The sequence below is a fragment of the Jaculus jaculus genome, chromosome 5 (assembly GCF_020740685.1).
Source record: "Jaculus jaculus isolate mJacJac1 chromosome 5, mJacJac1.mat.Y.cur, whole genome shotgun sequence".
Lineage (NCBI taxonomy): Eukaryota > Metazoa > Chordata > Mammalia > Rodentia > Dipodidae > Jaculus > Jaculus jaculus.
The window spans coordinates 65,803,563-66,091,920 of NC_059106.1; positions in this window are offsets into that span (position 1 = coordinate 65,803,563).

Here is a 288,358-nt window from a genome sequence, read left to right on the forward strand (position 1 = left end):
TTTTTGATTATTGGACCCTTAAGAATAAACTCTTCATTTCAGAATGCCCAGGTGAGCTGTTCTCATACATTGCTGAGTGTTCAACAGGAAAACATTTCCAAGTGAGCCTTTAGCATTCTAACTGACCACATCTTTAGACACAATTCTACTAGCGTGACCTATTTTTGGTAAGTACAATACTTTCATGCATGAAAGTTCGATGGAATGACTGAATAAGTTAATTGATTCCTGAACCTGTTATTTTTAGGATACCACTTTCTGATCTCATATAAATGTTTGCTCACCATTCAAATGGGAAGGTGAGACAGGAGGTGGCAAATTCAAAGCCTGCCAGAGCTACTGCATGAGTTCAAGGCCAATCTGGGCAAGTTAGTGAGACCCTATATCAAAAGAATGATATTATTAGTAATAACAACATGCACACACATTAGTGGTAGGGTACTTGCCTGGGATGGGGAAAGCCCTGAATTCAGTCCCCAGTATTACCACATAAAATATTCAAATGGGAACTTTCTTTTACCCCCAAATGTTTTCCTGTGTACTTTGGCATGTTGCTAAGGAAATCAGTTGTAATACTACAGTGATATTGTTGTTCTAACAAATTAACTATTAGGCAACATGTATGCCATAGTGTAATATCTCCCTCTTTCACACACAGTGAGTTTACACATTTAAAGTGAGGGACATTCAGGCAATGGAAGTTAGGTGGTAAGGAGAAACCCTATTTTGAATTGCAGAGGCTATTTCCCTGGAAGGGTCCTGTGTTTTGGGGGGCATCTGCAGAGCAAGGTCCTTTCCCTTTGGCATTAGGAGCCCCCTGTAGGACGGCCAGCTCACAAGGACACTTCGGTGACAGGTTGTGGTTGCCTTCTAACTGGAGCCTGGTGACACTGGGAAGGACTAACGAGTGTATGGTGCAAAGTGTGTGCTAATCGCACGTTTGTGGGATCCAAGGACGTGGAGGCCTGGATCTCGCGAGCAAGCGAGCCACAGAGATGCCACCAGGAGACGGGGGTACAGCCCAGCGGGAGCCTCCTGCTTTCTCTTTCTGCGGGGGGGAGGTGCCATTATTAATGATGGGATGCATTAGAACAGATGGGTACTTTTGACACATTTTCCCATGTTGTTATTTTCCGATTTCCCATCTTCCCACCACCTAGTCATGTGCCTGTCTCTTGGTTAGAAGTGAGAGCATGTGACTTTCAAGGGAAGCCTCCGGAAGGAGGGTAGAAGTGGAGACACTGGCATTGAACCCCGAGGCCATACCTAACATCCTGAGGGTCTGTTGAAAACTCTGGCTCCGTGTCAAGAGCAGACCGCAGTGCCTGCCTGGGCTTCCTGATGCCAGGTCCAAAGGCATACTCTGGGCCTTCTTCTCACTCCAGTACAGCCTCACTCCATCCTGGCAGCCATCACACCCTCCCTGATTGCACTACCTTCCTGGAGCCCAGAGGAGATTTGCATTGTAAATGGTGTTTGTTAGGGCCCTGAAATAATATTAATCATTGTAAAACAATTATGTTGCATAATTTAAACATAAAAAAGAAAAAGAATGAAGCTTTTGCTTGAATTAATATTTCCAGGATTATGTATCTTTCTCATCCTTACAAATAACGAGACCCTTGCCTGCCCTTCTGGGCGAGAAAAGCTCTAGAAAGATAAAACTGTACACCTTCTCGTGGCTTCTGGAAGCGTCTTGCCTGTGTGCCGAGGCAGGCGGCTCTGCAGTTAGATGGTGCAGCCAGGGGCCTTGGTACAGCGGACATCTCAGCTTCTCACAATTTGACCCTTCTGATCAGAGGAGATGCAGAAGAATGGACAGACAGCACCGGGCAGGACAAAGGGAGGCTCCAGGAGGAAGCATGACAAGGCAGGGAGGTGTTGCCTGGGTCTGTCCCTCTACTCTGGGGACAGTTGGGAGTAAACAACTACGAAGTGGACAGACATCTCAGGGAGCGGGGACCCCACTTCCCAAACCTACCATCATGGCTTGAATAGTGCCTCTTCCCAAACATAACCACACCTTAAGGCGCAGAATCTGCGAGTGCGACCTTATTTGGGAAAGGAAAAGGGGTGCATTAAGTTGGAAGTAACGATCTGGAGGTGAGATCGTCTTGTCTTGTGGGTAGACCCTTAGTGCAATGACAAGATCCCAATAAGACTCTCAGGCTGGAGAGACACCCAGGAAGGAAAGAGGAGAGCAGATGAGGGAGGAGGTAGAGATTGAAGTGATGCAGGCACCCGCCCAGGCATATCTGGAAGTGGAAGGGGGGCGGCGGGCAAGGACTCTGTAGAGCTCTGGCTGGCAGCATGATCTCACCTGCTCTGTGATGCCAGGCTTTGTCTCTTTAAAACTGTGCCTGAAGCTAGGCGTGTTGGTGCACACCTTTAATCCCAGCATTCGGGAGGCAGAGGTAGGAGGATTGTCTTGAGTTCAAGGCCATCGTGAGACTACATAGTGAATTCCAGGTCAGCCTGAGCTACAATGAGATCCTACCTCAAAAACAAACAAACAAAAAAAGCTGTGCCTGAGTCAACCTTGATGGTTCCAAACCACCAAGTTGAGAGCAATTTTTTCATAACAGCCCTAGGAAATGAATACATACCCCTTGCCCTAGCAAATCATAAGCTCGGGGCTGGGTAGGGGCAGGGAGCAGGCCTCTCACAGTGATCTTACAATGGCTTTCTTTACCTCTGAAGCTGGAACTGATACCAAAGGCCCCGGTTCATATTCGGGTTGTTAATCTGGCTGTATTGGGTCCCTCACGACCGTTCCAGGAAGGCTCCCCTTCCTAGGAACTCAGAAATCTGGCTTTAAATACCGAGAATTTCAGTATCAGGTCACTGTGACATGCCAGTTAGAGCTAGGCATAAGGGCCTGAAAATGAGCAGGAGGGATGGGCTTTCTGTAATGGTCTTCTCTGCTCTCTGTGGTTGTCAGATTTCATAGACCCGTGACTAGATTTGGTAGGCCACAGTCTGGGACAATAGGCATCTTAAAAATAATAGGAACATGTACTGAGTACATATGTGCCTAGAGGCAGACAGATGTCACTATGAGGATTTTACAGGGGAGGAAGCTGAGACTAAGCGACATTCAGGAAGACTGAGGAAGCCAGTCACCAGCCGAGCAGCGCTGGGACTTTGAGCATCTTTGACCTCACAGTGACACTCTTAAGTACTTGACCACTGCGTTCTTAGAAACGCAGCCAGCCTGCCCTGGGCACTGGCCCTCAAAAGGATGATTATGTTTGCCTTTGAGGCCATCTAGCTTGAGCAGTTTGTTCTCTAGTGGGCATTTGAGGACAGATTCCAACCTGAACTGTCCCCTCCAAGAGCATTCTTTCTGGTCTGGTTGGTCTGGTTAATGCTAAAGTTTACATTTGTACATCTAACACTTACCTGCTTCTCCAGCCTCACTCCTTTCTTTCTCTCTCTTTGTCTGTGTATGTAGGGTGTGCGTGTGTGTGTGTGTAAAAATGTGTGTATAGGTGCGTGGGCACATGCGTATAGGCTGGAGGTCAATGTCAGATGTCTTTTATTTCTCCTTAATTTTTAAAAAATATTTTATTTATTTATTTGAGAGAGAGATATATACTGAATTAGGCAGGCAGAGAGAGAGAGAGAGAGAGAGAGAGAGAGAGAGAGAGAGAGAGAGAGAGAATGGGCATGCCTCCAGCCACTGCAAGTGAATTCCAGATATTCCAGATGCATGTGCCCCCTTGTGCATCTGGCTTATGTGGGTCCTAGAGAGTCGAACCTGGGTCCTTTGGCTTTGCAGGCAAGCACTTTAAGCACATCTCTCCTTAATTTTTGAGACAGGGTCTTTCATTGAACATAGGGCTCACCCATTGAGCTTCACAAGCTAACCAGCAAGCTCCAGAGATCCTCTTCTCATGGCTTCCCCAGCACTGAGACTATAAACACCACCAGGATGCCTGGCATTTTATGTTGGTGTTGGGAATCTGAATTCAAAGCCCCATGCTTGTTCAGCAAGCCCTGTACCCACAGCGCCCTCTCCCAAGCCCTAACCTTCTTCCACTTTTATAAAAAATACTTTATTTTCATTTATTTATTTATTTGACAGAGAAAGAGGGAGAGAGGGAGAGAGAGAATGAATGGGTGTGCCAGGGCCTCCAGCCACTGCAAATGACCTCTAGGCACATGGGCCCCCTTGTGCATCTGGCTAACGTGGGTCCTGGGGAATCGAACCTGGGTCCTTTGGCTTTGAAGATAAGCACCTTAACCACTTAGCCATCCTTCCAGCCCTTTTAAAAAATATTTTACTTATTTGACAGAGAAAGATGGAGATAGAGAGCCTTCTTCCTCTTAAAACCCTTCTCGATATCTGGCAATCACCTTTCAGCTGTCCTGAGCAGCTTGCCATTTCTTGTGTCTTGTATACTCACTCCATCCCACTCTTTGTATAGTCGAGGGACTCAACTGCCCTTCTGCTTCCTCCACCATCACCCTTGTCTCCATGTCTTGACTATTTTCCTTGGTTAACTGCCGTCCGTGCCTCCTGTCCTAGCTTAGTAGTCAACCACTCCAAGAAACTTTCCTGGTCTACCTAAACTTGTTGGGATGTCTCTCTTGGATCTGTCACATAGAATCCTTTACTTTCCCATGACAGAATCCATCCTGTCGTGTTCCAGCCACGTTGTCTGTCTCCCTCTACTCATCCTGAGGGCAGGAATCATGTCTGCTCACTTCACCACTGTGTCTCCAGCGCCCAGCCCAGGGCCTGCCATGCAACAGGGGTTCAATAAAGTCCTTGTGCAATGAGTAAGTTTAGAATGTCAGAGATGCCTTCTTGGGTCACTGGGCTCAGAATTATGACATTGATGAAGAATCTTACAGAATTAGGACATTGTGGAATGGTTTATTAAAGGGCATAGCTATCTGACCACTTGTCAACCTCAAAGGTTAAGGATGTTCTCAGAATATTCTAGATCATTTTACAAGTTGTTACTCCACAACTTTGTCTAAACCATTTGGATGCATCTTACCAGCAAAGAAGGTGCTACAATGCGGTGTCTTCCCAGTCTTACTTTTTTTTTGAGGTAGAGTCTCACTTTGGCCCAGGCTGACCTGGAACTCACTCTGTAGTCCCAGGGTGGCCTCAAACTCATGGTGATCCTCCTACCTCTGCTCCCAAGTGCTGGGATTAAAGGCATGCACCACCATGTCCAGATCCAGAATTTTCCTTTTTATGAGTTTATTAGCATGATCAATTAGAGTCATGAATTACCAGTCTACCCCCAGCACACTACATAATGTAGCCAACTCTATGCTGTGTCTAAATAGATTTTCCCATGTGTTAGAGAAAACCCCTAATTTAGGTTCCTAAGACTGGCCATTTTGACGATTTACTCAGTCCCTGTAGTGACCATGAACTTGACCTTGCTGAGTAGAGTGTCGCTTCAGTCTGCCTCCGGTCTGCCTTTCCTTGGTCAGTCATTGTTACCACCCTATAGAGTATTTCCAGCTTTCTTGGTGGGCAGTGACTATTCAAGACTGTAGATCCTGGCTGGACATGGTTAGACGTTAAGAGCTGTTTTAATTGGTGACTTAAGACCAAACATTTGAGGACAATATAGAAGTTAGAAGACCTAGGGTCCTGCCTGGCTCTCTTGATGGCTTCTCTGGACTCTTCTCTCCTTTTGAGAGAAATGAGGATGGTCATCTGTGTCTCCTGTGTAGCTGGGAGAACCAGAAGAGACAAGAGTCAAGAGAGCTCTTCAGACAGCGGGTGAGGGCTTGCAGATGTGAAGGAAAGGGGTGCAGAAGAACTCAGTTCTGTCTGCAGAGGAGGTCCCCTGTTTCTGCCAAAGCTTTGGTATCTGTATTGATGCAGCAAAGGGAGCCCTTCCCTTGATCTTTGAGGACTTGACAAAGACACCAGAGCACCCTTCTTTATTCCTTGCCTTGTTTTCTAATTCATTCTCTTTCTCTTGTTCTCTTATCTCTTTCTCTGGGCAGGACAGGAAGGTCCAGATTTGATGATGCAGCTCAATGGGTAGAATGCTTGCTTCACTTGCACATTGCAATTTTGGGCTCTCCTTCTGAAATCCTGCCTTCAGTGGACAGATAGCAAAATACATTTTTTTTTGTAATTTTTCGTGAGAGAGAGAGAATGGGCACGCCAGGGCCTGCAGCCACTGCAGTTGAACTCCAGACACAAGCGTCCCCTTGTGTGCATGTGCGACCTTTCACGCTCCTGTCACATTGTGAGATCTGGGGAGTCAAACATGGGTCCATAGGCTTTGCAAGCAAATGCCTTAACCACTAAGCCATCTCTCCAGCCCCTCAAGATATCTTTGCAAACAGAACATAAGGAGTTTATGAATCTGGCATTGATAGAAAATGAAGACGATTGAGTCTGAGGGAAGACAGAAAGAAGGGAAGGAGGAAGAGAGGGAGAGAGGGAGAGAAGAGACACTTTGGGATTTGCTGTGGGAGATGTAGCTTTGTGAAGATGGAATGAATCCAAACTGAAATGATGAGACACTCAGTAACCTCTTCCCCTCCTTTTTATAGTTGTGTATAGCTCTGTGTGTGTGTGTGTGTGTGTGTGTGCATGTGTGTGTGTCCAGTATAAGAGTAGAGAGAAGAGTGAGATGGAGGGACGAAGGAGAAGGACACCGGGGGTGGGGTACCCTGCTGAACAACAGCCACCTTCTGCCCCCCTCCATCACATCCTACAAACACTCAACCTTTCTTCCCGCCCCCTTTCCCTCTCCAAAATCAACATGGAATCTGATAGGCTAGTTTCTGGGCACCGAGTGGGGGAGGGTCACTCTTACCCCATATTTAGCAGGGTTCTGGGGCTCTAGGAGGAGACTTTAAGGGGTGGTCTTTGACTAGCAGCAAAGTTGCGCAGAGGACACACAAAGCAAACCCCAGCCCTTGCCCACCTGAGTTCCAGGCTAAGGCAGGGGTGCAGCTTCCTGCCAAGAATTAGGGCACACAGGTTCACATCCTGAAGCTTCAGAAAAGGATGTTTAGGAGTAGTAGGCCACATAAAGTATGAGTTCTAATTTTGGGGGGCCCAGGGAGCCTGACTTCCTTCTGCATTCCCTGAATCTGCCTTATGCAATAATTCAAGCCTTTTCATCTCCTGCCAGTACTGCTGTGGGAGTCACCCACATGGGTCTTCGTGGTCTCATTTCACGTCAGGCCCGCATGCTAACTGGAAGCATGGGGTGAGCCAGCCCCACCCCCGAAGCCCAGAAGCCCGTGATCTGGTAGGGAGACAGAATGCAACAGATGGTGACAACCTGGTGTTTTTAGTGCCGTAGCAGGTAAGCTGATGCTGCTTTTAAGTCACGATGAACCACACCGGTGATGCTGGAGCTGAGGTGTAAAAGGCCATTGTCCACCATTAAGGCAGGAGTGGGGGTTTGAGGTACCAGGACAAACAGGGGCCCAGTGAATAAGACTTGGTGTGCCTTCTAGGTTAGATGGAGCAAACTTCACATCTTCCTGAGTTGGCCAAGGGTTTTTGCTAGCACCAAAGTCAAATCATATAACTGCTGGGTCTGAACTTGAACATTTAACATTCTACACATGGTCCATCTTTGCCACTTCCATACCCACCATTTGAACTCTGGTCCAGCCTTTAACAATGATCTTTGACGTTTCCAGGTTCCTCTCACTGGTCACGATCTTGCTTTCCTCAAACGCTCACAGCATCAAATGTCCTCGGAAGGATGCCGCCTTTCTGTACTTTGTGTTTGTGTCTGACTCATGTTTTTCCTCCATAGAGACCTGTCCAAAGCCTGGCATACAGTAGTGGTCAAAGTTTTCCGACACTGGGATCTGCTATTTGGTGCCCTTATGGGTTGAATTGTGTCCCCTTCAAAGATACGTTCCCAACAGAACTCTTGGTTCTGGCGAATGTAGGATCTTTGACCCAGCAGATATCAAGTTAAGATGAAGTCAAGGGGCTGGGGTTGGGCAGCTCAGTGGGGGAAGTGCTTGTCATGCAAACGTGAGAACCTGAGTTCAGGTCCTCACAGGCCATGTACAAAGGATGGATATGGTGACACATACCTGTAATCCAATAATGGGGAGGCAGAAAGAAGAAACCTGGGGTTTGTTGGCTAGCTCTACGTTGAGTTGTGTGACTCTGTCTCAAAAATTAATGGTGCTGGAAAGAAGTGACAGGAGTACTCAGCACTGCAATATCTCTATCACAACTTCCAAGGCTCAGGGTCCATTGTGGAAGAGGTGGCGGAAAGACTGGAAGAGCCAAAGGAAGGGTAGGACTCCTAACAACGTGCTCCCTCCAGACATAAAATGGCCTGGATATCCATGACCTCACAGTGCCTGACACTACCTACACAAGGCCATCATAATAGGAGGAAAAGATGATGACATCAAAATAGAAGAGACTGAATGAGAGGGGGAGGGGCTATAATGGAGAGTGGAGTTTCAAAGGGGAAGGTGAGGGGAGGGAGGGTATTGCCATGGGATATTGTTTACAGTCATGGAAGTTGTTAATAAAAAAAAAAAATTTGAAGTGGAGGGTGACTGAGGAATTCACCTGACATTAACCTCTGGCCTCCACATGCATGAATGTACATGTGCACTGCCACACATATGAATACTCCCACGGCAGTACTGGCAAGAGATGAAAAGACCTGCATTATTGCATGGGCAGATTCAGGGAATGCAGAAGGAAGTCAGGCTCTCTGAGCTCCAAAAGACAGGACCCTGAGCCCCACACATATGAACTCCCCCACATATGAATGTGCATACATACACACATCACACATATAAAGGATTAAGTCAAACTTGAGTACAGTGGACCCTGATCTAGTATGTCTGGTGTACTTAGAAGGGAAGGAAAAGAAGCAAAGACCAAGAAGCGTGAAGCGATGGCGATGGGGTGGGGAGGGAAGCCGGCCACGGAAGACGAAAGCAGAGGCTGCCGAGATGCTGCCACAAACAGAGCAACAACTGCGGCTGAGGGAAGTGTGCAGAGGCAATGACGTTTTCCCTTCTAAGGAGTCACGCATAGTCCTAGCTCTTTCATTTCAGACCCCTGGCCTCCAGAACTGTGAGATAGTCCGTGTCTGTTGGGGTACACACAGCCGTCCTGGAAACCAGGGCAAGGCCCCTAACATGTCCACTCTTCTTCGTGCCTTTCTGGGTCACAGTGCTCTTCTGTTGGGTTTCTGGGCCTCCTCAGTCTAGGTGGCTCTCTTCCAGGTGTTCCATGACTTATCGCCCTATCCCACCCCAGGTCTTTGCCTGTTGTGGAACCCTCGCTCAAGAATGGTTACAGGACAATCTCCTTGCCATTATTTACTGTCATTTACACATGCTCTTGCTGGGTATTAGAACTGGATTTGAAGCTACGCCTTCCAGAAGCTTAAAGTTTTCCACTCAAACCATGGAGTTATCCTGGCACCATTAAATGTCAAAACTGGAAGGGAGCCCCTGGCAGAGATGGCTGGACAGAAGTTTCAAGGTGACTTGGCTGAAGCCAACAGTTTAGTCACACATTCATCTATTCATCCCTCAGAGATTGATGGAACAGGTAGTATGTGCTGGGCATAGGGCTAGATGTGGGACACTTAGTGGCAATGGAAAATCAGAAACCAAACCGGTCCTTGTGGCTCTGATAGGCCTTTCAGGGAAGACGGCCACTATCAATCAAAGGTGACTCTTGGCCACCAATGTCTCTCTCCTTTAATCTCACACCCTAAGAGCATACAGCGAAAGAGCCCAGAGCCCGCTCTCTGCCCCTCACTAGTTCTGGGCTGTGGACAAATTAGTTACTGTCCCCAAGCCTCAATTTCTTCCTCTCTATAATGGGAAGAAAAAGTTCTACTTTGGGGACGGGAGAGATGGCTCAGCAGTTCAGGTGCTTGCCTACAAAGCCTAACGGCCCAGGTTCCCCAGTACCCACATGAAGCCAGATGCACAAAGAGGTACATACATCTGGAGTTCATTGGCAGTGGTTAGAGGTCCTGGCATGCCATTCTCCCCCCGACCTTCTTACAAATAAATACACAATTTTTTTAAAACTTGCTAATCTGCAGGACCCACAAAAGTGCCAGACATTTATTAGGTACTTGAATATTTTCCTTCAAGCTCTGGTAAACAGAGGCCGACAGGAACGGGCCAGCTGCCTCTCTGAACATGAATGGTGTGAGTCAAAGCTGCTGCCAGGCGTGGGTGGAAGAAGCCCAGCAGCCTTGTCTTTCATACTAAGTGTCTCTAAGTGTCTTCGGATGAACAAATGCAATGTCCTTCCGGTGGGCCCCTGTACACTGAGTGCGATTGTGTGTGAGCATGTGTGTGAATGTGTGTGTGTATGCGTGTGTGTGAATGTGTGTGAGTATGTGAATGTATGTGTGTGTGAACACATGTGTGCTGGTGGAAGGGGGGGGTGCAAAGTGCTTTAGACGGGCTGTAGGAGGAAAAGCTCAGCAGCCGTATCTCTGTCCTGTTCCGTGTCTAAGAAGCTCTCTGTGACGTGCCTTGCAGCGTTCTGATTGAAAAGCATCTGCCCATTCCTCACCAGCCGCCCTTCCTGTCCCCTCCCCCGGCAGGGCCCTGAGTGAACCAGGAGGGGGGCAGCAGAGGTGCCTTTGTGCCAGTACTGAGGCTCTGCATGAGCAAGCTGCTCCCTAGGTTCGCAGGGCCCAATGATCAGGGCAGATTAATCCCCAGAGGTGGTCGGCACGCAATTAACATTTTTGCCTCTTATTTTAATTAAGAAGGGCCAGGGGATAGGACGTTAGCATGTCTAATGGGACCGTGTGCCATGTGCTGGCTGCCAGAGGAGTTTCAGTTATTAGCACTTGTTGAAGACTTTCTAGATAATTAAATACCACATTAATCATTTGTTCTGAGTGGACACAGGTCTTTATTTCTCTCCTCCTCACATGTGGGAGGCAAAGTGGCTCCTGGACCCAGTGGTTTCCCAGCACACAGGCAGGAGCTCACCTCTTGTATGCCTACTTTCAGTGATTTTTGTGGAAAAGAAAAGATTCTCCCAGACATCTGCCCGTGTTGTTCTGACAGCGGAAGCTCTCTTCACAGGCACATTAACATGACCTCATTAGTTCCCACATCTACTCTTCTAACCGCATAAACCAGAGTGCGGTAGGAGCCAATCATGCTAATTACATCAGATCGGTTTGCATATTCATAAACCATTTTCTGTTTTATGGACAGCAAAAATAAACACAGTATCTCTTTAATAATTTTAAGTGGGTCACTTTCAGGACTGTATCTGTTTTAAATAAATTATCATACTGTTAAAGGCCACAGTCAAAAGCTATTTTTTGAGCAGCCCCAGAGGTTAGGGTTGGGGGCAGGATACATCGAGAAGACCTGGAGTCACCAGGATTAGCCAATTGGTCAATTTCCAAGGTCTCTTCTGCCAAAGAAAATCCGAACTTGAAAACCCTCCCTGGTTCAGTGAGCAGGTGCAATGCAGGCTCTTACTAATGACAAAATATATTCCAAGACAGAACTATGAAATTATCAACCCTACACACAGTCTAGGGCAGCCCAGTGACATACCAATCCTGTGTTTTCTTGGCACTGTTTCATCTTTAGGGGGCCAAATTTAACAGGTTGGATTTTCTCAAAACCGGAAGGAAAGACAGGCATCAAAACCACTGGAGGACCAACTTGCAGAGTGGACCTTGTCATTATCTTTTTTGTGTTGGGACAATTCTGGGGCCAGGAGGGCCCATTCAAGGTCCCAACTCTGTTGAGGGACCGCTCTGCTTAGGATCTGTTATCCTCAACAATGGGGTTGAGTTACAGATTTCCTTTGCTTTAGGAAAAAGGAAAAACAAGCAAAGGATTTGATAAACAAATACATACAGGAGAACACGTTTAACCTAGTTAACAGACTATACCGCTTCAAGACTACCTGAAGACCTAGTTACAAGAGGCAGCTGATTTGATAAATACGAAACACTCCTATCCATTCACGGAAGGACTCACAGTGTGTCTTTCAGGTAACCTGACAGCATTTCTTAAAGCTTCCTGAACCATCCTCAGCTTTCCATTGCCAGGGCTGATTATTTTTATAATCTGTTTAAATAAAGAGGTCGTACCCCATTGATACGCACTTACAACACCACGTTTCTCACCAGCTCTAGATCTTGTTTCCTTTTCTCTTTGTTCCAGACATTCCCAGGAGAATGAATGTGATATTTCTTGGGTAGCTTGGGCTATCCCACTTTGTTGCTTTTGCCACATAGCTTGTGTGGTGGACATGGGAGCTGGGAAAGGCTCTCGTGTTCTTTAATGGGGAGGCCCTTGACCCTGCAGCTTCTTTAGGGGACCTTCTGCTCGAACTCCAAAAATGCTCGGCGCTTACTCAGCTTCACCTTGGCTCATGACGAGGTGAGGAGACCAAGCACAGATGGCTGCCCCGTGGTATTAGCTGAACCATAGTTGACGCTTTTGTGTGTCAGCCGCACTGATTTCTGAAATACCCTGTTATTTGTGCAATATACCTTGGAATTACGCTTTATAATTTCATGAAAGCCTAACATATCTGAATGTTTACAAGTTCTATCCCTTGGGGAAATATATAGTGTTCATTTCTTTTGTTTAGTCTATTTTAAACGGGACTAGATACAAAGCAGGGATGATTGACAAATTAATGCTCTCAGCTCCTACTCCAAAGTACTTGAATTATTAGTACAAAAAAAAGCATGTTACAAACTGTAATAATTTTAACTCCATTTCACTGCTAAAAGCTAATAATAATGAAAACAAATGAAAATAGTAATGTAGGCTAACAGTAGCCAGAATGGAAGCAGTCACAGAGTTGGGACTCTGCAATCAGATAATTAGGTCCTTTAAAACTCAGGAATGGGTGAGCCTGTTCATTTAGTTTAGATTCAGTTCCGTAGGAGGAAGGAGAAGAAAAAGAATGGCCCCCATGCCCCATAAATCAGACTCTCCTTCATTCCTCTCATTCTCTAACCTCCACAGCGCAGGGACTGCATTCCCACGGTGACAGCTGTGTTCCCATAGTGGAGGAGAAGGGATAGAGGACTAACGGGTGGTACCAGTGAGGAGGAGGTCACTGCTGCCCACAGTGAAAACAAATGAGTCTGTAAGGTGACCAGACCCCCCTTTCCTGTCTCAGCCACCTTGGGCAAAGGGGAGGAGCTACGCATTGCTACAGAGAACCAGAGGTCCCGTCCTGAGCGGTGCAAGCGAGGTGTTATTAGGAGACTTGGTGTGTTAGCTAAGGATCGCCAAAGGAACGGAACCTATGGGCAATATGTTCATGAAATTTACTTCAATTTATTACAATAAATTATGTACCTAAAGATATTTGTTATAAGAAGTTGGTTCATGCAGGCATGGAGGCTGTCGCAGGCCAGCTGGAGACCCTAGAAGGCTGCTTGTGTCATTCCAAAGTCCAAAGGCCTGAGCATGAGGAGGAGAGCTGGTGAGGATGATGATGGATAGCTCACGCAGCTGGGCAGCAGGGAGCTCCCCTTTTGCCTCTGTTCTCCTCTAAGCCTTCAGTTGATTAGACAAGGCCTACTCAAGCAAAGGAAGGCCATCTGCTTTATTCTGTCTACCGATTCAAATGTTAATCCCATCCAGAAACACTTGGGATGATGTTTTACTAAATGTCTGGACACCTATGACCTAGTCAGGTTGACACACAGCTTTAACTACCATACTCGGGATCCTCAATCGGGACTCACATTGGCCACTGGGACCTTTTTACTATTCATAGATAGAGGCAAAGCAAACCATGCAGTGTGGATCTTCCAGCCCTGGCTCTCACTCATGTACCTACAGATAGCGGGCAGGCTGTCTAGGTGACGGACAGTGACCTCACCCTCGAAATGTTGAAATTCCCTCTGGCTGTGCCCTTTCTACCCCGGCCCCCTACCTGGAGTTCCACAGGCTGTCACCTGGGAGGACGTGTCCTGGACCTCACCTAATTCAGCAGGCTAGACGGGCATCTTTCCTTACCACCCCTTTGACCAGAGCAAATCTCACTGGGAGCCTCAAGTCTGTATGGCAGGGAATGACCCAAGGGTGTGGGAACAGGGAGGTGTGAACAAGTTCCAGACCCTGGCTACGCCATTTGCTGTAGTCAGTTTCCAGGTCCCCCAGGATGCTCATGCTGAGCCTGGTGTGGAGGGCGAATGTGGGCAGCTCCGTGTACACTGTCTGCTTTTCCTTGCCACTCGCTCTTGTGGACTCCTTGCTTTCTACCCATAGCAGACAGCCCTACAATGCTGCGATGAGCATCCAACCAGAAACAGTTTGTGGGAAGAAGGGGTTTATTTCAAGCTTACAGATCCCGGAGAACTTTCATCAATGGCAGAAGAGACTCCCTTTCACAGATCCAAGCAGAGAGAAAGACAGAAAACCGCCGCCAGCCCGCAAGCACCAGGAAGCAGCAAGCATGCACCCCCAGAGCTCCACGCCTTGGAGCTGGAATCAGATCTGCCCCAAACACACCTTTGCACTGCACCCCAGGATCTGCCCCTAGTGACATCCCCTCCAACCAGGTGGCTGGAGACCCGAGTTACACGCTTAATAAAACACTTAAGCCTATGGGAGACATATATTCACACTCAAACTACCATACTACCTATCCTTTAGCTGCTAGAATTCCCACTGTGTGTGCTATAGGCTCCCTGTAGCGAGGCTCATATTGGGGTACTAAGCTGCACATCCAACCTGGATACTCTGGAACTCGGAGCCAATTACCAAGTATTGTTTTCATGTAAGCGTCAATGTTCTTTGAGCGGAGACTGAAATAACTGCAATAGCATGTGGCCCGGTCCTCTGAGGAACATTCCTAAATGCTCTGAAAGAACGAAAAGGTCAAAGATGCCTCACAGAGTTCCAAAAGGAGTTCAGGCTATGCAGAGGTTGGGTTGTCCAAGACAGAGGCATGGCTCTATCTCTGAGCTCAGATCCCTGTCTGGACATACAGACTATAAAAAAGGCAGTCTTGGTGAAAAGAAAGGGAAATCATTGTGGTTGACTAAGAAGTGATTTGTGAGGCCTGGGGAGATGGCTCAGTGGGTGAGAGCATTTGCTTCATAAGAATAAGGGTGACTCTAAGAGGGCCTGGTTCCCCCTGAGTTCAATTTCCCAGCACCCACATAAATAGCTGGGTGAGGTCATGCATGCCTGTAACCCCAGTCCTGTGGAAAACAGAGAGAGGAGAATGAATTGCTGGTCAGCCAGTCTGACAAAAAAAAAAAAAAAAGCACCTCTGGGTTCAGTGAGAGTCTGTCTGTTGGAAGGAAACAGGCAGATGAGCAATAGTAGAAAACACTTGACAATCTCCTCTCTCCTCTGTCCATGCTGTACACATCTGCACACACACACCACCCCCATATTCTAGACATACATTCAATAAAATAATATGAAAAGAAGCAACGTGTGTTTAGGGAGATGAGGCTCAAGAATGTGGGACTTCTGTGTCCTTGTAACTAAGCCCAAGAACTGGCTTGGAAATCAAATAGTCTGCAATTGTCACCCTTGCTTGTGAGGGTGGCGTGGGCGGTCAGGGGGATCCTGGTTGACAATGCTTTTGGAGAGAGGAATTCAGGGCATCTTCCCAAGATGGAGAGCATGGGCCAGGCCACTACAGGAGTCCTTTCTTAGCCTTGGGAGCCTTGTGGCTCCAGAAACTCAACACAGTCCAGCAACCCAATATGACTGGTCATTTCACAAGGCTTTGTATCAATCTGCGGGTCAGAATCCAGGCACAGCCATCAGCCAAGAGCTCAGAGTTCCCTCCTGTGTGGAGCCACTTCCTGCCTTCAGAATTACAATACTGTGCAGAAATGCGGCTTGATTGGTATCAATCCCATCTCCTAGAACTTGACAAACGCATTCTTAGGCAGATAATTAAGAGATAATGTCAAGGGAACAAAGTTCTGTCACTGAAATAATGGTTCCCCCCTGTGCAGTTTATGCCTCAGAAAAGCCAAGGTGTTGGTCCAGAAAGCAGACCTCCCCATCCCTCTGACAACTGTCTGTGACATCCTCCTTTATCCCCCACTGCTTCCCTCCAAGCCATGACAACAGCAGAGCAACATCTAGGAATGCCAGGTGTGTGTGTGGGGCGGGGGGGTGAAAATTCTCTTTGCTCAAGAGGATTGGGTTGGGGGCCTGTAGAAATGGCTTAGCAGTTAAGGTGCTTGCCTGCAAGTCAAAGGATCCAGGTTTGATTCCCCAGGACCCACATAAGCCAGATGCACAAGGGAGCACATGCATCTGGAGTTCATTTGCAGCAGCTGGAGGCCCTGGCATGCCCATCCCCCCTCTCTCTAATAAATAAATAAAAAAAAGTTATTTTAAAAATTTTAGAAAAAATGGATTGAGTTGGCACTACAGCTCTAGGGCTGCAACATAAACTTTTCTGCTCTGACTGTGTAAGGATCACCTTGGAAGACTATCCCTCCTCACTCTGCCTTTATGTCCCCTCCGCTGTTATGAAAAGAATAACTGCCAACCTTGATTCCAAAGCTGAGTGGGACTTGGATATCTTAGACCATCAGCAGAATGTCCATGTCACATCATCATTGGGTCTCATTTCTGCTCTATACATTACCTCTGTGTGCAAATATACCAATGAACTCACAAAACAAGTTAAAGTTGGCTTCAGGGCATTAAAACTAGGGCTGGAGAGATGGCTTAGCAGTTAAGTGCTTGCCTGTAAAACCTGAGGACCCCGGTTCAAGGCTCGCTTCCCCAAGACTTTAGCCAAATGCACAAGGGGGCGCACACGTCTGGAGTTCGTTTGCAGTGGCCGGAGGCCCTGGCGCGCCCATTCTCTCTCTCTCTCTCTGTCTGTCGCTCTCAAATAAATAAATAAAAGTAAACAAAAAAATTTCAAAACTAGACATAAATCAAGATAACTAAAGAAACGTGCGCTGTGCATGTTCTGTAGCCCTGTGCGCTCACGGTCCAGGAAAGCACTCAGTAAGTGTGTCATCCCCAGCGCAAGGATCCAGAGAGAGTCCTATCCTACCCGGAGCTGTAAAGAAACAGGAGGTCCACTTGTTCATGAGTACGGGGGACATGTCATGGAGAAGTGTACAATGTGTTCCCTCAGTGCATGCATCAACAGGCTGGCATTGGAGAAGGTTGGGATGTAGGAGGGAGGAGGTCTTTCTGGCACAAAGGCGGGTTCCTGAAGCGGTCTAGTGGCGTGGAGATGGTCATGCGGGGGAGAATTCAATCGGTGGCTTCTTGGAAAAGTGGGAGGAATGTCATCAAGATTCTAAGTCTAACCCTTTGGCTGCAGGGGCTGCTTGACACCTCCCATCTGAGAAGCCCCCTATCTTGCCTTGTCTGTGTGCGGTGCCTGTGCTCCAGGTGGAGAGGGGAGCCCTCCAGAGCTCCTGGCCAGGCTCCTGTGATTCTGGTGGGTCCTCCCTCCCCTAATTAAAGTTTCCTTTTGCCCCATTAGGGCTGCATGAAAAAGAATGAAAAGATTCCAAATCTATCTGCTGCAAATTCCTTGCTTTATTTCTTGGTATCCTTTCATTATGCTCGGTACAGTTTTATTATTATAGGTCAGGAAGGAAAATGGGAAGTTTCCATCTCTGCTCTGGTGTCTCAGTGGCGTTTCCAGGAGAACTTCACAATGGCCATGAGAGGGGGAGGATACGGCCAAATTTCTATTTCCTACTATGTCCTCTGCTCCCCGTGTGGCCTTAGGTCAGACAACTAAGGCTGGGGAGATGATCAGTCAGTGAAGTGCTTGCCTCACAAGCATGAGGACCTGAGATCACCCAGTCCTCAGTGCCCAAGTAAACTACCCTGCCTAGTATGAGCATCTGTAATCTGTAATGGAAGGTGGAGACAGAAGACTCCCCGGGGCTCACGGGCCAACTAGTCTAGCCTAACTGGTGAGTTCCAAGATAATGAGAGACCCTTTCTCAAAGGAAATGGAAACAGCATTTCTGAGGAAGACATCTGAGGCTGTCCTTGGGCACCCACATGCATGTGCACACACACACACACACACACACACACACACACACACACACACACACATACGTGCATTTTTTTATAAAGGGATCTGAACTAGGTCTAGCAGGGAGGGGGGACCAGGTGGTCCTCTCCCAGTTCCCCTTGTCCTGGTACTTAAGAGCTGGCGTCAATGTGTTATTGATCCTGTGTTGAAAGATGCTTTTAGAATGGTATCAAAATGTAGTTTTCCTTAAGTTTACATTTCTCCCCGGATTTGTCATGCATATGATTACTCACTGGGCAAGAAGCCAGAATTCCTGAAAGCTGATTACTAGAAAGGATCTTTCTCTTTAAGGAGAAAGAGCCACTGGAGATTTCTCTTAATTTCTTAATTTTCCTTCACTTTTTCTTAATTTAAAGGAAAGAAGGGGAATGAAAATCAGTGACTCAGGCTAAAATTAATTTATATATCACAGAGCCACATGCATTTGCATTACTTTTGGAGAGCAGTGATTGTTAAGGGTGTATTTTTTACACTAAGCTTACTGGGGGTGGCATTTAGAATAATTACATTTAAACACAATATTTAGAGGGAAATTCTATACCGGTCAAATGTTAGCATAATGGAAATTTAGTTTTTAGTTTTTTTATTTTGTACCAGGAAGGATGGGGTGAGAAAGTTTTGGGTTCTTGAGACTTAGGCACATCAATAAAAGAGAAGCTGCTGGGTGTGGTAGCATATGCCTTTAATCCCAGCACTTGGGAGGCAGAGATAGGAGGATCACCATGAGTTCAAGGCCACCCTGAGACTACGTAGTGAATTCCAAGTCAGCCTGGCCTAGAGTGAGACCTTATCTCAAAAAACCAAAAAGAGAGAGATGCATCCTCTGGAGACAGAAAAAAGACCAAGAAATGCCCCAGCAGAAACTATAGTGTTGAAAAGAACCAGAATGTTCCATATGATTAAATGAAGGTATAAGGATGTTCCTATGAGATAGAAGACAGAGAAGAGAGAGAGAAAAGAAGGCAAAGGGAAACTGAGGCATCAGAGCTGCATGGCAGCTGTTAAGAAAAGATTTCTAGTGTTGAGGAGATGTCTCAATGGTTCATAGTACTTGGCATTTAAGCACAAAGGCTTCTCTGGCTGGAGACCACCAAGTTTGACTCCCCAGAGCCATTTAAGAGTTAGGTGTGGCCACACATGTCTGTAATCGTGGGGACACATTGATGGCAGTAGCGCGGGCTTGAGGGAGAGAGCCTGTCTCCAGAAATACGTCCACGAGTGATAACAGGACACCCGATGTTCTCGCCTGGCCTCTGCAGGCAAGTGCATTTGTACACACCTGTGAATAAAGTACACATCCACACCACCCCAGTCACATAGTCTACACACACACACACACACACACACACACACACACACACACACACACAGAGAGAGAGAGAGAGAGAGAGAGAGAGAGAGAAGATTTAGAGGCATAGCAGTACATATCTATAGTCCCAACACTCCAAAGACTGGGATTGTGAGTTCCAGGTCAGCCTGAGATACATAGGGTCACTCTGTTAGGAAGGAAGGAGAGAAGAAAGGAAGGAGAAGAAAAGGAAAGGGAAAGGGAGGAGAAGGGAAGGGAAGGGAAGGGGAGGGGAGGGGAGGGAAGGGGAGGGGAGGGGAGGGAAGGGGAGGGGAGGGCAGGGCAGGGCAGGGCAGGGACGGGAAAAGTGGTGGCAGGGGAGGGTGGAAGAGTCTGGAGCACAATCAGGCCGGTGGCTCAGCTCCTCCTTCTCCCTCTGTTGGCGCTGGTCTCTGCAGAGAGCCTGATAGGGTAGCCCTACTGGGAAAACCAGGTCTCCTTTGTGACTGGGTGGGTGCTCTTGCCCCATCCAGAGCAGAGCCAAAATCAGGAAGTCCACCGTCACCCCTGGACCAAGCTATGCTCTCCACATTTGTACTTATCAGCGATAACGCCAGCATCTCCATTTCCATCTGCCTGACCACATCTCTTTCATGTGGTCCAGGATTTGGGCAGAAAGGGGAGAGGTACATGTGTTAGGTTCTTAACTCTGCCACAGCAGCCCAAACCACAGACCATGGGAAAGGTGTGGGGAATGAATAATGAAACTGAGGCAGGATTAAAAAGACAGAAAATTAAGGGCACATGGGAAGGGGAGGGAGGTCCCGTGGTGGAGTCTGGCTGATCTCTCCCCCAAGTGAGGATCAAGATGTCAGCATAGTTAATAACATTAGTTCTGAAGGTTGCCTACATGGGGAAAATACTTTTTAAGAGATATTTCAAGAAAGATTTTTGTTTTTGTTTTTTGTTTCTTGAGGTAGGATCTCACTCTAGCTCAGGCTGACCTGGAATTCACTATGACTTCTCAGACTGGCCTCAAACTCATGGTGATCCTCCTATCTCTGCTTTCCAAATGCTGGGACTAAAGGCATGCACCACCATGCCCATCTATAAGAGTTTTAAAATACAAAAGAATCATGCTTAAGACCAAACAGTAAGACCAAACCTTTGAGTTTAGTCATACTGTTTTCTCAGCTGTTAACCAGTAAGTTTCTGAGAAACTCATCAACATGATTACAAACTTTGTTTACAGTCAGAATATGTCCCAGGCTGGAGAGATGCCTCAGCATTTAAACATACTGGCTTGCAAAGCCTGCCGGCCAGAGTTCAATTCCCTAATGCTCATGTAAAGCCAGGTGCACAAAGTGGCACATGTGTCTGGAGTTTGTTTATTGCCAGAAGAGGCCCTGGAGTATCCATACTCTCTTTCTTTCTTTAATACATAAAAATATTTTAAAAATCATATCTTAACTTCCTTGTGACCTAGTATAGTAAGGATTCCTTTGATCTTTTTGACCTTTTTTTTTTTTTACCTTATCAGCAAGTATACTACTATCCAATAAACTTTAGAAAGTACAGTATGGTCTCACTTACTAAAGCAAAACGGAAAAGTTTTTTTTTTAATTTTTTTGTTAATTTTATTTATTTATTTGGGAGCAACAGACAGAGAGAGAGAGAGAGAGAGAGAGGCAGATAGATAGAGAATTCCAGATGCATGTGCCACCTTGTATATCTGCTTTATATGGTTCCTGGGGAATTGAGCCTCGAACTTGGGTCCTTAGGCTTCACAGGCAAGTGCTTAACTGCTAAGCCATCTCTCCAGCCCAGAAAAGTTTTGTAAGAAACCCTTCAAACAATGTAATTTCAGAGGCACCAAAATCACATACATGACTATAGTTAGGACACTTAATTGCCCACACCCATGTCTTGTGTACTTTTTCTACGCCCCACCCTCACTCCCTTAATGCCCAAGCTTAAATCTATATCAAGGCAGTCTCTCAGTAAACTCCAACTTTGCTCCCTATTGGCTGATCCTAAAGTCCTTTTCTGTGATTTGGTCAAGAATCTAGACTTCAGTAAAGTAGCGGTCACTGAAAATAACTCTTCAAGCTACTGTAGGCAGCAGTGTAAGGCTGGCTCTCCCATCGCCCTCGCTAGCTGCATCATGGACATTGGCCAACGAATAGTGGCCCAGACTCATAAAATCATGTCCTTCAGTGAATGGTCCAGACACATGAATTTACAAAGCAGGGGCTCACATTAGGGGCAAATCATATGAAATGATTATTTAGGCAGACCAAAACCAGAATGGTGGCCATTTCACATGGCTTAATCTAATAACAGAGTACGGTGAAAAATCCCTTCTGAACTCTCAGCCGCTTCCTTCTGGGATAGTCAACTTCTAGCTGCCAGTTCAGATTGCTATAAGGATGCTTCCACCGAGCTCTGGAGAGAGACCTGGGAAGAAGCCAGCCCTGCCCACACGTTGACCGTGGGCTTCCCGTATTTAGCACAGTGACGTGACTGAGGGCTGTTGTTTAAGTCACTCCACCTGATGCAGGATTGAGCTCTTGGTGGTATCAGAACTCCAACTCTAGTCCTTATCCACATTTAGCAAAGAACTGAAAAACACAGACACACGGGATAAATTATGAAGGACTTATTTTAGGAAGGGATACACATAGGAGGAAAGGAGTCAAGTTCACAAGGTAATTAAGTACTTGGGAGCAGTCCTGAGCAGGTTGCTGAGGAGTAGCCCTATTTGGGTCTCTTTATAATTGTGGAATTGTCAATTAAGAGATATTTTGCTGTGATGCATCTCATTGCCAGCTTAGGTACATAGCAGAAATCTTGACTGGTTGGTGGTCCCACGGGAAAGATATAGAAAGAGCCCAGCAACCCCGGAGGAGGAGGAGGAAATACAGGTTCAGGGAAAGCCCATGAAAGTTTCCTCAAGGTCAAGGGCTGGAAACTGGCTCTGGATGGCCACTTTCTACTCTGGCTAGAATAGATTGACATCTTGCATTCTCCTTGGGCCTCTGTCCCTGACTACCTACAGAAAGGTCCCTTGCTCCAACTCTCTATCAAGTTCATGGTTTTTGTTAGGGTAACAACACTCGTGATGAAACACTGCTCTGATCCCCATGTTACCAATGAAGAAACTGGGGCTCCAAGTGTGTGTTGCAGGGGGAATCTGTGAGCGAGGAAGCTGGGATCCCCATGTAAGCACCACAATGCTTGCATCTACTGGCGTCACATTTTCCCTCCCTCCCATGAAATCAGTGGCTCCAGGTCACAGCAAGAAACAGTAGAATTGAACCTGAGGCCAAAAAACGATGATGTCATCGCTGTATCCGTCAATATTGCCTTAAAACACAAATTCGTCTCTAGTAACGGTTCTCAGGATGGGAAGCACAAGGATGGCAATTGATTCATGGAAACCAAGACAGGGTCTTCAAATTAACTCAGAGAGCAGAATGAGCGCCGCCATATGGAGTGTTCTCCAGGCAACCTGAGAGGCTGTGAAGTACCGGTATCTGCAGTAATCGGTTGAGGGTGTATGGGTAACTCATGGAAGAGTCCCTGACCTTGGAGGCAGGTTCTTGCAACTTAATGTGACGTTGGCAAAGCATGTCACCTCTCAGCCCTGCCCTTTGCCTCCCCTGAAAAGCAGAGCCAACGACTGAAGCAGCCCTGAAGAGTAAGACGCAGAGAGCTATGCAGAATGAGGACTGTCAGGAACCTCAGCATCATCTTTGGAGCAAAGCAGCAAGAACCACGGATTTCTGTTGTGCTCTGGGAGGGCCTTCCCCAAGCTGTGCGCTGGGTGGGGAGCCGGGCAGGCTGCAGCCAGGATCTGGAGGAGGAGAAGCAGGGGTAGAGAGCCAGCGTGCCACGCTGAGGCACCCGCTCCGCGCGCAGACGGTTGCAGTTCCCCAACTCCCAAAGCCCGCGCCGCGCCGCGCCGGCTCCGAAGGCGAGGTGCGATTGCACTTTTCCCACACAGCTTCTGACAGCACACACCGCACAGCCTGCCGAGGGAGGGGGCTGCGCGTGCGGGAGTGCGTGTGTGAGTGTGTGTTTGCACTTGGAGAGGCTGTCTGTGAAATCTAAAGGGCCAATATCGCACTCAGTCGCAGCAGCTCCGCACAGCCAGCACCACCGTCTGGGAACCCCTTCCTCTGTGTTGTGCGTCAAGTTCTTCTTCTTCTTCTTCTTTTTTTTTTAACAGATACCATTCTGGAACTAATGTGAGGATTTGTTTGGGGTGTGTGTGTGTGTGTGTGTGTGTGTGTGTGTGTGTAGAAGGGGTGTTTGCTAGCTGTCCCTGGGTTTCAGGAATGGTAGTCAAGAACCACCCACTTGTTTTGCTCTGTGGACAGGACTGGCATCTGGACGTAGGGCACTACAATGGTGGTCACCCTACTGGAGTGGGGTAAGGGAGTGGGGAACCGGGAAGATGCTGGTCCCAAGGTGCCCAGATGTAGGGTAGATCAGGCCTACAGATCTAAGGCACAGCCCGACCATTTCGGTGAATAATTCTGGGTGGGAAGCTTGCTTGCTTGCTAAGAGTAAATGTTAGGCATTCTCACCACACACAGGAGAAAAAAAACAACAGGTAACTATGTGGGATGGATATGTTAATTTGCTTGACTGTAATGCTCATTCTACTATGTATATTCATGTCAAAACATCACTTAGAAGACCTTTAAATATATGCAGTGGCTATTTTAAAATCAACATGGTAACATGCGAGGCTGTTGTTATGCCAGTTAGTTGTGGTCCTTGTAATATTGTAAGGTTGCCGTGATTTTACTCTGTAAAGATTTTTACAACTAAGACTGATTTAAGAGTCCAAGATTTACAGAGACTTTTCTCTCTTCCTCCCTCCCCTCAGCCCTTCCTCTCTTCCTCTGAGGGTTCCCCGTCCTTCCTCTCTCCATCCTTCTCTCCCTTCTCTTCCTCCCCTCCTTCTTCTTCACTCCCCTTCTCTCCGCTCCTTTCCTCCTTCCCTTTCTCTCCTCAGCTCTCCCTCGCTTCCTCCCCCTTTCCTTCCCTTCTTTCTTCTCTCTCCCTTCCTCCTTCCCTACCATACTTCCACCTATTCTTTCTCCTTTCTCCTGGAAAAACACATCGCTTTTACATTCATTCTTGGGATTGAGCATTCTAAACCACACCCAGGGGCATCCCTTAACCTGGAAAGAAGCTGAACGAGGCTAGGCACTTGACAGGAGGAGAAAAGTACCCATTAGTCATGGCTCAGCAGCCACGGAGCAAGGCCCTTCCCGAGTCTCCCACCCCCATCTTGTGGTGAAGGGGGACCTGCATTTCCCCCTGCAGTGACTACATCTGACCTCTTTGTAAACCAGGCTAAGAACCTTGGGAAAAGCAAGCTACACATCTCGAGGCAGAAGCTGGAACCTGCGCTTTAGAGATGCTAATTTCTATAAGGGTGGGAGTTGATTGACAGGCAGCCGGACAATAAGCCCAGTAATGTGGATGAACCCGGCTGGAGTGGAGGCCGCCAGACCAGGGGAAAGGAGGAACTGAAGGCTTTTCTATGGCTTTAGACAACAGTGTTATTTTGGTTAGAATTCAGGTATCTACAGCAGAACCTAGCAATTGAGAAACAAATAACTCAGGGTTTTAGTTTTCGGTTTTTGTTTTTTTTTTTTTTTGGGTCAAAGGCATTTGTGACTCCAAAATGTTTTAAAGCCACAGGGCCCTGAGTTTCCAGGCTGTCCCAGAGGGAAACAGGCCTGAGTTGCTAAATTCTGATGGTGTTAAGACCCTCCAGCGCTCTTCCTATTCCCCAACCCCTATTTCCTAATTGCCAAATTCACTGTCCCCTTTTCTTATTCACACAGCATTTAACATTAGGGACTGCGACTTTCTGTGACACCAAATAGTCTTTGCCACCTTGCCATTCTTCCCCTCCTGTTTCCTTCTCCTCGTCCTGCCTGATGATGCAGAGCTTTGCTCTGCTCCTGGTGGGCTGAACCCGGGGGCCCAAGATACTGGACCGATCACCAGGGCCACATTCCAAACCAGCAGTTCTTGAGTTTGTTGTCACATCGGATCTGAAAGAGGAATTTTACAAAATGCGGACATTCAGGGATCAAGTGTAAGTAGATTTGTTAGAGGTATTGAGAAGGGCTTCTGAGAGAGCAAGAGGGCTATCTAAGAGAGAGGCAGACCGAGGTCATCTTTATTGACACCGGCATTCTTCCAGCCCAAACACCCTGTGCATGCCTCCTCTGCCCACCCAAGGTGCTGGTCACACGTTGCTCACACAGCCTCCGCAGTGGTCACTCTACCCACTTCCTCTCCCAACTGTTTCAACTGATTGAGTCAGCTCCTTTTCTGTCCCTGGGCTACATGACTGGGACCTTTGCTCTAGCTAACTCCTAACTCACTGACTTGTTTGCTCAAGTTACCCTTTCATGTCAGTCTCTCCAGTTCTTTCTCGGTGCTTTCGTCTGCTAACCGAGAACACGCTCTCCTTGGCCTTGACCACAGTCCCCTTTCCTTAGAATTCCACACGGTGCTATCTAGGCCTGAAACCCAAGGTTGGGGCTCATCTCACTAGGGCCCCATGCATCAGCAAGTCCAACCAATGGTGAGTCCCGAGTCTTTGCTCCTTTCTTCCCAGATTGCCTTAGCCTTGCTCAAGCCCTCAGCAATCCACTAGCCAGGGCTCTCACAGACCCCCTAAGTGACCCTCTGGCCCCCATCTCTCCTACAGTTCATCTCCTGCACTGTTGCTGGAGTGGTAACCGTAGCATTCTCTACTTAAAACCTTTGCATTTTCAATCTCACAGAAGTGAAGTTTTTCCAGCTTAGCACACACACAAGGCCTTTCAGAAACTGGCCACCAATCATCCCATGGAATATTTCTCACCACTTCCCTCTGACCCTCTCCCCCCCATGCTGCCCTCAGTGCACCAATGCCCTTGCATTCTTCTGTTCTTTAATGTTTGCTTGGAAGACCATTCTCTTACCCCTTGCCTGTTTGTACTATCCAATATGTCCACATTTGAATAAAAGACAATTTCCATTGCTCAGGTTGCCCCAGCTGTATGGAAATAGCTCAAGAGCCCTTCATGTATGCCTAGAGGCTATTGTATTGCTAGGTTATGGAATATTGTCATCTTGCAGGAAAATGTACTGGACAGTGTGGACTAGGTAACTCTTATATGATGTCTGAAATTAGCTTGCGTCACCCACTCAGGAGCCTCTCCAATCTGGGCTAGACCTCATTCTTCAGAGCACCTTTGATCTGCCTTTATTACAGTATATGCACTTGACTTATAGGAATGTACCACCCTCTCTAGGTTTCCTGAGATCAGGGATGACATCTACCTTGACTCAGAGTGACCTATACCATTTGTACAATGAAGAAAGTTGTCACCAATTGAGCTGAGCAAAACCATCACCCTTTAAGCTAGCCTTATTTGCAGAGGTAGCTGCTGCAGTGTTGGTAACAGATGGCCTCCTGTGGAGAGAGGCAAAGCCGTGAGCCCAACACCGGGCACAGAAAGAGAGAGTTCACTGTATTCCTATGACTGGCAAAATGGAGTCAAAGGCCAGTGTGGTACACTTTGGTTTTCTATACAAGTAGTCATGATATGAGATCCAGGGCCAATATGGCTTCTCTCCTAGGTAGGTGATTCATACTGTTAGAGAGCCATCGAGTCCTTGAGTTGAAAGAGGCCTGACAAGGAATGTGACTGAGACCTTCATCCAATGCATCAGTGTTCTGGGGAGCAAGTGCTCTCAGCTGATCAGAGCCAGTGCAGGGAGCACCTTCCTCCTGAGTCAAGCTGTTACGCTTCCAGGCAGCTGTTGGGGTGGAAAGTGCTTTTTAATATTGAGCTGAAATCTGCCTCCTTCTGGCTACAGGCCCTGTGCTTAGCCCCACCCTCTGAGCACAGTGAACATGCCTTCCCTTCCTCCATACTTAGAAGCAACCTGTGGCTGTGGAGATGTCTTTTCCTCCAGGGATAACTGACCTTTCCAGGTTGGACATCTGATGGGTAGTTAATTTTTATTCAACCAGTAATTTCTCCATTTCCTATTTACTGACTGATTTCCACTGAGATGTAAATCAGTAATTTTCCTTGTCATGGAAAAGCATTGTGATATTTTACCGTGTGTGTGTGTGTGTGTGTGTGTGTGTGTGTGTGTGTATACATATATATATATATACACATATATACATATATACATACATATATACATATATATATATATATATATATATGTATTTACATCTAAGAACCAACACCAAGTTTTGGCTCAGGTATTTTGAGAAGGGGCCAAAATGATGAGTTAGTCATTCTCACCCAACAGGGACCCTCGGCTGGAGACTGGATGTGGAATGGGTAATTGACATTTCCTAAGCAGGTGTGCCACCATCGCTTCACTGATATTTCATTATTTATAGAACATAATGGTTATAGATGACAGTTCTAATAATAGGAGCAACAACAGTAGCTAACCTCCACAAAGAGCTTTGCGTTGCCCCGGGAAGGATTCCAGGCTCATTCTATGTGTTGCATTTCATAATCATCCTGTGTGATTGGTTATGTTGCTGTCCCCATTTTGCAGATGATAAAATCGAGGCACATCGTGGAGAGTGTGGTTTAGGAGAAGCTGTTTGCCTCCTGGCAGACAGTGGGCACAGAAAGAGACAGGAAGGGGCCAGATACCCACAAGCATCTAACCCTAGTGAGCTACTCTTCCTCCAGTTAGGCTCCACCGCCCAGAGTTTCTCAAATCTCCCAAAATAGTGGGTACCAACCTCCCCAGTACATGAGCTTTTTGCGGGGGGGTGGTGGTGGTGAGAGACATTTCATTCTCAAACCACAAGAGAAGGTGCTATAAAGAATCCAGGGACAGAATGTGAGTGGATAGAGAAGTCTTCTGTGAGGTTACATTTGAGCAAAGAACTAAGTGAAAAACCAAAAAGTTCAAAGTATAATTCACATGGCATAGAATTCATCTCTTTGCGAATGTTAATTCAGCAGTTTTCAGTCTAGTCACAAGGTTCTATAATTACCACTAATCTATGATTTCAGAATATTCTCACCACCTCCAAAAGGTGCATCCAGCACTCCTGAGTGTTCATTCCTCGTTCTCCTTGGTTCTCAGTCCCTTGCCACCACTTATTTAGTTCATATGTCTATGAAGTTTGCCCTTGCTGGACATTTCATATAAATGGAAGCGTATAGTATGTGGCCTTGTGTGTCTTGCTTGTCCCATGACTCAGCACCTTTTCCTTTGTGCTGATGGCTGAATGGTGTTTCCTGTAGGTATCTCATTGTGTTTGTCAGTTCATCCATTGATGGACGTGTGAGTTGTTTACATTTTGAGGAATCATTCATGCCTCTATGAATATTCATGGTCAGGCTTTAGTGTGAGTACCCGTGTTCCCAATTTCCATGGGTGTCACTGCCATATGTTAGCATCATACATTATCATATGTTAGCATCATACATTACTATATGTCAGCATCATACATTATCATATGTTAGCAGCATACATTAGCGTATGTTAGTATCATACTTTATCATATGTTAGCATCACACATTATTTTATGGTAGTATCATATATTATCATATGTTATCATCATATGTTATTATGTTAGTATCATACATTATCATGTTAACACCACACAGTATCACATGTTAGTATCATACATTATCATATGTTAGAATCCTACATTGTCATATGTTTGTATCATGCATTATCATATATTAGTATCATACATTATCATATGTTAGTGTCATATATTATCATATGTTAGAATCACACACTATCATATGTTAAGGTCATATGTTACCTCTGTGTTTAATGTGTTGAGAAAATGCCAACAATGGCTACATTGCACGATATTTCCATCAGCAGTATATATGAGGGCTCCACATCCTCATCAGCCTTTTAATTTTATTTATTTTAGGGGAGACAGGTTGTCACGTGGCCAAAGCTTGCTTTGAACGCCTGATATTCCTACCTCAGCCTCTCAAGTGCTGTGGTTACAGGCATGCACCATCATGGCCATCCTACGTTATCAATTTTCATTGACGTTTTAATTCTAGTCATCCTGATGGGTGTGAAGTGGTATCTCTCTTGATTTTCTCTTGCAGTTCTCCAGTGCTGTTGAGCAATTCTCATTTGCATTTGTGTATCTGCCTTGGGTAGATGTCTATGCAGAGTCCTTGCCATTTATTGTTTTATACATTGGTTTGTCTTTTTTTTTTTTTTGCACTGTAGGAATTCTTTATGTATTTTGGATACCCTTATCAGATGTGATTTCAAATATGTTTGCCCTCTCTGTGAGTTGTCTATTTTGTTTTCTTTTTTGAAAAGTTTTTAACTAATTTATTTGAACATGTGTGTGTATTTATGTGGGGGGGGGTATTGACAACTTCCATATATATTCACACAATGTACCCTGATCACAGTCCCATCCTACTGCCCTTTTTTGTTTGTTTGTTTTTTGTTTTTCGAGGTAGGGTCTCACTCTAGTCCAGGCTGACCTGGAATTCACTATGGAGTCTCAGGGTGGCCTTGAACTCACGGCGATCCTCCTACCTCCGCCTCCCAAGTGCTGGGATTAAAGGCGTGCGCCACCATATCCAGCTCCTACTACCCTTTTTTGTTCCCACCCTTTATCTCACATCCACTGAAGCCCTTCTCCTTTGCAACTAGACCATCTGAGTACTGGGGAATCAAACGTAGGCTTTTAGGCTTTTGTAGGCAAGCACCTTAACCACTGAGCAATCTCTTCAGCCCTTTTTTCCTTTCATATTATGCAAGTCTTGTGTAGGTAGCAGCAGTCACTATGATGTCATGAATGCAGCCACCTTGTGTCTGGAAGACAACATTCCACAGTACTCTTCCCATCCTTTGGTTCTTACATTCTTTGCACAGCCTCTTCTGCAGTGGTTCCCAAACCTTGGAGGGCGTGATAGACATGACTCCATGCTGAACACTCAACTGTCGCTTCTTCTCAGCACTTTGATGAGTTTTGAGTCTTCCCAGTGGCCACTGCCATGTGAAAAGAGAAGGCTGTCTAACCAAAAGTGAGAGCAGGGACTAGAGTGATGGCTCAGCAGGTAAGGCACTTGGCTGCCAAGCCTAAAAATCTGGATTTGATTCCCCAGTATCCACATAAAGCCAGTTGTGCAAAGTAACGCATGCATTTGGAGTTTGCTTATAGCAGACAGAGGCCCTGGTGCTCCCATTCTCTCTGTCTCCTCTCCTCTCTCTGGTTGTAAGTAAATAAATCAATATTTTTTTCAAGAAGTGAGAGTCGCATTAATATATGAGCATAAACACAAATATTTAAAGGGTAATTTGGAGGGCATAATATATTGATTTGGCCAAACAACAGTAGTAGCTACCCCCACAGGGCTCATGATCTCCTGAACCGTAGGCTTTTGATTAGGTTTTCAGTACCAGGCATGAAATCCTTTTATGGAGTGGGCCTCAAGTCCCAACAGAGAGCAGTTGGTTTCTCCCATAACAGGCATACCACCATTGCACTAGGAGATACATTTGCCTGGCTGGACAGCTGTGTAAATTGCAGGGTCCACTGCTGGTAAGGGCCTAGCATTGCCATTGATGACTTTTCTTCCCTAAAAGATGACACAGCACTTCCTCGCACTATGATAATCAACCTGGAAGGACGTCTAGCTCAGCTCCAGCTTGATTTCTCAGTGTCCTGCTGCCAAAACATATGGTTGTCTTCAGTAATAGGTTCTTATCATCCAGTTCTGGTGGACAATCAACAGCCATAGCAGTAGCCTGTATTGCTTTTTAAAAAAAAATATTTTTAATTGTCTGTAAATATAAAAGTTGTCAGTATTTTTTTTTTTTTTAATTTGAGAGAGAGGAGAAAAAAAGAGTGTGGGTCTGGACACACCAGGACCCCTGCCACTGCAAACTCCAGGTGTATGTGCCACCTTGTGCATCTGGTTTTATATGGGTGCTGGAGATAGGAACCTGGGATGTCAGGTTTTGCAGGCAAGTGTTTTAAACTGCTCAGCTATCTTTCCAGCCCTATATTGCTTTTTTTTTGTTTTTGAGGCAGTAGCCTCCTAACCAACAACTCACTGGGAAGTACCCCACGCTTGGCACTAAAGTTTTTCTGTAGCACTCTATAGCTTCTAGGCATATCATTCTCCACTCCAGCAGGGTATGTCTGCCTAAACCCACCTTGAGGTAATTTTACATGTGGTGTGAGGTGTGCATGGAAGTGGGGGTGGGGGATCCATTCATTGTTTTGCTATAGGTATCCACTGGTAGCAGTATCATTTATGAAAAAGTTGTTATTTCTCCCATGGAGGTGTCTTGACACCCTTGTCAAAACTTAGTTGACTCACATATAGTTTTATTTTTTGGTTTTTCAAGGTAGGGTCTCATTCTAGCCCAGGCTGACCTGGAATTCACTATGGAGTCTCAGGGTGGCCTCGAACTCATGGCAATCCTCCTACCTCTGCCTCCCTGAGTGCTGGGATTAAAGGCGTGCGCCACCACACCCGGCACACATATATTTTTAAAGATAATGATTCTACACTTGGCTGTGACTTAGCTTGTTGAGATCAAAGTCATCCAGTGGCTTCACACGTTGAGCTTGTGGCGCAGGCCCTGACCCAGGGTAGAAGCATGGTAAGTGCTGGCTGCAGTCAAATTGAATAAGCCTATGAGACAGGCATTTTCAGAGACTCCAGGAGCCCCTCTTGTGTTGAGGGAGGCTGGTGAGGTAGAAAGAAGTGATTTTTCCTTCTGGCTCTGCAGTGACCCTACTGAGCATGACCATTTCTACCGACCTCATTTGTGGCTGATCTAGTAGTTGTGATTCTGAGCATGCCTCCCAGGGAGTTCACGAGCAGGCAAGTCTTAGCTCCTCTTTAGACCTAAGGAATTTACTCTGAAACTCTGATCTGCATCCCGGTAAGGATGCTGTGTGCTGCAGGCTAGTCTGTGGAGCTCTGTGCAGGTTTCTGGGGTGGCCTTTTATGTCCAGCCGAATGTGTGCAAGGGGGTTTTCCAGCATCCCCAAAACCTCACCTTGGCAACACAGGCAGAATAACTGTCTTTCTTCCTGCATCACCCTTTGCTGCATACACACAGGGGCTTTTCTTGCATTGGCCACTTCAAAGCAAATATGATTTTGTGACTTATTTTCTTTTACATTGTTTTCACAAGTATTTTCCATGTCTGTACACGGCCTTTGGATCACACTTTTTTCACACTCTATTGTGTTATTATACAAGTCCCTTCCTGTTAAACATTTACACTTTCTCCTCTCCCTCCACCCCCTTGGGATTTAAGAAATACATTTTAGGAAACAAAAATAAAAGCAAACGCTGCCCCCACGCCAGAATGGTGGGTCTCATGCAGATATTCCTTACAAGGCTTGAGTCATGGTGGCTATGGGCTGATTAGACCCCATGTGCTGGGAGGCTGGCTGTAAAGTGATTCCAAGAGCGTGCAGGAAAAGTCACCAGCAACCTTGTGTCCCCCATGTCATAAGAGATTAAGCAATTTGCTCATGCAGCCTAAATTCTTCCAACTTCCAATAACATAATCAGGGTCACTGGTGGTTACCACTAGGAAACCGTGAGGAAGCTGAGCTGCATGGTAACCTGGGAAGAAACGAAGGTCAAGTCCAGTCAGAAAAAGAAAGGTGGAAAGGCCAGCCAGGGGCCGTACCCATGGGGAAGGGAACCATGCCAACAATCCTGCTTGGTACCTCACAGTGACCATTTGAGGCTTTGACACAGAAGTTTCACTGTGGAGGCTGAAGAGATGGCTCAGCAAGTAATATCACTTACCACAAGTTCAACTCCTCAGCAACTGCAGAAACAGCTGCGTATGGCCACACATGCTTGTAACCCCAAGACCTGTGGGGAGCAGAGACAGGAGTGTGGCTGGGACTGTACAAATGGCCAGGTCTGCCATCAGCGCGAGACTGTCATGAGGAAACACGCAGATGAGCAATAGAAGAAGGACGCCTGACTTTCTCCTCTGGCCTCAGAATGCATGTACACAGGGGCAGACATCTGCACATCCATGTGCATACCACACACGCACATAAACATACACGTAAAGATATTTTGGCGTGTGTGTGAAAAGGCTTCCACCATGCATCTATAGAAACCTTGCCTGGAGTATTTTCAACCCATCCCAGGACAGAGCACTCGACCAGATCCTCAAGAAATCCAGACAGAAGGATGCTCACATCCGCCTGCTCCCAGGGAACAAGCTTCTGGAAGGCCGGGGTGGGGGTGGGGCACAAACACCCATGCTGGTCCCTTCCCCCCCCCCAATCTGAGTCTGCAGGAAGCTGGGGTACCCAAGAATGAGCAAGGATTCATTGTAGCCGAGCGCAATTAAGCAAGAATGCTCCAACTTGACAGTTCCACTGTGAAAGTTTTCAAATAGTGTTTGGAATGTTTACATAATTGTTCAAAAGAGGCTTTTTCAATGTACCTGTTTACACTCTTTCCTTTTGGAAATCTTTTCAGCAATCAGGCCTTGGAGGGCTCTCAGCCTCCGCTTGCCGCCCTTGATTGCCGAGGGAGGAAAGAAAGGCCCGTCAGTGAATCGCTGGGAAAACATCCCCCTAACAAACGGCCTGTAATGAGGGGGCTCCGCTCCTGGCCGACCCGGCGGTGGCGGGGGGCGCGCCCAGCCCAGGGCCGGAGCCCGGACAGCCCAGCCTTTTTGTTGTGCCGAGGGCAGCGCCAACCCCGGCGCCTTTGTGTGCAAATTTCCCACCGGGGCCAAGCAACTTTCCACGATGTAATTAAGTGGCTTTAGAGTCCAGAGCTGGCCTAACAAGCTCCGCGTTCATGAATGAGAGATTTGTCCCCAGCAGCGGGGGCCCTGCTGGAAACAAAGTGGGCAGCCGCGATGACTGGCTTCGGCCTGGGGAAACTGCTCACGCGGCCGGCCGCCCGCAGGCCCGGGAGCTGAGCAGCGGGGCGGGGATGCTGGGATGCAGGGTTGCTGGGAGGCAGGGATGCTGGGATGCTGGGATGCGGGGACAGGCGGAGGTGGCCCTTCTGAGACTGTCTCACCTAGCTCGCAGCAAATATGCCATCCATATGCCCAGGACCACAACCGAATCAGCTCCATCAGGCTCGGGAAAAGAGGCATTTAAATTGCTAATATCGCAGCGGTGAGAGCCGTGTCAGCTCTGCCAAAGCTCAGCTCTGTGGGATCCACAGCGACAAAACCTGGGGCGCGTGGAGGGGCGGGGGAACAGGGATAGGAGGTTTCAGAAAGAGACCAACCGAAATGAGAAAAGCGGGAGGCCACAGCGGTGGGGACTTTTGCTAGAGCAACGGCTGGGAGACACGGCAAGCAGAAATGCACCCACGATGGGGCCTTGGAGCCGGAGGACCCCTGGGGCCCCTTTCTCATCCATTACTTCTGATAGTTGGCCAGCTGCAGCTTTCGCAGAACTGAGCCAAAGGGGTGGATGGATGCTTTACCTTAGAGCAAGATCCGTTTACTAGCATGTAGAATGAAGAGAGGGAAGGGGGGACAGAGAGGGGGGGGAGGGAGGGAAGGAGAGAGAGAGAGTAGAGTTCAGACTGATTGACAGGAGGAGGCTGGCCAGCTACATCTCTGAGATGCTTCTCCATTTATGGCGGTTGCTACCTGCCTTTGGCGGTGGTCTGCCCGGTGAGTTTGGGATAAGGGTCCTTTCACAGCCACTTTCCAGCAGAGGGTTCGCTGAGTGTTTTTCTCTGTCTGTATTTTTAGAAAAAATTATGATGACAGTTGTTAGGTCTCAGGCAGGCAGGCAGCACATTCCATTACAAAGTTAGCATGAAATCAATATGTAAATAACCCTTTCTAACTGGCAGCTATTTTTGAAGGCAGAACGCACCTGATGTTACAGGTTTGTTCCAGTTCACTTCAAATACCTCTCTGTCCTCAGAGTCTGCCGGTATGTTCACAGTGGGAAGGCTGGTGCTCCTTTCCCTTGATCTTTGCAGCCTCCCAGATATCCTCCAGCCTCCTCCATCGCTTAAAAATCAGACTGAGGAGAACTGCTCCAGGCTGGGAGTGTGACTTCCCTTGGGCATGGTCATTTTTCAGTAGCACTGGTTTGCTCTAGGAGGCAGAGGGGTAGCAGAAGCCTTGGCCCTCCACAGAAGGAATGTGATGGAAAGAGCCCAAAAGGGTGAGACCAGGTTTGAATCAAAAACTCACACAGTCACTGCCAAGATGCACTGAAGTCATCACCCACACATAAAAGGTCAGTGGGTACGAGGCGTGGGAGGAGCCAGGTCAGAACCCTTGCTGAGCACAAGGGGCAGAAACTGGACTCAGGGTGCTTCCAGATCAAAGGTGTTTGCCTAGTCCTGGGTCCACTGTGACAGTTTCCCTTGCTGTCTCTATTTTTTAAACTAGCTGTGCTATGTGCATCTGCATTAAAGGCAGAAATATTTCTAGAATGTTCCATCGTAAGCATGGTCAGGAAGCTCCATATAGCATGTGTGTGTGTGCGTTTTGGGTGTGAGTGTGTGTTGGAAGTGTGAGTTGGGTGTTTGTGTGTTGGGTGTTGATGAGTGTATGTGTGTTGGGTGATGTGTTGAGTGTGTACATGTGTGTTGGGTATGTGTAAGTTGAATGTATGTTGGAGAGGTGTGTTATGTGGGGGGATGCAATGAGTGTGTGTGTGTTGTGTATGTGTTGAGTGTGTGTGTGTTGGGTATGTATATGTTGGGCTGTATTGAGGGGTGTGCACTGAGTATGAGTGTGTTGTGTGTGTGTTGAGTGTGCATATATGCTTGGGGTATGTATATGCTGGGTGTGTGTTGGAGAGGAGTGTTTGTGTGTTGAGAAGGGATGGTGTGTGTGTGCTGATGTTGGCGTTTTCTGACCTCAGCACAGTGGTCAAGTTCCCTGGCACCCCGGTAAATACCGATGGCTTCCCCTGACTGTGCACCACTGCTGTCACCTTGCTCGTGAGTCGTTATGTGCTTGATCTCTTCCCATGTTTTTCTTCAAAACTGAGCTGAGCTCAGCCTTTCTGTCACTTATGCCACTGCACTTGCACCCAGATCAAGGTTGTCCCTCCATAGCATGGTCCTCAAGACAGGTCATGTCATCCTTGGATGTATTTCTTCTCTAGGCTAAGTTCATCTCATTTTCCAGTGATTAAAATCACTATCAGGTCCCTTTGGGACCTCCGCAATGTTGCCATTGCTAAGCCTCTGAAAGGACCCGGGGCAGGATACTCCTTGGAGACAGCTGAGCGTGGCTAACACCAAGAGAAGTCACTGCAGGACCAGATGCACGTGGGCAGGAGCTTTCCCTTTCTCGGAGCTCAGGGCTCGGTCTTTGCTTGCCTAAGGGCACTAGATGAACTAGAAGCTTGGCCTATTCTCTCTGTACCCAGAAGGCAGAGCTGGGGTCACTGGGTGAAGGGATATTCCAAGAACATATCAGCTTGGAAGAAACAGTCTGTAATAGGCAAGCACACATCACTGTGATGACACGCTCTGAGAAGGAAGGAGTCTGTACAACCTTAAGAGGTCTTGCAAAGGTGGAGAACTGCACACTAGAAGCTTCCAAGGTGCCTTGCAAACCTGAATTCTCTCACTCACTCACACATTTAGTGATGCTTGCTAGCTGCCTATCTAGTCTGCGAGGGACTCACACTTGATGCCAATGATGGGGAGAGAAGCAGATACACTTTTATTTATTTATTTATTTATTTTGGTTTTCCGAGGTAGGGTCTCACTCTAGTCCAGGCTGACCTGGAATTCACTATGGAGTCTCAGGATGGCCTCAAACTCATGGCAATCCTCCTATCTCTGCCTCCCGAGTGCTGGGATTAAAGGCATGCACCACCACACCTGACTTCAGATACACTTTTTAATTAGGGTAAGATACATTTGACAGAAACCAAGCATGATGGTGCATGCCTGTAATTCCAGTAGTCAGTAGGCTGAGGCAGGAAGATCATGAATCCAAAGCCAGCCTAGAATACTTAGCATAACAATGTTTAAAAAAAATTAAGGGCTGGAGAGATGGCTTAGCATTAAGGCATTTGCCTGCAAAACCAAAGGACCTCATTTTGATTCCCCAGGACCCACATAAGCCATATGCACAAGGTGGCACATGCATCTGGAGTTTGCTTGAAGTGGCTATAGGCCCTGGCATGCCTGCTCTCTCTCAAATAAATAAATAAATATTAGAAAAAAATTAATTGAAAGATGCCATACCATAATATTTATCACATGTACTATTTTAAATGTTCAGTTCAGTGAAATTAAGCATATTCACATTGTTGTACAACAATCACTGCCATCCATCCACAGAACTCTTCACCTTGCAAAATCAAAACTTTATACACTTGCTCCCCATCTCCCTACCCCATCCCCTGGCAATCAGGCTTTCTGTCTCTATAAATTTGACAACTCCAGGTACCTCACATGATTGAAATCACACAGTATTTGTCCTTTTAACAAAGGCTCATTTCACTTGGCGTAATGTCCTCAAGATTCCTCATGCATGTCTCAGAGTGTCCTTTCCTTTCAAGGCTGGAGAATATCCACTTGTCGGTACATGGGTCTGCATTTGGTTTATTTCTTGATCCACCAATGGGCAGTCAGGTGACATCTACCTTTTTCATGTTGCTATGAATCCAAGTCTACAGACAGCGATGGGAGACCCTGCCTTGCATTCTTTGGGTGTACTGCAAGCAGACAGTTCCAGAAGTGGACTTGTGGGATCAATGACTGAACATGATTCTATGCTTAGTTTGTTTGCTTGGTTAGGAACCAAGTGTTATTTTCCACAGTGGCCACATCATTTTCCCTCCCCACTGTTGCAGTCAGGTTCACATTGCTGATAGAAATCACCCAAACACAAGCAGCTTGTAGGGAAATAAAAAAGAGGTTTATTTTGGCTTACAGGCTCAAGGGGGAAGCTCCATGATGGCAGGGAAGATGATGGCATGAGAATAGGGTGGACATCACCTCCTGGCCAACACCAGGTAGACAACAGCAACAGTAAAGTTTGCCAAACACTGACAAGGGAACACTGGCTATAACACCCATAAGCCCACCCCCAACATCCTGCCTACAGAAGGTATTAAGTCCCGGATCTCCATCAGCTGGGAACCTAGCATTCAGAACACCTGAGTTTATGGCAGATACCTGAATCAAATTGCCATACCCACCAATCATGAAAATTTTTCCACAGCCTACCAACCTCCAGCACTTATGTTTTGTTTGTTTGTGTGTTGTTATAGGATCCTCCCTGATGTGTTATCTCATCATGAGTTCTGATTTGCATTTCCCTAATGAGTGGTAATGCCGAGTGTCATTTCATATGGTTATTGGGCATTTGTATAACGTCTTTGGAGAAATACATCTTCCTTCCTTGGCTCATTTTATTTATTTTAATTTTTTGAGAGAGAGAGAGAGGAAGAGACAGGTAGAGAGAGAGAATGGCTATGCCAGGGCCCCTATCCACTGCAAATGAACTCCAGACGCATGCGCCACCATTTTTGCATCTGGCTTATGTGGGTACACTGGGGAATCGAACCTGGGTCCTTAGGCTCCACAGGCCAGTGCCTTAATTGCTAACATTGGTCCATTTTTGAATCATTACATTTTTGTTGTTGAATGAGAGGAGCTCTTTTTATATGCTGGATATCAGCCCTTTATCAGACACACAATTTGCAAATATTTCCCCATCCTATGTACTATCTTTTCAACTCTGTTGGTTATATCTTTGGATGCACAGGAGTTAAATCTTAATAAAGTTTGATGTATTTATCTTTTCCTTGTTGCCTGTGTTTTTGGTTTCATATCTGGGAATTCATGGCCCAGTTTGATGTCACAAAACATTTCTCCTGGGTTTTTGTCTAAGAGTTTGATAGTTTCTTACATTTGAATCTTTGGTCTATCTTTATTTTTATTTTAAATTTATTTGGACATTTGCGTGCGTGTGGATGGTCACACCAAAGCCTCTTCCTGTTGCAAACAAACACCAGACCACACACACACATTTTCTCTCTCTCATAAATAAATAAATAAATTTTTTTGAGATAGGCCCAAGATGACCTGGAATTCACTATATAATCTGAGTGTGGCCTTGAACTCAAGGCTATCCTCCTACCTCTGCTTAGTGAGTGCTGGGATTAAAGGTGTGTGCCACAATGTCTGGCTTGATAAATAATTATTTTAAAGAATAAAAAATTTGCAGAAATGTCTATAGCATAATAGCAAAGGAAAAACATGTCACAGTAAAGTCTTTTATAAACTTGTCTTCTTATAGATTTTTTTAAATGTCATTACATTCTATTTTTATTTTTACCTTTTGATATATCTATATCTATATCTATATCTATATCTATATCTATATCTATATCTATATCTATATCTATATCTATATCTATATCTATATCTATATCTATATCTATCTATCTATCTATCTATCTATCTATCTATATATATATATATATATATATATATCATTAGGCATGTACATGGGTGCATGTGTTTGGGCTCCAGTAGTTGATGTTGAGTGTCTTTCCCAATCCCTCTTCATCTTATTTTTATATGACAGGGTGTCTCACTGAACCAGCAGCTCACTAATCCACCTAGACTAGGTGGCCAGCAAGCTCTAGGGGTCCTCCTATCTTCTCCTCCCCAGCACTGGGATTTCAGGTGTGTGTCACTACACTTGGCATTTTACTCGGGACTGGGGATCTGAACTCACCCATACACCTGCAACACAAGTCCTTTACCCATTTGAGCCATCTCCTCACCTCAATTTTTAAAGATAGGTCTTCTAAAATTAAAAAAAAAATAAAGACAAAAAATAACCATTTTCAACTATTTCTAGGCTTAGCTAATAGTATTTTAGGATCCTTAATGAACACAGTCAATTATGTGTCCAAAACAATAAGGTTGATAAAAGTTGTCACAACTAGAACATTGGTGAGAATCAGACTTGCCAATGGATGTAAAGTCTCTCCGGCCAGGGATTGAGAAGTTGTAATAGTTTTGTGATACGACACATCAGTACCAAGCTTCTGAAGTTTCCTTTCACTTCCCTTATTTAAAATGATTGCACATGCAGTTGTTCACTTGAGGTGCTGAGATTTGCTTTGCTTTTACGTATAAGCTCGTGTACTATGCAAGCTCCCTCCCCAAGCATGCCGCTGAGCACTGAGTCCTGTTGAGTGCATCCATGCTGGCGTGCAGCAGACCACCAGGGCATTTTTAGCCCGTAAAGCCAAAAGGGTATCCAGTCAATAGTCCCCTTCCCACTTCCCTCAGCCCCCCACAACCACCACCCCACTCTCTTTATGAACCTGACTAGCACAAGCGGAACGTCACACAGCATTTGTGTTTCTGTGACCACTGTGCTTCATGTAACGTTACGTCGGGATGTGCTTCTGAATTCCCTCCTTAATAAGACTAAATAATACTCCATGCTACATACAAAGGGTGCGTGGCTTTTCTACTCTTTTGGGTTGCTTCTACCTCTGGCTATTGTGAATAATAGTGCTGTGAACAGAGCCTTACAAATCTCTGTTCGAAGCTGGGTTTCCGTAGTGTAGTGGTTATCATGTTCGCCTTACAAATCTCTCTTCCATCCAGTTTTGCTTTCTCCCTCTTGATGTGGACACTCCACCCCCCGGAAATCTCATTCCTCTCCTTGCCCTTACTTTCCCTTCTTTGTATCCAGAATCTGATCTATAGCTGAAATCTATAAAGTGCAAGAATTATCTTTAGTTAATCCCAGCCATTTTAGGCCAGGAGACTTAGTCCCAATGGAGTGAGGGACCTTTAATGACAAAGTCAGATCATCTCCTCCTGCTTGGGCACCACCACCATGACTCTGACTCCTGGAATCATTCTCAATAAGACCAATAACATGTCAGAAGAAGGTACTGGTTTTCAGGAATAAACTGGTGGCCTCAAAACAGTTTATGGATGCATGTGGTGGCACGTGACCATCACTCAGGAGGCTGAGGTGGGAGAATCTTGAGCTGGGGGCTAGCCTGGGATACAGTGTGAGAGGCTGCCTCAAAAGCCAAAACAAACACACAAACAAAAACTAGCTTTAAGTGCTAGATGGCTTAGCAGTTGAGGTGCTTGCCTGTGAAACATAAGGATCCAGGTTCAAATCCCCAATACCCTTGTAAGCCAGATACACAATGTGGCACATGCGTCTGGAGTTTGTTTGCAGTGGCTGGAGGCCCTGGTGTGCCCATTCTGTCTGTCTGACTCTCTCTCTCTCTCTTTCTGTGTCCCTTTCAAAAATAAATAAATTAGGGCAAGAGAGATTGCTCAGTGGCTAAGGCACTTCCTTTCAACACCTAATATTTAGTTTTGATTCCCTAGTACCCATGCACACATCTGGTATTTGTAGTGGCCAGAGGCCCTGACATGCCCATTCTAACTCTCTGTCTGTCTCTCTTTTATTTCTCTCTGCTTGCAAATAAATAAACATAAAAAAATAACTAAATAAATTAAAAAATATTTACAAAACACCCCCTAGCTTTAATTTTTCCCATTGCAATTCAGGCTTAGACTAATCAATGCCATGCTTCCAGACATGATTCAGCCTCTTGATAACTGGGTTTCTGGTGCTTTGGGGTGTGTGATAGGTAATTCATCTGATATAAAACGGATATTTAGTTTTGTACTGTTTATGAATTAAGACACTGCTAAGCAAAATAGTCCTGTAAACAAAATTATACAGTAAGAGCAGAGAATGCTGCAACTGCTTAAGGGGACAAAGCATATTCAAGGATATTGACAACTTCATCTGCATATAAGTGATACTAATTATAGGAAAATTCATCTACTAATTAAAGCAACATTGTGAGAAGTTCAACATAAATATATTGGTTCACAAAAATGATCTTGAAATGAACCAAATTACATTTCATTCACAATTAAAAATATATTTTATTTATTTATTTGAGAGTGTGTGAGAGAGAGAGAGCGAGGCATATATAGAGAGAATGGGTGTGCAAAGGCCTCTAGCCACTGCGAATGAACTCCAGACACATGTGCCACCTTGTGCATCTGGCTTTATGTGGGTACTGGTGAATCAAACGTGGGTCCTTTTGGCTTTGCAAGCAAGAGCCTTAACTGCTGAGCCATCTCTCCAGCCCCCTTTTTTCATAGGAGCAGGAGGTCCTGGCTAACAGTTCTCTCTCCTTACAAATTACTAAATAAAAAATTTAAAAACTGAGCATCATTATGCACACTTATAATTCCATGTCTCAAGTAGTAAAGGAGGAGGATCAGGAGTTTAAGGTCATTTTTAGGTCCATAGGGAGTTGGAGACCAGCCTGGGCTACATGAGACTCTGTCTCAAAAGAAAAAAAACAAAAAATATAAACAAAAACGACAACAACAAAAACCCAGACAAAACATTCTCAAGGATTTTAGAGAATGAAGGCCCAGGGGAAGGGAAGATAGGGACCAGACTGTGTACCTTGATCATACACCAGATATATATATATACACACACACACACACACACACACACACACATGGGATATGTATATATACATACATGGGATATACAAACACATATATACATATATATATACTAAGGACAGACAACCAGTACTGATGTGGGACAGAGCTGCAGAAGATAATGGGCGCATGCTATATGGAGTAGGAGGAGACCCTTGCTGTTGGGCAGTGGTAAAGGCCGCATTGTAGCCCTTAGAGCTTTGTCAATAACAGTTGATGGATCACTTCACCCACCCCACCCCCACTCCCTGGCTGTGTCTGGAGGGACTGGCTTCTTGTGTCCTCCTCTTCCTCTCTGAGCATCAGATACAGAAGGCAGGCAGAAGACCACTTTAAGGAAATCCGCAGGGCAGTCCCAGAGGGAGCCAGCGGAGAAGTCTTCACTAGGACTGGGGAGAGACTTCCAAGGAGGGTTTCCATGCATTCAGCCTCTGAGCTGTTTGTGGGCCACCACCTGGTTGACTGCCCGAATAAGCTTTCCCTTTCCCCTGAGTCTGAGAGAAACTAAAGCCTAAAACCAAAAGGCCCTCGTTGCTCAGATACCCACTTGTCTCCCCCCCACCCACCACCACAGGATGACCTCCAGTATTGGAGCATATGGAAGCATAGAATGCTCAACTTGGCTGAAGTGGGAAAGAAAAGGCATAGAAATGAGGAGCTCACAGGGGGTGTGTATCTGCTCTGCCTTTTCAATTTATAGAAAACACACTGAACGTACAAAAAGATCAACCAAGGGTGAATGTTTGCCTCACACAAAAGTTCCCTAAGGGGTTTCTTTAAATTACTAGCTGCAGAGGTGGGGGAAGCTGGTGAGATGGCCCAGTGAGTAAAGTGCTAGCCAGTCTAGTTGAATCTGTGAGTTCTGGGTTCAAGGAGAGACCTTGTCTCAAAAACAAGATGGACAGCATGTCCAGGAGATGCCTGTGGTTGACTTTTGGCCTCCATATGCACACCTAAAAAGTGACAATTGCAAGGTAGCTTTATTATGGCTAATCATTGGTGGAAAATTTATCCTTGATATCAAGCCTTTCAGGGAGGGCAGCTCTCTGCTGCTTTTATGAGCTGAGTGGAAAATGCTTATGCCGACAAGGTCCTCCTTTCTCCGAGCTGTTTCCAAGTTCCCTGCTACGACTGTTGGCCTCCTTATTTGGCCTCTGTGTTTTGTAGACGATGCTAAAACACTTGACATTTAAAATTTATCAGCAAAGTTTAAAAAAAATCTAATGTGCATTAAATGGGATTTTTAATCCCCTCAACTGTTGCCATCAGTATAATCACTAACAGAATGAAATCAGAATCAGTGGAGGAAAATATTAATCATGCATTTGCATGTATTAAATATAATGCTGAAGAGAGCAGGTTGCACACTCCTGGATGGTTTGGTAGCATGTGTGAGGCAGGCAGCTGGGGGTTGCGGGGAGAGAAGGGTGATGCTCCAGGGTGCCTGTCCCTTCCACCAGTTTGGGGCTCTTATATCTGCACAGTCTTCAGGGGCCCAGGCTGGTCCAGGCCAATAAGTCAAGAGCTAGGAAGGCATTCCAGTCTGTCCGGAGCCCCGTGACTTCATTTGGATCCTAGAGGAATTGTGGGGGTGGGGGACTTGGGACTGTGAGCCTCTGGTTGATTAAGAAAAAGTGCAAAGGAACACTCAGGAGCTGTAGGTTGTTACTAGAAAATTTTCAGTACCAGGGACAGGACACCTTTCAGTGAGTTGTTGGCCAGGGAGACCCCTGATGCTCCCAAAACATTACAGGTCATTGCTGAGACCCTTGATTTCCCACCAGAAATAGATGGTAAGACCCACATACTTGGGCTGCAAGGCAATTGAGAAATCCTGCTGGAGCTGAGCTGAAAACCTCTTCCATGTAGACCAGCTGACAGAAAGCTGGGAGAAGCCATTCTGCATGCAGTTCAATAGGACAGAAAGAAATCACCAGTGAAGATACTCAACAGTGGACACCACAAGCCTTAAATTTGGCCAGGCAGGCCAAATGAGCCAACAGGTGCAAAAGTGGTACATCTGTCATGGTGGAAACCAACTACCCTCTAATTGGACTAGAGGCCCACTCCATGGGAGGGAATACACCCCTGATACTGAAAACCTACAACAGGGGTAATCATGAGCCCTGGGGGTGTAACGTCTGCTGGCATCCGGCTAAATGTATATACTATGCTCATCAAACTGCCCAGTAAGCACTCCTCTCACTTTTGGTTAGAGAACCTTCACTTTCCAGATGACAATGACCTTGGGATGACTCAGAAGGCATCATGGTGCTGGGGAGTGCTCAGCACTGCAATATCTCTCACACCTTCCAAGGCTCAGCGGAAGAGGTGGCAGAAAGAATGTAAGAGCCAAAGGAAGAGTAGGACTCCTTACAATGTGCTTCTCCAGACACAAAGTGGCCTGGATATCCATGACCTCACAGTGCCTGACACTGCCTACACAAGACCATCATAATAGGAGGAAAAGATCATGACATCAAAATAAAAGACTGATTGAGAGGGAGAAGGGATATGATGGAGATTGGTGTTTCAAAGGGGAAAGTGGGCGAAGGGAGAACATTACCATGGGATATTGTTTACAATCATGGAAGTTGTTAATAAAAAATAAGTTAATTTAAAAGAAAGAAAAAAGCAGTGTGCATGTTTAGAGCAGGTCCCTTGGGATGGCGGCTGGGGTGGAGTCAAGTGGTAGGAGGCCAGGGCCCCAAGCACTTCTTAGGATACTGCCTGCAGTTGTCCTGGTTGGAATGGTTAAGAACTAGATCATTCTGCTCCAACAGACTGGAGTCTTATCAGCTGTAGGGTGCCAGAAAAGTTATTTAAATTAAGGTTCGGTGTCTTTGTTATTAAAGTAAGGATAGTGATAGTTGCCATGAGAATTAAGTGAGGTAGTGAGTGTAATGCATTTAATTCAATGTCTTATTCACAACTAGCATTCATTAATAACATTTTTATTAGTGTATGCTATCTGAATATGGTAGTAGGTTTCGTAAAGATTTTGTGTGCACTCATGCACATGCGAGAGGGAGGGAGAGAGAGTGTGTGTGTGTGTGCTCGCCAGGGTCTCTTGCCATTGCAAAAGGAACACCAAGCACTTGTGCCAATTTTTGTGTCCAGCTGGGGAATTGAACCTGGCAGCTTTGTAAAGCAAGCATCTTTAATTACTGAGCCATCTTCCCAGTCCCTCATAAGTACATTTTTTTCTTTTCTTTTCTTTTCTTTTCTTTTCTTTTCTTTTCTTTTCTTTTCTTTCTTTCTTTCTTTTTTTGTTTTTGTTTTTGTTTTTGTTTTTTGTTTTTCAAGGTAGGGTCTCACTCTAGCCCAAGCTGACCTGGAATTCACTCTGTAGTCTCAGGGTGGCCTCGAACTCACAGCAATCCTCCGACCTCTGACTCCAGAGTGCTGGGATTAAAGGCGTGCACCACCACACCTGGCTCACATTTATTTTAGAAAAAGTATAAAGTGAACTTTGACCATCTCCTCCTCCCCCAGTAGTCCCCCTTTGCTCATCTTTCTCTTCCTTCCCCTCTGCCATTCAGTTTTCTTTGTTCAGCTCTACCTTCACAGCATGTATTTTCTGTATCTATACAAAATCTAGGCCCCACAAATGAGAAGAAGCAAATGATATTTGTCTTTCTGGGTTAATTTCCTTCACGTGAATCTCTAATTGCATCCATTTTCCTTCAAATGACATAATTTCATACTGATTTATGGCATTCGTGTCACACTCCCTTTATCTACCCTCTAGGCTGGCTCCATAACCTGGCTCCTGTGGATAGTGCTTCAATAAACCGCTCTGTGCTGTTGACTTAGAGTCCTTAGGGTAAATGCCCAGGAGGGATAGAGCTGGGTCATGGGATAGATACGACAATTTTTTCTAAAGTAGTGTCTATGTGAATTCCCTCTGTCAAGGCAATCGCATCTACACCTGCGGTGCCGATTTCCAATGACCTGAAAACCTTTATTTCCAGACCTACTTCCTGTGCTCCAGAACAAACTGGTTTCTGAGCAAGTCCTAGGGGTGCCTCAGACTTGCCAGGTCCAAGCAAGATTTGGCATTCCCCAGAAACCCAGTCATCCATCTCTAATCCTTGATAAGCAAATGCTCTTCCCCAGTCTTTAAGCCAATCTGGTCTCCTCTCTGACCTCCACCACCCAAGTCAGACTGTTTCATGTCCCATTGATTCTCCCATCCCATAGTCTCAAGCCCATTCCCTCCTAACAGAGCTGCACTCTTGTCCCACTCCAGGCCCTTAGAGATCATGTATCTGGCCATTTTTTTTTCTTTTCTTTTCTCCAATCCTTCGTTGACATCCAGGTTTACAGTGAGCTCTGACCTCACTGGCTTCGCTCGCCAAAGCCCTGTCATGGAACTAAGTAGCCATGTCCCTGCGCATGGTGCAGTGAGTTCCAGAAACGCAGTTTTCACGAGCTGCCATCCATGCCGGGGGGAGCTTTCTGGTGATGCAGCTTCTTTTGAGTCCTCCCTTCTCCTGGAAGTTCCTCTAAGTAATCCGGGTAAACTCACTGGTCGGCCGAGCTACACTTAGGTGGAATCCTGTCTTTGGTCTGTCACCGGTGAACATATGTTTTGTTCATATCTGCCCTGGAAAAGTCACACCACATATACTTTATCCCCAGCCCCATTTTCTGATTGTCTTCCTTCTCCACCCCCTGGTCTTGGGATTCTGGGTTCCTTTAGGGAGATAAAAACTTGAAAACAGCCCTAAGTGTTTCTTATAAGTCAATATATGTGTGTGTGTGTGTGTGTGTGTGTGTGTGTGTGTGTGTGTGTGTATTTTCAGAAATGCAATAATATATCCATGTATTTACTCATCATTTTAGTGACAATCTAAGCTTAAATGACAGGAATCTATTCTCATAGTTCTGGAGGCTGGAAACCCAAGACTAAGGTATTAGCATGTAGCAAGGGCTTCTCTCTGCTTCCCAGACAACACCTTGAGTTCTGTGTCCTACAGAGGAGAGGAACACTGACTTCCCTTCATAGAAGAGAGAGGACCTCACTCCTCCAAACGTTTTACATCATCATTAATGTGCTTACAAGGGCAAATCCCCTCACGATCTCAATACCTCACCCACGTGACTGCAATGGGGAGTAAGTTTCAACAGGAATTTTAGACAGGACAAAGCATTCAGACCACAACAGCTGGGCACTTCTGTAACTGTATACATTTACTAGTTGAATCCTCAAAGAACGTATGTGGTATGTATTATTCTTGTAAACAAAGTGAGGTATCAAGGAATCAAGTAACTTGTTCAAATCACATAGCTAGTAAATGTTGAGCAGGATGTTGAGCTAGTAAACGCTGAGAATTCAGGAGGTCTGATTTCAGAACCTAAGTCCTCAGCCTCTAGATTTCAGTCCACTATTACATTAAACAAAGCCTCCATATGAGCTAGACCATCAAGGGTCACCCGTTGTCAACCAATGGCCTGCGTCCCTTTAGTTGACACCACTGGTCTGGGGGGTTTATCCACCTCTCAGCTGACAGTGATATCATTCAGTCTCAGACTCAAGCTAGGATTGTTTCCCAGGTTCCGAAGGTTGCTAACACCCTTTGGATCCCATCCGGCTTTATCTTTTTGTTAATTTTTTTAAAATTTTTATTTATTTATTTATTTGAGAGTGACAGACAGAGAGAAAGACAGATAGAGGGAGAGCGAGAGAATGGGCACGCCAGGGCTTCCAGCCTCTGCAAACGAACTCCAGACGCGTGCGCCCCCTTGTGCATCTGGCTAACGTGGGACCTGGGGAACCGAGCCTCAAACCGGGGTCCTTAGGCTTCACAGGCAAGCGCTTAACCGCTAAGCCATCTCTCCAGCCCCTTTTTTGTTAATTTTTTTAAAAATTTATTTGCAAGAAGAAAGGGAGAGACGAAGAAAGAGACTGAAGGTGTGACAGCATGAAGGTCCTGCCACTGCAAACGAACTCCAGGTGCATGCACCACTTTGTGCATCTAGCTTGACGTGGGTACTGGGGAATCTCACCTGGGCTGTCAGGCTTTGTAAGCAAGCACTTTTAACTACTGAGCCATCTCTCCAGCCCCCCACCTGGATTTTTCTATAGCCTTCTCCTACTTAGCAGGGTGAGTCTGAACTCCTTCAGTCCTGTCCCAAACTGTTCCTTCCCTCTTCCTGACTCTCCTGTTGTCTTTGTGTGTCACTGGGGTCTTTCCAAAGTGTCACGGGGCTCCAGAGGCCCACAATGACTACTGCATTTAAGATTACAACCCATTCTCAGGCACACCTATTCACACATGTGTGTCAAACTTCCTGTTCCCCACCTTTCCTTGGTTTATTTTTCTCCATTACACTTTTCACCATCTAACATATCACTTTATTTATTTATACGTCAGTTGATTCATTGATTCATTGATTAATTGTTTCCCTTCACTAAAGTGTAAGCTTTGTGGAAAAAAAAAAAAAGATTTTCATCCTTCCATTGTGTCTTCAGTGGTTAGAACAGTGAGTAACATAGAATTCCACAGAGAGACTGATTGAATGAATGAATGAAAAAAATGTCCGTAAGGACTTATGTTGAATCTTTTAAAAGAATTCATATTTTGCATACTACTCTATAATCTATTTAATTTTAACATTAACATTATGAGAGATTTTCTTATACAATTCCCCCATCACTTCTTAGATAAATCTTCAAGTGCAACAAATGTTCCAGAGGTTTCCATTATTTATTAATCTATTTAGTTATTTATCTAGATATTTATTTCCTTATTTATTTATGAAGGTTATGAGACAAGGTCTCATTCTGTGGCTCTGGTTGGTCTGGAACTCCCTATGTAGACCAGGATGGCCTCAGATTTGTGACAATTCTCCTGCTTCTCTCTCTTGAATGCTGTAGATTGGCTTCTACGCCATTCTATCTAGTGGCTTTCTGAACACCTAGCATGACCTTGCGCTGTCCATCCCGAGTTCTTTGTCCCGTGCTAGCCTGGGGTTTTCCCAAGAGCACAGGCAGAGAACCGGTTGTGCCAGCAAAGGTCTTAACGTGCGAGTTGCTTGCAAGTCCCGCGGGGCAGCTGCCAATGGGACGGGCCGTGGAAAGGCCGGAAGTCAGCATGCTCAAGCCTGGCTTCTTAGACAGGCATGCGGACTATCCTGCAATGAAATTTTAGGAGTTCATAGCAAAAATAAATAAATAAATAAAAGTGTCCACTCAGGTATTCTTAGTCACTTGTTCATTTAGCAAGACCCCGTGGAGCCCACTGTGAGGCTGGCCTGGGGGAGTAACAGGCAAAAATGATAAAGACAGAGGCAGCCTTGACAATGCACGCAGGTAGGTAGCTACTAATTGCAGCCCTGGTTGTAATACTAAAATAAAGTAAAATACAAAGGCTGAGGCAGGGGAATTATGAGTTCAAGGCTAGCCTTTCTAAATACATACATACATACTCATCAATAAGGAACATGGGCTAAAAATGCCTTATTCATATGAGGGGATATTACTCATCAGTTAAAAGGAGTAAACTAAATTTTCACATGGACAGACCTCAACACATTGAGAAGAAAGATATAGAAAAGGATTTCTTATGGCAACATGGCAGAAGGTCTTTCTGCCTCCCATATCTGTTTTCCATTCTCTTGGTACAATTGTGTTCAGGTGTGTCCAGCAACCTGCACAGCCTATGGGCCTTGGGAGAGGCCATTGGGGACATGTCCCAGACCAATACCTATGGATACATTCCCACCTTATGGTCATACTGTTTGGTTCAGGGATGGCTGCATGAACCACTTTGGATCATGAGCAATAATAAGTGTGTTGAGGCTTCTGGGTAAAAAGCTTCCCTTTTAAAAAGAATTTATTTACTTCTTTAAGAGAGAGAAAGAGAGAGAGAGAGAATGAATGAGTATACCAGGGCCTCTAGCCACTGTAAACATACTCCAGACACATGCCCCACCTTGTGCATCTGGCTTTACATGGGTACTGGGGAATCAAACCTGGATCATAAGGCTTTGCAGGCAAGTACCTTAACCACTAATCCATCTCTCCAGGCTCTCCCTTTCCTTTTTACAACATTTTCTTCCTTTTGGTTTTTAAAAATTATTTATTTATTTGAAAGACAGAGAGAGAAAGAGAGAGAGAGAAGGAGAGAATGGGCATTCCAGGGCCTCCAGCCATTGCAAATGAACTCCAGATGCATGAGCCACCTAGTACATCGGGCTTACATGGGTCTTGGGAACTGAACCTGGGTCCTTTGGCTTCACAGACAAGCACCTTAACTGCTAAGCCATCTCTCCAGCCCTAGAGCACTTTTCATTTTTTTTTTTATCATAGAGCAAGAAAGAGACAGAGAACAAGAGAGATAGAGAGAGAAAATTGGCATGTTAGGGCCTCCAGCCAGCACAACCAAACTCCAGACACGTGCACCATCTTGTGGGCATGGGCGACCTTGCACGTTTGCATCACTGTGCGTCTGGTTTACATGGGACCTGGAGAGTCAAACATGAGTCCCTAGGCTTCGCAGGCAACCACTCCAACCACTGAGCAATTTCTCCAGCCTCATAGAGCATTTTCCTAATGGATTCCTTGTAACCATAAGGAGAATGAATGTATATACTTTTGACCCTAGGATTAAGCTGGTACCAGGGAAAGAGGAGACAAGAGTCAAGAGACGGTGGGTCCTTAAGAGAGTTTGAATGTCAAGTGTCCATCACAGCCTCATGTATTTGTGGTTCATCCTCATACTCAATCCATAGCTGGTAGAGACTTTACCAGGTGGAGCCGTGCTGGAGGAGGTATGTTACTTGAGGTTTATTAGTCCAGCTCCAAACCCAGAATTAGACTACTTCCACCCAGATATGTGACATGATGTGAGCCAACTTCCTGCTCATGCCATGCTTTCCTCACTACGATGAAACTTCCTCTTGCAACCGTGAGCCCAAATAAACCATTTCCTCCCATCGGGTGCTTCTGGTTAGTATTTTGAGAAGGTAGCTGCCACAGTCCTTAATGGTGTTGGCGAGCTGATAAATCAGACTCATCCTTGTTGATGAACTTGTCAATTTAACGGGGACTGGTAAATCCTTCTCAGAGTTCAAGTCAGAGTTGGGATTTCTGTATTTGCAACTCAAAGGATGCTCACCAGTGAATTACCTAAATTAAAGAACACATAGGTAGTCCCTATTTGTCTAGAGTACAGACTGATAGAAAGGAAAGCAGGAAGCATGGACCGAAGGCAAACACACTCAGCTCCTGATGGGTTTGGTCCTGTCTGGGGTAGAGGGGAGCATCGCGAAGCAGTTCCAGGGACAGAGGACAGAGAGCAGGTAGCATTTAGGGAGAGCTGACTGTGGGCTATTCAGCTTCTGCTCTAAGACTTTCACAACCACGGCCTCATAAAATGTTCACACCATTCTGCAGTGATGGCAGAAGTGAAAACCAGGGCACAGAAGGGCTCCGTATCTCACCTGGCATTTAATAACTGGAGGAACTGAGATTTGAACCCGGAGACTGACTCCAGAGCTGCTCTGCTCACTTTATTTTCTCTTAACAGCTATACTAAGGTGACATCACCTGTATTATGTTTTCTGGGGTTTTGGGTCTTTTAGAATGGAGCAAAGGTGATCAAAATGGAGCTACTATATGTATATATTTCCTGGTGCAGGGTACACATGTGCTGATCTTATTATTCCCTGACCTTCTGTGTTATGTCTTCCACTTCTTAATGGAACAATATAGCTGAAGGCAGCTCTTGACCTCAAGGAGCGCTCGGCCCCCTGTGTGCACTGGCCGCTGCCCAAAGTGTTGGGAGAGCTAGAGACAGCCAGCTCTGTAGGAGGTGAGAGGAGGGAGAGCCTGCATGTCACTTGGGTGGACGTGGATGGTTTGTAAGCAGCCATGGCATATGGGAGGCTGGACCTGGAAATGAGGTCCAAATAGAGCTTTTACCTGCAGCCCTGAGGGTCAGTGAGGAAGCAGGCAGCTGGAACTGGGCAGAAAAGTGGGAAAGTGCGAGGCCAGAGGAGCCCGAGGCAGGCAGAGCTAAGGACACCACACCGGGTATGAGCAGTGAGTGGGACCACAGCTAGAAGCCACTGCTAGGGGACAGAAGGAGGTGGGGCTTGTGCTCCTGGCCCTAAAATGATGGCCTTTTGTTTGGCAGGACAGGATGGCTGGTGCCTGGTGTTCGCCTCCTCTCCATCCTTGCTGTTCGTTCTCGTTCTCACGAGGCGCCCATCTGGCTGTTTTTGCTGCATCTCCAGATGTTCTCCAAGCACCCGCTGTGAATTATCTGCTGACCCAGCAGTGGCCCCTTCCCCAGCACCCCAGGATGCTCTCACTGTAAACAGACAGTCACATTTAAACTGGCAGCACCTTGTCTGCCTGGAAAGCCACATTCGAATGCATCTGGATGGACTTTCTGTTCTGGGCTCCCAGCCTGCCAAGGGTCACCTGCACAGAAGCGGGTGAGTGTCCTGGGGTAGCCCACAATGGCTCCTGACAGCCGCAGGAGGACACAGATGCAGGCTAGCATGTAATTAGTGCCAGGAACGCAGCCCTCTGATCACTTTCCCTCAAGAACGTGCCTCTCTGGCTGAGAGGCAGATAATGGACAATCACTGAAGATCCTTGATTATGGCTTGATTGAGCTGATGGGAGCTCCAGACGGCTAATGCAATTGTGGCTTCCAAGCCGTTCCATGGAGGGCATTTCCATATGGACAGGGAATTAAATAAAGCTGTCCTGAACACTTTGCTGGGCTTGTGCCTCCACTATGGAGCCGGATACAATTTTCCGCTTGGAGTGACCTCAACAGAGACTGTAGGGAGTGGTCGTGACCCAGGACGAGTAGGCCAGCTTCCTCCTTAATTACTGTCACATTTCCCCTTTAGGGCTCTTGACCTGCTTGGCATTAGCTTTTTGCTCCCTTTCGTAGAGCTAGACCTGCATTCCCCTCCCCCATCCAGTCAATAGCCCACTTCAGGCCTTGGGCTTTTTCCAGAAGCCTTGACTTCAGTAAGCTCAGGGCTATCCTGGAAACACTTTCTACAGGAAGATGATTTTTTTTTTTTTGTTTGTGGAGGTGACCCAGGAAAAGGCAGGGGACACAGCATTGGTCCCAGGCCAAGACATCTGAGGGTCAGATGCCTAGCTAAGTCCTTCTCATGTCTAGACCTCGAGCCCTCTAACGGGAGACATGGGCTGTGTCGTTTCTAACATCTAGGAATGAAACTGACACGTTCGTCTATGACAGCAATGACGTCACTCAAATAGAACACTTAGCTGGCTTTCCTGTTGCTCTGAAGCGTTGGCTAAAATACCAGAGATGAAGCCATCATAGTCACCTGCCCCGTGCAGAAACTTCCAGAAGAGGGCTGACCCACCCTGCCATCTTTTCCATTGTCCATTTTCAGTTTGTACGAACAGGATGAACTGGAGCTGGATTTGGAGGAAAAGTGAGCTGTTGGCTTAGCGAGACGAGCTGTCCCTTTGTCCTATCCATCCATGGTGAAGAGCGGGATGGCTTTCCCTAAATCAAGTGACAGCGCATCCAAAAAGTCACTCAGAGCTTCAGACACCTGCAAAAGCGCAAACCTGCAGCGTGTCCTCCGGCTGGGTAGCTGGCGAGCTGCAGAAATTCCCAAGGCTTCCTGGCGGTGTGCTAGAGAGCTCTCAGCAGGCCTGGCTTGCACGCCCTGAGGCAGACATGAACACAGAGACTGGTGGGACCAGTGACATTGGTCTGTGTGTCACTGGAATGTGGTAAGGATGCATGAAGAGTGTGTGAGCATCTTGTGAGAGAAGTGCTATCTACAGAGGACAGAGGTCTTGGGGAATGAAGACACTCCACTGTCCAGGCCTGGGGGACTCTGCTGGTGGAGCTTCTGGGGTTGGAAAGCTGGAAAAAAGTCAGCCAGAGGACACATTGTTCATTCTAGGAGACCATCCAAGGGGAAGAGTCAGGAAGAAAGCTTCCAATGAAAGAGATCATTTGGCCTATCCTATCAAGGGTGCCAATGCTGGCCAGCATTGACTAAGAGGGAATGACAGAATCCGTGGAAGGGAAGGTCTCTATTCCTTTAACTTGCGGTCCTTCTGCCCGATTCTAGACTTGCCATAGCACCAGAGCATAAAGAAGGGGGGGAAAGGAGCAAAAGATGAGGCCACGCCCCACTCCCCTGCCCTGTAGCCTGTATCCCCTCCACGCCTCCTAGACCAGCCTTGCTCCTCTGTGTCTTCTAGTCCAGACTCCTCCCTAGACACAAGGTTGAGTCCTGAGCTGGGAACATAGGATTGGCCTGATTGTATACCAGACTGAACTCTGAATTTTGGTTGTTATTAATTGGTCATTTCTGTACTTTTTTTCACATGAATGTGTGTGTGTGAGTGTGTGTATAAAGGTGCACATGTATGTGCATTTACGTGTGGAGCACCAAGGACAACCTTAGGTATTGTTCCTCAGGCGCTATACACCTTGTTTGAGACAAGGACTCTCAGTGGCCAGGAAGCTGTGAAGGAGACCAGGCTGGCTGGCCAGCAAGCCCAGGGATCCCCTGCTTCCACCTCCCCAGCATTGAGTTACAAGCATGCACCACAAGGCGAGGCATTTTCAGGTAGGTTCTGGCCGATGGAACACAAGTTCTCATGCTTGGAAGGCATGTACTTTACAACTGAGCTGTCTCCCCAGCATGTCTTTGTATTTTTTCATGCTGGAAAAGAAGCCTTAACTGGGAACCAGAATGTCCTCCTGTAACAGTCACCTTCTCATTGCTGGGACAAAACACCCGACCAGAAGCAGCTTAACAGTTTTGGGGTTCATCATGACCAAAAAAGAACAAGCACAAGCAGACAGCCAGGTGTCGTATCTTGTCACATAATCAGAGAGGAAGCATCAAGAGTGAGCTCACTCACTGGAAGCTCAAACAGACTATGTCATACCAAGATGCAGCCCCAGTTGCACAAGGCTCCGCCCTCCAGAGCTGGGGAATATGTCAGAGACTGAATTGCAAACACTTGAGGCTATGAGACTACCTTCAACCCGCCACACCTCCTGACTGAAAGTGAGGGAAAGCCCCGAGTTCTGCTTGACGTGCAGGGAAGGAAGGGCCAGGGAAGGAAATCAGTGTGTGTGTGTGTGTGTGTGTGTGTGTGTGTGTGTGTGTGTGTGTGTAGGCAGTGTTTGGAGAAAGGGAAAGCCACCTCCTGTTTATATGCCATCAGACTCAGACTGTTCAATATGCAGTCTTCATAACTAGTTATCAGGCCCAATCCATCCCCATGTGCAACCTGGTGTTGTATTAGAAGGAAAACGGTGAAATGTACTAGAGTAACACCTGCAGCTGGACAAATGTCATCTTGTAGGTACAAGGCCCATTTGCTGGGCTCCAGTCAGCCTTCCCTGGCTCCTCAGAGAGTTCAAGGCTTCTATCCTCACTCCCCCAGTCCGTCGTGTGTCACCCCACCCTGGAGCTCCTCCGCTCGGTAGAATTGTCTACCTGCTGTGGCCTTGTCTATACACCCTGCTGCCACACCTCTAGCGCTGTGGTGGAGGGGCCACTGGCGTATGCTGTGATGGCTGTCTGACCCAATTTTATTCTTGCCCTGTTGAGAGCTTGGACCCTCTTCAAAACGTTGCACTGAGCTAGATGAGCTTAAGGGCCCTCTCAGGTCCAGAAGCTTTGGCCTAGCAGCAGGGGCCTTTCTGCATATTATCCCAAGAAATGTGCTGGCAGCCAGAAGTGTTCAGTGCTAGACTCCCTAGAGAGGAAGATCTGTAGAGGCAGCAAGGATAGCCTGCCGACGTGCTGGCCACATATTGTGGGCTTGGGCTACTAAAGGGGTGTGCTGGATCACTGTAGCAGACTGGACAAGGGGGAGGGTCTAGAAGGGGGAACCAGCGTAGGGGCCTCTGCTCTCCACCCACCTCACCCACTCTTCAGGGAGGAGGGAGAACTGTGGTCTGAGGGCAACATCTCTGCCTTCTGATCATAACTTTAAGCGCTGGCACCCTAGGGTGAAATTCCACACGAGCTGGCTCCCTTGCTGAAGGGGGTTTGTGGCAGCAGCGCAGAAACATCTGGATACAAAGAGAATCAAACACGGTCCAATTTGGACCAGCACTGGGATGTTGGTGGGGAGTTCCAAGCGCGGGCTACTGTCCCTCACAGTCCCGCTGCGTGAGCTCAGGCAGGTAGGGATGCTGGGGGTGCAAGAAAGGGTTGTTAGCGTTTACAAAGATGGGGCGTGTGGGAGCTGGGCTTGCCAGTCCTCCATGTCTCCTCAGACTTCCCTATTGCCTGTTACTTGTACCTTACTTGTAAAGGTATAATCACTGAGAAATGTACATGCTTGTTCACCCAGCTCTGGGCTCTGGGAGTGAGCAGCAGTTGCTGTAAGCTTTGGGTCTTAAATTGCTTCAAGATGTTGAGGGTACTCTGGGGTTCTCAATTAGGCTGTAAAGGCCTCATGAAATCAGGGAATAGCCAGATAGTGGGGTTTGGAGAGCCTCTGAGCTGCGGAAATGCATTGCACTCCACATCAGTCTTCTTACTAGACACACACGGAATTTATGTGATGATGGGTGGAAATTTTACTGAATGTATATAATTACAGTCATAGAAGCCAATCATTGGCAGAGTGCAAACTCTCTTTCTTGTCTTTTCTCCTTGCACACAGTCGGGGTATTTATCCGTTCCACCATCCCCAAGGGCCTGTGTCTCTGGGGAGAATGTTAAGTGTGGAGTAGGGTGTGAGTCAGGAAGGGAGTGCTCCCGGCCTGGGAGCTGGAGGGAGAGGGGAAGGAGACCTAGCAGAATTGCCACCCCGTGACCCCAGGGAGATCAACTCGGGAGGGTGTCACTTGCATGAGATGTGACTTTGCAGATTCAAATTCAAAATTCAAACCCCACCTTGGGGACAGCTGGTTCCAGTCCTTCCCACACACAGATGACTCAGGCAGGTCGGCACCTCTGCCGGCAGTTCTTTCAAGGCTGGCTAAGAAGAATGCCGTGTTCCTAGTCTGATTCCTGAAGTCCTCCTCGACATACACTGGCCATTCTAATTCAGGGCCGCTCAGGATGTCTCGGGTATACTTGGTTTATCCTGGTGACAGAAAGTGGATGTTTCTGGGAGGAAAAGAGAAAGGCAGTGAGTGGGCTGGCAAGCACAGGGGAGCACTGCTCTACTTTCCTGCAAAGGAACTTCTGAAGATCTTAATTCTTTTAGTGTCTTAATTATAAAATTAAGCAAATTTATGGAAGGAAACTAAATAAATTGAGTTTTATTAGCAGCTTATTTCAGATGCACAAAATAACCCTATCAGCAAACCATCCAGAAGCACAGAGGAGTGCTGGGAGACTTAGGGTGGGATCTGTGAATGCAAAAGTGGGGCTCTCCCAGGTACCCACTGCCGAGCGCTCAGCCGCCCCGGGCCGCAGCTGGAGGGAGCTGCAAGTTGACGAGGGACACGTGGACTTTTTCTACCACACTTGGTATGGCCCAAGGGATGGGCTGAACTGTGCTCCCATGCCCGAAAAGATATGCCAAAGTCCTACTTTCCATACCAGTGAGTGTGACTTGTTTAGAAACAGGGCCTTTGAGGATAGGACCAGTTTAAAATGATATGGGCAAGTCCTAAATGCAACGACCAATGCCTTTACAAGTAAAGACTCAGAGATACACAGCGCACGTAGAGAAGATGACCATGTGAAGATGGGGTGGAGCCTGGCGAGATGGGGACGTAAGCCAAAGAACTCCAGGGAATGCCAGCAGTCACCCGGAGCCTGGAGGCAGGAACGATTCTCCCCTGGAGCCCTCTGAGGGAGCACAGCCCTGCTGATGAGTTTTGGACTTCTAGCCTCCAGAACTGTGAGGCAATAATACATATTGTTCTAAGCCACCCAGCGTGTGACTGTTACAGCAGGCCCAGCTGCATGCCACAGCCCGGACAGATGACATCTTTCCTTTGTTTCCTGTTCAAGTTCTCTGTCCAGGTCACCTTTTGTGACAATTCTATAGACTACTGTCCTTGATAGTTCAGGACCGCTCTGGACTCGCCAGCTGTGATGGGGTACAGTAAGGTCACCAGAACAGAGCAGGGTGCTTCAAGGTCAGAACACCAGAAGAGATCCAGTCGTCCTTCTGTGTCCAGCACACAGGAAGTTCCTGCACAGCTGAGAGACTCTTGCCACTCTAGGTTTTTATTCTCCCCCTTCCTTCCACACCAACCTAGTCCCTGCAGCATAGTCTGTGCAAGTGTGTGTGTGTGTGTGTGTGTGTGCACGCACGCGTGTATGCACACATTCATGCATTATGGTGGAGGTTCTGCGTAAAATATAGGAATTTGAGTTCTGGATTAAGATTCATGAATGCTAAAGCTGGATTTTGTTACTTACTAGCTGTTATAATTTAGCTCCAAAATGGTTTCCAAAGGTTTATGGGCTTTAAAGGCTTGGTGGCCAACCGGTGGTGCTACTGGGATGTAGTGGAATCTTCAGTAGGTGGGGCCTGGGAGAAATAAGGCAGGAGCCGGGCGTGGTGCCGCACGCCTTTAGTCCCAACACATGGGAGGCAGAGGTAGGAGAATTGCTATGAGTTCAATGCCAGCGTGGGACTACATACTGAATTCCAGGTCAGCCTGGGCTAGAGAGAGAGAGAAAGAGAGAGAGAGAGAGAGAGAGACTCTACATTGAAAAAAATTTTTTAAAAAAAGAATGAAAATAAGAGAAGGAAGGTAAGCCATTGGGGCCAAGCCTCTGAAGACCTCATCTCTTCTTTCTGCTTTCTGGCCAGTATGAAGTGAGCAGTCTTTCTCTGTCCTATGCTCTCACAGCTATGGTACACTGTCTTTCCATGAGCCCAAAGCCACTGGACTATGTGACCATGGACGAAATCTCTGAAACTGTGAACAAAAATCAATTCTCCTTTTAAGTTGATTGTCTATGATTCTGTCTCAGCACCAGAAAGCAAATATGGTAGCCAAGTGATGGTGATGTACGTGGACCTCCTTTCTTCCTCAGCTGTCTCTCAGCATCTCCAGTGTGAGTCAAGTCCATGCCACTGAACTGCTTAGACTGCAAACACATAAGAAGATGGATGTGCCTTTTCCTCCATCTCGCTAAAGCTCCACATCCACATGGAATGCAGGAGGGAAGGAGCAGCACCCAGCTCAGAGAGGAGCAGCACCCAGCTCAAAGAGGAGCAGCACCCAGCTCAGGGAGGAGCAGCACCCAGCTCAGAGAGGAGCAGCACCCAGCTCAGGGAGGAGCAGCACCCCGCTCAGAGAGGAGCAGCACCCAGCTGCACCCAGCTCAGGGAGGAGCAGTACCCAGCTCAGAGAGGAGCAGCACCCAGCTCAGGGAGGAGCAGCACCCAGCTCAGGGAGAGGCAGCACCCAGCTCAGGGAGGAGCAGCACCCAGCTCAGGGAGGGCTCCATTCCTCCAGGTGGAAGCTGGAATGTGGAAAATGAGGGTCGGCAGGCTCAAACCTGGGGTGCCTGCTGGCAGGCTGCCTTTCCTTTGTCTTTTCAATAATGCTAATTTGGTTACTCTTAGTAACAGCCATTCCCCATTACTATTACTCATTCCCGGCTCTGAATCATTCTGATGGATACGACTTGACATCGACCAATTTGCCTAATTCATCACCTTTGCATTTCTCTAACGCTAAAGACAAAGTAGGAAGTTTTTCCAACTGGTCTTGTGATTTTTCTGCTAAAAAGCTCCTTCCAAAGGACTGCTGGTAGACAGAGAATTCTGTAGTTAAAAGCCATGCGTAGGCTGGCGAGATGGCTTAGCTGTTAGGGCGCTTGCCTGTGAAGCCTAAGGACCCAGGTTCAATTCTCCAATACCTATGTAAGCCAGATGCACAAGGAGGTACATGTGTCTGGAGTTTGTTTGCAGTGGCTGGAGGCCTTAGTGTGCCCACTCTTTCTCTCTCTCTGCCTCTCTCTCTTTCTCAAAAAAAAAAATTATAAAATATGTTGCTATTTTTTTAAGCCATACACTGTGTGGTCTCTATGAAGTTGGGATGTCATGGCCACCTTGTCCTGTCTCTGCAGCCCCCAGGAACAGTTAGTTGATGGGCAGCCAGTCAGTCATTGAGATGAAACCCAGCCAGGCTGGGATGGACAGTACTTTCCCAGCTTCTCTGTCCTTGTGTAAGCTTTTTCACCATCTAGAGTTTGGAGTTCTTATTCACAGACCCAGGCCTGATTGTCCTGCTCCAAGTTTTGGAAGGCAGCTAGACTCAGCACTATGCCACCATTGCTGATTACCCCCAAATATGGAAGGTCTGAATTCTACTCAACCGTTGCCCTTCAAGACCAGGCCAGCCACCTCCTCCAGGGAGGAGATCTGCTCTGGACCCATAGTCTTCCTCCTGTTCCATCATTTAGACCCTTAACCCTTTCCTTTACAGAATCAAAACTGCTTCTTACATCAAGTCAAAAATCCACAAGTTTACAAGGAAAACGTTCATGTTGAGTTCAGGCTCTCTCCCATTGAGCCAACTTCCAGCCCCCAGTGCCTCTCCTGTTCATATTACTACACACTCATATAGTCCTGGTTTTATGACCTTGTGGAGACAAGGAGGTGTCTCCAATTTTTTCCTTTTTCTTTCCTTCTTTCTTTCTTTCTTTCTTTCTTTTGAAATAGGGTCACACTCTAGCCCAGGCTAAACTGGAATTCACTCTGTAGTCTCAAGCTGGCTTTGAACTCACAGCAATCCTCCTACCTCTGCCTCCCAGGTACTGGGATTAAAGGCGTGCGCCACCATGCCCAGTTGTCTTCAAGTTTTTAATGAGACCATGCTAGACACACTAATCACACAATTTCTTTTTGTATGTGTATGTGATAGGGCTTCTCATTGGTCTGGTGCTCAGTGGAGCCCAGAAATCTTTCTGTCTCCCCCTCCCCAGTACTGGGAATGTAAGCGTGAACCATCACACCTGCCGTTTTCAGTGGGCAAAGTCCTTCACCAGTTAAGCTACCTGGCCAGCTCCATGATTTCATTTTATTCAACACAATGACCTATCCTGAGGCATTCCTTTATGCCAACTCCCACACAGGCCCAACCTGTTTCCATGGCTACATAATATTCCACATACTTAGTCAATACGCTTCTGCTTTCCATTCTGCAATCACTGCACATGTGTCTCTTTTTTTTCTTTTCAATTTTTTTATTAACAACTTCCATGATTATAAAAAATATCCCATGGTAATGTACTCCCTCCCCTCACTTTCCCCTTTGAAACTCCACTCTTCATCATATCCCCTCCCCCTCTCAATCAGTCTCTCTTTTATTTTGATGTCATGATCTTTTCCTCCTATTATGATGGTCTTGTGTAGGTAGTGTCAGGCACTGTGAGGTCATGGATATCCAGGCCATTTTATGTCTGGAGGAGCACATTTCAAGGAGTCCTACCCTTCCTTTGGCTCTTACATTCTTTCCACCACCTCTTCTGCAGTAGACCCTGAGCCTTGGAAGGTGTGATCAAGATGTTACTCGGTACTCTAGTCACTTCTTTCCAGTACCATGATGCCTTCTAAGTCACCCCAAGGTCACTGCCATCGGAAAAGAGAAGATTCTCTACCAACACACACATCTCTATATTTGCGTTTTGTTTCTTGGGAAAGCAGTCACAAACAAGTGGTTCCTGGGTCAGAGGGTGAGTCCTTAGTTCTCTGAGCTCCTAGCAGATGACTTTCCAGATAGGCTGCATCATAACTTAGCACATCCCTGAAGTGAGAGCTTGCCTATTTCATCACACCTCTGTAGCTTTTCCATGTTAAATATATAATTATTGGCCATTTGCATTTCAGGGAATTTCTTCAAATATTTGGTCCTCTCTTTTTTAACTTTTCATTGACAACATCCATTAATATAAACAATATACCATAATCATGATCTCCACCCACCACTCCTCTTTTCCCTCTCCCAAATCCCCCCTCCACTGAACCCTTTCTTTGTTCCAATTAGTTTCTCTTCTATTTTGATGTCATCATTTCCCCCCCTCCTATTATGCAGGTTTCGTGACCATAACATTATCCACTGTGAGGTCATGAATATCAAGGCCACTTTGCACCTGGATGACACCATTGTAAGAAGTCCTCCTCTTCCAGAGAGAGAGAGGGAATGGACATGCTACAAACAAGCTGCAGTTGCATGTGCCACTTTCCTCATCTGGCTTTACTTGGCTCCTGGGGACTCTCACCCAGGCAGGCAGGCTTTGCAAGAAAGCACCTTTAACCACTGAGCCACCTCTCCAGCTCACTTTTTTCACTGTATTCTTTTTACACTTTATGGCTAATATTCCAGATATTTCTGTCCTTGTCCAATAATATATGTAGCAATAGCTAATACTGTCTTTTCATCCCATTGGTTTCCTTGCCTCACTAGGAGTCTGCAGGAAACATGACCAACCTTGGGTTGAGGACACTGAAACTTAGAAACCTACTCAAGCCATGTAGACTATTGTGGCAGAGTGGAGGCTCCAACTTCCTTCCAGCTTTCAGTGAAGAAGATCCCCGGACAATGTTTCCCGCCCATGTGGTGCCTTAATCAGCTTTCTGTGAGAGAACGGTTGCATACTGAGTAGAGGGCCCTAGAATGGACAAATAGGTCAGAGGATGGAGACAGTGATAAATATATAGAAAGTAGAGGGAGCTGGAGAGATGGTTTAGCAGTTAAGGCACTTGCCTATGAAGCCTAAGGACCTAGGTTCAGCTCCCCAGTACCCACATAAGCCAAATGCATAAGGGGGTGTATGCGTCTGGAGTTTGTTTTCAGTGGCTGATGCCCTGTTGTACTATTTCTCTCTATGTCTCTCTCTGCCAAAATGGATAAATAAAATAAAAAGTAGAGGGTGGCTGGAGAGATAGCTTAGTGGTTAAGCCTCCTGCTTGCGAAGCCTAAGAACTCATGTTCGAATCTCCAAGTCCCATGTAAGCCAGACACACCATGACAAGTGTGCAATATGGCACATGTGCACAAAAAGGTGCACACGTCTGGAGTTCTTTTTTAAAAAAAATTTTGTTGTTGTTTATTTTTATTTATTTACAGAGAGAGAAAGAGGCAGAGAGAGAGAGAGAGAGAGAGGGAGAATGGTGTGCCAGGGCCTCCAGCCACTGCAAACGAACTCCAGACGCATAAGCCTCCTTGTGCATCTGGCTAACATGGGTCCAGGGGTAATCAAGCCTCAAACCAAGGTCCTTAGGCTTCACAGACAAGCACTTAACCGCTAAGCCATTTCTCTAGCCCAAAGGTCTGGAATTCTTTTGCAGCCGCTGAAGGCCCTGGCACGCCCATTCTCTCTCATTCTCTCTGCCTCGCTCTCTCTCTCAACTAACAACAACAAAAAAAAAAAAAGAAAAAAAAAAAAAGAGAGTTGGGTCAACTTCCCAATATGTATTTGTACCACAGATGTTTCTTGGATTTATGCATTATGTATTCCTCCCAGCATGGAAAACAGGCCTTAGCCTCAGGGAGACAAATTTAAAGAGTGAAGAGGCATAAAGCAGCATTTCTCAATGAGAGGTGATGTTGTACCTCCTCTTCATTTGGAAATATCTAGAGATATCTATGTGTCACAATTGGGGAAGGAGATGCTACTGGCATTTACTGGGTGGAGGCCAAGACCCCTGCTAAGCATCCTACAACATACAGGACAATGTCCACTACAAAAGCAACGACTTAGCCCTAATTCTCAGTACAACGTCTGCTGAGGAACCTTGGCTTAAAATCATAACAAGCCCATGAAGCAACATGACGAAGACTGGAGAAACAGCTCAGTATATACAAAGTGCTTGCCTCACAACACAAGCACCTGAGTTCAATCCCCATATCCCTCATTAAAATGCTGGGTATAATGGGGTACATTTGTAATCCAAAAGGTGGGGAGGAGGAGACAGACATAATTGGTGATTGCTGGTCAACTGACAAGCAATGTCAGACCCTGCCCCCCCCCAAAAAAAAGGGTTGGGTTGGAGAGATTTCTCAGGTGTTAAAGTTGTTTGTGTGTAAAGCCTGATGGCCAGGGTTCAATTCCCCAGTACAGACATAAAGCCAAATGCACAAAGGGGCACATGTGCCTGTAGTTTGTTTGCCATTTTCTCTCTCTCTCTCAAGTAAGTAAAACTATATTTTAAAGCAAGGAGTTATTGTTTTTTTAATTTTATTATTTGTTTATTTATTTATTTGAGAGTGACAGAGAGAGAAAGAGGCAGATAGAGAGCGAGAGAGAATGGGCACGCCAGGGCTACCAGCCACTGCAAACAAACTCCAGACGCGTGTGCCCCCTTGTGCATCTGGCTAACGTGGGTCCTGGGGAATCAAGCCTCGAACCAGGGTCCTTAGGCTTCACGGGCAAGTGCTTAACCGCTAAGCCATCTCTCCAGCCCAAGAAAGGAGTTCTTGAAGAACAACATTTAGGTCTTTCCTCTGGCCTACTCATATACACACACCCCACAAGAAGTAACATGACGGAAAGGGGTTTGTAACACAGGGGTTTCAAACTCAAGGGACTGGAATAAGAGTACTAAGGGTCCATATATAAACTGTAGGATCTAGGACAAGCCATCTATTCTCTCTGAACCTCACTATTGTAGAACAGAAAATTCAGATCCACGTTCCCTCCTTGAGAAGCAGTTGGGAATATGAGGCAGAGTGCATGTGGGAAGGTGGAAGACACCAGGTCAATGTGGGAGATGCTATCTCTGGGCAACATGGAAGAAAGTCTCTAATTTATCTGGTGTGGGTATGAGCGAGTCGGCCTGTACTCCCTGGGTTTCTGGGCTGCATGGAGGATCCCTGGATGTGAAAATGCAGGTGTTTGTAGTTTGGAGTCCAGAAGACTAGCTGAATGCTAATCTCCCTGCGTCCTTGTTTGCTCCTCTGGAAACTTTGCGGACGGACAGCTAATCAATGGGGGGAAATGATGACTCCTGCACTGCGCACATACTAACCGGCAGGCCTGGAGCAGAGACCCCCACTTAGTAGCACGTTTTTACTCTACAAGGGAGGCTGCACAGGGAGCTGGGATGGACTTTCCAGTCCTGGATCAGGATGACCAGGCGAAGCAAGAACTGAGCCCTTTGGGGCATTCGAGGGGGACCAAAAGGAGAGAGAAAGAATGAGGCACAGGGCCAGGATTATGGGCTGGGAGATCAGATGGATATATGGAGAGAGAAAGAGAGAATGGGCATGCTAGAGCCTCTAGTCATTGCAAATGAACTCCAGACCCTACTGGGGAATTGAACCTGGGCCCTTAGGCTTTGCAGGCAAGTGCTGTAACCACTAAGCCATCTCCTCAGCCCAGGCAAAGGATTTTTCTAAAATGCAGCACTCTAACCTCACGCTTCACTCAGACCTCGTGTCCTCACTCCAACTGTCAGTCACCTCTGCCCACCCCGCCCACTTCACTTCTTCCCTCCCTAGATTCACTTGGACCCGTGACCCTTCCTTCCAGCTCACTGGTCAGCTTAGACTCCCAGCCACGCTCCTCGGCTCCCCAGGCCATGCTGACTTGGGGAGGGAAAGGAAAAGATCAAGGGAGAAGGGTGGGAAGAGGGGGTTTCGTTGAACATGACCACATGTCCTGTTTCCAGTGGTAAGGAGCACTTTACGGGCATCTCACAGTGTGTGGAACCCACAGCCTGGAGGACGGGAACCAGACAGTGGGCGGGGACAAGGTTGGGCTCAGTCTAACGTGGGCACTCATTAGACGTTCTGCCCAGGGTTCAGGCCCTAAACCAGGCTCTGTTTGTTCTCGACATGAGTCACCAAGAACCACTGGCCTTGTCTGTCGGGAACTCTTGGGCCAGGATCGACCTCCTCTCAGTGAGAAGCTGTCCAGAAGGTGGAATTGAGGACAGTTTAAAGTCAAGGATGCCAGATGTGTAAGGAGATCCAAACCCTAGATCCAAGAAAGAGGAACCAAGGGGAACGCCTTTATCAGAGCTTCCGGCTCAGCAGGCAGGGCCGAGGGGACACCACCAACCGTTTGTCTCTCCATGTGGGGACCAGTCCTTTGGGGAGCTCAGACTGCCTCCAGCCTGGCCGGGTGGGGCGGGTCCTGTGGGGGCCGGTGTGGCAGCTGTGGGCTGCACCGAGGCCTGTCAGGGAGGAATGATTAATGAGCAGCTGCACAGCTGAGGCTAACCTTTGGAGAGCCGAGCAGGGCATCTGCAGAACTGTCAGGCTCTGACAAGGACAGAGCTGAACAACCAATTATGCCGCCATCACTAAGGTGGGCTGTCACTTTAATCCCAGCCATTCACTTAGGCAAGGACAGGGAAATTTCTCCTCTGCCGAAGTGGATGCCTTGGCCATCTTAACCATTTCAGGACGGGGCAGGGACCCTTGCTGGACACTGACAAAATTTCTAACTTCTAGGCTTCCTTTGATTTCCAATTCCTTGATCCTACTGGCTAGGGCAACAGAATTTTAACCAGTTTCTTTCTGCTGCCTCCCCTGGTAAAGTCTGAACTCCTTAACCAGGGACCTCGGAGTTTGCAGCCTGCATATTCCCCCAAACGTTTCCTCTGATGAACCTACGATGCCTTTGGTGTGGAGTAGGCATCTCGCTACCTACAGAACAGAGTAATTAAGTATGAGGGAGTTCTCACCCTTCATAGTCTGCCATCTCTAAGCAGTGGCACAGAACAGGTTCCTGCATGGAAGATACATTCACTTACTGAGACAAGAGTAGAAAGACAGAGGAGGAAGGGAACCACACAGCGGACAGGGACAACTTGGGCTCAGGCTAAAGTGGGCACTCATTAGACAGAGAGTTGAGAAAAGCAAGTACAAAGGTTAAAAAAAAAAAAAAAAACCACATGAATTCCAGCAATGGTGATAAATTCCATGTGATTTTAGAATTTCAACTACAGGAGAAGTGGCTGAGAGGTCTGGAAAAGTAGGGACCCAGGTGATGAAAGGCTTGGTACGGTGGTTTAGATTTTGTCCCTAGAAGAGATTAGCTTTAGGACCCACCTTTCTCACCACCTTCCTGACACCCTCCATGCTTCTTGCCAGACATCTGGATTTCGGCCACGCGGGACAGGTGTCATTCTTTAACCTTGCCATAGTCTCACACCTCCATGTTTTGCTCTGTTCTCTCAGTGTGGAACGCCTCTCCACCATTGTTTACTGTAATGCTGGAAATTGTGTTTGGCTACTTAGCAAAAGGCTGAAAAAAACTCATAAGGAAGATGGGCTTTATTATTTCTCCACAGAGCATTAAGTCAACCCTAAATTATTCAGGGCCCAGAGCACAGAGGTGTCACCAGGGGCCAGGTTTCTACTCTCTTTCGCTCTGTATCGTTAGGACTACTTCCACCCCTGAGTCACCACGCAGTCACGAGATGGCTGTCACAGCTGCAGCCTTTGCATCCCCAACACATAGAACAGGAGAAGGCAGGAAGAATTTGCTTTTCCACAGCAGCATCTGTGAAGAGGTTTTTCTCAGAGCCTAGCCTTTACGTCTTGCATCTGATTCCTTTCATCCATCTGTAAAGGAAAGTGGAAATGCGGGGAGAGGCAGGGCAGTGGTTTATTCTATTGCCACAAAACTAGAGTTCTGGTATCAAAGTGTTGCAGGATTGGAGCTCTGGGAAGGAGTAGATCTCCATAATGATGCAGGAGACCCCCAGGCTCATGAACCCCAAACTTCAGGTTCTAGTCCAAGTTATCAAAGAATTGAAAAACACAGACACAATGAAGAGAAAGTTGTGAAAATGTATTAAGAATGGGGTGAAGGGCTTGAGAGATGGCTTAGCAGTTGAGATGCTTGCCTGAGAAGTCTAAGGACCCAGGTTTTTTGTTTATTTATTTGTTTTTATTTTTGAGGTAGGGTCTTACTCTAGCTCAGGCTGACCTGGAATTCAATCTGTAGTCTTAGGCTGGCCTAGAACTCACAGCGATTCTCCTACCTCTGCCTCCCGAGTGTTGGGATTAAAGGCGTGCACCACCACACCCGACCTAGGACCCAAGTTTAATTCCCAGGACTCACATAAGCCAGATGTACAAGGTGGCACAGACATCTGGAGTTTGTTTGCAATGGCTGGAGGCCCTGGTGCACCCATTCTCTCCCTCTCTCTCTCACTCTCTCAAAGGGAGGGAGGGAGGGAGGAAGAAAGGAAAAAAGTGAGGGAGGGAGGGAGGGAGGGAGAGAAGGAGGGAAGGAAGGAAGGAAGGAAGGAAGGAAGGAAGGAAGGAAGGAAGGAAGGAAGGAAGGAAAGGAAGAAGGCAGGCAGGCGTGAAAACAGGAGAGCAGAAGAAAGCTCGAAAGAGGAATTTCTCTTCTCCCAGCATTGCTGGGATGGGAGAAGAAAATACCAGGGAATAATTTCCCTCACATGGGGAAGGGACATCTCAGAAGCCTCTGGAGAAGGGACTCTCACAAACAGCTCAGGCCCATTTACATGAATCAGGCATCCAACTAGAATTAGACTCTTCACCAAGCTCATCAGGGAGCAATCTGATTGGTTGGTGTGTCCAGAAGGACTCTGGCTTAGGAAGGGTCCACCCATAGAAACTAAACTCACAAAGCTGAGGAAGAAACAGGAACAATGTGCTGTTGCCAGGAGTGATTAGGAGGTTGACTGAATCAGGCTGGAGTTCTAGTCTCCCCCAGGGCAGACAGGGTGGCATCCATGCTTTTTGGGGGTCAGTCCCTAGCCCACTACCTATCACAAGGAATGCACCTAGTCCTAGCAGAAGAAGAAACAGAGAATAAGAAGCAACCAGACTCGTTGCCACATTTGTTCACCGAAAAGTACCTGAGCATGTTACAAAAAGGAGGCTGGAGCCAGGTGTGGTGGCACACGCCTTTAATGTCAGCATTTGGGAGGCAGAGGTAGGAGGATCGCTGTGAGTTCGAGGCCACCCTAAGACTCCGTAGTGAATTCCAGGTCAGCCTGGGCTAGAGTGAGACCCTACCTAGAAAAAAAAAAAAAAAAGATGCTGGAAAATAGAGTTAAATTCTTGAGAGTAGAGAAGCCATGGTATAAAAGGGCTAGAGGAACCAGAACAATGAAGATGAGGCTAAATGATTGTTAAAAGAATTCAGCGAGTGTGTGTTCAAGGACAACCTGGACTATAATGATGCCCTGACTCTCAAAAACAAACATACAGGGCTGGAGAGAAGCCTTAGCGGTTAAGGCGCTTGCCTGCAAAGCCAAAGGATCCCGGTTCCACTCTCCAGGAGCATAAGCCAGATGCACAAGGGGACGCACGCATCTGGAGTTTGTTTGCAGTGGCTGGAGGCCTTGGCTTGCCCACTCTCTCTCTCCCTCCCTCTCTCCCTCTTTCTCTATCTAAAATAAATAAATAAAATATATTAAAAAAAAAACAACACAGAAATCCAGCCTAACCACTATGACAACTTCCAGTGGCCCCAGGGATATAGCCCAAGAGGCGACAGAAAGAATGTTGGAGCCAAAAGATGGGGAGGAGTGCTTTGGAACACTGTCTTCCAGACATACAGTGGTGATTGTATTCCTGTCCTCACAGCAGCTGTCACTACCTGCACAAGACCTGCATAATAGGGAGCCATGGAGAGGGCAAAGGAAGACGGCACCCGTGTAGAAGAGAGCGGTGAAAAAGAGGGGGCTCAGTTAAGGGAGACAAAAGAGAGGGGACAAAGCAGGATATTGGGAGGGTATTATGTAAATTTTAAGAAAGATGTTTATAACATAAAAATAATCAAAGCTAGGGGCTGGAGAGATGGCTTAGTGGTTAAGCGCTTGCCTGTGAAGCCTAAGGACCCCGGTTCGAGGTTCAATTCCCCAGGACCCACGTTAGCCAGATGCACAAGGGGGCGCACGCGTCTGGAGTTCGTTCACAGTGGCTGGAGGCCCTGGCGCGCCCATTCTCTCTCTCTCTCTCTCTCTCTGTCTATTGCTCTTAAATAAATAAACAAAATAAAATAATCAAAGCTAGGCATGGTGGCACACGCCTTTAATCCCAGTGTTTGGGAGGCACAGGTAGGAGGAATGCCTTGACTTCGAGGCCACCCTGAGACTCCATAGTGAATTCCAGGTCAGCCTGGGCTAGAATGAGACCCTACCTCCAAAAACCAAAAAGAAAAGAAAAAAAAATCAAATGCAAACCACATATGCAACTTTGTAGTCACATGAAAAAATATATCAAAATGATAGTCATTTCATTGTTTTTTTTTAATTATTTATTTGACAGAGAGAGAGAAAAAAAGAAAAAGGCAGATAGAGAGAGAGAGAGAATGGGCACATCAGGGCCTCCAGTTACTGTAAACAAACTCCAGACATATGTGCCACTTGTGCATCTGGCTTATGTGGGTCCTGGGGAATCGAACCTGGGTCCTTAGGCATTGTAGGCAAGTGCCTTAACCACTAAGCCTCTCCAGCCCTCACTGATATTTTTATTAAAAATTCAATCTAGCCGGGCGTGGTGGCGCACACCTTTAATCCCAGCACTCGGGAGGCAGAGGTAGGAGGATCGCTGTGAGTTCGAGGACACCCTGAGACTCCATAGTGAATTCCAGGTCAGCCTGGGCTAGAGTGAGACCCTATCTCGAAAAACCAAAAAAAAAAAAAAAAAAAAAATTCAATCTAAGATTCTCCACATTTCCAATATTTACCTTTAAAAATCCAGTTTTACATAATGTAAAATGAGAATACTATAATAGCAGATTCTTAAACCCTATGTTTAAGAAAAACCAATTAAAGTAAAGTAAGAACAGGGAGGTAAAAGTATGCTTAACTAGTCATGTTGAATAAAATAATCTCAAAAGATTCTATTTCATATTTGATTATTTCAGTGCGAAGAATTTATTTCTTTTTTTCTTAAGTTTTACTTATTTGAGAGAGAGAGAGAGAGAGAGAGGGAGGTAGGGAGAAAGAATGGGCACAGCAGGGCCTCCAGCCACTGCAAATGAACTCCAGCTGCATGTGCCACCTTGTACATCCGGCTTATGTGGGTCCTGGGGAATTGAGCCTCAAACTGGGATCCATAGGTTTCACAGGCAAGTGCTTAACCACTATGCCATCTCTCCATCCCTATTTCTTTCTTTCTTTCTTTTTTTTTTTAAGGTAGGGTCTTACTGTAGCCAGTCTGACCTGAAATTCACTAGGTAGACAGGCTGACCTTGAACTCATAGTGATCCCGCTACCTCTACCTCCTGAGTGCTGGGATTATAGGTATGCACCACCATGCCCAGGTCCAATGAGAAGAATTCAAATTTAGAAATATTTTTGAAAACTGTCAAAGGGATGAGGATATGGCTTAGTAGTAGAACACTTGCCTAGCAGAGGTGAAGCCCTGAGTTCAAGCTAAGCCTGGCAGAACAAAACTCAGTTATTAATAGTAGAATTAGAGCCAGCATTTATCTTCTAATGCATTAGAGAAGATAACTTCAAAGAATCCATCTACCAGCAGTCAGTTAAAAAGAAAAAAGAGCAAAAGAAGGAAGGTGAGACAAGAAAAAGACAACATAACTAATTACAGTGATACAGCTAGTATACAAAGGCATTGAATTCCCTTACTGAAATACAAAGACAGCCTAGATTTAAAGTACAGTTCAACTATACTCTCATTAAAAGACGCTCTGCTAAAATAAAGTAGGGAAAAGGGTTAAAAGCAAAGTGATAGGCAAACAAATATCAGGAAAATAAATACCAACAGCTATACAGAAATCAGGGACAACAATCAGAGTACAATTCAGTGGGTGAAGAATGAAGGAAGAAAATGAGTCTTGCTTCATGGTAGAGAGAATTCTACTTTTAGAATGAATAAGACTCGGAAATTCCTGAGCATTTCTGGTGGGACACAAAAATGTCTCGGAGGAGAGAACTCACGCTGTGCCCAATGCAGGGGCTGAGATCCAGTCAGGCACGTCTTGTGAGGTGCTGGGCCTTCGTGCACTAAGAACTAGTCTGACCTAAGGCCTTAGGAGGCTCCACATTGTGACAAAGAAGCCTCAGCAGTTCAGTGTGGCTGGGAAGAACCGCTCACCCCCTGCCATTCTTAGGACAATGGGGGATCTATTTGGGGGAATTGTCTTTTGGGCCCATTCTCTGTTATTTTTCTAATTTAAGTCTGATGGGGAGCACGAAAACAATTAAAAATTTAAATAGCCAGGTGTGGTGGTACACACGCCAGCACCTGGAAGGAAAGAGTAGGAGGATCACCATGAGGCTCAAGGCCACTCTGACACTTCATAGTGAATCCCAGGCCAGCCTAGGCTAGAGCAAGACCCTACTTAGAAAAACAAAAACAAAGTTAGATAATTACTTGCCACAAAATGTGGCTAAAAAAAAAAAATAAGAAACCAGAAGGTGATCCTTAAGATCCCTGTCCTAGAGTATAACCTGGAAGGAACACGGAATTAATTATTCACTTATTTCTAGTTTCCATGTGATTAGATGGGTATTGTAGAAACCCTACTCTTCCAGCAGTGTGGAGTGAGTCTGGAATTAGAGAAAACATTTAGAAAGGTGTTACAGTAGTATAGAAAAGAAGGGCAGTTTGTGACCCAAAGGATTTCACATACTATCATGGGTGCACAGCAAGAAATGGATCTGTGGTAGTTTTAATACATGTACCCCAGTAGGATCTCCAGCTGCCTCACTGGAGGAGGTGTCATTGTGGGTGGTTCCCAGGGTCCAGTCCTAAGATGTCGCTGGGGGTAGATCTGAATTCCAGCCTCAGGTATGCTAAGAGCTGACGCTCTGCCTGGGGCTCCTGGAGTGTGCTTGCTTTGGGGTGGCGGTTGCTTTTCCCTCTGTGTGGATCTCTGCGAAGGGGGGCAGCTTCTTCCCCCATTATCGAACTTCCCCTAGATATGTAAGCTTCCATAAGCCCCTTCTTCCTCTAAACTGTGCCTGATTTAGTTCATTCCGGCAACGTGAAGCTGACTACAAAAGGCTCCTTAACAACCAACTCCTTGTTTGAGTCCCACTGATGCCTTGAAGAGGAGCAATGAAACTTTTTCAGAAAATAATTTCTAGAAAATCAGGCCTGGGGAGATGGCTCAGTCAGTAAAACGCTTGCTGCATAAACACAAGGAGCTGAGTTTAGATTCCCAGCATCCATGATTTTACATGGGTTTATGTGTATGATTTAAAACTTAAGAATGAAGACCGAGAAGATGGCTCAGTCAGTGAGGTACTTGCCTTGAAAACATGAGGATCTAGGTTTAGTATCTAGAACTCATGTCAAGGAAGGAAGAGAGAGAGGGCGTGGTGACTTGCTCTGGGGAAGCAGCCAGGTGGATCCCTGGGGTTCACTGGCCAGCCAATCTCTCATTTGGTGAGCTCCTGGCCAATGAGAGAAACTGTCTCAAAATAAAAGAGTGCATGGCACCGTAGGAACAACACCTGAGATTGTCCTCTGACCTCCACATGCACACACACACACACACACACACACACACACACACACATACACACACGAGAGAGAGAGAGAGAGAGAGAGAGAGAGAGAGGGGGGGGGGGGGGAGGGAAAGGGACAGAGGGAAAGGGAGGGAGAGAGAAAGGAAGGAATAATCAAGGACAAGAATATTCTTCCTTTTATTTCTTCTCATCCATAATTTGACCAATCATTTCAGCTTCAATTTCAGTTAAGAGAGCTTTGCTTTTTTTTTTTTTTTCTTCTTAAATTGTGCTTTTGATTGTTGACTGGTACCAGACGTCCTGTGTTCATCTTTGGGAGTGCTTCTTTCTTCAGTTGGAGTTTCTTTTTCTTCTCTTTTTCTTTGTCTTCCACATGTCTTTGTTTGCATGACTTCATCCTTATAGTCACATAAGTTTGTTATACTGTCATTGTGGCGCAGGATTGTTTTGAGATGGGGCTTCTCTATATGGCCTGGAACTTACCATCCTCCTGCCTCAGACTTCTGATTGAGGGGATCACGGTTATGTGTCATCATGTCCTAGAGCTTCAAATTTCCCAAAGAAGCCTTAGGACACCGCCTCATCTCTCTTCGCACAGCCACTCCCTTCATCAGGCATTATTATGACAGCTTGCCAGTTGGTCTCCTGGACTCCAGCATGTTAGGACAGTGGCCTGGCTTCTAAGCTGACCTAATGAACTCCTTACAACTCTCTTCCTCTCCCAATGCATCTTTGTCCTCTTTCTTTTCTTGGGTATTCAAGAGACCAGAATTTCTGAACCAGCCAAGCTTTCTCACATCTTTGTAACTTTTGTTTTGTTTTATTTTGTTTTGAGGCAGGGTCTCACTCTAACCCAAGCTGGCCTGGAACTTACTCTGCAGCCCAGGCTGGCCTCCAACTCATAGTGATCCTCCTCTCTCAGCCTTTCTGCTGCTGGGATTAAAGACTGCTGTGATTTTTTTTTTTTTTTTTTTTTGTATGCTGTTTAGATGTTCCTTCTTTTTTTGTGTGTGGTGGCACATGCCTTTATTTATTTGTTTATTTAAATATTTTTATTTATTTGAAAGAGAGAGAGAGAATGGACACACCAGGGCTTCCAACCCATGCAAACAAACTCCAGATGCAGATGCCACTTTGTGCATCAGGCTTATGTGAGTCTTGGGGAATTGAACCTGGGTCATTAGGCTTTGCAGGCAAGTACCTTAACTGTTAAGCAATCTCTCCGTTTGACAAGCTCTTTTTCATCTTTTTTTGTTTGTTTGTTTTTTCCAGGTAGGGTATCACTCCAGCTCAGGCTGACCTGGAATTCACTCTGTAGTCTCAGGGTGGCCTTGAACTCACAGCAATCCTCCTACCTCTGCCTCCCAAGTGCTGGGATTAAAGGCATGCGCCACCACGCCCTGCACATTTTTTCATCTTTTGAGATTCAACTCAGACATTACATACAATAGGAATCCTTCTCTCACAATTTTAATCCCTCCTTAGAATAAAAGGTGGGGTCTCCAGGTACCCCAAATTTTTCTCTACTATAACACTTACCACATGATACAGAAATCCTCTCTTCATATGTCTGTCTCCCCCAGTTCCAGATTGTGAGCTCCTTAGAAACAGGAATCATTTATACATCTTTATTTCTCCAGCCTTTAGTACAGGCATAGTCAAGTGTTTGCTTGACTAAGAACCCTAGAGTGGTGACCCTAATGTCATTTCCCGGCAAACAGCACTCATATAGCACCTACCCTGTGCGTCATGCCGCTTGAACCTGGCTCTAGACTCAGTGATGGGAGCCACAGGAAGGTCAGTCACCGAACAAGCTGCATCTCCAGTTCCTGGCACAGGGCTTGAAATCCAGTGGATGCCCAATTAATGAGTCTAGGATTGGACGTGGCTGTGATGTCTTACTCTGTGTTTAGCTGGGCCAGGAGATTGAGAAATGGGCTGGAAGTCGATGAGGAAGTGCTCTGAGTCTACATGGAGACCCAGCCCCATGGAGATTGTATGGATTTTGTTATATATGGGGAGTTTAGAGGACTGCTCAACAGCATAAAGCTAATGCGCCCAATAGGATGAGTTACAATGACAAAAGACCCAGTGATTTAACAAGAAAGCACCACCTTTGAGGAATTTCTGAAGTTGGCCAAATTTGGTGCGACACCCTGCAGCGTACCAATCTCCTCCTCATTGATGGGGCCCTCAGCAAGTACAAACCGGATTTTTTTTTTTAAAGACAAAGTATTTAATCATATTACAGACTTCTTTTTTAATATTTTATATTTATTTATTTATTCGAGAAAGATATACAGAAATAGGCAGGTAGAGAGAGAGAGAATGGGCAAGCCAGGGCCTCTAGCCACTGCAAATGAACTCCAGATGAGTGCACCCCCTTGTGCATCTGGCTTACATGGGTCCTGGGAAGTTGAACTTGGGTCCTTTGGCTTCTCAGGCAAATGCCTTAACCACTAAGCCATCTCTCCAGCCCTACAAACCAGATTTTGTGTGAAATCGCAGTGCACAGTTCCTTTCACCACCTCCCCTAAGACCTGGATGCAGAGAGAGGCCCAGTAAGCCACCACCAACTAATGGTGCTCAGTCGTTTTGGATACTTCCAGAAGAGGAGGCTGACACGATCAGACAATGAGGCCGTCCTGCCCAATAGCTGGTGTATCAAGCTCGACCGGGCCTTGGCCTCTGCTGGGTCACCTCCTAGGACCATTTAAGAAGTGCTTATAGATCTCATGAAGGATTACTTTGAAGGAGAAAGAAATTATAACCAATAAATCATTTAATTAAGTGATCTGAATTGTCCTAAGCCCTCTTTCCAAAATCTTGCTTTTCATTTTGATATTTATTTACACTTGTGTGTGCATGTGAGTGTGTGTGTGTGTGTGTAGAGTCTTTTGCTACTGTATTCAGAGACCAGACACTTGCACCACTTCCTGTGGATTTATGTGAGCGGCCTGGGGATTGGGCCTGGGCCAGCAAGCTTTGCAAGCGTCTGTAACAGCTGAGCCAGCCCCCTCGCCTTTCATTTTTATATTTTGACTTTTATTTTACATGCTAAGCTTCTCCTTGGCTGCAGATGCCAGGGATGTAGAGGGGCGTGATGCAGTTTCGGGATCCATGGAGCTCCTTGTGTGTCAGGACAATTGGAGGACAGAGGATGAGTTGCTGGACTGGCCCAGGGTCTGAAGCAAGCAGCAGGGAGGCTGGAACCCTCAGGGAAAGGCTATCTGAGTCTGTGAGTGTGAGTGGGGAGTGGGAGATATGGATTGAGTGTAACTGCGATGTGAGGAGCGAGCACTTGGAGCACATACGGAACAAGAGAAGGCTTCTCTACTGGCCCCTGTGGCCCTACGCAGGCCTTGCCTCTGGCTCAGTGGAACAGAGACTGACAATAACTAACCAGGGCAAGACAGTGAGAGCAAGGCTGCCCAGGGTGCTGTCCAAGGTAGAGAGGCCGGGCTTGGAACAAAGGAGGAAGCCTGCAGGAGGGCCAGAGCTGAGGATGGGGCAGGCTCCCTGGAGGACTTCAACCTTCCCGGCTCCAGAGGCTTGAATGACTGGGAACTCTTCCTTCCTTCCTTTCCATCCACTGTTCTGGTTGTGTGAGGCAGCGGGCCATTGGGATGTGCAGGAGGACCCCTGCCGCCATCTCCGGTCTCCTGGGTGGAGTGTTTTAATTCCACTGGGATCTCCACCAGTGTCAAATCCACAGATTCACAATCTGTTTCTCTTCAAATAGGGACTTGGACTGACTTTCCCCTTGACACTGGAAGGAAGAATCTTCCTAACCACATAAATAAAGTAAGATTTCATGAGCAAGGCTGGACTGCAAAGCTATTCTTCAAAGGCTTTGGAAGAGCTCAGAAGCAGAGGAGGAGATCTGTAGCCATTCACTCAGCTCGGCTCGGTGTAGGTTTGGTTTCCAGACTAGGGCTGAAAGACTGTGCACATTCTGGGATGGGGAGGCTGGCCCTTCCGGAGACAATGGGTTCTATCTCACAGCGGGTCAGTTAGAACAGTCCTTTAAAACACAATGTGTGTGTGTATTTGTTTGTGATGTGCATGTGTGTGTGAGTGCTTTTGCATGTGTGTGTGTGTGCCTATGCAGGTGAAAATGTGTGTGAGTGTGGAGGCCAGACTGGAAGTTAACAGTGACTGTCTTCTTCAATTCCTCCTACCTTGTTTGTTGAGACAGAAACTGTCACACGAACCCTGAATTTGCTGGTGTGGCTAGTCCAGAGCCTCCTCAGTGCTGGATCTGAACTTAGCTTGTATGGCAAGTGCCTTATCAGCTGAGCCATCTTCCCAGCCCAGAAACTTCCCATGCCTAAATCTCTCAGTACAGCCGATGATTATTAGTCATGATTCTGATCCCATGAGCTATACAGAAAGAATCTGGGGCACTGGAGGGATGTCTTGGTGGTTAAGCACTTGCCTGTGAAGCTAAAGGGCCCAGGACCCATGTAAATCAGATGCACAAGGTGGCACATGGGTCTGGAGTTCATTTGTGGTGGCTAGAGGCCCTAGTGTCCTCTCTCTCTTGTAAACAAATAAAATATTTTTTAAAAAGAAAGAATTTGGGCCCCAAGACTGCCTGAAACCTGAACAAGTGCTCTCCATGTCTCCCAGGTTGTGCCCGTGGAAAGTGACCCTAAGACGTCAAGCTTCAGGGCGTGCCAGGGCTTTCTGGGGAAGCAGGGAGAGCAGGTTGCCTTCCTGGAAGTAGATGTGAATGTCAGCTGCAAAGCCCTGGGAGCCTCAGCTAGAGAAGGGCTGGGAGAATGAGCAGGCCCAGCCAGCAGCACCCTGAAAGCAGGCCTTTGGGGGAAGTTTGAACCAGCTGAGGGCGAGGATATGAGCTATGGAAGACAGAGCACTGTCCACTACTAGGGGCAAGAACCTAGCGGATGAGTATTTCTTTTCTGTCCCACCCTCACTCTTCCTGGGATCTACATTCTTCCTTCTTCATGCCCGCTTTTCTCCTTCCATCTTTCCCCTGCCCCTCCCTCCACCGCCTTCTCCTTCTTTCTTTTCCTCCCCTGCTCCTCCCTCTTTCCGGCTCTGCCACCTTTCACTGGTGCCAGTGTTTCCTGTTTCTTTTTTCTCTGTCTGCTTCTGTGGCTCTCCCCGTTGCCCTGCCTGCCTCCACCACCATCTCTATGCCTCATCTAGGTGCCCATGCTAATTCAAAGGGAATATGTCATAGACACAATGACACGCACTTCAAGAAGGCTGTGCTTTGGGCTTCATTTACCTGTTTTCTTGGGTGCTTTCTGTGGGTCAGTGACCCCCTCCTTGAAGCAGGATTCTCCTCCCTGCTTTAAGTGATAGTCTCTCTGTATCCATTTTTGGGAGAGAGTTGAGAACAGGTAATTTCTACAGTGGGCAAAGGGGCTACATAGATGAAAACCCACATTCACAAATACAAAAAAAAAAAAAAAAAAAAAAAAAGGTTTGCTTTAGGAATTATTTAAAAAGCAGTGCTCTGGAAATGTGATTCAATCTACAAAGATTAGCTTCTCACACAGCCTCCCTGTGGCATCCCTCTGATGTATGGTGAGTTCATATCTGAGTCTTTAATTTAAAAAAATGCTTGAAAGCCTAGGACCTTGTTCCTATGTGCAACTGGAGAAAGAAAAAATCTTTCTTTGAAGGTGGATTGACATATTGGGAAGAAAAACAGATTTTTTTAAAATCCTGGTTCCTCGGTCCTTTAGGTTTAGCTTCTAAGGGCCTTTGTTTTCTCATCTGTAAAATGGGAGAAATGAAACTACTGACATGTTTGTTATGAGGACAAAGGAGTTTATATTTGAAGGTCATGAGCTTTGGGGCTGGCAGGGTCACTTGAGAGCCAAAAAATAAGTGTCTCTAGGGTCTTTCTTGACCAGATTAACAAAACCATTAAGCTCTGGACAGTGGGTATAGGAAACCCCATGGCTCTTTGCAATAAATACTACAGTGAGGCCCCTCACCTGGCCATCAATTCTTAGAATTAGCTTATAGGAAAATTTGTTTGGAAATAGCATGTAAGGAAACAACTATGTCACCCTGTGTGGTGGTTTCAATATAAAATGCCCCCAGAGCCTTGTGTATAGTTAATCCCTAGCCAGTGGTGCTGTTTTGAAAATAAAAAGAAGTGTGTCACCATGAGTAGGCCTTGAGGTGTTAATAGTCCAGGCTCACTTGCTGTTCTCTCTCTCTCTCTCTCTCTCTCTCCTTCCTCCCTGTTGACATGATGATGTGACTCTGGCTTCCTGCCTCTACCATGCTTTCCCCACCAAGACTGTAAGTCAAAATAAACTCTTTCATGCTGGAGGGATGGTAAAGCAGTTAAGGCATTTGCCTGCAAAGCCAAAGGATCCAGGTTTGGTTCCCCAGGACCCACGTAAGCCAGATGCACTAGGTGAAGCATTCATCTGGAGCTCATTTGCAGTGGCTGGAGGCCCTTGCATGCCTATTCTTTGTCTGTGTTTCTCTCTCTTTCCTTCTCTCTCTCCCTCTTTCTTTCTCTCAAATAAGTAAATTAAATGAAATATTTAAAAAAATAAAAACTCTTTCCTTCCCTAAGTTTTCCTGGTCAGATATTTGTTCACAGCAACAAGAAAGAAATGGATACATCCTGCTATTCTTCAAGTTTTTGGTTATTAGCCATATTTAAAATTACCTGTTTGGAAGAATGATTATGATCCTTGGAGTGAAAAGTTTGATATGAACTTAAAAGTTTATAAAGAAGAATCCAATGTTTGGAAAATTTGGAAATTTTAAAGCTGTGTATCAAAATATCTAAATATCAAAATATTCTAGAGGAGGCAAATTCAACAAGGACTAGGAAAGACAAAAAAAAAAAAAATGAGTGACTTGGTATCCACAGAAAGGAACTGAGAAAAGATGAGGAGGTTATCAGAGGCATTTGAGGGTTGGAGGAAACCTGTCGCAGAGCACGGGCGCTGGCCTGGATGCCTGGCCCTTCAGCGTGAGGGCACAGTCCTGTGGGTAGGCTGGGAGTCTAAGGGCCTGGAAGCTGGGTGGAAAAGAGGTCCAGAGGGCTCCTGGAGAATTCCCCATGAGGAGACTTTAGCCAGCAGTGGAAACACTCTTGAGCTTTTGACACCAGAGTCTATGCAGTGAGGTTAAACACTCAGGATCAAGGAAAAGAATTTTACTCAGTTCCAGGAATAAGTCCAGACCAGATTGGCTTACATAGTCATAGATACCAGTTAATAATTTGAACAAAAGAAAAGAATGGGAGCCAACTCCTAATTTCATTCAGTCCTGCCCCAAATGTACTAACAGCTTTTAAATTGCCGTCTCTGCTCCCTCCATTTACGCTGTCTCCCCGGCGTCCGCTCATTAAAACTCCATGCCCCATCTCTCCAAGACTACAGCTCACGCTCATCTCCTTGTTGCTAAATTCAGTGCCCCTCCTTGAGCCACCTTATCTGACCTATCTAAATACTCAGCACAGTTGGCTGCAGCTCTACCGTTGCATATCTTAAACTTTTTGGTGGATGTGTGTACCTATGGTGCATGGACACGGGTGTGCAGATGCATGCATCCTGTGCACATGCGTGCAGAGGCCAGAGGAACACATCAGACGTCCTCCTTCACTACTCTTCCACCTTATTTTCTTGAGAGAGAGCCTCTCACTGAACCTGGAACTTACACCACTTTTTCAGTAAGGCTGGCTCACCAGCAAGTCTCAGAGAGTTTACGGAAGGAAAGGGTTAACTCAGCTTACAGTGTAGGGGCGGAGGGGGGCCGGAGGGGGAATCTTCATGATGCCTGGGAAGGCATGGAAGGCTAGAGAGAGAAGTGTCACTTCAGCAGAGAGAGAGAACAGATGAGAACTGGGCCATCTCACTTTAGGACTAACCCCAGTGACACACTTCCTCCAGCAAGGCTCCGCCTCCTGAAGACTCCTCCACCTTCTTGAACAGCCCATCCCCAAGTCGTGCTCAAACACATGAGTCTGGGGGCGTTTTACATTCACAGAATCCCAGTGTCCCTCCATGAGGAGGCTTTTCACTTGGACGCCATGCCCACTCAATATCCTTTAATCTGGAATTGTCCCTAGTCTTTCTTTATTTTTCACATTGTTTTTGACATTTTTGAAAAGCGCAGAGCAGTTGTTTCGTCAAATGTCTGATGCTTGCTCATGATGACATTCAGATTAACCGTTCTGAATATGACACATGCCACGTTGTGTCTTATGTGAAACCTCACATGGTACCCTGGTGTCGCTCTGTTCCAGCGCTGGCGAGGGTCACTTTGATCACATGATGAAGGGTAACTATTCCTTGTTTTCCTACCATGAAGATATTTGCTTGCCTGCTTGCTTGCTTGCTTTCTGTTTTTGTTTTGTTTTTACGAGATAGGGTCTCACTCTAGCCCAGGCTGACCTGGAATTCACTCTGTATTCTCAGGGTGGCCTGGAACTCATGGCAATCCTCCTACCTCTGCCTCCCAAGTGCTGGGATTGAAGGTGTGTGGCACCACGCCCTGCTGATATTTGCTTTAACACTTAGCAGGTGTTCTGATAGATAGGGTTTTGTTTTTTTTTTTACTTTTTCCTTTGTCTTTCTTTTTTTCTTTTTTCTTCTTTTTCTGTTGGTTTTCAAGGTAAGGTCTAGATCTAACCCTGGCTGGCCTGGAATTCACTATGTACTTGCAGGCTGGCCTAGAACTCACAGTGATCCTCCTGCCTCTGCCTCCTGAGTGCCAGGATACTTTGATATGGAACCCAGCAAGGCTTCAACCCCAACATTTCCATTCCACTGATGAGTTTTTCTGACTCAATTATTGAGTAATGTTGAATTTCTTACTCTATTAGTTTCTCGATATTTTTAAGCTCAAATTCTACTATAAAAAAGAATGTCAACCAAATTCTCCATTCTCCCTCACTTTCTTCTCAGATTATTCATCTTGCATTAGATTAGATTTATCAATTATTTTTAGTTCAGTGAGTTATGAAGCTTGACTGATATTCACTCTGACATTTAAATGATGCCCAATATTGGGGGCTTTTTGAAGTTGCCTCTTGTGTCCCTTTTGATAGACTGAACATGCAAGTGGGTAACAAATGGACCTTATAGAAAACTAGATGCTGGGCGTGGTGGCGCACGCCTTTAATCCCAGTACTCAGGAGGCAGAGATAGGAGGATCACTGAGAGTTCGAGGCCACCCTGAGACTACATAGTGAATTCCAGGTCAGCCTGAGCCTGAGTGAGACCCTACCTCAAAAAAACAAAAAAATAAAAATTAAAAATTAAAAAAAAAATACCACCATAGAAAACTAGAACCTGAGGTTGGGGACATGGTCAGCCATTAAAGGAGCATGCTGGCAAAGCTATCTGGTCCGGGCTTGACTCCCCAGCACCCATTTAAAGCCACAAATAATAGTCACAGAAGTCGTGTACACTAAAACATGCCCATCTCATCCATGGGTCTCTTGGAAGGATCAAAGTATGGAGCTTGACATGTAGCATGTGCCATACGTGTCTGTCTTTATCATCATTGATGTTGTCCCAGGGGGCTACTTGGCTCACATTCCCCCTTTTCTCTGAGAATTAGAAAGCCTAGTCTTCCCCGTTCAAGGGCAGCCTTGCACCTCGGATTCAGGTAGAATAGACTTAAGGTGACTTCCCTGTCCTCTCCTTTCCTCTCTTCCACTGATCTTGGTTGGGGACACCATGACGTGAGCAGAGGATGAAGCCAGACTTGCCCCCAGTGTGAGGGACTTCCCCTTTCTTTCCACTGATCTCTATTTTGATCTTTTTGTTGTTGTTGTTTTTGCTTTTGTTTTTTGAGACAGGGTCTTGCCTCGTGGTCTGGGATGCTCACTATGTAGCTCAATCTGACCTCAAGCTTGTGATCCTCCTGCCTGGGCCTCCTGAGTGCTGTCATGACAGGCGTGCCTGGCCCTCCCGCCTGCTCCCTGACAACTTCGCCCCACTCCCCGGCCTCAGGCAGCAGGTCCCCGGGTCCCTCTTTTTCCTCTGGCTCTCCAAGCTCCAGAGGCTGTTGTCCGCTCTCCTCCCAACTCGCTGGGAAGTAGAGGACTCTGTGAGACAGACACGAGCCCGTGAGCCCAGCTGCGCCGCTCAACCTCCCAGCCCACGCACAGCGCTTACTCCCCTACGAGCCTGGCTGTCCTGGGAAGCCAGGCTCTCCTCCTCCTCTTCTCTGAGACTCCCTCCCATCTTCTCCCCGTAACAAGCTCTTTTCAGTAGGCTCCTGTGATTGCAGCTGCACACCCACCTTCCCGGGGACTGAACCCAAACACACAGGAGGACTCAGCCTCTTCTCAGGGACCAGCATCTAAACTCCAGACACATCCCCTCCTACTCTCCATCTTCCATCTGATCCCGTCTATTTTGGGGAAGGAAGACATACTTACATCATCATGTATTCTTTCCTACTATATTATTTTGGGTTTTTTAAAAAAAAATCTATGTTTTATGATTCAAAACACAAACTTTTAGGATAAGAACAAAATAAACAAGTAAACCATCACCATTTTTCTTTCTTCAAAGCTTAACTTTAAATTAAAAAAAACTTTCATTTATTAAAAATTGTTTTTGTTCACTTTTATTTAGTCATTTGACAGTGACAGAGAGAGAGAGAATGGGCACGCCAGGGCTTCCAGCCACTGCAAATGAACTCCAGATGCGTGCGCCCCCTTGTGCATCTGGCTAATGTGGGTTCCTTGAACCGGGGTCCTTAGGCTTCACAGGCAAGCACTTAACAACTAAGCCATCTCTCTAACCCAGAACTTTCATTTTTGATATTTGATTTCATTAAAATTCTACAAATACCTACTGGGAGGTCACAAGCTATGTCTGTTGTGGACTGTGTTCTGAGCTGTGCCTTCTGAGGAAAGCCGCATTAATGGTGAGGGGAACAGGATGGATACCTGCATGAAAAGAGAATAGCACCTCTATTTCAAAACAGTCTACGTTCCCATAAACATAAGAACAATTTGTTTTGTAGGGACAATAACTTTGGCTCAGTTGAATCTAATGATTTTTTGCCCATTGGATTTAATGTATATCATCCTATATTAACTAATATCCACCCAGCCAACCTATGTTAGTGGTGCTTCTCGCTAACTGAGCCTGGGGTTGGGGGCAGAAGGATGCTCTTTAACACCAGCCCTGAAACAGACTCATCATCAATATTCGATGTGGAAGGGATATCCTCTTATGGAGCAGAGACTGTCCAACCTGGACTGCATGGGACCCAAAGAGTGAGCTTGGACACTAGGAACGCCCTTCAAGTTGAGTCTTGAAGACATCACAGACCTATGGATGTAGGTGGGCCAAAAAGGAGCCAGGGGATGGGACAAAATGTCTTAGACAAACGAGCACTTCATTTTCTATTGCAATAGAGGTCATAGGCCATTTGTCACCCTGGCTGAGGAACCACAGCCGAGGAAGGCCTTAAAGTTCAGGCAGCATTTTTCAGGGTGGTGGCAGCTGTCTCGGGTTGGGGAGTATGTTTGATGATCCAGGGTACCTGAGACGTTCTCTGGAGATTTTAGTTCCCACATGTCTACTAGTCATTTGAGCTTGCTTTGGTCATAAATTTTAGGCTTATTTTTTTTGTCTCACTTTATAAGCGGGTGCCCACTGGGATCTTTCCAATACCCAGTGCTCCATTAGGTAGTCTATCTGCTGGTATCAACAAAGGCAGCCAGGTTAGATAGCTTTTTCCATACTATAACAAAATAGTCACATTAGTCAACTTAAGGAAAGGAAATGAAGCCAGAGATGGCTCAGCAGTGAAGGTGCTTGCCCACAAAGCCTAAGGCTCTGGTTTCAATTCTCCAGTACCCATTCAAAGCCAGATGTACAAGGTGGCACATGCATCTGGATGGGCCCTGGTATGCCCATTCTCTCCCTCTTTCTCAAATAAATAAATAAAATCGTTTTTTTAAAAAGAGATGTTGGGCTGGATAGAGGGCTCAGCAGTTAAGGCATTTGCCTGCAAATCCTAATGCTCTAGGTTTGATTCCCCAGTGCTTACATAAAGCTAGATTCACAAAGTAGTGCATGCACCTGGAATTTGTTTGCAGTGGCTGGAGGTCCTGGCACACCCATTCTCTCTCTCTCTCTCTCTGTGCCTTTCACTCATCTCTCTGTCTCTTTCTGCTTGCAAATAAATAAATAAACTTAAAATAAAAGAGAGGAAATATTGATTTTGGCCCACAGTTCGGCAGGCTCCAGCTGGTAAATGGTTGGTCCTTTGTTGTCGGGTAGGTGACATCATGGTGGGGAATGTGTGGCAGAGCAAAACCTTATGGTGGCTGGGAAGCAAAGGAGAGGAAGAATAAAGGCTGAAGTCCCAATATGCCTTTAAGAGCTCATGCCAAAGGCCTTTCTTCTGCCTAGCCCTGCCTCTTACAGAGTCCAGGTCCTTCTAGTGGCTGGGGATCAAGCCTTTGGCACATATGCCTTTGGAGAACAAACTACAGCAATGAGATAAAGCCTCTGCCAGTCGGGCACTTGAGCGGGGTTAGAATCACCTTCAGTTCTTGCCTAGACTTCTTTTTTTTTTTTTTACAAAAAAAAATATTTTTAGGGCTGGAGAGATGGCTTAGCAGTTAAGGCACATGCCTGTGAAGCCTCAAGGACCCAAGTTCGATTCTCCAGGTCCCACCTAAGCCAGATGCACATGGTGGCGCATGTGTCTGGAGTTCATTTGCAGTGGCTAGGGGCCCTGGTGTGCCCATTCTCTCTCTCCATCTCTAATAAATAAATAAAAACAAACCTTAAAAATATTTTTATGGTGGGCATGGTGGCACACACCTTTAATCCCAGCACTTGGTAGGCAGAGGTAGGAGGATCGCCTTGAGTTCAAGGACAGCCTGAGACTACATAATCAATTCCAGGTCATCCTGGGATAGAATGAGACCCTACCTCGAAAAACAAACAAAAAACTATATGTGTGTATATATATTCAAGCAGTGAAAGACACAAACAGAGAGACAGAGAAACAGAGAGAATGGGCAGGCCAGGGCCTCCAGCTGCTGCAAACTCCAGATGTATGTGCCACTTCATGCATCTAGCTTTACATGTGTCCTGGGGAATCAAATTTGAGTCATTAGGTTTTGTAGGCAAGTGCCTTAACTACTGAGCCATCTCCCCCACCCTCACCTAGACTTCTTTTTTTTTTAATATTTTTTGTTTATTTATTTATTTGAGAGCGACAGACACAGAGAGAAAGACAGATAGAGGGAGAGAGAGAGAATGGGCGCGCCAGGGCTTCCAGCCTCTGCAAACGAACTCCAGACGCGTGCGCCCCCTTGTGCATCTGGCTAACGTGGGACCTGGGGAACCGAGCCTCGAACCGGGGTCCTTAGGCTTCACAGACAAGCGCTTAACCGCTAAGCCATCTCTCCAGCCCTCACCTAGACTTCTTAAGTGGCAGTTGAGCCCAAGCTCTAGCTTCCTATGTGTTGTAGTCAAAGGTCACATGACCTCCACAGGGTCACATATTGAACACTTGGTTCCTCCATAGTAGCACTATTTTGGGAGGTTCTGGAAACTTTGGGAAGTAGGGTTTGGCTGGGGAAAGTAGATCTCTGGAGATTTTTCCTTGGAGACTATACCTTGTCCTGGAGTCCTCTCTTTTATACAGACAAAGAGAGAGAATAAGAAAAGTGATGGGACTATATCTAAAGGACACGAGAGCCAAAGTTATTTAAAAAAAAATTAGATTGTCACCCTTGTGATGGTTTGAACAATGTGAAATGAATGTCTGTTAGTCCACACTGATATAAATATACATGGAAAAATATGAGAGGGGACAAATTTCCTACACAGAAGAATTCTAAATTCCCACTCCTGAGTATGGATTGGGGCAAGTGCCATCACCCCGAGGGTACGGCATGGGAAAGGAACTGGGGGGGAGGAGAGTAACTTACATGTGACAGACACTGCCTCACCGCGGTGACTGAGCAAGGACAGTGACATCATGCCATTTACAGATACTCCTGTACAATGTAGTGAAGATGGTTCCTTTTCTCTGTGGCCTTCTGCTCCAAAACCCATAACCACCATGTAGGTGTGAGAAAAGCATTAAATATCCCGAAGAAAATTCTCCAAAATGTCTGATTGGCACTCCTCCGAACGCCAAGATCATTAAAACACAGGAAAGCCTGAGACACTGTCACAGCCAAAAGGAGCCTAAAGGAGACAAGATGACCAAATGTACTGTGGTGTCCTAGATAGACTCTTGGAACCAGAAAAGGACACTAGGTAAAAACAACTGCAGTCTACATGAGCGACGGGCTTTAGTTAGCAGTCGCACACCCGCAGTAGCTCATTAAACGCACCACGCTAGCTTCAGGTGTTACTAATGAGGGAGATGAAGAGCTGGGTATATGGAAACTCTCCATACCATCTTTGCAATTTTTTTTGTAATTCTAAAACTGTCTTAAAATAAAAAGGATTATTTCTTTAAAAAGCTCACTTAGCAGTATTTTAAAATGTGTGAATTTTTATTGGATAAAAATAATGCCTCAATTTTTAAAAATGAAAAGAAAGCCCCGAGGAACTTGATTTTCCCTGCATAGTTAGTAAGTGGTGAAGCTAGGATGAGAATTCAAGACACCCTAGTTCCTTTCGACTGGATGCTGGAGACCGTGTGGTGCCCCCCCTTCCGCCCCCAGTTCATACCTTGAATCTCTACTTCCCAACGTGACTTGCTTGGAGATAGAACTTTAGAAAGAAATTAGAGTAAAATGAAGTCACAGGGCCTGCAAGGCCTTAAGTCAATAGGATCCATGGCCTTAGGAGAGAAGGAAGATCTGTCTCACACACACTCTCTTCCTGCAATCTAAGAGAAGGTCATGTGAGGACAGAGAGTTCATCTTCAAGCCAGGGAGAGCCTCACTGGAAACTTAACCCTGCCGGATCTTGACCTTGCTCTGGGATTCACCAATCTTCAGCACCACCAGAAAATCAAGCCTCATTAGTTAAGCCAGCCAGCACTGAGTTCTGTACTTGGTCATAGAAGCCCAGGCAGACTAAGACACCAGTGTAGAAAGCGCAGTGCTATGGTGCATTGAGTGCTCGGCCCCAAGCACTGCTCAGAGAGCTTTCTAGACATTCCTTCCTCACAGCCACTCCAGTAGGTACTTCGGGGACCTAGACCTCCAGTTTGCAGAGGAGAAACTTGACACTTAGAAAGGAAAATCCGTCTGGGTCACACAATTGACAAGAGCCTGGGTGGGCCTCCAACCAAGTCTTTTTTAATGTTAAAGGCTTTCTTCTTTCAACAGGACCTGTCTGTGTGGACTAGGTATGTACAATCCAGCTCTACCAGGCCAGAGGCACAAAATACTTGGAATTTGTCTGCATGGGATGTTTCTCACTTCTTTCCCATGTATTAATTTATTCAATTACTTTTCTGTAAGTAAGTTTGAGGGTGGCCTCAAACTCACTACAATCCTTTTATCTATGCCTCTTGAGTGCTGGGATTAAAGACCTGTGCCACCACACCCGGCCTCAATCACTTCTTTTTGATGTGTTTGTGAATGTATATGTGTGGGTATGCATGGATATGAATGTGGAGGTCAGAAGGACAACCTTGGATGTCATTCCTTTGGGACTGTCCACTTTTTTTGAGATGGGTCTCACATGGGCCTACAGCTCACTCACCAAGTAGTGAGCCCACATCACAAGGCTGGTTTTTTTGTTTTGTTTTGTTTTGTGTTTTTGTTTTTCAAGGTAGGGTCTCACTCTGGCCCAGGCTGACCTGGAATTAACTACGTAGTCTCAGGGTGGCCTCAAACGCATGGCAATCCTCCTACCTCTGCCTCCCGAGTGCTGGGATTAAAGGCGTGCGCCACCACGACCGGCTCTATTATTCTTGTTTTGTTGTTGTTGTTGTTTTTACACAGGATCATCTGTGGACTGGACTCAGGACCTCATGTTTGCAAGACAAGCACTTTACTGACTGAGCTATTTCCCCAGCCCCTCAATCTCTATTTTTTGATCAATATGGACCATGGATGTTTATTTTGTGCCTTGAGTAATAATCCAAATCTGTTTATTTTCATTGAGACTGTTCTAACTTTGGCTCTTCCAGTTGGCACCTCTATCCCATTGACATCACTGCAATCTTTTGTTCTTTTTAGGATTTTTTTGAATTTGGAATTTTTAAGAATATTTTTATTTTATTTATTTGAAAGAAGAGAGAGGCCTGGAGGGGTGGTTTAGTGGTAAGGCACTTGCTTGCAAAGCCAGAGGACCCAGATTCGATTCCCAAGGACCCATGTAAGCCAGATGCACAGATGGTGCATGTATCTGGAGTTTGTTTGCAGTGACTAAAGGTCCTGATGCGCCCATTTCTCTCTGTATATATCTGCCTCTCTCTCTCTCTCTCTCTCAAATGAATAAAATTTTTAAAAATGAAAGCAGAGAGATAGAAGAGAGACAGACCAAGAGAATGAGCATGCTAGTGCCTTCCCAGCTGCCGCAAATGAAATCCAGATGCATGAGCCAATTTGTGCTTTGGGCTTTACACGGGTCCTTGGGAATCAAATCTGGGTCCTTTGGCTTTGCAGGCAAGTGTCTAAAATGCTAAGCCATCTCTCTAGCCCTGGATTTTTTGAGCACTTCTTTATTCTCTAAGATATTCCAAGATCAATCTACATATTTTCTCTCCAAGTCTCAGAATCAACCATTTCTGCAAAGTGCGCTGGTTCTTTTTTGGAGAATGGTCTTAGAAACCAAGATCTGGCATGTGACCTTGCTTCTAGGCCCTCCCAGCTGACAGAGCAAAAACTATACATATGTGTTTATACTAATCTATGGACATACTCACAGCTATACACATTTTATGCATAACCATCTGATACTAAGCTACACATGGATTCATGCCGTCTCTAGCTTTCATCCATTTCAGCATGCACACATGCATGTGTATGTGTGTGTGTATGTGTGTGTGTGTGTGCGTGTTAGTTGAGTTCCTACCCCCCAAACATATGCTGAAGTCCTCTTCCCCTGTGGATATGAACTTATTTGCAAATAGGATCGTTGCAGATATAACAAGGTAGTGAGGTCTTTGCAGGCGTGATCAAGAAGAGATCAGAAGTGTGGGTCTCATCCCATGAGGAAACTGCTGCAGAGAGAATACTGTGTGAACGTGGAGCAAAGATCTAAGTGACGCCTCCACAGCTGAGGATCACCACAAATTGCTGGCCGACTCCTGCAGTTAGGAGAGAGGCATGGGATACATTCTTCCCCAAGCCTTCAATAAAAGCCAACTCTTATCTGTTAGCTACTTTTCTCATTGCTGTGACAAGACACCTGAGAAAATCGGTGTAAGTGGGACTAGACAGTGGATTACGGGAGAAAGTGGTTGCCACAAAACCATGAAGACCTGAATTCAAATCCCCAGTACCTCAGAAAAATAGTCACAGATGAGGCTGGAGATGGCTCAGCAGTTAAGGCCTGCAAAGCCTAGGGTTCGACTCCCCAGAACCCATGTAACCCACATGCACAAGGTGGCATATGCATCTGGAGTTTGTTTGCAGTAGTGGCTGTAGGCCCATACTCTCTCTCTCTCTCTTTCTCTCTCTCTCCCCCTCTTTCTCTGTCTCTTTCATATAACTAAGTAAAAATAAAATAAGTATAAACATATAACTTATTTATTTATTTGAGAAGGGAGAATGGGCACACTAGGGCCCCTAGCCACTGCAAACGGACTCCAGATGCATGTACCATCTTGTGCATCTGGCTTATGTGGGTCCTGGGGAATTGAACCTGTGTTCTTAGGCTTCACAGGCAAATGTCTTAATCACTAAGTCATCTCTCCAGCCAATTTTATGTATTTAATATATGTGAACCAACATTTTAAGTTTTCTCCAATGTATATTCTATGAGTTAATTTTCTCTGGAAAACATTGCCTAATATGCTCTGTCCCTGTCTGTCTCCCATGAATAGGACCACCATTCCATTTTCTATCATGGTGGCTTAGCCTGTTTTAGACCATTTTACAAACATGGTAATAGAGTATGTATTTGTATTTTCAACAAGCTCCTTTCACCCACCATAATGCTTTCCACATTTACGCATGTTGTCAGACATGGCATTGGCTTCTTCTACTTATTGCTTGAGTTGTCCTTTTGTTAATATATTGCAATCTGTTTATTCACTCACCTATCAATGGACAATTGGGTTGCTTCCAGTTTGGGGCTGTTATGACTGAAGTTGCTATGAAAATTCCCACACAAATGAGACACGTGTTTAAATTAAGACACAATTGTGAACATATGTTTAAGTACTGAGGAGAATTGCCAGATCACAGAGAACGTATATGTTTAACTTCACAAGAAACACGAACTCCTTTCTCCAAGCAGCTCAACAGCTCCGTTCGCACTCCCCCGCAGGGCGGTAGCTGGCGAAGCCGGACATCCTCACCAGTGTGTGACGCTGTCAGCCATGGCTGGACATCTCCTGGTGCTTTGAGTTTGCATTTCCCTGATGACTCAGTGATGTATGTTGAAGCATCTTCTTTGGTACTTAGTGGCCGTGCATTCATCTGTTTTCTTTTACGATGAGTCTGTTCACATCTTCTGCTCATTTCTTATTGGATTGCCTTTTTGGTATTGACTTGTAGGAATTATTTATATGTTTTTGAACAAAAGTCCTTTTCTTTGGATTTAATACATACTAACTACCCCTAGCAGGTTGAAGCTTCTCTTTTCATTTTATCGATACTATTTTTACAAAACATTTTTATTTATTAATTTATTTACTTGCATGTGCATGTGTGTTAGGGGGGGTAGGCATACCAGGGTCTCTTGACACAAGATGATTATGCTACATTTTTGCATTTGACGTTTATGCGGATGCTGGGGAATCAAACCCCAGATTGGCAGGCTTTGCAAGCAAGTACCTTTAACCATTGAACCATCTCCCCAACCCAGCAATTCTGTTTTCCGAATAATAACATTTCAAATTTTAAGAAGTCTAGAATATTCAGATTTTTTTCATTTTATGGTCATGCTTTGAGATTATGTCTAAGAAATTTTCCTTGCTCTTAAGATGCAAAGATACTCTTCTGTTATTTTAGAAGACCTGCTGCTTTAGCTTTTTTTATTTATTTATTTTATTTTTTTTTGAGGCAAGTCCAACAAACTGGCCTTTTTTTAAATGCAAGACAGGGAGAGAGACTGAGAACTGGAAAAGCAGGGCCTCAACCACTGCAATCAAACTCCAGATGAGTATGCCCCCTTGTACACAGGTGCGACCTTGCTTTCTGTCACTGTGTGTCTGGCTTACATGGGATCTGGAGAGTAGAACGTGAGTCTTTAGGCTTTGCAGGCAAGTACCTTAACCACTAAGCCTTTAGCTTTTATATTTAGGTCTATTCTTCCACTCAAAGCGTTTTTTATGGGAGAAAGAGAGAATTGGCACACCAGGGCCCCCAGCCACTGCAATCAACTCCAGAAACATGCTCAACCTTGTGTGTCTTGCTTACGTGGGATCTGGGGAGTCAAACATGGGTCCTTAGGCTTCGCAGGCAAGTGCCTTAACTGCTAAGCCATCTCTCCAGTCCATCAAAGAATTTTTTTTAATTTTTTTGTTCATTTTTATTTATTTATTTGAGAGTGACAGAGAGAGAAAGAGGCAGAGAGAGAGAGAGAGAGAGAGAGAATGGGCGTGCCAGGGCTTCCAGCCACTGCAAACGAACTCCAGATGCGTGTGCCCCCTGTGCATCTGGCTAACGTGGGTCCTGGAGAATCGAGCCTCGAACCAGGGTTCTTAGGCTTCACAAGCAAGTGCTTAACCACTAAGCCATCTCTCCAGCCCCATCAAAGAAATTTTTAATATACATGTGTACACATGTTCATATGTGTGTGGGCATACCTGAGTGCACACGCATGTGGAGCCAGAGGTTGACATGGGGTGTCTTCTTCTGTCACTGTTCACATAAGTCCCTGAATCAGGTCGTGGTCTCTCACTTGAACCCAGGGCTCACTGATTCAGCTGGTCAGCATGGCTCAGGGATCCCTGGTCTCCACCACCTAAGTTCTGGGATGCCAGGCAGACCATCCCATTGGCCTGGCACTCATGAGGGCTCTGGGAACAAGTGCCTTATCCACTGAGCCATCTCCCCAGACCCTCAACTAGTTTAGTTTAGTATGTGATGAGGTAGAAGTTAATGTTCACTCTTCTCCATATGGTTAACCAATTCTTTGAGCATCATTTGTTGAAAATCAAATTGTCTTTTTGTACATAACGTTATAAGTATTAGGTTTACCCTTTGCATCATTTTACATTTACTCTTGTGTCTCTGTGTGTATGCGTATGTGTATGTGACATGCTGCTGTGTGTGCATGTATGTGCACGCATGTGCTCATGGAGGCTGTCAGTTGTCTCTGTTTAGAGGCAGGCTCTTTGCTCCCGCTGTTACCACTGCAAGGCCCGCAGAGCAGACCCACCAGCTTTAGGATTCTTGTGGCTCCACCTCCCATAGCCACAGGCACATCAGGATCACAGATGCAAGCACCTCTTTGTTTCCATCTTCACGTGGGTGCTGGGAAAGTGAACTGCACTTGGCAGGCCTATAAGCAAGTTCCTTAAGCCATCCAGCCGTTTTCTCTCTAGGCATCTTGTTGCAGTCAGCTTCAAGTTGCTGGGGGAAAAAAATCACCCAAAGAAGAGCAACTTGTAGGAGGAAAGGGCTTATTTTGACTTGCAGACTCAATGGGAAGCTCCACGATGGCAGGGGGAAATTGGCATGAGCAGAGACTGGACATCACTTCCTGGCCAACATTGGGTGGACAACAGCAACAGGAGAGTGTGTCAAACATTGGCAAGGGGAAGCTGGCTATAACACCCATAAGCCCGCCCCCAACAACACACTGCCTACAGGAGTCTTCAATTCCCCAATTGCCACCAGCTGGGGACCTAGCATTCAGAGCACATAAGTTTGTGGGGGACACATGAATCAAACCATCACACCCCTCATGCATTTCTTTTGTTGACTATATTACTTTTCTTTGGGTTAGTGAGGCAGCTAACTTACAAAGGGCAAAGGATTACTTACCTCACATAAACAAGTTCCTTTAACCACAGAGCTATCATCTCCCTAGGCCTCTCATGGATAATTTATTTTGGTGGCTATATTACTTATCTTTGGATTGCTGTAGTGAAACACCTGAGGCAGCTAACTTATAAAGACCAGAGGTTTATTTACCTCACGGTTTTGGAGGTTCAAAGACTAAGATCAAGTGGGCCTCAGTGATGTGGTATCTGGAGAGGTGGGTACATAGTGGCAAGATATGATGGCAACATAGGTATTAGTAAATAGTCCAGTCTTGACTTAGAGAACAGAGGGGAGAGAAAGAGAGGGAGGAAGAACCAGAGAGAGAGAGAGAGTTCTCTTGAAAGAGCTATCAAGAAATACCAAGACAACCCCTCGCCCTGGGCACACCCCAGTGTCCTGCAGAAGGGCTTCCACTATGACACACCTTCTCAATGTTCTACCACCTCCGACAGCACATGGGACTTTGGGGACATTCAACTTATAAGCATGGGGTTTCCACATTTTAACAAATTTTAGTTCCCCTTTTCCTTCCTATACAGATGAATTACCTTATGGTCTTATTTTGTTTTAGCTTGAAGAACTTCCATTAGCATTTCTTCTTTTTTTAAAAAAATAAATTATCTTCTTAAATTTATAAATAAAAATTATGCATATTTATGATTTACATAATGATGTTTTGAAAAATGTATATATTGTGGAATGGCTAAATTGAGCTAACTACCATATATTTACCTCACATATTTATCTTGTGCTAAGAACACAAACATCTTGCTGGACACGGTGGCACACGCCTTTAGTCTCAGCTCTCGGGAGGCAGAGGTAGTAGGCTCACCATGAGTTCGAGGCCACCCTGAGACTACATAGTGAATTTCAGGTCATCCTGGCCTACAGTTAGACCCTACCTCAAAAAACCAAAACAAAAAGAGGAAAAAGAAAATACAAATAAAAAGAACACAGCATCTATTCTCTTAGTAATTTTACACATACAATCCATACTTTCCATCTTTTCAGTAAAAATCCTGAACTTATTCTTCCTGTCTAACTGAATGTTTATATCCACTGACCACCATCACCTTGATACCTTGACCTTATCCCCCCCAGTCTCTGACATCCACCCTCCTATTCTCTAGTGTGGTTAGGTTCCACACAAGTGGTAGTTTGAACGTAAAAGGTCCCTGCTATATTTGTGATGAAGCCTCAGAGTCAGTTCTTAGCTGGTGGCAATTTGAGAGGCAGAGCCTTGATGGAGGAGGTGTGTCACTTGGGGCAGACTTTGGGGGTGACAGAACCCAGGCCCACCTTGTCAGGGCCAGTTCACCCTTGCTGCTACCTCCCAGTTGCTGTGGCAAAGACATGGGTGCCCAGCTTCTACTCTGCCATGCCATGATGAAACTCCCCCTTAAAACTGTAAGCTGAATTAACCCTTTTCTTGCATCACCTGCTTCTGGTTAGACGGTTTGTCCCAGCAACAAGAAGGTAACTACACGTGGAACTGTATGATAGTTTTCTTGTGGTGGCTGGCTTGTTTTGCTTAACATAATGTTCTAGGGTCATCTATACTGTCACAAACAAAATGACTTCTTTCTTACTAAAGGCTGAGTAGTAACATTTATGCATTATATATACCAACTTTTATATATATCCATTCATCTGCTGATAGATATTTGGGTTGATTTTTATATCTTAGAGATTCTAAAGAATGTTATGATAAATGTAATATCACCAATGCATTGATTTATTTACTCGGGATATATATTCAGCAGTAGAATTATTTGTGTGGTAGTTTTGTTTAGGTGCTTTGCCCCCTTTTAGTTGATTTGTTTCCCTACTATTGAGTGATTTAAGTATTTTACATATTTTTCATTGTAATCACATGTCAGATGTGTATCTTACAAATATTTTCCCCTCACTCCATGCTTTTTCCCCTAATCTTTTGGGATTTTTCCTTCACTGAGCAAAAGCATTTTGATTGAAGTGAACCATTTGGTCACCTGAGTTTGGGGCAGGGGTATACCCAAATTAGTAATTTCCTATACCAGTGTAACAGATTTCCCCCCACATTTTCTTCTAGCAATTTTATACTTTTGAAAGTACATTTAGGCCTTACATTTGAGTCTTTAATCCATTTGCAATTTACTTTGTATATGGAGTGAAATAAAGAACCAATTTTATTCTTCTGCATGTAGATGTATAGTTTCCTCGGTCCTGTTTATTGAAACAGACTCTGGTTTTTCTCATGGTGTTTTCTTGAATTATTGTAAAATATGTTAAAAATAAATTAACCAGAAATATATGGATTTATTGTTGGGCTCTTTCTTCTGTTCCATTGGTACATGTATGTGTTTTCATTCCAGTACCCTGATGTTTTGATTATTATAGCTTTGCAGTACATTTTTGAAATCAGACAGTACAATGCCTTCAGTTTTGTGGACTATTTGTTTTGTTTTTTCATTCACAATTGCTTTGCTTGTTTGAGGTCTTCTGTAGTTCTATGAAAATGTTAAGATTGTGGGTTTTTTTTCCTATTTCTGTTTTTAAAATGCCATTAGAGTTTTGCTAGAGATGTAGTGATTTTGCATATCACTTTGTTAGTATGGACATTTTAATGATACTAATTTATATAATTCATCAGCATGGGTTTTTTATTGACAATTTCCATCATTGTAAACAATATCCCATGGTAATTTCCTCCCTCCCCCACTTTCCCCTTTGCAACTCCACTCTCCATCATATCCCCTCCTCCTCTCAATCAGTCTCTCTTTTATTTTGATGTCATGATCTTTTCTTCCTATTGTGATGGTCTTGTGTAGGTAGTGTCGGGCACTGTGAGGTCATGGATATCCAGGCCATTTTGTGTCTGGAGGAGCACGTTGTAAGGAGTCCCACTCTTCTTTGGCTCTTACATTCTTTCTGCCACCTCTTCTGCAATGGACCCTGAGCCTTGGAAGATGTGTTTTTGTTTTTGTTTTAAATTTTAGTTGTGTCTTATTCAATTTCTTCCATCAATGATTTATAGTTTTCAGTGGACAGATCTTTCAACTCCCTGGCTAAACTTATTCTTCAATATTCTACTTTATCTTCTAGCTATTGTAAATAGGATCATCTTCTTGATTTCTTTTTTAACCAGGAATTTATTTTTATTTTATAAGGAATAACCAGTCCTGCAATAGTTGAAAAGTTATACATAATTTTGTGTCTGGAGTAACAATTTTGTTTACTTTTCAACTAAAATATGAATCTATCATAATGAAACTAGAATATATAGATCAGTAGCATGAAAAATTAAAACCAACATTTCATATATTTATTGACTTACTATACTGTACAGCACAAATATATATAATTATGTCAATAAAATATATTATGACATTTAAAAAGAAAAATTATAATTACTCAGAGAAAACATGACTATTCTTTAAATACTTCACTTAGAAATGTGAAAATGAGGAGCTGGGGAGATGGCCAAGTAGGTAAAGTCCTTGTTGCACAAGCTTGAGGCCCAGAGTTCAGACCCCCAGCACCCACATAAAAGCCAGGCACAGTACTATGCATCTGTAATCTCAGTGCGGTAGAGGACTGCCAGGAGGGCCCATAGGACTTCTGGCCAGCTGGTCTAGCAGAATTGGTGAGCTCCAGATTCAGTGAGAAACCCTGTCTCAAAAAAAAAAAAAAAAAAAAGGTGGCAAACAATTGAGGAAGATATCTGACATTGACCTCTGGCATCCATGAGTATTCATACACTATAGTGTGCCCTCACAGGTACCAACATGCATGCATACCACATACTCCTACATACTAACAAAAAAAAGTGAAAACTAAACTCACCTGTTACCCCATAGAATCACACGCAGGTAACATTTTGTGTATGTCCTCCCGGCATCTTTTCTCTACTTGGGTGCTACCCAGATGGGAAGGGGACGTTTAGCAGAGCATGACTCTAGAACTCCTGTTGCCACAAGGTTCCCAGAGGACAAAGCCAGATAGTACAGACCTTATTTACTGGGAAACTTTTGTCTCCCTGTCTTATGATTCTTCTGATGGCCCAGCCTGCGTCACTAAATGCTGCCTTCAGTCTGACTTTCATGTCTATCAGGTGGTGGATTCCTGTGAACACAGGTTGTGTAGACCCATGGCCCTTCCTTATGTCACAATCTCCCATGTTAAGCTAGGCAACGGTGTGTGGAATGTACATGTGTATGTATATACGTTCACATGCATGTGAACCCTGTTTCTGTCTTTGGAGTGCTGAGATGACAGGCAGACTGCTGTCCCTGCCTGGAATTCACATGGCTGCTGGGGATCTGGACTCAGGTCCGCTCACATGTGCAGCAAGTACTTTATCCCCCCAGTCCCGGAATAAAGGGGTTTGGACTTCCTTTTCAAATACCTCCTTGTTAGTGTAGAGAATTTCTACTGATTTTTGTATATTGAATTATGTCTTGCAACTTTAATGAATTCAGTTGGAAGTTCCAGAAATATTTGTTAGTTATGTTCATGCTGCTGTGGTGAAACACCTGACAGAAATAGCTTGTATGGGGAAGACTTATTTTGGCTCATGGTTTCACAGGGCTCTTATACATCAAGAGAAGGAAGACATGGCAGAGTAGCTCGGTTCACATCACAGTGGCCCAGGGAGCAGAGAGAAGAATACCAGAGTTCAGCTGGCTTCTCCTTTCCCCTTCAGTTCTATCTGGGACCCAGACCCATGGATGGTGCCACCCACATTGAGGGAGGGTCTTCTCCTTAGTTAACTCTCTCTGATAGTGTCACAGATACACCCAGAGGTTGGCCTTACCATCTCTTTCATGATTCTAACTCCATTCCAGTCCACGATGGAGATTAGCCCCACACAGTGCATGGCGAAACCTCAGATTTTACTTAAATAAGAACAGGATGTCTGTAAACAGGCACAGACAGACTTCTTTCCAATTTGGATGCTTTTTATTTATTTATTTATTTGTTATTTATTTATTTAAAGATCTTAATTGTTCTGGCTAGGATTTTGGTACTATGTTAAATACAAGTCGTAAAAGTACATACATAAATACAAGTCACTGGGGCTAAGGAGATAGTGAGTAAAGTGTCCTCAGTGAACAAGCATGAGGACCTAAGTTTAGATCCCCTGAGCCCACATAACAGTCAGGCATGGCCAGGCATGGTGGTGCATGCCTTTAATCCTAGCACTCAGGAGGCAGAGGTAGGAAGATTATCATGAGTTTGAGGCCACCCTGAGACTACATAGTGAATTCCAGGTCAGCCTGGGCCAGAGTGAGACCCTACCTCAAAAAAAAATGTTAGGCATGACCACATGCATCTATAACCCCAGCACTTATCTAGCCAAGTCAGTTAGCTCTGGGTTCAGTGAGAGACCCTATCTCAAAGAATAAGGTAAAGAATGATTGAGGACAATACCTGATACATCTGTCTTCCACATGTGTGCACACATATGCATCCCCACATGCCCACACACATATGAACATGCTATGCAAACTCATGTATACTATACACACACATATAGAGATTAATCAAAGAACATGGACAAAGGAGTTGGCTCAGTGAATAAAGTACTTCTATGCAAGCATAGGATGAGAGTTTGGATCCCCAGCTCCCACTTAAATGCCAGGTGGGCATGTCAGCCCACCTCTAATCCAAGCAGTCAGTAGGCAGAGACAGGAGATCCCTGGGACAAGATGGCTGTCTACATTAGCCAAATTGGTGAGCTATGGATTCAAGTGAAAGACCCTGCCTCACTAGATAAGGTGGTGAACAATTGAGGAAGACCTCTGTACTCCACACACACCAGGTCACATATGCTTCCCATTGTATATAAATACATGTACACATCATACATACACAGCAAGAGAGAGAGAGAGAGAGAGAGAGAGAGAGAGAGAGCATAGGCATCTTGTCTTCTTGATATTAAAGAGAAAGATCTAGACCTATTAGGACATTAGCTGAGGACTGACCATGTGGCCTTAATTATGTTGAAGTATATTCCTTCTAAACTTAATTTGTTGAATGTTTTTATCATGAAAGAATGTTGAATTTTGACAAATGTTTTTTATCTGTATCCATTGACATGATCTTATTTTTTTCTGTTGTTTTTGTTGTTGTTGTTGTTTTGCCCTCCATTCTGTCAATAGGATGATTGGCAAAGATCAAACCATCCTTGCATCCAAGGGATAAATTCCACTTGATCACAGTGAGTGATTGATTTAATTTAACTGATATAAAATTTGGTTTGAAGATTTTAATATTTTCATTCATGAGAGATATTGACCTGTATTTTTTCTTTCTTGTAGCATCATTATCTAACTTTGGTAAGATTGGGTCTGTCTGCTGGCTTTGTAAAATGTGCTTCAGAGGGGTTTGAGAAGAATTGACATTAGAATTTAGGAGTTAATCTATCAAATTCTGGGTTTTTCTTCAGTGGAAGATTTCTTTTTCTTTTCTTTTCTTACTGTTAATTCAATTTTCATATTCATTATTGGTCTAAATAGACTTTTACCTTTGTATATTCTTGGTAGGTATACCTTCTTCTTATTGCTGGGACAAAACACCTGATCAGAAGCAGTTATGGAAGGACAGGGTTTATTTTGACAGGATGTTCATCATGGTAGGGAAAGCATGGCAGAGCAGGCAACTGAGTGTCACATCTTTTCAGGTCAGCTGAAAGCAAGAAGAAAGAGTGAGCTACTTAGCACTGGCAAGGGAGGCTGGAGTATAAAATCCCAAGGTCTGTCCCCAATGACACCTCCTCCAGCAAGGCTCCATGTTCTAAAGGACCCACTAACTGGCATTAAGGATGAGGCTTAATCACAAATATCCAAGACTACTAGTGATATTTCACATTCCAACTACCATAGTGGGTTGTATGTTTCCAGGAATTTGTCCATTTTTTTCCAGGTCATCCTCCTTATTGGCATATAATCATTCACAAGTCACTTGTATTTCTGCAGTGTTTCCTCTTCTATTTATTATGTTAGCTGAGTATTCTCTTTGTTTTCTTAGTTAAGTTAAAGTTTCTCCAATTTTTATTTTAAAAATTCTTAGTTTTGTTGATTTTTTTTTTCTTTTTGATTTCTCATCTTTTTATTTCTGCTGTGGCCTTTATTATTATCTTTCTTTTACTAATAAATTGAGTCTGTTTGTTATACATTTTCTACTTTCTTGAGGTATAACACTAAGCTATTTATTTGAAATCTTTATTTTTTCTTTGATGGGTTTGTTGCTATAAATGTTCTGCTTAGAAGAGCTGCTTTTATACAGCTTGTGTTTTGGTATGTTGTGCTTCCATTTGTTGTTGTTGATGTTGTTTGTTTGTTTCAAGGTATTTTTAGTCTTCTCCTTTTATTTCTTTTTGTTTCACTGGTGCTTCAGGAGCCTGATGTTTGAATTTCCCAAAATTTCTCCTTAGACTTCTACTTTTGTTTCATACCATTATGGTCAGAGAACACATTTGCTATTATTTCAATCTTTAATTTGTTAAATCTTATTTGTGGTGCAACATGATATATGCCAAAAAAAATGTTCTGCTGTTGAATGGAGTTTTCTGTGTGTGTGTGTGTGTTAAGTTCATTTAGCAGGTCTGACATGTAGTTCAAATCCAATGTTTTCTTATTGATTTTCTGTCTGGATAATCTGTCCATTCTTGAAAGCGAGCTACTGAAGTCTCCTGCTATGATTGTATTATAGTTTATTTCTGCCTGCAGATCTATTGGTATTTGCTTTATATAATTAGAGTTCCAATAGTGGGTGCATATATACTTATAATTGTCCTATCTTCTTGATGAATTGATCCCCTGCATAATTATGTGATGTTTCCTTTGTCTGTTTCTACAGTTTTTTGCTTAGAATCCCGTGTGTGTGTGTGTGTGTGTGTGTGTGTATTTGTGTGTGTTTTGAGGTAGGGTCTTACACTGGCCCAGGCTAACCTGGAATTCACTACGTAGTCTCAATGTGGCCTCAAATTCATGGTGATCCTTGTACTTCTGCCTCCCAAGTGCTGGAATTAAAGGCATGTGCCATCACACCCAGCTTACACTCTTTTAACTGATATAAAAATTATGCCTGTTCACTATGTGTTTCCATTGGCATGAAATATCTTTTTTCATCCCTTCATTTTCCATTTCTGTGGGTCCTCACAGGAAAATTGAGTCTCTTATAGATAGCTGCTATACTTTTGATATGGACTATCCCCCAACACTCCTATGTGGATAGTTTGGCCCTCAGCTTAGTACTCTTGGAAGGTTGTAGAACCTTTAGGAGATGGTACAGGTAAAAGGAAGTCAATGAGAGTATGCCCTTGGAGGAACTATAATGGCCTTTCTTGATGTTTTCTTTGTTTTCCAGCACCATGAAGTGAACAGATTTCAGCTCCATGCCTCCACCACGAGGTTCCACCTCATCACAGGCTCAAAGGAAGTGAAGTGATCATGGGCTGTAGCCCCTGAAGCCATGAGTCAAATTAAACTTTTCCTCATAGCAAACTAGTTGGTTATTTCAGATATTTTATCATGGTGATGGACATCTGACAAACCTAACAATGTAGTTAGTTGAGTCTTCTTTTTTCCCTTTTTTAAATCATTTAGGTTTTTCCAAATCTTTTGAAATTTTATTTTCCAAATTATATTTGAGGTATTTAATTTATGCTAAGTAAGTGCTCATTGCCATTTTATTGCTTTCCATTTGTTTTCTCAATTCCTTGCTCTTTCCTTTTTTGCTGTCTGCCTTTGTGATTAGATGATTTTATTTACAGGTATACTTTGATTTCTCACTACTCTTTATCTTTTGTGTATCATCTATAGGTTTCTGCCTGGTGATAACCACAAGGCTTATACACAGTATCTTTGAGATCTAATAGGCTATTTTAAGCAGATTATAATTTAACTTTGATTGCATTAAAAAACTTCAACTTATGGCTGGAGAGATGGCTCAGTGGTTAAGGCACTTGCCTGCATAGCCTAACCACCCAGGTTCGATTCCTTAGTACCCATGTAAAGCCAGATGTCTTCTCTCTCTCTCTCTCTCTCTCTCTCTCTCTCTCTCTCTCTCTCTCTCTCTCTCTTTCTCTCTCTCTCTCAATCTCTGCTTGCAAACAAATATTAATACTACTACTAATAACACTACACTCTTAATACTTCTTGTTCTTCTGCACATTTTCTGCAGTTTTTGTCTTTTTATGTGGGGGTGGGGGGCTTTTTTGAAGTAGGGTCTCACTGTAGCCCAGGCTTACTGGTAACTCACTCTGTAGTCCCAGGCTGTCCTCAAACTCACAGTGATTCTCCTACCTCTGCCTCCTGAGTGCTGGGGTTAAAGGTGCCTGTCACCATACTCAGCTACATTTTGTGGTTTTTTTAAGATTTTCTTTTTTTTTTTAATTTATGTATTAGAGACAGACAGAGAGAGAGAGAGAGAGAAGGAGAGAGAGAGAGAGAGAATGGGCACATCAGGGACTCTAGACACTGCAAGCCAACCCCAGATGTATGTGCCACCGTGTGTATCTGGCTTATGTGGGACCTGGAGAATTGAACCTGGGCCCTTAGACTTCGCAGGCAAATGCCTTAACTGCTAAGCCATCCCTCCAACCCTGTTTTCTGATTTGATATCACTATTTATACCTTTTAATACTGTGTGACCCTTAACAAATTACTATACTTACTATTATTTTAATGGTTTTGTCCTTACCATCACTGCTTGTGCAGACTCTTTGCTTCAGTGCGCTCCATCTCTCACTCTTACGTGTGTGCATCTTATGAACTGGCTGCTTTTGTTTCAGCTTGAAGATTCCCATTGGAGTTTCTTTTTATTTATTTATTTTTATTTAGTTATTACAGACAGAGAGGGGTGAGGGAGAGAGGGAGAAAGAGAGATGGAGAGAAAGAGAGTGAGTGAGTGAGAATGGGCATGCCAGGGCTTCAAGCCATTGCAAACGAACTCTAGACACATGCGCTACCATGTGATCTGGCTTACATGGGACCTGGAGAACCAAACCCGGGTCCTTAGGCTTCATAGGCATGTGCCTTAACCACTATGCATCTCTCCAGCTCCCCCCCCCCCCACCATTGGTGTTTCTTATAAGGCAGAGAGTAGTGATGAACTCCTTCAGCTTTTGTGTCTTTGATAAGGTCCCTATCTGTCCCTTGTTTCTGCAGGACAGCCTTGTGGGGCATAGCTTTCTTTCCTAGCAGTTCTCCCACTTCTTTGAATATATTAGCTTAGTCTCTCTCTCCTGGCCTGATTTGCATGTCATGCTTGAGCCCAGGCCATGCTAATCTCTGTGATGTACAGATTTTTGTCTTTGTACTTCCAAGGCACGCTCTAGCTTATCTTACAGTTGTATTACATTGAGAATTAATATTTTCCCTGTTACTTATCTTGTTATATCTCCCTTTTGGTATATGTTTTCAATTTGTATAAGATTTTAGGTTGAGAGTTTTCTTTTAGTATTTGTAGTATTTGTGCATTTATTTATTGTGTGCACATATGCAGAGGCATGTGTGGGTACACCAGGGTCTTTTGCAGCTGCAAATGATGCCCATCCAACTTTACATGGGTGGCTGGGAACCTGAAGCCATGCTGGCAGGCTTTGCAAACAAGTGCCCCTTCTTTTAGTATCTCAATGATCTGGCCTTAATTGTTTGTGATGAAAATATCTCTGGCTGTTTTTCCTATGTTCTGCTCAGTTGTATTTTACAAGAGTTTAACTTTGAGGTGATTCTATATGATTTCTGTGTATTTATCTTGTTGGAAGTGTATTGAACTATCTGGATTTGTAGGGTTGGTGTTTGAAATAAAAAATTTAAAATATTTAACCAACTTTAATTCAAATGGGTGTTTCTGACCAGATCCTCATTCCTCTCCTTCTGGAACTTCAGTTGCTCACCTCTAAGGTCACATGACACTGTCTCACACGTGTGAGGCTCTTCTTGTTTATGACTTCCCCTTCGTGCTTCCATCTGGAGAATTTCTATTGATCTGTCTTCCAGTTCACCTTTCAGTCTTCTTTTTTCTCCCATCTACCATGATGCTTTGTAATATTTTTTTTAACACATGTCAGATAATGGGGTTTCTTTTTAATTCTAGAATTTCCTTTCGGTTCTTTTTTTTTCTAAAAAAAAAAAATCATTTATTTACAAGCAAACAGAGGGCGGCAAGGAGTGTATGGATTCACCTGGGTCTCTTGCTGTTGCTAACAAACTCCGGATGCATGTGTCATTTTGTACCTCTGGCTTTGGATGGGTACTGAGGAGTTGAACCCAGGCTAGCAGGCTTTGCAAGTAAGTATTTTTAACTGCAGAACCATCCCATGAGCCTTTGATTCATTTTTTTACCTCACTTGTTCCAGGTAGGGTCTCACTCTAATACAGGCTCTGTAGCCCCAGGCTGGCCTTGAAACTCACGATGATCCCCCTACCTCAGCCTCCTGAGTGCTGGGATTAAAGGCATGTGCCACCATACCTGGTCCTTGGTTCTTCTTTTTATAGTATTAATTTCCCTCACAAATTCTTCATCTCTACATACATAAATACATCTTTTCTTATCTATTCGTTATATTTATCACAGTTATTTTAAAGCTTCTTGTCTTAGTCCATTTAGGCTGCTATATAAAAATGCCTTAAACTTGGAAGGTGTTAAGACATGCATTTCCAATAGCTTTGGAGGCAGGGGATTCAAAACTCAAGGCGCCAGCAGCTGTGGTGTTTTGAGAGGGTCTGCATCCTCATGGACAATGCCCTCTTGCTGTGTCTTCAGTGGCAGGAGAGGCTATCCACCTCTCTGGGGTCTCTTTTATAAGGACACTTAATCTCTTTCATGAGGTCTTTGCCCTCAAGACTTGATCACCTCCTGGGGCCCCCAGCTCCTAACACCATCACTTTGGTGATTACATTTCAACATATGACCTTGCAGGCAACACAGACATTCAGATCGGAGTACTCTCTTCTGCTAATTTCAATATCTGGAATATTTGTCGCTTTGCTTTTATGAACTGATTTTTCTCTTCATTAAGTGCCATTTTTCTGTCTTCTCATGTGTCTAGAAATTTAAATAGGAATGGAGAGATGGCTCAGCAGTTAGGCCCTGACTAACTACAGAAGCAAGAAGACCTGAGGAGGGTCTGAAACTGTCCTGGCTCAATCTTCAGATCCCACGTAAAACAGCTGAGCATGGCCACTTAAGCCTGTAACCCCAGTTCGGCGGGGGAGCCAGAGACCCAGTTATCAATGGAGTCCCACAAACTTTGGAAAACAGTAAAAAGAGACTTTGGCTTACAACAAGACCAGGCAAAAGAGCGATAGAGTGGGACACCTGACCATCTCACTCCAGCCTTTACAGGCAAAAGGAAAGAACATAGGGTACATGCACGTGTATATACCACACACACACACACTGGTCCCCCAAGAGTTGTATTATACATAAGGAACTCTACATTCTGCTATCTTTGAAGAGGATTAAGTTTTGTTCCATAGGAAAGCAAATTACCTCTGCACTCCCTTGGTCCTACAGGGGTCTAACTTTAGGCATATTTAGAACAAACCTATTTTGTTTCCATTTACCCTTATAAATAAGCTAATCTTGGAATGTGATCCTTGCAGGCCCTCTCTTACACGACTCAGACTGACTATCCTCTGATGGACAACTGGTGGATCCTCTGGTCACAGGTTTTCTTCAGAATTCCAGCTATTGTTTTCTTATCAGTTTCTTGGGATCTCATCTCACAAGCTTAGGGAGGTTAGGGTTAGCCAGTAATTTCACTAGAATCATCGGAAAGATGTGAGAGCACTTTCGTTTCTGGAATTTCCTCCTATACTGCCTTAGCCCCTTTTTTCTTGCTTGTGTGTGTGATGTGCTGTTGGTATGTGTGCATGGTGTATGCATGTGTATGTACACGTGCATGCCTTTGCAGTGCCCCATATGCTGGCCTGTGGCAGGGTCCCTTACCTACTGGTAGCCACAGTAGAACAGTCAGGTGTCCCACTCCATCGCTCTTCCCCCTGGTCTTGTTTTAAGCCAGGGCCTCTTTACACTGCTTCCTGAGCTTGCGGGGCTCAAATGATCCTCAGATCACGGCTCCACTGAGGGACCGGGGTGACGGTCTCAGGCCCTCATGCTCGCACAGGAAGTAGTTAGCTGCTGAGTCATCTCCCCTGCCCTGCCTTAGCTCTTCTAAGCATGAGCTTCACCCCACAGACTGGGAACCGCCCTCAATGGATCTCAACCCTTATGATTCCTTTCCATTAAGGGCCAGATCTCTAGTTTTTGCTTGATTTTGAGAATTTGTTTGGTACCTTCAAATTATTGTTAATTAACTTATTTATTTTCAAGCAGAGAGAGAGGAGAGACAGACAGAGAGAATGGGTGCACCAGAGCCTCCAGCTACTGCAAACGAACTCCAGATGCATGTGCCTCTTTGTGCATCTGGCTTTACATGGGTACTAGGGAATTGAACTCAGATGATTGGTTTTACAGGCAAGTGCCTTAACCGCTGAGCCATCTCTTCAGCCCCAAAGTATTATATTTAATACTTTGTCCAGAATTTACAATTAATATTAATAGAAATGTTAGCCTGCCTTTATTCTAGGTTGGAAGTTTGTTAGTCCCTCTTTTAGTTTTTTTTCAAATTTTATTTATTTGCAAGCAGACAGAGAGATGAGAGAAAGAATGGGCATGCCAGAGCCCCTAGCCTCTGCAAATGAACTCTAGATGCATGCGCCACTTTGTGTATCTGGCTTTACATCGGTACTGGGGAATCAAACCTGTGTTGTTAGGCTTTGCAGGCAAGTGCCTTTACTGCTGAACCAACTCTCCAGTTGGAGTCCCTCATTTTTATAATGAATACATCAAAAATATATATACATATATATGTATATATGTGTATATATATATGTATATATGAAGTATATATATATACTTCCTGAAGCTCCCTCACTCCAGTGTAAGAACTGGATAGTATGTGTATAGGTCCATTTTGTATGGTTGTAGTAAAATGCTTTAGGCTGGATGCTTTGATAGAATCTTGTTTCTCTGGATGCAAACAGTGTAGTGTCAGAATCCTGGGAAGGGCCCCTGTGTGTGTCACAATATGGTGGAGAAACAACAGAAAGGGAATCAGCCATGAGCAGAAAGTCCCAATCACACCAGACAGCATCACCTTGTAACAACCCGCTTTGAGATCTAGCACTTTCTCAATAAGCAGTTATCCATTCCTGAGGGCTCCCCGCCCCAACCTAGCTACCTCCGTGAAGCACACCACCTACAGGTTCCACCACCTTCCATCACCACCGCACTGGAAACCGAGCTTCCAGCACAGGAACTTGTGGAGGACACATTCAAACCTTAGGCCTATAGACACGTAGATACCCAAAGGAAGTTAGTTTCTTCTCCTCATGTTGAGTTAGCTTCAGCCTCCTTGTTTTATCCCCCCATTAATTAGTTCTTAACTTCAAGGACTTGATAGAAGAGATGCTATTCTTTGCCTCTAAATCTCTCTCACCTTCAATTGAAAAGTCCCACTTGTTTCTGCTGTCTCTTGGGCCATGGGATGTCTCTAGGAAACTTGGAATCTCTCGAACATTGCTTTATGGAAGAATGTCATAAATTCAAACTTCAGTTCTACCATTTATAAGCACCTGTGTTTCAACAGACCCCGGTGAACACTGGCGCTATAATGCCTGGATTCAGAGTCCAGAGTGCTGGCCATTATACCACATAGCCCACAGACGTAATTCCTATCTGGCGTGAATTCTGAAATCTCAAATACCTCAAACCTTAACCAGTGTGGGTGGGAGGGATGCAAAGAGGTCCTCCCTTCCTAGGTTCCTGCTGGCACTGAGGGAGGGGCTGATCAGCATGGTGATGAGGAAAAGGAGCAGCATTTTACTTAGTTTAGTTTCCCCTGCCAGTGAAGTGTGTGGCTACTTTTCTCTTGAATGACGAGGAGCAATTACATCATCTGGTTGCAAGTTTCTCTCCTCTTCCAAAAATCACAAAGCCTAGTCTCATTTGAGAAATCTTTCTGTTATTAATGGATTTCTTTTACATTCTTTCTGTTTGTACAACTTACACCTTTTCTTTGACAAATAGCGCTATTGCCAAGTATGCCTGTCTGAAACACCGAGATCAAATAATACATGCTGAATGTGGTGGGTTGGACGTGAGCTGTGACCCACAGCCTTCCGTGCTTGTGAATAAGCCTCATACTCCATCCCCAGCTAGGAGAACCTTTGGGAGGAGGAGCCTTGCTGGAAGAGCTGTGTCACTGGGGAGCAGACCTTGAGGTTTATTTGTCCAGCCCTTCTGGGGGCTCACTAGCTAGTTCCCGCTTGCTGCTTCCTGCCTGCTGCTGTGGCAAGATGTGACATTCCATGATCAAACGTGCCCTCAAGACTATCAGCTGAGACAAACCATTTCCTTTCCATAAGCTGCTCCTGGTGTTTCATAGCTTCAGTGAGAAGGTAACTAGTATACAAATTTTCTCATTAATTCCAAATTTCTTTGGTGAGAAGTAGAGTAATTGTAATTTGTTTATTCTCCAAATAAAAGAAAGTTCTAACAATTCCTTTATAAAGGTTTTACTCTAAGGGAACCAGATGATCATAAAATGTATAATTGCAGATGATTGGGCTTCTGCATGAAAAGGAAAATACTTAGTAGCAGAGGCCAGTAAGTTAACAAGGAGACATAAAGGGAAGAGAAAGGAAAGGAGGAGGGTACTCAATAGGTTGATATTGTATATATGTAAGTACAATGATTGAGATGGGGAGGTAATATGATGGAGAATGGAATGTCAAAGAGGAAAGTGTCAGGGGGGAGGGAGGGAATTACCATGGGATTTTTTTTTATAATCATGGAAAATGTTAATAAAAATTTAAAAAATAAAATAAAATGTATATTGACCAAAGCAAAAAAAAAAAAAAAAAAGTACTGTGTAGAATGAGAGGACACTGTCAACAACTACACTATGATGGCCTCAGGAAAATGGGAAAGTATGACATGTGCTACTGGTTGTTACAGAGTCTGACATCTTATAAAGCTACGTGATATGTGGGGGGGGGGGACGATCAAGTCACCACATGCAGTGATAAAAGCCTGTTGTCTCCATCCCTCTGCAGAGACTTCCTCCCTTGGGAACTTCGTTGGTCGTGGCACATCCCAGTGGTGCTGGGAGCTTATGCAGGGTTGGCTACAGACCACCAGGGAAAAGGACAACTTTTGTCTGAAGTGTCTCCTCAGCTAGGAAGGCAGCGCTGAGCTCAGATCTCCTTCTGGCAAGTCAAGGACTCGTTGCCCCTCATTGAGCTGTGTCCTGCCTGGCTAATGCCTGTTTACTCGCACAGGCCCTGCAAAAGGTCACTCCCTGCCCCTGAGGTGCTGGTTTGCATGTAATGGGACTTCAAAGTGACCCCCATCTCCTCCAGTTCAACTCAGCCCCAGCCCAAGTCCCAGAGTATTCAAGAAATATGCTTTCTGTGCTCATCTTGCAATTTTAAAAAGCACCTTGTCATGCCTTACACCTTTCCATGTGGCTATATTATTATGCTTTCCTCAGTCTACCTGGTAAGATTTTGCTCATTCCTCAAATCCTAACTTAAATATCCTGTGCTCTGTGAAGCCTTTCCCACACCCCTCACCTCCACCTCAGGTGTCAGAATCCATTAGGCTTGGTTTTGCTAATTTAATTTTTCAAGAGCACTGGATAATATGTGTGTAGGTCAAAAGTGGCTTAGACAACATATCATGTGCCTTTCACATACACACCATAATAAGGTCAGTCATCTGGCTGGTACGGTGGTCCCTTTGTGCTATTAGGGGTTTAGTCTCTGATCTTTCTGCTTTGCATTCCTCGAACTGTGGCTTTCTTTCAAAGGGGACTTCATGGTTCCAGATAGCTGCTGGATCTATAGCTGTATGTCCAGATGACCACCACAGAAGAAATAGCAGAAGGACAAAAAGTTGTTCTAACTAATTAAGTCCTTTTCATGTTAATGTCCACATATGAGATTGGTCCTTATTTTAAGCCAAACTTGAATTACCAAGAATCCACCTGAGGTGGTTTATCATTTATGTGCATTGCTGGATGCCACTCAGTAATACTTCAATATTTTTACACCTGTGACTCATGAGTGAGAAAAGATCACATATAATTTACCTTCCTCAAAATGTTTCCTCAGACCTTAGCGTTGTGCTGACACCATAAAGCAAGAAGGAACTCCTCTCTCTTTTTAACTTTTGGAATACATACATATGATTGCAAATTTTGTCCTTATATTTAGTAGAAGTCACTGATTTTAAAAAAATCTATACTTATAATTTTCATTATAAGAAGATCACTAGGGCTGGAGAGATGGCTCAGTGGTTAAGATATTGCCTACAAGGCCTAATGACCCAGGTTTGATTCCCCAGTACCCACATAAAGCCAGATGCACAAAGTAGTGCATGTACCTGGAGTTCATTTGCAAGAGCTGGAGTACCTGGTGCACACATTCTCTCCCTCCCTCTCTCTCTCTCTCTCTCTTTCTGTATGTCTCTGCTTGCAAATTAATAAAGTATTTTTTAAAAGAAGATAACTATTTTTGCAAATTTCTTTAATGATTATAGGATTATTTGGATGTATTTCTTCTTCATAAATTGTATTTTCTAAGAATATGTTCATTTCCCCTTTTCTTTTATGTTTTCGATTTTGTCCAATTCTTCCCTTTACCACTTTGCTGCATTCTAGATAACACCTTGAGTTGTCTTCTCATTCACCAATTCTCTCTTCATCTGTGTCTAATTAGTGCCTCTGCCCATCTGCCAAATCTTCCATTTAAATTCTTACATTTTATTTTTACATTTTCAATTTGTGTTTTGATTTGTTTCCAGGTAGTATCTCATTCTAGCTCAGGCTGACCAGGAACTCACTCTGTAGCTGGCCTCAAACTCATGATGAGCTTCCTACCTTAACCTCCCCTCTGCCTGGGGTTAGAGGTGTAAGTTCTAACATTCTTTCTGTTGCTAGACCAAATTTTACTCTATGAATACATTTGTCTGTTCATTTACCTACTTCTAGTTTGGAGAGATTATAAAATAAAGGTACTATGTATGTTTGTGCACAAACTTTGGACAGCTATAGACTTTGAATTCTCCTGAGTACTATGGTCAAATTAAGTCATATGTGAATGTGTAACCTTTTAAGAAATTGCCAACTCTTTTCAAAGGAAGTCTGCCATTTTTCAATTCTATTAGGAGCATATAAGGCTTCCAGTTACTCCATATCTTCACCAGAACTTGCAGTGGTCCATCTTTTTGATTTTAAATAACCAAAGGAATAGTTTCTTACTGTGTCTTAAATTTGTGTGTTCAAATAATTAACAGCCTCTCATATCAGTCTAGTGAGAAAATTTTCAATTGTATGATTTTATGATCACATAAAGATCTAATTCTTAGTTTCATTGACTTTCTTTTTTGTTTCTGTTTTTTGTTTTACTTTACTACCTTAATTTTTTATTTATTTTCTGCTGCTTACTTGGAGTTTCAGTTGTCTTTGTTTTCTAGTTTCTGAAGACTGAAAGTGGAGCCAGTGACTTGAAACTATTCATTTTTAATATTTATTTATTACAGAGAGAACAAAGCTGATAGAGTGACAGAGAGGGAGAGAATGGGCATGCCAGGGACTTCAGACAGTGCAAACAAACTCCAGATGTATGCTCCACGTTGTGCATCTGGCTTACATGGGTCCTGGGAATTGAATCTGGGTCCCTTGGCTTTGCAGCAAGTGCCTTGACTGGTAAGCCATCTCTCTAGCCTGAAACTATTGTTTTAAATATAGGACTTCAATATTAAAATTTTCTCTCAAGTACTGCTTTATTCACATCCATAATTTTGACCTGATATATTTTGATTTAAAGTCAGATCAAACTGCTTTCTAATTTCCTTTTTTGTTTCTTTGAACTACAGGTAACTTGTAAGTGTGATGTTTAACTTCTAAACATTTGGAGATTGTTTCATATATCATTCTTTTATTGATTTCTAATTTAATTGAATTATGATCTACGAACAAATGTTTATGGGTGAATCATTCCAAATAGATTGTTTCATGTCACAGAATTTGGTTTATTGTGGCAAAAGTTTTCCATACACTTAAGAAGAATTTATCTTTCTGCTACTGGGTAGAGTATCAGTAAGCTAGCTAGGGCTGGAGAGATTGCTTAGTAGTTAAGGCACTTGCCTACAAAGCTAAAGGACCCAGGTTCAATTCCCCATGACCCACATAAGCCAGATGCACAAGGTGGTGCATGCATTTGGAGTACATTTGCAGTGGCTGAAGGCTTTGGTGTGCCCATTCTCTCTTTCCCCCTCCCTCCCTCCTTCTCTTTCTCTCTCATAAAGAAATAAAAAATAGAATATTAAAAATTAAGTTAGTTGGTAGCCCTGTTCAATTTGCCTATAACATTATTGATTTTCTATTACTTTAATTATTGAAAAAGTATTTCTAAAGTCTTTGACTATTACTATGGATTTGTTTATTTCTCCTTGAGAATCTATCAGTTTTTACTTTAGTTATTGTTGCTCTGTTACTAGTGCATAAGTGATTAAAATTATTGGATCTTCTTAATAAATTTCTCCATTTTAATTTTTTCTTTGTATTTATTTATTTTCAAGCAGAGAAATGGGGAGGAGAGAGAATGAATGGGAATGCCAGGGACTCTTGCCACTGCAAAGAAACTCCAGATCCATGTGCCACTTTGTCTGCTTTACATGTTACAGGGATTTGAACCCAGCCTGTTAGGCTTTGCAAACACTTTTAACCTCTGAGCCATTGCTCCAGCCCCATAAGTTGCTCATTTTAACATCATAAAATAATACTTTTGGGGGGCTGGAGAGATGGCTTAGCGGTTAAGCGCTTGCCTGTGAAGCCTAAGGACCCCGGTTCGAGGCTCGGTTCCCCAGGTCCCACGTTAGCCAGATGCACAAGGGGGCGCACACGTCTAAAGTTTGTTTGCAAAGGCTGGAAGTGCTGGCGCACCCATTTTCTCTCTCTCCTTCTGTCTGTCTTTCTCTCTGTGTCTGTCGCTCTCAAATAAATAAAATAATAAATACTTTTTTTATTCTTGAAACTATTTTTCTTTTGTGACAGGACCTCATTGTGTAGCCCATATCTGGCTGGAGCTCATTACGGAGCTCAAGCTGACAGCCCTGCCTCAGCCTCCTCGGTGCTGAGCTACTTGGCATGAGCCACCGTGTCAGGCCACTCCCACTTTCCTTGATGGAGTTGAGCATGATGCGTGTTCTTCTGTTCTTTTATTATAACCTGTTTGTGTCTGTATATTTAAAGTGGGTTTCTTGTAAGCATCATATAGTTAAATCTTATCCTTTAAAGAAAACATAATCTGATCATCTTGCCTTTTTAATTGTTACTATGTTTTGTTTTGGAAACAGGATTCCATTATGTCGACCAGGCTGGCCTTGAACTTGTGATCCTCCTGCCTCCCTACCTCTCATGTAATGATTTTGCAAGTATATGCCATCATGCCTGGCATCTCTGCCTTTTAGTTAATATATTTACACCATTAATAAATGTAGTGTTTTTACATACATGGGTGTATTTAAATACAGCACTTTTTCCTGCTTATTCCAGATGTTCTTTGCTTCCTCTTCTTGTCTTTATCCACGTTCTTTTGAAATAAGTGAGTCTATTTTTATGATTCCATTTATCTGCTTCGTTGGCTTCTTAGCTGACTTTGTACTATTATATTAAGAGCTGCTCCAAAGTGTGTAAATTCTACCTTCAAAAGATACTATACACACATGGTTAAAAAAAAAAAAAACCTTCCAAATGTATTTCCATTTCTCTCTTTACAACTTTTATGCTATTCTTGTCATATATTTGAATTCTACATCACATCTAACAATGCATTATCATCATTTCTGTTTTAAACCATCAATTCTGCTCTAAAAATATTTAAATAATAATGGCTATTGGTTACCATGTGTTACTATGAGTTTCTTGCAGGGCTTTTTTTTGTTCTTTCTATATCTGTTTCTCTAGGTTGACCTGAGATATGCTTTTCTGCCTTGTTCCAAAGAACACGGGAAAGGGGGGAGGTAGAGTGGGGAACAAGCTTAAGGTTAAACAAAATTAAAAAGTTAAAACTAGCCGGGCATGGTGTCGCATACCTTTAATCACAGCACTTGAGAGGCAGAGATAGGAGGAGCTCCATGAGTTCGAGGCCACCCTGAGACTACATAGTGAATTCCAGGTCAGCCAAAGCTAGAGTGAGACACTATCCTGAAAAACAAACCTAAAAATAAAAAAAGAAGTTGACTTCCAGTTAAGATGGCGGCGTAGGTACCACGCCAAAACAGCCTGGGGGGAAAAAAGACCAAAAAACCTCAGCAAAATACACACTTTTACTAAAAAGTGAGGTGTATAGGAAACTGAAGCAGCAGCGGAGAAGTAGGAGAGATCCAGAGCATCCAGAGCCCGCACAGGCCGGCAAAAGCGGCCCCGGCAGGTCCACCAACCGCAGCGGTGGCGGCGCACCAGAAAGCCGCCAGGCTCGGCTCCAGCCACAGGAGAAGCCAGGTGCGGGCGCTTCCCCTCACACCGCGCTCCCCGCAACTCAGGAAACGTGAGGGGAGAGCGGCAGTGAGCAGCGGAGGAGCAGACCTCGAGGTAGAAGCACACTGGAGCAGCGAGCGAACCAGAGCAGCTGCGGCTCCCTCCCCTCCCCCACCGCCTGAGCCCAGCTCCGGCGAACAGAGCAGCATCCCGGGAGCCGGTCACGTCAACTTGAGCCAACAGCGGTACCCAAGCAGGAGCAGAGTTTGGCAGCAACATCAGCAGCTCCGGAACCAGTACCAGCGGCCCCAGCAGTGGCAACAACAGCAGACCCAGAAGCAGCAGCAGTTCCAGCAGCAGGTGTGCTGATCTGCAGGGCAACAGTTGCCAGGCTCGGTTTGCCCCGAAGGAAAAGCCAGTGCCCAGCTCCAGAAATCAGAACAGCAGCCCGACGACCCAGGCGGCAACTTGACTGAGACCAAACTCATCCAAGGTAACTGGGTTTGCACCAGGGAAGGGTCTCACTTGGTCACAAGCTGACTGGGATCCCTCAACAGACCAGAAATCTTAACCTCTATGATGATAGAGGATCTGGTTGTTATAATAGCATACATACTTGGGGCTGTTTTTGACTGAATGGGTACAATGTTTAGTTAACTTTTAGAATCTACCTGTGTTTTATTCCACTCAGCCTACTTGAATACTCCCATAGCAGGGAAACTCAACCCCTAGGAGCACCTTTGTAGATACTCTCAGAGTCTTAAGAACTACATCTAACAACTTAAGCTCCTACCCTGAAAATATATAACATCAAATCAATTGATACAGCTAAGAATACCCAGCTAGCTAGAAAATCCAAGCATTAACTTAATCCAAGATGCAAAACTATATACATTATAACACAAGAAACACTAAAAAGCAAGATGATATAAATCCACCTAAAAGTATTAATGCATCAGAAATGACCTCCAGTGAGACGAGTTGGAGGAAATGCCTGAAAAAGATTTCAAAAGAATGATTGTAAATATGTTCAAAGAAGTCAGAGAACAAATCAAAGGAGTCAAAGAGGAACTCAAAGAGGAAATCAAAGGAATCAAAGAAGATGCAGGACACCAATTTCATGAAATAAAGAAGGCAATACAAGACATAAATAAGGAAATAGAAATAAAAAAGAAAAACCAGTTAGAATTACTAGCAATGAAGAACACAGTTAATGAAATAAAAAACTCTGTAGAAAATCTCACCAGTAGAATGGATGAAGGAGAGGACAGAATATCTAAGCTAGAAGAACAGGTGGCAGATCTAATACAGGCGAACAAAGAGAAAGACAAACTTATAGAAAAGTATGAGTGGGAATTTCAAGATATTTGAGACACTATGAAAAGATCAAATATTAGAATTCAGGGCATAGTAGAAGGAGAAGAATTTCACTCAAAAGGCATAGTAGGTGTCTTCAACAAAATCATAGAAGAAAATTTCCCCCACATTGGGAAAGAGGTGCCAATACAGATACAGGAAGCCCTTAGAACCCCAGCCACACAAAACCTGGAAAGAACCTCTCCTCGCCATATTATAACCAAACTTCCAAACACACACCAAAGAAAAAATATTGAAAGCAGTTAGAGAGAAAAATCAAGTTACCTACAAAAGTAAGCCGATCAGGATTACAGCAGATTATTCAACACAAACTTTTAAAGCCAGAAGGGCTTGGGGTGATATATTCCAAGTTCTGAAAGATAACAACTGTCAACCAAGGTTACTTTATCCTGCAAACTTATCCATTCAAATAGACGGAGAAATAAGGACATTCCATGACAAAAGCAGGTTAAAGGAGTATTTGAAGACAAAACCAGCTCTACAGAAAATACTTGATAGAATCCTCCATGCTGAAGAAGGAAAAGCACACATATAAGGAACCTAGAAAAAACAAGCAATACTAAAATACTAGTTAACAGAAGAGAGCACGGGTAGGACCAGAACAACAACAACAACAAAAAAAAAAGGCAAACATAAATACACACCTTTCAATAATATCTCTTAATATCAACGGCTTCAATGCCCCAACGAAAAGACATAGATTCGCAGACTGGGTTAAAAAGCAGGATCCTACAATTTGTTGTCGCCAAGAAACTCACCTTTCTACAAAGGATAGACATTACCTTAGGGTGAAAGGTTGGAAGATGGTGTTTCAAGCAAATGGGCCTAGAAAACAAGCAGGGGTTGCTATCCTAATATCAGACAGGGTAGACTTTAGTCCATCGTTAGTCAAGAAAGATAAGGAAGGTCACTTTATATTGATTAAGGGCACACTCCAACAGGAGGACATAACAATCCTAAATATATATGCACCTAATATGGGGGCTCCCAAATTCGTCAAACAAGCACTATTAGAACTAAAGTCACAGATAACTCCAAACACAGTGGTGGTGGGTGACTTTAACACCCCACTCTCATCAATTGACAGGTCATCCCGGGAAAAAATAAACAGACAGGCATCTGGACTAAATGAGGTCATAGAAGGAATGGACTTAACAGATATATACAGGACATTTCATCCAAAGGCTGCAGAATATACATTCTTTTCAGCAGCTCGTGGAACATTCTCTAAAATAGACCATATATTAGGACACAAAGCAAATCTTAACAAATTCAGGAAAATTGAAATAATTCCCTGCATTCTATCTGACCACAATGGAATTAAACTACAAATCAGTAGCAAGAAAGGCTATAGAGCATACACAAAATCATGGAAACTAAACAATACACTACTAAATGATGAATGGGTCAATGAAGAAATCAAAAAGGAAATCAAAAAATTTATAGAGTCAAACGATAATGAGAACACAACATACCAAAATCTCTGGGACACAATGAAGGCAGTTCTAAGAGGTAAATTTATAGCCTTAAGTGCCTATATTAAGAAATTAGAAAGGTCGCAAGTAAACGACCTAATGCTTCGCATTAAAGCCTTGGAAAAAGAAGAACAAGGAAAACCAAAAATCAGTAGATGGAAAGAAATAATAAAGATTAGGGCAGAAATTAATGAAATAGAAACAAAAAGAACAATCCAAAGAATTAATGAAACAAAGAATTGGTTCTTTGAAAGGATAAACAAGATTGATAAACCCTTAGCAAATCTGACCAAAAGAAAGAGAGAAGAGACACAAATTAATAAAATCAGAGATGAACAAGGTAACATCACAACAGATTCCAGAGAAATTCAAAAAACCATAGGGACATACTATAAAAGCATATACTCCACAAAGTATGAAAATCTGAAAGAAATGGATTTCCTTGATCTATATGACCTACCTAAATTAAATCAAAATGAGATTAATCACTTAAATAGACCTATAACAGACATGGAGATCTGAACAGTTATCAATAATCTCCCAACTAAAAAAAGCCCAGGCCCAAATGGATTCACTGCTGAATTTTACCAGACTTTTAAGGAAGAGCTAACACCATTGCTTCTTAAGCTTTTCCAGGAAATAGAAAAAGAAGGAATTCTACCAAACTCCTTCTATGAGGCCAGCATCACCCTGATACCAAAACCAAGCAAAGATAGAACAAAAAAAAGAAAATTACAGACCAATCTCCCTCATGAACATAGATGCAAAAATTCTCAACAAAATATTGGCAAACAGAATGCAAGAATATATCAAAAAGATCATTCACCCTGACCAAGTAGGCTCTATCCCAGAGATGCAGGGATGGTTCAACATACGCAAATCTATAAATGTAATACATTACATAAACGGGTTGAAGGACAAAAATCACATGATCATCTCATTAGACGCAGAGAAAGCATTTGACAAAATCCAACATTCCTTCATGATAAAAGTCCTACAGAGACTGGGAATAGAAGGAACATATCTCAATATAATAAAGGCTATGACAAGCCTACAGCCAACATATTACTAAATGGGGAAAAACTGGAAGCTTTTCCACTAAAATCAGGAACAAGAAAAGGGTGTCCACTGTCCCCACTTTTATTAAACATAGTTTTGGAAGTCTTAGCCATAGCAATAAGGCAAGAGACACACATAAAAGGGATATAAATTGGAAAGGAAGAGATCAAGTTATCATTATTTGCAGATGACATGATTCTATACATAAAGGACCCTAAAGACTCTACTAGCAAACTGTTAGAGCTGATCAAAATCTACAGCTAGGTAGCAGGATACAAAATAAATACACAGAAATCAGTAGCCTTCATATATGCTAACAACAAACACACAGAGGATGAAATCAGAGAATCACTCCCATTCGCAATTGCATCAAAAAAAATAAAGTACCTTGGAATAAACCTAACCAAGGAAATAAAGAATCTCTACAATGAGAACTTTAAAACACTCAAGTGAGAAATTGCAGAAGACACTAGAAAGTGGAGAAACATCCCTTGTTCCTGGATTGGAAGGATGAATATTGTGGAAATGGCAATCTTACCTAAAGCAATCTACACATTTAATGAAATCCCTATCAAAATTCCAAAGGCATTCTTCATGGAAACAGAAAAAACAATCCAAAAATTCATTTTGAATCACAAAAAACCTCGAATATCTAAAATAATACTGAGCAACAAAAATGAGGCTGGTGGTATCACCATACCTGATGTTAACCTAAACTACCGAGACATAGTAACAAAAACAGCATGGTGCTGGCACAAAAACAGACATGTAGATCAGTGGAACAGAATAGAGGACCCAGATGTAAGCCCAGGTAGCTATAGCCACCTGATATTTGATAAAAATGCCAAAAATACTCATTGGAGAAAAGACAGCCTCTTCAGCAAATGGTGTTTTGAAAACTGGATATATATCTGCAGAAGGATGAAAATAGATTCTTCTCTCTCTCCATGCACAAGAATTAAGTCCAAATGGATTAAAGACCTTAACATCAGACCTGAAACTCTGAAACTGCTAGAGAAAAAAGTAGGGGAAACCCTTCAACATATTGGTCTTGGCAAAGACTTTCTGAATACAACCCCAATTGCTCAGGCAATAAAACCACAGATTAATCACTGGGACCTCATGAAATTACAAAGATTTTGCATTGTAAAGGACACAGTGAAAAAAACAAAGAGGCAACCTACAGAATGGGAAAAAATCTTTGCCAGCTATATATCTGATAGAGGATTAATATCTAGGATATACAAAGAATTCAAAAAGTTAAATAATAAGGAATCAAACAAGCCAATCAAAAAATGGGCTTTGGAGCTAAATAGAGCATTCTCAAAGGAAGAAATACTAATGGCATATAAGCATCTAAAAAAAATGTTCTACATCACTAGTCATCAGGGAAATGCAGATTAAAACTACATTGAGATTCTATCTCACTCTTGTCAGATTGGCCACCATCATGAAAAGAATTGATCATAAATGTTGGTGGGGATGTAGAAAAAGAGGAGCCCTTCTACACTGCTGGTGGGAATGCAATCTGGTCCAGCCATTGTGGAAAACAGTGTGGAGGTTCCTAAAACAGCTAAAGATTGATCTACCATATGACCCAGCTATAACACTCCTAGGCATATATCCAAAGGACTCATCTCATTTCCTTATTATTATTGCTGCTCAATTTATAATAGCTGGGAAATGGAACCAGCCTACATGTCCCTCAACTGATGAGTGGATAATGAAGATGTCGCACATTTATACAATGGAGTTCTACTCAGCGGTAAAGAAAAGTGAAGTTACGAAATTTGCAGAAAAATGGATGGACCTGGAAAGGATTATACTAAGTGAGGTAACCCAGGCCCAGAAAGCCAAGCACCACATTCTCCCTCATATGTGGATCCTAGCTACAGATGATTGGGCTTCTGCGTGAGAAGGAAAATACTTAGTAGCAGAGGCCAGTAAGTTAAAAAGGAGATATAAAGGGAAGAGGAAGGAAGGGAGCAGGCTACTTAATAGGGTGGTATTATATATATGTAAGTACAATGATTGAGATGGGGAGGTAATATGATGGAGAATGGAATGTCAAAGGGGAAACTGTGAGGGGGGAGGGTATTACCATGGGATTTTTTTTTATAATCATGGAAAATGTTAATAAAAATTAAATAAATAAAAAAACTTGGGCTGATGGTCATATGCTTACTGACTATTTATATTTTACAGATATTGCACATCTCAGTTTCTATACACTGTTTTGTAAGTGTGCAAATTTCACAAGAAAAGATGCACAGTCCTGATGATAAAGTAGTACACATGGTAAATGAGGGTGGTGTGCTGTGTGGCTCTCTCTGAATCGAGGTGGCAATCCCAGGCTTCCCTTGTAGGAGCAGATGACTATCTTCCCATATATGCAGGGAGCTGAGTTCAAACTCAAAAGGGAGAAATCAGAAGCATATTGACCTTGGCTTTGTATCCACATACTTTCACATGTATGCATGTGATAATTTCTAAGATAATTTCTTAGCGATTTATGTACTTTTATTTTGTAATCTGCAAAATACTAATGCGCCCACCCTTGAGGGAAAAAAAATTGTATTGTTTGAAATCATGCCTGATACATAGTATCCCAAAGTAGTCAGGGTCTGCAGCTGTGTTCCTCCTTTAACTCTAGAAAATATTATGAAATTCAAAAGTACTATCTTTGATAGTGTCTCCTGGGAGCAGAGCACGTGATGAACAAACCTCCACTGTGGAAGAGATGGGTGAGGAGGTTAAGTAAATTTTCTTTGTGTAGTTCCCATTAAACTTCAATCAGAGTTACAGAAAGAAATTTCCTCCAGGCGGCTGCGAATACAGGTATTGGTTTGACTTTAATAAAAGTCATAACTGATCTCTCTGAGGTCTCTCGTGGAATGAGCTCAGCAGAATTCAGGCAGGTCCTTGAGAGAAAAGCGCCCACTTAAACATCGCATTATCCTAATAATCCCATTCCTCAGCCACCGTCCCATTATTTTAAAGGTCTTCATTTGCAAATTGTGGTATTTGAAAGTTTTCCTTGTACATTATTGCAGAAAGCCCTCGATGGGTCCTTCCGAGGGCCTCACACCTATTTGCAGACTGCTTCCAGACCACGGTAAGAAGGCAGAGTGCATAATCCAGCCAGCCCTGAACCCCAATGTCACTGATCAAACCACTTGTCTAAAATGATGCCCGCTTTGGTAGCAAGACTGTTATAAATGAGATTTGTTAAGAAAGACAAAATATTATCTCACTTCTAAGAATACTAATGCTCCACATGGAAAATGGAATAAAGTTGCCCCAAGATCTGAAATCTCACCCATTCACATTTAAAGGATTTATCCCACAAATCTTTTCCTGGCACCTATGATGTATTGGGTGCTGTTCTAGGCACTGGAATAAAATAGGTGAGAGGAGATAAGGAACTTGAAGTCTAGAGAGGAAGACACACACAGGAGACTGACAAGTTAGTAAGATGGTTATACAGATGATATATATAGGGGCTGGAGAGATGGCTCAGTGGTTAAAGGCACTCACTTTTAAAACCTGCTGGCCCACATTCAATTCCCCGAGTGTGAGTGTTTTTTCCAGTGTTGGAGGGCCCTGTCATGCCCATTCTCTTCCCTCCCCCCCGCAGCACCCACCCATAAATAAATAAGCATTTTTTTTAAAAAAGATGATGTGTACAAATAAGATTGGCTAAGAAGAAAGGTGATGATTTAAGCTGGAGCCCCCTTGTCTCAGGGTGGTTGACACCCTTTCAGAAGGTGACTTGTGATGTAAAAGCTAGTTGAGGACAAGTAGACATCTGAACATATAGATCAGGGAAAGCGAATTCCAGAGACAGGGGACAGCAGGTTCCAAGTGCTTAAAGGGAAGAAATGTGGTGACCCCAGGGGGTCCTAGATGAGGAAAGAGAGACAGGAGATGTTTTGGGAAGGTGGATCGGGGCCAGGGCTAGAGAACCTCCTGGGTCATGATGAGCCTTCAGATTTTCCTATTCATGCAAAGTCTCTTGGATCTTTTAATCATTAAACAAGCAGCTCTTGGGATAAGATCTGGCTTTCTTTCTGGGGTGCACAGACACTTGAGAGAAAACGCAAAGTGATTCTCACTCCTGGTGACTTTGAGTAACGTTCCCAGCCTCTCCAAGCCCCCGTTTGTAAAACGAGGATGGTGACACTGACTTCTCCCAGAGTCACGCTGAGCAGGAAACATCTGTGACGTGCCCTGCCCGCCCTTGCTGACACTCACGAGGTACTTGATCATTTTCAGCAGAATCTTAATCTGAATGACCTGTGAGCCGGCTGCTCCCGGGGGCAGCCTTCTTTCCAGTGAAAGCTCATTGCTGAAAATGGGGTCAGGCCAGCAGTAATGCATCAAGAAAAAAAAAAAAAACCAAAGCCAGTAACAAATCCTGGGCAGGTGGCCTTGGCGTAGGGGAGAAGGCACTTGGTTCTGGTGGTGACTTTGCTGGTGACTATGGAAATGATTTTGGGAAATGGAGCCTCAATGTGTAAATCTAAAGACCAGAGCTACCATCATCATCCCCTGGTCCTATCTACACTATTGCGATGTCAGCCATGAGGGATTCGCGTGGGGAGCCCTTTCTGCCACCTCACTGTCTTCCAGCCAGAGAGACAGAGGAGAGACTGCTGTGGCCTTAGAGGATGTCTCAGGGCCAAGATGGGCATCAAGGAGGAAGCAGATACTTCCTTACGCAGCTTCCTTTACATGAACTCTCTCTTGTAGCTGACAGAATTCACTCGCAATTGCCTTGGGATGTTCTGTAATTTACAAGCTATCAGATTTTCTTTTCATTTATTATTTATGATTTTTAAGCATATATTTGATACGGACACATCACTTGTTAATCCCATCACTCCCCTCCTCACTGCCCCCAGTCCGCTGAGGGCCCCCCTCAGCGGGCTTGCTGGTGTGCCCCATGTGGGTTATAAGTCGTGAGGGTAGCAGTCAGTCATCACGGGGGAAGGCAATGCCACTGGATATGCCCTTTCAACCTGTGGTGCTTTCAATCTTAATTTTGCAGAAGCGGGGGCAGAAACTATCAGATTGAATATGACTTCAGTTCCTTGGCCAAATGTCCCTTCTCTTTCAAAAGGTGAGGGGACCTTCCTAACAGGCACCACGCCGACCCCTTCTTTATACTCCAGTCACGCCAGAGTCTCATCCGAATGATGATAGTGACATGGTCAGTGACTCTGGACAGCTTTCCTACCTCTCTATTAGAAGGGGTCTCTGGGTTCAGGATCACGAAAATGTATTGGTCTCTCTTCACTTCTGCATTTTGCTGAGCCAAAGGAACATAGACCAGAGGTGAGGGTGAGCCCCACTGGGCATGAGGGGTACCAAGAAGAGCTTGGCCCCAGATGAAGGAGTGGAGGAGAGATACAAGCAAGAGACCGGATGCTGGGGAAAGTCAGAGCCACTCCAACATGAGGTCCACAGATCAACGGATCTGTACCCAAACTGAGACTGGCCACTATAGGGCCAAGTGCAGTCAGGCTGCAGGCACTTGGGGACACTCAGGAGGAAAGGAGGGATGAGCAGAATCTTCTGGTTTTGCTTTTGATTTTTTGCTGCCTTAAAGGCAGCTCTGTTTCTGGAAGTTCTGGCAATGAAAACAATGGGAGGTAGGCGGGCTTATGGAAGGATTGGGAGTCTTCCCTCGGGAAAGCTGACACACATTCCCCACTCAGCCTGCCAGGACAGAGAGTTCTGTAAAGTCAGCTACAAAGGAAGGTGGGCTTGCTCATGATCCTCAATTACAGGTGAGGAGGCTGAGTGAGTAAGACGCATGCTCCAGGACGCAGCCTAAGAAGGTAGTGTCGCTAGCTTATAGAAGGCAGTGCCGCCAGTGTAGACCTCTGGCCAGCAGACCTGAGCCCATTGGTCAGTAGGACCTCTGTAAAAAAGCAAGGGGACATTTCACCACCCTCAATGCCAAGCCCACTTCCTTCTCTGCACCCTAGAGTCCGACGCCCTCCCCCAGCCCTCAGGACTGAAACTGAATACTTATTAATTGGAAGCAGGAAGAATAGACCATCATTCTATCCTGTTTAAAGGAACAATTTGTACCAGTTAGGAAAGACATTTATTCAAGTCTTTCAATCCTTTTAAGGTCTACAATCCACTTCTGTGCTGAGAAGGCCTGTGGGCGGTTTCTGACTGATGGTACTTGCTAGCCCATTCTTCTTTTGTGTGTCCCTTAGGCCCAACAGAGCACCTTTAAGGGATGCCTTGCAGGCCCAGCTCTGTCCTGTCTGACTCCTACAGCTCCTCCCATCGGGACCCAAAGCCAAGCTTCTTGCCCCCCATCTATTTGGCAGCTCACAGGTTCCATCAGATAGAAGGTAATGTGCCAGTTGGTGCAGTCTTTTAAGTATGATATACTGTTTGTCCAAAATTAAAATTAAACTCAACTTCGGCTGGTTCAATGGCTCAGTGAGTAAAAGCATAAGGATCCTCGCAAGCATGAGGATCTGATCCCCAGGCCCCACATTTAAAAAAAGGGGGGGGGCATGGCAGTGCGTGCATTTGCAATCCCAGAGGAGGTGGAGAGGTGGAGATTGGGAGGGGGTGGCCTGGGGCTCTTTGGCTTGCCAGTCCTGCCTAATTGGCAAGTTCCAGGCCAATGAGAAACCTTGTCCAAAAAAAAAAAAAAAAAAAAGATGTACGGTGTTCCAGAGGAATGGCATCCAAAGTTGTCTTCTGGCGTCCACACATAAGAACAAAAGCATGCGTACACACACACACACACACACACACGCACACGCACGCACGCATGCACAACCTGAAGTTGAACTGCTTGAATTGGGTATTCTGTATTTAAAATTTTTAAATTTATTTTTATTTGAGACAGATTGAGAGAGAGAATGAATGTGCCAGGGCCTCCAGCCTCTGCAAACAATGTCAAGATGTGTGCGCCACCTTGTGCATCTGGCTTATGTGGGACCTGGAGAATCGAACCTGGATCCTTAGGCTTTGCAGGCAAGTACTTTAAGGGCTGAGCCATCTCTCCAGCCCCAATCTGTATTTTAACTTGCTGCATGCCACCCACACCTCTCCTGTGAACATCTGCCTCTGGCCATCCTCGGGCGTGCATGGTCACTTGAGTAAGAATGCCTTTCCTCCCCTGTGCATCCCATGGTTTCCCCACAGTCTGTGGGGTGAGGGAGTCACAGACAGAAATGGGTGGCTTCCCCAGTCCAGCATCCCTAGGGCACTTCACATGGCTGAAGTATTTTATTCTTCCATAACCCAGTGAAACAGTCTGTTTCATCAGAGAACTTTCCCTTTTCTCAAACTTACTCACATCATAAGGAGTGGGGTGGAGATGTGAATTACTGTGTATGCAAAATCCCAGGGACAGCATGGAAGCTGTTCTGGAAAGTTACCTCTCAAAGCTTCCGTTTCCTCCATAAGCCAGAAGAGGAAGATAATGCTACTAGCCTTGTGGGACAGATTAAGGGAAATGTGGAGTTGATGTCATCACCTCGGGGCCTGGCACGTGTTTAGGACTGAGAGTAAGCGGAGAGTTTCTGGGTGCATTTCCAAGGTGGCACCTCTGGTAGGTCCAACCCATCTAGTCCCCGTGTCAGAACAGTGTGGTTTCGAAGTTTCTGATTGACAGAAGCCGCCGCCTAAGGGTTGAGACTGAGGGGCAAATAAACACTGCAGCTCTGCCTGGGCTCCAGGAGGCCCCAGTTGCCCCACCTCTAAGTGCCAAGCCCAGGCTTTGTTGCTTAGAAAATGAAGCGTAATTGTGCTCCAAGCCTCAGTTTGTGGAGTGATGAGGTCGTTGATGGTGCAGTCGGGCCTTTGAAGTTCCAAGTGTGTGGATGCTCACCTCACCACCTGGGCACGTGCCAAGCTGTGCATACCTCCATCGGAAGTTCAGATCTTGTCCTCTAGCGGAGGACCGTGTTGCTGAGCTTCCGGTCCAGGCAACCATCGACGCTGCCCTGTCCCTACCTGTCTGGAGTCCCTCTCTTACCCCCACTCTGACCTGTTGCCTAATTAGGTTTCTTTTCAAAACCTGCACACAGTTCCCCCCAAGCTAAGTCCTGGCCCTTCTGCACAAGACGGATCAAGTTTTAAGTCTTTATCAGCCCATGAGTTTGGACGATGCTGTTTGGGAGGGGGGGGGACCCACAATAACACAGGTGGATGGTTAGAAAACACTGCAAGAATTCATGTGTCCTTAAATGTCTTTCTAAACCTTCTGTGGAAACTCATGGAATATGTGGTTTGTGAATAAGTTTTGGGGGAAAAAAAATTCTGTTTTAAGATGCCTGTCTCTGAGGGCTTCTAATTCTTCCTGTTGCCATAGTAACTGAGCATCCAATTGCTGAAGAAATGACAAGGGGCAGGAGATGCAAATCCTGAGGACCTCCCCGGTCTCCCCTACATGATTAGAAGTATTAAATTACAAAGAAATACCATGGAACCTAGTGTATAGGTGAGAGTTAGGTCCAGATGGGCAAGTCAATGTTGTCTTAGAAGTTTCCAGAGGAAGCATAAGCTCGGAGGCTGCAGTGCTCAGGTCATGGCTAGATCTCTTATGCCTAGACTAGTCTCTTACACATGATGCATTCTCAGTAAACATGTGAATTGACTGATGAATGGATAGGTAGGTGGATGGATGGATGGACTTACGGATAGATGGGTAGATGAATGGCATCCAATATTCAGGTACAAGGCAGAAATTCAGCAGAAAAAGTAAAAGTGACACTGGAGAAGGAAGCCAAGAAAAGAGTTCTGGGCAAAGGTGAGAAGTCCTTTTAGGCCCCCTGTGCAGGCCCCAATGCGGGGAGGGTATCAGTGAAGACACTGGGCCTGCTGGAATGAGAAACACAGGAAGGAGACAGAATGACCTGTGTTGCTAAGCTCTCGGAAAACGTCTAGGCACACCCTCCACCCCTTTCCATTTTACAAGGTAAGACACCTTGATGTATTCTTGTTTTTTTTCCTATACCCTGTATCCAATGTGTCATTAAATCCTATAGGCTTAAACATACCTATGTGTCTCAAATGCAATTATTCTCACCATCCAAAAGGTTACCATCTTGATTCAAGCTATCAGAACCTCTCATCTGGACAGTTTTTTTTTTTAATGTTTATTTATTTATTTATTTATTTGAGAGAGAGAAAATGGGCATGCCAGGGCCTCCAGCCACTTGCAAACCAACTCCAGACACATGCACCCCCTTGTGCATCCGGCTTACAACGGGTCCTGGGGGATGGAACTGAGGTCTTTAGGCTTTGCAGACAAACGCTTTAACCACTAAGCCATTTCCCCAGCCCTGAAAAGACAGTTTTAATGCCCCTTAGCTAGCTAGCTCACTGTTTCTTCCCTTACTCAGTTGCCTCTTCCCCATGAAGCCCAGAATGGAGTCCTTAAAAGTCAGATGAGCTTAGGCCAAGGCTGTGCTCAGAATGCCCCAAATCCTCTCCTCTCCACATCCACTCAGAGAAAAAAAGTCTTTGCAGGGACCTGCCCCATCCCCTCTCCATGCCCCATGCTCTCCTGAGGGTGAGCTCTGCCTCCACCATTGTTCTCCTGCTCCCCTGGTCTGCTCTGGCCTGCTGGCTCTTCTGAAGGCAGACCTCCACCTTCTCCCCTCCTGGCATCTGTGCCTGAGCTCCTTCTGCCTAGCCATGCCTACCTGGAGAGGAATGTTACATTCAGGGCCTCTGCCTTGACATGACATTTCTGTTTCTAGCAAATGTTGCCCTTGACCTTAAACTGCCTCCTCTTCTGGCCGGGCCTACCTAGAATAGCCTCAGGATCTTGCTGGGGGGTGGGGAGAGTGAGAAGGGAAGGAGGACCAGGAGGAGGAGGGGCCAGTGACTCAGGAATTTGAGAGGAAGTTATGTAAAGTGGCTTAGGTTGTTCATGGTACAAGGACACAAGATGGCCAGTAGGGGATGGCATCCAGCCTAAGCCTTGCTTGCCAAGTGTACAAGAGTGCATCCTTCCAGCCAGGCATGGTGGCGCACGCCTCTAATCCCAGCACTCAGGAGGCAGAGGTAGGAGGATCGCCGTGAGTTCGAGGCCACCTGAGACTACATAGTGAATTCCAGGTCAGTCTGGGCTTGAGTGAGACCCAACCCCCCCCCCCCCGCAAAAAAAGTGTGTCTTTCCAGAGAAACACACCGTCCTCTAATTCACACAAAGGTACCAAAATGGCCCAGCAGAGACGGGCCTAGATGCCTAGAAAGCTCATACAGCTACAGGGACTGGCTGAGTGGGAAACAGTTGAAATCAAATCAGGGGCCCCAAAATGTAGGTACTGCAGCATTAGTGCTCATCTTGGAAAGGACGGTGCAGGTAGGCGTACCAGTGGAAATCTCCAGCAGCCAGGTGCCGGGCCCCTAGGAAGGAATGCTCTCACCGCCTCTTGCCCCCACTGCAACAACGTAAGGGGACTCCATGCACCTGAGAAGGAAATTTACTCAATGCTTAACAAACACTTCAGGCACACGCGCGCGTGCACACACACATGCGCACGTCACCTCTGAAATGTTATCCACAGTTTCTGGAGCCCCACACCTTCCCCAACTTCTATCTGTAGCTACTAAATCTAATACTCCTGATGATCTGGCATGTCTTTTTTATTTACTTATAGCCCAGACTGGCTTCGAACTCACTTACGTAGCCAAGGACAAGGTTGAACTCCTGATCCTCCCGCCCCACTTCCTGAGTGCTAGGGTTACAGATATTTGCCAAGACGCTGGGCTCAGAGCAGCTTGCAAAGCCCTCCCAGCTCAGCGGGGAAAAAAAGTCCCAGCAGGATGGAAACACTGCAAGGGTGCACCTGCTCTGTGGCAGCTGTGCAGAGGACAGAGGTTTTAGGGCACAATGAAAAGTGGGGGGAGGGGAGTAGATGGGACAGTGGCTCCAAGTTACCAGACTGTGTTTGACTCAAACCACCAGGGACATCTCGGGCTCTCTAGCCACCCAACTCTTGTTCCAACCCTTTTCTTTCGAAGGGAACAAGCCGCGTGCCTGGCCTGCCCTCTCCACAACACAGACAGTTCCATCACCAAAGGACCCAGACAATTAATTACCCACCATCATGGCACCGTGCAGCCTTCAATTTTCCTGACTACCTCAAGGATTAACTCAATCTGTGAGACTTCACTGGGCCATTTAAGGGAGCATCATAACTCTTTCTGTTCCCCAGAAATTGTAACCCGGACTCGGTTTTGTAATGCTAATTGCCTTATCTTCATAAATTCTACAGTCTTACATAATTTACCCGCATTGTAGCAGGATTTCCCAAGAATAAAAAAGCAGGTGCCGTCAATGGTAATTTGAATAAGAAAAGACATGTTAAGTGCTTCTTCTCTCACTAGTAATAGAAATTAATTAGCTTTGAGCCGCTTTGGAGGTTTTTGCTTTTTTTTTTTTTCCTGTAACCTGTTATGTTTTCTAATTGTATGGAAAGAAGGTTTGATTTGATCACATTATTTGGTGACGGAGAGGCCTCTGTTTGGAGTCAAAGGTACAGAGCAGTGGCATCCAGAGGGTGGGAAGCCACCCGAGGAAAAGGTGTGTGGAAAGTAAGGGCTTTGTAATCAGATAAACATGAGTTCTGAGTTAGCACGGGCCACTTGCTGTTAGCTCGGTGGCCCTGGGAAAATCTATTCTCTCTTTAAAGCCCAGATTTCTCCTGTATGCTACAGAGGTTGTACCTCTCACTGGAGGGGAAGGAGCAGGTGGGAGGACTTACTTGGGAACTGGACATACTCAACTTTGGATCCATCACTCCCTTGTTCAGCAAACTGTCCCAATCAACATGTCTTAACTTTAAGAAACATAAAATGCTATTTCACCTGTGTTAAGGGGCTGGATGTGATGGCTCACACCTGTAATCACAATGGTTGGGAGGCTGAAGTAGGAAGATTACCATGAGTTGAAGGCCAGCCTGAACTATATAGTGAATTCCAGGTCAGCCTGAGCTAGAATGAGACCCAGTTTCAAAAAACAAAATTGGATTGACAAAACGTGAACTCCATGAGAACACCAGAAGTAATGCAGCTGCAGGGCGATGCAACAAATGAACCATGAGCAGCATCATGGATCTAGATCTGCTTTCTCTCCCTTAGTTAGTGTTGCAGTGAGGTTTGCATTGCTGGCAGAAATCATCCAAGCAAGAGCAACTTTTGGAAAAGAAAAAAAAAGGGTTATTTTGGCTTACAGACTCTCAGTTGATAAGAGTGGGGTGTTGAAATCACCTACTACAGTTGTGTGTGGTGTTACCTATGACCTTAGTTCTGATAGTGTTTGTTTGATGAAATTGGGAGCCCCCATGTTAGGTGCATATATGTTCAGAATTGCAATGCCCTCCTGTTGAATTGTTTCTTTAATCAATATAAAGTGACCTTCTTTATCTTTCCTTATTAATGTTGGTTTGAAGTCTATCCCATCACATATTAGAATAGCAACACCTGTTCATTTTCTAAACATATTTGCTTGAAATATCATTTTCCATCCTTTTCCCCTAAGATAGTATCTGTCTTTTATGGAAAGGTGAGTTTCTTGGAGGCAATAAACTAAAAGAACCTGCTTTTTAATCCAGTCCGCAAACCTGTGTCTTTTGGTTGGGGCATTGAGACCATTGATATTCGAGTTATTATCGAAAGGTATGCACTTATTCTCACCGTTCTTCTTGATTTGTAGTACTTCCTGTTTTCCTCTTACCCTCTTGTATTATTATTTGAGTATGGTTTACTTTTTCCTGTTTCCTCATGCGTATGCTTTCCTTTCTCATCAGTGTGAATGACCCTTCAAGTATTCTCTGTAGAGCTGGCTTAGTAGCCATATATTCCTTTACACTGTTTTGGTTATAGAGTGTCTTTATTTCTCCATCAATGATGATGGATAGCTTCACTGGATAAAGTAATCTTGGTTGATAGTTGTTATCTTTCAGAACTTGGAATACATCATTCCAAGCCCTTCTGGCTTTTAAAGTTTGTGTTGAGTAATCTCCTGTTATCCCAATGGGCTTGCCTTTATATGTGACTTGATGTTTATCTCTAACTGCTTTCAATATATTTTCTTTGGTTTTTGTGTTTAGTAGTTTAACTATAATATGGTGAGGAGAAGTTCTTTCCTGGTTTTGTCTGTTTGGTGTTCTAAAGGCTTCCTGTATCTGTATTGGCATCACTTTCCTTATTTGGGGGAAACTTTCTTCTATGATTTTGTTGAAAAAGCTCCTATGCCTTGGGAGTGAAATTCTTCTCCTGCTATACCCTGAATTCTTTTTTTTTTAATTATTTATTTATTTATTAGAGAGCCACAGACACAGAGAGAAAGACAGATAGAGGGAGAGAGAGAATGGGCACACCAGGGCTTCCAGCCTCTGCAAACGAACTCCAGACACATGCACCCCCTTGTCCATCTGGCTAACGTGGGACCTGGGGAACCGAGCCTCAAACTGGGGTCCTTAGGCTTCACCAGGCAAGCACTTAACCGCTAAGCCATCTCTCCAGCCCTATACCCTGAATGCTTATGTTTGATCTCTCCATAGTGTCCTGAATGTCTTGAAATTACCATTCATACCTTCCTGTTAGTTTGTCTTTCTCTTTGTTGGATTGCATTGGATCTGCCACTTGGTCTTCTACTTTAAATATTCTGTTCTCTCCTTCATCCATTCTATGGGTGAGACTTTCTATAAAGGTTTTTGTTGTTTTTTTTTACTTAATATGTTTTTTATTTCTAGTATTTCTATTTGGTTTTTATTCAGTTTTTCTATTTTCTATTCATGTCCTATATTGACCCTTTATTTCATTAAGTTGGTTTCCTGTGTTCTCCTTCAGGAGTTTGTTTTATTCTTTGATTCCTTTGATTTCTTTGAACATAGTTATAATCATTCTTTTGAAATTTTGTGTCAGGCATTTCATCTAAATCACTCCCTGAAGGTCATTTCCGATGGATTTATAATTTTTTGTGGAATTATATCATCTTGATTTTTTTTTAATTTTTATTAACATTTTCCATGATTATAAAATATATCCCGTGGTAATTCCCTCCCTTCCCACCCCCACACTTTCCCATTTGAAATTCCATTCTCCATCATATTACCTTCCCACTACAATCATTGTAATTACATATATACAATATCAACCTATTAAGTATCCTCCTCCCTTCCTTTCTCTATCCTTTATGTCTCCTTTTTACCTTACTGGCCTCTGCTACTAAGTATTTTCATTCTCTTGTATTATAATGTAGAGATTTTTGCATCTTGGGTTAATTTGATGATTGAGTTTTATAATTATCTGCAGTATTCTTCGATGTGTAAATATCTGATGTTATATATCTTCAAGGTAGGAGCTTAAGGTGTCAGATTGGCTCTTATAAGACTTTCAGAGTAACAGCAGAAGTGACCCTAGGTGTTGGGTTTCCTGCTATGCAAAGTATTCTAGTAGAATGGGTGAAGCAAAATACAGGCAACATCTAAAATTCAACTGAGCAACATGTAGATTCAATCAAAACCAGCATGGAGTAGTAATGTAACAGTGGGTCTTTAAACAAACAGATAATCTAACAAAGTCAAAATCCCTAAGGGTGTTTATTGCCCACACCTTTAATCTTGTTAACTTGAAGGCTGAGATTTCTGGTCTGTAAAGGGTTCCAGGTCAGCCTGGGACCAAGTGAGATCCTGCTCCCAAGAATGGCAGAAGACTAAGGCACTTTAAATCAGGAAGCAACAAAGGGCAAGCACAAAATAAAACTTATTTAAGAATGGCAAAGCTGACCATCAATCAAATCTAACACATAATCTACTCCAAATTAGGAGGTGCAATTAGCACTTCCAATGCAGGCCTGTATATCAGGTTCTGGGTCAGGTACTGACCCCGTGTAAGTAGACCCTGTTACCTTTGGGGATGGCTTTGGTCTCACCTATGCTATGTGCCTGCTTGGGTCCCTCTTTACTGCATTGTGGGCTTGCCTAGGCTGACTAAGAGAGTGAGTCACTGCTCTGATCACCTGTGCTGGTTGTGTGTAGCTCATCTTCCTTCCCCAGGTCTCTAGTGGTTGCCGGCACTGGCAGTTGAGGGAGGGGAGGCTATGGAGGGTACCTGAAGTTGTACCAGAGCTTCGTAGCTGGTCCCCATGATCCTCTTCCTCACAAGCTGATCAGCTGGCCCCTGCTATCTTCTTCTTCAGGTTTTTGACTTTGTGAGGAGGCTGATGTGAGTAGAAAATCCCTTCACCTGGCTTCTTCCTGTAGCTCAGGCAGTGCCAGGTGGCCATATGGACCAGCACCATGGAAAGAGCCAATTCTGGCTAGTTGCCTGCCTTTTAGAAGCTCTGGGAGATGGCTTATCAGTTAAGGCACTTGCCTACAAAGACAAAGGACCTAGGTTCAATTCTCCAGGACCCACGTAAGCCAGAGGCACAAGGTGACACATGCGTCTGGAGTTTGTTTGCAGCGGCTGGAGGCCCTGGCATGCCCATTCTCTCCCTCTCTCTCTCTCTCTCATAAATAAAAATTTTAAAAAGCTTATTTCATAATGATAGAAGGGTTAATTCAGAAAGACATGAGTCTCCTATGTGTGTGTCTTTTAGCAGATAAATGAAATGAAGGGAACACAGACTCTCATAGCCAGAGATTTCAACACCACACTCTCAGTAATTAACTGAGCAACTATGCTAAAAAGTCAGTAAGATACAGAAAACTGGCTGATGATGACTTTCTTACGGTGACTGGGAAAACTGTGCGCTTGCTCTGAGGCCATCAGAGCCATGCAGCCTGTGGATCAGCCAGTTGCTGCTGTTGTCAGCAATGCAAATAGATTCTGAAAACAGTGATTTTTGCTTACATAAGGTTTTCTAACCTGAATTCAATTTTTTAAAAAAAGATACAGAAAAGTTAAACACATTCAGCCAACTTTGCTTAATTTATACCAATAGAACTCTATCCCAGACATTTGTAAAACACACATCCCTTTTAAGTGCACATAGAACATTCATCAAGATTGGCTATATACTGGGCCATAACATAAGTTCCAATAAATTTCAAAAGATTGAAAACTCACAGAGTATGTACTCTAATAGCAATAGATGTTAATTCTTCAAAACTTATTAACCAGGGCTGGGGAGATGGCTCAGCAGTTAAAGGTACTTGCTTGCAAATCCTCCTGTACTGGGTTCAGTTCTCCAGCACCCACATAAAGCCAGACACAAAAAGTGGCACATGCATTTACTTATAGTGACAAGAGACCCTAGTGTGCATCCACATGTGTGCACACACATACACACACACACACACGAAGATAAATTTAAAATATTTTTAAAATGAATAACCTTAAAATCTAGAAAAGCTTCAAATTACTCAAAGTACTTCTAACTAACCAATGTATCAAAGAAACACATCCAAAGGAAATATAAAATATTTTGAACTAAAAGGTAATGAACATGCAGCATACCAGAATGTGTGGGATGTTGTAAGAGCTGTACTCAGAGGAAAATGTACTTTGTGTGTGTATTAAAATGCTCATCTTGGAAAAGTAGAAAGATTTTCAAATAAATGATCTAAGTTTCTAAGTCTTGATATATGTTAAGAAAAAGAAGAGGCAATTAAGTCATAATAAAAATAGAGGACATAATAAAGACAAGGAAGAAGTAAATGAAATAGAAAATGAGAAATAAAATTAACAGAACCAAATCTTATCTTTTGGAAAGTATATCAAAAATTTTAAAAATTACAGCAGGACTGATGAGAAAGAAGAAGAGGGAGGAAGAAGAGAAAACAATATGAATGATAAGAGATATTACTATAAATGTTACATACATTTTAATCACTCTTTTATTATTAGTAGTAATAACAACAACATATTTTGCATGGACACATCATGTGTTGGTACCCTCTTTTCTCTCGTCCCTGCCCCCATTCCGGTGGGGACCCTCCTCAGTGGGGTTGCAGGTATTCCCTATGTGGTTTCAGGGTATGTGTTGTGGGAGTAGCAGTCAGTTATTTTGCGGGGGGAAGGAATGCTTCCGGGCATGATGTCTCAACCTGTGGCTCTTACAATCTTTCCTCCCTCTTCCACTAAATTCTCTGAGTCATGGAGGGTGAGTTTTAAATCATACATAACATACATATATTAAAAGAAAAAATAAGTCACTATTTTTTCAATAAATTTGACATATAGGAAATGGACAAATTTCTTAATACATACATATAAACATGAATTACAAAAATTGACACAAGAAGAAATAGAAAATTGAAATGGATTTATACTTGTTTAGTAACATGTATTTGTAATTAAGACTACCCCACAATGAAAACCCTAGACTCTGACCTCACCAGTGAGTTCTATTAAACATTTGCAGATAAATAATACCAATCATGTATGGATTCTTTCAGAAAATAGAGTTAGGGGCTGGAGAGATGGCTCAGCAATTAAAAGGTGCTTGCTTGCAAAGCGTGACGTCCCACATTCAACACCCCAGTACCTACGTATGTAGCCAGATGCACTAAGTGGCTCATTGTGTCTGGAGTTTGTTTGCAACAGCAACAGGCCCTTATGTTCCTGTTCTCCCTCCCTCTCTCTCTCCCTTGCAAATAAATAAAATATTTTTTAAAAAAGAAAATAGAGTTGGATGGAACAATTCCCAATTCATTTTATAAAGCCAGCACAAACCTGGTACCAAAGCCAGACAGTTATAGAAGGGGGAAAAAGTCACATGCCAAGATTTTCATGAATGAATGTGGGCATAAAAATCCTTAATGAAATATTAACAAATTGAATCCAAATATATATATACATATAAAAGGATACTGCAGTCTAACCAAGTAGGACTTATTCCAGGCATGCAAGATTGATTTAATATTTGAAAATCAATGTAATTCACCACATTACAAAAGAGAAGAGAAACATCATCCTAATAGAAGCAGAAAAAAAATCATTTTAGAAACTCAGCACCCATTCAGATCGCTGACAACTCCCTTAGTTTGATGAAGGACATTGTAAAAAAAAAAAAAAAACAGTGAGACTTATGACAACAGCTACAATGCGATGCTGAGCACTTCCACGGTGCACTGGGGAGAAGATGCACATACCTGCCCCACCCTTCTGTGCGACGCCACCCGGCCTTCTCTTCTCGCCAGGACAACTAGGAAGAAAATGAAGTGTTGGGGAAGAAGTAAAATGTGCCCAACAATAATAGGTTGGCCCTTTAGATAGAAGCTGCTAGAAACAAACAAATAAAAAATTACAAACTGGGCTGGAGAGATGGCTTAGCGGTTAAGCGCTTGCCTATGAAGCCTAAGGACCCCGGTTTGAGGCTCGACTCCCCAGGACCCACGTTAGCCAGATGCACAAGGGGGCGCATGCGTCTGGAGTTCGTTTGCAGAGGCTGGAAGCCCTGGCGCGCCCATTCTCTCTCTCTCTCTCTGCCTCTTTCTCTCTGTGTCTGTCGCTCTCAACTAAATAAATAAAAATAAACAAAAAAATTTTTAAAAATTACAAACTGATAACATTGAGAAAGATCACTAGAAGAAAAGATTAATATAATATAAAGCAATTTTTCTATATGCTAGCAGCAAGCAATTAAAAATTCATCTATAATAGCATAAAAAGACAAACGTATTTAAAAATAAATTTAGCAAGTGACACACAAAAGCTTTGTATTGAAAAACCACAAAATATTAAGTTTAAGAAATTAAAGAAGGACCTAAATAGTGAAGAAATGCATTGTAGTTACGCTCTGCAAGTCTCTTTGGAGGGGAGAGAACACATTTCAGTTGTGCCACTGTTCCGCTAGTGGGCACATCTTGCCTGGCTGGTTGGTTGTATAGTTTGCTGGGTCCATCACTGGGTAAGACTCTTGATGACTTTTTCTCCCCTGCATAAAACCTTCTAGCACTGGGCTGGAGAGATGGCTTAGCGGTTAAGCGCTTGCCTGTGAAGCCTAAGGACCCCGGTTCGAGGCTCGGTTCCCCAGGTCCCACGTAGCCAGATGCACAAGGGGGCGCACGCGTCTGGAGTTCGTTTGCAGAGGCTGGAAGCCCTGGCGCGCCCATTCTCTCTCTCTCCCTCTATCTGTCTTTCTCTCTGTGTCTGTCGCTCTCAAATAAATAAATTTTTAAAAACAGTTTAAAAAAAAAAAAAACCTTCTAGCACTATGGAAGCTAGCTGGCAAGGAGGAGGCTTCCAGTCAGTTTGGAAGTCTTAACATTGTTATATAAATCCCCCCAATATCTATAGGTGCTGTGCAATTCCATTCATAAGTTCAATTGGCTTGTTTCTAAATGAAACTGACAAGTTACTTCAAACATATATGATATGTGATATCACCATGGATGTAGACTAGCTGAAATAATCTTTAAATCCATAGTTGGGAAGAAGAGTTTAGTAGAGTGGGATGGGATGAGAGAGTAATAAGGATGAGCATGATCAAAAAACATATCCATGTATGAAATTGTCAAAAATAAAAAATAATTAAAAGTACATACTTAGAGGCTGAGGTGATAGCTCAGCATTTAAAAGGACTTGCTTGCAAAGCCTGCCACTCTGGGTTCAACTCCCCCAGCCCCATGTAAAACCAGATGCACAAAGTGGTGCATGTGTACAGAGTACGTATGCAGTGACAAGAGGTCCTGGCGTGCCCATGTGCGCCCTCTCTCTCTCTCTCTCTCTCTCTCTCTCTCTCTCTCTCTCTCTCTCTCTCTCTGTCCTTGCACAGATGCAAGTGCAAAAATAAATAAAAATAATTTTAAAATGCATAGCTGGATGACATGGCCTGATTTTAAGAATTAGAAAAGGTTACAAAGCTACAGTGGTCCTGGTAATGTAGTGAAGAGATACACATGAAAAGTTCATCAAGGAAGAGGGAACGGAATCCAAAACAGACCCACAGCTGGAGTTGCATGGACTTTACAAACCATCAAAGCAACTCAGTGTGGAAATGAAAGTCCTCTGGACAAGTAATGGTAAAAGCAAATAGAAAATGATGAAAACAATCCACATAAAACAAAGTAAAAAGTCAAATGAACTTCAGCTCTTATTTCACAATGCATACAAAAATATACTTGAATAGATAACAGGCCTTAATGTAATAGCCAAAACTTGATTGTGGGAGCATCTAGGTGCAAATGGAAGACAATCTTTGTAACATTGGGGCAGGGAAATTGTTTTAGCATATCACAAACTCTAACCATTTTATCTGTCAGTGACACCTCAATAAAGCAGAGTCATAGAAGTAAACAGCTGACAGGCCCAGAGAGATGGCTCAACAGTTAAAAGTGCTAGTCACTTAAGCATGAGGGCCTCCTCCCAGCAGGAGACCCCCAAGTTTGACTCCTCAGAGCCCATATCAAAAGCTGAAGATAGATGACTGCTGTTCTCACAATGCATAACCCACCACCCCATGGGGAGTACCAGCAACCCCACTGAGGAGGGCCCCCAGGGGAGTGGGGGCAGCGACTGGGGAAAGGATGGTGCCTACACATGATGTATCCCTACTAAGTGTGTCCATAATGAAAAAATAAGCTGAGATGGCTACAAACATCGGTATCCCCAGCCTGTGGGAGGCAGAAACCAGGGAATCCCTGGGGTTCATTGGTGGACAGCAGTTCCGAGTTGAGGGAGAGACCCCTACTCAAGGAAAGAAATATGCTAGTGAGTGGTAAGAGAAAGGCACCTGATGTTTTCCGCCGACCGCCACCCTTAGGTGCAAGGGCACATGATTCTGCACACACATGTGCCTGCACCACACACCACACCACACACATACCTGCACACACCCAAAAAGGAGGAAAGGAAAGAAGGAAGCAGGAAGGTAAGGAGGAAAGGAGGGAGGAAGAAAGATAGGAAGAGAGGGAAAAAGGAAGAGGGGGAGACAGGAAGGAAGGGAGGGAGGGACAGAAAGAGAGAAGGAAGGAGGGAAGGAGAGAGAGAAGGGTAGAAGAAAGGAGGGAGAGAAAGAGGGAGGGAGAAAGGAAGGGAGGGAGAGTAGGGAAACAGCAGACAATGTCCATCGAGAGATGAATCAATAGGAAACTGTGGTATATTCATGCATTAGAAGACTGCCCAACATTAAACAAGAGTGAGCAACTGAGGGATATAATAGCTTGAATGAATCTCAAAAGCGTGATGAATAAAAGAATCCTAATACAAAATTAACCTCTGGTACTAAGAATTCAGAATAATGTGTCCCTATGGTAGGTAGAAATTGGCTGGCTGGAAAAAACAGAATAATTTTAGATTTGGATGTCTTCATAGGTTGTAGTTTCATGGGTATGCACATGTCAAAACCCATCACGTTATGGGGTTAGAATTTACACAGCTCATGGTACATACATTTTACTTAATGGGTTGGGGAGATGGGTTTACTCGGTCAGAATAGAGTTCACGCACAAGTATGAGAACATGAGTTGGATCCCCAGCACCCACGTAAACTGGGTGTCATGCATGTAGCGCTGGGGAGGTGGTGAGATGCGGAGGTGGTGAGGACCCCCAGAGCTTGCTGCTCGAGCAATCCACAGGCTCCTGTTCAGTGAGAAAGCTTTGCCCAGAAAACAAGATGAATTGAGCGTGGAGGCACATGCCTTTAGTTCCAGCACTCAGGAGGCTGAATTAGGAGGACTGCCATGCGTTCAAGGCCAGCTTGGGGTTACAAACTGAGCTTCAGGTCAGCCAGGGCTGGAGTGAGACCCTGCCCCTCCCCACAAAAAAAAAAACAAAACAATAAAATTCCAACGAGGTGAAGAACGCTAAGGAAGTCACCTGACAACCTCTGGCCTCCACGTGCACACACACACATGCATATGCACCCACATACACATGTTCCCACACATGAACACACACATACACACACACACACGGCCTGGCTGCAGAGTAGAGTCTGGGTTTGAGGAAGCGTGTGGACTGTGGCAACAGTAGCCGGTTGCTTCAGTAGACAAGTGAGATGGTGGCACTTGGAATTTGCAGGGACAGTGAGTCGAGGAGAAGTAAACAGAGACATTGAGGGTATGGGAACTGGAGGAAGAAGACATGACCTGCATTACTTTGGCCTTGGTTTTTGAAATGGTGCACCCATACCCATCGGAGCCTAATTTGCCAAGTAATAGCATGGAGCCTGAGAATCAACTTTCTGGGCTGAAACTCTGACCATGTCCCTACCAGCCTTCCTCTCCTCCTTTAAAGGACCCTTTTCTACATACAAAATATGGTCGACACTTTTGAGATATAAAAGAGTAGATCTGGGCTGGAGAGATGATTCAGTATTTAAAGACACTTGCTTACAAAGCCTGACAGCCCAGGTTCAATTCCCCAGTACCCATGTAAACCCAGGTGCACAAAGTGGCACACGCATCTGGAGTTCCTTTGTAGTGCTTAAAGGCCCTGGTGTGTCCATTGTCTCTCTCTCATTTTCATGCCCCCTCTCTCTCTGCTTCCAAATAAATAAATAAAATATTAAAGTAAAAAGAGTAGGTCTGACCCAAACCTGCCCATTTCTCCCGTGTCAGGCCCGTCTCTCCCTCCTTTGTATCCTGCAGTCCGTCATTTCCTGAAGTGCTCTCTGGACAATGCCATCACTTTGCATACCAACTTTTGTATACATGGATGAAATGTTTAAAAAATAAAAATAAATATATTATTTTAAAGTTTTAGGAGGTGCTTCATCTTTCCCATCCCTGTGCTGCTTAGAAACCCCTTCATAGGGCTGGAGAAATGGCTCAGTGGTTAAGAAAAGCTCAGTCTTTCTGGGGTGGGGGGGGAGAGGACATGGTGAGTGGCATTTGACCTGGAAGACCCAATGCAGTGATCTCATTGCAGTCATTCTCTGAAGATCTGGAAAATGAAAGCCATCACAACTGACTCTCCCCCGAAAAGTGAAGCCACCATGCAATGAGCCCCAAGAAAGAAGACACCCCAACCATAGGGGTCTCCATAGCAGTACTCCTAAAAAGGTGATGTGCGAACTGACCCGCACTGGCCGCAGGGAAGGCATGAGCTAACGTGCTTCCTTCCTGAAGATCTTGCATTGTGAAGGAAATATTAGCTCACTGAAGGTTCTATTTCTTGGAACCTTCTTCTCCCTCCTTACCTGAACTATGGCCAAGGCTTGTCCCGTCCCTGCCTCCAACCTATGTAAGCTCTGGTCTCCAACATGATCTTCATCGAATTACCATCTGACTTTGTCGCTCACTCGTAAGAGTCCAGCCCCTGCTTCTTAACACAATCCAAGATGCCCTGGGTTCCCTCAGCCTCTGCAGTGCAGTCAACAAGCATAGTTTCTCAGGGGACACGGGTTAGTTGGGCAACAAGATTGAAAACAACTCTAGCTGCTCTGTTTTGTCTTTGTTGTTACATGCGTATTTGTCATCTGCTGCTAAGTAATCATAATTGATTAATGATCACAAATTTAGCAAATTTAAATTAAAAAGACACGTGTTTTAAAATATTTTTATTGGGCTGGAGAAATGGCTTAGTGGTTAAGTGTTTGTCTGGAAGCCAAAGGACCCCGGTTCGATTCTCCAGGTCCCACATAAGCCAGATGCACAAAGGGCACATGAGTCTGGAGTTCATTTGCAGTGGCTATAGACTGTGGCATGCCCATTTTCTCTCTGTATCTCTTCTCTCTCTCTGCTTGCAAATAAATAAATAAAAATAAATAATTACTTTTAAAAACCTTATTAAAAATAAAATAGTTTTATTTATTTATTTGAGAGAGAAAAAGGGAGAAAGAGAGAGAGAGAGGGAGGGAGGGATAAAATGGGCATACCAGGGCCGCTAGCTGCTGCAAATGAACTCCAGACACATGCACCACCTTGTGCATCTGGCTTACATGGATCCTGGGGAATCAAACCTGGGTCCTTTGGCTTTTCAGGAGAGTGCCTTAACCACTAAGCCATCTCTTCAGCCCCCAATGACACTTTTTTAAATTATTTTTTTAAACTTATTTTCAAGTGTTTGCGTCAGGGGATGGTTACACCATACATCTCTTACCACTGCAAACAAATACCCATCTGGCTTTACCTGGGTGGCTGGGGAATCGAACTCCAAGCTAGTAAGCTTTGCAAGCAAATGCCTTTAACCACTGAGCTATCTCCTCAGCTCCAAGGAACTGTTTTTCCAAGACAAGGTCTCATGTAGCCAAAGCTGGCCTCAAACTCACTGCGTAGCTGAGGATGACAGCAAATTCCTGACCCACTGGCTTCTACTTCCTGAGTGCTGGACTGTCCGTGTGTACTTCCACGCTCAGTTTATGCGGTGCTGGGGATGGAGCATGGGGATTCGTGCCTGCTAGGCACCCTCAGCCTGGAGGCTGGTCTTAGGAAACTCCCCAGTGACTGTGCTCCCAGATTATGTGGGCGCATGCGTGTACACAAGAGTGTGGAGGCCAGGGGGTGACACCAGGCATCTTCCTCAATCCTTCTCCTCATCATGTATTGGCTACACTAGCTAATCAGCTTGCCCTACCGGGACCCCATCTCCACCTTTCCAGCACTAGGATTACAGGTGTGCACCACCACACCTGCCTGCCGAGCATTTGACGCAGTGCCGGGGATCTACACTCAGATCCTCGTGCTTGACCAACAAGCTCTTTCCCCACTAAGCCACCTCCCCAGCGCCCCTGCACCCATCCTCCTTGACAGCACAGGTTTGACCCTCCTCTCCAGAATCAGACTGAGGCAGACATCTTCCGAGAAGACCAATGGATAAGCTTTGGTACAAACCCGGTTTTGCCCTCTGCGCCTCTCTGACCCCTGAAAAGATACTACTGATCTCCCAGCTGTAGTTGCCTCATTGATAAGATAATTACATGGCTCACTCACCTCATGAGCAGCTGCAAGTGTTCAGTAACGTCAAAAGGAGCGCTGGGACACAGGGAGCCCGCCCTGAGGCCTACATTGTACTGATGGTGAGTCCCAGGTTCAGTTGGCCCAAGGCGTGACCCAGTGGGTCACTGATGCCCACAGGGGCTAATCACCTCTTGGTGGAGAGTTCCTGCTCCTCTCTAGATTCTAGCCCTGCATGACATACAGATGTGACTTATTGTGGTCCCTCTGCGCTCCTCCCCAGCTCAGGCCACTGGACAGACAGGACTTCACTAGGCTTCCCAGAAGACAGTACCAGAACAGCCCCAGGGCAAATGCAGCTTTCCCCTCAGGTCTCAAAAGCCAGGCTCCCTGGGGGTGGGAGGGGACCACCACCCGCCTTTTCCATGGCTGCCTGGGACTACTTTGAATTTCATTAGAGCAATTATTTCAAATGGAATTAAAAGGGTTTAAAATTAGACCCTAAACTCTTAACAATTAGTGACGCAGCAGCCTGCCATCCACAGAGCCACAATAGACTTGTGCCTATTGGCACGTGAGCACAATGCCGGTCTCCAGATTTGCATGCACTGTTACAATAAACGGCTTTTAATAAAATGAATATTCTTAATTACCGCTGCATTAATAAGCTGCAAATTAGTCATCATTAAAGGTCCCTGGATGCCTCCCCACCTCTCCAAGAGTCTCAGGCGGACTTCACCAGCCCCTATTTCGGCCTTCTCCAAGCCTCCTATGGTCTTCTGGGAGCGGGTGAGTTGGGGTTCAATGCCCCCCACTGGCCTCAGACTATTAAAATGAGTACTGGGTCTAATCTCTGGAATCCTTTCTGTTAGTCCAGACAGGGGCCGGCCCTGTTCTGCAGGCCTGGGCAACACCATAGCAGCTAAGGCTCCTCACACACCTTGGTCACATCATTTATTCACCCCATTAGCCACCCATTTGTTCTTCAGGCACTGTGTCTGGCATTGTGAAGTCTTGTGACCTCTGATTGAACCTCCCAGGAGCTCCTGCTAACAGCTTCTTTACAGAAGGCTGAACACTGGGGCTGTGTTGGCTCAGGAGTTAAAGGTACTAGCTTGCAATGTCTGCCAGCCCGGGTTCAATTCCCCAACACCCATGTAAAGCCAGGTGCAAAAATCGGTGCAAACATCCAGCATTCATTTGCTGCTACAAGAGATCTTGGTATGTATACGCACACACACACACACACACACACACACAGTGCAGTACATACAGAGCAGGGAAATGATATGAAGGCTGATATAGAGATTGCTTCTAGTGGAATCATGAGACCACAAGAACACAAATGCTGTCACCCACCAGGAGGAGGACGAGGCAAGCTCTGAGCTTCAGAAGGAAGTGTGGCCTAGCTGATGCCTAGACCTGAACTAAATTCTGGTCTCTAGAACTGAAAGACAACATACTGTTATTTCTTTTTCTTTGTTTTTCTTGGCTTTTTTTTTTTTTTTTTTTTTTTTTTTGAGGTAGGGTCTCACTGTAGTCCAGGCTGCCCAGGAACTCACTCTGTAGTTCCAGGCTGTCTTGAACTCACAGCGATCCTGCTACCTCTGCCTCCAAAGTGCTGGGATTAAAAGCATGTGCCACTATGTCCGGCAATAGACTGCTATTTCTTTAAGCCTCCAAGTTGTAGAGATTTGTTACAGCCACTGTAGGAAGCTCATACCCATGGCTTTTCTCTGATCAGAACCACTGAGTTTCCTTATGCCTCTACTAGCTGCCTGTGGGCCCAAAAGAGACAGAACAAATGATAATGCTCTGCATGGATTCCCACTAATAAACATGGGTCCATGCACACAGCAGACTTGCCCACTTGGACGTTTGCCCAGGACTGTACACAGCACCCACAAGTATACATACACATTTACACACTTGTACACTTACAAACTCACAGACATATTGCACCCAGCTGTACACTTTACACACATGTACATTTGTACACAAGTTACACATTGACACATAAATGTACATACACATTTGCACACTTGTACTTTTGCACAGAACTGTGCACATTGACCACAATATAGACATTTACATACCCACAGGCACACTGCACGCAACTGTATGCTTTATACACGTGTATATTTGTACAAAAGTGTGAACATTGACACTTAAGAGTACACTTTTACATGCCAAAAGAACTGCACATATTGCATGTAAGTGTGACATAATTGTATATTTGCACACTGGTCACATTTCATACAAGTGTATACTTTTATACACCTAGGCATTTGCACAGAACTGTACACATTTAGACACTTGGACATGGGGAAAGAACTAAACTCTAGGAGTGTGAAGTCTTTTTTCCTGTTCCATCGTAAGGATGATTTGCGCAATGGAAGAGTGACATTGTTAGCACCTGAGTCAGAACAGGTCTTTTGATTCCAAATGGACAGGGTAGTCCAAGTTGAAGGCTGGGTAAGACATATGTTGGTAGGGGAGCAGCAGCTATGGGAAGGTTAGGATCAAACTGCATTTTGGGAAAACAGTCCCGTTGGGTTTGGATGATACTGTTTGGGCCTCTAGCAAAGGCCTACTTTGGATCCAGGCCCTGCTAAGTATGTATTATATCTGAATTGCTGGTGAGCTCCTGGCTGGAGAACAGGAGGTCCACTGGTAGCTGGACTCACTCTGTAGCCAGGGCTTCTGTGAACACTGAAGGTCACTCCTTCAAGGCGAGTATGAAAACTCTCAGGCTGATTCATGCTGTCACCAAGAGACACTTTCCAACTGGCTGGCTCAGAATTTCTTCCACCACATCATAGCTGGAAACACTAGACAACCATTGTCGTTGCTTGTTCTTTTAAAAAAATGACTATTTCTGTGTATATGTGTGCATGATGCCTGTGTTATGGTATGTATGTGCATGTGTTCATGGGTGTTGGTTCTCGCCTTCCACCTTGTTCAAAGCAGGGTCTCTCTTTTTTTTTTTATAAAGCTTTTTTTGTGTTTTGTTTTTATTTATTTATTTGGGAGAGAGAGAGAATGGGCATGCCAGGGCCTCCAGCCTCTGAAAACGAACTCCAGATTGATGCGCCCCCTTGTGCATCTGGCTTATGTGGGTCCTGGGGAATCAAACTTCAGTTATTTGGCTTTGCAGGCAAGTGCCTTAACTGCTAAGCCATCTCTCCAACCCCAGGGTCTCTTTTGTTGTTCATTGTTGCACACTCCAGGATAGCTATGCCCTGAGCTTCTGGGATTCTCCTGTCTCTGCCTCCCATCTTGCCATAGGAGGGCTGAGATCACAAAAGCTCACTACTACACCCAGCTTTGATGTGGGCTCTGGGGATCTGAACTCATGTACTTACATCTGCACAACAAGCAGTTTTCCCCACTAACATCTCCCCCAGCCAGCAGCCAGTGTCTTAACAGCCTTGGGTGTGCCAGGTAAGGGGTAGGGATGCAATCACAAGACAGGAATTTCCTTCATTAAAAAGCTCTGGTGAGCAGGACTGGGGGAGGGCTCAATGGGCAAAGTATAAGCTGCACAAGCATGAGGACCAGAGTTCAGATTCCCGTTGGCCCCATAAATAGCTGGGCATGGTGGCACACATCTGGAATCTCAGCATTGGGAGGCAGAGGCAGAAGGATCCCTGGGCCTTTTGGATAGCTAGTTGGCTGAATTGGGGAGCTCCAGGATCAGTGAAGGACACCTTCAAAAATAAGAGGGAGAACAAATAAAGAAAAAGCCTCACATCAACCACTGGCCTCCACATGCACGTGCACACACTCACATCATCCCACCAACCATAACTGCCAGAGCCAGCGACCCACCAGTGTGGATCACTGTTTACTGAAAAACCCAAATAAGTCCTTCAACTCAGGATTCTCTGAAGACCACCAATGTATCGAGTGGGGGCAACTGAGCAACCCACACTAAGAAGGAAAAGATAGGGGCTGGAGAGATGGCTCAGAAGTAAAGACACTTGCCTGCAAAGCCTACCAACCCAGGTTCAGTTCATCAGTACCCATGTAAAGCCAGATGCATTGAGTGGCACATGAATGTGGAGTTCATTTGCAGTAGCTAGATGCCCTGGCATGTCCAGTCTCTCTCTCTGCTTGCAAATAAATAAAAATTTTAAAAAGGAAAGGAAAGGAAAAGGTATGCAAAATACTTGATCAGACCCTCCATAAACAAAGATATGTATATAGCATATATTCAGTAATGAGTATATATGCATACATACATATATATATTTTTTTAATACAGTGATGAGTATATATATAGTGTAATATAGTAACATACGTATTCACATTCTGCATCGTATTATAATGAATATAGAGTATAATATAAAAGTGAGCACATATATGCAGTATAATAGAAATGAACATATATAGTATAATACAAGAATGAGCAGATATACAGTATAATATGGTAATGAGTAGTCTACAGTATAATACAGTATCAAATACATTAAAGTATGCTCAACATTATTAGTCACTAAAGAAATGCAAATTCAAACCTCAGTGACGACCTAGTGATGTACATCTTTAGTCCAGGCTTTTGGAAAGCTGAGGCAGGAGGATGTTGAGTTTGAGGCCAGCCTTGGATGGCTAGCTACATTAGCATGCTCGAGTCCAAGTCTAGACTACACAGGGAGACCCTGACTTAGAAAATGAGAAACAGCAAAACAAAACGAAATGAAACAAAAATGAATTCATTGAAGAGCTAGCCTGAACTACACAGGGCAACCCTGACTTAGAAAATGAGAAACAGCAAAACAAAACAAATGAATTCAATGAAGAGCTACTTTTATCCACTATAATGGTTGGAACTAAAAGTGTTGAATTACTAAATTGCTAAATATTAATAGTTGGTGGGGACTGGCACACCCATGTGTTTCTGGTTAGAAGGTCTAAATTTGTGTATCCACTTTCACAAAGTTATGCACTTTCCAATACATTTAAACGTGCATTTATTGTGTGACCCAAGAATGCCTATATATTTATCTGAGGAAAATACATGGCCATGGCATGAGGGCATGTTTTTCTAATTCTGAAAACTCCCACTGGGGTGGGGAGGGTGAGGCCACACTCTGCTCTGACTACAGGGTCAGCTGAGCAGGAGGTCCTGGCATCGGGTGGACAGAGCTGGACATATCCAGCCCATCTTGGCTAAGGCCTATTCAAGGCTCAGACAGCGATCACATCATGCTTCCCACATTCCTCCTTCACCCAGTCACTGCTGGTTGCACCACCTGGGCCTCCTATTCCCAAGGCAGGCCTGCGCCTGCGGTTGGTGACATAGAAGAAAACAGGAGGCCAGGATGATGAGCGCAACTGCTCCAAAAGAAAGAACCAACCCTGGGCTCAACCATGCCCCCTCCTCCTTCCCAGTTCTGTGATGGTCATCCATGACATCCTGGGAGCAGGAAGCGGAGCATGTGAGGAATGAGACCGGCTGAGAGTACTGCTCCATCACCTGTAAGCTCTAAGGAGCCATGGCAGGGAGGGGGACAAGCCTGCAGTAGCGCCTGTCATACTGGTGGACACACATCCCATTTGCTCGGGGACAATCCTAATTAAAGCCTGCCACCGTGTAGTAACTACAGATGGTGCCCCTTTTGCCTCCCAACATGTCTGTCTGGGCGACTGTTACTGTGGTCATGCCACCTGCCAATCATGGAGAAGGCTTTTGCCTCTCACTACTGTGCTCCACATTTGGAGCCAGCAGCAAGCTCTCCAGCTTGTGGCCTCTGGGCCTGCTCGCCCTGCAGGATCGGGCAAGGTTATACATCTTACTTCCTCTAAACACATCAGGTCTTTTTGGCCAATCAGGGCCAAGCTGAAAATTAATGACCCACTGGGCAACTGTAGACAGCTCTGGCGGTTCCCATGACCGTGTGGCTGCCAAATCCTGCCACTGGGGTTTGGCTCTTTTGCTGCTCCTCTCTGCTAGGGGCAGGGTGGCACTCTGTGCTAGAAAAGCCGCTTAGATGTACATGACATGGTTGCTGTCCTCAGAGAGGTCCTAGCCTGGCCTACAGTGGTAACTGTGTGATTCATACATGGTGAGCCATTTGACAGGGAGTCTTGGTGGCTCGGAGCAGGAGGGCGGTGCTCTGACGGAGTGACAGTTTGACGCTGCAATCCACAGAGAGGAGAGGTTTCCCGGAAGCAGAGAGCCCGGATGACAGCGGCCTGGGTCTCCCCTGGCCTCCACCCTTGCACAGGACCTCAGCCCCGCTCATAGGATGTGCTCCAGCAGTCACCTCTCACCCACGCAGTACACTGTCATCAGAGTTGTCACCAGAAACGTGACTCTGAACATCTCCCTCCCAGCTCAGACGCCTGCAGTGGCTCCCCAGTGCCTAGCATGGCAGTGCCGCAGCCTTGCCCGGTGGACGCACAGAGCTCCCGCTGCCCTTCACGTCACCCCACTGCTCTCTCGTGCTTTGGGGTCTTCCCTTTACTCTGGCCCGTTCTTCTTTCTCGGGGCTTGCCTCTCTGTCATGGTCACCTTCTCGTTGCTGAGGCAAAGCACCTGACCAGAAGCCTCACATGGAGGGAAAGAGTGTATTTTGGCTTACAGTCTTAACTTTCATCTGGTGGGGAAAACATGGCAGACACCACATTTCCACATCAGCAGGATGGAAGTAGTCTAAGAACCAGGCTTGGAGCTGGACTGTATTACCCCAAAGCTCACAATCAGAGACACAGCTCTTCCAGCAAGACTCCACCTCCCAAAGTCCCTACAACTTTCCCAAATCGCCACCATCTGGAGACCAAGTATCACAACACATGAGCTTATGGGGTTCATGCCACTCAAAACGCCACACTCTGCAGTCTGCACACGCTCTTCTCTAGGAGCCTGCACAGGCTCCCTGGTCTCCCTAACCTTCTCTGAGCCATCCTGGCCACAACGGTAGCCACTACTTTTTTCTGTCTCCCATTTCCCTCTGTACACACCTATCTGTTATCTCTCAGTGGTCTGTGTGATCCTTTCTCCCACTCAGATCTTCATCCACAAGGCTGGGCTGGGAGCAGGGAACTAGAAAATGTCCAGAGGCTAGGGACATGGCCGTGGGAAACATGCTTACTATTCAAGAACCTAAGTTCTGATCCCCAGCACCCATGTAAAATGCTGGGCATGGTGGTGCATGCCTATAAGCCCAGCACTGGGGAGGCAGAGATGGGCTCTCTAGGGATCAGTGGCTATCTAGTCTAGCCTAATCAGTGAGCATTAGGTTCAACGAGGGAAGCTCTCTCGATGAATAATGTGTAGAGTGATTGAGGAAAATGCCCACGTTGATCTCTGGCCTCCACACACATACTCACATATATGTGCACACATATACAGATATGCAAGTATAATGCACACACCACACACACACACACACATATACAAGCAAAAAAAAAATAAAATAAAATAAAGCAAAGGAAAAAGAGAGTGCCACTTGATTACCCTCCTGAGGCAAAAGCTAAGACCCTATTGCTGAAGACACCATCTGCTGCTGACACAGAGCATGGAGAGACGTGGCTGGACTCCAGAGGAGAACCAGTCCCCAAAGACCTAGGTTGTCTAGGGCTGGAAAGCACTACATGAGCTACTGGAGGGAAAGTGGCCAGCAACAGTCTGAGCAGCCAGAGGTCCAAACTACTCAGAATCAACATCCTGACACGATGTACATGCCAGTGCAATAGTGGCACATAGCCTCAGTGGGCAAGCAATAGCATTGTGATTGGCTAAGAGATCCACTCAGTGCAAAGGAAGCCATATCTGGAATTGGGAACCGGATCAGAATCCTATGGAGACAAAGATTATGTTCTCCAGTGTCAAGCTCTCACTAGTCTTTGACTAAAACCAGGGTTACATACATCAAATTCTCCCTAAATTAGCAATGCTTATCCTATTTAAACTATGCTGACTTCACTCTCTGTTGGAAAATCTATTCTTCTTTTTCAGAAGGTAGTGAGACGCGAGGAGATAAACCATCCCTCGCGCTTCAGCCAAGCCATAGCTAAAACCACAGAGGAACGGGGGAGACAGCAAGAGTGCTGCTTCCATGCTGTTCCTGATAATCAGCGCCAGGATGAAGGAGACAGATGCTGAGGATGCTCAACACCTACCAAAGCAGAGGCCTGGAGGCTCCTAAGAGCTCATCACTGAAGTAGACTTAAAACTCACCCACCATGGCTCAGGGAGTTTTGTGGAAGAGTGGGCAGAAAGATTGTAAGAGCCACAGGTTGAGACATCATACCCAGAGGCATTCCCTCCCCACAAAAATAACTGACTACTGCTCCCACAATGCATAAACCACAACCCCATGGGGAACACCAGCAACCCCACTGAGGAGCGTCCCCAATGGAATGGAGACAGAGACAAGGAAAAAGAAGGTACCAACACATGATGTATCCATACGAAGTATGTTGTTAGGAACAATAATAATAATAACTTAAAGAGAGAGAGTGTGTGTGTGTCCAAATGTGTGGAAAGGTCCTGGAAGACAAGCACCCACAGAGTATTTGTCCTGTACCCCGTCAGTGCCTGGGACCCCAGAAGGAACTTTCAGAGACCCCCACAGGCCTCTTCTGGTTTCATCCTTTGGGTAGAACTGCTGGGGGAAAATGAAGTATATTAGTCTGCTGCTTGATCTCTGCTCCCCTTAAACAGAGACAAATCTAAAGCGAATATTGATGACTTTCCAAAGCCCAGGGTTTGGTATGCACTGAAAACCATTGTGTATTCCCTAAATAGTTCGTTTTGTTTTCGAAAGTTCTAAAAAACTCACTGTATTGAAATGCATGTTGTTGCATCGATTTTTCTAAAATACACCTTGTTATCTTTTCTTTGGTAATTGGTGACTGGTAATGACTTTGGCAATTTAACATGTTCTTGCAGACACTTTTCCCATTCCCCTTGATAACTGAAGTCGGAGCGAGGGCCTGTCTGTCAATCTCTGACGCCTGTCAGCCCGCATGATTGACGGCTTTTGGTCCCACAATAGAGACCATTTTTGCAGCCCCCGTTCTGTTATTTTCCCCTCCTTTAATACTTGTGGGGGGATGGTGTTTGCTTTATAATCTACGTTTAAAATCCAACTTGGAATGAGGCCAGCTCCAGAGAAATTATCACAATGTCTTGTTAGCTTTACATCAGGAAAATTCCCTTGAGTGTTCCTTAAGCTATGATTCCACCTTCTGAAATTACCTCTGCTCAAAAATCTAAGCTTCAGCCTTCATCCTGATCCCTTCAAATTCCAGGAGAAAGGCCGAGGGGTCTGCCGAGCCCTGTTCTAATAGAGGGCATGACCGGGGGGACCGTGAGCATCTGGAGTGGAGCCGGGCCATCCCCTCTCCCGGGGCCTCTGCGTGTAAGCCCCCACATAATGAATGTGTCCTGTGTGCCGAGGCTCAGCAGAAGGGCCAACGCCGTGGCTTTTGCTGGGCAATTATGCTCCTGGAAACCAGAGTGGGCCAGAGCCTCTCACAGCTAAGAGGAACCTGCTCCAAGCTCAGCAGGGCTCCAGGGTCACATGACTGTGTGAATCTTTTTGGATAAACAGCCAAACACGACTCACGGGGGCAAGGTTTTGCATGGTAATGTGTTTGGTTCCCTGTGTCCAGGAACGGTTTGGAGTTCAGAGATCCACTTTAGAATCTGGTAAAACTTGGACCCTTCTCCCTAGAGGGGCCACTGTCCCTTCATGCGCAAATCCTGTCTATGATTCCGGAGACAGCCTCCTCATCCTGCTCCTGGACTGTCCATGAAGGGTGGCTGCGCCCTGTAAGGCTAGGAGAGAGCTCACTGCAGTCATGGTTCTGCAGTGCTAGGTGCCGATGTGGGGACAGTTATGGGCACAAAGTCTGTTCAAGGCCTGCTCTTAGACCTGGTGCTCTTGGCTAGAAAGACCTGTAGTGAATGTAGCTGGAGGGCGCAGCCTGAGGTCTGACCCAATTCTGCCAGTATTCTCTTCCTGGTTAGGGAGACTCTGGCAGGTCAGGAGCACTCACCAGGTTCAAGGCCATAAGGAAAGAAGCTGGAAATCTCATCAAACTGAGAACCAAAGCAGTACAGAGTACCAGAGAAAAGCAGGTGGCAGGCCAATGATAGCCAGTTTGGGCATCATTTATAGAGAGACAACTTCAGCCCCCCTCCGCCCCCCCTGCACCTCTGTGCCCCCAGTGCATTTTGGGAGAGGATAGCAAGTCCTTCCTGAAGGCACCCAGTATCATTGTTAAAAAAAAAAAAAAAAAGATGGGGAAGTCGGGATGGTGGCGCACGCCTTTAATCCTAGCATTGGGAGGCAGAGGTAGGAGGATCACTGTGAGTTCAAGGCCACCCTGAAACTACATAGTGAATTCCAGGTCAGCCTGAGCTGAAGTGAGACCCTACCTCACAAAAAAAGATGGGGGCTAGAGAGATGGCTCAGCAGTTAAAGGAGCTTGCTTGCAAAGTCTGACACCCTGGATTTGATTCCCCAGCACCCATGTAAAGCCAGATGCACAAAGTGGTACATGTGTCTGGAGATTGTTTGCAGTGGCAGGAGACCCTGGTATGCCCATACTTTACCCCCCCCCCCTTTTTCCTTTGCTCTGCCTCTTTCTTTCTCTCTTTTTTTCTCTCTGTGTAATAAATATATAAGTTAAACAAATTATTAAAAACAAAAGCCAGCATTTTTCCTTCCCTGCTTGCCATCCCAAACAATTATTTCCATTGTTGTTCCCAGTCTTAAAACCTATAAAGAGGGCTGGAGAGATGGCTCAGCAGTTAAGGTGCTTGCCTGCAAAACCTAACGACCTGGGTTCAGTTCCCCAGTTTCCACATAAACCAGATGCACAAAGTGGTGCCTGCATCTGGAGCTCATTAGCAGGGGTGGGAGGCCCTGACATGCCCATTCTTTCTGTCTGTCTGTCTCTCTTTCTCTTCTCTCTCTCTCTCTTCTTGCAAATAAATAAGCATATGTTTTTTTAAAAACTTGTGATATCATTAGTTTACATAGTGACAGGGACTTTGCAGCTGTGATTCAAACACAGATCCTGAGATGAGGGGAAGAGTTGGAATGTGTGGGTCCCTCTAATGTGGTCTAGATACTAGTTATAAGAGGCGGCCAGGAGGCCAGAGTCAGAGAGGAAACAAGACAATGGAACAGAATTTGCACAATGCGGCCAGAGCCAAGAAATGCCAAAAAGACCCCCCCACGCACACTGTAGGACACTGATTTCAGCCTCAGCAGACCCATGTGGAACTTCTGAACGTGCAGTATTAAATTTCTGCTCTTTGAAGTCACCACAATGGTGCCATTTTGTTATGGTTACAGTAAAAAGTGAATACATCCTTTCCTCCACCTACACAAGACCCTCAGAATAGGAGGAAGACTAATGGAGAGAGGGAGGAGAGATGACGGAAAGCAGAGCTATGATAGGGAAAGTGGGGGAGGGGAGGGAAATACCATGGTTTGTAAGTATAGAAGTTGTCTATCTATCTATCTATAATATATATATTCAAAGTGAATACAATCTGGTTAGTCCCACCCACACCCCATTGGCTGCAGACATCAGATCTCACTGAGTTTGTGATGATACCACCAAGCCTACATTCGACAATAAGTCTGTCTGCTTCTAAAACATTAGATCCTTAGCCACCCTAAAACACAGCTTGGGGCACTTTAGCTTGTCCCCACACCCCTGTCCTGATGCTCCTCTCATCCCCATGTCCCTTTGTTCCCACTATGCCCTCTACATGAGGGATACTCCCCCCACCCCCTTATACCCTGGGCATCTCAGGACCAGGCCCCCACCACTCAGAAGAGCATCTCTCCTGTCCAGAAGGACCCCACACTCACATGCCTGCTTTGTCACAGCCAGCTCAGGCAAACGTGGGTCACACAGAGGAGACCCCCCCGGCCCCACACTAGAAAGGCCCTGGGCATGGCTTGAAAACTGCATATTTTTTTTTGTTTTGTTTTTCACTAGACTATCCACTTAAGACCCATTACAATAGCAGTTTTTGTTTTGTTTGGGTTTTGCCTGCCAGTTAGAGTATGAATTTTACAAGTGCTGTGTCTTTATTTTTTCAGTCCCAGCTTAGGCATTGGCCCACTGTGATGGTTAATTTTATGTGACAAATTGGCTGGCCCACAGAGCCCAGATATTTAGTCAAACATTATTTTGGATGCTTCTATGAAGGTATTTTTTGGATGAGATTAGCATTTAAATTGTTAAATTTAACATTAAATTGTCCAACTAAAGCAGATTACTCCCATGATAAGTGGCCTCCTCCAATCAGTGGAAGGCCTTATTAGAATAGGCACTGACCTCCCTGAGCAAAGGGAATTCTTCCAGCAACCCCTTTTAGACTTGCATTGTAACTCCTTGGTCTCCAGCCTGCTGCCCTCCCCTGCAGACGTTGAATTTATAATTCAAAACCATGACAGTCAACTCCTTAAACTCTGCCTCCTCTACACATATGGTCACACACACACACACACACACACACACACACACACACACATCATATCTTCATTACATTACACACACATCTCTCTTACCCACACATCTCACATACATCTATCTTATGCACACATGCACAAATCATATCTCCTCCCACACACATGAACATTCACATCCCTTGTATACTTCGTCTCCCTCCCTCACACAGCCCAAGTCTCCCCCCACACATCACACTTCCCTTACACACACATACACATCTTCCTTATACATACATCTCCCTTACATGAACAGACATACACATCTCTTACATACAGCTTCCTTAAATAATACATATGCACACACCACATCTCTCATACATGTGCCTCCTAAGTTTCATTACAAATACCGTATCCCCCTTACACATACACACACCTCTCTTCTGTGAATGCCACATAACCCTTACACATACACATGCACATCTATTACACACATGCACCCATCCCACCTTCTTACCTCCTTGCTCCTGTGAGACACCCTCACCCCTGCTCCTGTGAGTCACCCTCACCCCTGCACCTGTAAGTCACCCTCATCCCTGCTCCTGTAAGTCACCCTCACCCCTGCTCCTGTGAGTCACCCTCACCCCTGCACCTGTAAGTCACCCTCAGTGCTGAGATTAAAGGTGTGTGTCCTGAGGCCCAAGGCAGCAGGTATTGTAAGTCACCCTCACCCCTGCTCCTGTGAGTCACCCTCACCCCTGCACCTGTAAGTCACCCTCACCCCTGCTCCTGTGAGTCACCCTCACCCCTGCACCTGTAAGTCACCTTCACCCCTATTTCTGTGAGTCACTCCTTACCACTGCTCCTGGAAGTCACCCCTCAACCCTGCTCCTATAAGTCACTCCTCACCCCTGCTCCTATAAATCATATCTCCCAGAAGAAGTCACACAATATAATCTTCCTCCGCCACATGTGTGGAAATCAGTGAAAGGTGGAGGCAGGAAGGCAGACTGCCATGGCGAGGGGAGGTGCCTTGCTGTCACCCCTGAGGACTTGCTTCTTCCTGATTTCCGCTCCTGTGATATCTAGCTCACTTTGGCTTTGGTGAGATCTCCCAGACTTTACAATACCTGCTGCCTTGGGCCTCAGGACACACACCTTTAATCTCAGCACTGAGGAGGCCAGCCTGAGACTATATGGTGAATTCATGTCAGCCTGGGCTACAGCAATACCCTACCTAGAAAAAGACTAAAACAAAAAGAAAGAAAGAAAGAAAGAAAGAAAGAAAGAAAGAAAGAAAGAAAGAAAGAAAGAAAGAAAGAAGGAAGGAAGGAAAGACATGCCCACTCCCACACAATTAAATTGGTTTGAGTAGGTTTCACCTCCTTTATAACCAATCAGTTAAAAGTAATTAAGTGACAAGTTAAATAAAGCTAGTAATATCAAAAACAATGGGAAACCTCCCTCCTCCACCCACCCCTCCAGTGATCAGAGGCTGGAAAATGCAGGTGTCTTAATGAAACAGAGCAAAGAGCCCCAGCCACCTCGAGCCTGGTGTATGGGACGGAGTGGAGGCCCCAGGGATGCAGAGTCAGGTATAGCCAGGTCCTTCGGCTCCAGATGGTAGGTCTCCAGGACCTTACATGGAGAAGGTGGGGAGTCACCAGCCTGGCCTCTAAGCACAGGAATGACAAGGTCAGGGAAGATGAGCAGCTGTTTGAGGAAAGCAATGGCTGTGGAGCTGTGGAAGCAGAGACGGCAGACAGAAGGCCGAGCTGAACGTTGAGCCTGGGGCTAGAGTGGGGACCAGTGGAGACGGACAGTGAAAACTGATTGGATTAGCACCACTGCCAGCCCTAAACGCTCCTCTGAATGGCAGCTTGGCCACATGTCTTGCCTGCACCGTGAGACAACATGGCTGCCCACTTGGATGGCATGGAGCCCGGGGAGGTGGGGGCAGGAAGACAATAGGAGCTAACAATGACAAAATAGCTAAGTGTGAGCGGACAAGAAGATACGCAGAGGTGTTTGTTGTCGCCTTGTTCTCAGCCGTTAAGTCTGGAAGCCGTCAGAATGTCCCAACAAGGGACGCGTTAAATGCAGATCATCCATTCCATGAGCACAGGAGGCTAGGCTTCACAAGGGTGTGGTAGGGCGGCTTTTGCTCGTTTTATTTTGATTTGATTTGTTTTTGACACAGGATTTCTAGCCTATGTAGCCCTAGCTGGTCAAAACCAGACTGACTGCGGCCTGGGTGGTGAGCTGGCCCGTGCCTGTGGTGTGGTTGTGTTGACATCGAGAAGGAGCTGCGGTGAATTCTTTCCTGAAAGCTCCAGCAAGGCTGCCTTTCACCAGACACACTCAAAGGGCGGCGCAGCGCTTGCTGGAGCTGTTCTTGGGGTGCGGGGTTGTTCTATCAGTAGAGTTCAAGAGGGCACAGCCCCAAGAAAGAGGAGCTGAGTGGGAGGATGCCAGCAGAGATTTTTAGCAGCTGCTCTGAGTGAGACACGGGGGAGAACAGAGGTGTCTCCTGCCCTTCTGCCCCTGAAACACTGTGAGAAGCCCCCTGCGCCACCGTTTTAAGCAAACCGTCCACACACACTTATATCTCCTCCAAGCCCATGCAGTCTCATTTGGGTTATTATGAGAAAAAAAAAAAAAAAAACTGGCCTTGAAGGCTTCTGAGATCTAGTTGGGTCACATCTACATGTATTTAGATAAGCTTTTTTTTTTCTTCCTTTCCAAAAAATGAAAGGAGCGCACACCTTTAATCCCAGCACTCTGGAGGCAGAGGTAGGAGGATCACTGCGAGTTGGAAGCCAGCCTAAGAAGACATAGGGAAGCCCAGGTTAGCCCAGGGCTACAGTGAGACCCTACCTCAAGAAAACAAAACAAACAAACAAAAATCAAGTGATAGGACCCACACCCAATTGTCAACAGCAGTTGAAATGTCAAGGGCCTTTTATTTTTTAAACTTTTTACTCTGCTAAAAAAAAAAAAAAAAAAACTGGGGCTGGAGAGATGGCTTAGCAGTTAAGCGCTTGCCTGTGAAGCCTAAGGACCCCGGTTCGAGGCTCGGTTCCCCAGGTCCCACATTAGCCAGATGCACAAGGGGGCGCATGCGTCTGGAGTTCGTTTGCAGAGGCTGGAAGCCCTGGCGCGCCCATTCTCTCTCTGTCCCTCTATCTGTCTTTCTTTCTGTGTCTGTCGCTCTCAAATAAAAAAAAAAAAAAAAAAAAAAACTTTTCTACCTAATCATATGTTATTAGAATAAACAATACAAATATAAAGGAAAAAGACGAGAACCTACAACAATGAGACAAAGTGCACGATAAATAAAAACATGTTGGTTACAAGCGGAGTGAGTAAACAGTAATTAAGTGACGAATTAAATAAAGCTAGTAACAAATCAAAGACAATGGAGACTTCCCTCCCCCACCCTGCCCCTGCAGTGCCCAGCAGTTCCTGCTTGCGAGGGCACTCCAGTTCCAGAAAGCGCCTTCAAGGAGAAAGCCTTTTAGCCCACAGACTATGGGTTCTTTCAGAAAGGCCTGCTAAGAGGAGGCACCCCATGGCCAGGTTGGGGGGGGGGGGGCGGGCAGGGATCAGACCAGATGCGTTGGACTTTACACCTGGGTCCTGGCTGCTTTCAGTTTTTTCTCTTCATCCTCCTCCCCTAGGCCTTTTACCCTTCCCTCCTCTCTCCCCACATCTCTAAACCTCTCCCGGGGGTCAGCAAACACACACGTAGGAGTCATTTCTGCACAAGAGTGGGCTGCGGTGGCAGGAGTGAGCGCTCCTGGAGAAAACAGGAGGAGGCCGCCCAACTCTGAAGAACTCTTAATCCAGAGAAACAGGGAGAGGCCCCACAAAAACACCCCCACCCCACACCCAATGCAGCCAGATCTGTGGGCTAAGGAAGATCCCTGCAGAGTAGTCTGTGAGCAAACTAGTGGCCCTTTCCTGGAAGAATGGGCGACCCTTGAACAAAGGAGGGGATTCATGCAAGTGCGCAGCAAGCAGACAGCGGGACTTGCTCCAGAAGTGTCAAGGAAACAGGATTGGGGGATTTAGCTCAATGAAGGAGCACAAAGCCCGGGGCTCAGTCCTGGGGGGAAAGGGGAGGCTTGGGAAGAAGCAGGAGGAAACAGTAGGCTCCAAGTCCCAAGGGTAAAGGACCTGAATGCCATGCTAGAGAGATGGGACCTTATCTTCCTGCGGAGGAGTCAGTGATGGGTTTAAATTGAAGAGTGCAGGAGAAAGGTTCATGATCAGGATATAGAGAAAGGCCTCCCTGGCGCTTGCTCTTTGCCCAGCCAGGCCAGTCACCAAGACACCACCAGGAATGGGACAAAAGCCTTACAGTCCAACAGGGCGATTGCAAAGATGGTGACAGGCTTTCCTCTGCCGACAGACGTGCCTCTGCAGAGCGGCTCTGCGCTTCGGCTCGCGTCGGAGGCATCGCTCCTCTCCTAGAGGCTGCAGTTTGCTGGTCTTGCAACTTGCCTCGGCAGGCAGGACATGCTCCGAGCGCAGGCGTGATGAAGCACGGGCGCTGCGGCTCCGGTTCTGACCCGCTGTTGTGCCCGTGGAGCCGAGTGCAGTCTGTGGGGCTGTCCCAACGGGGACTGGAGCAAGGTGAGCAAGAAAGCACAAGATGAGCCCACCCCAAATCGGCCGGCCCCTCAGCTGCCTCAGGCTCAAGAGCCGCTGTAACTCCTTTCCGCCTTAGACCCCAAATCGTGGGGGGCTTGTAACATGGCAATATAAAAACTGACTGACACGGCACATAAAAACTGATTATTTGCATGTGTGTGCATGCGCATATGCATGTGAGTGCATGCGTGGGGGGATGTGAGGGTGCATGTGTGTGCACATGTGTGTGCACATGTGTGTGGGGGCCACAGAACTCAGCCAGCCAGTGAGCTACAGGGAGTCCCTGTCTCAGGCTCCCCAGTGCCGAGATTATGGGCATGCACCACCATGCTCAGCATTTTACATGGGTGCTGGGGATCTGAACCCAGGCCCTCATGCTTGTGCAGAAAGTACTTTATCCACTGAGCCATCTCCCCAGCCCCTAAATTAATGACTTTTTAAAGGCATGCTAAAAAAAAAAAAAAAAAAAAAAAAACCTGGGTCTTGGTTTGGGGATTACATTCCCTGGGGCCTCACAGCTCTGTACATTTTATAAGCAAAGGCACCTTGTTAAAGGGCTTTCATGTAGTGAGTAGCCTTGGAAGCTAGAGCTACTTTCTCTACAGAGCAACAGGAAGGTTTTCAGGTTGTCCAAACTAATAAAGATGTCACTTTCCAGGGCAAATACTTAAGCAAGCTTGCTGCTCATTATAATGATTTGGGCTCCTCATTGTGGAAAAGGGGGCGGAAAGATTATAAGAGCCACAGCATGCAGAGGCACTGCCCCCCCCCCCCCACGATGAGTAACTGCTGCACTCTTAACTCATAACCCATGGTGAATAGGGGCAGGGAGGAGAGGAATGGGACCAACACTGATTTGTCCATACAACAAGTTTCCAGGTAATTTTTTTTTAAGTTAGACATAGAAATAAAAAAAAGATTTGGGTTCCTACCATGAAGTCATCCACACTGCTGGTTTCTTAATCAGTTTCCACAAACCTCCCCTATTTGCTTTTGCTAAAATGGGGGCGGGGGATAAGGTTTATTCACTCTGTCTTGAATGGGAAGAAAGTTTAGCCATTTGACTTTCTAGAAAAGTCAGTGAAACACTGTGGTGGTTTAAATGGATGGCCCCCAATATAGTCAGGATTTTATAAAAGTTTGTAATTTAGATCTGCAGCCACCTGGCTGGAGGAGGTGTCACTGGGCGGATCTTAGGTCTGTGGTGGACTTGAAATTCCAGTCTAAAGACATACAAAGTGTTGGAGTTCAGCCTGGAGTTCTTATAGTGGGCTTGCTTTATTTATTTATTTATTTATTTATTTATTTATTTATTTAAGAGTAACAGAGAGAAAAAGAGGCAGATAGACAGATAGAGAATGGGCACTCCAGGGCCTCCAGCCACTGCAAAGGAACTCCAGACACGTGCAGCCCTTGTGCATTTGGCTAATGTGGGTCCTGGGGAATCCAGCCTCGAACTGGGGTCCTAAGGCTTGACAGGCAAGCACTTAACCACTAAGCCATCTCTCTAGCCCTTGCTTGCTTTTTGATTGTGGCTTGTGGTTTTTCTCTTTGCGTGGACCTGTGAAAGTGGGCCAGCTTCTTCTACCACTATGGAACTTCCCCTCTGTCTTCAATAAACCCCTTCCTCCATGACTATGCCTGGTCTGGAAGTTCATCCCAGCCACCTGAAGCTGTCTGTTACAGACATGTTGACTCTTCTTGATTCAGTCAGTGCTCTTCATGAGGCTGATGCAATAAAACTTTTTCAAACATTAAAAAAAAAAAAAAAAAAAAAGACTTGGGTTCCTTCAGCTCGGTTACTTTCCCTCTAACAGAACCTACTGCATGCGCTGCAGGTGTTTGTTGGTTTTTCCTGTCACCCTTTAGAAATTGGAGCTTTGGGAACCCTAACATTATGATGGCTGCTATTGTCTTGAGTGATAAATCTCCATCTGTCCTACCCATGGGTCTCACATCTTCTGTCAGCATCCGGGACATTCTGGCAAGCTGATCTGAGACTCTGCAAAAAGGGCAAGTGTCGGGGCATTCATAGTGCTGACTGCTTCCGGAAACCACTGGACCTAATTCCACAGAGCCTTCCTCAGCAGGGGCTGAAGGGTGGCCCCGCCTGTAAGAGCACTTGCTGCACAAGCATGAAGCTCTGCATTCGAACCCAAGCACCCACATAAAAAGTCAGGCATGGCCATGCCTGCCTGAGACCCGGTGCTAAGGCAAGTGGAGACAGGGGCATTGCTGAGGCTCCCTGACAAGCTACCTCGCCAAAAAAAACAAGACCTTTTAGTTTCAGTGAGAAACCCTCTCAGGAAAATAAGTTACAAAGAGCAGTAGAGGAGGATACCTGACATCCTCCTCTGGCCCACATGCATGTGCCCGGGGCATGCTTATCTGTGAGCGCGCACACACACACACACACACACACACACACACACACGTGCATATACCACACACATACACACACGCACCATATGTACTAACCACCCCCCACACACATACACAAATCAGTAAATTGCTTCACAAAAGATAGCATGGAAAGACAAATGAGGGTGTTACATAGCACACCAAGTGTAAAAATCGCCCACAAAACACCTCTGTGCCAGTTATTGTTTCCTTGCCAAACCAACATGCCTGAGAGAAGTGACCTAACAGAGGAAGGAGTTATTTTGGCTCATGGTTTCAGAGGGCTACTTTAGGGTCACGCAGCTTCCTGAACTTGGCCAGAACACCATGGCAGCAAGAGCATGTGGGGGAAGAGGACTATTCCCTTCATGTCCAGTGGAGCAGAGAGTGACCAGGGACAAGATATGCTATCCCCTAGGACGTGTCCCCCAGTGTGCTACTCCTTTCAGCTAGGTCCCACGTCCTAAAGGTTTTTCACTGGGTGGGGGGCATTCTATAACCCATCCCCACCCTTCCCCACCCTTCCCCACCCTTCAGGGTGTATGGCTGCCAGTCAACCCAGATCTGCACCCTTCCCCCATCCCCAGGCCTTTCTAAGGCCCTTCCAAGCTCACAGACATACAAAGGCAGAACTCCCCCAGTTTGTTCAGCCCCCTCACCTTCATCTTCCAGTGAAACACAGATCTTTTGTGAGCTCTGCCTTTCTTTGGAGATAACTGGAGAGCATTAAAAATATTTTTTTTTTTGTCAAGTGTGGTAGTGCACACCTTTAATCCCAGCACTCTGGAGGCAGAGGTAGGAGGATTACTGTGAGTTTGAGGCCAGCCTGGGACTATATAGTGAATTCCAGGTCAGCCTGAGCTAGAGTGAAACCCTACCTTTAAAAAAAAAGCTTTTTTTTTCCAGTACAATTTATTTTTGTTCATTTTTATTTATTTATTTATTTGAGAGCGACAGACATAGAGAGAAAGGCAGATAAAGAGAGAGAGAGAATGGTCGCAATAGGACCTCCAGCCACTGCAAACAAACTCCAGATGCATGTGCTCCCTTGTACATCTGGCTAATGTGGGTCCTGGGGAATTGAGCCTCAAACCGGGGTCCTTAGGCTTCACAGGCAAGCACTTAACCGCTAAGCCATCTCTCCAGCCCAATTTATTTTTGCCATAAAGATTTGAAGAAAAGAGCCAAATATGGTGATACACACTCAGGAGGCTATGGCAGGAGGAATAAGAGTTTGAGGCCAGTCTGGACTACAGAGTGAGAATCTGTGTCAACAACAAGAGATTTGAGGAAAGATGTAATCCATGTGCTATAATTGCAGAAAGAAAGGGACAAAAATCCTCACAGAGGAGATCTCCTAAGGATTTGAAGAAGGTGACACTAACCCTTAGGCTTTCCAAAGACAGAAAACACAAGTACCTGCCAGCTAGAAATGGTGTGTGGGGTCAGAGTTTAATAGACGGTTTGGGGGAAGGAGATGGGGAGATAGCTCAGTAGATAAAGTGCTTACTGGGAAAGCATGAGGACCAGAGTTCAAATCCCCAGCAGACATGTAAATGCCAGGTGGGTATGACAGTCTGCCTATAATCCCAGCACTTGGGAGGCAGAGACAGGGATTCCAGGGAGAAGCTGGTGAGCTAGACTAGCTGAATCAGTGGACTCTGGGCTTAACTGAAAGAGCCTGCTTTAGTAAATAAAGAGAGCTGGCAAACACCTCAATTGCTAAGCCATCTTTCAAGTCGAAGAGGATATAAATAAGTCACATGAAAACCTACTTTTTTGGATAATGGAACACACAGAAGCCATAAATTATTACTAGAAAATTTTCAATGCCAGGGATGGGCTACCTCCCAGTGAGTTGTTGGCCAGGGAGGTCCCTGATGCCCCCAAACATTACAGGGCATTGCCAAAGCTCTTGGTTTCCCACCAGGAATAGATGGTAAGACCCTACTGCTGAAGACTTCACATACTTGGGCTGCAAGGTCACTGAGAAATCCTACTGGAGCAGAGCTGAAAATCTCCTCCATGTAAACCAGCTGACAGAAAGCTGAAAAAAGCTACACTGCATGCAGTTTAATGGGAGAAAGAGAAATCACTAGAGGACATACTCAACAGTAGACATTGAGAGCCTTAAATTTGGCCAGCCAGGCCAAATGAGCCAACTGGTACAATAGTGGCATGTCTTTTATGGGGGAAACCAACTGCTCTCTAATTGGACTGGAGGCCCACTCCATGGGAGGGAATACATCCCTGATACTGAAAACCTACAACTGGGGTAGTCATGAGCCCTAGGGGTGTAACATCTGTTGCTGTCTGGCTAAATGTATATACAATGTTCATCAAACTACCTGGTAAGCACTTCTCTTAACGTTCATACCCTTATATTAATGCTACTCTCACTTTTTGTAAAGAACCTCTTTTCAGATGGCAATGACCTTGGGATGACTCAGAAGGCATTATGGTGCTAAGAAGAAGTGACAGAGGAGTGCTCAGCACTGAAATATCTCTATCATACCTCCCAAGGCTCAGGGTCCATTGAGGAAGAGGTGGCAGAAAGAATGTAAGAGCCAAAGGAGGGGTAGGACTCCTTACAACATGCTCCTCCAGACACAAAATGGCCTGGATATCCATGACCTCACAGTGCCTGACACTACCTACATAAGAAATTCGTAATAGGAGGAAAAGATGATGACATCAAAATAAGAGAGACTGATTGAGAGGGGGAGGGGTATAATAGAGAGTGAGATTTCAAAGGGGAAAGTGGGGGAAGGAGGGAATTACCAAGGGTTATTGTCTACAATTATGAAAACTGTCAATAAAAAATTTTAATTAAATTTTTAAAATTAAATAATAAAAATAAAGAGGAGAGCTATCGAGGAAGACACGCGATATCAACCTCTGGCCTCCCTGCACATGCACCTATACGCATGGCACCCACAGGCACACATGTATGCACACCACGCACACATACGTACAACAAAAAAAGGCCAAAAGATGGATTTGGGGTGTAGCCCTAGTAGACATGGGGGAAACTGGAATTGCAAACTGTTATGACCCATTGAAACCACGGTGAAATGCGACTTTCCTCTGAGCACTGGGCACCGGCATGAGGTTCTTTAAATCCGCACATGAAATATCAAAGCACAAGGGCTTGTAACTAAAGGAAACACCCACTAATCATAGTTTTCGCCAGGAACACCCTAACTGACATTTTAATTAACAAGCTGTTCTCCCCCCCACTCCGTTTTTAATATAAGGGCTTCTTGTTGCTTTAAATCTAAAATTAATTAAGTGAGAGTTCTCCTCCGGAGGGGAGTGCATGGCTCATGCTAAGTGGACGGGAGTGATAAGGTGAGATATATGGCTGCGAGTGAGGGGTGGGCGCAGAAACCCCTTCGCCACTGCAGCAGAGGCGGGCCACGCCAGACGCAGCCTGTTCTGTCACCGAGGACTGGGGATGCTGGACTTTTTCCAGAAAGTATTCCATTTGCAACTATAGCCCAGCTCAGACCTGGAGTTACAGAGGCTCAAGATGCTGTTACAAGGCCCTACGTGATCCCACCTCTGCCTCTCTCTCCCAACTTTCATCTCGTCACACTCTTTTTTTGTTCTTAGGAACAAGTCACATTTTTTGCTGTGACTGAATATGACTGGTTCATTTCCAGCCATCTGCCAGGTTGGGACTCAGGTGCAGCTCACTGGTCCTGATGTCTTTCCTTTAAAAAAAAAATATTTATTTATTAGAGACAGAGAGAGAGTGTGAGAGAGAAAATGGGTGCGCCAGAGCTTCTAGCCCGCTGCAAATGAACTCCAGACACATGCACCACCATGTGCATCTGGCTTACGTGGGACCTGGAGAATCAAACCTGCTTTACTAAACACCTTAACGGCTAACCCATCTCTCCAGCTCCCGGTGTCTATTCTAAACGCCCCACCAGAAGTACTCACTGGTCCCTCTCCCTACCTTAACCCCTGGTGATCACCTTCCTAGTATCTGTCACCTACTGCTTCCTGTGTTAGTCACATACTCGCTTTCACGCCCCCATAGCAGCCCCAAGAAGGTCGGGACTCATCCTTGTCACACCTAGGATGTCGCTAATGACTCACCACTTGTTGACTAAAAGGAAAGATGGCTTCTTTCTGCTCAGAAGTTTCTTTCTCTTCACTTCCCTCTTCCTCTCCTGCCTCACCTCTTCCTGGCTGACTCCCACATACTCTCTGCTTTCACTACAACAACATTTCTTGATCCTTCTAGACTATTCTAGGCTCCTCTTTGATCTCTCCTTACAGCATTCATCTCATATGAACTTAGTGATTGCTAGGTCCATTTCTTATCTACCTAGGATGTAAGCTCTGTGAGGGCAGTGGTCTGATGAAACAGTCTAAAATTGATAGCTGCTGCTATATTTGTTCTATTTGTGTAACTGTGGTAGTTTGAATGTGATAGTTTGAACATGTGGCTCCATAGACTATTTTTTTAAGATTTTATTTTTTATTTATTTATTAGAGACAGGGGAGTGGAGAGAGAGAGAGAGAGAATGGGCACACCAGGGCATGTGCCACCATGTGAATCTGGCATACGTAGGACCTGGAGAATCGAACCTGGGTCCTTAGGCTTCTCAGGCAAGCGCCTTAACTGCTAAGCCATCTCTCCAGCTCCCATAGACCATTTTTGATTAAACTACCTACTGGAGCCCCTAGCAGCCAGGGGCATGTCCCTGGGGGTGGATCCGGGAGTCCAGCCCTAAGGTGTGTTGGGGACAGAGTCAAGCCCTGCTAGGTGTGAGCAGAGCAGTTTGAGCTCTTGGCGGTTTGTTTTTGCTGGTGTTGGCGTTTGCTTGCTGCATTTGTTTCTGTCTGCCTGGGAGTATGGAAGTAAGCAGCTTCTTGCACTGTTGATGCTGCTCCCCTGGGCTCTGTAAGCCTGAAGTAAATCCTTTTCCTCCCACAAGCTGTGTCTGCTTGGATGCATGTCCCAGCAATAGGAAGCTCACCTCAATGACAGCCATCAATCATCAAGCAGAGTCTCCTCACCTAGGCAAAGCGAAGAGCAACTTTCCAAGGCAGCCTCAGACCCAACCACACCTCTCTATGATTAATTGAGAACTTTATTATATGAACATACTGCCTATGGTCACATTCCCATGAGGTTGTGCACTTAGGTCCTCTCTGCCCCCATTCCACTGAGGACCCTCCTCAGTGTAGAGTCACACATACACCAGTCACTCTCTGTTATGGGGGACAAATACCTCAGGATACTCCTTCCCACCATGTGGCTTTTAAAACCTTTCTGGCCCTCTTCTGAATTGGTCCCTGAGCTCTGGAGGGCATGTTAGAAGTCTCTTTCAGTGCTGAGCTCTCGGCAGCCTCTGATTTTCTGCTTTGATGCGTTTTGAGTCTCCTCAGTGTCTGCCGCCATCTCCATGAGGAGGCTCTAGGGCTCGCCGTGAGAGCAGCACTCATATTTGTCTGTCACTTCCTCTGACTTGTCTCATGCCAGGCTGTCAGCTTTCTTTCCTCGTCATGCTGTTGGGTCTTGGGTCTCCACAATATTTGCTGTAATCTGTAAAAAGCTGATTCTAATCAAGTGAGAGCAGCATAGATCAAAGGCGATAAGCAAAGACATTGAGAAGCCGTCTTGATAGGCATACCCACTCTTAGGCTAAGAACAGTAGGCATTTCCCTCGAGAGTCAATGACTTTCTAAGCCATAGGCTTCTGACCTGCTTCTCGGTGCCACGTATGAATTCCCTCCCACTGAGCGGGCCTCATGTCTAATCAGAGAGCAGTGGGCTACCCTCATAGCCTATGTGCCTCCACTGCACACATGTGTACACCTTGCGTGGCTGGTTCGTTTTGTAGCTTGAAGGATCTCCTGCTTGTTCACACCACTGATGACCATTATTTCCCCAGCATCTCACATAGCACTTTCCAGCAGAATGAGGAAGGCTGAGATGTAGCCACAGTCGCTTGTAATGTGTGAAGGTGTTTGGGGATAGCAGAATGCTATAGTGTGGATCTTGAATGCCTTTACCCATGGGTTAAAGGATTGGTCCCAGGTACCAGAGTGGTGCCGCTGGGAAGTGATGAAAGCTTTAGAGGTGGGGTCTGTGGGAGAACCTTAGAGCGGGGACAGCTTGGGTTGTGGGGGAAGTGACACCAAAGGGGACGAGAGAATCTTCCTCCCTCTCCCCTCCTTTTGTTTCCTGGGTCATGAGGTGAGTGTTGCGTTCTGCAGCCTCTCCACAGGCCTAAAGCAGTAGAGCCAATGGATTGTGGACCAAAACTGCCGAAATTGTGAGCAGACATGAACCTCTTCTCTTTGTATGTCAATTGTCCGCCTTATGTGTCGTGGTCACACAAAGCAGGCTCGCTCACAGGGGAGGGGCTTTAGGATGAGGGTCCAGGCCTGTGACACGGGAGTTCCCAGCACAGACATCAGAGAGCCACACAGCATCAGGTCTCTCCCTGCCATTGAAATTCCCCCCTCAGGCAATGAGTCAGCTGTATAGCATTATTTGGAATATAACATATTTTATTCATCTATTCTTCTCTTGATGGACACTTTAAGCTGTTTCTCTTTTTGTGCTGTGACAGATAATTCTGTAATTATCCCTTCATTCTCCTGCATCATCAGATATTTCCTTCCTACTAGACTGCTTCCACCAGCCAAGGAAGTTCATTACTATTTCTCTCAACTTAAAAATAAAAGTGAAAATAATGTTTTGTTTTGTTTTGTTTTTAATTCTTTGTCCTGGAATTGAGAGACAGCTTGGCAGTTAAGGTGCTTGCCTACAAAGCCTAATGACCTGGGTTCGATTCCCCAGTACCCACACAAAGTCAGATGCACAGGGTAATACACGTGTCTGGCATCATTTGCAATGGCTAGAGGCCCTGGCATGCCTATCCTCCCCCCCTCTCCCCCTTCCTCCCCCAGACGCGGTGGCGCACGCCTTTAATCCCAGTACTCAGGAGGCAGAGGTAGGAGGATAGCCTTGAGTTCTCACCCCGAAACTCCATAGTGAATTCCAGGTCAGCCTGGGCTAGAGCAAGACCCTACCTTGAAAACAAACAAACAACAACAACAACAAAAGATTATTTTCCCTTCTCCATCCTGTTGTTCCACCTACTACCCTACTTCTCTACTCTCCCTGGAAGCACATCTCCTCAGAGCTGCTTTTCCTCGCATCTCTGTATCACCTCATTCTTTTTCTTTCTCCAGTCCACTTTCATAAGGTGCTTGCCTCCCATTCTACCGAGACAACACCTGTCAAGTTTGCCCACGATGTCCACAGTACCTCATTCGGTAGCCAGCTCCAAGACTTCCTGAGTCATCTTCTCTCCACCACTCTGTGCCATGTTATTTGGTGTATAGAATCAATCTTTTTTATTAGCATACATTAATTGTACAAAATAATGGGTTTCATTGTGACATTTCCATCCATGCATATAATGTACTTTGATCGTAACACCCCCAATTACACTCACTAATCCTCCTCCCCCACTCCCCTGCCTTTTCTCTGGCATCATTCTTCTGTTTCAGAAACTCTCTGCCAACTTCCTCTGTTCTTGGTCCCCAGCTGAGGAAGGGTGAGTCCCTCTCATGTGCACTGATTCTCTTCATCTCCCGGCACCCCAAACCATGACAGGTCTCAGGGCTTAGACCTCACCTCTTCGCCACCCAGGCTTTGCTCTCCGGGCAGTCTCACCGGCCCCACAGCTCTGAGTATGTCCACACACCACTGCCCTGGTTTCTCTTACCCATCCTGACTTTTCTCAATCCCAGCCTCATGGGCCCCCTGTCTTCTCAATATCTCCACTTGAATGTCCATTGGGTTTATTCAATTTCCCATGCACCCCACATACACCCCCAATCCTGTGTTTACGTACTTCCCCCACCTTCAGAAATATCAATTCCTTTCTTCCAGGTGTTCACTCTATTCCATCCTTCAGCAAACCCATCAGCCGCAACATCAACAAGTATGAAGCCCTGATTCTGGATACATCTCCGCCACCACCCCTGGTCCAAGCCTGCCGCGTCCCTCACCTGAAGAATTGCAGTGGTAGCCCCTCCTCATCTCCCCGCATCACCCCAGCCCCAGTCTGTTTCCTGTGCAGACAATGGCTGCTAGAGCCATCTCTTCAAAGCAGTTTGTGATCACACTGCTGCTTTGTTCCATTGCCTCCAGGGCCTCCCATCCAACCCTGACACAAGGAAAATCCCAGAGTTCCTGACAGAGCTTCACAGAGAGCGAGCCTCGGCCTCTCCTCTAGTGTCATCTTTCCATCTCCAGCATGGCTCTAGCCATGCGGACCTACTTGCTACCCCTCAGACTCACCAGGCCCCAAACTACCTCAGAGTCTTTGTACTAAATCGTCTCTGTGTCCAAAAATCACCCTCTCCCCTCCCATATACATATCCTGCATGCTAATTGTGTCTGTATCCGAGAGATGTTCCCTGATAGGCCCATCCGAGTCAATTCAGGCTCATTTGATGAAAATACCATAGATTGTGTGGTTTAAATAACAAACATGTATTTCTCACAATTCTAGAAGCTGAAAGTTCAAGGTCAGGGTACCAGTATGGTAGGGATGTTTGTGGAGGGGTGAGGTGGGGAATCTCATCCTGGTTCTTCGTATGGCAGAGTGAGGATGATTTCAGGTTTCTTCATTTCCTTACAAAGGCATCGATGTCATCATGAGGGCTGTACGCCCATGACCTCATCCCAACTTTACCTCCCGAAGCCCCACCCTCAGTGCCATCACACTGGGGACTAAGACTTCAACATGAATTTGGGGGTTCAGTCAATAGCTTTGTCAGGCAGAGCAGAGCCAGCCCTCCCCCAGGGCCCCCTTCTCACCTCATCTCACTTCACTCTCCTCCAAGGCACTTATCACCATCTGACGTGCGCTGTGTTCACTGACTGAAGATTGTCTGTTTCTCCCCAAGTAGAAAGTAAGCTGAGAAGGAAGGCGCTGGGCAACTTTTGCTTCCTGTTTTACACATGTAATAGATTCATAATAAATATTTGTGGGTGCGTGAACATCTGTGTGTGCATCTTTGGACACAGTGGGCTCTCCCGGGTCAGACACAGGACTGGAACTGCTTCTCGGCAGAGAGAGTGAGTGCCCAGATACAACTGCATGGCTGTCCAACGGAGCTGGCTCACTTGCCAACACTTTAGAGTTATGTCAAACTGATAGACGAATGAGGAAGCATGCTGTTTTGACTAATCATCAATGAGGGTGAACACCTTCTCATCGTTTCTTGCCAGTTCACATCTTCTTTGTCTATTTACCCCTGGGGTCAGCCACTCCGGGCCTCAATGTCCTCTGGCAACTTGAGATGTCCTCCAGGTATGTGTCGGCTATGGGGCCTGTGAAGCGCCTCATTTTCCAGAGCAGACCCATGGGTCAGTCTTTCTATGCAGTGAGTGTGACCAAGAGAGCCGAAGAGGGCTGGGGAGACAGCTCAGTCAGCCCACGGAGGACCTAGCTCAATCCCCAGAACCCACATATAAAAGCTGAGCATGCTGGTGCACACTTGACCTCAGGGCTGGCAGATTTCTGGGGCTATATCTAGCCAGCCAGTCTAACCTAGTTAGCAAGCTCCAGACCAGTAGGAGGCCCTATCTCAAAAAGAGGTAGGGTGTGCTGGCACCCCAGCACTTGGGAAGCAGAGGTAGGAGGATGGCTATGAGTTCAAGGCCAGTGAATTCCAGGGTCAGCCTGGACTAGAGCGAGACCCTACCTCAAAACAAACAAACAAAAAAAGAGGTGGCTGGTATTTCTGAGGAACAACCCCTGAGGTTATCCTCTGGTTTCCATATGCACTGGAGAGAGAATGTGGGGGAGAGAGAGAGAGAGACAGAGACAGAGACATACAGATTTGCTCCCATGAAGTTTACATTCTAGGAAGGCAAGTTAGAAAATAACCAAGAACACAAACAAGAAAATGATATAAATTCAGACCACGCTCAGCGCCATGCAGAAGAGAGACCGGGCGGGAGGGTGACGACGCAGCCTTTCTGAGAAGGTGGGATTTGAGCTGGCAGCTGAATGAGGAGATGAAGCCAGCAATGGGATGGTCTAGGGAATCGCTCCAAGCACAAGGACCAGCAAGTACAGAGGCCCCAAAACAGGCTTCACAATTTTAAGGAAAACAAGAACTAGGGAGACTAGAATGGAACAAAAAGGTTAGCGTTTTGTTCTCACCCTGGGAGGGTGGGCAGGTTGAAAACGCACAGGTCCCATCCCAGATGTCAAGCACCTGCCTGTACCCATAGAGCCAGGCAGGCGAGAGGGCCCAGTGTGACCAGTTCTTCAGATTTCTCAAAATCAAGTAGAAAGGCAAATTTTTATGTAAAATCTCCCAGTTTTTATGCTGATTACAAATTCATATCATGACAAAAAGGTAACGCGCCAGCCCCCAGCTTATGTAGCCTCACTTCTAGTGCTATATCCTTGTGAGATAAGGCAGCCCTTCCTCACATCCAGCAAGGTCAAAGGGGAGGGTTGGGAAACCATCCTCTGGAGACAGAAGTGTCTTGGCTAAGAGGAAGCAGCCAGAGAGCCTCTGAGGTTCCAGAAAACACAGGTGCCCCAGGACAGAGGCTGAATCCAGCCGAAAAGAAGCTTTGACTTCTCTGGATTAAGCTGGCCATGGGGCAGAGAAAGCCATAGGCAGGAAAGTGGATCAAGTTCAAATCAAAGCAGGACACCTTCACCTTTAGGTGACGCTGCTCATCCCAAGAGCACCTTGCTTTCTCTGGAGAGGAAAGAGTAACATCAGAGAAAGGTGCGAAACCATGGTCTAAGAGAACTCGGCTTTGCCACCAGGGGACCAAGTGACCCTAGACCGAAAACCATCTCTCCCTGGGCTTCTGTTTTTCTCCCTCGGCACCGTGCGGGACTAGGACCAGGGGAACCCTAAGAGCGGAGTCTTCCTCTGGCGTTCTGTACTGCTGTGACAGCGTAGGAGGAGCACCTTCCCTGAAGATGTTCCTTGGTGGGGGGCTGGAGAAGCATGCTGGGACCTCCCCCCTCCCCACTGCATACTGAGCAATCATTTCTGGAATAACTTCAGATTCAAGCAGCTTTTGTAAACTGCCCCGCTTAAATTAAAACAAATCAATATGCTTTCTAAAATTTAGTCTCAGCTAAACAGCTGTGACAGTTCATAGCAACCTGAACTTGAAATGAACCCACCCTACGTATAAATAAAGCCTTTGATGTCTTCATTAGTTTCTCACATGCCATTTTTTCACAGTCTATCAGGCTAAGTGCTTTGCAACTTATATATATTTTTGCAGGAGGAGTATTTAACCTTCTGATTAGTCACCGCAAGCAGCACAATGACAGAAACCCTGATTTTGCACACAATGAATTTATTGATAGATTTAGCCCATTAGCTGTATTTACCTGTCAGTTCTATGGACACTAATGAGTTGTTTTTCAAGGACTAATGAGAACTGTAATGGCTAATGGATGTTTACAGCTTCACCGCGCCTCGCCACGTGATGCCGTGAACACCCGCTCCTGTCCCTCCGAGTCTTTAATTGGCACCATCAGAGGACTCTTTAATTACATTTGAGCAGACAATAAAGATCCTAGCCAAATCAATGGGAGGGAGGCAGCGGGATTCCACAGGAGGCTGGACACTCCGATGGGCATCAGCCCAATGCTCCAATCAGCACTGTGACTTCACCCCGGGACACTCATTGGTGGGGGAAGGATGAAGAGTGTCGAGGTAAGTCTCTACTGGTCCATCTACCAGCTCACCCTTAAGCTTATAGAGCAGAACTAGAGGACATTGTCCAGACAGGGGGATATAGTCTCCAAGTAGGGACCACTCCAGTTGTTGGCAAATAGAGCACCCTTGAAGTCTAGGGTTTTGTTAGACACTCTGTTCATGAGGGACATGTCTTCTTATGTGTTAAATCCAAAGATAGAGCCATAGTTAATATCAATATCAACCAGACCTTAGCATGAGCAGATGATAATTGTTTCATGATGAACTTAGCAAGAACCTCTGCTTTTCAGTACGCCCTCACTCACGTACCTATCTATCTGTTTGCTAGGTGCTCACCAAGTATCTGCGGAAGATAAAAAGCACCCAAAATGGACAACAATATCTTACCAGGTAGGCCATAAAGGGAAAGAACACTAAAATTCATAGACCACTTTTCAAAAAAAAAGTACATAAAACAATGCTGGAGAGATGGCTTAGTAGCTAAGGTGCTTGCCCACAAAGCCAAAGGACTCAGGTTTGATTCCCCAGGACCCATGTAAGCCAGATGCACAATTTGGCACATGCATCTGGAGTTTGTTTGTAGTAGCTGGAGTCCCTGGTGTGTTTTCTCTCTCTCTCTCTCTCTCTCTCTCTCTCTCTCTCTCTCTCTCTCTCTCTCTCTTTCTCCCTCCCTCCCTCCCTTTTTCTCTCTCAAATAACAAAATAAAATAAAGTACATGCGATCCCACTGTAAAAATCCTGTTTTGACACCAGGGCCTCATACTTGCTGGGCCTAATGTAACTATTTCTGAACAGAGTCAGTATCCTGGATGCTGAAGGACACTTCATTTTTTTTTTCTTAGCAGGTGAAACTACTGGTAAATGATCGTCAAAGAGGACAGAGATCTGCTTCACTGTTTAATTGCATCTTCCCTCAGAGAGGCTGGAGGGGAGAGGGGGAGAGGAGGAGGAACCTGTGAACAATTTCAAATGGGTGCAGGTTATGGGGCTGGTAGGCCTGGAGAACTGCTGGGATGGCAATCTGGCATGTAGGGTTACTACCGAGAGAGACAGTCACTTATTAGCCCAGTGGGATCCTACAAAGATCACTGGGAATGGGTCACGCCCAGCAGCTATTTGAAGACCAGTCTCCCTGTGGAGTACATCTACTGCTTGATAAGCACTCCTCTGAGCCTTGACCTTTCCCAGTGCCCTAGCCAGCCCCAGGAGTGAGGCCTGACTTCTTGGTACTTCCTGTGGGCCACGAATACATTCAGTCTAGTGATGAGGATGTTGCTAGAGAAATTAGAAGAGCAGTTTCCATAGAGAAGTGGGGGCGGGAGCCAGATTGCACAAGGATGAAGGAAGGAGTGGGTGGTGAGGAAGTGGCAGCCGTGACAAGTGAGTGATGGAGAGAGATAGAGCAGTCACTCAAGGGGGTCAGGAGGACCTGAGCACGCTTATAAGTTTCTAGGAAGATGTCAGCCAAAAAGGAAAGGTGGGAAATGAAAGAAAGGGAGGTGACTGATGGAGTAAGGTCTCAGCGGTATCAGGAGTGGGGTGAGACTAGAATAACAAAGAAAGAAGGAGTGGTGAGCCTCCGGAAAAGAGAGAGACTCTGCCCACCTTTTTTTTTTTTTTTTTTTGGTAACATGGAAATGAACAAAACCAAGACTTTAGTATATCCTTATTTTATTCTCTAAGACCACCAGGTGATCCCACTTATCTAAGCCAGGTTCCTGGGAGAGAGCGGAGAAGGTTGGAGCAGCCATACTATGGCTATCAACAAAGGATTGTCCCTGCCTGGTCCTCCCTTAAGCATCTTCAAGGGACTCAGAGCTGTCTGGCTTTCCAGGAATTCAGGATTACCAGTGAGTGGCAGAAGAAGCTTGGAGAATGTAAGACCTTGACCATAAGGATTGAAATGGACAGTCTAGGGGAAGAGGATGAATGAAGGAAATTAAGGGAGTCTGGGGAATCCTATGCCTGCTGATGAAAACAAGGTTGTCAGGAGGAAAGGAACAGAAGGACACAGGAAATGTCACTTGGATTTCAAGACCAACTCCGGCCAGCTCAAGGGCTCACAAAACCACCCTGCTCTAGAGTCGAGTCCTCTCATTCCTGGAGACTACGTTGACTGGGGAAGGGTGTTCACAAGCATGCATTACCTTCTTTGTGGCAGACAGGGTCAGACCTAGTTGTGGCTCCTCACTGGACCTCCACATCTGGTGTTCTTCACTTGACTAGCTAAATGGCCAAGAAACTATCCCATTCGTGGCGTCCTCGGGGTGACGTTTTTGTGTCTCCAAGTCATAGCCTTCCTCCAAGGTGTGACAGGCCTCTCGTGTCAGTTTTCATGGCCAAAATCCAAGTCCTTGATAGAATAAGTCTTAATAGGCTCGCCCAGACTCTTTGCTTGGCTCTTATGGGACGTGGAGTCCTGCATTAGACCTTCTCAAGCAGAAGCCAGAAAGTCTTACTTAAGTCTCAGCAACTGTGAGACTCCAGGGAGAGTGCCATTTGGGTAATGATCTTTAGTCTTTAGTGCCACAAGGCAGAGTTCCCAGGACCCTTTGGCCTGAAAAGTCCCTGTGGGGGTCATGAAGTCATAAAGGACCACTGAGGAAAGGGCAAGTGATAACATGGGAAGAAGCGAGCTTCCAGTGTCAGCCGTCACCTGAGGACGACTCCTGGTGCCACATTCTGTGTTTGGTAGTGGGATGACCTCAAGCAAACAAGACGTACTTCTGAAGGAAAGACTGGAGGCTCAGCAGATTGCTCAGCCATGGGAACATGAGGACCTGTGTTAAAAAAAAAAAAAAAAAAAGGTAGGTGTAGAGATACATGATTGTAATCCCAAAGTTGTGGAGGTAGAGATAAGAGGATCTATTTGCCAGCAAGTCTAACCTACTTGGCAAGTTTCAAACAAATAAGAGACCCTGTCTCAAAAAAAATTGGGGCTGGAGAGATGGCTTGGTGGATAAGCGCTTGCCTGTGAAGCCTAAGGACCCCGGTTCAAGGCTTGACTCCCCAGTACCCACATAAACCAGATGCACAAGGTGGCGCATGCATCTGGAGGCCCTGATATGCCCATTCTCTCTCTCTCTCTCTCTCTCTCTCTCTCTATATATATATATATATATATATATAGATATATAGATATATAGATATATAGATATATAGATATATAGATATATAGATATATAGATATATAGATATATAGATATATAGATATATAGATATATGTATATATCTGCCTCTCTCTCTCTCTTTCTCTCTATGTCTGTCTGTTGCTCTCAAATAAATTATAAATAAACAAAAATTTAGGGCTGGAGGGATGGCTTAGCAGTTACGGTGTTTGCCTGCAAAGCCAAAGGACCCAGGTCCGATTCCTCAGGACTGACGTTAGCCAGATGCACAAGAGGGCACACACATCTGAAGTTGTTTGCAGCGGCTGGAGGTCCTCGCATGCCCATTCTCTCTCTTCCTCTCTCTCTCATTCTGTTTTAAATAAAAAAATAATAAAATATTTTTTAAAAACAAACATTTAAAATAAAAAATAGTTAAAAGTGGATTGTGCATAAAGAATAACACCTGAGTTGTCTCATTGTCCTCCACAAATATGTTCACAAGTGTGTATATGCACACACATGAGCATGCATGTGCACACACACACAAACACCCATACACACATGAAGCAAGAAATACAGTGTGGATCACTGACAATGCTCTGACCCAGCCCAACAAGATCAGGGAAAGCTTTTGAAGCATGTCAGGGCAAAGTGGGGATGAATTTCTAGAAGAAAAGATAAGCAGGTATTCATTCATTCCTTCAGTCACTCAACTAATATTGATTGCCTGGCACTGTCCGAGGGATTAGTGACATAGCAATGAACAAGAAGCTAAGAGCTCTATCTGCATTGAGCCCGAGTAGTGCCTTGCTGGCCTCCAAGCTGAGAGGGGGAAGGTAGGGCAAAATTGGGGATTAGGGTGGCCCATCTGCTTTTGGATAGAAACAGTCTACAGAGAGCCATCTTTAGAGTATCACTAATAAAATGATTAAAAACTATATGATGGAGCTGGGTGTGGTGGCGCACGCCTTTAATCCCAGCACTCGGGAGGCAGAGGTAGGAGGATCACCGTGAGTTCGAGGCCAGCCTGAGACTCCATAGTGAATTCCAGGTCAGCCTGAGCTAGAGTGAGACCCTACCTCGAAAAACCAAAAAAAAAAGATATGTGATTGTCAGTATTGATTCTGTAAGTTAAATAACTCTTTAGTGTAAGTTACTCTTTAATAATGGCCATGTTTAATGACTACTTCACAAGACTCCTTAAACGTAACAAGCAACTTTCCTGAGGCACCACAAACATGTGGAAGTTACCGAGCTGAATTAAAGGTGGAGGTGGGCTTTGAAGCCAGGTCTGACTGACTCCAACACACACACTGCCACCAGCCTCCTGCCTCTACTGCAAGCAGGGAATCTGGCTGGCTTGAGTTGCAGGGCATGCCTGGTACCGTTAGGGAGCATGGAGAGAAATGCAATTTGCAAGCACTCATACAGAGAAAGTTGTAGGCTGTTCTAGTCACTGCCCAGGGCTTGGGGTCAGCTGACAGAACAGCAACCTGTCCCACCTCAACTGAGCAAAGCCAGCCTCAGTTTTGTAATACATTTTTACTTATTTATTTGCAAGTAGAGACAGATACAGGGAGAGAGAAAGAATGGGTGTGCCAGGACCTCCTGCTACTGCAAACAAACTCCAGATACATGTGCCACTCCATGCATCTGGCTTTATGTGGGTACTAGGGAATGGAACCCAGGTTGTTGGACTTTGCAGTCAAGCACCTTAACAACTTAGCTATTCCTCCAGAGCCTTCTTTTTCTCCCTGATTGAAACGTGTAGGCTGGGGGCTGGAGAGTTGGTTCAGCAGCTAAAGGCACTTGCTTGCGAAGCCTGCTTACCTGGGTTTGATCCCTCAGTACCAGTGTAAGGCCAGACATACAATGTGGCACGTGGGACTGGCATCTGTTTTCAGCTACAGGAGGCCCTGGTATGCCCATACACACACACACACACACACTCCCTCTCTCTCTCTTTCATTTTCTCTCTCTGTCTTCCTCCTTTCTTCTCTCCTTCTTTCCTCCCCTCTTTCAAATAAATAAGTATTTTAAAAATAAGTGTTAAAGACCCCACCCAGATCTGAAGTCCTCAGATGGGACTCACTACGCAGGCGATGTCAGAGGTTCCAATGACGTCCAAGCAGGCAGATGACAGAATCATGGGAGTTGGAGGAGCTGCTAGAGGGTGAGGAAGGTCGACAGTAGGCAGAGAAATCCTAAACAGGCAACTGACACGGTGAGAGGCCATGTTTAATGTCAGGTAGAAATGCACGCCTGGGCGTAAACAAAGTAATGTGGGGTCCTGCTTCCCACTGCTGTGCACAGTAATGAGTTGTTTCCTCACCAAATGCATTCCACACCCTCATCCATGAAGAGAGGGGAGGCCAGAGGCTGGGGAGATAGCTCACCTAGCAAGGGGCTTGCATTGCAACCTTGAGAACCTGAGACAGATCCCAAGATGAAAACTCAGTAAGTTTTTAAACCATAAAACCTTCAAGCTCCAAAATTAGCAAGAGACTCCAACTGAAATAAAACAGGGTGGGAAGAGTGAGAGGGACACCCAGTGTCCCTTCTCCAGCCACCACCACAGGTGAGTGCACCGTGTAGATGTGAACGTGTGTTGTGCAGCATAACACACACATGCCACACACCCACAGAAATACAAGGCTGAGTGTGGTAGTGCATACTTGTGATCCTAGCTGAGGAGGCGGAGACAGGCAGGTCTTTGGGGCTCACTATCTAACTATCTTAGCCTACTCAGCCAGAGTTCCAGTCTGGTGAGAGACCCTATCTCAAAAGAAAGGTGGATAGTGCCTGAGGAATGACACCGCACACACACACACACACACACACACACACACACACACACACGAGGGAGAGAAGACTGAACTACATGGCCTCTGGCTTCCTTCTAATCTGACAGCTATGCACTCTATAGCCATGGCTAAAGACCCACGTGAATGTAGGGACAGAGAAGAGGGTAAAGATGTGGAACATGCTGGGCGTGGTGGCGCACGCCTTTAATCCCAGCACTCAGGAGGCAGGGGTAGGAAGATCGCCGTGAGTTCGAGACCACCCTGAGACTACATAGTGAATTCCAGGTCAGCCTGGGCTAGAGCGAGACCCTACCTTGAAAAACAAACAAACAAATAAAAAAGATACGGAACATGTGACTATTGAGCCATAGGAGGCTGAGAAGAGAGGCGATGGGGCACCAGTGGCTCAGGACTTCAAGTTCAAGGACGGAAAGAGAGTGAAAGAAATGAACGTGTGTGTGTGTGTGCGCGAGCGTGGCTAGGTGCACACAGGCACATGCGTGGTGGGGGTGGGGTTAGCTTAGGAAGCCTGTGGGCATGGTGTTGGCAGTAACTCTCACATGCAAATGTCCCTGCCCTGGGATGGTCCTGAGGCCTGGACATAAGCAGTGTGTGCCACCTGGCGATGCTAGCAGAATGCTGACTGGTGCTCTTGATGTTGCCATGGGAGCCCAGGAACAGAGCAGGCTGGGAAGTGACTGCTGGGAGCAGCTCCATCTCGGAGGAGCCTGTATCACGCCTTTGGCAGAACATCAGGTGGGAGTCTCTGTGCACAATGAGCTATTGTTCTTCGAGGCTTTACACTAAACCCGTTTCCAAGGTTTTATGAATCATTTTGCTGCTGCTCTTTAAAAAAAAAAAATAATATACAAGCCCCAGTGGAAGACGCCTTCAGCTTATTTTCTCCGAGAGAGGGACATGAACTTCGAGAGAACTCCCTCCCACCTCTCGCCTGCACAGATGCTTGATCTCCTCACGACTGTCAGAAGAGTCCCTTTGAAGGCCGTGATGTCGCCTGTGGCACCAGCCACCTTAGCATTGAGCCTCTGCCTGGGAAGGGAAGCTTGCATCCTGAGGAAGGGACACACAAGAGCCCAGGCTTGGGAACTGCCAAACAGAATTAATGACAAGCACTCAAGCTAAAGCCCAGCAGGTGCTGTGGAACCAGGCAGTCCCCAGAGAGGCGTGCGTCCTTAGCAAGGTCAGCTCGGCGGGAGCAGCCTGCACACAGATGAGTATGCACCTTCGAGGCATGAAGATGGTCCCGAGTGTGCCAAGAACTCATTCCTAAAGAGCCCCATGCCACCTGTGGCCTCTCTTCCCGCCTTTTGGTTCACTCACCCTCCCATCTGTCTGTTGGCCCATAGGCTGAAGTTGCCCTTTGAAAGCCAGACCACAGACCACATGGAAAGCAAAGCCCTGGACTCCAACTACCACAGATTCCATGGCTGTGCCCTTAAGATGTCCTTTCTCAGACTGGAGAGATGGCACAGCGGTGAAGGCACTTGCCTGCAAAGCCTTGAGACCCGGGTTCAATTCCCCAGTACCCACATAAAAGCAGATGTACAAAATGATGTATGCATCTGAGTTTGATTACAGCAGCTTTAGGCCCTAGTGTTCTCTCTCTCTCTCTTTTTCTCTCTCTCCTTGCAAATAAATAAGTAAAGATATTATTTTTTATGAACAACTTCCATGATTGTAAACAATGTCCCATGGAAATGCCCTCCCTCCCCTCCCCCCAACTTTCCCCTTTGAAACTCCATTCTCCATCATAAAAATATATTTTTAAAATATTTTTAAAAATGGGCTGGAGAGATGGCTTAGTGGTTAAGCGCTTGCCTGTGAAGCCTAAGGACCCTGGTTCGAGGCTCGGTTCCCCAGGTCCCACGTTAGCCAGATGCACAAGGGGGCGCACGTGTCTGGAGTTCGTTTGCAGAGGCTGGAAGCCCTGGTGCGCCCATTCTCTCTCTCTTCCTCTATCTGTCTTTCTCTCTGTGTCTGTCGCTCTCAAATAAATAAATAAATAAAATTTAAAATTTTTTTTAAAAAAAGGGCTGGAGAGATGGCTTAGCAATTAAGTCAATTGCCTGCAGGGCCAAAGGACCCAGGTTCAATTCCCCATGACCCACATAAGCCAGATGCACGGGGGGGGGGGGAGTACATGCATCTGGAGTTGGTTTGCAGTGACTGGAGGCCCTAGTGCGCCCCTTCTTTCTCTCAAATAAATAAATATATATATATATATATATATATATATATGTATGTATATTTTTTTAATGCAACTTTCTCCCAAGCAGAAACTATAGCACTGAGTCCCTATTGAGACACCTGCCTACCCAGCCTGCTCTGTGTCTAGTCACCACGGCATACTGAGCCAGTCACCGTATCCACTCAGGGAATCCCCTCCAGACAATGGTCCACCGGGAATGCTTGTTCATAGCACTGTTGCCTTGGGTTCTGTCATTCCAGATGGAAGCAGAGGGCTTCTCAAGAGCCTACCACTGCCACCATCAGCAGCATGAACCCAGCTTCCAAATTCCCCAGCCACAGGTGCATTCCTGGCCTTGACATGGCCTGGCTCCTGCTGCCCTTCCCCATCTCGACTTGAGCCCGTCTTTCCCTCCCACACCTGATGTCCCCTGGAATCAGCACTTCCTTGGCCCAGCCAGCACTCTTCTTGCCTCCCGGCCTCGGTCCCCAGCTCTACCTGCTCTCTGACTCCGGTTTACAGATGGTTCCAGTGCTGGTTATTATTTAAACGAGCTGCTTCTGGCTCACATGTTAATTAAAACCCGCTGTCCAAAATCTCCTGGTACAATTTGCAGTGTAATCTGTAGCCTCTAGTGCATCATTGTATCTCTATTAAAAGGGATTCTCTGTAATGATGCGGGGATTTAATTAGTTTCTTTGCCAATGTTGTAAAACACAGTGATAAACGAGCCAACAGGTCCGTGGATCATTATTCTCCTCAAGATGAGCTTATTAGCTGATTATGAATCATTAACAAAGTCTACACGGGATTTTCTTATCTAATTCAACACAATTTTTAACATTCAATGCTCAACCTCCATTGCTTTCAACCAGCAACATTGGGTGGTGATTGCAATCTGTATGTGTGGCTCCGTACTCTGGGCTTGGGTTTTCTCTTATTTAATTTTAGAGATTCTGAGCAGGAAGCAGGGCATGATTGGAGCCTATGTTGTGATTTCCAAATCTCATTTTACGGTAGGGAGTGGCTGCTGTGAACTGGCACAACGGGGCATGCATTACCTGTACTCACATTTCTGCCTGTCTGCAGCCTTATATGGCATTTTCTTATACACAGTTTGTGCATGTATTTCTCTGGGTAGATATGTATTCATACACACAGAGGGGGCAGCTTCAATAAGAGAGGTCTTTTTCATTCATTCATTTATTTATTTAGAGCTTTGCTGCAGGAACATTTTTGTGTATTGGTCATATTCCAATCAGGGCATGTTCTTTCTCCCTGTCCCCATTCCACTAAGGGCCCTCGGCGGGGTTATCACTATTCATGAATGCACAGGTTAGTCTCTCTGTGGAGGTGGGGTGGGGACGGTGCCTCAGAACACACCTTCCCACCCTGTGGCTCATCCATTCTTTCCACCCCTCTCTTCTGCCATGTCCCCTGAGCCTTATGTTATAAGCTTCCTTAATGGTGAGCTCTCAGCAGCCTCTGATTTTCTGCTTTGATGAGTTTGGAGTCTCCAAAAAATTCTTTTTTATTTGCAAGCGTGTGTGGGCTGGGGGCAGGCCAGGGCCTCTTGCTGCTGCAAACGAACACCAGATGCTTGCGCTACTTTTTCCATCCAGGTTTTGTGGGCAGCTTGAGAATTGAACCCCGGGGCAGCAGGCTTTGCGAACAAATACCTTTGAGCACGGAACCATCTTCCTAGCCCAGAGAAAATTCTTAATAAGCCTTGAGACTAATGTGATCCAGCATCCCATCAGTATTCTGTAAGATTTTCCCAAGTCCCCTCCTATCTTCCCAGATTGAACTCATTCACTTTGAGAGAGCCCGTACATGGGTGTCTGATGTGGTCCTGTCCCAGAGCTTGGACTACTGCCCCTCACGACAGCTCTGTGAGGAGGGGGAGCCTCCCTTCTCTGTAAGAAGTAAGGAACCTGGTACCCAGAGAGGCGTGCAGCTGCCCCATGGCTGAAGCTGACGACAGTGGAGTCAGGATCCAAGGCAGTTCCCCCGCTTCGTTCCAGAGCCTTTCTGTGACCCGTGTCATTCCTAAGGGTTGGCATCTTCCTGCCGGAGGACGATGTTCCTTAGGCTGACATGGGCACTGCTCCTACAATGTCATCTCAAAGCACGCGCCACTTGGGCCCTGGACACCTACTCGCTGAGTGTGGCAAGGGCAGCTGCTTCATCAAGAGAAGGTGTCCCCTGGCGGACCCCTGGGGCTCACTCGGTCCCAGCAGTTCTCTTCAGTTCCTCAGTCTTCTTGTCCCAGCAAGCAGGTGGCAGCATTTGAACCTTCAGCCACTCTGGCCAAACGGCAGCTACCACACTACAAATGATGTGAGGACACAGCTGGGCATAAGCGTCTCAAAATTGCAATGACCAAGAGACTCCCTATATAGAGGGGACAACATGCACATCAGCATCTGTCCAGCTTCTGGGGTAGCAAGCAGCACGCTTAGACCTCAAACACACCAGTCCAGAGAGACCCAGGAAACCAAAGTTGAGAATGAGGAGGAGTGAGGAAATGTTATAGGTTGAACTGTATCCTCCCAAAATTCATAAAATTAATTTTTATCCTCCAGTACCTCAAAATGAGAGTGACTTTAGAGACAGGGCCTTCAAAGAGGTAATTAAGGGGCTAAGAGGTGGCTCAGCAGTGAGACTGCCTGTCTTGCAAGCATGAGGAGCTGAGTTCAATCTCTAGTACCCATGCAAAAAGCTGGGCACTGTCATATATCCGTAACCCCAGTTCTAAGGTGGGCATCTCCATGGGGAATGGGAAGAAGGCTCAGTGGTTAAAGGCACTAGCTTGCAAAGCCTACAGGTCCAGGCCTGATTCCCCAGTAGCCACATAAAGCTAGATGCACAAAGTGGTGCATGTGTTTGGAGTTTGTTTGCAGTGGCAAGAGACCCTGGTACACCCATACGCTTTATTTCATTCCCCTTTTTCTCTCTTAAAAATAAGTTAAAAGTTTAAAAACAAAATTATTAAAAAGCACAAAACAGAAGCTTCTGGTTGAGTGAGAAACTCCACCTCACAGAAACAATACCAAGGCAGGCACGTGACATACTACTCTGGCTTCTTTGTTCATGCCACAGGATGCTGTGCATCTGCACACATATGTGCACTATGTACACACACAACACCCTAACAACCTCCTACAAAAATAAGCAATAAAATAACAATAAAGAAGTAGTGCATTAAAACTGAGGTCATGGGTTGGAGAGATGGCTTAGCAGTTAAGGCCTTTGCCTGCAAAGCCAAAGGACCTTGGCTCGATTCCCCAGGACCCATGTAAGCCAGATGTAGAAGGAGGATCATGCATCTGGAGTTCATTTTCTGGGTCTGGATGCCCTGGCACACCCATTCTCTCTCTCTCTCAAAAATAAATAAATAAATAAATAAATAAATAAATAAATAAATAAATAAATAAAATATGTAAAACAAACTGACGTCATTAGGGTGGACCCTAACCCAATGTGACTGGTGTCTGCATACAAAGAGGAAACACTCACACAGAGAGTCATGAAGGTACAGAAAAATTTTCTACCGGCTAAAGAGAGACACCTTAGATGAAGCCAGCCCTGCCAACATGTGGATCTTGGCCTCTTAGACTCAGGAACTCTGAAAACTAAGTTGCTACTGCTTAAGCTTTCCAGCTGGTGGTACCTTTAGAGAGACTAGTTCTTCATCCAGCAGTCCGCATGACGTCAGAAGGAGGACAGTGAGCAGGCGCCGTGTACAGTGCAGGTCAGTGTCCGTACTCATGCAGGTCCAGTGTGACCAGCTATGGGCCCTGGGTAGTAAGAAATACTCCAGCTGGGGTATGGTATGTCCCAGTGATTCTTCTAGTCAGAGAAGAAACCCTGGAAGGGGAAGACAGAAAAGAACTTAGCAAGGGCCAGGGGTCCCATGAAGCCGGTGGGAAACTCCAATCCTAGCAAGAATCAGAAGATCTAGACAAGAATGGAGAAGTAAAATCTTGCTTACACCAACAGAACCAGTGTGGTGTCAGGGGGACAAAGCCTTCACAGAGCTATCCACAAGCTCACAGGGTCAAAGAGGATGTTCTACAGAGGTGTGTGGGTGCATTGGTCACCGCGTAGTTATAAGTTCTGCATCAGTTAGCACTTGCTGTAGAAGAAAGTATCCTAAATAAAATGATGAAGAAGACCTGGGTTGTTCCAAGTGAGGCCTTTCTACATTATGGGCATTCAGCCTACTTCTAGTTCATAGTAGACATATGAGCAAACTCAGTCAAGATCACATAGCCTAGACCAGATTGGCAAAAAGGAGACTAAAACTAACAGAAAGCCTATAGCTGACTTATGAACAATAAGAAATATATTTTTTAAAATATTTATTTACACAGAGAGAGAGAAAGAGTATGGACACACCAGGGCCTCCAATCCCTGTAAAGGAATTCCAGATGCATGCACCACTTTGTGCATCTGATTTACATGGGTCCTGGGAAATTGAGCCCAGGTTGTTAGGCTTTGCAAGCAAGCACCTTCATTGCTGAGCCACCTCTCCAGCCCAAGAAAAATTAATTCATCTCCATCCTCACTAAATCTTATCCTCCGTCTCTTGGTCTCCACTGTCATTCAAGCTTGAAATCTGGAAGTCACTCTTAATTTCTGCTTCCCACCCCATAGCTCCCCAGGTAGCATATTTCTTGGTCATTTCTACTAATGTACAGCTGACTGAGGGACATGCCAATAGAATCAATCTATTTGTGCTAATTCTTCCCTTGCTTATAATTCCTCAGCACCACCCCCCACCCAGCACCTGAAGGTCCTCACATTATTTACAGCACAACTGTCTAGCCTCAACTTTTCCCTCGTCTGTGTGAATGGTAACTGCCCCATCTCTTTCCGATCTTTAAATGGCATCTCAACTTCACTCTCAGGCTTTTGCATATGCTACTTCTGCAAGAAACCCTCCCACACACCGCGCCTGCTGCTTGATTGCTCCTTGAGCTTCAAATATCAGACCAGATGCCTCTTTCTTAACAGAAAGCATCCTTCCCCCCACCCCATAGCTTAGTTCATGTCCTTTGCATGGTACCCCATTTATAGCACTTGCCATATTATATTTTATGCTTCTATACTTATCTGTGCTCCTCCCCCACAACACACTATTCTATAAGCTCCTTCAAAGTAGAATCCATGTGTTGATCTCAGTATATAACTCCTGTACTTGGAAGAGTATTCATCCAAAGTGAACATATAATAAAATGTTCAATAATTGCATGAAATCCAGATGAGTCACATAGGGTTAATTTATATACCCCAGAGGAGTTTCAATATACCTATATGAAATCTCTTTGTAAGACGCCAATAGTCACCTTTCAGATAGGAATCACAAAAGTTTAGGTTTTTTTTTTAATCTGTGGTATGATTTCAACAAGGTACACTTGATGAACAGAGAAGCAATGAACTTGGAAACTCATCCTATGCCCCCTACTTGTAAAATAATCTCAATCCATGCTAAACACCAGCCAAGCACTTCTAGAATTATTGATTAAAATTTAGATATTGATTTGCTTTTCAAACTTCCCATCGCTGTAGTGCGGAGGTCACTGCATGGTGAATCATAGCATCCACGACCTACTTCCATTTATAATGATCTTTAGTTGTGGTGTTATCTAAAGAAAAAAGAAAAAAAAGACAAGCTGTCATCTCTAGCTTCAAGGAATTTTTGGAAACATATTTGAATGGGTGTCCTCAAAGGACACACTAGGACTGGAGGAATATTTTGGCTCACGAGGAAAACTTTCTCCTGGGGGGCCAGGAAGATGCTCAGTCAGTAAAGTGCTTCCCTCACAAGCATGAGGACCTAAGTCTGATCCCTGGAATCTACATAAACACACTGGGTTTTGTGGCATGCACCCATAATCCTAGCGCTGGGGAGGCAGAGAGAAGAGAATCTCTGCAGTTTGCTGGCTAGCCAGTCTAGCCTATTTGGTGAACTGCAAGCCAGTGAGAGATCTTGCCTCAAAGGGAGTAGATGATGTTCCAGAGGATAACATTCAGGGTTGTCCTTCAACTCTCACATGCACATCCACTTGCCCACACATACATACACCCACCAACATATACATACATATTCACAAAAAAAGGAAAGAATAAAAGCGATCTGTTTAATAAAAGAAACATAATGGAATAAACTCTAGAATGGACACAGGCAAGGAGAAAACAAGTAAAAAGATGATGAAAACCTTCCCAAGAGCACAGAACAAATATATTTGAAACTATAAAAGAGGACAGCATAGTCTTAGCACTAAGTAGAAGTGACTGAACATCATTGTGAATGTCTTATTCAGTGACTTCATAGTACACCTCAAAATGGCTGATGGCTTGTTATGTGGATTTTACGTCAACAAAAAATAAACATCAATGAAAAAATGAGCAGTGCAGAGACATGGAGGATAGACTGAGGGGCTGACTTAGTTTAACAGAGACTCAAAAGAGGTATGGAAATAATAATAGAAATATAATATTGAGCCAATCAGAAATTTTCACAGTAGAAGAAAACACATTATATCAAAAATAGATTAAATGAAAATAATGTTATGACTAATATCCTAGCATACCAACTAATATAAAGTATAAAGGAAAAAAGCTCTTTAAAGCTACCAGAAGAAAAAATGGATAATTTACCCAAAAAAAGAAAAGACAAGAAAAGAAAAATGGTAGCAGAATGAGAGCAAAAGTCTCAGCAGCAGTCATGGATGATAATAACACAGTAAAAGTGATAGCTCCAAAATGCTGAATAAAAGTAGCTAACAACTATGAATTTTATACCCAGATAAACTAGCCTTTGAAACTGGGGAAGGAATATGGAGATCTGGCTCAGCAGTTAAAGGCACTTGCTTACAAATTAGTGGAAGGGATTTTTCAGGCATACAAATTTGTTTCTCAACTTACTTATAAAAATAAGTTCTATTAACAATTTGCAGTTTTATCTGTCACTTTTAAAGGTAAAACTCCTATTCTTTCAACAATAAAAATGCTGACCAAGGATGAGTTTAGTGGTAGGTCCCTTACCTAACATGTGAAAGTCCCTGAATTTGATCTCCAACACCCAAAACTCATACATACACTCCTGATGGAGGAAAATAATACCTAAAAATCAATGACTAGTATCAGCTCCACTAGAGAACTGAGCTCATGGACAAAATCTGAAGGTCTACATGATACAGAAAATCCCAGTCAAGAGCAATTTAGCTGGAGCAGAAGCAGTCAGAGCCATACAGGGACAGTAAGTAAGAAGAGGTGACAAGAGGTGAATCCAGAAACAGGACACAAGGACACTAAAAGAAATGGAAGACTTTTTCACCCAGAATTACAGACAATATCATACACAGCCCAACTCCTAGCCAGATCCACATAAATCCTCACACTGAAGTTCTATTTGCATTAGCTTTGTTTACCTGATGCATTAGGTCCTAATTTCAACAACAACAACAAAAATTACAAGGCATGATTGAAATATCAAGAAAAAACTACTATCTAAAAAGACAGTAATCATAAGAAAATAATAATCAAACTCAGGGAAGAAAGTTTGCAATTATCTCACAGAAAATGGGGAAAGTAAGCAACACAAAAGACCAGATGGATGATACAAGCAGAGAGAAGAAAAAGAAATGCTAGGAATTTTAAAAATATATTGTAACAACCATCTTTCATGGCCATGTCTGTAAACTGGACATGGCTAGGAAAAGAACTACTGAGACTGAAAATATTCCAATGGGCACATTCCCAGTAATGCAAAGAACAAAAAAAGAGACAAAAAAGAAATGAGGGATGGAGAAATGGCTCAGAGGTTAAGGTGTTTGTCTGCAAAGCCTGACAACCCAGGTTCGATTCCCCAGTATCCACATAAAGCCAGATGCACAAAGTGGTGCATGCATCTGGAGTTCATTTGTGGTAGTTAGAGGCCCTGGTGCACCCAATCCCCCCCACACACACACACACGCACACATCACCATGTCTCTCTCCCTCCCTTTCTCTCTCTCTGGTTGCAAATAAATAAATATTTTTTCTAAAAAAGGGAAGGATATCCAAGATCTAAGTAACTATTTCAAAAGTTGTAACATATGCATAATGTGAATACAAGAAAGAGAAGAAAATGAGAACAGGCAGAAGAAATATTTGAAGTAATAATGACCAGAATTTTTCCAAAATTAATAACCTATACCAAAATGCAGTTCAGAGAATAGGGAGCAGGATGGATGCACCCCCCCCCACAGAAAAAAAGATCAATGCATGTATCACATTCATTTCCATAAAACTAAAGACAAATAAAATCTTCAAAGCAGGAAAAAAAGACAAAAACACTTTACTTATGGAAAAAAGCTATAAAAATATATTTGGCAGGGTGGGAGAAATGGCTTAGTGATTAAGGAGCTTGTATGCAAAACCAAAGGACCCAGGTTCAATTCCATAGGACCCATGTAAACCAGATGCACAAGATAGCACATGTGCCTGGAGTTTGTTTGCAATGGCTAGAGGCCCTGACATGCCCATTCTCTCTCTTTCTCTCTCTTTTTCCCTTTCTCTCAAATAAATAAATAAAAGTAAAATATTAGAAAAAACACCTCTTGTGTGGTTTGATGTAAAATGTCACCCATAGCCTCAGGTGTTTGTGATTCCTACTCAGCCCCCAGCTGGTGGAGTCTGTGAGAAGGGTGTCACTGGAGGTAGACTTTGCTAGAGGAGGTGTGTCCCTGGGGCCAGACTTTGGGGTTAAGGAGTCCAGCCTTACTGAGGGATTAGAACCAGCTCTTGCTTGCTTCTCTCTCTCTGCTGTGGATGTGTGATGCTGTGAGCTGATAGCATTCCTTCTCTATGATGGCGCTTCCCCTTGAAACTGTAAGCCTGAAGTAAATGCTTTCCTCCCATAAGCTGCTTTTGGTTGGATGTTTTGCCACAGCTACATAGTGAATTCCAGGTCAGCCTGAGCTACAGAGACCCTACCTCAAAAAAAATAAATAAATAAAGTGGAGGGTAACTGAGGAAAAAGCCCAGTATCCACTTGTAGTCACACACACAAGGGTACTCACAATATGCAAATATGTGTCTGGCTTGACATAGGTGCTTTGGAGTTGAACCTGAGCCCACACACTGTGCAAGCAAGCAGCTTTAACCACTGAGTCATCTCCCCAGTCTGTTTTTTGTTTTATTGTGGCAGGGTTCTCACTCTAGCCCATGCCATACATAGAAATCAGTGGTTAGCCCAGGCTAACCACAAATTCATGGCAATCTTCCTTTAAAGGTAAGAAAAGTTAAAAAAAAAAAAAAAAAAACTTCTTAAGCAAACAAATCCCAAGAGAATACATCACTAGTGCATATGTCTTTTGAGAAATGTTTACAGGAGTTTTTCAGCAAAATAAAAAATGTCTGGAGATGTATCTCATTGATACATTGCCTATGCACACATACACAGAAAATTAAAAGTGTGTAGGTCAGAAATTTGAATCTGTGGCTAGAAGAGGGAGGAAGGAAAGGAGGACAGGAGAAGTGGATGAAGGGAAGAAAAAGGATGGAAGGAAGAGAAGAAATGAGGGAACAAGGAAGGAAGGAAGGAAGGGAGGGAGGAAGGGAGGGAGGGAGGGAGGAAGGAAGGAAGGAAGGAAGGAAGGGAGGGAGGGAGAGAGAAGGAAGGAGAAATTTGAATTTTTGTAGAGAAAAAGCATCAGAGAAGGACTGTAACAGTAATTGTATATTATGTGATTTTATCATATGGACAATGAAATGAATGACAGTAATGTAAAAAGAGACAAAAGGGAGTTGGGTGGAATATTCAGCAACAAATTACATTTACTAATTGTAAAGTGACATCGTACTTTTGAGTGTGAGTTTAAACAAGTTATAAATGTATATTGTAAACTCTAGGAAAACACCAACATTTTTAAAAAGAAGTATACTTGGTATGTTGAGATATGAGAAAATAGAATCATATAAAATAATTAAAACCAGAAAAGAGCTGGGAAAATAGCTCAGTTGGCAAAGTGCTTGTCTTGCATGCTTGAGAACCTATATTCAATCCTAGAACACATGTAAAAATGTTGGGTGTGGTGGCTCATGCCTGCATTCCCAATGCTGGCCTACAGAGACAGGAGGATCCCTGGGGTTAGATGGCTAGCAAGTCTAGCTGAATCAGTGAGCTTCAAGTCAATGAGAGACTCTGTCTCAAAATATAAGGTGGAGAGCAATTGAGGAATTGAAATGCCAGAGAGTGCTCGTGAGGATGACACCCAAGGTTATCTATCCTCTGGCTTCCAATGTGCACTCTCCCCCCACATAGATATGCATATAAAAAAAAACAGAGAAGACACAACACCCATGTGATTGCTATATATGCACCTAATAACACACTATCAAAATTTGTTAACCAAAACCAACAGAACTCCTAAGAAAAAATTTAAAATTTCCTATTATAGTTTGAGGCTTCGATTCCTTTCTTCTAGTAATTGATAGATCAAGAAAGTAGAAAACCAATGAGAATACGTTAAACATAATGGCACCCATCTGTCAGCTACATCTCATTAAGATCCATCAGCCACTTCAACAGCTGTACCATGCACATCACCTCAACTCACATGGTTAAGATAGAATTCTGGATCATCAAACACACCTTAAAGAAGCTCAAGAACAGAAGTAACATACTACTGTTCTCAGACCACAGTGCAGCTAAACTAGGAATCAACAATAGTAAGATAAATAGGTAGTTCTGAAATACTTGGATATTAACACAATTCAAAAAAAAAAAAGCACATGAGTTAAAGAAAACAGATCTCAAGAGAAATTTTTAAATATTTTTAACTAAATGAAATTGAAATACAGCTCATCAAAATCTTTAGGTCTCCCATTGAGTTGTTTGCAAGTGGAACAGTATGTTCCAGACTCTCACAAGACTCTCCAATTCACTGAGCTGCCTGCAAGGTGCGCACTGTGCTACAGAAATACAGTTTCGTAAGTCGTCACCTAGGCTGAGACGGACTTGCTGGGGATACAGCTGCCTTTGAGTTGAAGAAGCCATGGGAGGATAGCCATACAAAATGGGATGTGGCTTTTCATATTTCACCTGCTTTTGACTTATCCATTGCTCCTGTAAGTAACCCCTTACCCTGCTCTGTAAGTAACCTTAATAAACGCATTGGCTCACCAAAAAAAAAACAAAAAACAAAAAAACAACTGTGGGAGGTAGCCAAAGCAGGACTGAGAGAAAAATTTGTAGCATCAGATCCATAAAATAAAGACATAAAAATCAATCATCTAAGTTTCCAACTTAGGAGATTAGACAAAGAAGACACAGGGAGACCTAAACAGAAGAAAAGAATATCTAGGGCTGGAGAGATGGCTTAGTAGTTAAGCGCTTGCCTGTGAAGCCTAAGGACCTCGGTTTGAGGCTCGATTCCCCAGGATCCACGTAAGCCAGGTGCACAAGGGGGCACATGCGTCTGGAGTTGGTTTGCAGTGGCTGGAGGCCGTGATGTACCCATTCTCTCTCTCTCTATCTGCCTCTTTCTCTCTGTGTCTGTCTGTATCAAATAAATAAATAAAAATATTTTAAAAAGAAAAGAATATTTAGGGAAAAAGTAGTGAAATGGGGAACAGGACAGAAGCAAAATCAGTAAATTCAAGTGCCGTCTGCACAGGAAGCACTTGACCGCTGAGCCATTTCTCTAGATTGTATGGATCTTGGCAAAGAAGCGGCATACCTAATAAGGAACAAAGAAGAACTTCTTCAATTTTATTTAAAAAAAAAAAACAAACATGCAGTTAGCATCATACTTGATGGTGAAAACAAAGTATTTTCCCCTAAGCTTGGGGAAAAGGCAAGGATGGCCCCTCTCACCACTCCTACCCAACATGGATGGTGTTGTAGATAACATAGCAAGCTAAGGAAACAAAGGGAAAGAGAAATGTGTGTAAATGGGAAAGGAGGAAATAAAGTTATCTTTGATTTTACATGACATGACTGTCCATGCAGGAAATCTTAAAAACTGAGCCAAAGTGAAAGACCTGTAGAACTGGTAACTTATTATGGCAAGGTTATAAAAGATGAATATGCAAAAAGCCAACAGCTTATATAAATATAATTGGAACGTTAATTTTTTAAATATTTTTTAACAGAAAGAGGGAGAAAGAGAATGGGCACACCAGGGTCTCCAGCCACTGCAAATGAACTCCAGACACTTGCGCCACCTTGTGCATCTGGCTTATGTGGGTCCTGGGAAATCGAACCTGTGTCTTTTGGTTTTGCAAGCAAGCACCTTAACCACTAAGCCATCCCTCCAGCCCCAGGAATGTTAATTTTGAATCAGTATAAACCTAACGTGAACTATATAAAGGAAAACAAAACTCTGATGTAAGAAATAACCTAAATAGAAAATAAATGAAGTTCATGTTTATGAACAGGAAGACTCAAAATTACCAAGTTGTTAATCTTTCCAACTTGATTGACAGTTTCAACACAGTCCAAATCAAGACACCAGAAGCTCATTTGTGTATGTTGAAAGGCAAAACCAGAAGGGTCAACACGTGAAGAACCAAGTTGGAGGACAGACACTACCGGCTTCAAGCAATTCTAGAACCTAAATGAGTAAAGACAGGATGGTGTTGGCAAGAGAACAGACACATGGAGCCATGGGGAAAATAGAGTCCAGAAAGAAAGCCCCAGAAATGCAGTCAGCTGGTCTTTGACAAGTGAAGGCAATTCCACGAGGACAGCCTTCTCAACATACAGCTCTGGGGGAACTGGATTTCCAAATTGGGGGCAGAGGGATCTTAATTCAGACCTTATAAGATCAGAATGCTGTACAATCCAGAAAATATAACTCAAAGTTCATTATAAGCCTACTATTAAATGAAATGCTCTAAAAGACAGCAGAGAAAGCATACATCTCTGTAACACCGAGTTTATTTTCTTTTACTAACTTTTTATCCTTAAGAGACAAGAGTCTCACTGTATTGCCCAGGCTGTTCTCAAATATCTAGGCTTTAGCAAACGCCTTGCTCCTTCACTGAGTAGGTGGGACCATAGGTGCATGCCAACATTCCTGGCTAAGAATTTAAGAAACCACATTTAAAGCACAATCTAGGCAAGAAAAAAAATGACATATGAGACACTATTAAAATGAAAAACCTTTTCCTGTGAAAGATAATGTTAAGGGAATCAACCGATAAGCCACTGACTGGGAGAATATTTGTTTGCAAAACACATAGTTGAAATTCAAAGTGTGCAATAACAAAAACCCTCGAACCTCAACAATAACAAAATTACCCTGGGAAGCCAGGGTGATGGCCTGGCAGACTAAAACTCTTGCCACACAAGCCTGAGCCACAGAGTCCATGTAAGACCAGGCACTGCTGTGGCAGAGTCTGTAATCCCAGCAGGTCTCTAGCAAGAAGGGAGGGAGGGAGGAAAATGCAAATCCACCGACAAGCTAGCCAGGCCCCAGCCTCAAACAAGGTGAAAGTAAGGAGTGACGTGTGAGGTTGCCCTCTGACCTCCACACACGCACCATGGCACACTTGTGCCTGTACTCACGCACACGAGCACACACACACACACACACACACACACACACCCCAAAAGAAAAAAGAAATCTGGCAAAAAAGATATGAACAGATAGCTCATTTTTTAAAAAGCATATAAAATATGTTTCATGTCATTTCACAACAAAATTACAAATTAAAGCCATAGGGTGCTTGGGTGCCACCTTAAACTTACTAACATGGCTAAAATTAGAAACTCTTAAGATCTGATAATGGGGCTAGGGGTGTAGTTCAGTTGGCAGAGTGCTTACCTGGCATGCACCAAGTGCGGGGTTCAAACCCCAGCCAGACATAAACCACTTACATCTACCACCTCAGCTCTTGGAGGTAGAGGCAGGAGGATGGGAAGTCAAAAGGCATCCTTGCCCACATGTTTAGCTATATTTATATCATATTATCTATAAATAACAACTAAAAGCCACACAAATTTGGATGCATATTATTATAAGAAAGAAGACAATATGAGAAGTCATATAATGCATGATTTCAGCTATATGACTGCTATGGTTTAGATATGAAATGTTCCCCCAATATTCATGTGCTGAAGGCTTAGTCCCCAGTGCAGCAAAATTCAGAGGTCAGGGTCAGGACACCTGATTAGATCATGCAGGCTGTGACCTCATCAACAGATCAGGCTATCACTGGATTCATCATCTGAGGGCATTATTGAGAGGCGATGGCCAGCAGGTAGTGGAGCCTCGTTGGAGGAAGCGGGAGGCTGAGGGGCATGCCTTTCCCTTCTGCCTGCTTCCTGGCCATCATGGGGTGACAGCTTTCCTGTGGCATTCCTTTCTTCTGTGATGCTCTGCCTTGCCACAGACCCAGAAACGATAGAGTCAAGTGACCATGTACTGAAACCCCAAAGAGGAATTCTTCCTCCCTGAAATTATTTCATTCAGGTATTTTGTCACAGTAATTAAAACCAATGGGTACAGTGGCACCCTAGGAATTACAAACTACAGGGACAGTAAAATGATCTGCACTTGCCAGGGACGTGGAGTGGTAGAGAGACAGTGGATAACTGGAGGGAATGCATTAGAGCCATGAGACCTTGTTACAAAATACTGTCATGAGGGATGGCTTAGAGGTTAAAGCCTTTGCCTGTGAAGCCTAAGGACCCAGGTTCAATTCTCCAATACCCATGTAGGCCAGACACAAGGTGAAGCATGCTTCTGGAGTTCATTTGCAGTGACTAGAGGCCTTGGTGTGCCCATTCACTCTGTTTCTGTTCTCTCTCTCTCTCTCTCTCTCTCTCTCTCTCTCATTCTCTCCTTGCAAATAAATATTTTTTTTAATGTGCAATCAAGGCTGGAGAGATGGCTTAGTGGTTAAGGCACTTGCCTGTGAAGCCTAAGGACCCCAGTTCGAGGCTCCATTCCCCAGGACCCATGTTAGCCAGATGCACAAGGGGACACACGTGTCTGGAGTTCATTTACAGTGGCTGGAGGCCCTGGCATGCCCATTCTTTCCCTCTGCCTCTTTCTCTGTCTGTCACTCTCAAATAAATAAATAAAAATAAGCAAAATACATACATTTAAGGCTGAGGCGATGGCTCAGCAGTTAAGTTGCTTCCTGTGCAACCATGAGGGCATGAAGTGGCCTGAGACCACTAGGGTTCAAATCTCCCAACCCCAAGTAAACAGCTCTGCAGGACCACGCATGATTATAACTCCAGTCCCACAGAGGAGCAGAGACTGGAGGATCACTGGAGTCCCAGAAGCTCTAGAGTCAGTAAAATGTCTCTGGCTCAAACAAAGACTGGGTACAAAAGCAATGGAGCTAGACACCTGACATTCCACTCCAGCCACCACAAGCAAGTGCTCCCTCCCCCACCCCTGCTACAAGCAAGCAGATGGGGTGCTACACTATGCCCCCCTCCACCCACACACACAAATATGCACTTGTCAAACCTATAGAGTTTCACAATACAATGGGTGAAATTTTATGCAGAATTTTTTAAATCAATTAGGAGGTCAGGGATCCCAGGAGGGCATGCAGACTACAAGAAGAGAATGCAGGAGGGTGACGAGCATATGGAGCCACCTCCATGAAGGTGGTGGGGTAGCAAGGGGCTGAACTGAATACCTTTGGAAACTGGTGGAGTCTATAAAATTGATGACAAAAGAAACGACATCTGAGCACCGCGATTCACATAGGTGTTGCTTCTCACAGAGGTGCAGGTCAAAATCTTGACCCCAAGATGTATGTCAGAACTGGACAGCTAAAAGGAAATAGGCAGTCGATGTTGGGAGGCAGGTAGGTGTCTCAGCGCTAGGTGAGAGCTTACAGACATGGGGAAGAAGTCGTGAGGACCCAAACATTAGAGATGGAGACATCAGTATGCGCTCGTGATTAGTTGAATGTAGATACAAATGGCTAATCACAAATACATTCACTGGTAAGTTAAAATGAGTAATAGAGGGCTGGGGAGATGGCTCAGCAGTTAAGACACTTGCCTGCAAAGCCTATCAACCCAGGTTTGATTCCCCAGTACCTACATAAAGCCAGATGCACAAGGTAGAGCATGCATCTCAGTTTGTTTACAGCGGCTAGAGGCCCTGGTGTGCCCATCCTCCCTCCCTCTCTCTCTCTCTTTCCTTGCAAATTAACTAATTAATTAATTAATTAACATTAAAAATGATTAATAGTCAACTTTACTGAGCCATGGGGAAGCCAGATACATTAGCTAGACCTGTGTCTCTGAGAGGGTTTCAGGACGATATGAACATTTGGATAAGAACACTGAGTGAACCAGATTGGTCTCCCCAGTGTAGTGGGGTTTTCACTGGTCTATTGAAAAACTAAACAGAATAAAAGGCCATGTAAGAAAGAATCCTTTCTTTCTGTCTGTGAACTAGAATATTGGTTTTCACCTGCATTTGAACTTTTACTCAAACTTGGCCTGTCACGCCATCAGCAATCTTGGTTTGCCAGCTTGCCAAGACAGATCTTGGATATTTCAGCTTCCAACAACACAGAATCCAACTCCATACATCGCAACTATATGACACACAAACTATATTCTATCATAGTGTTACGCTAATCCCATAAACATACTTAATATATGAGGCTTAATATATGAGTTAGTAAAAACACATACATTTTTGTGCTATCAGCCAGAAGGACCTAAAGTAAATGATACTTTAGTAGGAAACAGTACCCCTGATGTTCAGATCTTGGCATCTAATTCCATTCTCACATAAAAAGTAGTGCGCCTCCCTAGAAGAGTGGCTGCTTCTTAGACTAAGACAGGACATGTCTATGGTGACCCTGGAGCTGTCTGTGGTGCCAGGAAGTGACACAGAGCTGGACAACAGTATAGTGATGGGGATGCATCAACCCAGCACCAAGGCCAGCAAAAGGACTCCCAGTGGCCACACCCAGAATATTCTGAAATAGAAAGTAAGAGAAGTCGCTCGGGCTTGGAACCCAGAGTATAAAGTTGATGGTCTTGAGTCCATACTTGCAGAAACAAATGAACGAATGATTGATGAGATACAAACCTCCCATACAGAATGTCAAATAATGTATGCAAAGACTCCACCCTCAACGAAGAGGAATATAACTTCCCACACCATTGGCGTGGGCTGCACACAGTATCTCCCTTTCCACTGAGAACTGGGAAAAGGGTGGGGAAGTGACTTTGCCATGGGGAAACCTGACAAACACAGCCTCAGCCAGGTGACCAAGGCCAACATCAACAGTCACAAATAATGCTGATGGTGATGCAATGTAGATGGCGCTTCAGGCCGGGCGTGGTGGTATGCACCTGTAACCTCAGCACTCAGAAGATACAGGCAGTAAGATCACTGCAAGATTGAGGCCAGCCTCGTTTACAGAGTTCCAGGCAAGCCAAGGCTGCATAGCGTGACCCTGTCTCAAAAAAGAGAAAGAGTTGGAGAGATGGTCCTATGGTTAGAGAGTTTTATTTGTAAAACCTAATGGCCTGGGTTCAATTCCTCAGTACCCACATAAAGCCAGATACACAAAGTGGTGCATGTGTCTGGAGTTTGCAGTGACAGGAGACCCTGGTACACCCATTATCTCTGTCTCTTTCTGTCTCTATCTCTCTCCTGGCAAATAAATAATCAATAAAAAGTATTTTTTAAAGGAGAAGTCACTTTACCTCTGTGATCTTCTTCCCAATAACCATAGTTCCAATTGTACCATTAAAAAAAATCAGAGCAACCTCACAGTAGTACACACCACAAAATCCTTAGGCTCTTTAAAATTGTCAAGGTCACCAAACACAAGAAAAAGTCAGAAAGTTCCAATGCAAATATCCCTAAAGCCACATGATGTCCATATGCAATGTGTGGTCCTGGAAGGACATTAGGTAAGAACTTAGGAGTTTAGACAACATGTGCCTGTAGTTAGTAGTAACATATCAATATTGATCTATTAATTATAACAAGCATATCATACCGATGTGACATGTTAATAATAGATGAAACTATACCGCATATATGAGACTTTTTTTGTACTGTCTTCTCAATGTTTTATATAAATCTAAGAACATAATGCACATTCTAAGAAGCAAGTAAAGGGGTTGGAGAGATGGCTCAGCAGCTAAACATACCAGCCAGGGCTCAGTTCCTCAGTACACATAGAAGGGTGGATACAAAGTGGACCATGAGTCTGTGATCCCCGAACACCTGTACCAGTGGGAGACAAAGCCAGGAGAATCCAAACCTCCTGAGGCAGCTACTGTGTTTGTAGTCTGGCAGTTCATGAGCAGCAGCAAGAGAGCCTGTCTCAAAGGAAGCAGGACATAGGCACCTCTGACCCCCACGCGCATGCTATAGCACCTCCACCCACCCACCCACACATACATACGCATGCACACACACAAATGAATAAAACTTAAAAAGCAAATAGAGAACAGGTCTATGTAGGATATACTTGAAGAAAACTGTGGATTCACATGGAAGCTAATAGGCTAGGAAATAAAACATATCAGTAACTTTAGTTACTTACTAATTAAAACATATATTCGGGCTGGACGGATGGCTTAGCGGTTAAGTGCTTGCCTCTAAAGCCGAAGGGCCCTGGTTCAAGGCTCAATCCCCCAGGACCCACGTTAGCCAGATGCACAAGGGGCGCACGCATCTGGAGTTCGTTTGCAGTGGCCGGAGGCCCTGGTGCACCCATTCACTCTCTGTATCTGCCTCTTTCTCTCTCTCTGTCTATCGCTGTCAAATAAATAATAAAAATGAACAGAAAATTTAAGAAACATATATTCATATATACATACATAGGCTTTTTGAAGTAGGGTCTTAGTCTAGCTCAGGCTGACCTGGATTTCACTCTGTAGTCTCAAGGTGGCCTTGAACTCATGGTGATCCTCCTACCTCTGCCTCCTGAGTGCTAGGATTAAAGACGTGTGCCACCACACTCAGCTTAAAACTAATAATTTTTAATAATAGGTAAAGCAAATTGGAAATTAAAATAACTTGATGGAAGTGGTCTTCAATGAGTAGATAAAGATTGTTAAAATCTGAGCCATGCTTGTTTAAGAAGAGGATAGAAATATTAAATAACAAATCTGGGAGAAAGAATATACTTAAGTATATTATTAAGTATAAAAAATTTAAAGGATAAACAATCCAAATCCAAAATTATAAGTTTATTTTCCAAATTGCCCCTGGAGGGAAAGGTATGGGTGCCATGTGATAGATGTGGGAAATCTTTTCAGCTCAACAGAAGGTAAGATAGAGGGAAAAAAATGAAGCAAACAGAGAGAATATAAAACACAAAATAAAGTAGGAAAAGAAATAAGTACAAATATATAAGTACGAATGCTATATAAGGTGTATCTCACACACATCCTCCAATCTTTTGGCCTCATCTGTCTCCCAGAAACTCATTGGCCTCTGGAATCTCTACAGTCACTGCCAAGTGATAGTCAAATCTCTGTGTCTCCCTGGAGGCCACTGCCCACTGCCTATCTTCTCCTACTCAGTTGGCACTTTGTACCTCAGTACATGGACCAAGAAACTCAAGGTGAAGTTCAGAGGAGTTAAGTGCCCAAGGGCAAGCTCACTAATTAGGCAGGGGAGTAGGAAGCAGCTCCCCAGGTAAGTTCCTTCTCCTTCCTTCCCTCCAGTGGGTTTTACACAGTGGGAGTGTGAGCCAGGAGGCTGCCGGAGTCTGTCCAGCAAGAGTTAGTGCTTCTCCCAGCTGCCCACTGGGCTTTCCAGTCTCCCTTTGCTCAGCTTCTTTTTCTTCCTCTCTTCATATTCTGGAATCGCTTCAGGCTCTGACTTTAAGACAAATGTAAAATAAGAAAAATTAAGTTCATTGACAATAAGAAGATTAAATTTAAATATAGAAAAAATGTTTAAAAATATTGAAATGAAGGCGTTGTAAAATATACCATGCAATTACTAAGAGGAATAAAAACTGATTGTTGCAATATTAATATTAGACCAACTAAAATTTAAGGTGTGGTATACATATGTATATGCAATTTATATGTAATATAACATATGTAATATGTATTATAAGAATATAAAGAATCAACCAAGAAATATAACAACAGTTGATTTATATGTGCCTAGCAAAATTACCTCAAAAAACAGAAACATAAAATTAGAAAGAAAGAAATGAGCCAGGCGTGGTGGCACACGCCTTTAATCCCAGCACTCGGGAGGCCAAGGTAGGAGGATTGCCATGAGTTCAAGGCCACCCTGAGATGACAAAGTTAATTCCAGGTCAGCCTGGACCAGAGTGAGACCCTACTTCGAAAAAAAAAAAGAAAGAAAGAAATGATCAATATGGAAGTATGGTAGGAAATTTTTAAAAAGATTTTTATAAACAAGAAGACAAAATATTAAATGAGGACTGGAGAAATGGCTCAGTGGTTAAAGACACTTGCTTACAAAGCCTGATGGCCAGGGTTTGAGCCCCCAGTACCCATGTAAAGCCAGATACACAAGGTGGCACATGTTTCTGAAGTTTATTCACAATGCCAGGAGGCTCTGGGATACCCATTCTCTCTCTCTCTCTCTGATATAAACATAACAATTTAAAAAATATATATTCAGTTATAAACAGTCTGAACAAATAAGTCAACATATTCCTAGTATACTGACATAGAATTGCCCCTGAAGCAACCAATAAATCCAGGTAATGCATTCTTTTTTAGTTATGTGAATCATTTACAAAAATTGACAAATATAATAGGACAGAAAGAAAATCTCAAACAATAACATCAGCTAAATATTAGAAAATAGGCACCAAAGTTAATTAAAGACCAATAAAACAAATAAACATATGAAAATAAAAAGAAAAAACAAAGGCTGCAGAGATGGCTTAGCGGTTAAGATTCTTGCCTTCAAAGACAAAAGACCCAGGTTTGATTCCCCAGGGCCCAAATAAACCAGAAGCACAAAGTGGCACATGGTCTGGAGTTCATTTGCAGTGGCTGAAGACCCTGATGTGCCCAATCTCTCTCTATTTCTCTCTATATATCCATCCCTCTCCCTCTCTTCTAAATAAATAATAATAATAATAATAAATAAAAATAAAAACAAATGCATTCCTAAATGACTCATTATAAAAGAGGATGTCATAATAGAAATTACAGAAGAATTACCCTGGTTTATAATAAAAGGTTGACAATTCAAACCATGTCATTGAAACAGCAGGAGTAAGAAAATTCATAATAAAAAACATGTACTAATTAAAGTTAAAAGGTGCCAGTTAGTGGTGGCACATCTTTTAATCCCAGCACTCAAGATGCACAGGAGGAGGATCACCATGAGTCTGAGGCCATCCTGAGACTACATAGTGAATTCCAGGTCAGCCTGGGCTAGAGCAAGACCCAACCTCTAAAAACTAAAGAAAGAAAGAGATAGAGAGAGAGGGAAAGAAAAAAAGGAAGGAAGGAAGGGAGAGAAAGGAAGAAAGAAAGACAGAGAGAAAGAAAGAAAGAGAGAGAGTAAAAGGTAGAAAGAGAAAAAGAAAGAGTTAAAAGGTAAATGAGTGTGTTCAACTCAAGAACTGATTAAAAATCATAGAGAAAGTAAAAACAGGAAAGAAGAAAATGCTGTAATTGAGCATAAAAGTTAATGAACTAAAAAATAGAAGCAACTAAAACAAAAGCTAATTCTCTTCAGAAAAGAAAAATTGAAGCTAAGCAGTAGACTTCCGGCCAGACTGATTAAGAAAAGTGAGAAACAGACTATAACATCAGGAAAAAGGAAGATCTAACATCAGGAAAAAGGAAGTGTCACTAAGATACAGGGTTAACAATCATGATAGACAGTATCAGAATTATATTTTTTTTGTTTTATGTTTATTTATTTATTTATTTGAAAGTGACAGACAGAGAAAGAGGCAGAGACAGAGAGAGAGAATGGGCGCGCCAGGGCCTCCAGCCACTGCAAATGAACTCCAGACGTATGTGCCCCCTTATGCATCTGGCTAACATGGGTCCTGGGGAATCGAGCCTCGAACTGGGGTCCTTAGGCTTCACAAGCAAGCGCTTAACCACTAAGCCACCTCTCCAGTCCCAGAATTATATTTTTAAATTTGAAAACATAAAGAAATTTTGTTTCTATAAAATAAACATTACCAAAACTGGTTTTAGAAGACAAGTTGGAAATCTCAATAAATCCATCCACTAATGAATAAAACGTCAAACAAAAGCAAATCCTTTATAAAATGCCCAACCTTACACAGAGACTTGTGTATGACCAAGGTGATGTCAACTATCAATGGAGAAAAGAAACAATATCTTCAGTAAATGCCTCTGTAACAATTGACCTTTCTTACTGAAAATAACAAAACTCAAAAAGTAATTCCAGATGGACTAAAAATCTAAATACAGAGGATAAAACTTTAAAACATTGAGGGCAAATACCCTCAGTCTAGAAGAGGAGTTCTTAAACAAAATACTATAAGGAGGAAAAAAAAAGACATTGATAGATTTGACTTTTAATTTAAAACTTTGTTCAACAAGAGCTACCATAAGCAAAGTGAAAGAAAGACAAGCTGCAACAGTGGCTTTGGAAAACATTTTGGCATTGCCTAATAACACTGAAAATATGCATGCCTTGCGATTGAGAAACTCCCTCCTAGGTAGGGCCTCTGGAAAGACTCACGCACACATGCACCAGGAGACATTCAGGAATGCTCATTGTACTGCTGTTGATTGAAATATTCAAAAACCAGAGGGAAAAAATATCAGATCCACAGTAGCTTGGATAAACACACAGTGGCATGTTCATTTGATGAGACAGTGAAAATGAGGAACCAGAGGCCATGTCCTCATGAGGGTTAAGCTTACAAGCAGTAGGAGTCATTGCAGCAAGACATAAAAGAATTGAGAAATGATTCTGTGTGTATATAATGTTAAAAAGTAGGGAAATCTATCCTCTAGGGCATCAGGATGTCTTATTTGGTGGCTAAGCTCCATAGGAAAACAAGATTGTGACCAATCAAAACCAAAATAGAGGTGGCATTCAGAAGAGAAGTCAATGTGATTAGAAAGGGATGCTCGGGGGTTTTGGCGACAAGGAATTTCCTACTTCGCCAGCTGAGCGGTAATTTCTGAGCGTTCACTTTGTAATGATACTGAACATTTATAGCTAAAGCCCCTTACTGAATGTATGTTTCCTTTCATAATTTCAAAGGTTGAAAGAAAATGCAATTCACAGACTACAAGACTATCTTTGCAATGCACATGACCAATAGGTGATTAATATTCAGAATACATGCATATTTTTAGAAAGTGTTTGAATCAGTAAGAAAAAAGAGGACAAAAGATAGAAACAGCCAGGTCTGGTGGAGCAGGCCTATAATCCAAGCTACTTGAGAGGCTGAGGCACCAGGATCACAAGTTTGAGGCCTACCTAAGCTATAAGGAAGTTCAAATCCAACCAGGGAAACTAAGTGAGACTCTGTGTAAAGAAATAAAAAGAGAGGGCTGGAAAGATGGCTTAGCAGTTAAGGCATTGCCTGCAAAGCCAAATGATCCCTGTTTGATTCTCCAGGACCCACATAAACCAGATGCATAAGGGAGCGCATGCATCTGGAGTTTGCAATAGCTAGAGGTCCTGGCGTGCCCATTCTCTCTCTCTCTCTCTCAAATAAATAAAATATTAAAAAAAGAAAGAAAGAAAGAAAAAGGGGTGGCTGGAGTAATGGCTCAGAAGTTTAGTTCCCTTTCTGTACAAGCACAAGTGTTCAAGGGGCCAGAGACTGGCCGTGTTAGAACCCAGAGCCTACATACACAGCTGAGGATGGCCACATGTGTCTGTATGACCAGTCCTTGAGGGAAGCAAAGACATGAGAAGCTCCCTGACAACGGCAAGTTCAGGATCAGTCCAGCTCAGATAAGAATGGGCAGGAGGGGCTGGAGAGACAGCTTAGTGGTTAAGCACTTGCCTGTGAAGCCTAAGGACCCCGGTTCAAGGCTCGGTTCCCCAGGTCCCATGTTAGCCAGATACACAAGGGGGCGCACACATATGGAGTTTGTTTGCAGAGGCTGGAAGCCCTGGCGCGCCCATTCTCTATCTCTCCCTCTATCTGTCTTTCTCCCTGTGTCTGTTGCTCTCAAATAAATAAATAAAAAATGAACAAAAAATATTAAAAAAAAAAAAAGAATGGGCAGGAGAGCGATGAAGTGGGCACCTGACGCTGTGCCCTAGCCGCTGCAGGTGAGCGCATCCCCCACAGCATGCGCTGCACCACAGGGCCCAGGGACGTCCACATGCCACACACACACACACACACACACACACACACACACACACACACACCGTACCACATATATACACAATTGCCACATTAAATGCACACACAAGCAGAAAGAAATGTAAAAAGAGGGCTGAGGACATAGCTCACGAGGAGAGCACTTGCTTAGCATGTACAAGGCCCTAGGTTAGATCCCTAGTACCATAAAAAAACAGTGCGCACACACGGAGCGGTGTAATGAATATGTGTAATATATGCACGTTGGATTCTCTACCCACTACTAAATTGAGGAAATTCAAATTAAAGCAATGATGGACTATCATTTTATAGTGTTTTATAGCCATGGACCAGCAAGCTTTAAAAGCCTGCAACAACAACTACAGGTGAGAATACTGAGAAACAAATCTCTAATTCTGTTCCCAGAGTGTGCCTTAGGAACGGTTTGGCCATATTTAATAACATGGGAGTGGGAAGTACATCCTATGGCCTACCGAGGCAGCTTTGTATTATGCAGAAAAGTGTCTTATACAAGAATGTATGTCTGTGTCATCGTTTGCAGCAGCTAAAATTTTTTAAAAGTTTAGTGTTTCTAAACAAAAGAATGAATAAGTAAATTGCAGAATAGTAACAATACGGTGTCAGCATGAACAAGAGCTGTAAGTATCTGAATGTAAAAGCCAGTTGGAGAATATGCATGGAAGGTGCTATCTATTTAAACTTTGAAGGCATGCAGAGCACAGCACGCATTGTTTATGACACATACATATGTAGCAATGGTATGAAAACATGCACAAGAATCATAAAGACTGAATTTCGGGTGTTATCTGCTGCCAGAGAGGGAAGGAAAGAGCAGATCGATTTTGAGAACATAGGGCTTCAATTATACCTGAAACATTTCACTTGCTTTGAAAAGAATGGATGCAGAGAGATCTATCATTTTAATTCATCACATTAACAAATAAAAGTAGAAAAATCCCGTTAGCATCTCAATAGACGTGGGGAAAGCATTTGATGAAATTCAGCAACATTAAATTTATGATTTTGAAAAATTTTTTGTGCCACTAGGAAGAGAACATTAACTTGGAAAGAACGTCATATCTACCAAAAATCCAATGGCAAATATCATTCATAATGGAGAAATATTGGAATTATCTCTTCTTTTGAAATTTTTATTTATTTGTAAGTGTGGGTGGGTGTGCATGCACCAGGGTCTTTTGCCACTGTAAATGAATGCCCACCTGGCTTTACATGAGTGACTGCGGAATTGAATCTGGATTGGCAGGCTTTGCAAGTAAATGCCCTTACCTGTTGAGCCATCACCCCAGCCCCTGGAAATTTCACTTTTATACTCAAACACAGACTAGAAAGTCTAGAGGTTCTTAGGAAGTAGAGTCGGACAAAGAGCAAAATGGGATGGGGAGGAGGATGGGAAGCCAGAAGAGAGGGAAGGAGGGAGGGAAGGATGGTGAGAGGGAGAGCTCTAAGGATGGAGGGAGGGAGAGAGCTAAAGAAAGAAGGAAGGAGGGAGGGAGAGAGGGAAGAAAGAAGGGAGGAAGGGGGCACAAAAGGAGGGAGGAATAATAAATTTAAACAATACTTTTTCATGCTTACCAGAGTGACAAAAATGACAAAAGGCAGAAAACACCACCTGTTTTGGAAGACAAGAAGTATAGTAATTCCCTCATTGTTAGTGAGGCTGCAAAAGCTCCTCAACAAAGAGTAAATTGTTAATATCTGGTAAAGTTAATGACCCAGCAATTCCACTTTTATATGTTGCCACATAGAAAAATTGGGAAGCAAGCACAATGTCCATAAAATGCGAATTAATAAATCAAGCGTGATTCATTCACAGTGGACGACTATACCACTGTAGACTCCAGTGAACGAAATATCCACGCATCAATGGGGTTCAGTTTCAAAATACCACATAAGATGAAAAAAATATTAGCTGCAAAAGGTAGTCAGTACTAGGCCATTGATGTCAGTATTTAAGAACACAAACAAGTATTTAAGGTTTTCTGTTGTTCGTGGGTTTACATATATGCATCAAATGTGCAAGAACTGCTTGGCATGGTTTTATAAACATAGAGCTAACAGTTCCTTTGGAGGATGAATGCAAGCTCAGGGGTTTTAGCTCTGTGATTTGTCTTCCTTAGAAATGGAAGAGAGGGTGGCCAAAATACAGGAAAATGCTAACCTCTTAAATCTAGATGCCACTATAGAGTTTCTATGACATTAGGCTTACAATTACTTCTGCTTTAAAATAATTTGTAGTGGGCTGGAGAGATAGCCTAGTGGTTAAGGTGCTTGCTTGTGAAGCCAAAGGACCTAGGTTTGATTCCCCAGTACCCATGTAAGCCAGATGCACAAGGTGATACATGCCTCTGGACTTCATTTGCAGTGGTTTGAGGACCTGGCGTGTCCATTCTATCTGCCTCTTTCTCTCCCTCTCTCAAACAAATAAAGTAAATAATTTGTTGTAAAAATGATTGACTCTAACTGAGCATGGGGACACAAGCTTGTCACCCCAACACTTGAGAAGTGAGCAGAAAGAACAGGAGATTGAAGCCAGACCAGATTACATCACAAGACCTTGTCAAATAATAATAGTAATGAAATAACTTAAAAGTTAGTAAGTAAAGAAATAAAAACTTGGCTGGGCATGGTGCTGCACACCTTCAATCCCAGCACTCAGGAGGCAGAGGTAGGAGGATCACCATGAGTTCGAGGCCACCCTGAGACTGCAGCGAGAATTCCAGGTCAGCCTGAGCTAGAGTGACACCCTACCTTGAAAAAAACCTAAGAACCAAAACAAACACAAAAATTGCTTAGTCTGGCTACCATTTGGAAAACTGGAAATGCTGTGATGAAACAGAGGGGAAGGCCTGGCAGGGCAGCAGAGAGGAGCTATTCCAAGATTAAGACCAGCTCCCCAAAGTGAGGCTGGCTCCCAGGTTCCTTGCAGCCTATAGCACAGGGCCCCAGTAGCTGATAGCTCAATGCAGATAGGGTAGAAAGGGGTACTGCCCGTCCTCAACCTGAGCGGGCCTTATCACTGGCCTCCTAGTGGGGGCGGGGAGGGGACCTGGAGAGGGAACGTCTGTCTGCTTCTTCTCCTACAGGAGCCCTTCACATAATTCAAGACCCAAGCAATTCTATAAAAACAAATGCTTGCGTCTCTCTGAAGCTGGCCCACAGGAGACACTGAGCTCCTCTTCAGACAGTGCTGCACACGGTGGCTTACCAAACCCTCACATCTTGCTTGGCATGTGCAAGGCACATGCCTTAGCATCTTACACTGACTCATTCAGATGGAGATGCTCGTGAATCCCCACTCCACAGCTGAGGATAGGAGAGCCCAGGGAGGCTGAGTCTCTTACCAGAGCTCACTTAGGCAGAGCTGCCATTTGATTTTGTACGGTCTGATTGCAGAGGATTTTCTCCTTGTTCCTAATGTGCTAGGCTCCGAGTCATGGTAGACTTGTTTATGCACGTGTCTTCCGCCCCCACTAATTCATCTGTTTTGAAACCTACTTTTTCCTCACCTTACACTTTACCATGTACGTCTTTCCGTGCCATTAAATATTATACGCCACAACATTACTTTTTAATGACTGCCTGGTAGTCTGCTGTGATATATACACAGCTCAAGTGTCAGACATCAGCATACCTTTCACTCTCTCACTACCATCAACAATGTTTTGGTAAATACACTTTAGAATTAAATCTCTGCATGTATATCCTCGACTGTTTCGTTAGGACCTGTTCCAGAAGGAACTGCTTGATCAAAGCAGACATTTAAGGCTTCTGTTACATATTGCCAAATTGTCCCCTGGAAAGACTCCCAGCAGTGAATGGGAGAACCCGTTCCCCAGGGTCCCTGGCCAAGCCAGCTACAGTCACACCTGGGAATTACGGGAGGTGGCTTGGTGGATGTTGCTTATGTTCCTTTGTTCATAAGGAAGGTATGGTTTTTTTTCGAAGTAGGGTCTCACTCTAGCCCAGGCTGACCTGGAATTCACTATGGAGTCTCAGGGTGGCCTCGAACTCACAGCAATCCTCCTACCTCTGCCTCCCGAGTGCTGGGATTAAAGACATGGGCCACCCTGCCCAGCAAGAGCTTTTTATTTCCTTACTGATTCTTTATATTTCTTTTTTATGAATATCCATTTCTTACTATTCAAATCAGTAAACTAGTTCCTTTTTATTTTTTTCCTGAGGTAGGGTCTCACTCTAGCCCAGGCTGACCTGGAATTTACTTTGTAGTCTCGGGCTGGCCTGGATCTCACAGAGATCCTCCTACCTCTACCTCCTGAGTGTTGGGAATAAAGACATGTGCCACCACTTCTGGCTCTATTTCCCTTTTTTGGTTTGTATGAAAAAGAGAGAAGGAGAACAGCACTTAGAAGGTAGTTTGTCCCTTCTCTATGGATAGAAAAAGAGAACACAAAAATAACCCGTTTTTAGACTTTTACCAGAAACCTTGGCAAAAATAAGTGTCTGCAATCCCCTGGCCTCTTCTTGCTCCAAGGAGGTGAATGGTAGGGACCCCAAGCAGTAGTTCTACCCTGTCCCGGCCTAATCCCTCCAGGACGAGTGGCAGATGTGCACCCATATGCCCTGATACAGGGGTTAGACCATTCCCTGGGGCAAATGCCAACTCGGCTCCTCACAATTATGTACCTTGAGCAAACTGACACTCCACACACCTCCACTTCTTCTGAAAAAAAAAAAAAAAAATCAGGATAACAATGGTAACACTTTGTTGGCCATTGTAAGGATCCAAACAGTTCAGTGCAGACATTACTTTAACCGCCTTGCACGCGGCAAGCATCTTGTAACCACGTTTCAGCTGCTGTTGTTGCTGGTTCGGGGATTTCCGGGCATTGCAACCCTGCTGTATGTTGAAGGAGGATTCCCTTCGGTCATGTTACACATTCTTTTTTTTCTCTGCAGAGTGAAACACCATCTCAGTGGTTTCATTCGTGCGGCATAACTGTATGTATGCAGACCCTCACTGGATATTGAGGAGAAAATGTAAGTCCTTCCTTCAAAGAACCCTTTGATGAGACAAAGGCTGTCCACAGTACGTAGAGGGCCTTGGGGATGAGGACGGCGCGGCGGGTAAAGCGCTTGCTGCCCGAGCAAGAGGACCCGAGTGCAGATCCACGGGGTTCATTTGAAAGCCAGGCACGGCAGCACAAGCGTGCCACCTCAGCGCTGCAGTAGCGGGGACAGCGATCCCTCGGGCTTGCTGGTCAGCTAGTCTAACCACATCCATGTGCCCTATGCTCAGCGCGAGACCGAGTGGTGCTGAAGAGAGGGTGTGGTGGTTTGATTCAGGTGTCCCCCCCAAACATAGATGTTCTGAATGCTAGGTTCCCAGCTGATAGAGATTTGGAAATTAACACCTCCTGCAGGCAGTGTATCGTTGGGGGTGGGCTTATGGGTGTTATAGCCAGCGTCCCCTTGCCAGAGTTTGGCACACTCTCCTATTGCTGTTGTCCACCTGATGTTGACGATGGGGTGACGTCCACCCTCTGGTCATGTCGTCGTTTTCCCTGCCATCGTGGAGCTTCCTCCTCGAGTCTGTAAGCCAAAATAAACCTTTTATCCCACAAGCAGCTCTTGGTTGGGTGATTTCTGCCAGCAATGTGAACATGACTAAAACAGATGGCTTAGCAGTTAAGGCGCTTGTCTGCAAAGCCTAAGGATCCAGGTTCAATTCCCCAGAACTGCACAGGGTGACACATGAGTCTGGAGTTCATTTGTAGTGGCTAGAGGCCCTGGCCCATTTTCTTTCTCTCTCTCTCTCAACAAATGGATAAAATACTTTTAAAAAACAAAGTGGAGCATGAGTAAGGAAGACACGACGTTGAACTCTAGGCCCTGTACACACACGCTCTGATACAGGAGCTCCTATATCTACACACAGAAAAAGAAGAACAAAAGGGAGAAGGACCAATGCACTGGGTGCAGGGCGGTCACATAGACCTCTCTTATGTGCCACTAAGATTTCTCAGCATCCCTGTTGCTCCATAGAAACCAGCTCTGCCCAGGCTCGGACTAGCTTCCTGCGGGTGGAGCCCCACACAGCCATGTCTGAGGCCCTGACCCATGGCACGTCCTGCTCTGGGCCTCTCTGAAGGCCCAGGGAGAAATGTCAAAGGGACACGCACCTCATCCCAGCTCCAGGAAAGCACAAATACAACCAGGAAGGGAGGGTGGTTACTACCTGTGGGGCTACCTTTCTTTTCCCCAGTCCTGAAACTCATTTCCCAAAGCCTCAAATGGTGACCACATCACTCACCTGTCCTTGCATTGGCTGTCCCTCTTTCTCCAGTTCACCTGGATCCTCACACATGCTCCCAAGTATAATTTTCCAGAACAACTGAGCGCACACAAGGCTGTTCTGCAGCCGCTGCCTTCAGGGACCTCTGCATTCAGAAGGTTCCAAGAGGCACAGCTGAGGGGCTGTGGAAGTCCAGAGATGGACAATCTAAGCAGGCCTAGTCATGCATTATAGGAAGAAAAGCCAAGTCTCCAAGGATGAAAATCTAAAGGTCCCAATAGCGGAAGATGGCCTGAGATTCTCTGACATGGCGTGTGAATGAAGGAAACTGCAGGAGACAGGAGTGTGGGGGACAGGATCCGGGCCTGAAAGGGCTGTGTGAATCAGGGCGGGAGAGTGGACTTCCTCTGAGAACAACAGGCAGCGTCCAGGAGAGCTAGCCTTACAGCAGCAAGGTGGGGAGCAGAGGTGGGGAAAAGACAATGTTGGACTAATCTAAGCCCAGGGGTGGTGTGGGGGAGGAGAGGCCCATGCAGAGGCGCTTCGGTGGTTTTGCCAAGAGGTGGGAAGGACTGAGCCATGGCTGGGCGGTGAAGATGGAAGCAAAGAGAGACTATGAAGCAGGTTCACCTGGCACTGGTTGCCAACTTATCTGAACCTTGTAAGAGAGAACACCCAGTACAAGTGATGACATGTGGAAATACAAAAGACAGCAGAAGCCTTGGGTTCCATGGGAGCCAGACCCTCAAGGTTTAGGTCGATGGAGTCTTGACCATGAGTCACTTGCTCACACTATAGCTCAGAGACCCCAGAAAATAGGAAGTGTGGGTTCTATACCCTAGGAAGATGTGACCCACTGGGTAAGAAATTGAAAGACATCTTGTTTCTAGGAGGAAGTGACTAGAACATGCCCAGATCCTCCCGGTATCGAGATGCCACCTTCTCCACTCACCCTACAGCTATTTTGGAGACTACACGTGAGGAAAAGAGCAGATAAGTTGCTTCTCTCATTGGTGTGACTAAATTCCTGCAGCTTGAAGGTCTATTTGGCTCACAGTCCAAAAGTGTAGCTCATCACAGCAGAAGAGTCATGGTGGCAGGAATGAGAGGTGGCTGGTCATGTTTTGCCCACAGTCAGGAAGCAGAGAGAGATAAATACCTGTGCTCAGTTCCCTTTCTCCTTTCTATTCAGTCTGGGACCCCAGCCCATGGAATGGTGCAGCCCACCATTAGGGTGGGGCTTCCTGCCTCAGTTAGTCCAGTCTAGAAACTCCTTCACAGATATGTCCAAAGGTTTGTCTCCTAGGCAGTTCTAGAACCTGTCAAGTTGACAGTAGAGATTAACTATCTGGCTGGGAAAATGGCTCAGTAGTTAAAGGTGCTTGCTTGCAAAGCCTGCCGACCTCAGTTCAATTCCTCAGCACCCATGTAAAGCCAGTCACAGAGTGGCACATGTATCTGGAGTTTGATTGCATTGGCAAGAGGCCATGATAGGCCTCACACACACACAATTAATTAGTTAACTATTTAAATTTTTTTCTGATTTACTTTTATTTATTTGAGACACATACAGAAAGAGAGAGAGCAAGAGAGTAAGAATGGGAGTGCCAGGGCCTCTAGCCATTGCAAACCAACTCCAGACGCATGCACCACCATAGGCATCTGGCACCTGGAGAATTGAACCTGGCTCCTTAGGCTTCCAAGGCAAATGCCTAAATGGCTAAGCCATCTCTCCAGCCCTAGTTAACTATTTTTTTTTTTAATGAGATTAGTTGGCTGTGATGGCACACGCCTTCAATCTCAGCACTGAGGAGGCAGAGGTAGGAGGATTGCCGAGAGTTCGAGGCCACCCTGAGACACCATAGTGAATTCCAGGTCAGCCTGAGCTAGAGTGAGACCCTACCTTGAAAAACAAAACAAAAAACAAAAGCAAAACAAGCAAACAAAAAGAAACAGAGAGATTAACTATCACAACTAGGTTGGCCCAAAGCCACACTGCAAACTGTCCTATATGGACAGATGAGAACTCTAGATGCATTCTCTGCCAGGGCTGAGGGACAGAGCAACACTTACTCTTGTCCAAGGCCGTCACTTCCCTATCATAATTGAGATGCTCTGCATGGAATAATGGTATTTATATCCATGAACAACGAAATGTTATGTTCCCCAATGATGCGAGGCTCAATCCATCAAATCTAATAAATTGATGCCGTTTATGACAATGTGAGCTAAGTCTGAGGGTGCTCTCCACAGCCAAACTGTGAGCTCCTGCCACACGTTGGGCCTGGGTAACTGTACGGACATGGCATGAGACCTGTGTGGCCAGGAAACTCTTGTCAACAAGTGTCTGTGTGTAGAATGCAGTACATCAGCCCATTGATGCTAGCAGCTAAAGCCCAAGGTAGATGTGTCCTTTGGGCTTTGCTCCTAGGAAGCTCAGCTCCAGCGATGACTAGAGAACTCAAGGAGCTTCTCTCCAGGGTCTCCCTGGACTGTGTGTCCACTGAGAGAATAAGAGGTAGAAGTGTGGGACCCTCAGTTTAATCACTTTGGCCCAGAAGGAACACATGCCATTGACACATGCTACAGCAAAAAAAAAAGAGTCAAGGGAATGCTGGGAAATGTAGTCCTGGAGGTGTGGCTGCTTCCTATGCAAGGACAAGTACACATCTTTTGCTACAGTGAACAGCACTGAAGAAGACATCACTGCCACCTTCCAGGTGAGGAATATAGACAAGGGCTGTGAACAAGAAGTAGAAAGAGAAGGCTCTTCAGTGTGGGTAGGGCTGAAGAAACGGGGTCCCAGCAGGCAGAGACCTAAGAGTCCTAGGGGATTGACCAGGAAGGAGTCAGAGGCAGAGCGTGCAGAGGAGTCCTGGAAGAAGCAGATGCTGTAGCCTAGGATGGGAAGACAGACAGCCAAAAGCACAAGGAGAGGAACTGGAAGTGCGGATGCGGCGGGGCCGAGCCTTCGTTCTGCAGACCGTGCACCCAGCACGTGGAGCTTGCCAGGCTCCTGCTCCAGGGAGCGGGATAACTAATAAAGCAGACCCCATGCCACGGAGGGTGAAAGGCCTTCTGTGCCAGGGCAACGAGATGTCCTGAGGCTTGTCTCATGCCCATGCTTTGGGGAAGGACGGGTGAGCCTGCCCCACACTGCCCCATCCCTCAGGATGCACAGGAGCTGTCGAGGAGGCCGCCAAGGTCTGGAATTGGCAGCTGCGTGTGGCTCTAATTTCCGGCATTTGGGCAGGTGCCCTTTGCTGCGGATGGATTGTTCACTCTGCCGTTTGTCGTAATCATTTCTGATCGTTTGCTTATTGTGTCAAAGATAAACACCGCTTGGCTGATCCCCCGGGAAGAGGACGCCTGTTCCTCAAGACTCTGTGAGCCGTCGCTTGGCACTCGAAACAACCTGTTATTTCCTGTCTTGAAAGAGGCTCTCATAAAGTGATAGATGAATCTCGAGTAACCATAATACCTTCCTAATGGTTACAAAAACCGGAGCTATAGAGCTCAAGTGCAGTCTAGAAGAAAAATAGCAGAGCTAGAAAGACAAGCTTTAAAATATAATGGTGTCGTAATGGGCAAAATGAACCACGCAATGCTATCAGAATTCTGCCTGACGCATCTTGAGCACAGCATTTGCTATAGTGTCCCTTTCCCTCCAAGAGCCCCTTCCTCCCCGTACCCAAGGTGGGTGCTGTAACGGTGCTTGTTGAACGACTGAGCAATGACAGCATGCCTCCGATGATAAAAACCCACAAATATTGTTTACTCTGCAACTGATGGATACGTTGATAAACACAGACTTGGAGCCCCTGAAGACACTGGAGAAATGGACACTGAATAAGTAAACAAATGTCCTAAATGCTCAACCCCCAGGGAACCCCCAAACCATTGCTATTTAGACGCATCTCACCTATGCTAACCAGTCCAGAGGGGGAACTCCTTGACCTCCAAAGCCAAATAGCTGGTGAGTGAGAGAAGATGCCTTTATAATATAACCCCCAAACATGTACCATGCAGACAGAACAGGAGAACCCAAATTGTTTCCCCCTCACTGCAATGTGTTCCTTTGAGTTTTATCTAACCCAAACACGGTAGATTCCATCTTTTTAAAAAATGGGGGCTGGAAAGATGGCTTAGCGGTTAAGGCGTTTGCCTGCAAAGCCAAAGGACCTTGGTTAGATTCCCCAGGACCCATGTAAGCCAGATGCACAAGATGGCACATGTGTCTGGAGTTCATTTGCAGTGGCTGGAGGCCGTGGGGCACCCATTCTCTCCCTCTCTCTCTCTCTCTCTCTTCCTCTCCCTCTCCCTCTCCCTCTTTTCCTTTCTCACTCTTTCAAATAAATAAATAATGGCAATGTATTACTTTTGATTACATTGATTACATATACTAAAACTGAATCCATATTAGTATAGCCATAGTAGAAAGATGGCATACAAAACTATAAAATGTTCCATGTTGTTACACACACACACACACACACACACACAGTGTAAATAAAGCTGGGGTAAATCTGAATAAACTCAGTGGATTGTATCAATGCCAATACCAAAGTTGTGATATTTACAAAATGTTACCACCAGGAGAAATTAGGCAAAGTACACACTGTTTATGACATCTGTGATATTATATAGGGTTATATTGTGTATTATATGCCAACACATAATTATTTGATATATATTATATACCTTTGATTATATCAATAAACTCAATTAAGAAACAAATATACATAGGCAAGTATAATGCATGAGGATTGAATGTACCTCAGGTAGCACTCCTCTTAGATTCCACTTTGTTTTTTGTGTCTTTGTTTTGTTTTGTTTTGTTTTTGTTTTTTGAGGTAGCGTCTCACTCTGGTCCAGGCTAACCTGGAATTCACTATGTAGTCTCAGGGTGGCCTTGAACTCATGGTGATCTTCCTACCTCTGTCTCCCAAGTGCTGGGATTAAAGGCATGTGCCAAAAAGCCCAGCTTTTCAGATTATATTTTTAAAAGGTGACCACAACCATGTCTTGTCGCCCACATGTTCATCTCTGCTGTGACCTTGGGAGGAGCCTAGAGTCTGGGTGGGCTGTGACTCCAACCAATGGAGGGCAAAGGAGGCCCTTGTCCTAAACATGATTCAGGTGATTCAGTCTGTTTTTGTCCACTGGGCCATTTGCTGTGGGACCATAAGTTATAAAGTCTAAGATGGGCTGGATGGTGCATTCCTGTAAGCTACTCAGGAGGCTGAGGCATGAGAACTGCAAGTTAGAGGCTAGTCAGGCTGCAGAGTAAGTTCAAGACCAACTTGGGGAACTTTCATCTCAAAATGAAAAAGAGAAAGAAGAAAGGCCTGAGGATACAGCTCAGCGGCAGCGCATTTGTCCAGCATGTGCAAGGCTCTAACTTCAATCCCCAGTACCTCAAGGAGAAAGAAGAGGAGGGAAAGGAAGAAAATGAAGAGGAGCGAAGGGGAAGAAGAAGGATGAGGGAGAAAAGGAGGAAGAAGAAAAATTCAGTGCTGCCCAAAGAGTGAGGGGTGGGTAAAGAGTTTGCTAGGGAAGCATGAAGACCTGAGTTCAGATCCCCAGTGGCAAGGTAAAGGGCAGGTGCAGTGGATGCACCTGTAACCCCCACACTGGGGAGATGGAGATGGGCAATCCCTAGAGTCCACGGCCAGCTAGTCTAGCCAAATCAGGGAGTTCAAGGTTCAGTGAGAGACCTTGTCTCAAAAATTAATGCTGGAGAGATTGCTCAGTGGTTAAAGGTACTTGCTTGCAAAGCCTGATGGCCTGGGTTCAATTCCCCACGACCCACATAAAGCCAGATGCACAAAGTACACAAGCTTCTGGAGTTTAGGTGCAATGGCAAGAGGCCCTGGCATGCCCATGCTCACTCTCTGTCTGTCTTATTCTCAGTTAAGAATATCAGTAAGGGCTGGAGAGGTGGCTTAATGGTTAAGGCACTTGCCTACAAAGCCTAAGGACCCAGGTTGGGTTCTCCAGTACCTACGTAAACCAGATGCACAAGGTGGCACATGCATCTGGAGTTTGTTTGCAGTGGCTAGAGGTCCTGATATGCCCATTCTCTCTCTCCTAAAACAATTAATAAATAAAATATTTTTTAAAATATAAATAAAATTAAGATGGAAGGTGACTGAGGAAGATACCCAAGGATGACTTCTGTCCTCCACATGCATGCGTACACACACACACACACACACACACACACACACAGCACAAACAAACAAAATAAAGAGATAAAACAGATGATACCCAAAAAACCCAAGGCACCATGCTGTGAGGAAGTTGAGCGCCTTGGAAAGGAGTTCCTGCCACCACTCTGGTTTTTGCAGCATCCCAGCCCACCACTTACGCTCATAAGCCAAAGAGCCTTTGGAGGACTCTGGTCACAGCCTGTGAGCTTCCCTAACTGAGGCTTCCAGACATCAAGGGGCAGAGGCCAGCTATCCCTACTGCCCTGTCCACATGCTGGTCTAAAGAATTCATAGGCCTAGTAGTTCATGTGGCTAATAAGCCACCTGTATAACAAGAGGTAATTTTGTCACACCTTGTTATGGGCTGAATTGAGTCTGCCACAAAATTAATATGTTAAAATCCTAACCGCCAGCACTTCCGAATGTGACTGTATTTGGAGCTGGGTGATTAAGGGCAAAGGAGATCAGATGGGTAGACCCTAATCGAATACAGCCGGTGTCTTTATAAGAAGAGGACATGAGAACCCAGCTATGCAGAGGAAAGACGACGCGAAGACCTAGGGTGATGACTGCCATCTGTGCACGAAGGAGAACTCTAGAGCAACGCCAGAGCTGTCCACACCTGGACCTCAGCCGCCAAAGAGACAATCAGGTGTTGAAGCCTTGCCAGCCCGCAGCCCTCGGCTCTAGCAGCTGGAGTGGAGCACTGTGCATCAGTCCACGCTGCCTGGTACGGGCCATGGACAGGGCCTTGACCTCATCAGCTCTCAGTGGAGAGAGGGAAGGACACTCCTAAATGAGAGAAGTGGTGAGTTAAAAGGTTTTCTGGCAGGGCAAAGAAGAAAGTGCTTCAAGGAACAGGCTGGACCTCACTAGATGGGGAGGGGTGCCTCAGGCAAGGGACTCCCGCTGAACAATACAGCTCAGGAGTAGGAAAGATCTGAGGGGAAATAAAACAAGCTCTGGGTGGCTTGTGGGCAGAGCCCATGGTGATTCTCCCCAGAAGAAGGCAGGGTCTGTTTCCCAAGGGCCTTGAACACGGAGTTTGGGGTCTGTTAGAGTGTATCAGCTGCATCCTCGAAGCTGGGGAGCACAGACAGAGACTTAGGCTGAAATCAGTGAAGGCTAGACATAAGCATCCACTAAGGTCCACCCCAGGACGAGCAGACAGTGGGTCTGCCCAAATCGGCAGATCAAGGCAGCCAGCTCATGAGGGCGGGTCAGTCGGCTGGCGGGGAGCCGGGGGGTGGGGTGGTGGGCAGCCCCATGAATATACATGATCCCGCCCTGCAGCCAGCTTCCTGTGGAGAGCCGAGAGCTTCTGCCGAGCTCTATCTTGACAAGGTGATGTCCTTCAGCAGAGGACATGATGTGGCTCTTAGTTCAGCAGTTCTGTCAAGTCCGAGCAGGCGTTTGATTTCGCTTCATACATATGCTTACGTGCCGAGAAAAGGCTGCTTGGAGAGGAGAGGAGAGGCGCGGGGAGAGGGCCGGGGAGGGAGGTCAGCCCCAAGGAGGAAGACAGTGGCTCTCCTCGGACGGCTCCCCACCTCTGTCTTACAGCTGACTTTGACCGTGCTGCCTGTGGGCTGCATTTTAACACTCAGCGCAGCCATCGGGGCCAAGGGCCGGTCAGGGCCCTTCCCTGTTTAAGCATTGCCATTCATGCGGGGTGACCCTAGAGAAGTCTCTTTCCCTCCCTAGGTCGCAAGTGCCTCCTCTGACAAATGAGGGGACGGCACCAGTGGTCAGCAAACTTTTTTTTTTTTTCTTTTCTTTTCCTTTCAAACAACTGAATCCTGACTCCAAAGGCACTTCGAACAGATCGTAGTAAAACTGGTTTAACGGAAAGGGGGGAAGTGGGCAAGCCTCTCCCTTGCTTCCTCTGAGGCACCTGCAGGCTGCACAGAGCTCGATGGCCCGACTCTGCAGGCGCTAGCTCCCGCGGGCTCCTTTGCCAACGCTTTGGGACCTGAGAATCCCTTGATCATTTCAGAGTGCCTCGTTGACCCCTCACAGGAAGACGCTTGCACTGTTAATGCCCCCGCCCCAGGTGAAGAGTATTACTATTAACAACAGCCAAAAAGCACTGGGTTTGGCAATAATTCAAGTTCAAGCACATGTGCATTTTGCTTATTATAGTTCTCTCACAGTCTTAGAGTAGCAGCTCGTGGAAGTCACAGATGTATTTATTCCGTGCAGGGCAGCACTCGCTGAAGCGTGTTTCAAAGAGTCCATCTAGTTATGTAAGCCTCACGGGCACTCCAGTCATCCACCGCCTGCTTAATCAAATCGCCAATCGCACAGGCCCATGGGGAACTTCGGAAGCATTTACTGATGGTTGCAGTGGGGATTCAGTCCCAAAATTTGAAAAAGCCCCTCAGGTAGTTCTGATGCAGGCTGTTTGGGGACAAGCTCTGAGCTCTAAGAGATGCTGCTAAAGAGCAAAAGAACACAGTATGCATCAGTTCTATAAGATTAGGAAACCGTCCTCTCTCACTTCCTTAGGGCTTTATGATAGCAAAATAAAAGACCTGGGGTCCAGTCATTTACAAACTTCTCTGACAACAAAGCCCTTAACTAATTCTGGACTAGACTTTCGGAAGGGCTGGTTTATCCACAAGGTTTAATGGTTTATGTATTCATCTGGGTCCTCTGCAAGAATTTCTTGGCCTACTTTATTGTTAATATTCCCTTTCTTTGTCAGATTTGTTATTGTTGTTGTTATTGTTTTCAAAGCAAGTTCTCACCATAGCCCTGGATGACCTGGAACTCACTCTGGAGTCCCAGACTGCCCTCCAATTCTTATTGATCCTCCTACCTCTGCCTCTTGAGTGCTAGAATTAAAGGCGTATGCCGCCATACCTGGCTCTGTTACTGTTTTATGGCTTCAGACCAGTGGGCAGCTCATGGGGAAGAGAGCTGTCCACCTGCAGGTGTGTCTCACTTTTATTGCCAACAGAAAAGTAAGAGCTCTTTGCTGAAGACCAGGCCCCTCCTTTAGACATCTTTGGCATTCACAGATCCTTTTTTAGAGTTAGAACCTGTAAAAAGGGCATATGAAAGAGCCTCTTCTGGGTTCTGAAGTGAGGCTGGTTGTGCATCATAGTGATAGAGGATGGCAGCTTTAAATTCAAACAGATTTGAGTTCGAATCCCAGTCACCACTTAATACTGCACAAGACACACCATGGCTGCCAGGGCCACCGATTCCTTGCCTAAAATGGAGATGATAGGCCAGCTTGACCTTCCACTGTGAGGACTGAACGAGAGACAGAAGCAAAGTTTTCAGGACTGTGCCTGAAGTCCCATAAGCCCTTCTGTGATTGGCACTCACAGCCGCCAGTCACGTGAACTTCTGTCTGTGGGCACATGAGGACTGCTCTGACAGTGAACCAAACCAAAGCAGAGGGCAGTGAAGGCCCTGTCATATCTTCATAACTTTTGCATACTTTCTACTTCTAGACCTCAAACGTGCCTTACAGAATCGGCTGTCCCACAAACCAATTAAAGCAGAATCCGGAATCTCCAAATCCTCTGCCTTAACTCCTCTGCCAAGTTCAAAGCTTGCATATCTATCTGTCCGTTTCATGTCTCTTCCTGAACATAGCTGGTACTCCCCCAGTGTCTCCCTTCTGGGAAATAGCCTGTTCAAACAGTCCAGCATTCAACTCTGCCATCCCTCCATCTCCCCAGTAGCCAACACTGCTGAATGTTTCCCTGTCTTTCCGTCCCTTACCCAACCGATCATCCAGTCCAAGGTATTAGTGTCTCTCACCTATGCTGGCTCATTTACATGTGTTCATTCAGGCCCCTGGCAGGCCATTCGCTGCAGCTAGAACCTTCCCTGAACACATCCAGTCATACACATGCACACACACACACACACACACACACACCCACACACCACCTGCTATTCTTATAAGGAAAGGGTTTCTCACCTCATGGCCCTTATTGCTCCCCATTAAACCACTCGAGCCTTCAGTCCCTCCTGCGGGCCACGCCCTGCCTCCTCAGAGCCTTTGCAATGCCATTCCTGCTTGAAGGCCCTGGCCCAGCCTCTTCCCTAGAAAGCTCCTACTTTAACCTTCAGAACTTAGCTCAAGCCATCACTCTGCCCTCTAAAACAAGTCAGATCCTCTGGTTTAGCTGTTTTTCTCGCTGTTCTTCAGGGCCCCTATCAAAGTCACAAGTAACATTTGGCCGTGTGACTGTTGGCTTAATCCCCACAGCCCCACCAGACTCCAAGTTTCTTGAAGGCAAGACCTATTTCTGCTTTGTTTGTTATTCACTGTGTACATCTGGCTTTGCTTGGGTACTGGGTCATTGAGCCTGGGCCCTTAGGCTTTGCAGGCAAGCACCTTAACTGCTGAGCCATCTCTCCAGCCCTGCTTGTTATTATTTTAAGAACATAGTAGGCATTGATAAAATATGAGTTCCACTCAGGCAACTCCACAACTAACTGCTTTCTAGGGAATTTCCTGTCTGTGTTTTTACTGGTGGGCTTTAATGAGTATTCTCAAAGAATGTGGAGTCATAGGTATGAGTTTTAATTAACTCCAATAGGCATTTAATGTAGATTTAATAAGACAGTTATTGTATGTTAATTAAATGTCAACTGATTGCTAAAAGGTTTTTGCAATTATTGAAGTTTACTAATTATCTAATAGATAAATCAGTTTCCCATGTAAATAACTAGCATCTACATAAGCAATAAATATGCCATTAGACTCCACACATTAACATATTGAAACAAGAGGTTAGCCCCTCAGGGAATTCTCAAAACCGGTGTCCAATCCGCGGAGGGAAGGTACCACACATCTCCTAGCCAGGCTGCCCCATCCTTCCAAAGGCAGCCAGAAATGGGGTGGAGGCTGAGTCTACTGAGTTGGAGCCCTTTGGAAAAGGTTTCCTTACCCCACTTTGCAAAAGCAACCAGCTGGCTTGAGAGAGGGATCTATGCTAGAAAGGGCACTGCTTGTCTTTGTAAGCCTTCACTTTAAAACGGAGGGGTGTGAGGCCCCCCACCCTCTGGAGTGGTGCGTGACTATTATCCGGCTGGTAGCTGAAAATAGCTCACAAATGGAGCTTGTGGAAAACAGGATCCCTCTCTGTGCCCGCTCCCATGATTCATGTCCACAAGCCCTGGTTCTTTCCATTGATCACTGCATATTCATGGGGAAAAAAAAATCCCCAAGCCTCAGTTTCCCAAGGTGGAAAACCCCCTTCACATGGTTACACCGAGGAAATGAAGCCAGTGTCTGTAAGTCTAAGAGGAGGAAGAGACACGGAAGAAGGAAAAAGTTGAAAGAGAAAGCGAGATGGTGTGCCAGGCATTGTCAGACACCTTCTCACAGAGAAGTTGAGGAATTTGCAAAAGCTCACACAGCAAGGGAAGGGTAGAGCTCAACTGCACTGCTCTGTCTCCCTTCTGGTCTTGCCGCCCACCCCACCTCTACTTGGCCACCCAGTGACTTGGGAAGTTAAGCTGACTTCTTCTAAACACATCCCTTCCAAAATGGCAGGCAGAGCTCGATCCTGCTCGATCCTAGGCAGTGTGGCTCTGCACTGTCCCTGTACCAGCTTTTTCATTCTTGCTAAAGGCTGTTCTTTTACAGGGGAGAACAAAATAGAAAGCACAGAGAGATTAGGACCCTCCTCAAGGTCTCATGGCTACTAAGTAGTGGATTCCAGAATCTGAGCCCAGGCTGGCCAAGGCCAGGTCACCCTGAACATATATGAGGCCCCAGGTTGAGGGCACAAATGGAGGGCCACTTACCATAAACCCACATGCCTAAAAGTTTTAAGTGCACTGCATGAACTATCTTGACCTATGTCCACAAGGGCCTGCTAGGCCAATATCCATGTCCACCCTTGACTATACAGAGTCCTACTTCAGGCCCACACCTACCACCAGGAGGAGGATCGCTTGAGTTCAAAGCCAGCCTGAGACTACATAGTGAATTCCAGGTCAGCCTGGGCCAGAGTGAGACCCTACCGTGAACCCCACCACCACCAAAAAAATAGTAAGTTAATAATTATCCTTCTCAGTTTGATTTGCCCAATTCTTTGGTTAAATACAAACATGAACCCAGGGTTTGAGGTTCAAGGAATCTAGTTTTGAACTCTCAATGAGCAGGAGGAAGAGGAGGAGTGTTCCAGGCAGTATCTACCGAGACACAAGAAGTCCAGAGGACAGGGTAGCCAGAGAAGGGACAGAGCAGCTCCCTGGGAAGCTCAGATGGGGCCTCCCTTGCTCAGGGCTGTGGGCAGAAGCTCTGCCCCTCTACCTTTGGACTCAGTGGTGGAGCTGGGGTGCAAACCCAAGTGATTGAACTCCAGATCCTAAGTTCCTTTTATTTTAAATATTCATTGATTTTTTTCTAAATATTTTTATTTATTTATTTATTTAGTATTTATTTATTAGAGAGAGAAAGAGAGAGAATGGGCACACTAGGGCCTCTAGCCACTGCAAACGAACTCCAGATGCATGTGCCACCACCATGCGCATCTGGTTTACATGGGTTCTGGGGAGTAGAACCTAGGTTGTTAGGTTTGCAGGCAAGTGCCTTAGCCACTAAGCCATCTCTCTAGCTCCAAAATATTCATTTATTTATTTAGAGAGTGTATGTATGTCAGAAAATGAGTGTGCCAGAGCCTCCTGCCACTGCAAACAAACTCCAGATGCATGCAGCCCAGCCAGATTCTAAATACTTGATTATATAGATCCTAGAAGACAGCTCATCGTATGTCTGGTGCCCTCTCTCATCCAAGGGACAGGCCAGCAATGGAAGCATCAAGGCAGCCTGCAGCCCCAACACAGTGAACCACTCACTCCAGCCATCTGAGCTCCGAGGGCTTCCTTATTTGTGAGATGGGGGAAAGCTTCCTATCTTTGTTTTAAAGAGTTGTTGTGGCATGAAAGAATATAACATTGGCTAAACACTGAGTGCAGCACTGACCACCCAGTGGGTTTTAGTAAATGTTAAAGAAACACCTTCAGGTCCATACCATCTATAGCTATAGCTATCAGCCCACCAAGGGCTGGCCTTGCCCCAGCAGCAAGTTCTGAGGCCCAGACTCCTTAGATAGTCTAGTTTGTGTCTCCGTCACTGCTCTCAGCAGAACCATTGTCCACCTTTGGACTCTATGATGCCAGCAAGACCTCACAGCCAGCCCTGTGAGCACCTCCTCAGCCTCCAGGGGACCTGGAGTCCCATTTGCAGGAATTCCCTCCTATCTAGAGAAAGCCAGGCCTTTGGGAAAGCCTCTTCTTTTCAGTGGCCTGGAGGCCAGAGGGGCCTTTCAGCCAATGAAAACTCAGAGAGTAGATAAAGGGAGACAAACCCCCCAAACAGCTCCCAGGACCCCTGGGGTCAGAAGCCAGGCCCAGCATTTATGTGCAAATGGAGCCGGATTAGGGATTAGGGATTATCAGAGTCCCGAATTACTTGCAGCTGCCAGGTCTCTTTGTCCAGAGGGATCAGGGAGATTTCTTGGGCTGCCCCCACCCTCCACTTCTCCTCCCCTGCGCTGTCAGAAGCAGACGGTAAGAGGGACTCTGGCTGCCCACTGGGGGAGGGCTGGCTAGAGGCAGCCCTCTGATCGATAGGCAGTCCACGTGGCCCTGCCGATGGCAATCGATGCCTCTTCCTGCAGCTGCCTGAGCATCCTGTGGGGGTGGGCTGAGCACCTCAGTTCTGGCTTAGCACCTTAGCCTGCAGCCCAGCATTTTGCGAGGGGCCCCTGGCCTGAGAAGCGACCGTGCCAGACATCCGTCTTCAGGTATAGCTGCCACCACCACCGGTTCCCAAATTAACATTCTCTCCAGGGAGCCCTGCCTGAGATGACTCAGAATAGAGAGCAGGTGGGACAGCTGAGGTCTCCTCGCTCCTGGTCCAGGGCTGTTTGGCATTGTGACGCCTGCTCTTAGCAGCCAAAAACTCAGATAGCATTCTTCCTAGTGGACGGTGTCATTGTGCTCATAGCTCATTACAGATACCCCCCACTTTACAGCTGCCAAAGGCAGAGAGAGAGAGGAGTTTGGTTCAAGGTCATCCAGTAAAGATGACAATATGGAAGAGTTGTCCTGGGACTGTGCCCTAAGGCCTTGAGAGGGGGCTCTTCAGCCCTGGCCAGCAAAGATGAAGCCAAGAGTCCAGGTAACTAATGCCCAAACCTTAGAACCATGGGTACCACAAAGCTGGCGCTGGGAGGGCCACACAGCATCTGGACCCTGTGCCCTGGGTCACTGCTCCCTAGAACAGTTCTCAGAAAGCTATCTGGCCAGTCTGTCACCCATCCTCACGCCTTGACCTAGATATGATCCAGGAATTTCTGGGTGTTCCCTACCCAGAGGACAAGAAAGTTAGGGGAATTGCACTGGATGAAAGAAGCCTTGGGCTCCATGGAGGGAATTAATCTGCTTCCTGCTCAAAGATGGTCAAAATCATAGACCCTGTTGAGGCTGTCTGTGGGGAGGAAGCCTGAGGTTCCACCCCTGGAGGTCAGATGAGCAAGTCACCCACTCAAGCAGAGGCGGCTGAACAGATGCAACAATAGGCTTTGAGCCGACAAGGGCTAGAGCCAGATTGAAGATATTTTAGACTGCGCACCCTGTGGTCAGTCCCAATCTCCCTTTGCTTTTCTTTACAACCTTTTAAAAATGTAAAAACCAAGGGGAAGAGGTGGAGAGATGTCTTAATGGTTAAGGTGCTTGCCTGCAAAGCCAAAGGACCCAGGATCGACTACCCAGGACCCACGTAAGCCAGATGCACATGGTGTCACATGTGTCTGGAGTTTGTTTGTGGCAGCTGGAGGCCCTGGTGCACCCATTCTCTCTCTCTTAATTTTTTAAAAATTGTTTAATTTTTACATTTTTTAAAAATGTAAAAGCCAGTTCTGGGGAGATGACCCAGTGGTTAAAGGTACTAGCTTACAAAGCCTTACAACTCAGGTCCAATTCCCCAGTGCCCACATAAAACCAGAAGCTCAAAGTGACACATGCATCTGAAGTTTGTTTGCAGTGCCAGCAGGCTCTGGTGCCCCCATTCTTACTGTTTCTCTCTCTCAAAAAAAATAAAAATTAAAATTAAAACAAATACATAAAAACCAGGGCTGGAGAGATGGCTTAGCAGTTAAGCGCTTGCCTGTGAAGCCTAAGGACTCCAGTTCGAGGCTCGATTCTCCAGGACTCACGTTAGCCAGATGTACAAGGGGGCACAGGTGTCTGGAGTTCGTTTGCAGTGGCTGGAGGCTGTGGTGTGCCCATTCTCAATCTCTCTCTCTCTCTCCCTCCCTCTTTCTTTCTCTGTCAATCGCTCTCAAATAAGTAAAAATAAAAAAATATTTTAAAATATATATATATATATATATATATATATATATATATATATATATATGGATATGGATATATACCAGTCAGGGAGGAGGGAATGGAAAGACCCTAAGGGCCAGAGGATGGAGGAGTGGGGAGAAGTGCTATGAAACATCCTCTGGATGTGACGTGGCCATTGCAATCATGAACACACAGCAACTGTGACCACCTGCACACGCACACACTCACACAACATAGATTGAGGAGATAAGAATAGGTAACGGGGCCGGGCATGGTGGCACACACCTTTAATCCCAGCACTGAGGAGGCAGAGGTAGGAGGATCACCGTGAGTTCAAGGCTACCCTGAGACTCCATAGTGAATTCAAGGTCAGCGTGGGCCAGAGTGAGACCCTACCTTGAAAAACCAAAAAGAAAGAAAGAAAGAAAGAAAGAAAGAAAGAAAGAAAGAAAGAAAGAAAGAAAGAAAGAAAGAAAGAAAGAAAGAAAGAAAGAATAGGTAACAGGCACCTCAGGCAAGTTATATTGTGAATATGATCATAATACATTGTATACATACGTGAAAGTGTCAAAATTAAAAAACAGAGCCTGGCATGGTGGTGCATGCCTCTAATCCCAGCACTCAGGAGGCTGAGGTAGGAGGATTATTGTGAGTTCGAGGTCAGCCTGAGACTACATAGTGAATTCCAGGTCAGCCTGGGCTACAGTGAGACCCTACTTCAAGTGAAAAAAAGGAAGGAAGGAAGGGAGGGAGGCAGGCAGGCAGGCAGGCAGGCAGGCAGGCAGGCAGGCAGGCAGGCAGGCAAGCAGGCCAGCTGTAGCTCTGGGGCTACCAACTGGAACCTCAGGCCTACAGTTTTCTCCTGATCTGACTTGTTCCTGTCCCCTGGGGCTACAGCCCCAGTCTGGCCTCTCTAAAGGAAGCGGTGTGTTGGGAAGTATTTTTAACTGAGCACATGGCCTCCCCACGCCAAAGATGGAGGCTGTGACCAGGAGCCAGGGTAGGGACAGAGGTGTCAGAAGTGTGGATTGCAACACAGGCCGGGGTGGGAAGGAAGCCGAGTGCAGCTGCGAAGGAGCAGGCCAGATCCCCACATCTCCCCTCAGCGAGAATCAATAACGATTTGAATTTCTTTCATCTGAGCAGGGATAGCAACACACGCAAACACACGGAGAAGGAAAAGGCATTGATCCCTCCCAGCTGCTGCCAAGCCCTCCCGACTGTTCCATCTGGCCTCCCCTCCCCCAGGCCCCTCGTCCGCATCCAGCTCCGGGTCCCACTCTAAACACCCGGGGTACCTCCGAGGCAGCCCGAGATGACAGAGCGCCGCGGTCCCCGCAACATCCTGTGGGCACCCCACTGAGTGATACCCCGACCCGGGATGAAACAAGCCTGGCTCCCCTTGGGAGACCTGCGTCTCCTGGGGATACCTGATCTTCATCCCCATGCGCCCCCCACCCCCACCCCATACACCCTGCTGGCTCCGTGCACAGTGTGATTTTGGATGCCGCCAACATTGGAGTGGTTCCCTGAGGCGTAAGATAATGGATTTCGTGGGGAGGCGCGGGAGGCGGGGTGCGTGGTTAGAAGAATGAGACCGAGGGACCACGGAGACCTAAAGAGAAGAGGGTACGGGCAGGAAAAGAGACAAATCTCTCCCTGTCCATCATAAAGGTCGTGACCTGTACCCTCTAACAAAAGATAGGGTGAAACGGAGGAAAAGCACGTTTGATCGCAGCTTTATGTGACGCGGCAGCCTTCGGGGTGAACTTTTCGGTCCGCTTTTGGGCTGAACTTCCGCCAGGCTGCACGAGGTGATGGACCGAGGGGCCGCGGTGCGATGCTAATGGACACCGCGGGAAGCCCGGCGGGGCGAGCAATTCGGATCTTCTGGGCCCCTCCCTCAGCTACAGCGCTTCTTCCTCCCAGGTAGGGGGCGGGGTGTTTTGAAAATGAGAACCTTGGTTCTTTTATGGCCAGTTCCTACACAGAAAGGCAGCAGAAAGTTGGGGGGGGGGGCGGATGTTTTTAAGGTTTGTAGCTGGTCTGGGGGACTTTGGGTTTCTTTAACACCTCACCCATGGAGGGGGGTGGGGGGGGGAGGAATTCCAGATTTTATAACTTGCCTGGTCTGAGAAGGTCAGCAAAGAACTCCTAGGTCTTCATTTTGGGATGTTGTTGGCTAAGCCCCTCAAGGAATGGTTTGAAACATATCTGTAAAGTAGGTAGTGGGCGAACTCTGGGAGCAGGTTCCTGGTTTGGGTTGGTGGTTGGCAGGTCACTCAGTGAGGAGGGTGATCGGGCAGGACAATTGGGTCCGCAGAGGAATATGGTAAATTGGTCTCAGTTCTGCTATCTGGACACACCTAGTGGTTATAAAATGAATATTTTCAGGAGTTTGTCTTACGGGTCTCAAGGAGGGGCTTGGTCTGGAAGCATCCACTTGGACATGCTCATTTTAGGAAATCCAAGTCCTTGTGGGATCCTTGCCATGAAGCCTCTCAGCCCTGGCTCACTCCAGGTCCTCCCTAACTCCTCTCAGCAAATATTGTGGACCCTGCACCGCTGTCTTTCCAACTCCATCCATTTTCCATGTCTTCACAATCCAGACTGAGAACCTCCCGCACCTGGCTTTTCAGTTCATTTCCTTTCCGTCACACTTCAGGACTTCTTACCACAAGGAACTGGGCCACCTCTGGCAATGCCGCTCGCATGGCTTGGGAGTAGCTCAGTGGGCAAAACACTTAACTCACAAGCATCAGGGCCTGAGCTCCATCTCTAGCAGCTGCATCAACACGCCAGGTGTGATGGTGTACTGCGCTGATCCCAGTGTGGGCCGGTAGAGACAGGAGGATCCCAGGAGCTCACAGAGACAACCCGTCTATCCTAACTGGCAGTGAGAAACCCTGTCTCTAAGGAGGAAGATGGAATCCCTGAGGCTATCTTCTACCTTCTATATGCACACATGTGTACATACATACACATGTGTGAAAAATTAAAATAAAACAAATGCTCATTCCCCAGTCAAAATTTAGTGCCGAGCCAGCCATGGTGGGTGCACACCTTTAATCCCAGGACTTGGGAGGCAGAGGATTAGTGTGGGTTCTAGGCCAGCCTAAGACTATACAGTGAATTCCAGGTCAGCCTGAGTTAGGGCAAGACCCTACCTCAAAAAAAAAAAAAAAAAATTAGTACCATTCTAGTTTCTTTCTGCACATTTCATTCTTTGACCTTGTTGGGACTCCAAGCCATTGGTCTTTCTCCATGTGTATGTAGATAGATAGTAAGATAGATAGATAGATAGATAGATAGATAGATAGATAGATAGATAGTATTTTTCAAGGAAGGGTCTCACTCTAGCCCAGGCTGATCTGGAATTCACTATGTACTCTCAGGGTGGCATCAAACTCATGGTGATCCTCTTGCCTCTGCCTCCCAAGTGTGAGTACTGGAATTAAAGGTGTGCACCGCCACACCCAGTTTTCTTTATCTTTTTCTTTTTTGGTTTTCTGAGGTAGGGTCTCACTATATCCCAGGCTGACCTGGATTTCCCTTATGTAGTCTCAGGCTGACCTCAAACTGACAACAATCTTCCTACCTCTGCCTCCTGAGTGCTGGGATTCACGGTGTGCACCACCACACCATGCTGCCTCCTCATTCTTAACCTCCGCTAGCTTAGAAACTGCAATTAGCTGCATATAATGGAACTCCAGTCACAGCGGATCTGTCTCCATTGTAGCAGACGATGACTGCTTGAGGACGCCGTCCCCTGGTGTTCTCATCTGCCATGTCTCGAGGGGAACTTCGACGGCACTGTCATGGATGGCACTGCTGACCCAAAGCTTCCCCCCTGCTGTAGTCTGGACCTCAAGTGTCTCCCAAAGGCCATGGCTGTGCTGGGAGGGGCCTGGCAGAAGAAGGAACACATTGAGGGTGAGCCCTTGAAGGGAGGCCTTTCTCCGCACCCTGCATCATCTCTCTGGCTCCTAACCACCATACCAAGAGGTGAGCAGCTTTGTTGGACCACATCCTTTTCACCATGGTGTCCAGCCTCACTTCAGGCCCTGAGTAATAAGGCCAAAAGGGCTGTAGGTGGAACCCTTCGAAACTGTGAGTCAAAGTAAACCTTTTCCTCCCTCAAATGGATTTTCTTAGATGTTTTGTCCCAGCAACAGAAATCTGCTTAACACACACCCTCCCAGTAACCATGACTTTTATCTTGTGACTCTGAAGTTCTCCCCACTAAAGGAAGAGAAATCTCTCTGCCTTTTGGCTTTCTGTCTAGCTGCACTCTGGCCAGCAGCCTGACTCGGTAAGTGACCATCTACCAGTCTAAGCTAATCCTTAGGAGACTTTGAACATTGCCACTTGCTGCCATGAGAAAGGCTTGCTCCACAGGGAGGATGAGCGATAGGTGAAGCAGCGCCATGAAACAGAAACACCCCAGTTGCCACAGCCCAAAGCAGAACTGAAAAGTCCAACCCAGATGAGAATGGCTGCATCATGGCCAACCAGGAGCTTTGTGGCACAGAGTTGAGGGCAGTTTCCTTGCAGTATTACTAGGACAATGGTCAATGTGTGGCTGTGATCTCAAGACAGTGGCTTCCTTCCCATCTCATTCCAGACATAAAGAGGGAAAAAGAGGGCTGGAGAGATGGCTCAGTGGTTAAGGTACTTGCTTGCAAAGCCCACGGACCTGGGTTAGATTCCTCAGTACCCATGTGAAGCCAGATGTACAAGATGGTACATGCATCTGGAACTTGTAGTGGCTGGAAGCCCTGGCATGTCGACTCTCCCCCTTTCTCTATCTCTATCTGCCTCCTGCTCTCTCTCATAAGTAAAATATTAAAAATAAATAAAAAAGACAAAAACCAGAAGGCATATTCCTATGGATTCTTCTCTCTACCCTTCATAGAAGCCCATCCAGCCATTCCTATTTCTACCTCCTTAGCCAGAGTCATTGCCACGTCCATTCTAAATGAAAGAGTGCGGAAGGGAGACAGTATTTTTAACTGAGTGGCCCCAAGCCAAATCTAGGTTTTTATTTGGCTGCATATTGGTCTAGTGCACAACACAGATAGAAATAGAAAATAAACACATAAGTAAAAAGATAATTTTGTCACCAGTAAGTGCAATGAGGAAGATGAAATAGAAATACTGTGTTGGAGGGTAATTGGCAGACAGGCCCATATCAGCTCAGAGGACTAGAGAAGGTCTTCTTGAAGGGATAGCATTCAAGGTAAAACTGGAACCATCCAGAGGAAAAGTAAAGGTCAAATCCCCAAGTTGGGAATGTGTTGAACATATTTATTTGAGAACCAACAGAAAAATGACACCACAGATGAGGTACAGTGAGTGAGACTTAGGTCAGAAAGGAGAGCAGGGCCACCTCTTGTGGAGCTCTGTGAACTGTGATCAGATGTTTGGGTTTTGTTCTAATTGAACTGCAAAGGTGACTTCAGCTGCAGCTTGCAAGGAGGACTGTAAAGACAAGAGAGAGACCCCGGGGGCGGGGGCGGTGATGGATGTATCCAGGACCATAAAGACAAGAGAGAGAGAGAGACACCGGGGGAGGTGGTGGGTGTATCCAGGCAGGAGAGGAATCAAAAATGCTTTGTGGGCTAGAGACATGGCTTAATGGTTAAGTGCATTTATTGTGCAAGCATGAGGGCCTGAGGGATCTGAAACCTCCAGAGTTTGAATCTCTAGATCCCATGTAAACAGCTGGACACAGCTTCATTCACCTGTGACCCCAGTCCTACAGGGGAGCAGAGACCCAAGACTTGGTAAGCTCCTGAATCAGTAGAGAGTACAACTCAAAACAAGACCTTGCAGAAGAGCAGCGGAAAGGAACACAAAATGTTCCACTCCAGCCACCATAGATGAGTGTCCCCCACCTCACCACAGGGAGAATATGGGGCACCACACCACATGCACACACACTCACACACACACATTAAAAAATGATTTGTACCATTCAATATTGAATTGGAGATCCTAGCTAGTGCAATAAGGCAAGAAAAAAATTCAACAAAAAAGCATAGACTAAAAAGAAAGAGCCGGGCATGGTGGTACACGCCTTTAATGCCAACCCTCAGGAGGCAGAGGTAGGAATATCACCATGAGTTTGAGGCCACCCTGAGACTCCATAGTGAATTCCAGGATTCCAGGTCAGCTTGGACTAGAGTGAGACCCTACCTCAAAAGACAAAAAAAACTATCTCTATCTATAGATTGTCTATGAAGAAACTTAGCTTGTAGGTCATCTATCAGCACAAATAGATGGGTTTATCAAGGCCATAGTATACAAACTCAGATACAAAAATCAAGTGTCAGGTTATATGCCAGAAATGACCAACTGGAAATTAAAATTTTAAAAGGCACTATTTGCAACGCTATCCAAAAACTTTAAAATGCCACTATAAATACCTCAAAATAAGTATATCAATATCCTATAAAAACTGACAGAAAGGAATTCAGATACAACCTGAATAAATGTAAAGATACAGTATGCATAGATGTCAGCTCCCTAGAAACTGATCTGTGGTTCAGCTCTGTCTCCATCAAAATCTCAGCAGGATTAAAAGCAGACAAGAAAAGAAATCAACAAGCTGATTCTAAATTGCATAGGGAAAAATAGAGCGTCAACGCTGAAGAAGGGCGAAGTTGCAGAGCTCACACTGCCCGATGTTAAGGCGTACTACAATACAAGGCTGGTATGATATGTGCATTAACGAAAGGACAGACAGATCCATGGAACAACGTCCAAGCGCAGAGTCCTGCTGATCTTCAACAAAGGTAATTTAATTCCAGAAAGAGAACCTTTTTCAACAAATAATGCTTGAACTGTTGTACCTCCACATTGTGGTAGTTTGAATGAGTGTTCCCTCACTAGATTCAAGAGTTTTATGAAAGCTTGCAACATGGTGTCCCGCACTAAGGTATGTGGGCGAACCTGGAATTCCAGCCTAAAGGTGTGCACCGTGCCTGATTTCTGCCTGCCGTCCCTGGAGTGTGCTTGCTAGCTTGTGCTGCGGCTGGCGGTGGTGGTGGCTGTTTCTCTGTGTGCGGAACTGTGAGAGGGGGCCAGCTTCTTCCACCGTTACAGAATTCTCCCGGATCTGCAAGCTTGAATACATCCCTTCCTCCCATAAACTGTCTGGTCTAGAGGTTCATCCCAGTAGCGTGGAACTGACTGTGACCCACATGTAAGGGAGAAAAACAAAATAGAGGAGCTTGAGAGATGGCCAGTGGACCAGGCACTTCACTTGGCATCAAAGTGTGACAGTCTGAATTCAGCCGGCCACGGTGGCACGTGTCTGTAATCTCAGTGCTCCCATGGCAAGATGGGGGTAGGGACAGGAGCACCCTCAGAAGGTCAGCTAGCCTGCCATAGCCAGCAGTGAACAAGAGACCAGACTCCAAAAGGCAGAAGGGAGGATTGACCTCTGAGCAGATTCTTTGGTCTCCTCATACAAGTCATGGTATGTGCACACTTGAACTCACACATGTGAGCGCACACATCTACACACACCATACACACGCACCCTACACATTACACATACCCAAACCAAAAAAAAAAAAAAGAAAGAAAGAAAACCAAAACCAACAAAATTAAAGCCTTTTACTCTCTGAAAAACACAATTCTGAAATGAAAGGGTAAGCCACAGACTTGGAGAAAAATATTGGTGGCATATGTGTTTGATAGAGAATATATAAAGAACTCAAAACTCAATAATAAGAAACCAAATGACTCAAATTAAAAGTGAGCAAAATTTCTGAGCAGGGACCTAGGAAGATGACTCAGTGGTTGAAGGTGCTTACTTGCAAAGCCTGCTGGCTCGGGTTTGATTCCTGAGCTGCCCTTGTGAACGAATCAGATGCAAAAAGTGGTACAAGCAGCTGGTGTTCATTTTTTGTACCAAGAGGTCCTGGCACCATGCCCATACCCACATACACATGCAAATAAGTAAATAAAAATTAAAAAGAATTTCTCAACAGACATTTCACCAAAGAGCATATATGGCTGGCAAAAATATTAAAAGATGTGCAACTCTATTCATCATTAGGTAAATGTAAATAAAGCCATAGTGAGATACCATTACATATCCATAAAATGGCTTAAAAAAAAAAAAAAACCTCAAACTGGGCTGGAGAGATGGCTTAGTAGTTAAGGCACTAGCCTATGAAACCTAAGGACCCAGGTTCAATCCCCCAGAGCCCATGTAAGCCAGATGCATCAGGTGGAGTTTGTTTGCAGCAGCTGAAGGCCCTGGTATGCCCATTCTCTCTCTCTCCCCCTCCCTCTCTCTCTCTCTCTCCCTCTCTCTCTTCCTCTCCCTCTCCCTCAAATAAAAAAAAAATACATAAAAATTTTTAAAAGTCCTCAAACTGGTAGTCCTAAGGGCTGACTAGGTGAAAAAGCTACTGGAGATCTCATCCATTGCAATGGGTTATATAATGAAATAATGGGATAATCACTTTGGAAAACAGTTTGACACTTTCTTTAAAAAAGAAACTGTGTGTGTGTGTGTGTGTGTGTGTGTGTGTGCACTTACATGCGTGTCAGAGCTTCTTGCCACTGCAGACAAACACCAGATGCTTGCACCACTTTTTTGTGGGGGGCGGGAGTAATCTTCTGGCTGGGGAATTGAACCCCAGGATGCAAGTTTTGCAAGCAAGTGCCTTTAATCTCTGAGCCATCTTCTCAGCCCTTGACACTTTCTTTAAATATAACTTACTTTATGGACCAGCAGTTTTACTAGGAGAAATTTACTGAGGAATAAATGAGAACATAAGTTCATACCAATATCTGTATAGAAATATCTATAGTAGCTTTACTAATAAATGCCAAAAGAGTGGAAATAATCCAAATGCCCTTGAATGGAATAGTATTCAGCAATCAAAAAAAAAAATCCCTCTCCCCGAAATGGTAATGTACTCCTTTAATCCCAGCACTCAGAGGCAGAGATAGGAGGATCACTGTAAATTCAAGGCCAGCCTGAGGCTACATAGTAAATTCCAGGTCAGCCTGGGCTAAAGTGAGACCCTACCTCAAAACAACAATAACAGAGGCCGGAGAAATGGCTTGGTGGTTAAGGCACTTGTCTGCAAAGCCGAAGGACCCAGGTTTGATTCCCTAGGACCCACATAAAGCCAGATGCACAAAGTGGCACATGTGTCTAGAGTTTGTTTGCAGTGACTGAAGGCCCTGGCATGCCCATTTTCTTTCTGTGTCTTTCTCTCTCTTCCTCTCAAATATCTCTGTCTCTCAAACAAATAAGTAAAAATAAAATATTTTAAAAAAACAAGAACAACAACAAAAAAAATCCCTATTACTTATACACACAATTCCAAGGATGAACGTAGGATGCATTAACCTGAATAAAAGAGGTCAGACTCCAGAAGCTTTCTCCCCTTTGGTTCCATTCATAATCATTTGGGAAAGGACAAAACTGTAAGAAAGAAAGCAAGTCAACAGCTGAGGGGAGTAAGGGGTATGGCTGGCTACAAAGAGGCTTAAAGAAATCTGGGGAAAGGCTGGTAATATTCTGATTTTCTATAGTGGTGACTCCACACTTAGATGAGAGAGTCACCATTCATCTAAAAGGATGAACTAAGTCAACAACAACAAAAAAAAAGGTGATCAACAGATTCTCTCAACCCAATCCAAGCACCAACATCAGTTGGTTTCGTGATGTAGAGGGAAGGGAAGGAGGGAAGTAGATGGATAAATAAATGGGACAACGGATGGGTAAGGAGTGGCTGGACAGATGGTGTGTTAGTCAGGGTTCTGTCTAGGAACAGAACCGATAGACTGATTATGTATAGAGGAGGGGAGTTACTGGATTAGTTTACGGGATACAGGCCTTGCGGTCCAACAGTGACTGTCTGCAGACTGGAGAGTCTGAGAATCTACTAACTGCTGTCCACAGAGCTGGACGTCTCACCAGTCCCAACCTGGTACTGAAGGCCTGGAAGATTCCTGGAGAGCCACCGGCCTTCAGCCCACATTGGAAGGCCACTGAAGCTAGGTTCTGATGTCGAGAGAAAGACAGAGAGAGAGAGAAAATGGGCACCCCGGGGCCTCCTGCCACCGCAAATGAACTCTTTCTGTGCCATTTTGTGCATTTGGTTTTACATGGACACTGGGGAATTAAACCTAAGCCTTCAGGCCTTTGTAAGCAAAGGCCTTAACCACTGAGCCATCTGGACCTCTTGGAACTGCTTCTTCTTTTCCTTTTTTTTTTTTTTTTTTTTTTTTTTTTTGAGGTAGGGTCTCACTCTAGCTCAGGCTGACCTGGAATTCACTATGTAGTCTCAGGATGGCCTCATACCTGTGCCTCCCGAGTGCTGGGATTAAAGGCGTGCACCACCACACCTAGCTGGAGCTTCTTTTTTAAATATTTTATATTTAGTTATTTATTTGAGAGAGGGAAAGAGGCAGAGAGAGAGAGAAAATAGGCACATCAGGGCCTCCAGCCACTGCCAACGAACTCCAGATGCATGTGCCACCTTGTGCATCTGGCTTATAGGGCTCCTGGGGAATCAAACCTGGGTCCTGTGGCTTTGCAGGCAAGCGTCTTAACCACTAAGTCATCTCTCCAGCCTGGAGCTTCTTTATAAATCCCACTTTGGGGAAAGACTTCCTCCCTCCATCAATTCTTCTTGGAAATGCCTTCACAGACCCACCCAACAGGTGCATCTCTTATTTGATTTGATCAAATTGACAACAGAACTTGACCTGATAGCTAGACTATTATAGAGGAGGCCAGGGCTGGGCAGGACTGGGTTGGATGGGATGGGTGCTGCCAAGGGCAAGAAATGACTAGAGCACTCTGGCTTTCAGCCAGGTGTGTGTGTGTGTGTGTGAGAGAGAGAGAGAGAGAGAGAGAGATGGGGGGATCCCTCCCCCCAGCACCTCACAAACATTTGTGCCCAGCATTCTTCTAAGCACTTCAGCCATAAGGGTTCACGTGATCCACTCGAGGCTGTCATATTCCTGATTCATTCAAGAGGAAATAGATGTAACAGACAACTTAAGTGACAGCTTAAGGTCACTCAGGGAGCCAAGGGTAGGACTGGGATTTGAGCCAAACTGTATGACCCAAACTCTCTGCCTGACCTGTTAACCACCACCCTAGCCAGGGTCCCAGCAAAGGGGTCACGACACCTGTGCATGTTAGGCTCGACCAGAGGGAATGGCAGATACGCTTCTCATTTTGATCAGGTTCAACCTCATCTTACTACTGTTCATAAGCACTGTTTATGGACTGCCTCCTGTGGATCGATATTATCCTCAGCACCAAGCATGTGTTGTCTAAGTTCATGTTCTCAAACACCCTCGAAACATTGGTGACTCCATCCTGTAGTCGAGGATGCCGTGGGGCAGAGGGGAGTGTTTTGAGCAACTGTGATTGACTTGTCAGACTGAATTCCATCCACGTGATCAAGCACAGAGGACTTCCGTTCCCCTGCTGGGGACAAGCTGGGTGCTGAGTCTTGCCTCCCAGTCATCCCAGTTCTGTTCCTGCATCTACCCTGTGTTCATTCACCATTTCACAGGGCCCAGCAGGTGAAGGAGAGAGACAAACCAGCTGGGGGAGCTACTGGGATCCTTTTGAGAAGTCTAGGAGCATCTTAACCTTTTGGCCCAATAGGTCCTCTTTCCCTCCCCCCCTCCCATCCTCTCTACCACTTCCTCCGGAGCCCCTGCAAGGCCAGGCCCTTTTGCCATCTTGATTGGGAAAGGCTTAACATCTGGCAGCTGTTTCAGCAGCTGGGTCCCTAAGCCCTGGCACGGTCCCCAGGCCCTGGCTGACCCCCAGCCCGGCTTCAGACGATGGCCCAGGAAGGCCACCTTGACGAGTGCTTCTTGTCCCTCTGCTGGTGCATTGCCGGGGTCTCTGTGACTCAGACCCCCCACATTCAAGGCTGACCTCCGCTGTGGCTTCTGGGGATGGAGAAGGGGGGCTGAGCTCAAACCCAGCCAACCACTGTCCAGGATGGAGTGGAGGAAATGGCTGCGGCTGCTATGGCAACAAAGCTTTGCCCTGTCTGCCCAGAACAAAGAGGGCTTTCTTGTCCCTCTTTAGGTCCCAGGGTGGTGGGGGGGGGGGGCAGTCCGGGGGAGAGCAGCTGCTGTAGGCAGAGTCCAGGAGGATGCTCCAGGGCACCTACCAAACTCAGCAGACTGTGAGCACCAGCCATAGCCAGTAAAGCCCACTTTGTCCCAGCCACTGGGGACGCTTCACAGCTAGAAAAACTAAACGCCTAGTCCCTGCTCTTTGCTATGGTAGGTCTCTAGGCAGTGTCTTCCATCCAGGGCCTGGGGATGCCTCTTTTTTCAAGGGAGCTTTATGATGAATCCATGCCTTGCTCCAGTCCAGAGAATCAAAGGTATGTGCCTGAAAACACAATGTCAGTTATTTTTCTTGTGGCTGTGATAAAATACCTGATAGAAGTAACTTATTGGAGGACTTACTGTGGCTCACGAACTGAGAGGACACAGCCCATCGTGGCAAGGAAGGGTCGGTGGCTGAGGCCTTTTGTCCACAGTGGCCAGGAGCCTTTGAAGTAGACCATTACCCGGCACAGCCCAGGAAACAGGGCACTCGGGCTGGAGCAGGACTGGGGTGGAGCCCTCTAGTCCGTCCCTAGAGTCCTATGTCTGCCAGCTGGCATCTGTGTCTGAAAAGTTCTACGACTTCCCAAAACAACAGCACTAGCTAGGGACCAAGTGTTCAAACACACGAGCCTGTGAGGGCATTTCACACTCAAACCCTAACCACCCCCTAGTCCACAGCAAAGTTCTGACAGAGAGCCCAAGATGGGGCAGGACATGTCCCCAGGGAGCAGGAGCGGCTCAGCTCAGGACGGAACTGGCACCCTTTCTCCCATTCCCGGCCCGGGCCTCCACCAAGCCCCCTCACCCTGCTGCCAGGCTCTGAAGGCCGGGTCGCAGCCCCACAGATCTTGGCTGACTGCACCAGCAGCTAGGTGGTTTCTAAGACACCCATCCTGCCCCAAGGGGCACTGAGAGACCCCTCCTGCAGGACTTGAGGCCGGTAACGACCTTTAAGCATCCACTACAGGTTGAGCTTCGGAGGCTCCTCAAGGCTAGGTAGCAGTGACCCAGCCAACCAAGACGCTCTTGGGTCCAAAGCAGTCAGTAAGTCAGGAGGATCGAGGATGCGGCTGCAACTTAGAACTGAGCATGAGCAGAGGGTAGAAATGGGGCCCGAGGAGACACCTCACTCAGGAAAATGCTTGCCTTGCAAACATGAGGCCTTGAGTTCAACTCCCAGAGTCCCCATAAAATATCTGGGCATGGGGTACATATTTGTAACCCCTGCACTGGAGAGGTGGAGACAGAGGATCCCTGGTGCTTACTGGCCAGAAGGTCTAGTCTAGTCTTGGTGAGTTCCAAGCCAGTGAGAGACCTGGTCTCAAAAAAAGGTGGATGGTTCCTCTGGATCTCAACGTTGGCCTCTGGCCTCCATGCACTCACAAGCGTGTGTGTGTGTGCATGTGTGTGTGTATGTGTGTACACATACACACACAGATCTAGAAATGGCAGAAATGCTGACAGTCCTGGCAGAATCCAGCAAGTAGCTCAGGGCATCCTGAGCCCAGGGCGGGCTGGCCTCTCTCCAGGTCTTCCCTGGGCACATAATCACCCCTTTGGCACCACTGGAGAGCACGCTGCAGGGAGCCCCCATAAGTCTAATTTGGAATGCACAGTCAGGAATTGATCATCTTCTGTTTCTCTGCTGTTTCTAAGCAAACTGCACAGTGAGAACTTTTCCTGAACTCGCATAGAAACAGATCACTGCGAGGCAGGGCGCTCCTGAGGCATCTTCTGAAAGCCCAGCTGCCCAGCGCCTCCGCTCACTCACTCTGTTCCAAGACTCCGTGCAATTCTCTCAACTCCCTTTCCTCCTCTATCAAGTGCAAGGGCTAACCACGAGATCTCTGAGCTTCCTTCTAGCCTGGATTCTATGGCAAATAAGATCTCAATGGTTTAAATTGCCAGTAAAAAAATGATTTCAGTGTGGTAGTGTTAGCTAAGATTTGGGGAGGAGAACACACACACACACACACACACACACACACACGCACACACACACGCCCTCATACCTCTTCTCTCAGAGTCAATAGCCCACGAGTGCACTTTCTGCATGCATGACACTTTGGACAAATCACACTTTGGGCTTCTCCACGCTTCCAGTTCCTCATTTTACAAAATGAAGCTACTAGTAGGATCTGTGTCACTGGTAGTTGTGTTTTCAATACAGTGGCATATTTGAAATTCTGAGCCATCACTAGGCAATAGTAATAGTAAACAATAAATAATAGAATGTGACAATTAGTAACATGCATAGAATAAATGTATGAATGAAGGAATGAATGAGTGGGAAATTGAGGGGGAGGAAGAAGGAAAAATATTGCATGTTTGCTTTTATATGTGGAGATATATATATATGGAGAGAGAGAGAGAGAAGCAGTGGGTACATAGGAACAAGAAACTCCCCTGAAAGGCCTGGGAGGAAAAGCCTTACTCCTGCAAGAGCCCAGAGATCAGGGCTCACAGCCATGAGGGACAGGGGAGGAAAAAGGAAAAACAGGGTGTTGACCATGAGCAATGTATAGTGATATGTATGGATTCAAAATGTCATAATTAGGGCTGGAGAGACAGTTCAGTAGTTAAGTGCACTTCCTGTGCAAGTATGAGGAGGCCTGAAACTGCCTGAGTTTGAATCCCCAGATCCCATGTAAACATCTGGGCGTGGCCACACACAGGCTATAACCTGGTCCTGCAAACAGGAGCAGAGACCGAGGAATCACCCAGGCTCACAGAAAAAAAAAAAACAAAAAAAAAACCCTCCAGACTCCAGTATCAATAAGAGACTCTGGCTCAAATAAGAGCGGGCAGAAGAGCGATGGAGTCACACACTGATGTTCAGTGCCTGTCACCGCAGGTACGTACCTCTGCCACAAGAACGTGCGTGGGGCACTGCAAGGGTGTCCACCACACACGCCAAACCGCAGACCCACACGCCATATTACATACACACATTCGCACAATCAAAAAATGTCATGATAAGCCAGGCATATTGGCATACCCTTTAATCCCAGCACTCGGGAGGCAGAGGTAAGAGGATCGCCGTGAGTTCGAGGCCACCCTGAGACTCCACAGTGAATTCCAGGTCAGCCTAGGCTAGAGTAAGAACCTACCTTGAAAAAACAAAATAAATAAAGAAACTTTTAAAAAGCATTTTAAAAAAAGGTAGAAACCATGAGTCAGAGGAGAGTGCCAACTCACTTGCAGCTGGCTTTAAGTGGGTGTGACCCGGGGTGTAGCTTCAATCCCAGGGGCCTCTGTGGGGTAGTCGTCCTGCTTCTCCCCTTTCTATGGTGGATCCCCACCCACAGGGCAGTCTCTGCCTCAGTTTCACTTCTGGGTTCTTCAAGTTGAGACTCCTGATCTATAGGAATCCAGTTGAGGGAAGCCTCCCAGCGCAGCATCCCCCAGCACTTCAGGGAGAGAGAGTGCCCGGGCAAGAACCAGCAAGAAAGGCATCAGTAAACCGGGCATGGTGGCGCACGTCTTTAATCTTTAATCCCAGCACTCAGGAGGCAGAGGTAGGAGGATCGCCATGAGTTCAAGGCTACCCTGATACTACATAGTGAATTCCAGGTCAGCCTGCGCTAGAGTGAGACCTTGCCTCAAAGAAAGGCATCCGTGGACGACTGTGTGGTGCTAAAGGAACAAAAGTCCAAGTAGAAAAACTAAAAACTAAGTCCTGTTTTCTTTTGTTTCTTCCTTTATTTCTTTTCTTTTCTTTCTTTCTTTCTTTCTTTCTTTCTTTCTTTCTTTCTTTCTTTCTTTTTTTTTTTTAGTATATGTGCTGCCGAAGCGAGCACATAAGTGCTGTTTTCTAAGGGTTGTGAATAAACCACACAGGGCGGTCCCACAACCCAATCAGCCAGTCATGTTCTCTCTGCAGAGTTGAGACTTGGGGGTGGGCACCGGCCAGCTGGTTTCTGCATGTCCCTGAAACTCCAACATGGCTGTGTAAGCACTCACGGAGGTCTGGCAGGGGCTCAGCCCAGGTCCAGAGCACTGCCCCAGGGGACTCTGGGTCCCAGAATGAATGGTGGCTCCTGCAGCTTGTGAGACCCTCAGCATGTGTGGAGAGAGGTGCAGTGGCACATCCCTGAGCCAAAAGGAGGAATGGGTACCAGCCAAAGCAGCCAGGGGCCATGTAAGAAAAAGACACCCTCACCCCCACCCCCGCCCATAGACCTGGGAGGCTTCTGAGAGCTCAGAGCTGGGGGCTGGGACCCAGGGAGAGCTTGGAAGGCCCCACATCCATGCTTCAGGGCCAGCCCTGACTCTTGGTCCTTACAGACCCCATCCACAGGCCAGAGCCAGGAACCGAATTGTGTTTGGAGAAAGAGAATCCCCATAGGTGACGACGGAGCTCTAAGTCCAGGACAAATGGAGAGACTGAGGATTGCCCTGGCCAGGAGAGATAGCCCAGCCTCCTGGCTACAGCTGTCTTCCTGGCTCTCCAGGGTCCTCAGCCCAACAGCCACGAATTATCCTGCCATTAGCTGTGATCCATCCCTTCTGAGCAGTGCGCCATTTCATCACACCGTCTCAGCATCCAACATTAGGAGATAACTGCGCTCACAACATATGTCATTACTCATTAAGGGACTTTTTCTGGATTATGGCTGGGGCTTAATGACTTGTTAAAGATGTTTAACACTTACAATTTTGTTTTTAATTTAGGAAGCAGCATGATCAAACTGCGCCCTGAGACTCTCTTCTCGATTTGGTGAAATCTGGAGATGGGGCCGGCTCCGAGGCTGTCTGTGCAGGGGAGGTGATCCTTAAATTGAATTGCAGCCCTCGGAGGGGTGTTTGCCCCATCAGCTGCTGCCAGGATCTGACATGTTAATGGGACTGAGGAAACAATGGGTTTCAGAGGTAATTGCTGAAGCAATGACTTCCAGGCAACATTTGACTTAAAAGAAGTGTTGCTGCCGCCGCTGGGAGGGGTAGACTCTGCTCCCAGCCTGCCTCCAGGATTCCAGCCAGAGCACAGCTTACCTGAACACCTCAGGTGGGCCTGCTCACCCTGCAAGTGCCTGGTGCTGCCAGGTGGCTTCCTGGTCACTGGTTTTTGTTCTGCTCAGCGTCTACACTGGGAGCTGTTTGGGGGAGGGGTGCCAGGCAGAGGAGTTGGGACTTGGAATTCCTGATTAAGCATGTAGGAAGAAGACACTCCAGAAGCAGGATAGACTGAGGCTTCCCCAGTCCTCTCTGCATGGGGCCCTGCTCTGGAGTTTCTCTGGCAAGCTACGTTGTCTTTTGAAGCCTCGGTGGCTGCCTGGGACACCATAGCTTTTTGTGGGAGGATTATGTGAGCTACTTACTCCGCTGAGATGTTTTGCCCTATATATGGGCCATAGCCCATCTCTCTCTCTCTCTCTCTCTCTCTCTTTCTGTGCATATGTATGGGGGGAAAGTGCATGTGTGGAAGCCAGAGGAAACCCTTGGGTGCTAGTCCTTAAGTGCCATCCACCTTTTTGAAATAGCATCTATTTTACAGATGGGGAAACTGAGCCTCTGGGAACTCAAGCCCCTGACTCAACATTGGCCCCTACATTGGAGCCATGATGAGCCACCCACTGCTTATGAGTTCAGAGGCTCAGGCAAGTGGCTTGCCCCACACACTGAGGCGATGCTGACACCACCGCAGGCCGGTCCTCCTCCCTGGTGGGCTATAGGTGGACTTCTCAGAGAGCTCCCAGTCTGCTAGGAATCCTAGAAGCCTTGGTTCTGCAAGGGCAATCTGGGTTTTCACAGACCTCTTTGCTCCCAAAAGAACAATATGATGAATCACACTAGAAAGTGATGCAAATATGTCATTGCTGAAGTGGGACCCAGTACTGAGGTCCTGTGGGAAAAAGTGAGTCTGACATCGGCCTTGGACAGAGAGGTGGGACCGGAGAGCAGACACCAAGCCCACCTCCTTGGAAAGGACCCATTAGACTCACATTGGGAGAAGCAGTCACACACCAAATCAGGGGTTCCCATAGGTGACGCCATAAAGGCTTCAAGAGACCATCAAAGCCAGGCCTGGTGGTGCGGGCTTGTCATCCCAGCTACTTGGAAGGCTGGGGCAGGAAATCCAACAGTTCAAGACCAGTCGGAGCAACTTAATGTGCCCCTGTCTGAAAATAACAAACAGTAAATAAAATTAATAAATAGCTGGGCATGGTGGCACACGTCTTTAATCCCAGCACTCAGGAGGCAGAGGTAGGAGGATCACCATGACTTCAAGGCCACCCTGAAACGACATAGTGAATTCCAGGTCAGCCTGGGCTAGAGAGAGACCCTATCTTGAAAAACCAAAAATAAATGAATGAATAGCAGCTTGGTATTGTATCTCAGTGATGATGTGTTTGCCTACCCCATGCAAGGCCCTGGGTTCAATCACCAGTACTACCAAAAAAAAAAGTAGTTTACCCCAAACCATGAAGTTGAGCTTGGTGGAAGCGTAACAAAGCTTCATTCATTCATTCACTATTCAGTTGTTCAGCAAATATCTCTCCATGTACCAACCACGTGTGTGACTCTACTGGGCAACAGTACAAAGATAGAGACCCTTGATTAACTTGAGCTCCCCGTCCCTATCTCTGAGAGCTTAAATCCTGAACTCCACCTCAGCCCTCTTCTGGCCCTTGGTCCCGAGCCTGCCACAGTTAGCTCTTGTTGGAAGGGCCCTAGAGTGCTCTGGCACACACGTACTTGCTGTCCAGAAAGGAGGAAGTTGCCTGCTTTCCTTCCTTCATTCCTTCCATTTTTATTTAGTGACAGGCCTGGGATGATCTTAAGCTCATGATCCTACTGCCTCTTGCTCCCAAGTACTGGGGTTAGGGCTGTGCACACGTGTGGCTCAGGAAGCTGCCTGTCTATCAACAGCTACAGGTTCAGCAGCACCGAGCACCCTGACAGCCACTGCCAAGGCTACAGAGCTGGAGGCCTAAGAAGCAAGGCTGGCCCCAAAGACCATCTACCACACAGGAGCTGCTGAAAGCCAGCAAGGCTGAGGCCCAAGGCCTGAAGTGTCAGAGTATGCCGGCCTCTCCTAAGTCCTTCCCTGGGCTTGGGCCGGACAAGGGGAAAGCTCTCACCCTCACCTAGGGACGATGGCCCAGTTCCCTAACTGTGAAAGCTAGCAGCCCAGGATGGCCTGGCTTGTGCTTGAGGAATCCAGTGGAATTCTTCCTGGTCTCAGGTGGTAACCCCTAATGACAAGAGTGATGGGCAGATCTCAGGTGACCCGAGTGCTGGGCACCCATCACCAGCAGACAGCAGCCTAAGAGAGCTGATACTCCGTGAGGGGATGGGGATAGGCACCAGCTCACTCCACCTAATTAGGGACAGAAACAGGCCCAAGAGCCATGGCCAGGAATTTCCATCACACACAAAGGCCTCCAAAGAGGAGAGTCTACCTACACCATGGCCGCGTTTCACCCTTGGAGAAATTACCAGATCTTCCCACCACGGATGGACAGGGCAGACCCATGAATCTGCCCACCTCTTCAGCAATTTCCAAACTCACATGCTAAATCCAGCGCCTTTACACTGGCTTTTTTTTCCCCCTCTAAAACTCTTTACACACGCCCATCCATGCATCCCCTCCAGCCCTACCTCAAACGCGAACCTTCTCAGACCGTCTCCTCGGATCTTCACAGAACTTCCCAGAACACCTCTTGGGGTATGCAGAGGCTCACGGGCTTGTTCCCCTAGGAGGCCGAAGATCGGAATTTGTTTCTCCCACGCTCAGGCTCAGGCTAGTCACAGGCAGTCCACCCTATCTGAAGAAGAGGGGAGAGGAAGAGACAAGGGGAAAAAAGAGAAGGGGAGGAAAAGGAAGGGAAGGAAGAGAAGGGGAAAAGAGGGAATGGGAAAAAAAGAGAAGGGAAGAAAGCAGAAGGGAATTAAAGAAGGCAAGGGAAAGGAAAGGAGGGAAAAGAAAGAGAAAGGAAGGGAAGGGGAGGTAACGTGCGCAGTGGACTGCGGCCACCTCAATAACACCCAGAACAACAATAAGGCCCTCATCAAACATCAGCACCGTGGTCCCAAGAAGAGTCCATCATAGGCTGGAGAAATGGTTCAGCAGTTAAGGCACTTGCCTGCAAAGCCTAAGGACCCGGATTTAATTTCCCAGTGCCCACATAAAGCCAGATGCACAAGGTGGTACATGCATCTGGAATTCATTTGCAGTGACTAGAGGCCCAGAGCACCCATTCTGTCTTTTCTCTCTGTCTCTTTCTCTCTCCTTCTTTCCTCTCTCTGCCTCTTTCTCTCAAATAAATAATTTAAGTTTAAAAAAAAAGAGAGAGAGTACATCAGGCCGGAGAGGTGGCTTAGCAGTTAAGCGCTTGCCTGTGAAGCCTAAGAACCCCAGTTTGAGGCTCGATTCCCCAGGACCTACATAAGCCAGATGCACAAGGGAGTGCACACATCTGGAGTTTGTTTGCAGTGGCTGGAGGCCCTAGCGTGCCCATTCTCTCTCTCTCTCCCTCTTTCTCTCTGTCTGTCACTCTCAAATAAATAAATAAAAATAAACCAAACCAACAAAAGCATAATAATAATAAATAGAGAGTACATCATGCTCATAGATAGCTCATTGTTCTTTATTTTCTTTCTTTTTGTTTTGTTTTTTTGAGGTAGGGTCTCACCCTAGCCTAGGCTAACCTGGAATTCACTGTGTAGTCTCAGGGTGACCTCAAACTCATGGCGATCCTCCTACCTCTGCCTCCCAAGTGCTGGGATTAAAGGCATGTGCCACCACGCCCGGCTCATTGCTCTTTCTTAATTCTCCCTTAATTCATATTTCACTATCTGTGAGGCAAGTTTTTTCTTCACTTCCATGGTTTTCCCCAACGTGACAGTTTTATATGCTTTGTTTTCTCTCTGACAATCTGCGAGGCAGGCAAGGACCTGAGCTTTCCCACACCTCACTCTAATACTATGATGGTGGCCCAAGGGACCCAGCAAACAAATACCTCGTGGCAAACCTCCCCACAAGGCTGTGATAGGCAAGGCTGAGGCTCCCGGGAGGGACCGGAGGCCCTCACACTGTCTTCCAGGAAACCAAAGGAGATAAAACACGAGCGGTGTCTAAAATGAGGCAGCCATCTTACAAGTCACAACAGAAGCAGAGAGGACACTGTTGGAATTTGCACATGCCAGCACCAGTGTGAGGCATTTGGACACATTGTGTAACCCTGAAGCAACCCATTTCTACAGGTGAGGGAGGCAGAGCCACAGGGAATAAGAAGCCAGAATCCCTGGACAAATGCGTTTGCTGCCTGCTGTGGACTCGCACGCTAACAAGCATTCGGGATGTTTAGGGGACAAAGCAGGCAGACCTCTGTCCCTGCGGAACAGGCGCGCTAGCTGGAGATCAGGACAATGAAACAACTGGTGACATCGGCACATAAAGTAAGAGCAAGTCTGGCTCCAGCGATGGTGACGTGCACTTCCCGCGCAAGCACGGGGGCCTGGGCGGGCCTGGAGCCGCGGGAGTCGGGATCTCCAGACCCCATGTGAGCAGCTGAGCATGGCCACGCACACCGGTCACCCCAGTCCTGCAAAGGGGATCAGAGACCAGGGAATACATACAAATAAACAATTTTTAAAATTTAAAACAGTATTTAAAAAAAAAAAAAACAGGAGCTGGAGAGATGACTTAGTGGTTAATGCACTTGCCTGCGAAGCCTAAGTACCCAGGTTCGACTCCCTGGAATCCATATAAGCCAGATACACAGGGTGGTGCATGTATCTGGAGTTTGTTTGCAGTCTCTAGAGGCCCTGGCATGCCCATTCTCTCTCCCCCCGTCTAATAAATAAATATATATTTTTTAAAAATCTGACTCATATACCATCCTATGCTTCCAGCCTTGCAATGGCTCCCCTGTGCATTTAGAATGAGGCCTGTCTCCATGGATCCCAAAGGGCCTCGTGATGATTGGTCTCTCTACCTTGCCCGGTGATTAGTCTCTGTTCTCTGACCTCTATGACTTCCTCTTTAGCGATTCCCCTTCACTCATTACTCTGCCCCAGGACCCTCACGCCTTACACAGAACAAACTTGTTCCATTGCATAGAACACACTTCCCAAGATATCCTCAGGCCTCCATCATGTCACCTGTCTTGGATGCCTGTGCTTAGCATGGACCACCTCCTGACTTGTTCCAAGTATTTTTTATTTATTTTTATTTATTTGCAAGCAGAGAGAGAGAGAGAGAGAGCAAAGAGAGGTAGACAGATGGAATGAGCATGTCAGGGCCTCCACTGCAAACAAACTCCAGATGGATACACCACTTTGTGCATCTAGCCTTATGTGGGTGCTAGGGAATCAAATCCAGGTCGTTAGGCTTTGCAGGAAAGCACCTTAACCACTCAGCCATCTCTCCAGCCCATGAGTCATATTTTTAAGGCCCTCTGGCTGGTGAAATTACAATAGAACACAAGGAAGAAGCAAATGCTCCTGGCCTGACGTGGTGGCACACGCCTTTAATCCCAGAACTCGGGAGGCAGAGGTTGGAGGATCGCTGTGAGTTTGAGGCCACCCTGAGACTACATAGTGAACTCCAGGTCAGCCTGGGCTAGAGCAAGACCCTGCCTCAATAAATAAATAAATAAATAAATAAATAAATAAGCTTTTGTAATAACCAGGTGAAAGACACTAATGGCTTCGACCTATGTGTGCCTCTAAGATATCTGGGAGAAGGGTGTTCCAGGCAGTAGGATGTAGTCAGAGTGTACATGTATTCAGAAGGAAGATCCAGCGGGCCTCCTGATTGCATATGACCAATGAGAGACAGATACAACAGATGCATTCTGCCCAAGTCCCTCCCTGTCACTAGCTGGGGTGGGTCTCATCTGGGAGGAAGCTCTAGGCTTCAATCTCTTGACTAATCCCAGGCACACAGTAGACTGTGAACAACCAAAGACCCATCACAGTGATGTCTGCCTCACAGCAAGAAGAGCATAGTCCACTGTCCTTGGGCCTGGCGCCCCCCAGCCTCCTCCCTCATGCCTTCTGATCAGCCCCCCAGGTCACTGTTAGAGGGACCTTGACCAGTGCCTTGCTCTGAGCAAGGTCAAGGCTTCTGGCAGTGACAGGGAGAGCCAGAGGGACATGGGGACACTAGGGATCTCTGCTCAGAACCAGAACTGAGCTGCCACTTTGGGAAGGAAGGCGATGGGTGGCACCCATGTGCCCCTTCTGGAGGGGTGAGAGGCAGAAGGGGGTGTCATGGGCTCTTACCCCCAGAGGAATGAGGAATGACACACGGAGGTGAACCCTAGGGATTATCTGGGACCTTTGGCTATCGGTTAGTAGCTCATGTTTCTGGAAAGTACCTGAGTGGTACTCCCCAGGCTCAGTGCTGTATGCATGCGCATGTGCGTGCACGTATGTGTGTAGGGCTGAATGAAATGTGTGCATGCCTGTGTACACACGCACATCTTTGCATATATGGCTATAGTGGAGTGCTGAGGTGGGTGGTGCCACTAACACATGTGAATGTTGACGTGGATTCAGGGAGTGAGCACATGTATGTGCCCTGAAGTCTACCAAACATGATGAGCAAAGACCAGCGGTCTAAAGACATCACCCCATAAAGTGCCACCTGGAGACAGTGCCACAGGGCTCTGCTGGTGGGGTGAGCTACTTGCATCACACACAGGAATGTGCTGTCCCTTCCCTGTCCCCAGCAGCTCTGTCCTGCCGAAATCCCGATTCCACCAGGACAGAGCTGGCAATGCCTCTTGGGCTTTCCACAGAGGACTCCAAGCTGGGTGAGTGGGAAGTTCATGGCTATGCCCAGTGGGGAACCAAAACCTGAAAGCAGTGACTGACTCCATCCGTTCAGACCAGACTGGAGTTCTCTGGACCCCCTCTTGCAATGGACCAAAGTCACAGCTCCCCACCTTCTTTCTGCCCTTAGAAATGAATGATTTAAGATTCCCCTTTCATCTCCAAGCCCAAAATAGCCCCATGATCTGTGGGCATGTCTCCCCAGGTAGAATTTAAGGCAGCTGCAAAATGCCTCGATATTTTCAGAGGCCGTATTGTGCTTAAACTCGTTAGAGAGGCCACGGAGTTAATTAGTATATAGATTTTCCCATAGAAAGCTAATTTTCAGAATGATTTGCAGTCACTGGGTCTGTAACAGACTGCAATCTATTTTCTTCTCAATTTTTTTTCCTAAAAGAGAAGTCCAATTGCAATGACCAGATGACTTCCATACCTTGGTCTCACCCCACCCACCCCCTCTGGGGTTCAAATCTCCCAAAGGCTTGCTGTTTTCCCACAGTCCTGCCCAACACACTGGCTGTCACTCGGTCTGCTCATTTCCACAGATGTCGGGACCAGCTGGCTAAGGCTAGCTCTGAGCAGAAAGCAGGCAGCACATGGCTAAGGGGAAGGCTTCTCAGCACACAGTGCTGGGAACTGAGGACAGATAGGCCCGGGAAATATGTCCCACTTCTGACCTTCCCATGTGGCCAAGGATGAACTTGGACTTCTGGTCCTCCTGCCTCTACCCCCCAAGTGCTGGGATTACAGGCATGTGCCACCACACCCAGGTTATGCAGTACTGAGAATCGAACCCAGGGTCTCACGCATGCTAGGCAAGCCCTCTACCAACTGAGCTACCTCTCCAGCTCAGAATAATCGCTGTTGACCTTAATGTGTTTTTCTTTAAAGGCAAAATTTACTGGTATATCCAAGGTACTAAATCTTCTACTGGGAGGATTTTACATCATCTTGCTAAATCCTTGTTTATTTTAATGGAAGAAAACTGAAGCCCAGAAGTCAGCAACTTGCCCGTACCACCACTGAATAACAGAACAAGACTGACTCCAGCTCTGCCTGATCCCAGAGCTATGACCAGGTAAGCCTCTCACAGCAAGATGGCTGCTGTCACCACCGTACCTGTGAATACTGCCTCTCCTCTTAAAGGTTTTCTTGAGCTACATAAACCAGGCAAGGTGGTGCACACTTATAACCCCAGTACTTGGGAGGCAAGGGGCAGGAGGATCAGAACTTCAAGATCATCTATGGCTACATAGGCAGTTCAAAGTCAGCTTGAGCTACATGAGACCCTGTCTCAATAATAATAATAATCTTCTGACCTCTGAGCCTCCTTTATAGACCTCCTGTGCTCCCCACAGCAGAAAAGTAACAGAATCAATCTGGTAGAAAGTTCCTTAGACATCCTGAAATCAACCTCCCACCACAGGGCAGGTGGGGAAGTCAAGGCCCATCGAGGTGAAAAGACCCACCAGGCGCACACAGGGAGGGCAGCATGAACCTCTCCCTCTGCCCTGCCAGTCACCTCTGCATCTCAGACATGGCATTCCTTAGAAGGCCTCTGTAGCACCAGGCCACCGACAGCCTGAAGTGGTTGGGATGGTTCTCGAAACCCCCTATGAATGAAGGCGATATTAGTCATAGGAGATCTGCCCATGGCTGAGCATCCTCGTCAGAAAATGTGATGACTTAGTGGACTGAAAATGTATTTTCCTGCCTTATCACACATCTGGAGTTCCAGCAGAGCAGTTCCAGGGCAGAGGAGGCGGCCAGTTAGAGAATTTGCACAGATATTAGTGTTTATCAGAAAAAGTCCAAATGGAGGCTGAGCCAGGAGGGTGACGGGAGTAATAGCTTGAAAACTCACAGTGCTGATAAGGAAAGAGTATCTGTTTATGACCCCGGTGGCCGCACCCAGCACCCAGAGCCCGAAGCCTGATGCTCCCCTTATTCCTGGCAACCAGAAGAGGTTATATTTCCTCTTTCCAATGGTGGGAAAACGCCTTGAGGTGGCTCTTTCCTTGTCAAGGGGAGAGCATCACGGGAAGAGGGCACAGCTGAATCAATGAGGGGGAAGAGGGTCAGACTTGGGCACACTTGGGAAATGGCAGGTCGTCTAGTATTGGGGGCAGATGGGAGGAGCGGGAAGACAGCAGGACGGAAAACTTCAAAGGAAGGTTGAGACCATCTCAAGAGGCCTTCCTGCTCAGAGAAGCCCATGGGCCTGCAGAAGAATCTAGAGGGTTGTTGGGGGGAGGGGCGGTGGAATCCATCCCTACTTCAGCCAGACATCTCCATCTTTTATTTCATATACTAGTCAGCTGTGTGAGACTCCTGAAAATTGGATTTGGTTAAAAAAAAAATGGAGAAGGGAAGAGGAGAGAAGACAGGTAGGGAATGGATGAGAGAGGAAGAAAAAAGGAAAGGAGAAAGAGAGAGATGGAAGATTCAGAAAGAAGAGGCGAGAAGATGAGAGGAAGGGGTTGGAGGAGAGAGAGAGAGAAATGGAGGGAGAAGACAGGAGGACATGAGTCTAGGCGAAATTCCAAAGGATGCAGGGAGGCCACTGAGGTCCCCAGAGGCTCACTGATGGGGACTGCAGACCTGTCACCATCTAGGCTCTACCTCTGTGTCTTCCCGGAGTGTCCACCTGTGGAACCTAAGGTAACCTCTGCTGACCACAGAGGCCCCACAACCTCCAAGATGCACCAGTGACCACCTTCCCAAGTCACGAAAGCACTAGTTCATGGCAGGATGCTTCCCAGTCTCGGGACCTCGGCCACCGCTTTGTTGAGTCTTTGTTGAGCTTCTATCAGCCAATAGAGAAGTCACCCTGGTGGCTTGATTTTTTTTTTTTTCCTGGTGTCTGAAGAGGGGCCCTGATAGTTTTACATGGGGAATCTGAGGCAAACAGGAGAAGGCATTCTAGCCAAGGTAGGCAGTAAGAGGGACAAGGCCAGATGCCAAGTCTGCTGGTCTAACACCATTGTGTCTAGCATGGCCAGCCAGTCCTGGGGGTGCTATGGTGTGACTGTGACTATTCAGTGAATGTGCACGCCTTGACTTCGTTGCTCAACATGGCTTTGTGTGAATTGTTGGGGGCGGGGGGGTAGACCATAGCCAGTACTCTGGGCAGGCTATGTTTGGATCCACCTTAATCTGATGAACTGGAAGAATTGATCGTTTATTTGGGGGCGGAATTGAGCCCTGTCTGATGACGAGTAGGGAAGTTGGGTCCTCAGCCTCATCTTCGTAGTCTAAGGAATTCAGCTCTGCGCCAAACGTGCATCTCCCCGTCAAGCAAAGAAAAAGCCTTGTATGGGACTGAACCACTCTTTGTTGTTGTTTGTTTGTTTTTTTGAGGTAGGGTCTCACTCTAGCCCAGAATGATCTGGAATTCACTCTGTAGTCTCAGGGTGGCCTTGAACTCACAGCAACCCTCCTACTTCTGCCTCCTGAATGCTGGGATTAAAGGTGTGCACCACCACTCCCAGCCTGAACTGTTCTTAAAAAGACAGATGGAGGCTGGAGAGATGGTTTAGCAGTTAAGGCACTTGCCTGCAAAGTCTAAGGACCTAGTTTTGATTTCCCAGGACTCATGTAAGCCAGATGCACAAAGTGATACATGCGTCTGAAGTTCATTTGCAGTTGCTAGAGGCCCTGGTGTGCCCATTGTCTCCCTCTTTCTCTGTCAAGTAAATAAATAAATAAAAACAGGGAGGAAAAAGATAGCTGGGAAGCTGCCTGGTCTTTCCTTTGATCTCAGGTACGCTGGTGCCAGGAGGCACTCATCCCCCATCCCAGTCCCCAAAGAAGTATCTGTTTATCCACATCCCATGTCCTCCCTGTGGTGAGGTCTTCAAACATAGTTGACCCCGTGTTATTACATTTACAGGGCAGGTGGTGACCTAGTCTTGACCAATACAAATTTTCATAAGTGAAATACATAAAGCCCTGGCCTTGGGAATGAACATTTATGGAGCACCAACTGTATGCCAGGCCTTGGCCAGAGGTTTGCAGTTCTCATCAGACCCTCACACTGGCCCCAAGACATGGGTACTGTCATTGTCGGTTCACAGATGAAGTGACTTAGGCTCAGAGAGCTGGAACCAGGTGCCCATGGTCCCACAGCTCAGAACCCGGGCTTATTCTGCTTCTGTGTTTTCTTACTCCTTTCTTCCTTGAAGAGTAGAGTTCCCTGCCCCTCCCCATCAGGGCCCACTTCCTGAATGGTACCAACAAATCCAGAGGTGTCCAATGTGAATCTAGCTACTCAGAAACCCCACACTTTTTCCAAGGCCCCTGGGAACCCTGGGCTTGAGGTGTAGCCCTTGAACTTGCAGTCTAGCTAGGCTTTCTGGGGTCCCATACCCTGCAATCCTCAGCTCCACCAGTAGCCCCTGTATTCTCAGAGACCATCCCCTCTCCCTTATATGACACCAGTTCCCCCAAAGGGTTAAAATGGGGAACCAAATAATTTATTTCAAGATCTTCAAAAACAAATTCAAATTTTTTTTAATTATGTCAAATTAAGGCCATTAAAAGTTAAGCTGTGTACCAAGAGCATTTTCCTGGGGAAGGTGCTATAACATCATTATTTCTCCCCAAAACGCACTTACTGTACATTTCTCAAAGCCATCAGCCTTGATTGAAGGCTAATGAAAAAGCTGTCCTGCGTCGGTTTATTCCTTGTATCCATTAAGAATAATTACGGCTGAACAATTTTTGATGCCTGTAACCTTCGAAAGCGTTGCTAATGGCATTATAAATTGCGCCTTGTCCAATGACTACGGCGAGATGCTTAATTCAAAGGCGCTCTGTCAACACGACTGATTTGTGTGGCTAATGAGCGCGTTTAAAACAACAGCCTGGGCTCATGCATCCGAATGTCAATAAGAGGACGAGGTTCAATAAGGAGGCTTGTCCATAATAATTAGTAGGGACAAGCACTCTGGATTCTGCCCACTGTGGCTTTCGCAGCCCGGTTCTCAACATCACCAGCATCTCTGGGACCTGCCCAGGTAGTTACCACTCTTTGCTCTTGGGCTGGGGTTAGAACTTGAACCAGAAAACCAGAGCAGAGGATGGCAGGCAGAGAAGGAGGTGTTGACAGGGTGTGCCGGGCCATGGTGCGGAGACCACCGCCATCTGTCAAGCACTTAGTCATTCATTCCATAGACTTTCATGAAGCACCTGTGGTATGCAGAGGACACGCTGGTTAGGAGGCCAAACCCAGAGCTGTGGCCAGTGGGGCCAATTGACAACATACTAAGTCATAGCCAGAGAGGCTGGCAAGTCCCGGGGGGTGGGGGGCTGGCCAGGAGAGCAGCAAGCAGAGCCTGGTGCAGGGGAAGTGGGGCTTAAGGTGAATCTGAAGGAAATCAGCCAGGCAAAGAGAGTTACATTCTGCCATTTGAGGGAACAAAAGAAAACCCCGAATTGGGGGGAAGGAGGGAGAGTGGAGGGAGAAGGGGTAGAAGCGTTAGCTGCATGTGCATGTGCACAGGGTGTGGGTGAGGGCTGTGCAGGAAGCACGGAAGCCCCTTGGTGTGCAACCCCACCCCCACCCCGTCTCAGAATGCCTTCTTCTCTCCCAACTTCCGGACTCAGTGCCAACGCCACCTCTCCCAGGAAGCCGACCCTGATTCCTCCTGGCTTTCTTGGTTACAGGCCACAGCTAGCACCAGGCCTGCATGGGCCCACCATCTGTCATCTTCCCCAAGGACAGAGACCCCCATGCCTTCACCCTCAAAGGCCAAACACAAGGTCAGCACAGAGATGGTCCTTCATCAGGGCTGGGCAATTGCCCCATTTACCTTTTCCCTGAAAACTCCAATTCCACTGTGAGGCCCAGAGTTAGCTTCTTAGTACACACAAATTCTCTGGGCATGGGGGTGGGGAGGTGTCCAGGTGGGAGAGAAGATGCAGGATTTGGAGTCGGTGTTCAAAGATGAGACAGCATGGCCTCCTCGGGACCCCCCACTTTTGTCCTAGACATGACCACAGACAGCACATTGGTCCAGCAACCACTTTATGGGACCCCAGGCCTGGGTGAGGGGTGATGAGATGTGAGGCCTTGAAGGCCCAGCAAGACATTTGACTTACTCTGGGCCACAAATGAAAACTAGGGCTCGTCTTAAGAGTGACATGGGCAGAAGCATGATGGATGAAGATGTCTCTGGGACCGGAGTGGAAAAAACAAAATTCAGAGGGGAAGAAAGTGGCTGAGAGTTCAGGTTCCAATAGTCCGGGTTCAAATCCCAGTTCTGCCATATAGGAGAGACTGTGAATACAGGACTTACAAATCTGCGTGTGGTGCTTCATGCTTTCAGTCCCAGTGCCCAGGAGGCTGAGGTAGGAGAATCCATGTGAGTCTGAGGCCAGTCTGGGGCTACACAGAGCATTCCAAGTCAGCCTGGGCTAGAGTGAGACCCTACCTTGAAAACAACGACAACAAAATGAATAAAGAAATAACAAAAGGGCTTAGGCTTTGCAGGCTCAGCTTCCCAGCAGGTGAGATAGAGCCTTCCGATGGTGCTATGGAGAGGGTTAGATGAGCACATGTGTGTAGAGGTTATGTATGGTTCCCCAGAAACCAATAAATACCGATGTTTCTACAATCGCTGTTATTAGGAGTGCAAACCAAACAGATCCTCCTTCTATCACAGAGGAAGGCGAGATGCTGAGAGGAGCCATTGCCACAGGGCTCCTCAGTCAGCGTGGAGGAGGAGAGCTAGCCCCTAACGTGACACCCTTTCCTCACCTCGCCCACCCATCTCCAGCACAGAGACATGACACGCAGAAGCTGCCGGGGCTACACACGTGTGCGCACATGTGTGCATGTCTGCAGGAGGCGGGGAGTGTGCTGTGAGGTCTAGATTACAACAGCCACGCGGTCCCGTGTCAGACTGGCCCTGTCCCAGGACAGCCCTGGGCCTGCTAGGAGGGCTCAGGTGTTTGCCCCCAGGAGCCCAGGGAGCAGACGCACTGAGGGGCCACTCCCTCTCCCCAGTGCCCGCCGGCACCGCCCCCCCACCTCTGGGGCTCTCCAGGTGCAGAAGCAGAGGGCTGTCAGGATCTGTCTCCCCACTTCAGATGACAAGTCTCAGATTTCTATCTCAGCACAGAGCGCTAGGGAACTCCTGGGAGGAAATGATAAGCAGGGTGTCTGTTCCGAAAGCCCGGCGCGTCTTTCTTCAAAGAACATTTACAACAACATTTCAGAGTTATTAACGAATACGAATTGCTCCTATCAGTGGGTTTCACGGTGACATTTCCCAACATACATATATCATGCTTTGATTGTACCACCCTCCCAACAACCCTACCCGACTCCTCTCCTCTATCCCATGACCCTTCCCCAGATAACTTTCTTTGGGGTTTATTTTTGTTTGTTTGTTTGTTTGTTTTACAAGGTAGGGTCTCACTCTGGCCCAGGCTGACCTGGAATTCACTACGAAGTCTCAGGGTGGCCTTGAACTCACGGCAATCCACCTACCTCTGCCTCCTGAGTGCTGGGATTAAAGGTGTGCACCACCACGCCGGCTAGATAAGTTATTTTTTTTTTATTTTTTGTTCATTTTTATTTATTTATTTGAGAGTAACAGAGAGAGAAAGAGGCAGATATATACAGAGAATGGGCGCACCAGGGCTTCCAGCCACTGCAAATGAACTCCAGATACGTGAGCCCCCTTGTGCATCTGGCTAACGTGGGTCCTGGGGAATGGAGCCTTGAACCGGGGTCCTTAGGCTTCACAGGCAAGCGCTTAACTGCTAAGCCATCTCTCCAGCCCAAGATAAGTTGTTTTTAATACTATTACTGTTATCATTCTGGCTTCAGCATCTGCGAGAACATATACTACCTGTTCTGGGTTAGTGCATGTGTGCGTGTGCACATTCGCGTGTGTGGTGTGAGTGCAGGCTTGTGCATGCCACGGCACATGTGAGAAGTCAGAGGACGACCTCAGGTGGGGGTCCTGCCTTCACTCTTGCCTCAGCAGCACACTCTAGGTGTAGGCTTGTTTGTTTTTGTTTTCCGAGGTAGGGTCCTCCCTCTATCCCAGGTTGGTCTGGAATTTACTATGTAGTCTCAGGGTGGCCTCGAACTCACAGCGATCTTCCTACCTCTGCCTCCCCAGTGCTGGAGTTACAGGCATGTGCCACCACACCCGGTGAAAGGTAGTTTTGAGCTGATGAAAACTCTTCACTTTTCCTGCCAGGAGAGAGGGAGGGAGCAGGTGATGAGATCCAGCTTCAGCCTTCCGTGTTCTCCAGGGCTGTGGTGTTTGGGGTGGTCCAGTCTTTTACTCCACAAATGTAGCTCCTGGCCCCTGTGGCGTTGGATTCCTCTAACCTTATACTCTCTGACTTCATAAAGGTGCTACTGTTTTCCTCCAGAATTATGGACCATTTCTTCCTTTGCCTTTTATTTTTAATATTTTATTTTTATTTATTTATTTGCGAGAGAGAAAGAAGCAGAGAGAGAGAATGGGGGGGCTGAAGAGATGGCTTAGTGATTAAGACACTTGCCTGCAAAGCCTAAGAACCCAGGTTTGATTCTCCAGGTCCCAAGTAAGCCAGATGCACAAGGTGGCATGTGCATCTGGAGTTTGTTTGCAGTGGCTGGAGGCCCTAGCATGCCCATTCTTTCTCTCCCTTTCTCTATTTCTCTCTATATATCTCAAAAAGAGAGGGAGAGAGAGAGAGAAAGAGAGAATGGGCATGCTAGGGCCTCCAGCCACTGCAAAGGAACTCTAGACACATGCACCACCTTGTGCATCTGGCTTACATGGATCCTGGGGAATTGAAACTGGGTCCTTTGGCTTTGCGGGCAAGTGCCTTAACCACTAAGCAATTTCTTCAGCCCTCCTTTGTCTTTTTAAAATATTTTATTTGTTTATTTATTTGCAGGCAGAGAGAGAGAGGGAAAATGGTCACTGTAAATGAACTCCAGATGCATGCACCACCTTGTACATCTAGCTTTATGTGGGTACTGGGGAATCGAACCTGGGTCATCAGGCTCCACAGGCAAATACCTTAACTGCTGAGCCATCACTCCAGTCCTCCTTTTCTTTTTTGTAAAAAATATTTTATTTATTTACCATGAGAGAGAGAGAAAGGCACACCAGGGCCTCTAGCCACTGCAAACGAGCTCCAGAGGCAAGTTCCACTTTGTGTATGTGGCTTTATGTAGGTACTGAAGAATCAAACTCAGATCATTAGGGTTGGCAGGCAAGTGCCCTAACCACTGAGCAATCTCTCCAGCCCCTCCTTTGTGTTTCTCTTACCTCTAAACCTTCCTCTCGTTTCCATCCTGAGTGGTCCTCTCCCCACCCACAAGCCTTCTCTGCAGGAGTTACTCTCCCATGACTTCGTCTGTCACTTCTATGATACTGGCCCTTATTCTCTCTCCAGCCCATGCCCCTGTGAGCTAGACTCAAGTAGCCTACTTCCCTTTGAACATCTCTGTCTGGATAACCTACAGGGATCAAGGATTGCCATATGCAAAGCAAATGTAACCTCAGTCCTCCTCACAGCTCTTTTTCTTCATAGATCACCTCTCAAAACACTACAGTCATCCACCCAGTTTCAGCTTTCGGTAGCCAGAAACTGAGAAGCAAGAAATCCTGGCTTTGAATCCAGACTTTGCCATTTCCCAGCTATGTGACCACAGCAAGTCACTTAACTTCTCCAACCCTAGGTTCCCCCATCTGCAAAATGGAGATCGCGAATCCCACCTCACGGCTTGTTTGGAACCGTGAATGAGTGATACAGAAAAGCAGAAAAGTCAACTCCGTCTGCAACCCGTCTCGAATTCTACCTCTCACATGTTTCCTGACCCTCTGCCGCTCTTCCACCATCTTGCTTGTAATGAGTTCAGGGCTTCCTGCAAACATCCCTTGTTCACTCTTCCCCTGGTCTTGTCCCCTTCATTGAGCAGAGTGAGCCTGGAAGTCAAACCAGAGTATAACTCTCCTGTGGCTTTTCATCGCTATCCTGGCCAAGTTCACATTTCTGAACCTGGTTTTGTCAAATGAGGCCCTTCAAGGATTTGTGGACTGTCATATGGCAACACTTAGAATGGCACTGAAGAACAAGACCACTCATGACCAGGAAGAAAAAAAAAGGAAGAGAAAGGGGCTAGGCTCCCACAGTTGCCTTTGAAGGTAATCACCTGTCTGTAGACCCCACCTCTTAAAGGTTCCTCCCTGGGTACCAGCCCTTCAACACATGGGTCTTTAAGGAACATGCAGGATCCAAGCTACAGAGCATTCCCAACTACTGTAAGCAGGGTCCCCTCAGGCTTATGTCTCCTCCTTGGGATTCCCCTATCCAGGAACTGGCTGGAATAAGGTAAAAGGCCCAATTCCCTTGCATTACTTCTTGATATCCCCTCCAGCCTTCCACTGTGGGATCAGCTGAAGCTCAGATGTGAGGCGTAATGACCAAGCCTCTCCCTGCCAGTCTGCTTCCCTGGCAGGGGTCCCCAGAAGACTGTCCTAGAAATAGACCCCTGCAGACAGACAGACAGACAGACAGACAGACAGACACACACACACACACACACACACACACACACACACTTCTCTAGCTCAAAGTCCATCTCCAACGAATGTGGCTGAAGATGCCCTTCCTCCCTGAGCCAAGTGAGGTGCTCTTTCTTGGTGCTCCCCAGCCCCCTCTGTCTGCTGTTGTCAGAGCCCCCGTTTCCTTGTTCATTCCCCTGCTGAAGTACAAACTCCCTGGGAAGAACCGCACTTGACTCATCAGCCTACACCACCAGCTTTGGTGCCTGACATTGCCCTGGGGATGCTTAGAGTTGGGGGTTTCTCCCACACTGTGGGTACACAGGTATGTGCGCAGGTATGTGTGAAGGCCAAAGGTTGAAACCAGGTGTTTCCCCTGATTGCTCTCCATATGAGACGGGATCTCTCGCTGGAATCCAGAGCTAGTCCAGCAAGCCAGTTTGCCCCCGGGATCTCATCTCTGCCTCCTGAGCGCTGCGGCGATGGGCAAGCCATCAGGTACACCCAGCATTTTCTGTGAGTGCTGGGGATCTGAACGCAGGTCCCCATGCTTGTGCAGCAAGCACCTTACCGAGGCACCTCCCCAGCCTCTCCAGCAGTCTTTTAGGTGTGGCTTATGAAAGCACTCATCAGACATTGCTCACTTTGCTGTTGCCTAACCACAGGTATGCGCAACAGCCCAGGGCTTCATTCTGTCCTTGAGCACGAAGCCTGGGGGAAGCTTGGGAATGAGAGAATAGCTGAGAAGACACTGATGGGGAGCCACGCCATACGGCAATAGAAAATATCACCTTCTGTGTGAGCGGGAAGAAAACTCAGTAGCAGAGGCCAGTAAGCTAGAAAGGAGATATTAAGGGAAGAGAAAGGGAGGAAGGGGGGAATTAATAGGATGGTATTGTATATATATAAGTAGAAGAACAGATTAATGGGGGTGAAAAGGCCCAAGTGAGGTCAGGGGAAGAGATTGAGGTGGAGGGAGGACTAATCAAAATCTAAGAGGATATAAATAAGTCATATGGAAACCTACTTTTATGGACAATGGAACACACAGAAGCCATAGATTGTTACTAGAAAATATTCAGTGCCAGGGATGGGATATCTTCCAGTGAGTTGTTGGCCAAGGAGGTCCCTGATGCCCCCAAAACATTATAGGCCATTGCCAAGGCCCTTGGTTTCCCACCAGGAATAGATGATAAGACCCTATTGCTGAAGACTCCATATACTTGGGCTGCAAGGCCACTGAGAAATCCTGCTGGAACTGAGCTGACAACCTCCTCCATGTAGACCAGCTGACAAAAAACTAGAAAAAGCCACACTGCATGAAGTTCAGTAGGAGAAAGAGAAATCACCAGTGAAGATACTCCACAGTGGACACTACAAGCCTTTAATTTGGCCAGCCAGGCCAAAGGAGCCAACCTGTGCAATAGTGGCACGTCTGTTATGTGGGAAACCAACTGCCCTCTAATTTGACTGGCAGCCTGCTCCATAGGAGGGAATATATCCCTGATACTGAAAACCTACAACAGGGGTAATCATGAGTCCTAGGGGTGTAACGTCTGGTGCTGTCTGGCTAAATGTATATACTATGCTCATCAAACAGCCTAGTAAGCACATCTCTTAATGTTCATGCCCATATATTAATGCTACACTCACTTTTGGTTAGAGAAGCTTTTCTTTTCAGATGGCAGTGACCTTGGGATGACTCAGAAGGCACCATGGTGCTGAGAAGAAGCAACAGTGGAATGTTTGGTACTGCAATATCTCTATCACACCTTCCAAGGCTCAGTGTCCATTGTGGAAGAGGTAGCAGAAAGAATGTAAGAGTCAATGAAAGGGTAGGACCCCTTACAATGTGCTCCTCCAGCCACAGAATGGCCTGGGTATCCATGAGCTCACAGTGCCTGACACTACTACTCAAGACCATCATAAGAGGAGGAAAAGATCATGACATCAAAATAAAAGAGAGACTGACTGAGATGGGGAGGGGATATGATGGAGAATGGAGTTTCAAAAGGGAAAGTGGGGGGAGGGAGGGAATTACTATGGGATATTGTTTACAATGATGGATGTTGTCAATAAAAAATGTAAAAAATAAAGGCCCTCATTTAAATGAAAGAAAGAAAGAAAAAATATCACCTATCACACCAATGATACATGGATAGCAAGACAGCCATATCAAGTACACCGATCAGCTCAGCAGCCTGGGGATCTCCTTTCAGAGGTTCCCAGGTGGCCTCAGTATGAAGCCCAGGCTGGAGCCAGTCTCGTGAGAGTCCTACATCAGCCAGCCCTCACCTAATTTTCAGGCCTTCTCTCCTACCATCCCTCCCTTGCATATCTTCTGTTCTAGGCCCTTCCTTGAACACACCACTCCTGCCCGCACCCCAGGCCACCCCCATTCACATCCTCCTGCCTAAGTGCGGGCAGCCCTGCCCCACATGCCCTTCCTCACCATCTCTGTCCAGGGAACTCCGAGCCAACGGAAACTTTTCTTGGTCTCCCCAGGGGTTCCCTTCTTGTCCTTTCACTCCTTTCACATCTCTCGCTCTGGGATCATATGTTGTCTTGTCTGTCTCCCCAGGCCAACCAAGCTGTGTGTGGGCACAGGATGTGTACAGTGTGCTTGTCCCTAGCACTGATCTTGGCCTGACCCAGAGCAGAGCTGTCCACTGATGTGGTGATGAAGGCTCTGGCTAGGGCTCCGGGTGCAACCATGGCTGGGGTCTTCAGCTCCCAGGGACGCGGATGGAGAAAAGCTTAGAGCACCCTGGTGTCTCTGGATCGGGTAGGGTAAGGAGCCTCTCTAATGCCAACAGTGATGAAGAAAGGAAAAGGTGCAATGGCCAGAGGTCAGAGCCACAAGTCTCCACCAAGATCCCATCTGGGGATGGGAGACAGAGGCCTGCCTCACACCCTCAGTGGCCATAGCACACCTGGTCAGCATCATTCAACTAATACTGTCTCTGCTTCCTGGCAACCTTGAAGCCCAGGGTGATGTTAGCCCAGATTTCCAGAGAGGAATAGAGGCCCAGAGGGCTCCTAAGCTCCTTACAGATCCAATACTCCCTGCTTTGCTTTAGTGACTCTTCCTGGACCTCACATAGGGGGACCATTGGTGACTCTGACCAGAGAGAGTCCTCACAGAGCCCTCTGAAGAGGCCACAAGACCAGGACAGAAGAAACATTCTGTTCCCCCCAGACTGTTGGCTCTTAGAGGCCTGGCCAGCCCACCCTTCAGTCTGGGCAGAGCTCAAGCCACACTTGGTCTCATAAGCCTCTCGGAGGCCAACATGAAACACCATTTATAGGACAAGTGCCATATCACACATGACAAGGCTTTTGAAATTGCAGTGTCACTGATATTGAGACTATTATTATTGCTTTTTATTTACTTATTATTTCTATTGCTACTCTTGTTATTCTTGTATGTGGCGTTTTATTTTTAAAGAGAGGCAATGCCCCTGGTGTCCCTTCATTTATAGAAATACATCCAAGAATCAGTCTGAGTATGAAAGATCCAAATAAGCCATTGAAAAGAATGTGATCACATTTTGGTGTGTTTATATGTATGTGGCCATATATGTAAGTACATGTGTGCACACATGTGTGTATGTGTGCATGTGGTAGTCAGAAGTCAATATTGAGTAGCTTCCTCTATAGTTTCACCACCTTATTTTTAGAGACAGGGTCTCAATGAACCTGGAGCTCGCAAGTTATCAAGCAAGCCCCATGGATCCTCCTATCTCTGCCTTCCCAGTGCTGGGACTAGGTGCCCACCACCATGGCATGCCCCTTACCCACTGAGCCACCTCCCCACTCCCTCTATGATTACTTAAAAAAATTCTTTTACCCTAGAAAAAGCTCATATTTGTCAGAGCTGGACACAACATCTCTCACTTGAACTCTCGCAACACTGAATAAATTTCAAAGTTTCAGAAGTGTTTTTTTTTTCCAACTAGTAAGTATATTAATATATTTTCATTCACAAAACATCTGTGGGTGTCAGAGGTGGTGTGTGTGTGTGTGTGTGTGTGTGTGTACATGTGTGTACAGACACCTTAGCTGTCATGTCTAAATTTTAAGTTCCCCAAGGACAGAGGATGTGTCTTCTTGCCTGTCCCCTGCATGGAGCCTGGCGCATGACTGGTGCTCAATAATTACTTGTTGAGTGAAAGAAAGTGAAGACAGTCTGGTCAATAAGAAAGAGCTGATGTAGCAGCCTTCCCCTGGGCAGCGTCTTGATGGGCCGTGACCTCCTGTCAGTCACCAGCAGGGAGAACGGGGCAGAGGAAAGGGACTGAATTGCTAATGCTCCGAATCTACAAAGGACCAAGAACTATTTCCCAGGGTTGTCAGGGCCTTCCTTCTCCAATCACCCCCCAACGCACACACAGCCACTTTTCAGCCACCACTATCCTTCCCAGGATCCTCATCTTCAATGCTGCTGTCCTCACTCCTAGAAGACCTGAACACCTGGATCTCTATGGGGACCAAAGGTCTCCCTGACCCCTGAGCTTTCAGGACCTTGGCCGCGGTAAAAAGAAATGACCACGATAGCTTGCAGCTCCTTCCCCATCCCCCCTCCTAACCAAGAGCCCAGTCCTTCCTCCTCTCCTTGTGGTTGGGTGACTTTTGGACACACTGTGACTGAGGAAATAAGGCAGGAGGATATCACAGGGATTCTCAGTCTGGGGCTAGCCTGCCCCATGGCACACAATGTCTTGTCATCCACAGCAGCTCAGCCCGCCCCTAAACCGGTTGAGTGGGGCCGGCTGGTCTCAGACCAACACTCCAGCACACCTCGGACACATGTGTGAGCCCAACAGTAAGGAACGGTGGTTGTGTCTGGGAGCTTTGGGACACATCTGTGGTCTCCCTCCTCTGCACCTCAGCCACCGCACCACAGCCCATGTTCCAGGACATGGTTCCTGGGACTCAGGCGGTCTCTCCGCCCACTCTCTCATCCGAAGCCCTGAGCTTTAGAGCTCCGTTGCTGTCTTCCTCACAAAACCAGCTCCTCAGTTTTACCACCACCACCAACGCCACCCCCTTGCCTCTTGCCCCCGAGTTGGCTCTCATCTCCCACCACAGCTCTGGACGAAGCTCACTTCCACATCAGCCCCGCCGCCCGCCCTCTCTGCTCCCATGCTGCCAAGCAATGCTCAGAAGCAGTTCCAGCCCCGTGACCATAGCAGAAGTTTGTGTTTGTCGGTGGGATCCCCACTGCTGCCTTGCAGGCCTTCACTGTGGGCCTACATTCCTTCTCCAGGCTTTTGTCCCTCTTCTCTCTCCGTAACACCCTACATACCCCACAAGTAGGCAAACTTACTCAGTATTTCATCAAGACACAGGACCACCATCCATTGGCCACCAACAAACTAGCATTTCTCTTTAACACCTCCATCTTCTTCCCACTTTGCGCAGTGAGTAACTCCTCTTCTTCCTACCTAAGCCTTCCTTCCTACCTAGGCTTCCCACTACAGGGTGGCCAGGGCACCAGGGCTAAGAAGCACAGGCTCCAGTGTCAGACCCTCTGGGTAGGTGGAGAGTTCCCTGCACACATGGCCACCAGGCCCTATAGTGGAGGAGTGACCCGGAGAGCTACAGACTGGAGGGTCATTGTTCTTGACATGTGAGATGCCCTTTCTGCCCCTACCTTTGTCCTTTCTCTTCCGTCTCTCCTGTCTCTTCCTCAGATTGTGTGTGCGTGCATGTATACACATGTGCACACATGCATGTGTGTATGAGAAAGAGAGAGACATGCACAGAGGGGCTGAGGTAGGAAGACTCTGATAAGCGTCTAGCATGGCTCAGCAAGAGGTCTGGGCTCAGCCCTGAGTAGGAAGCCTTAAAGGACGACAAAGCAGGGAAGGACGTGGTCCAGCAAGCACTGGGAGTGGAGAATGGAGCGAGTCTGGAAGCAAAGACCAGACTGTGGAGCTGTTCGGTGAGCCCACTGCCGAGAGGAGAGGTGACCACAACGCTGAACCAGGGGCAGGAGCAGGAAGGAAGGGCAGGCTGGGGAGAACCGGAACAGCGGTAGAGGCAAAAAAAAAGAAAAAAAAAAAAAGAGGCGTCAAAGGAGACAGAAAGGGAGCTGGCATGATGCCACATGCGTGCACGTCTAGCACTCAGGAGACTGGGGCAGGAGGATCACAGGTTCAAGGCTGGCCTGGGCTACACAGTGAACTATTTCTTAAGAAGGAAGACCAAAGGAAGGAAGGAAAAGAGGAAGGGAGAGAGGGAAGGAAGGAGACAATGGTACAAAAAAAAAAGTAACTAGAAGAGACACAAAGGAAACAGAGAAACAGAAGCAACAATCAGAGAGAAGAAAAAGACAGAAATTCCATCCGCACAAGGAAAATGCCAGAGACGCCAGACAGCACGTGCGCAGCAGGGCCCTTGCCTCATGGGGCGCTCTGCTCTCCTCCATTCCTGGAGGAGCTGAGCGTGGGGAGGAGGTGCTCAGAGGGGGGGAGAGGGGGGGCTGGGGAGACAGTTCGGTAATAAGAGTGCTTGCCACTTCAGCACGAGGGCCCGGGAGGTCCTGTGACCACCTGAGCTCGAGTCCCCAGAAACCATGTGCCAAGCTGGGCATGGTCACACAGGTCTATAACCCAAGTCCTTGGGGCAGGGGAGACAGAATCTCTGAGCTTGCTCACTGAAAACAACAGCTTTGGGTTGAGGGAGAAGCCCTGTTTCACAAGGCCACATGGATGAGCACTACAGAAAGGCTCTTACACACAGGAGCACATACATGCACACACACACTCTCATAAAATGTAAGGAAAAAAAAAAAACACAACAGCAGGGAGAAGAGAGGAACTTAGATGGCCTGAGAAGAGAGGGCAAGACAAAGACTCTCTCCCCCGGGGCTCTGCCTTCTCTTCCTCGGCGGGCATCCGCAGTGGCAGCCTTCTGCGTCCAAGCTGGTATGTGACTAGAAACGTACCTGAGCCGATTAAGCAGCGAGCAAGGCCAAGTGGGAGGGTCTCATGCTGGGGATGAAGGATTCTGAGTCTGCATTAGTAACTTAGAGAAATGACCACGGGGTCTCCCAGCCCTTTCTTAGAAAGGGATGGAAGGAAAAAACCCATGAAGAGAAATGCTTGCCTGGGAGAACCACTCATACAGCTAGAAGCAGGTAGCCCCGCTTTCCAGAAGAAGGACCCATCACCCTTAGCGGCCGCGAGACAGACACCCTCCCCAGCATGGCTGCACCTCCTCTGCTTGCTGCTCACTAAAAGGATAAAGACCCCAGTCCGGAATCCAGCAGCCTCTCCTTGCTCCCCAGACAAAAGTCACAGATGCTGGGGCCTCCTACACACCAGGTCCGCAGGCTCATGCCATCTTCCATTCACTGGGTGACCCCAGACAAGCCATTTTCCCTCAGAGCTTAGCTTTCTTCACCTAGAACATTGAATCCCTACTCAGTGTTAGCTGTGAGAGCTGAATTAATGTGCTGAAATCATTTGTGTCAGAGGTCCTCTAAAACTGAGGTACCACAGCAGGGTGACTCAAAACTCATCAAAGTGCTGAGAAGTGAGAGTGGAGTGTCCCACAGGAAGTGAGACATTCCTGTCACACCCTCCAAGGCTCAAGGACCCTTGCAGAAGAGGTGGCAGAAAGAATGTGAGAGCCAAAGGAAGAGGAGGAGTGCTCTGCAATACTGTCTTCCAGACACAAAGTGGCCCTGGCATTTTGAGCTCACAGTGGCTGATGCCACCTACAAGAGAGCCACATGATAGGAGAGGGAAAATGTGATGACATCCACATAGAAGAGAGACCAGTTGGAAAGAAGCAGAGGTTCAATGGAGTGGGGTCAAGGGAGGGGGACAAAGGAGAGTGGTGGAAGGGAATTGTGATCAAGTATATGTGTGGAAGTTGTAAATTGAAAAAATTTTAAATCCTGGGCACCATGAACACATGATCTATACGGGCCATTGAGGAAGTAATGTAGCCCGCCTCCACCCCAGCCTACCAACTCAGGGCCTGGCTTCTCCCATCCTTGTTCCCTTTGGGCAAGATTCATCTTTCCCTGAAACCAGGGAAATGCAGATTCAAGGCTTCCAAGGCCTTCCAAGGGAGGAAGCATACATTCAAACATCTCAAAGTTCTGCACAACACAGTCTTCTCTGACCTCCGTATGCACACTGTGGCACATGGATGCACGCATACACGCACACACAACAAACTAAATAAATACAAGTGTTAGCCGGGTGTGATGGCGCATGCCTTTAATCCCAGCACTCAGGAGGCAAAGGTAGGAGAATCGTCATGAGTTCAAGGCCACCTTGAGACTGCATAGTGAATTCCAGGTCAGCCTGGGCTAGAGTGAGACCCTACCTCGAAAAACCAAAGTATATATATATTTGTTTGTTTGTTTGTTTAAATTTAAAAATAAAGATCTGCTCAAGGCTGGAGCTCTCCACCTGAGCCAATGCCAGGATGGGGAGCAGGGCAGAGAGCTGAAGAGACAGACAGGGGGCTTCTGGGAAGAAGCCAATTGACAGGCTATATAACTTGGGAGCACCTGTGCCCTTTCACTAGGGATGCTTGAGTCTGAAGACCATCCACAGGAGGGGTATTTAACTGAGGGTCTCTGGCTGGACCCCCACAGGAAACACCCTCCATGGAAGAGTTGGCTGGTGCTCGGAGGCCAGAGGAGGGCCTGCTTAGCTATCAAGACGGTCACCCAGGCCGGTGAGGTGCCCACCACACCAGATCCTTAAACAACCAAAAAGAAGCGACCAGGCAGTGGCATTTGGACTGGTGGGGACAGAAGGCCCGAAGAGACACGTGCGAGGAGGAGCACGGTTCTGTCCATAAACATCTCAATAGCGTGATTAACTGAGCATCGCAAATTGTAACCCTTTCCTTTAATGCACTTTCCCTGAATTACCGCAGGAGCCGGCGGGCAGCCGAGGAGCCCGGACAAATTGCTGGAATGGGCAGTTAAGCGGGGAGGTCGGAGGTTAAATGAACACGGTTGTTTATGAAGACACAGCCCGAATCCATTTGCATTTTAATATTCTCGCAGTGAGACGGAAAGCCACTTTGAGGACAGCTTGTTTGGAAATCCCATTAACGGGTTATTTATGGGGCTCGTGGCTGCGTGACCCTTGCCCTTGTTTTGTTAAACATGAACCAGACATGAATCAGACGGGCAGCGGGCTAGCTGCTATTGTTTCCTGTAGCAGGAAATGTCATCGGATTCGATTATTCTGAGGCTGACACCTTCTGAATTATCACCCTCATAATGCTCAATTTTCCCTTTTTCCCCCTTTGGTCAACCTGATTATTTCTGTCTTTGTAGCAAGCGGACCCTCGGAGAAGCCATTTCCCTGCCGTTGGCTGTCAAGACGGCTTGTTGAGGCTTTGAGAGGCTGCTGGCCTGGGGGATGAGTGGCACAGGTGGCCTTTGGAAGGACTCAAACCGTGGACAACCAAGTGGCTTCTGTACCCCACTTTTAGGTCTTGGGGTAAGCTCTAGGGTCCTGTGTTTCCCGAGAATTGAACTCTTGGACTTCATCTCCTAAACCTTTTGATCAACATTAAAATTGATTTCTCTTTAAAAAAAATGACCTGGGGCTGAAGAGATTGCCTAGTGGTTAAGGCGCTTGCCTGCAAAGCCTAACAACCCTGGTTTGATTCCCCAGTGCCCACATAAAGCCAGATGCACAAAGTGGCACGTGCATCTGAAATTTGTTTGCAGTGGCTGGAGGCCCTGGCGTGCCCATTCTCTCTCTCTATATATATGCCTATATATCTCCCTCTCCGCTTGTAAATGAATAAATAAATACACATTTTTTTAAAAAAATGATCTGGAAACATCTTGTAAAGGTGAGAGGGAAAGTCAAGGAATGTTCTACCACTGAAGGTTTCTTCTGAGAAAGCGCCATATCTATGAGAACCTATTTTTATCTGAATGAAAAAATGGTGGCAGGGAACACCCAGAGGAAGAAAGAGACACCCTGTCCAGTTAGTCTCTATTCAGCTATTTGCCTTGTGAAAAAAATGATAACACCAGTTTTCCAATGAATCATCTTAAGATGAGTATCACTTTAAAAATAACATAACAGGGCTGGAGAGATGGCGGTTAAACGCTTGCCTGTGAAGCCTAAGGACCCCGATTCGAGGCTCGGTTCCCCAGGTCCCACGTTAGCCAGATGCACAAGGGGGTGCATGCGTCTGGAGTTCGTTTGCAGAGGCTGGAAGCCCTGGCGCGCCCATCCTCTCTCTCTTCCTCTATCTGTCCTTCTCTCTGTGTTTGTCGCTCTCAAATAAATAAATTAAAAATTAAAAAAATAACATAACAGAGTGAGGAGGGCTGTGGCAATGACTCAGTGGGTAAAAGCACTCTACACAAGCAAGTAACTTGTACCTTGAGTTCAGATCCCCAGATCCCACATAACGTTGAATGTGGCAATGTGGGTCTCTAATCTCAGTATGCCGCGGTAAGGTGGGAGGTGGAGACGGGAGAATCCCCAGAAGCTTGTGGGCCGTCTAACCTGGTGCAAGCAGTAGTGGGCAGGAGCTGCTACATGCAAGAAGGTGGAAGGCGAGGGCCAACCCCTGAGTTTGTCCTCTGAACACCACCTGTACAACATGCATACACACACACCCCGCACTCACACATGTGCGTACACAATCAAAAAATAAAAATAACAGGGGCTGGAGAGATGGCTCGGTAGTTAAGGCACTTGCCTGCAGAGCCTAACAACCGGGGTTCAATTCCCCGACGCATGTAAAGCCACATGAAGTGGCACATGTATCTGGAGTCCGTTTATAGTGGCCAGAGGCCCTGGTGTAGCTCTTCTCTCTATCTATCTCTCTTCTCTTTATTTCTCTCTGTTTTCAAATAAGTAAAAATATACTCAAAAAACACATATGAAATAAAAATAACAAGGGACCCAGTGTCTAGGATCCCGAGATTAGGTGGAGGCCTAGACCCATCTCTCCTCACTAGTACCTGCATGGACACAGGCAAACCCAGCACAGCGCCTGCTTGCTGGGGCTTCTCATTGGCTCCAGATGCATTCTGTCCATTTCCCCCATCTCGATTTCTCAGTCCCAAATGCAGCTCCATTCAGCAAAGTGGTTCTGTCTTGCTAGGCCCAAAATCTTGAGCTGGGAGAAACAAAGGAATCAGACTGACCTCCATCACCTGTCCTTCCACCCTCTGCTCCCCTCTCATCCAAACACTTGCTTCATAACAAAGAAGATCAAAGGGAATCCCAAAATGCCTAGGCTATGACTAGAAGTCAGAGTTTATCTCTCAGGCATGGCCCTGGGATAACACACAAAGCTGGCAGGGCATCTGATGACTCGAATAAAAGAAACGCTAGAACCCAGCAAAGACCCTCGGGGTGGGCGCCAGGATAGAGCTACAGTACTCCTCCACCAAATCGCTTCTGGGGCGCCCCTCCTGATTCCCCTCCACCCGCCTTCACCGGGGACCACTGCTGACTGCTGGGGCTCACTTGGCACCTTCAAAGTAATGCCAAGGATTAAAACCACACTGGGCAAATCTCCACAAAAGGCTTTGGGATGGGCATGATAACAGCCCAGATCCCTCACCACGTGAAAAGGTAACTTCAAGGTTCGTGTTTACACAGGCCCCAGGGTCGGCGGCTGCCTGGCAGGGTGAAACTGCAGCTGCCTCCCCTTCAACAACCCACATCCCACCCCCCCTTCACCTCCCAAGTGCATGATTTGTGCTTGAGTCCTCATGTGGTGGGGTAGGGTGGGGTGGGCGAACATCTGACCTCAGCAGTTGAGCCACTCAAGGCTGCACCCAGAGGGGCTCAACGCAGGCTCCTAGTCCCTGAGGAGGCTCTGACTTCCCAGCCCAGGGGCAGAGCCTGCTGTGAGAATACCTGCTTCTCCTTGGGAACTCTCTTCTCACCACTTTCTGTAAAAACCTTTCGACCAAGTTGAAAATAGATCTCTCCTTATGAATTGGCCGTCTGAGGCATTCTCCTCCAGTGGTTAATTCAATCTTAATAGACACTGATTTTTTTTTCTCTCAGAAGAAAAGGGAACAATACGTCTTTAGAACGGGTTTATAAGTGTCATGATTTTTCTACTAATTTACGCTGCATTCTCTGCTTTAAAATGTGAAATTACCTCATTGTGTCTCGGAATATCCTCAATGCTTGGGCCTGAAATTAAGCTCACCGTAGAGAAGCCTAAATGACCACAATTTGCTGTGTGAAATGCCCTGATTGCAAGAGCAATCCTGAGCAATCCCCAGCCCCAGCGCAGCCCAGCTCACTCGAGCTGATTGGCCTTCCCTCGCGGCTCCGCCAGACACACCTGGTGCTACCTGCCCTGTGGGGGATGGGCGGCAGAGCAGTCTCCCGTGAGGCCCATCCTTCTTCTGCCCTTACAAGCAGTTGCTGCCCCCTCCCAGCCACCTCTCATGACCCAAAGAACATATGCTTCTTGCTCAACTGCTGTTGAATAAACAGGGTTCACGGATAAACACAGCCGACCACTGCCCAGCCACCTGGGACCTTGCAGCCAGCACAACAAGGCTTTTCATGCTTTCGATGATGGCGTGATTGCCCCTTATTCTTTCCGTGGCCTCTTGGATCTCTTCTTCCAGGTCCGAGCCTATCATGAGCTTGGGTGCCACTAGGTGCCCGGCCCTTGAGTGCTGCCCTTTGGCCACAGTAGGCTCTGTAATCAGACTCCTCAAAGTCAAAGGCAAAGCTGTGCCATTTACTGTCTATGTGACCTTGGACAAACCAGATGATTGTATTTTGGTTTTCCTCATCCATAAGTGGAGACAGTGATAGCAGACATGGCAAAAGAGCGGCCAGCAGACTTGGTCAAACACAGGTAACCAAGAGCCTGACAATATAATGGGCCTGTGTTTCACATATGCAGCTGTGTGAGGGGGTCTACTTTAATTCTATCATACATGCTTCAGCATGGAAAAGCTTTTGTCTAATGAAAAGAATTTTTTTTTTAACGAGGTAAGGTCTCACTGTAGCTCAGGCTGACCTGGAATTCACTCTGTAGTCTCAGGGTGGCCTTGAACTCCTGGTGATCTTCCTACGTCTGCCTCCCGAGTGCTGGGATTAAAGGCATGCGCCACCACGCCCGGCTAATGAAAATAATGTTTGTCGGGGAGCTGAACTGAGAGGACCTGGAGTTAAGATCGGCTCAGATAGACCCCTGACAACCCAGCAGCAGTTACCTGCTTCCTGCTTGGAATCCCAGGTGGGAATCCAGGTACCCAACCTTGGATGGGTGGAGACCCCTAAGCCCAGCACCAGAATTCCACCCATGCTTGAGATGTAGTCCCTCCTTCATCCCATTCCCCCAGAGACTAGTATCTTCTCTTCTCCACTTCTGGGCTTTTCCAGCACATTCCTGTAGCAGCAAAGACCGCTGGCAGCTTGTACTCTGGGGCCCATGTGCTTGGCTCCGACTTTCCAAGCCTTCCAAGATCAACGCAGCCCAGAGAGCAGGGCCACTCCACGGTGGCTGTGCTGACCCAGCTGGTCCCTAATGCTGGATCCTAGAACGGTCGGTCCTTAGGGAGGTTCATGGTGGGTGTGGCTCCAGCGAGTGGCCTGGTTTCCTGGAACTGCCATACATCCAGCAAAACGTCCAGAGCGAGCAGCTCCAAGGGCAGGTTCAGGAGGCAGGAAGTTCAAGTGAGGCTGTCGGCAGGGCTGGTTCCAAGCCTCTCCCTGCATTCCCTGGCAGTTTGCGGCAATGTTGGGCAATCCTTGGCTAGTGGGCACATCACATCAAGGTCTGCCTTCATCTTTACACAGCATTCTCCAATGTATGTGTCTCCACATTCCCCCCCCCCCAACTTTAATCAGGACACCAGTCACACGAGATTAAGGTCAACCCAAATGACCTCATTTTAACTTGCTTATCTCTATAGAGACCCAGTCTTCCAAGAAGGATGCATTCTGAGACAATAGAACTAGGATTTCAACAAACAAACAAAAAAAAATTCAATTTTAGGGAAACTCAATTCAACCTATCACAGGTAACTATTCTCTTATTTCATAACTGGGGAGGTTGAGGGCCAAGGTGGGAAAGGTCTTCCCAAACTCAGCCACGGAGTTATGAAAGAGCATTTACAACTTGGGACGCACACCCATGTTATGTCATCACTGACCTTTGGGCAGCACAACTCTAAGCGAGGATGGGGGATGAGGGACTAAAGAAAAAAGACTTGTCTGTGACCCCGTGGGGCTGACAGTGAGAGCAGCTCCGCCAACTCCCAGCCAGTCCCAGAAGCGGGGCTCACGCACCCCAGCTCCGGCAATGGTCAGTCAGACTGCACGGAAGAGCTTTTCAACAAACAGCATTCACAGTATTCTGCGATGCCAGTCGTGGGACTGGCTTGCACATGAGGCACGAGAAGACTAAATGCAACATTAAAATGATTTTAATGCTCACTGTGGAGTGCCAAAGCTTGGGTCTCCCATCTCTACCCCAGCCCGTCTTGACGTGGGAGTCGGGAGCCTGAAAGGCAATTTTGTTAATGCTACTGGGAGGAGCAGGCAGGTCTGGAAAGTCATCCATCATCTTAACACGCTCCGGGATGGATTTGGAAGATAAAGCTTTCATCTTCTCTGCCAGGGCGGAGCCCCTTCAATTAGGCTGAAAGAAAGGAAAGGGGGTGGCAGCAGGGACAGGCACCCCGAGGCTGGAAAGAAGAAGATGGAGGAGGTGGCCCGAGCGGCATCAGCCCGTAGAGTTAGGAAGTGGGGTGCTACGGAGAATGCAGGAGAGGGTCTGCTGGGGGATGCCTAAGCTGAGAGGAGTTCCAGATCATTCCTTGGAGGGTGAGCAGAGGAGAGAGGAGATGGCAACATTGGGAGATATTGAGGCCTTGTCCTCGCCCTGCAGGAGGAGAGGAGTGGCAGTACCCTCCCGGCCGACTGGGGAGAAAGGAGCCCTAAGCTGTTGGAATAATGATAGAGACATACAGAAGTTCAGGAAATGGGCACGCAGGCACGTGAGGGCGGCGTGATGCAGACACTGAGAGAAGCAGGTACCAGGGCCCTGGGGTGGTGATGTGATGGGCTGAGGGAAGGAAAGTTACTCAGAACTGTTAGAGAAAAGCTGACCATGGTGGAAGTAGAAGAGGAGGGAGTTAGAGACAAGGGGCCCAGGCCAGGCAGGGTCTCTCGGTCCCTGGGAGGGGAGACTCCATCGCTGTTTAAGTCTCCCCTCCATCACTCTACCCTCAGCTCACAGCCCTGAAGCAAAAGCGCAGTCCTCCCAAGCAGGCCGGGGATCGCCCAGCCCGCCCTCCCACGTCTCCTGCACGCTGGCACCAGGACTGCCATGGAGCCAGGTGAGCAGAGCTTCTCTTGTCCATATGGGTGGGGAAAGCCTCCTCTCCGTGATGTGGACAAGAGGACACACCTGCGCCACAAAGAGCGGCCACCAGAAAAAGATGTGGTACTGATGGGTGCCAGTGTGCCTGAGGAGGGACAAGGAGGACTTTCCCAGAGGAGGAAAAGGCACACTTGGCCTGAATTTGTACTTAGGACAGGCTGTTCATATGGCCACTATGTCTTCATTCTGACACATTGTCACCTGCCATGACTGGACTCCCCCTGAGTCAATTGATTATCGATCAGTCTGCCAATAAGTCAACAAGGGATTTACTGAGCCATATCCACTAGGTACTTAGTGGGCCCTGCCCTCTGCCTGCCCGCCAAGAAAGCATTTATTGAAACTCTAGTTGCTCTAATGCAATGAGAACTGAGAACCATAATGGTGGCTGCTGTGTACCGGACACTTGCCATGTGTTCTGTGTTCCCTGGACTCACCTGGTTTCCTCTCCTGTCTGTTGCCTCCATTTCTCTCTCTGCTCCTGCCTCAACTTCAGTACCACTGAGGTGTCCACCATGGTATGTCCTATCTCAAGCCCACGCCGCTTCCCTGCCAGAGGCCCATCCTTCAGCTAACCATCCTCTTTTTATTCTACAAATGTCTAGGTAGGGGGTCCCTTCCTTGAGAAGCCCACCAGAGTCCCAGCCAGAGCTCAGAGTCCTTCCTGCCCATTCCCAACAAGGATCAGACAAGACAAATGAAGTCATGACATTCTCATGGCCTCAGCCATAACAGACATCACTAATCTATCATAACATGGTTCTAAGAACTTTGCCCAGGTATGGTGGCTTGAATTAGATGCCACCCCTCCCCCATATGTGGTTTGAATGCTTGGTTCCCAGCTGGTGACAACTTGGGAGGTGGAAACTTGCTGCAGGAGGTGTGTTGTGGCAGGCAGGTGTGTGTGGGATGATATGACGCAGCTTCCCTATTGTCAGAGTTCAGCTCATTCTCTTGCTGTTTTCTGCCAGCTGCTGTGGTGAGAAGTGACGTCCAGCCTCCGCTCTACCATCCTGTCCCTGCCATGGTGCCGCTTCGCTTCTAAGCTGTAAGCCAAAATAAACCCTTTTCTCCCATCCACTGCCTTTGGTCCAGGAGTTTGTTCCTGCAATGCGAATGGGTCTGAGCTGGAACCGCCCTCCATGAATGCGCAGAGTGGGTGGGCAAATCCGACACTCGATCACAGAGCTTAGCATGCTACCTGGCTCTCAGAGGTGGCCAGCCCTGTGATCTGGTAATGCTCCTGCCACCCGGCCCGCTTTCCACACCACTGTGACCTACGTTCTGTCACCATCTCGGTGATGTGGTTGGGGTCTGAGGAGGGGCACTGTAACCGATGGACTGAACAAGAAGGCAGGGATCACTAGAGAGAAGTCTGTGACCTAATAAAAGGCGAACAAGAGCAAATGGCCAGCAGCTGGGAAGGAGAGTTAGAACTGTGCATCAGAGCAAGGGCTGGGTCTCCTGCAAGACCAGAGAGGAGGCCAGGATGGTGCCTATGACCCAGGTTTGCTGTGTCCTAAACCTCAGTAATGACCACCTCTGAGGGGTCCTTCATCATGCACCCAGCACTACGAGGCACACACACCCACACACACCCCCACACACGCGATCTCTGTCTCCTCCAAACCACACAGTGCAGCCGCTATCATAATCCCCATTTCACCAGTGGGGAAACCAAAGCCCTGGTGGAGCCCCCTTGCCAAATGTCAACACGCCCCACTTCAGCAAAGAGGGCAAAGCTCAAAAAGACATTCAGCCGTGAGCCTCTTGACTCCAGAGTTCTACTTCCTTATAGAACACCTTGCCTTTCTGCCCTATGACTGCTAGCTAGCCTGTGAAACAGAAATTAGATGTGGTGTTGACTCTGTGTGTGGGGGAGGGGGGATAGAGAAACCTTGAAAGGTGAGAACTGGGCAGAATTTTAAAAACAATCCTAAAGATGTCACAATGACATATGCAGATAAGAACTAAAATTGCTCTAAAGCAATGAAAGAAGTCCAGAAACTAAATAGTACAAGCCCATCCAGCACCTCATTTGTTTTTCCACTAAACCTCATTTCTGCCCTTCCACCCATCACACCCACTCCTGGCCTCTGGACCAAGTTTCCCAGGAGGAGGGATGAAGGGGCCCCTGTAGTAAGTGACCAGAGTCTTCCCCTTTTTCTGAAGATAGAGCAGTTCCCTTGTGCTCTATGCAAATGAGCTGTTTGTAAATGTGCATCTGTAATGGGGAAGCTGTCAGGTTGGGCTGGAGGATGGCCGGGATGGAGGAGGACAATAGATTCTGCACTGGGGTCATGCCTGGTGGGGGAGGGGACTGAAGATGCAGAGGCCCGGGGAGGAGACAGATGCAGGGGTTGCAGACAGAGAGCCGGGAAGAGGCTCAGGTCAGAGTCTTGCTGAGACCTGGAGCCTCAGGCTCCAAGACACAAGGAGCAGGGAGCCTGTAGTGACAGCTGGGGTGGGGGAGTGCCATGTGCCAGGGTGAGGAGGAGAAGCCTGGGGCACTGGGGCAGCTGGGGCACTCCCTGGGTGCCAGGAAGAGGCCACAGGGCAGCCCCAGAGCTGCTGCCTTAGAAATCAGGGAAGACTCCTGAAACCTGGGCGTGTGTCAGCTGTGGTACTGTGAGAGACCCAGTTGCTCTGTGTGGGGCCCCTCTGTAGGGAGTGACCCAGTTAGGTTTTATAAAGCCTAAAGCTCAGTGTAGCATATCTTGATATTCAATACATGGTAGTGTTAGTATCTAGTAATTGACTTGCCAATGAGCAGAAAACCACTCCAGCTAACATGCAAGTAGAAACTAGGGGTTTATGACAAAGTTCTGGCATATCTCCTGAACTCCAAGGGGTGGGGAATGGAGCCCAAATTCTGTGCATGGCTCCTCATAGCTCCTCTGAAGATAAGCTCTGCGGCAAACCCTCAGGTCCAAATGTCTGCTGTCCCACAGCCTCATGAACTCTCAAGAGCAATTCCAAATTCCCCAGAGATACAGAAGACTTAGCTGGGATCACCAGTCATCTCTGGTCGCATCAGTGAGGTCCAGGGCCTGGGACTTGCGTAGCAGCCCTCGATGATTGACTCACACCATCCATTCATTCAGCTGAGACCTGTGGGACACCTCTGTGCCATGTCTGTCCTAGGCAGCGGGCAAACAGTCTCTGAGGTCAGGGACCTTGCTGTCTGCCTCAGCAGAGACAGGCAGGAAAGAATAGCCTTGGCACTGGGGAGGCAGCTCAGCTGGTAGAGTGTTTGCCTAGCATGCACAAAGCCTCGAGTTCAATTCCCAGCGCTTTGTAAACTAGCCATGTTGGTGCATGCCTATGATCCCAATAAAGGCAAGAGGATGAGGAGTTCAAGGTTGTCCTTGGTTACATAGCAAATTCAAGGCCAGCCTGGGCTACATGAGACCCTGTCTCAAAAAAAAAAAAAAAAAGAGAGGAAGGAAGGGAGGAAGGGAGGAAGGAAGGAAGGAAGGAAGGAAGGAAGGAAGGAAGGAAGGAAGTTAAAACATAGATTGTGAGGATAGCAAATGGCAGGACAAAAAAGAGCGCCTGGTGGGGACCAGGAACAGATGATCTTTTTAATATAAGATGGCCTGAGAAGGCTTCCCAGATAAAGTGACATTTAGCAGGAAACCAGATGGAAGTTAAGGAAATGGGCACTCGAGTATGTGAGGGCAGCGAACTGCAGACACAGAGAGAAGCTGGAACCAGGGCCCTGGGGTGGTGACATGATGGGCCAAGAGAAGGAAAGTTACTCAGAACTGTTAGAGAAAAGCTGACCATGGTGGAAGTAGAAGAGGAGGGAGTTAGAGACGTAAAGGGGCCCAGGCCAGGCAGGGTCTCTCGGTCCCTGAGAGGTGAGAGAGTGTGGGGGCTCTGAGCCAAGGAATGATACAATCTGACCTTCCTTTCATAAGGTGTCCTGGGCACAGCTTCTAATTCTCTGGGTCTCACACCCTTAACTCATTTTGCCCCAGCTCCTGCCATGTTGATTGACTCTAACTGAGCTGTATCTCAACCACGGCCGTGGGAGCGTTGCAATTGCACAACCCCCCGACTCTTCCAGGAGCTCAGGGTAGCCCCTGCCTGTGCCAGCTATATCACACCAGAAAGGCATGGATTCTGAATTCTTCAGGCTCTCCAGAGTGGGGGCGAAGGGGGAATGACACCACCAGAAGGGCAGGAGAGTTGACATGCCAGTTTTCTCAGATAAAATTTCAGGATATGGTCCCCCTACAACCTGCCCCAGCACGAGCTTATTCAAAACATGACCCTTTTTGGTTATTCTTTTTTTTTAAAAAAAATATTTTATTTTTATTTATTTATTTGACAGAGAAAGAGGGAGAGAGAGAATGGGCACACCAGGCCTCCAGCCACTGCAAATGAACTCCAGAAGCGTGGTGTCCCCTTCGTGCAGCTGGTTAATGTGGGTCCTGGGGAATCGAACCTGGGTCCTTTGGCTTTGCAGGCAAATGCCTTAACTGCTAAGGCGTCCCTCAAGCCCACTTCTTGGTTATTCTTCACCAGCCTGTTTAGAGATAGCATGGGTGGCTCTACCCAAAAGATATGCTGAGGCCAAGCCTTCTGCTGTACTTGTCACAAAATCGGGCTCCAGTATTGAAAGCCTGACTGGTAGCTGGTAGCACTATTGAAGAGGGTGCTAGAAACTAGCTTCCAGGGGCGAGCTGGAGGAAGTGGAGGAGCACGTCCTGGCCCCTTCCAGTCTCCATCTCCGCTTCATGGCCGCCCTGAGGTCAGCAGCTCTGCTCCACTCAGCCCTCCCCATCCTGATGGTCTCTCCCAAAGGTCCACTTGATGACTAAAGCCAGGAGTCAATAAAAACCCTTCCCCCTGGGCTGGAGAGATGGCTTAGCGGTTAAAGCACTTGCCTATAAGAAATAACTACCCAGGTTCGTTTCTCCAATGCCCACACAAAGCCAGATGCATAAGGTAGAACATGCTTCTGGAGTTTGTTTATGGTGGCCAGAAGCACAGGCATGCCCTATCTGTCTGTCTCTCTTCTCTTTGCTTGCAAATAAATAAATAGATGACTAAGTCCTTCCTCCTTTGCATTGTCTCTCCCAGATGTTTGTCACAGTGATGAAAAATTGGGACACGGAGGGAGGTGAGGCACCAGGTTGTCCAGACCAATCTGGAAAATACTATAATTTTATAATTGTAAGGGTTATGGGAAGGATTGGTTGCTTTTATAGTCTTAAAAACCTGGGGGCTGGAGAGATGACTTAGTGATTAAGGCGCTTGTCTGTGAAGCCTAAGAACCCAGGTATGATTCCGCAGTACCTACATAAGCCAGATGCATATTGTGATGCATGTGTCCAAAATTTGTTAGTAGAAGCTAGAGGCACTGGTATACTTGTTCTCTACACCCCCCCACCCTTTCTACCTACATATTTCTCTCTAAATCTCAAATAAATAAAAATAAGGTATTTTTTAAAACTTGCAAAAATAAAATTATGGGTATAGAAAACCTAATGGTTTAAGGCATGCTTAGGAGGTCAGAAGGCCCCATGGTATCTTTAAAGGTGACACATTGCTAACTGCCACAAGGCAGACTGGGCTGGAGATTGTACCCAGGATCTGATTATTAAGGGGGAGACCTGCAAAGGAAATGAACACATAGTCTCAAAGATGCTTCAAAGTCTGTCTTAGGTAAAGATTGGGACCCTGGGCTGGAGAGATGGCTTAGTGGGTTAAAAGCACTTGCTATACAAGCCTGTAGGCCTGAGTTCAGATTCCCAGAAGCCTCATATAGCTAAAGGCTTGGTAGTACATGTTTGTAATTCCAGTACACATACACCCATGGAGACATGAAAGGTAGAGATAAAGAATCCCTGGTAGTTCAGAGGCCAGCTAGCCCAGCGCACAGAGCAGCAAACAGCAAGAGACCCTGCCTCAAACAAAGTGAGAACTGAAAACCGACACTGTCCTCTGATCTCCATATGTGCACTATGGTACTCGTGTGGCTGCCTGCGCGTGCGCGCACGCGCGCGCACACACACACACACACACACATACACAGAGATGTTTTTAAAGACTGAGATTCTGACACAGTAGGTGAGGAGAGTCACATAAACAAGTCTGGAAATCTTTGCCAGTGTCCTCTCACTGGAAGCCATGCAGTGACACCACCCCCAGCAGGGTGAGCTGGAAAAACAAGAGAGCAATTAGGATGCTGAATTCCGTGGTGGGGGGGGGTTGGGGGGAGGGGTTGGGAGTTATTTTTACTGATTAGCACTGATGCATGACCTTGGGAATTAAAGGAAGAGCAAAGGTAGAATAAATGAGGCAGGGAAGTGAGGCAGAGGCCGGAGAAAGATCATCTCTGTGTCTGTGGCAATCACAAGGGATGGCAACAGGGCACCTGCAGAGTTCCCAGGGTCTAAGCTTCTTTAGGGAACATGGAGGGCAGCAACTAGAGGCCTTTAGATGACCGCAAGGAACCACAGGGAAACTACTGGGGTTTGAATACCAAATGTCCCCCATACACTCATGTATTAAAACACTTGGTCCCCAGCTGGTGATGTGATTTGGAAAGGTTAGTGGACTGTTTAGAAGATGGAACATCACTGGAGGAAGTGAATCACTGGGAGCAGACCCTGACTTCCTGTTCTCCCTCTGCTTCCTGACTGCATGCAACGCGACCAGCCTCCCGCTCCTACTGCTGCGCCTTCCTTGCCACAATGGACTCTGCCCACTAGAAGTGTAAGCAGAAATAAACCCTTGCTTCCTTAAGCTGCTTCTAGTCGAGTCTTTGCTCGCAACAAGGAATAAAGTAACCAATACAGATGTGGTCTGCTGGCACAACTTTGAAACAGCATTTTGGGAGGAGGGGAACACATGAGCATCAATGATCTGAAAGCAGCGCTGAAGAACGAGGAGGAAGCAGGTCCTACCTACGAGGCCTAACGGGCCAGGAACAAGAAGAGCCAGCGCTGGAGAGGGCCATGGGGGAGGCAGCATTCCCTGAGGGAGGCTAAGATTCCAACAAGATAAGAAGGTAAAATGAGGCTAGAGAGACAGCTTAGCAGTTCAGGCGCTTGCCTGAGAAGCCTAAGGACCCATGTTCGACTCTCCAGATCCCACATAAGCCAGACACACAAAGGTGATGCAAGCACACAAGGTCACACTCATGCACGAGGTGGCGTACGCATCTGGAGTTCGATTACAGTGGCTGGAGGCCCTTAAGTACCAATTCTTCTCTCTCATTCGCGCTATCTCTCTGCAAAAGAAAAAAGGCCAGTCTGTTGGGCTTACCTCAAAAAAATTAAATAAAAAGAAGGCCAAGAGGAGCATTAATGAGGAGAGCAAGGATGAGAAAAGCACAGTGGTAAGTTTTCATGAGTAGGTACAGGGGAGAGTTGGGGCCATGCTTGAGGGACATACAAGGTCCAAATAGAGATTAGGATGGAGAAAGGATAAGGACTATCCTGGGGTAGCATAGGCACTCTGTAATGACTAACAACAACAACAAAAAAAAAAGCAAATTAGCAAACCAGTAAACACACACAAGTAACAAGTGACATGTTCAGGTTCAT